Below are 245,681 nucleotides of genomic sequence, written 5' to 3' on the forward strand. Positions count from 1 at the left end.
TGCGATTTTCATTATCTGCAACGCAAATACATCATCTTCCCGAAATCTAGAATTTTTCTTTTGCTATTACATACAAACACTCGAATTTTATTATATGTATAGTTTAAGACAAAAATGGACTATTAAACCAATGTGTATCTTTTTACCACATCAAATAACATTAGTTAAGATGTGGATAAAAAGTGTCAATGTTATTTTATTAAAACTGCACCATCAAAGTATAAATAATAAGGAAATCAGCTCTGAATATATCCGAGTAAATAATTTTAAAATCATTAATAAATTCTTGATTAATACGGGTCAAATGTTTTAAGTCAAGATCATAAGTCAATGATGTTGATGACCGTTCGGGTGTTTACATAACATAATGTAATAATTGTGCGCAACAACAAACGTAAAAAGACACCTATCATTTACTTGTATACAGTAAGGAATACATAGTAAGGATTTTTATAGAAAATTCTATGTGCCAATTTATTTTATTTTGCTAATATATGAGTACTGCCGGTACAAACAATGGTGTAAGAGAATGTATTAACCCATATTCATAATAGCGTAGGTGTTAGCTAATTGAAAAGTCAAGTAAAGTTATAATGCCACGATTAATTGAGCTAAAATATCTGATCTACATTCTTCAAAATAACATTCAAGTATTAAAATATAAATATATACCCATGTGCACACCAATTTAAACTGCCAGCGTCTTAATAATATTGCATCTTTTATAAACATGCTTATTTCATTTCCTGATAAGTGTTAGGAATAAACCAATAATTTAACCTCCCGTCGAGCCCGCCTTAACAAAACAAAAAATTATGTCTTTATTCAACCCAGTAGCTAGGGCGTTCATGATATATTAAGGCAAACCACGCGAGATGGCACACGGGTTTTATTCACCATAAAATTATTCTTCCGGACAACTCTTTTGTTTAAGAATTGATCGTATACTCGAAAAATATTTGAAGTTAAATTCGCGATCGCCCTTGATGTGCTGTATTCAATGTTCTTTCGATACTGAAAGCCTACGCACTCGAAAAGAGGTTATACCGTATCGGATAGTGTCATAAAGCCTTATGCCTTTACAGTGACAAATATTTATGTAGTAACAAAATATTGCGAAGGGATAAATCTTTTTAATTTATTATTACCTCACAAGCCTAAAATAAGAACCTATGGCCGATAAGAATTTATATATGATTTATAAAAGATATTAATTTTTGTATCTGTCATCAATCTTCTGATAACTGTTGTCCTTAAATTGTCATAAGGTATAGATTTCATCTATATCTATACTAATATTATTAAGAGGAAAGGTTTGTATTTTTAGTTATTTGTATGTATTGAATAACTCAAAAAATACTGGGCCGATTTCAAAAATTCTTGCACCATTAAAAAGCTATGTTATCACTGAGTAACATAGGCCATATTTTTAATTTTACGCTGGCGAAGTTGCGAGTAACAGCTAGTACGATATAAAAAGTTTAACGAATATGTCTAGTAGCAAATTACATTACAATAACGTAAATGAATCTGACGAATTGATGTTCAAAGGTTTTTAAGCATCAAATGTACAGGAGGTTGGACCTATCAGTATGACATATTTGTTTTTAATAATTTCGAATCGAATCATGAATGTTATCGTAATTTATCGATTCAAATTTACAATATAACGAACGTTGAACGTTCCGGTCAAACGTCTTAATCCCGTAATTCGATGACTAAGCATCTTCGATTATAATACAATGTAAAAGGTTTTATTTAAGGATTTTAACGACTACGTCATGTTACGGTACCTTAAGGAATGCGATATCCCGATGCAGAAATAATTGGACGGGACAAAATAAAGCGTGATGAAATTTTTTCCAAACAATCCAGGCTTGATCGTAAAATCAGGTAATTTGATAGTAAACCGTTATATGCGTATTACAAGACTTGTTGTTTTTACAGAATTTGTAAATTTTTGATACTTTAAAAAACAACTCCGTTAGAGTACGAAGATGTTGAAGATAAAACGGTAATTGGTGAGTAATGCTTTGTTTTTATAGGTTATTAAACGCTATTGAATGTTAATTTCTAGGTCTTTGATGTAGAAAGCTAACCTATCATATTTTTAATGTGTGAAATATTGGTTATATATTAACAGTTAATCCCAGATTGTTTAGTTGCGACTTAATTCAGCTGTATAGTAAGTCCTAGAAATTTTGACACAAACTAATCGTTATATGAATATCTAAACATACAAAAGTCTACAATTTCTCGCCCACATATATAATTTCCTATTGATGATGGATGGATCTTTAAAAACAAATACGAAATTTAAACATATTTCTTTGTTTTTAAAAATCTGGAAATGCGAAAAACAGGTTCCTTAACAAAGGTACGGGAACCACATTCTGTACTTTATCACAAGAAAAAGACCGATATTTATGATACCGGTAGTATCGTATATCGAATACAAACTAACGGTATGCGAGATTAGTTATTTTTAAACAGATTTATGAATACATCTCAATAAAGTGTAATAATATAAATTTTGTGAGTCGAGTTATTATTAAATCATATATCTTCATTGATAAGGATATTTTATTACTTTTTTATTTGTATACTTGTGAAGGAAATGAAATAACAGATATAAAAAATCATAAAATTATTGTTAATGACATTTATCTAAGACATTCTTGATAGAACGGAATAGATTCGTTAAAAAAGGTGCGTCTAATCTTTGCTCGTACAGCCGATAACTGAAATAGAGTGAAATTAATTATAAAATCAACAATTTGGATCAGATGTAGATACTTAACATTTTACTTATTACATTTTTACACGATTTATACACAAAACACTATTTGAAAAATTTCAACTAGAAGTTACGTTATAAGAATTTAGCACAAGCTACCATTTGTAGCACGCATAGATTCTGCTTAAAGATTCGTGCTAAATCTACGACAGTAGCAAATGGCTATGACTGATTTATCAAACAGATTAAAATCTGTAATAAAATACTGTCACTTTATTTACATATTTAAATAGGTTGTAAATATGATCAGAGCGTAGTAATTTGATTTATAATGCTTATTTAGTAGGCACTTTTATTTGCGGTGATCGTTTTATTTTCAACATTTCCATTAATAGAAAGTGATTTAAATAAATAATTTAAAGTTATTAATTTATCTATCAATATTATAGATTTCATGACAGCATTATGATCAAATTGACAGAACAAAATGGAATGTGAAAACATCGTAAAATCTCTATGTTGCTTTTGTAAAACATTTTATAGTCCTACCATAGAAAGCGTGAGTGTTAATTATGTGATCGGAAAGAAATTTAATAGAATCAACGGCTTGTTTTGAATTATCTAAAGTATGTGAAGTCGATTAAAAGACAGGAAATATTTAACAACTCTCTCCATTTATCTTGCTTCCTTGTTTGGTTCGTAGGCAAAGATTTTCGCAAAAACTATCTCATGCTTAAATAATAGTGATACAATTAATTACTCAGATGTTCTCCAAAGTTAAAACATTTAGTTTAAAGCAGTTACAAAAATGCTTAGTGGATTTTGAAAGGAGATTATAATTTATTTGATACGTTTTGATTCTCAAAGCATCACGAAGATATAGTTATTTGTATTATTGTTTTTTAAATGTTTTTGAATACAACTTTTATCTCTACTTATATTATAAAAAGAAAAGATTTGTATTTCTGTATCTATTGAAATAACTCAAAAACTAATGGGCCGATTTTAAAATTCCTGGCACCATTAAAAAGTTATGTTATCAGTGAATAACGTAGGCTATGTTTTTTATTTTTATTAATTTCACGCAGACGAAGCCGCAAACAATACCTAGGGTATTATATAGACCAGTAGACACACACACCCCATAAAAATTGTACATGAATTTACGGCAATTATTAACGGTGTTTAATCAAACAAGTTACATTTGTCATGCAAAATTATAACTTCATAAAGTTCGCTTAATGGGTATCTGTTTAATATAGATAATGCGGAATTCAGCGATAAAGTGTTTAAATCATGAATTTGTCAAAAATAAATGAATGAACATTCATCAATTATTTATTTGCACGCATGTAATATTAATCTGACAAAGATAACGATTTTTTTTCCCTTGGTTTTACGATGCGTTTGAGGTCACTGGCCCTGTGCTTGGAGTTAGTTTCATAGTATGCAAGCGGTGCGGGTTCGATGCCCGGACTTGGCACTAATGAACGTTGCTAATATCAATTTTGAACACTGATTTACCACTTGATCGAATGGGAAGTAAATTTTGAAGAAAGCCACGCGACGAGGGATATTCAAACAATTTAGTTACCCGTATAAAAATCAATATGTAGAAATACCAAAACTCACTGGTTTCGAATATTCAATTATAGATCCTTTTTTTAGTATTTATGTAAGTAAACAATGTTTCTATTTGGTAAGGTCTGCAATAAACGAATTTATTATGAGATAATATTTGGTCCGACGTGTGCCCCCACACAAAGTCACTGTCCTCTTACAAAGACAGTAATATCTACATATATGTACATACTAGCTTTCGCCCGCGACTTCGTCCGCATAGAATTAAAAAGAAAAGTAAGTAGCCTATGTTTTTTTCTAGACTATCCTCTACATTTATGTCAAATTTTAGCGGGATATGTTCAGCAGCTTTGGGTACCAACTCAAACAAACATCCATCCATCCATCCATCCATCCATCTAAACTTTCGCATTTATAATATTACTAAGATATACATAACTCATTATACCTATATTAAACGCAAAAAAAACAGAGTATGTTAAATATTTTATTTTACTTTTTCTTTAATCGACATAGATAAAACATGTTTAGAAAAATGTTTATTTTAGTACTTTTAATATAGACAAATTCCTATTAAGTATTTTATAATGAGATAAAAGCGAGAAAAATTAAAATGTACAAAGGAAATATCCAAGTCAATAATTTATTGCATAATTTATTTTCCTTTGTTCTTATGTAACTCTGTAAATTATTTGTCTCGTATTTTTATGGACATTGGTATCTACACTCATAATTTGGAGCGAAGACGGCTTTAGCCGAGGATTGCGGATGTAATCTGGTTCGCTATAAAATTTGAATGTTGCTCTTAACATTCGTCAGAAACCCACCCGAAAATCCATAAAAGTGAGACTATGGGTTGAAGAACTAATTGCAGAGCCATAAACTTTTAGACAGCTCAAATCTTAAATTGATTTATAGCACTTTTATGTTGAGCCTGTCAAGGACGTCTGATCGCTAAGTTATAATACATATTAATAGTTTTATTCTACTTTAAATATATTTAAAATCATGAGCTGTTTTTGTTGCTGCTTCAAATATGCAACTTTTATTGAAACTTTCAAGAAGGTGTATGATCAGTATAGAATTGACTTTGGCCAGTTCTTAACGTTTCTAGCTCTACAATATTTTCTGCAATTAAAGCATTGAAATTATCAGCTACAAAGTATAACGTCCAACCGCCTGTATGTAGCTCCTAATGTGTATTTCAAGGGTTTTCACACGTGGGCGAAGCAGTGAGGCAGAGCAATTCCACGGAATTGATTAGCTGCTCTGCCCTTGTGTGAATTCTAAGTGAGCATTAGTTCAACAATACTGAACTACCTACTGCTCTGCTTCACTGCCCTCGTGTAAAATTGTACGGATCCCTTTATCCGGTTGCATCGTAAAAATCGAGGAGTAACTCGGCGGTGCAACGGAATGCGACCTTCGTAGCGTCCTTACTCGATATTTCGACACCGTTCGTTGCGCCCACCAACCATGACATTTCGGTCTCTTCCAGGTTTTTTTATACGGTAAAGGATACTGAAATGTATCATAACATTACAATTTAATACATTATTTTTATCATTGTATTGCACGAATTTGAATGCAAAAAATTTAGGCACAGATTTTAAGATTAATATTTTATTGAAGACCCATTTTTTGTATTTCGATTGTGTAAAGAACAATTTGACTTTAGGCTTACGTGATGAGACAAATATAAGCGTAATATCAGTATACGTGAAGTTAATCATAGGTTCCGACTATCACTCAAAAAAAGTCGATTTTTTACGAGTATATGTTCCTGTTCCTTTTTTTATATAACAAAAGGGTACGGTTATGTTTTTTTCTGCAATGTACAATTTTGAAATACGTATTAGGAATATTCAAGGAAATAAAGGCAAAAATAGATTACGTAGAATTGACTTCAACCTATCCCATTAGATACAGCCGAGGTCGCCTTTTCAATTCGTGTATTACTTGAAGTCTATTCTTCCTGCATCTACTTGACTCGAACATTAACATGATGACCAATTTTAAATACCTAACAATCGATGGCCTTAATGGCAAGTTTATCTTTTGAGATATTTATTAAATTAATTGATTTATTATATCATATACTTCATAATCGATACATCGTAAATTTTTTCCAGTCAATTAACAACGTCATTGATATGTAATATTGGATTTATTTAACCTGTTAAGCTAATTAGAATAAGACTAAAAACGTTTCCAGATTTATAAATAAATTTGCGATTCAAATAAATATAATCAAGTTTTGCAACTGTTCTGCCCAACTTGTGGACATTCCAACGGGGTATTAAAATTGTGCCATGTTAAGAAAACATTTATGTTTCATCACAATAGATTTCACAAGAAAAACTATATACTCTATCTCTTATTTACCGAACTTCTATTAAGTGGCTTAAAATGTTAACTCTGACCTCGATACTAATTTATCATACAAACTAAAACTTAGAAGACGCATCTTCATTTTTAGATTAATTCCCTACTTATTGACATCTATATTTTAGAAACCCTTTAAAGAAAATGTGTTAATATAAACTCAAATTTAATTAAATTAAAAATTTAAATACTTTAAATGCATTTTATCCGTGTATCTTTCCGTAAAATATTAATAGCGTGGTACATTAAGGCTGTTGATATTTATGCTCGAGTCGCATCTCGGTCGCGCCGGCGCCTGCGCATGACGCCGCCCGACGCCTCCGTAGCGGCCATCCGCAACGAAATTTTATAGCTGGTACATTCCGAACATTCTTACAGATTCCTGTTTTCGGCAACCGAAGGAGATTTCGATGAGTCGCGATCTAGTAAAAACTTAATGTGGTGCAACAAAATGAAATCTTTTGAATTCCCCCAACTCATTTAAATCATATTTTTTTTGGTTATTCAAGACTTTTACGAAAAAATATTATAATCAAACTTCTGTAAAGTGACTAAAACTTTGATATTAATACACTTTGGTCTAAGCTATAATGCATCAATAAAGCTATTAAAAATAACTGTAATAAATTATTTCAACTATCAATCATTTTTTATTTAATGATTATTCGATCTGAGATACAATGATAGAGTACTTGTTCTTTCATCAACTGTTAACTGTTAAAGTCAGTCATCAACTTCAATATAGTTAAAACAATTTATAATATATTTAGATGGTAATAGATACGGATTGAAATGATGCCACGGTGTAAAATAATTAATTTCTTCTAGCAAAAGTAAGACGTGTACATTTATTACCTACAAATATGACATAGAAAACCAGAGACGCAGTTGTATACCGTTATAGCTCGTACTAAGCTTTACTATTTATATCTATGACGTTTTTTCAAACTATTTGTGAGTAGCCAGATGTAATAAGAAAGATCTACTTACTATCCTTGTAAGGTAACCCGTATACAAAGGTAGAATTAGCTACGAAAACGTTTAAATTTAAAACAGCTTCTTTTAGATCTATACAAATAATGATAACTAGCTGTTCCCTGCGACTTCATCCGCATTAAATTGTGAAAATTTTATTTTTTTGTTTATGTGTGTCAAATAATCAATTGCAAATGTCAAAATACCAATTACCTTACTATGGCAATTTTGCTTATGGTCTCTTTCCCACATTAGGGCTTTTATTCAAAATATTAACCCCTATGTTTAATGCCGTGAAAATATATATCCTAAAGCATGACGTAAGTGTAGGGCTTTTTATTAAAAAAAAAATTATTCAAAAATATGCTGTAATTGCTGAGATCTTAGGCAACAAAGAAGTGTGTGTTTACGCTTTATTATAATGGTATAGATTTGATTGGCTGATTAAAAGTCGGCTGTGTGCAAGATTTAGTAGCGAATAAGATAATAGGTTTTATAAGATAAGTTTCCTATAACTTGCTTCGTTTCACTTGTCTTATTGAAGTTAACACAATTTTAACTAATGATTTGTTGTTTCTGATTATAGATATGACGTACAAAGTTTGAAATGTGACAAATATAAATTATCTCTAATTGTACCACAATGCTAAATACAAGCTAACTTGTTATAACATCTTTAATAACTTTTTTATAACTTGTCTAATTATTAATTGATAAAACGACGGATGGAATTCAAAATGTCGCAGGTCGTAGTGTCAGTTTGGTCGGCGACCGTACAAGGCCGCAAAAATCCGATGACCTCAGACGTAGGTAACATGGAGCTACGAAATAAGATTATTGAAGTTATTTATGGAGGTGCGATCAATTTCTCATAAACATCATAAATCTAAACTTTCACTTTTTTACCATTTTTAACTAAAAATACTCGTCAATAGGTTTCCAACAGTAATGCTGCTGCTATAAAGAAAGCGAACATACACAAAGATTTATTACCCTTCGCATCAGAGATTGACTTGAATAATAATTTATTTATTATTTTCTTTATTACATAGCTTGTAGTAATAATGCCGCATCCACGTCTTGCTAACAAGACGACTGCAAATGTGTCTTTGCTCCAAGGATTCCAATCACGTGATCACGCTGTTCTATTGTTAAATTAATTAAAAATGTTAATCAAATGTCACTGCTACGTACAGTACCAAAAAATATATGTTACTAGATTTCGCCCGCGATTTTATTCACGTGGAATTATAAAAAAACAAAAGCAAGTAGCATATGTGTTCTTCCAGACTATCCTCTACGTTTATACCAATTTTCATCGTTATCATTTTTTAAAGGTTTAACAATTACATCCTTTAAGCAACACTAATTACAAGAAACAATATAAGAATAATTTAATTTGATATCAGTTTATTTAAATTAAATCTATTTAATAGATTAGCGTTGTTAAAACGCAAATCATTTTAATTAATCACAAATCAGCAAACGAATTATTTACAAAACACATTGCCAATAACAAACAAATGATCGAAAACAATCCTTAGCAGTTCTAAATTTTTCCACATCATTATTATATTGACAAGGACCATATTTTTTTGAAATCGCCGACAGTGCGACGTCGATATCTGAATTCTCAACTAAATAACAGTCCTAAAACTGGAGCAAGACATCAAAACACATTTAATTTATTCTAATGTTCTTTGCATTCCAATGACCACTGTTATATACCTAATTTGCTTACTAAATGGTTTGTTGGTTTGCTTAAATGGATGTTTTTGTATCGCAAAAAAGTTATAGCGCCGAAAAAAGGAACGCCCACGGTCGTTTTAAACGTTGTTATTGTATTGATTTCTCTTGTATTTTCTATCATTGTAATATATCATTTTATATTAAAGTGTATACGATAAGGATAGTAAAATTATAATCTGTCGAATTCTATTTGTCACTGGCCAATAATGGACTTCGTCACTATAAAATGGCTTATAAAAGTGGATTATGAAATCGCATACATATTGTTTGTTGCAATTAAAAAAAAACATCTAGTTTATACAAATATTATAAAGGTGAAAACTTTGTTTGTTTGATTGCAATGGAAAAACGTAAAAACTACTGGGCCGATTTCAAAAATTCTTTCACCATTAAAAAGCTATGTTGACAGCGTGTAACATAGGCTATGTTTTATATTATTTTTTAAATTACCCACAAACGGTATCGTGGGCGATAGCTAGTATATAGCCTATGATATTCAGGGAATGCTGGAAGAGTTTTTGAAATCGGCCTAATAGTATTTAAGTTGGTTCCGTACATACGAAAATTACAAGCCTTTCCTCTTTATAATGCTCAGTTTTGAAGTTGAACAAACATAATTACGAAAACTTCTAATATAGACAGACTAACATGACACAAATCCATACAAATGTAAGAAACAAATAACAAATTCTCCGGGAGAAAGAGTAGTGCACAGCTCCAACTTAGTGATTGGCAGAATAAGTTTCATAAATATCGCGAAATTTTTTTCATTGTTGTGGAAATCCATGCGGACGAAGCCGCACTGGAACAGCTAGTATAAAATATAAGTTAAAATCAGCATTTCGACATTTTGCGTTTTAAATATTGCGTAAATTCGTTTAGTAATATTTTAAGCAGCAATAAAAGTAATAAATAAAAATTAAATGTTCTTAAATCAGGACATCATGTTGAGAAAAGAATAGAACAATCGAAATAGTGTCTTAATTTAGTATATTTTGTATGCTAATAAATTTAAAATCAAGTTCAAATTTAAAATTATTGTAATATTTTATCATAAAAATACACATAATAACTTAGATACATTTCCGTATATTATATTAATAACTAAAAACGACTAATTGTGATCATAGAAAAGCTATCGAAGGAATAATAGAAGTACATTTTAGATTGTCTTCCTATTTGAGAATATAAGGAATAAGAGATTTGAAAAGAGCCTGACTATCTCCCTTCATGAACATATTATATGCAAACTATCTTTTTATTGCTAACAAAAAGTACTTTGGTATTTGGATGTATAACAAATTTAAGTTCATTTTGATGACTACAATCTTCTTAGAATGATCCAAAATTCATTACCGACTCGAGTTCTTCCTGAATTCGCTTTATTCATATTTTTCGATATTAGAAGACATTGAACTTTTCGATCGTGACTAAATTTCCCCGGACACGTAAGCCGATGTCTCGTTTACACGATTTATTTCTAAGCGGAACGATCCTATTTCAAGGACCGATGTCGTTGATAGCGCTTTGACGTCACAAAACTAAATAGTTTTGTAAATACCGGAGTGACGATTGACTCATCAGACAGAGAGAATCAAAGTTGCTTCATTTAATAAATTAAATCTAAAACGAAGTAGAATGGTCACATGTTCTCTTATCCTTCTTACTATAGAAAATCTTGTTTTTTAGTTTGAGACTGGTACTGTGAGTATGTGTATACTACAAGAAAAGTACCAACAAGCACACGCAAGAATTATAGCGATTGATTGAGTGTAGCTTTTGATGCATTTGTGGTGTGACAAAAATGGATAAAGTTAAGAATGTGTACATTAGAGGAAGATTGAAAGTAGCGCCAGTGGTGGAGAAATTGAGAAGCAAAAGGTTAGCGTGGTATAGACATGTTATGCGACGAAACTATTGGGACATAAACCAGAAAGTGTTAAGATTGAATGTGGATGACTACAAAGGAAGAGGAAGACCGAAGAAAGTATGGATGGATTGAAAGAGGATATGCTTAAGAAAGGAGTGGATTCAGATATGACGGCTGATAGAGATACGGAAGCAGTACATACTCGTACTGTGACGACCCTCCGTAAGGGATAAGGGCAAGTGGATGATGATTGAGTGAAGCCTTTAAACATTAAGTACAAACAAACAGACTTTCTTGTTTATGTTACTACTTAGAATACAAATGATAAAATAACCCAGGCTCTTTAAAAGTGTTATATCATGTTTATTAACGAATTTTGAACATTTTTTTTTAATAAATACTTCATACGATAAGTGAATATTGATCAATTATAATTCAAATTGGAGAGGGTTTTCTTGTGTAAGTTCAATTTTAAGATGTTCTTTTTATCGTAAATAAATTTGAATGACATAAGTACGTGCTAAATTGCTAAGCAATTATTTTATTTTTTAACAGAATGTTGAATGCTTTGTTAAGTTTCTAACCTACACAATATGAATAAAATATATGAAACGTACTGTATTTCGATATTCAATATAATTTCGTGTTATTGCTTAGATGAAATTTGGGACATCAAAGAATAAATTTTTGAAGATATGTCCATTGATTGAAAGCATAACCGCGTGTATCTATGTTAGTTATATTTATTTACTTATTTTACGTGGAAAAAATATAATGAAAAATATTTTATCAATAACTTTGACGCTATAATTAAAACAAACAATTCAAGAAGGACAATTTAGAAAATTAATAATCACTATTTTCACATGAGTTTACTAAACTCGTAAATTAGACACATCTATAAATCGAACATCGGACACGAATTGATAATAAATTTAGGAAAAAAATATATTTTTAGTTATAAATTTATTAAAAATCAATCGAAATTTAATCAAATCAAATGCTAAAATATAACGAAGGTTGCCGAAACCATGACCGTTGTTTTTTCAACAATAAACAATATCCATATTTTCGCAGAGTTTAATTTATAATACGGCTTTTATGTTTTTAGACGTAAAACGCTTGAACTAAAGAAAGAGAATGTGCCGCTAAATTCCGATTGAGACGGGGACGACCCGAACGCTTTTTTTATCTTGACAAGTAACGGGTACGATCATCGTATACGAAGGTCTGAATTTTCAACAAGAGGTCTTTGCCCTGCAGCGGGACACTAAAAAGCTTATTCTTTATACTTCAATAAATACTTTCAAAGGGATAAGTGCGAGTACTTATTATTGTTGTGTAACTCTTCAAGAAATAATGCATTGCAATTTAAAATGACATAAAAAGTAAAGAGAAATCATTAAACATTGCTTACCAAATTAATTAAAACAAAAACCTTGAAAAAAGCAAAAGACCTTTTTAATTTAGTTTCAAATTATCAGATTATTTAAAGTAGGTAATTTAATTACATTTCCTGTAATCATTCCAAATAATCTTAAAGCTTGTAATAAGATATTGTTAACGGTAATAATCGAATGACAGGATTTGAATCCACTATCGTTGAATAAGTAATTGGTAACTTTAAACATTAGGCTACTGACGTATACTCGTATACAAAAACATTTTTGTCATTTTCTAATATTTAACAGGTAAATATTTTCATCATCTGTTGAATTCTTTGTCATTTCCAGTGAAATGGAATGACTAATCGCCGCTATCGAGGAAAGGTACAATACCGTTTCGATGCTCAATAAAATCATATAAAAATCGGTAATTTAGTTATCTTTGACCCGTGACTCCGCTAAGAGGTATGCTTGCTCACCTTTATTACCATATTAATATTGTTTTATCGTGACAAATTTAAAGCAGTTACCATGGCTGACGTGGGGAGATATTAACAGGGAAATCCATATCCGCAATGACTAAGCCTAATGCTAATTTATGTGGATATTTAGAAAGTATGATGTTAATTATCTTCTGTTTATGTTTTCTGGCTGGTCATAAACAACAAAGATATACGATAGTAGAATGAAATTGCATACACGTAACATTTATAACTGAAGTTTAAATAGATGCTGATGAATTAATAGCTTTAAATTTTGTTCACAAAAGTTGTAACAACCTTTAATATTGATGCACGATATAACTGTCAAAAAAAATGTTCATACTTATATTGATTTGGAATACGATAAAGTGCTAAATATTTTGGTTCCTGACTAAAAATCAAACATGGCTAATTTCTTCATGACGTGGTTATTTTGTTTTAATGCGATTGCAATGACAGTACCGAAAGAGCTAAAGAATGTTGAAGATTCATTGCTTAAAGCACGCTTTCTGAAGTACAGAAGCGCTCGCTAATAAATGCTAGTAAAGCGGTCAGCCATTCAATCATTGATCGCCCGGAACGTTGTCCCACTTCCCGCCATGGTCGGCGAACAATTCAGCGATCGAAGTTAAAGACGAATAAAGCTGCCCGCATTTGTCCCTGCATATTTCTCTCAAATTTCAGACTCGACCGCAAAGTGCAGTTACAATGCACGGACTTCTGTTAAATTAAATTAGATTTTCCGGAAAATTTCATCTCAACTATTACAAACATTTACCAAGAATTGTCTATTTAATATTTCATACGTTAATTACGAATATAATGTATACTGTAGTAAATTTTGAACACGGAAAAATATTATTTAGTTGAAACAATACTTGTCTGAAATGATTGAAATATTATGACCCCGAAAACTGCGTGACCTTAACAACTACAATTACCATACTTGTGACATTAGAAAATTCTGAGGCTTATAATTTTCCAAAAATATTTTTTCTTGAGTTACATAGATCGAACGAATACTATAGGGTTTTTCTTACATAATTTTATTTATAATCGTATTTTAACCTTTCTAACCTTTGTTGTATTTTTTTGTTACATATTTTATAAGCTATAGGTTAAAGTTTAAAATTTTCTACTGAATTTTAATTTATGTATGTACCTGACTACAATTTACGCATCTGGCCGTTATCTTTAGGTTGTATTCAGATTATTTATTGTTATTTCATTTTAATTGTTGTATTCAACAAAGGAAATTATAATGGTAACCATCTTTAATTTAGTTGTAGTATTTTAAACTAAAGTGACTCTCACAACTATGAATTCTGTTTGTCCATTTTCACTACATTTACTCCTAGTAGCTCAGATAATGCCTTGTTTTTCTAAACTTCTATACTAATCATATAAAGAGGAAAAATTTGTATTTTTGTATGTATTCAAATAACTTAAAAACTACTTGCCCGATTTCAAAAATTACCACCATTAAAAAGCTACGTTATCAGTGAGTAACATAGGCTTTATTTTTAATAAAACGCGGGCGAATTTCAGAATTGTAGAACTAGAAAACGCATCGGTATTTCGTAAATCCTATAATTGTCTTATCAAATGTGCAAGAAGCGAGTCAGGTATGTTCGTTCCCTTAGGTCCAAGTCCATAAAATATTTGGATAATTAGCAAATGCTTATTTTAGTATTGGGTGTGTCGTTTAGATTTTTGTCTTTGACATTGTAAATTCTTCAAGGATAAATGATCCAAAACGTTGTTTTTTATTGAACCTACATAAATTATTTTAGTGATATGACCTACTATGAACTATCGTATATTTATATATCATACCAATATTATAAATGTGAAAGTTTAGATGGTTGGTTGGATGGATGGATGGATGGATGGATGTTTCTTAGGGTGTGTAGCCTAAACTGCTGAACGGATTTCAATGAAATTTGGCATAGATGTAGTGGATAGTTTGGAAAAACACATAGGCTACTTACTTTTTTTTTAATACCACGCAGACGGAGTCAAGGGCGAAAGCTTGTGTGTATATAATTCTATCGTTATAAATATACATTTCAGTATCGATCGATATGGGATTGTTTTTCTTTTATGCTACAAACCTCTTCGAAATTCTTTTCGATATGATTAAACATTCCTTACCCAAGATAAGGATGGAGGTATATGAGCCTCATATTACTTGAATGTAGAAATGTTATATACTTACTAGCTTTAGCCCGCGACTCCGTCCGCGTAGTATTAAAATAACAAAAGTAAGCAGCCTGTGTTCTTCTTTACTGTGCTATAAATCTATAGCAAATTTCATCAAGAACCGTTCACTAGTTTAACTTATAAACTCACATCGATATCTTCTTCTGCTTCTTTGTTTTTCATTGTGTACGGTATATTAATTTGGTTGTGAACTTTGAACATGCAATTGGTGTACCTTGTCAATAAAATAAAAAATAAAAATAATATTACTAAGTTGTAAGTACTAAATGTGCTTTATTGCACAGACGTGTGTGTAAAAAATTGTGTAAGAACCCATTAAGATTTTCCACACATTATTTCAATATTAATTAATTCGAGTTCGCACTAAGACTGCGGTATGCGAAAACTAGTGAATATTAATATTAAATGAGATATTGTAATTCAAGATCCACCGGTCTCCAGTTTCTAATTGATTTGGATAGGCCATTAAGCGGTCGTGATGGATGGTGGTCTCATGTTTGTGGGACCTTCCACATGCGATATTCTGCCGCTTAATTATTACTAAAACTAGCTATAAATCTAATAAATATCGTTGATGTTTGTCATCTCTTAATTAACATTTTGCTACCTTTTCTAATAAAGCTAGTAGTGGACTTAGTATTAATAACATAGGCCGTGTTATTACAAAGCGTACTTTCTAAAGACACTTTTAGTTTTTTATTCACACGTCGATTAGAAGACTTCATTAGGATATGTAATTTTATCTTAGTATCCGTATTTGTAAACTTTCTAATATGATCGTTTAATATTTGCGCGCTTTCGATTTTTTAACAATATTTTGATGAAATATGATCCTAATTAGGAAATAAAAACATAACCAATAAATTAACCTTAATTTCTAACGTCTAATGTTTTTGTAAGTCTTCTGCAAATATTTTGACTATAATACAAATGCTATTGTATATCTAACGAACCATTTCTCAGGTTTCTTCGAAACTTGAACACCACTTGCTCAACTATATGCTTTTTATAAATCATATAGTTCTTTGGAAGTCAATATTTTACGTCTTAAGGATTTATCTATGTCAAAAGAGTAGCAATTTACAATATTGTTAATCGTACGAATATCAGAATTGTCTTTCAAACATCAACATCTGCCTACATTTGACATGCAGTTCTAATAAGATGCTGAGAACCAATCCTCTTACAAAGACATCACAGGGCTAGCCGAGTCGTTGTTAACATAACAAATGTCTGCCAATATTTATCAACATGTTGCCGAAAACCGCCGGAGCGGCGTCGAGTTTCGCTGCAAATAACAGATAAGCACGTACCGCGGCCGCAACGCTCCGTGCCTCACGAAATAAATGCGTGATTTATGATATTAGTGCATAAAACTCACACCCTACGAATGAATAATCTATGGTCTATTATATAATATATTTATAATAGAATATTTTACTGTTGGTATTAAACTATTTGTACTGTAAACAACACCACAAACATCGTATCTAGTGAAAATTAATGTTTCAATCAAATATATGAAAAATTAAACGCTTTAAAAATTTTAATTATTTATTATTTAATTTATTGATTTCAAATCATACTTAACAATATAAATGCAAATGTTTAGATAGATGGATGGATGTTTGTTAGCGTTTGTAGCCTAAACGGCCCGACATATTTCGATGAAATTTGGTATAGATATAGAGGATAGTCTGGAAGAACACATAGGCTACATGCTTTTTTTTTTTAAATTACGCGATGACGGAGTCGCGGGCCAAAGCTACTTAATGTTTGGTTTACTTTCTTTCACAACTTTCTCAATCTCGTAATATTTCAAGCCAAACTTTTTATTTAAGATAATTATGAAAAATTAATTCAATAGTAATACTCAAAGGTTACTGAACTCAAATCCATTAAGAGCTAAAGCTCCTAAAGGATTACTTCACAAAGACTGAATATTACGAGCTACCATTTGTGTGCTTTTAAAGCTGTTTGGTATTGATATTTTGAGTTCTTAACCAACCATTATGGTTTTTTTTTTACTAAAATTAATTATTGGTACACAAAACTGTTGTTTTTTATCAATGAAAGACAAGTTTTTATGGTTAACATTCCATTTTTAACTACCAAAAATCTGTTTAAATTACTACAGAAGTTTTTTGCGTTTAACAGAAACCTTTGTCACATTTTAACATAGATACAATCATAAGCACGTGTTTAATCTAGTTTATAATTTATTTAAATGTAACACCGGAAATCGTATTCATACATTGTCTACATTTTGGTTCTTTTCCTATAACGTGACGCCAAAATTCTTGCGTCATAGAAAATAACGCGAATATGACAAGCAAGAATTGTTCATATATCACTTTATTAACCGACCCCATGTTTACATAATCAGTTTGATTTTAATTAAAAAACTAGCTAACATATACGTAATACGGTAGGCGCCATAATAATCAACAAAGCGTTTGTTTGTCGATCAGTGTATATTTTTCCACATTTATAGTTATTTATTATCTATTATCGACTTTTATTCGAATATAACTATATTTCAAATTCTGAAAACCGGTTACTTAACAGTTGTAGTCAACAGTTTATATCAAATAATGATTCAATAGGGATTTAGTGAAATATTGTCGTAACTAAAAATCACTTTAGTACAGTACAGTAAATACAGATTAGAATATTTCGCTGGTTTACATTATTTTTCTTGTATTAAACTACTAAATGGTATGCACTTCATCTCAAAAGGTGTACTATTTGGTACACTACACGTGTAAAGGTCTAGTGTACCTTAACATTTTGTACCTCTAATTATTATGAACACATTATTTATAAACTTTGATTGGAACAGTACTTTTATAAGAAGACAATTAGAAGACTTTTTTTATTATTGTTCTGTCTTTTAATTTCTTAACAGCTTTAAATATTCTGTACTATAAGAGACTTCAAACAGAAGTTCTAATCCTAATGCAATATAGGTGTTATATTAAAAATTCTTCATAATAAAGTTAATAAAATAAAATTGGTATGCGGAAATAATCAATGAATCCGTGATACTATTTTAGCAAAAACCACAAGTCGAAGGTAAACGGTCGATCAAATTATGACACAAATATAAGTTATTCAGATCCCGTGTATATGGAATGTGGAAATATAAACGGCAACTTTTTGCATAAATATCGCATAACAGAAGTTTCTGCTTCATTACGAACGTCGCCGCAACAAGGAAGGATTCTCTTGCGTCATTTTACTGCTTACAATCGCAATATTTGATGTCATATAAATACTTTACACCCAAGTAACCTCTGGAACTGCTATAAATGATATCAGCGCGTAAATTTTTTTTCTTAAGAATAGTCACTAATGCTGAGTTGCTGAAGTTTCTTACTAATACATAATTGTTAGGTTAAACTAAATTTCAAAGGAGTTAAACATAACTTTCGTGGCTCAGAAACGCATTCCATGAAGTTATGGAACCAATAACATTAACTAATGGTTAAAAGTAGCTAGGAAATTGGCCGTAATGTACATGAATAATAGTACATTTGAAGCACTTGTTTAAAAACATACTCGTAAACATTAACAAGATGTATGGAACACTATATGCTATGTCAGACTCAGTAGATATACGAGTAAGATCAGGTTAATGAACCAATAACGATACTTAATGAAAAACAATTACATTATTAACTAGTTAAATGATAGTGTATCAAGAAAGTTAATTTCATAATTTTTAAAGGAAGCTTTAAATTTAACGTAAGGCTTATTTATCTCACATTGAATAAATTTTTTAGAGACTGAACGAAACATGTTTTTTATTTGGAGCAAGTATCGGAGGCGGTCCAATATAATTCGATATCCGGGTACAAAAAATAAAGGAATAAAAATATCAATTTATGCAAATAAGTGATAAGGAATCTTACAATCTCACCGTGATATTAAATAATACATAACTGATTTAAACTTGAAACTTCGGAATAAAACTCTTGATTTGTAATTAGTAATTACCTTTGGGCACATTACTTTACTTTTTTAATTAAATTAATGCAGTAATAGTCACAGAATTTCTTTGTTTGAAACGAATATTACATTATGCGGTATACCTATATCATACTAATATGCGAAAATTTAGATTGACGGATGGATGGATGTTTGTTAGAGTTTGTAGTCAAAACTGCTGAACGAATCTAAATGAAAATTAGCATAGATGTAGAGAAAATTCTGGAAGAACACATAGGTTACTTACTTTAGTTTTATTCATTGGTCACGGACGGAACCGCGGGCGAAAGATAGTATTTCATAGAATCGGAAAGAAGTGAAAGCCAGTGGCCACGTTAGTGCCCCTGCGGAAGTGACAGCCGAATCATCCTTTTATATTTTCTTACGTAGAGTAAATAATAAGGAATATATATAAAAATGTATATAAAATAATCTATGAAAATAAAGCTGAAAATTCTTATCGGCAGAAATTTTGTTGGCAGGTTCGCATTTGAAGACGGAGTGAATTTGTCGTTTGCAACATCAATCAATCTTGCCAGTCGCAACTCTTAAGCAGCGGGATTACTTTAATATCAGCAGATCTTTTGAGCGATGTGCCACTGTATAAAATATTACGTTACCGTTCAACTGCGTGCATCTAATGTCATTTGTTTCTTAAACGATGTACTTTGGGAGTCAAGTTTGACTTTCTTATTTCCTTCACTTTGACACATTGTGATCTATGACGTCACGAATCTTTAGCAGTTTAATTTATAACTTTGTGATTGTAACATAAAGCTTTGTTTTACATAGATGCTGACGATTATAAAAGAGAATGAAATTCTTTACTATTATACCGTCTAAAGTAGTAATTTGTTTTAAGCCGGTAAATAAATTAGTTTCAAATTTTTAAATATAATCTGTTGAGACATCTGTATAAATGTCAGTCATTTTCTTAAGCATACTAAATCCATTTCTACATAGCATATTTTATCTAAATATGAGTTATGTTGCTCGCGACTTCGTCACCGTGAAATTAAAACATATAGCCTATGTTACTCACATAAATTACTTTTCCAATGGTGCAAGAATTTTTGAAATCAGCCCAGTAGTTTTTGAGTTATTTCAATATATACAAAAATACAAATCTTTATAATATCAGTACAGATAAAACATTATTAAACAATTTCATCTTAATAAGTTACTTTATCTTATGTTACCTGTACACCTAATTGGACAGTTGTGTACACACGTCTGCGTGTGTTCACGTGGATTAACTGAGAGCATAAATATGTTTATTTATTAACAAGGTGAAGAATAATATATAAAATCATTATATTTCTATTTATAGTTCAGTGTCTTTATATAAAACTTGTATCTTACAAATGATTATCCCATCTCAGGCGTTTGTTTATTATGTATTTGTTACTAATTATTGTAAGTTAGGGTTGTCGTGTTGGAAATTCAATAAAATATTTCCCTAAATTTACATTATTAGATGTAATGTTAATAATAACAGATTTAACCTTTTTTATTAATTGGAAAATTATAGCTATCGCTCGCGATTACGTCCGCTTGGAATTAAACAAGTAGCCTATGTGTTCTTTCAGATTACGCTCTACATCTATGCCAAATTTCATCGTGACATCGTTGAGCCGTTTAGGCGGTTAACTCTAAGAAACATCTATGCATCCATCTAGACTTTCGCATTTATAATAAGTAAGACCGGGCGTACACCTTTGACTAAATTACCGCACAACTGTTTTGCGATTGTCAATTGTTTCGCAGCCATTTCAACTGTTTAGTTGCACAACTAAAAATCGAGTAGTGTGCGCACCACGAAATAAGCTCATAGGAATTAAAGCGCGACTAAGCAGTTGTGCGATAGATTAGTTAAAGGTGTGCGCGCGTTCTAAGATAAAGAAATTGGAAGACATGTTAAACATGCCATCAATAAAATTTAGCGTTTGGCGCCATACAAATTTCATTAGCCATTCAGAACAAAACTAGAACATTCTTGTTAATGCAAATCAAATATTATTAGGAATTAAAATCCTGTTTGTTGTTATTTAAATGGTATCATTATTCTTTTAATTAAAGAGAAGGATTTATTAATGTTTTTTACTAAACAATAACATACGTATCAATGACTAACATATTTATTGAAAAACTCAACGCATTTTTTTTAAATTATGTAAAGCAAAAGAAACATTAAAATTTCGTACTAGAATATCGACTAAAGTACACAGATATGTTAATGACAGACAGAATAAAATGTAATTATGAGTTTACTAGCGCTCTCTTTCTATACCATGCTCTATTTCCAAGTTTGGCATATTTTCTGGATGAACCAATCGATAGCAGCGCCTTCTCTTGGACTACACATCCTTGTATGACTACAAATAAACATAAATATGAATAGGTTATACGATTTAACACGCGAATAGCTGGTTCCTGATATAAATCTAATTAACCTTACGATCTCGGTTGTAAACAAAATGAATTTCATTAAGCAAATAAATAACTTAATTCCGATTTCCAAACTTTCCAATCGAAAAATATAAAACCTGTTTTTAAGTACTACTAATATCAGAAGTAGTTTTTAGTTTAATTTAAATAAATATCCGTTTCATCCTGTTAGTTATCTTTATTAAGAAAACTAGTAATGAAATTTATTGATATTACAGGATGTGTTATTAAAGTTTAAAATTATTGAAGCTATAAAACTTATGTTGTAATTAACCACTCATTTTTTGCTAATTACTGTATTAAAATATTGTTATTGCGCTTTACAACTATAAGTTAATGTTAAAAGGAAGTTTGTACAGTTGCACGTTAACTAATTTTCCAATTTGAAACGTGAAATATTTTGGGACATGATGTATATCAGGTATCATTATAGTATACGGAAATTCACTATGTTCCTTTATTCGGTCTTTCTCTAGCTTTGTAGACATCGGAACTACTGACTCTTTTATTAATCCGTTTAATTAAAAACAAACAATAATTAACTGAACTTGCATTTGCATTCAAAACGGAAGAAGTTTACACGCATCATGTGACAGACGTTCAGACGAGTTCCTAATAATTAATGTCTTGTAAGCACAACTCGGGGGAAACTATCTCGGGGCGTGAAAGCCTGTGGCATCTGACATATCCAATTAGCACCGCATCCGGTTCCGGAGAGGCTTCAGCGGCCCGACTGCGGACGATCTGTCGGCGCATCCTTTTACTATCAGTGAATTTGATTTCTTAACATTCAACAAACTCGAGATCGCGATGTTGAAAACTTTATTAAACTTCTGAATTTAATGTTTTTTCAACTAATGGTATTATTAAATTAAGATTTCTAGATTAAGCTGGTTTCTTTATAGTTGTGTTTTAGTTTATTTGTGAACATTTTGTGCAGACCAAGTAATCACACGTTTGAATGTTCGAATAATTTAAATTACGACTAATCTCTTTTCAAACATTTTGTTTACGTAAATAAAAACTTAAATAAATATTCTTTCACATTAATGAAGTTACAAGTCTATGACGGTTTTAAACACGTCCATAAATGTATTTTAGAATTTTCTACTATTAGTATTGGCTATGGAATGTTTAATCGTTAATTGAATAATCATTTACTACATAATAATAAAGAAAAAGTACGTTAATCGTTTTAATCTTATTACCATAAAATGTAGATATAACAGCCACGATTCAGGATGTTCACATTTTATGTCAAATTAAAAGCTTTATGAATAAACAGTTTTATTAGCTGTTGTTATCGGGCGTGCTCTTACAATGTAGGCACCAACAAAATCTTGTTATTTATTGATTCTTCCTTTTAAGTACCTCGCTGAATGTATGAAGCGTAAAAATGTAATTAAATTATATATTTAGTACGCGGATATCTTATAATTGAATTTTTATTGCTAAATTTTTAATTACGTTATGATTCTCAAATTATTTTACGATCGTGATCAGTGAAAAATTCCTTAATGCCAATAATGATTTAAAAACTTTTGCAATTATAGCTATACATGACAATATCTTAGAAATTATATTGTATGTATTTTTACATGTTTTTTGTTTATTTTCAAGACCGGTATAGCATTTGTTTTTTTATATATAATTCGTTAGTGATAGTGACAAAATAAAGTAAATCTGTAATCAAAAATAGAAAACTATATCTCATTCCGTCTACAAAACCGGTTTTATTTGTTACGAAAATTACATAATCAAAACTTAATGATCTATGTAAATTGATAGACGCTCAAGGTCCTTGACGATGAGATTCCGAACAAAATTCACTTAAGGAATATTATATTAAATATCTCGATACACATGTATACGAGAATTCCGATCAATTAAATTGATTTAAATCACATGATAAACACGTTTTCGGTGTTCTTTTAAATTCTTTACACCATAAATGGTTCTGATGTTAAGGATCTAAAATTCTTGTTAAGTATGCTTGAATTGTTTTAAATGAAGTCACCATTTACTTAAGTATTGTCCATAATGTGTGCTTCTATTGATTTTTCATTTTTTAGTCAACAATATGTCATTAACTCAAAAGAAATTATATGTCAACGTAAGAGTCTGGACTGATGGTGGTTTTTAAAACCTGAATTGCACTTGTTACTTGAAACTTGTTCCAAAATAAAAATCTTCTTTTGATTTAGATAAACATAAAATACATTTTAAAACTTAATATTAAATTTCGTAGCCAAAAAACTAAATGAAATTTAATTTAAATCTATTATAGCCGTTACTAAGATGGCTCATAAAATGAAACTAGATGAAAAATAGTAGCTAAATGAGTCATAAATTCCAACTCGGAGATACATTAAGTAATATTATTTTAATATTGATCGTCGTTCATCGGCAGCGACCTCCGGACGACTTTGCAAGGTCGTGAAGGCCGAAGTGAGATGCAGACGGTCAGTTGGACAAATATTGCACATTTCAGACATAAATACCATGTAATTCTTACTGACTATTGATGTCTTTTCTCTGAACTCTACTGAATAAGACGTTAGTATTCTTCAAAATTTAAATCGCTTATTAAAGTCGTGGGATTTTAAAAGGAAAATGTTGTTAATACACTTAACTAGATAACCTGAAAATCAAACTTTTTAAGTGTTTTATATTTATCTAGTACTAGCTGTTTCTGTGCGATTTCATCAGCATAAAATTATTTTATTATCTACATGTGTCAAATTGTCAATTGCAAATGTCAAAATGACATGACATGACAAACTTGTCAATTTTGCTTCCTTGATGTTGGCAGCAACTCATGGCCTCTTGCCCACATTAGGGTTTTTATCCAAAATATTTACCCCCTAAGTTTAATTGCGTGAAAATATATAGCCTAAAGCGTGACGTAAGTGTAGGGCTTTTTAAAAAATAGAATTATTCAAAAATATGCTGTAATTGCTGACATCTTAGGCAACAAAGAAGTGTGTGTTTACGCTTTATTATAATAGTATCGATTGTGATTTTGACCCTATCTAATTGCTCTCTATGTTTAAGGCATCAGCCTTGATCTTCAATGTTTACATAGTATTGATTGAATTTTTTGCCGCCACTGCGTTAAACTTTTGAAAAAACATAAAATGTTTTTTGATCTTTTGCTTATTTTACTTAAAGGTTGTATCATTAAAAAAGATAATCTTAATATACATATTACCCTTCTCAATAACAAACCTAGGTTAATGAACACTAAGAAAAATAAAATTTCTTATCTTATAAGGTAGCTGACTGCGTGGGTGCCATCAAACAAACAAGTTTTTAAACATTAAGACTAAATTGTTAAACTAAAAGAATATTGGGAAGTAAAACAAAAGAAAACAAATTATTAACATTTGTTGTTACAATCTAAACATCATAAAAAACGTCATAGTTTGTTGCAACCTAAATAATGCGGTGTTGCGAAAAATCCATTTATTTTGACATCGCGTAGTGAATTATTAGTAGTAGGTAGACCTAAATATCAACAAAGTATAATTCAAGATCAAGTAAATTCAAGTACCGCGTAGTTCAGAAACGTTGAAGATATCCAATCAAAAGTATTAAAAAATTGTTAAATGTGCCTGGGACACCGGTCATAAGAGAGGTACGTAACAATCCTACAATAGATGTAAATTTTTTGTCAGACGTATTCATTTTCTATTGACGTTGTAAAATAAATAATGATACAAAGTTACTTAAAGCCATAGAATGCGGTAGAGTTTCATCAAAACATTCAAATTCAATGTAAGTTACGTAAATGCATTCCTAGAAGATTAGCGGCGCCGTTAGTAGTCACAAAACGATAATATAATCCCGCATATAAACAAGGTAACCACGATTCGACATGTTTATTAGATTTAATTATTCTTAATCTGTGAATCTAATAAGAATTATAGTAAATAAAAATGTTCTTTATTATTTTTCCTTTCGTGGAAAACAGAATAGTGTTACTTTACCTATTTATTGTCCGTTTCTCCGCTGTAGCTGTATATAACAAATAATACATACAAAATATTTTTTTAGTTAATTACATCCTTTTCTGGAAATAAATTTACCCTCATTGATAAATAGACTCGAGTTATACATGTTTGAATTCATAATGCATTCATCTGTAAAATTTGCCTTTAACAGTTATCTAACTTAATTAGGGACAATCGATATCTATTTAACAAAGTAATTTAGTTTAATAATCATTTGTAAAGATAAATTCATGATTAGAGTTACGATAATCAAAAAGATGAAAGCATAATCCCAAAGGAATACAATCGTATAAACTCCGTCTGTTTACTTGACGAGAATTCTGTGTTTACTTTATATTCGGCAAGCTCTTATCTGCACAGCCCTTGTAAAAATAAACTTCTTTACATTTATTACAATTTCTTATCCGACGCCTCGTATTGTTCTTTCAGAGCGTGCCAAAATTTTATCGCTGCTAAATTGGGATTTTTTCCCTTCGCACTTTTTTACGTGACAATACAATGCACGGAACAAACATTTCTTTGCATTATTCTTAACTTTATTACATTATAAACCAGTTAGATGAGATTCTATTTTTGTTTTTGTAGATACTTTTCAATAATACAGATAACAATTTGAATTGGGTTGTTAGAAAAAGTAATGAGTACATGGCTTGGCTTATTCACAGATTTAAATCACAGCAAACCTCGAATCATTTTAATATATTAAAAATGTATTATTTCTAATTGAAAATCTGTCTAGAATATCCTCTAACTGACTAATCAAGCGTACGGTAGCCCCACGACACAATACACAATAGGATTTGAGTTGAAAACTTTGTTAGCGGCAGACCAAGATTGTGAATTTCCCGCAGGACATCGGCTAGTTTCGACTTTGACAACTGTATTGATAATATCCATATTATCTATCGGTTATGCTATAAAATGATATTTAAATTTTATTTTTCATTAATAAGAGTTTAATTTCACGTAGATTAATGAGTTTTAAATTGATTTTCCACGAACCAGCTCTACATAATGAAAACAAAATAATTTTTCACTTATTGCATCTGACATTTTAAAAGGTAATTAATTTGTGTACTAAAAGGTAACAGTACTTATTAATATAGACGTGTATTTTAATTAGTATTAAAAATAACGTTAACAAATAAAGGCTATTCCAAAATCGATAGTTTCCTTAACAAAGTTTAAGATCGATTCATCAATTAATTCATCAATTAACCACAAAGTTTTCTTGTTAATTGTCTGTCGGAGTCGAATAGAAAATCCTACGTTATTTTGACCTTATTTATTTTGGTATCTTAGTTATTTATTTCGTTACGTTAATCTTAATTTTATAGCCATTGTTTTGTTCATTAATTGTTTGGATTAATAAATTATCCATATTGCTACCTTCACGTTAATATATGCCCATAAATATTTTGCACAGTATTGTTTTTTTTTTTCAATTAAATACTGACAATTAATCATCATTTCAATGCCAAATTAACTTAAACATAGACGTTTGTGCGTAAAAATTATACGTTAACTTGACTTAATGTAACCTTTACGGTCGTGTTAGTAAATTATTAAGACATTATTCTAATGTTGCTATGAATTATTGATATTTTATTATACGTAAGCTGAATGAAGGCATAGTTTAGTTGCGAATTAAATTTAAAAAGTTAGAACACAAAAGGAAAATTTAACAACGTACTCCAAATACAAAAATCGAATATTACAAGCGAATCACGAAATCCACTTCAGTAATTTAAACAAAGCCAGTAGATGCAGGGGCAGAGGACTTAATTTTGGTACGAGACAGAAAAATGTTATGCAAATTTGTACAGCGTATTTTTTCTTCCATTAACCTTCCGGTCGGGAACATAGCCAGCTTCTCGCGGAAGGGACGATGGTATAAAATAAAAAAAGGTCTTTTATTTCGGTACTGTAATTAGGAAATTAACGACTTGAACTTAGGAAAACAATTGGTGTTTTCGGCCGTTCATGTGGGAATGTTGCGTTACTGTTGCTTTTGTGGCTTGTAAAGACAAACAACAGTAATGGAATTATGTGGTCAGGGGCGCCTCACTTTTGTGTTGTTTTATACATTACTAAAATATACAGGACACGTCTGCGAAGAGAAAAATGACATTTTGTTTTCATATAAATCAGTGATAAAAGCTCTTATACATTTTTTTACTTAAAGCTTCAGATTATTTATAAAATACCTAAATCTGGAATGTTTGATTTAAACAATATGTAACAGCCGTAGTTGTCTGTTTGTGCTTTATAACGGTATTGCTATTTTTAAACATCAGGCGTTTTCATTTAAATCGCTGTAAATAAGGGCTTAGATAGAAAAATGTCACAATCATTTTGAAAACCATAAAACCGTGTTTATTTACCTTAAACAAAAACTAAGCAAGCTTAGGTCAATTCAGAATATCCCGTGAAAGATAGTCGAAATAACTTTTGCAGATAATTTAGTTAAACAATTCAAGCCCAACCAAAAGTTAGATTTGCAAATGCCTTCAATTCATTGAAGTTTCCGGAACAATTCGACATCTTATCGTATTTTATTCGAATACAAGAAACTTTGATTATAACTAAACTAAACAATTTTGAGAAATTACAACTGTTCATTCTTCAACATTTTATTATGGCAAAATCACTACACTTTTAGTCCACGGATTTAAATCTTAAGATGGATAATGCTTTTGTTGATTGATAACGGTGATCATATTACTGAGACGACCGAATAATTACTTTTTAAAATTATACTACGTCCCCGCTATTTTGTTCCTAGATTTATTTGAAACTAGCTTTCGTCCGCGACTACATTCGCGTGGAATTAAAAAGTACATCTGTGTCAAATTTCATCCACATCCTGTCAGCGTTTAGACTACAAACTCTAACAAAAATCCATCCGTCTAAACTTTTACATTTATAACATTACTAGCTTTGCCCGCGACTCCGTCTGCGTAAAATTAAAAACAAAAGTAGGTAGCATATGTTCTTCCAGACTATGCTCTATATCTATGCCAAATTTCATCAAGATCCGTTCAGCCATTTCGGCTACAAACTCTAACAAACATCCATCCATCCATCTAAACTTTCGCATTTATAATATAAGTAAGAAGTGAGAATCTAAAAGTATTAACAAAATCGTCTACTCTACAATGATTAAGTATTTTTTTAACCCAGTTTATATAATATTTGAAAGTGATGCCAGTCTGATAATTAATCGTAAGTCATTAATGTTGACTTCATTCTTTCGCGATTATCATTTATTTTATCCGGAGCGGGAAGGGCCCGGAAAAATACATTACCAGAGGTTCCAGCATTTGTCTTCGTCGCTTCGGCCTCGACGTTAATTAATATGGAATACCCTTTGGGTTTGCCTGTTTACCATTCCTTGATTTATGTCTTTATTTTTCATTTTTTTTCTAACAATCTCTTGTACAAACGGTATACTCGAAAAGGGTTTCTGTGTATGGGTAAAAGGTTCTATTTTCAAAATAAGAAAGAAGGGTCAAACAACTAACACAATTCACGAGAGTAAAAGAAACGAGAAATGGTATAAATAAATATAGTGTGTTTGTTTATTTAAAAAAAAATACGTTAATCACAAGCGATCGTCATTTGTCATATTTAAAATCTTTGGTGTGTTGAAAACAGTACAATTCTATAAACAAAATTATATTCATTAGAAAACATGTACCTGCTTGTGGTAAATGTATGCAAACATTACACGCCGGTTGAATTACCTTAGGTACAGATTCTAGTCGAGCGGAATATCGGTCACTTATGGCTAAGGAAATTTAGTAGCAACAGCACCTAAGCCGCTTTGAGCAGACTGAATAATCATTGAAATGGGACACATTGTGCGGGGGCTGCATATGCACTGCTCAATTCACTCGGGCCCGTCTGTCGGGACGAGCTGGATGCGCTTTGCTGCCTCACGTCGCTTCCTAACAATGTCTGTTCTCTACTAATGTTGTTTCAGAATACGAAATTGTAGTTATTCTACTTGAAGCATATATTTCATTTTAGACTAAATTATTTAAACATAGATCTGGATTTGCTTGAGGCAAGAAATAAACCTTTTTAGTCTTGACATGAATTCCATTTACATCTGGACTTTCCTCGAAAGTTTATTAAAATTTATCTCCAAATTTTTTTAAGAAAATTGGCGTATATTCTGACTTCTAGAGTAACCGATGCGTATTTATTTCTAGTTTAACAAGACAAGGAAGGAAACTTGGAGTTGTGGTGCAATTGTGGTTCGACGACGTCGCAGGAAAGTTTCAAACTTTCATAAGCAGATGCGGTTTAGTCATGTGTTAAGAACTGGAGCCGTAGTCGGACTTAAATAAGTGAAAATCGAATAATAATAATGATAATTCCCTCTTTTTAACGATAGACAGCAACAGCGTATTTGTTTGATTTTACGTTTTACTGTAAGAATCACAAATATGTAAATAATAAAACTCAAAATTCATATCGCAAGCAGAACTGGCATGTAAACGAATAGAGAAGATTTAGCACTGTATAGTTTCATAATCTCATCTTATAACCCTGTAAATACTGTCATTGCAACTAATTTCTCTAAGATGTACCTCGTTATTATTCTCCGCACAACATCATCGCTTTAAGCAGTTGATCATGCGCAAGTTAGCCGAAGTATTTATATTAGTATCATAAATTTATAAGAAGTTGAGAATACCGACACGCACCGCTCCCCTTCAAGGGAATAATTAATGAGACGTACTCGTTGAATATTTGGAATATCTAAACACCTCTTGCATTTTGACGACAGCCAAACTTTGTGGAATGATGAAGTTAGTACTCACGTATTAGTACAGCAGTTGACGATGCTCAAGTTTGTTCTAAGTTTCCTCGTACGTAATTATGTAATTACAAGCGGTGTTCAGTTGAGACATATATCATATGTAATTTTGCACGTAAAAGAAATAACATTTTTATTTTTATGTTACACTAAAGCCTTACTAATGAAAAGGTCTTGACATACTTACTTTTAATTAAATCTTATACTATAGTGAAGCGAAATTCAAATAATCTCATCTTAAGCTTCAACAATATAAAATCTATTCTTAAATTTAACTCATGAAGGAACTCTTAAAAATGACTGTACTTTAGCAAATATAAACTAAATCAGAACTCTCTATTTAATAATATAAATGTACAGTTTGACGAAGGAAAAGCAAATTAAAATAGAGAGATGACTTGCTGCAACTTCGACTGGATCTCATTGTATTCGAATACGGAGCACTTGAGTTAATAAAAGTACAAGATGGCACTGATAACAAGCAGCTATTTACCTAATTTAGAGCAATTGAAGACGGCAGTATTAAGAGAGCGCCAGTTGACTCAGTTCGAGCGGCCCCGGGCCTGACCCGTTTAATTTGACGCAGCTCCGCTCTGCCGTCTGTTGCCCGGACTCTGATTAACTTCCTGTTTCCAATTTCTATTAAGTGCTCTTTTGTTTGGCGTGTTATCTACTGAATGTTAATTCTTACGATTTTGAAAATTTAAATACAATTCGAAATTTAAAATAAAGGGTGAGCAAAGATTTTTAATGACACTATTTAGTAATTTTATCTAAATAACAATAAGTAAACATGCCTTGCTCTTCGTAACTAATGATTCTGAATACTGACGTCAGTAGAAATAAAGGAATTATCATATACTTTTCGAACGGTATTCATGGTAAAAATAAAGAGAAAATTCTGAAGAAAAACGATGCAACGCTGAGAAAAATGTGACTCAGGTTTTGCAATTTAGAAGACCTTGGATATTCAAGAGTTCTTAGTGCTGGCCATTTCACAAAGAGGTTTAGCGTGGCAGGGATGGTAGTTGTAGAATAATGTTACCTCAATCTGTCTAGACGTCTTTTTGTCATTCATGAATGTAAAGAAATTATTGGCGCTTCTTTATGGATCGATCTCTACTGAAACTGGATTAATGAAGAGTTTAAGATTTTTGATTCTAGTATGTACGTGACTGTGTTTTATTTTTTTTAATCGACGTTAAGCAACTTTTCAGGTCACTGTTACGTTAAAGTTAGCATTTTTTACGCGTTGTATAATCATGAGATTGTTATTTTACGAATTACAATATTTAAAAACAAGTGAATTAAGAATGTTAGGGTTTTAAGAAATGGTTTTATTTAATGCTGTTTCCAATCTAGGTATTTTGAATGCATAAACATGGTTAGTTGGTTTGATGTTTGTCAATTTCTGAAATAGTTAAACTGTTGCTGAGCCACCGTAACGCGATCGTAAACACGTTCCACTGCTGATATTACAACGTTTTATGAAAAGGTTACGTCGCATAAAACGAAATAACGCACGTGGATAGTTTACACATTCCGGGAAAGGCGATGGGCCTTCTGAAGCGTGAGTGAATGATCCAAAAAGTTTTCGCGCATCGAGCGAGGTCGCGCTGCCGTTTTGTTTGAGAACTCGGTAACGAGTTGAGCGTTTCTGATTGATGAGTATGGGAAACGCGTATCGACGCATTACTCTAACGCACGTCTGATAATATTGCCCATTAATTTTACAGCTTAACCCCTGGGAAAGCCGTTTATGTTTCGAGTAAATTTCACCATTTATTATATTTCGTATCGCATTTCGAATTATGTATATCTATACTAATATTATAAAGAGGAAAGATTTGGATTTTTGCATTTTTGTATGTATTCGATTCACGTAAAATGTACTTTCCAATTTTGAAAATTCTTTCACCATTAGAAAGGTAGTTTATCTATGAGTACCATAGGCTATGGTATTTATATATTTTTTTTTTATTTCAAGCAGATGAAGTCGTAAGCAACAGCTAGTGTGATATTTTAATTTTAACATGTAACAATACATATTATAAATGTAGATTGTTTTGAAGTATCACAAATATTTTTTTATTAGAATATGAAGAGCAGTATACTTGCTTGATAATTGATTTAAGCAAAGTAACGCCAGATTCCATTAACAGTCAAACGACGGTAAATGTTTTAAAAAAACGTTGCGCCCGTCCCGCTAATTAATTCGTCCTAAGAAAAAAGACGGTCGCTATATTCTCACGCCATCGTCGATTTTCAATTTCTCTGAAAAAAGATTAATGAAGGCAAGTTCTTTTTGCCAACGTTCTTAATATGTTGATAATATTCTATTGCAGTTCAAAAATAATGTTTGTATTTTATTAACCCAATCGGCCTACGTAAATAGTTTTATAACCTACTTTAATGAACTCCCAAAGTTCTTTTTTTATTATATCCCTACACGAGTTAGCAGGCAGTATTATATAACTGAATTTAATGTAGGCATTGAAGTGTTGCCAAATGTTATAACGTTTTCACGAAATTAGGTCAACTAGTTAGGTCTAGGTTAACTTTAGAATTTACCATATATAGTTTCGGATAAGGTTATTGACCTATATCGTTTGTTGTCATTGATTAGAAGGCTTCTTTATAATTAAACTAGCTTTCCCCTTGACTCCGTTCGTGTGGTATTAAAAAAACTTAACTAACTAGTCAAAGTGTTCTTCCAGACAATCCTCTACATCTTTACCTAATTTCATCAAGATCCGTTCAACATTTTAGACTACAAACTCTAACGAACATCCATACATCTAAACTTTCGCATTTATAATATTCGTAGGATTTATTTAATCTTTACGAATGTGTAGTGAATTTAAAAGATTATTTATCAGAACCTTTCTTCTCCAAGGGCCCGTTTTGTTTTGTTCGCTTTACGCGCTCAGATAAGGCTGGTCGATTATTTTCGTTATTCAGCTGCTTGTTCTCGAGATATCGCGTAGGTTTGGGTTTCGCGATAGCGACCGCTATTAGTGATGTTCATTGTTCTTACAAAAATGCTACTTAAAAATAATCGCGGTAGAATTTCAGTATGGCGGTAACTTTGCTAAGTGTAAGCAACAAAAAAGGGATTCGGTACTTATATCGTTTAATGTTTACATTACATTAAATAGATTTAAAGTTTTTCAGCGACATGTAATATTTTATTCCAAATATAATGCCACAGTTGCGCTGTACTATTTATGACATACAATATTTTACAAGCGTAACAAAATTGTTCAAATTCCCATTTCGATTGTACCAACAACAATAAAACAGGTACGGAGTTATTGAATGATTGCCGAACATCCCTAGCTGTGATCAGTTACTGTATAAATCAACCGCCCCTAGCGAACTGATAACGGGAACGAAATTCTACGGTAAATCATACATTTGTTTTAGTACCCGTACTTTATATAGGAATATCAAACGATATGACACGACACAGAATTGCCTTTAATTTGTTTTTGTTATCTTTCGTTATTTATTTCTAAACTTTTTTCTGAATCAACGAATGGCGGTTTATAATTGGACTATGATGACTATTAAAAAAAATAACAGTATTTGAAAAGTATCGCTTATTCAGATATTTGCATTCAATTAAATTCCAATTACATCTTGATAGTTCACAAAATATGAAAAGCCACAAGCAACTGTTTAATTTTCTTTTTATTTGTATTAAGACGTGATGTATACGACACGCGCTCTCTATGTTTTCTCAAGGCTCGTAACTTTCTTATCGTTGCTTAACTTAGCTAATTAGACTTGTTCTACGTTTTATTTGGATACTGCTAATTCTACGTCTTAAGGAAACGTGTTATTCATTATTTTCTTTGATGTACGAAGACATTTACTTAGTGTGTTAAATCTGTGTTATTCCTAAATGTATGAAGATAGTATTTTGTCCTAAGTGTACTATAATAATTATTGATAATAATAATAGTAGTTAGTAATTGTTCTTTTAAGAAAAAATAGCACCTGCTGAAAAAATATAGCAAATTCACTTAAATGAATAAAATGAATTACATACTCGATGATTGAATTCAAATTTAATGTTTTCGTTTTTAGTTTTACATGTTTCTTTTGCTATAGTTATTTTCAATGAAGTAGTTGTGGTTGAAAATAATATACCTAGACTTAAAAAAGACGAATCCATCCTTAACATTATTTTTCAGTTACCTAGTTGATCTTATTTCTCTATCTAAAAGTTCGGTCTGCGGTATAAATAAAACACCAACTTAGGTAAACATAAATCAAAATTTCATTAGAATCGTTAAACGGTCGTTTAGCATGTTTGCGTGCGACGGACCACTACAGAAATCCGCTTCGCACCATCTTCATCCATCATTCAAGTTGTCTGCCGTCAGCCTCACACCTTGATGTGAAAACACTTTTTATACTAACCCCAATGCCATTTTCTCTTTCAATGCTGCTTATTTCTTACGACTGAGAAAACTCAAACTAATTACTTTCGCTCACGGAAACTTTTTGTGATTAATATTTATGTAATTTTTTCTTTGTAATAAATCGAAAGTAACACCTTCATGAACGCTGTCTATACTCTGTACTAAAATATTAGTATAATAATACAGAGGAAATATATGTATTTTTGTTTTTATTGAAATAACTCAAAAAGTACTGGACTGATTTTAAAAATTCTTTCACCATTTAAGAGCAACATTATCTGTTTGCGTTAGTTTTTTTATTATTTTTAATTTCACGTAGACGAAATCGCAAGTAACAGCCAGTATTAAACAGTTCAGTTCGAGTTTTCTCTATTTTCTTGGCAAATCGTGGAAGCGATCATGTGACAAAATACTCTTATGGATTTGGCCCCAGGCAACTGGCAACTTTGACTTGAGAGTTTCCTAGTTGTTGCGAGTCGCGTTGCGATGTGTTTGAAAGCAAAGCGATGTACCAACGTTATAAGACTCGTATGTAAATGTTATCGCCGAAAGGTCCAAAGGTTTCAATACGTCCTAAAACTTAAAAGTAATTTAATCCAACACAAAAAGATTTTGATTGTTCTTAAAATGGTTAATAAATATCATATTCGTTTTTATCTATTTGTCATTCGTTATTTTAATTAATTTGTGTAAAAGTAAAATAAAGAAACAATATTTATAACAGTATGACGGAAAAGTGTAGTTCTTTTTGGTTATAAATGTAGACATCTATACTAATATTAAAAAGAGGAGATTTGTATTTTTGTATGTATTGGAATAACTCAAAAACTGCTGGGCCGATTTCAAAAATTCTTTCACCGTTAGCAAGGTAATTTATCTGTGAGTAACATATGGTCTATTTTTTAAATTCACGCGGGTGAAGTCGCGAGCAACAAGTCATAAATAAAATGACTATAACCTATCATGTTGAACGAATGACATCAACTCTTATACATTTTATGAAAATGTTTCTCTTGCATTAGGTATAGGGAACTTTTAACGACGTCAGCGTTAAAAATAATAGGAAAAAGTTAAATGATGTCATATTGGCATGAGAACAGGATCCGTCTATTTCACCAACAGTTATAAAAGTTGAATTTATGGTCGAAATTATTTCGTTCACTTACCTAATCTCCCTCTTCTTGAATCCAGGTGCATAATATTAACTGAACTTTTTAAATGGAAAACGGAGGGTTAGCTGTATTTAGACATTTGCTCGGTTACTTTCTTTTTATTGGCCTATTTCGTTTTGATTTGTCGGAGAGTAAAGTTTTAATTCGTTTGGATTTTCTGCTTCGGTACGTTAAAAAGTTCTGCGGTAGTTTTGTAACTTGGTACTCGAACATTCTGTACAAATTAAATGTGTGTAATATTTATTAATTTATTATGTTTATGTACTTCTTGAGTCAAAGCAAATGTGCATATTAAAAAAAACTATGATATAATTTGGAATGTGCAACTAAATTAAATGGCATTTTATTATTTAGTGCCAGTTTCGAGTAATCTATTCAATTTGCGTACATTCAAGAGCACGGTTGAACGCTCTGTTAAGTTTAATTATATTGTTTGTATAATTCGAAATTAGTTTCGTATACGCGGTTAGTTTTGAAATGGTTTAAAGCAATAATTAGAAGTGTGACATATGGAGATATTTATGATTGTTCCCGCTTAAATTGTTGTTTATTTAATACTGCCTGTAAATTTTAATGCATGTTACATTTATTTTGAAATTCATTTGTTTCTTGTACCATAAACTATTTTATTACCTAACTTAGTTAGACTACAAGAATAGTTTTTATGGTAAAAGTTTTAAGTTTCTATCTAAATACTTATTAGCAGTAAAATTTCCAGAGTGTTAGTGGATACTTTTCTTAATGTCTGTAGAAATAGTTAATTTAAAAAATAAATACTAATCATAAAAATTTTTTCGTTTCCATTAAATCTTTATTGCACAGAATATCAAACATAAAAAAAAACACGATTGTAACCCATATCAAATGTACACACGTTAAATAAGAGCGATACATTTTTATTTAATTTTTTCGATGTAAAGAAAATACTGTCCCAGTAATCCGGGACATGTGTCGGCTAATCCCGGTGACTATCGGCCAGCGCTCGCCACATTGACAGCCCCGGCCGGGGATTACTCTATCAAACCGGACATCTACTTCCCGCAATCTTTACAAGCCACTACTGAAAAGTTTTTACCTTAAGATTAAAAAGACATTTTTAAATTCTTTCTAGAGGCAAAACTGCCTAGTGATAAATCGAAGCATGATTTAAATATTATGAATATATTAACACTAACTGTTGCTCGCGACTTCATCTACGTGAAATTTAAAAATATAGCCCATGTTACTCAGTGATAACATAGCTTTCTAAAGATGAAAGGATTTTTAAATCGGCACAATAGTTTTTAATTATTCCAATACATACAAAAATACAAATCTTTCCTCTTTATAATATAAGTATAGATAAAGATGATCCTTTTGTAAATTTCACATTTTTTTATTGACAGAAAGTTGCAACTAGTTACAGGAATTACTGTAAATTTTTAATGAAGAATTTCAAATAAATAAGTTAACAAAGTACAAAATACAGGCATTGGTTTGGGTTCTCACCACATCCGGAAAAGCTTTAAATTCGAACATGTCCGTTAATGCGGATTTGAAAGCTCGAAGGGCCGGACATTGACAGAGCGTAGGTCGCGGATCTGTCCGGATATCTGGGCTACGGTCAACTGACCGCATGTTGTTTTATTAAGACAAATATGTAGATACGTAGCGTCGTGTTATCGGACGTTATGTAGGCCGGACGACGACTGAAACAATTTTTCACCGACAAGATTCATTGCTTGCTATATTTTAAATCCGGTTAAAATGTTTTTGGCCAACCAGAATTGTTTTAATACATTAATCTTTTCAAAAATATAGCCTAACTTTAACCTTTTTTATCCAACGCCTGAATGCAAATAATTGAATATTTGACCAAGAAGGAAGTAATGACTGAGATGACGGATGATAGAGTTATGTGGAAGATAAAACCTGTTGTGACGACCCTACGGGAGTATGATAAGGGGGAAGATTATGATACTTCATCATCAGTCTTTTTCTGCCCACAGCTGGACATAGGCCTTCCCCAATGACTTATGGTGCTTCTTCTTCTTCTTTGTCGCTTGAGTCTTTACAGACTCGTCGTGGTCATCACGTATCAGTGACCCGCTTTACAAGACGCCGCCACTCCTCCCTGTACGTAGCATGGCTTCTAGCATGAAAATAATTGGCAAATATTCGAAAACTTGACAAAATGTTTGCATAAATACGTAAAAAAAAATAACCAAATATAGTATAGAAAGCAAGTGTTGAGTTCCATAAAATTGTGTTATTATGTAGTCGTGTTAAACTCTTAATTACTTTCGCTGGTAGTCGGCAAACATTGATCTCGTTACGCAGGAGACGAGACGTAGGCTTCATTATTTACCCGTGCTCACACGTTGCCGCTCGCTCAGCAAATATTTACCTCTTAACGAGAAACCTGACTTACCCGCGGGTACTGTAATAAACTTTTCTATTGTACGCTGCGGTTTGTATACGTTCCGCTGGGTAATCGTTACATTGTCTAACTGCTTTCATTGGTTTTAATTAACGTTTGATATACGCAACGCAATGGTTAACAGTTACGCAGATTACAAATTTTATATTATGTTTGTACAGAGTTTTACTTATCAATATAACTTTCGTAATCTAATTAGTAACTTAGAAACCAACGTGTTAATATACTTTTGTTTAATTTTATTAAAGCCAAGAAACATATAGAACATTCTAGACTAAAATCTTCACATTGTTAAAAACTTTAAAATGAATCGTTCTAAACACCAAAGAATTAAACAATAATTTAGTTTGCGATAGTTTTGTCTTTACAATTTTGTTTGTTTTTTTTGGCTGACAAATAAAAAATGTGTCTCCTATTTAAGGTCTCGACGTCTTAGAATTAATGGTTAAGAATATTTGGTGTGGTTGAAAGCAGTAGTAAGGGCTGCGAGCATTGAGCGATGACCTTTAATAGCCGACTTTGACAAAGCGCTCAGTACCCATGAAAACGTTCAAATACATCATCGCCCTTGACAGCGCGGTTTGCGGAATACGAATTGCTATATTTTATTCTCGCCACATTTCCTATAATGTTTGATTAATAAGCAATTGAAATGGTCAAGCGGATAGACGGCATGTTTTGTAATACTTTGGAATGGTTTTTTGGATAGCTTTGTCTATGAAGGTATTGTAACGAAAGTCATTCGATATTGAGACAAATAGCTAATCAAGATTTAAAAATAAAATTAATATCCAACTCCTATACAATCAAATTATTTTAAATCAATGCTTTCGGCAATTTAAAAACAAATACGACGAAAACAGCGTGAACTGTGTGTTTTAAAAAGATTAAACTTTTTTAATTACAAGAAGTAGTCTGGAAGGAATACACAATTCTGCTCCTGAAAAAAAATTCAATATCAAAGTGTTTTGATTTATTTACGTAACTCAACCGTCTGGGGGATTCCCCCATTGATTTCAAAAGTGTAAACGCATAAAAGAGTCTGGCAGGTACGATTTGAATCCGTCGAAAAAAGTAGAAAAAAGTAAATCTAAACAATGTATGAGCGTAAATTTTACGGCACACCATTGCGTAGGCACAGACTTACTGACAATAGAAATTATTTCCCTCTAAGTATTGTGAGGATGCAAAAATATACGTCGAGCTGTGACGTTGAGTGATGCGTTCCCGCGCGTCTCACATTGTCTGCCAACTGAAAGAGATTGCAGAATATGAAATACTTCAGTTTGAACCGCAAGTGCCTCATTGAATACGGGCCGTTGTATCGCCAAACTAAAATATTCATAACGGTTTCAGCGAACAACGAATGCATTTTAGCAATTGGAAGATTTATATCGACAACTGTATTTACTGATAGAAATTCTAGATTGCATTTTTATATACATATGAGAGAATTTTCGATTCAACAGAGAGCGTTGTCTTTGTTACTTGGAAAAGCTTTCTGTTTTCTATTTTTATAAAAATAAAAGAATGTATCAAGCAATCATGACAAAAAATAAAGGGGTTGCATTGTAAAGAAAAAAAATCCTTTTTGTTTAATAAATAAATTCATTAGAATAAATAAAAACATTAATCCGGCACGACTTTTTAAGCTTTCATCGATATGCATTTTAAATCGATTTTATTTCTTAATTTGTATTGAAAATTACTCACAACCAGCGACTATACGAACTATTCTAAGCGAGATGTATAGTAACTATTATGTTAACGAAGCGAATACCGATCGCACTGCAAATATTCAAATTAAACCGACACACTGCTCGCGCCGGCCCTTTGAGCCCAGGCGACTATGTAAAGCTTTTAGTACATACACACTTCAATTAAGGGCCTTTTATTAAAATATATTACCTATTTGCGACGATGCGGGCCCCCAACTGTGTATACAGTTAAACATTAAAAATAACTAACATTCTTAGTTCATCTGACTAAAATACTTTTCTAACTTTTGTGTGGAATCTGGTGGTGGTGGGTTTAGATTTCTCGCCGACCATATTGGTTCGAGTGGAAATAATCCCGCTTCGTAGCAGTTTATTACGTTCGCAATATAGCGGCGAGGCGCTATTCGATTGCCCCGGCCGCGGCGTCGTACTTCCCAAAATTGATTTCTAAGTAATTTGTCTTTGTAAAATCGCACGCCCCTAGTTTCGATCATTTCTAAAAATATCCAGCTATTCTCTAACTGTAGATAGTTTTAAAAATAATAAATAACATGAATCGACAAATTTAATTTTTTTGGTAATTGAATTATTAGATAACTAAATGTTAGTCTATAAAATACATTACATGTAAGATTCAAAATATCAAGTAAAGATTAATGAAGTAGGAACTCTTTTTTGTACTTTGAGCTTTGTTGGCTTCGGATTAGGTCAAAGCGTAAGACCATAAATAAAAGACAACGAGACAGGTCTTGAAAATATGTAAGTTTATTAAGTCTCAAAGGACATAAAAATATTTCAATAATTTTACAATCGAATATTGCGGTGTAAAATAGTTACGTTGTTTCGCAATTTACTCGTGTCCACTGCAGTATACTGATTAAATATCGAGTGATATTTGGCCCTTAACTCATTTAATAATGTTAATAATTTCTCCGAAATGACGTATTGCTAGTGACGTGAATAGCCATGGCCATTTATCTGGCAATTGTGCGCGATACGTTCAACTATAGGGCTGTCCGGTAGACGTGTGAACTCGCATTGTGCGCCACTACTATGCCTCCAATAGAACATGTTAATTATGGTCGACTGATGGTTTGACAGTGTCACGAGACCGTTTATTGCCTCGATCATTTCACCGATAGTATATTGAAATTACGAGTATTGCTGTCATTTATTCCCTAACTGTTGACTTAGTATTTACGGTTTCTAGATACATTTTTTACTACTTTTTCTTGCGTATGATGAGAAATATCCAATGTTATCTAGTCATAACATCTTCTGCTAAATTCAAATAACACAATCTTTGTCCGTTGATTTGACAACTTTTCATAATAACGATTTTGTTTCTATAATTTTAGTATTATTTCATAGAAATTTGTTATAATTACGTGTGAGTTACCTTCGTACTTTTCATTTCAAAGTAGAATTCAATTAAATATTTTAAACTTATTAAAATTCTACCCAAGTAATTACTATTAAGAACATTTAGTAATTCAAAAATGTAAATTCATTAATGCAACAAATTGTCAGGGCAAAGGGCGAGTCGCGTTGTTGTCGAGCACTCTACCTATCCTTTTGTGCCTGTGTGTAATTTTAATGAGTTTTGCAATAGACGGAGCTTATAGTGAGGGCTACGCAATAACGCGCCAGGAATCTCCGCCGCACTTCAAACTACGCTTTACAATTTTTTAATAATATTTTTCAACAACATGATAATTAACACGATATCTAAATGTACTCAGCTTTTTTAATAAATATAGTTTACTACTCATGAATGCAATTGATTAATTTAAATGTAAAATTATCGACTCTTTTTAGTCAGAGATTTTATTCTAGGAAGCCACTACTTCTACTACTATTAATACCTAATTGAAATATTTTCTTTTTAATTTTAACCAAAAATCTGTTTTTACTAAACGTTTATAATACAGTATTGTTTTATATAAACGAACAGTATTAGCATCTTTTTTCGATATAAATGAAACGTGTATATCGACATCATGAATAAAATAATGCGCACATCACTAAAGTCGCTATTAATTTCGACGGCAGTTATAAGCGAGGCAGTTGGCATTATTAGCTTACCCTTTAATGTGTAATAATTTACTGCAGTTTATATTAAACAAAACAAAATTAAAACTTTACTAAATAGGGTGACTTCCATATGTCTGGAGTTGTTTGAAACACATAGTTTTAACAGGTTTGTGGTTTTAAATTAATTCAAAGTGAGTTTAAAACAGGATGTTAGTGACAGACAGAAAGTAACACTTAGTTATTAAATTTTAATGAAAATACGTTACTGACCAATTACTTTATTTTATCGAGGAATCATTAAAGAAATATGCGTACCGATTTATCTATGCTTCGATGTAATGAATGAATAGTTGTTATAACATCAATAAAGACATTTTTCAATACTAAAAATATCTTTTCAACGTAATTGTAAAGAAATAAGACTTTTCAATACATTCGATGAACAAATTGCGACCGTATTTTCTTTGTACTATATAAAAAGGAGTAAAAGAATCAAAATCAAGTGAATTGGATCCGAGAATGGAAGAGGCGGTCAATCGAAGCGTTGAGACGTCTCATTACATTCTCACAGTGGTCCTGAGAACAGCCAAGTTGAATTTATCTGCGGGATGTGACGTAAATTGTGAACCGTATTGTGTGGCTTTCAGCGACAATGTTGTTACTGAGCCAAAAATATTGTACCACTAAGCAAATATCACATTTGTATTGTATTTGATGTTGCAACACCCTGTATTCACTTAACCACAGATAATACAATACTGTAATAGTACTTAAACAAACAAAAAATCACCAAAATTTAGAATTACTAGTTAATTAAAATTAAATTGAAAAAAGCGTAAGAAGTGTTCCACAAAGATCTCAATTTTTTTTAGATCCTTCTCCCTGTTGTATATAAATAAAAAGCATAGTTTGTTAGACATAAACTGCTTCATAAAAGTTCGTATTTAACGCTAAAAAAAATCATAGAACAGTAGTTGCCTTTAACACTAGAGATATTTAAAAAGTGATTAAAACCGTTGAAACGCTTTAAAGTTTTATTGTTACAGACGACCATTACATCTGGAAGATTGTACAATCGACAACTCTCAGAGAAATTTCACGTCCGCACTCGCTAAGGCAAAGTAAAGTTTAATAAGTGTTCGTTGGATAGATATCATACTAGCTCAAAGTTTTCGATAAGAAGCCGCTTCAGCGAGATTCGACCACTTTTACTCGACTCTGCCTTATTCTTACGCTTCGCCGGCACTTTTAATGACTTATTCCCTTTTTCTTTACATAGAAAAGAAAAGAATCTCATTAAAAAAACACCGAAGACTTTGTCTAGACTTGTAAAAGACGTTTTATTTAAATTTCGTTTTCAATATTAAGATTTTTCACAGCGATTAGCAATAAGCGATTATCTGAAAGGATTTGTTTAACTAATTTAGGGCATGTCCCACCATTGGCTCATAGAGACTCAGATAGCTTAAAAATGACTCACTGTCAGATCAGGGAACAAAATCCGATATTTCCATCACATGTTTTGCTCTTTGGATTGTTACCAGGCAATTAACAATTTGGTGGGACAGGCCCTTAGAGAATAGAAACATGAAAACTTGTTCAAATCATACATCTTTTTAAAAGATTATTTTTTTCATAACCGTCCATTAGTAACACTGTTCAATCATTGATAAAAAAGCGTTCATAAAGGACTTTATAAAAAAAACAACTCAATTTGCAGACGTGAAAAACTCAATATTTACAGACATTTATGAAATCCTATATGAAATGAATACGCATCGCGCACATCCGATTTCAAATGTCTGCCGGCGGGAAAAAAAAGCTTCAAAAGGCATTTTAAAACGTCCGCTTAAACAAACGTGAAAATAAAAACAGTTAACTAAAATCCAATCAAAAATCACGGGCGTTATGCTTTGCATTTCATTCTTGATACTGAAAGGGATGAATTAATAGCTGAATCAAACAAAACAATTCATACGTTAGCAACGAGGCTTTATAAAGCGCCGTATGTTATTTTGTGGAATTGGTTGTGATCGGGGAGAGATTCGAAGCCAGATTTTTGTCGCTTTTAACGAATTGCTTATGTTTTCTATGGATAGACTTATTCGCGTTGTTTTTTTATCCTTTTTGATGACTTTTATTCAATTTATTCGGGCAGATTACTAAAATATCATCCTGCGTCCATACTAAGTGATAATGGAGTAAGAAAGAATAGAGGGCCCGATTTTAATTTAATGACCTGTCAGAATCTGTATGTTAGATAATAAGTAATAACTATGAAATGTATATTTTAATTTTTGTTTATTCTAACTAATAAAAATCTATATTACATTTAATAAAATTCGAGTGTCTGTTTGTAATGTCAAAAGAAAATTTCAACATTTTGGCAGTACGATGTATTTGCGTTGTTGATAATGAATAATTTTTACATTATTTTTTTTTGTCTGTCTGCTTGTCCGCAAGTCGCGTTTGTTCCAGATAATCTCCGAAAAGACTGGACCGATATCGACCGGACTCTCACTGAATAGTAGCTGACATAGATGGGCATATTATACGCTACCTTTGTATATCTTAATGTTGCGTGGACGAAGTCGCGGGCAACAGCTAGTATACTAATAAAACATATTTCAACACGCAATCGTATAACACGAAAGTTAACGGAGTTTATTAATTTTATTACTAGTTAATTCTTATTAACAACAATGATGAAAGGAGGTTATATGACTTTGACAAAAAAGTAAGTAAATGATGTCGGAGTTAATTGAGTTTTCGAAAAATGAAGCGTCGACGATTGCTAAAATGTTTTTAAAATATGTGCGGCCAATTTCACGGAGGGCGAGCACCGCTTCGCATTTAGATGCCAACAGTCCAGAAATGAATTATAACCTACTTGCCTTCACTAATTCCCTTTTTAACCGATATTTCTTTACAAAGCCGTATTCCTTCCGGTGTTTTGTGCTCGTTAAATAAAGCGTTACATTAATCTCAAAATCCCGCAATTACCTTAATTAATTGTCTAATTTAAATCTGAAAAGGTTTTAAATTCTGTTTATTGTTTGTTGTATAAAAATTATTGTCATTGTTAAATTTTCACTATTTATAAACATGGGTTCGTATTAGTAAAAATTCAGTGTAATTTTTTGTAAATACAACATGCATATATTTTCTTTCTTGTCGTAGCTCCAATTAGTGGTTTAATAATTTAATTTATTTACGATGTTGTTTACGACTTTTACCGTTGCCGTGTAGGTATATATCCCATTTTAGTTATATTTTTCTTACTTTAAAAGTTTCTTTGAAGTGAGTCATGATAACAAAACATATAATTTCAAATATTTGAATAAATAACAAGCAAAATTATAAAATTCAGTACACAATCTTGCTGCGTACGTTGCGAAACAGCTTTCCTCGACTTTTCAGTAGAAATGGAACGTCGCGTTTCTTCTTATTTGCCTCGAAATTAGTTTCCTCAAAAGAAGGAAAACATAAATATGCACTAGTCATTGTAGCAGAAAATAAAACTAGTTTGCCTCCGTGGTGTTTAACAAGGGTTGTTAACCCCGTCTACGGGGCGGGAAACGCCCCCTAACTTTACGCTCTATTATTAATGACAGACCCTTGCCCCGCCTTTTGCTTAAGGAAGTATAATGCAAATTGTTTTGTTATAACATTATGTTGGTTTAAAGAAATTAAACAAACCCTTCTGAATCCATTTCCTCATGAAGGGTAACGTGTTTGCCAAAGTCTTCATACGAAGTATGATAGTATACTCAAGAGCATTGAATCCGGGTCACTTAATAAAACTTAAAATCTCGTAAACTAATAACGCCAGCTTAATTAAATAAACTGTATTTAAAAGGCCATTAAACAACCTTTAAATTAAGGTATTGAAACTTCTTAGTTTCTCTATATCTCACACAGAGGAATGGGAGAAAGAAATTTTAAGTGATCCGGATACAATGCTCTTGAGTGTAATACACTCGCACTTTGCTTTCTTGTCATGGGATAATGACTTGCTAAATGTTGTGTATCATATTAGTATCATGATAAGTCTTAGTAATAGAATTTATTGACCTATTTTTTTACTAATTATCTTCAAGTCTACGACTGTTATTTCATTACATTTGAGATCTAATTATTCTATTTAAGTAAAATATGATATAGTCGTGTTTCACGAATATATGAGGCTCAAGTTGTAATAAAAATTGAGTACTACTCATGGGAATGGCTAGACTGATGGTGTGAGTTCATCGAAATCTATTCAGTTTAGGTTACAAACTCTTATAAACATCGATCTATGTAAACTTTCGGATTTATTTAATAAGAAGTGAAATTATAAAGTTATTAAAATATACTTACATAGGCGACGTGATGTCCTAATGCATTAAAGTACTTGTATAATTATGAAGGGTCGTTTATACTGTACGTAGGTATAAAGCGACACGCAAAGCGTGTTAGCTTTATAGCAGCTATTATTGCGGACATTTTTAATAACAATGAAGTGATTTACATACATTGTTAAATTTAACGACTCAGATAACAAGTGAATAAATGTAGCTTGTTAAATTTTTATAATATATTATTAAATTTTTCTTTACTTTTATTTGTAAGCGGTAAATTGCGTCAATAAATCTTTGTGTTTTCTATTTTTTTTAATTTTTTCCTTTTGATTTTATAGCTGATGATTTTCAACTTACAGCGAGGTAAAGCTTACGTGTATAAAATTAAATACGTCCGGATTAGACTTCTCTAAGATACCATAACCTCAGTTTTCAAAACAGTTCATATGGAGGGGAAATTTTAACTGTCATTTGAACTGTACAGTTTTAATTATTTCGACACACACAACAATCATCATCATCATCATCATCATCTCCTTATCCTACTCCCGTAGGGTCGGCGCAACAGGTTTTTGTCACAACAACAATAAAAATATTTAATAAAAACTGCGGAACTGACCTTATGTAGCGGTCTCTATATGGCCACATATTTTTGTTACCTAAAACAGTTCTAAATTTGAAAAATATAATATTTGAAATAAGAATACGATTGGTCCATTACTATCAAATAACGATATGAATTTGTCACGGAGCAGGCGATGAACAAACGAGCGTTCAACATGTCGCCAGAACGAATAACGACCAGTCGGAGTTCCCTAGGATTGCATCATCTGCCGCCCCGCTATTGAAAATGTAATAAAACCAACTGCACTTGCAGCCGCACAACTTCTCTCTAAGGGATTTGCTAACCTCCGATATGTTTTGTAAGATTCGATGTACTGCTCTCTAGGAAATACACAATTCAATAATGTAAATGTAACTCCTTTTTAGTATATTTTCTTGCATCAACGGATATCTCATTTTTCTAACCATATTATTTGTATCTTGTTAAATTTAGGCTTTAGTTCAATTTTAATCCGTTTCGAATTAATAATTAAGCACCAACAGCCTAATAGTTTGGGGTACGGACTACCGATCTTGCGGTCGAGGGTTCGAATCCCGGCATTCGACTATTGCCGTGAACCACATCTAGCACAAGCCTAAAGCTTAGTTGGAATGGCTAAAGGAAATATTAATATATTAACAAAAATCTACTAATACTTTTATTTAAATAAGTAATCTATGCAAAAACAATTGATTTTCATTTTAAATTTATCCATTTTAATTGGACACTTCGAACATTGATAGTTATCATCTTAAATCAGTTTTGATTTCTTATGGTTGATAACATTGTTGACAAACAAACCATTACAATGGCATCCTTCTTTGTACAATTACTATTGTCATTCATAGTTCAATTTCGGCATCGCATTCATTCAGCACATATATTTCACCGCTTCCGTACTGGTTAAGTAATCTGAAAGGTCGTTTAGATCACACGTTACTGATATAAGCCAGCATTAATTTATTACCCGTTTCGCGAAGTTGCGATTACGAGTGGCGGTAAAGTTGGCCCCGTTACAGCTTATTTTGGTAATAGACTTTTGTTTATGAGTAGTGTTGTACCGTCTTCTGTGCCGTTGTTTATAATATTAGTTATAGTAATAGTTTCGTTTGGAAAAAATAGTAGACAAACAATATATCTATACTTTCTCTGGTGAATTAATTAATATAGAGGATGGTTCATTTTAAATAAAGTCATGCCTAAAAAACATAAAACTGATTATATTTTCTCTTTTTAAGAAATGTTTCCGGACTAAAATTTAATGCCTATTAATAATACATATTGTACCCTAGGAAGCTGTTAATTTTTTAAATACTTCGGCGGAATGGAGGAAAATGGTTTATTTTTATCTTAATAATAATTTACCTTCAGCGTCTAGAGACCATTAATAAAAGGACTTGTTGTTGGTCTCTATGTTTTAAACTATAAGCTTTTTTATTATAATATTAAGATCATTTCAATTTCTTTGGATTTAATTTACGAAAAGATAAATGTTTAACAAACATTGTACTAAGCTAGTGAATATCTTATGATAATAATGGTCTTTATAAGTATATTTTCATGAATAATACATTGATATAGCAAATAACTATCTTAAGGGCTATACGTAATAAATGATTTTGTTTATCTTGCGACGGATGCTTTTGAGCATACGTCAACGCCCTCTTTATTATGCGACGTTAATCAATCAAGTGAACGATCACAATGCATTTGATATCGTTTTTAATGTATTCTTTTTAGACTGTTGCCCTAAAATTATCATATACCATTATATTATTGCTCAGAGGTTCTTTTTTACCACAACCTCATAAATATTATAACAGGAACATGTATTTTTAAATTCTTGCTTATGATGCATTTATAAATGCGTAAAGTTTGACTATATGGTATATATCGAATCATAATAAAAATGTAAGGAATTCATGTTTCGTGAAGTCAAAAGTAATCGAATCAAAAACTATACTCGGTTTGTCGGATTTATCGAAATATCCATTTAAAATATTGGTAATATTCAATGCTTGACGCTCAACAATAACTCAATAATTGAATGACGAATCATTCGGCTGTTATAATCGTGTCATTCAGTTGCAGTTTGTAAGCGCGGAAGAATCGTCGCCCTAGTCCGTCGCCCGCGCCGCTGCCGCCCGCCCAACACTCGACGCTTGCAGCCCGCCCTACGAGAGCTGCGCCGAGCGGAGGCAATCGCGTGCATCCGCCACGTTGCTCCCACTTACATGGCTACATTAGTATGGAGATGGATTTCAAATTTAACTTACAGTGAGTTATTTAGAATCTAAACAATCCTGTAAAATTAAATTGTTTTCGGAAAGTGAGAAAGCGTAGAACATCTTTCCATTAAAATTCTACACTCAAGTGTTTTCGAAACATAAAAATAAAAAGCTATTAACGACTACCACTCGAAAACAAAAACAGCATATGTCTATATCTATACTAATATTATAAAGAGGAAAATTTGTTTGTTTGATTGCAATGAATAGGCTCAAAAACTACTGGGCCGATTTCAAAAATTCTTTCACCGTTAGAAAGGTAATTTATCTGTATGTAACATAGACTATATTGTACAAAGTTTTTTTTTTAAATTCACGCGGACGGAATCGCGGGCGAAAGCTAGTACCAAATAAAACATTTACACTAAAATACATAACAATCTATACCATATTCACACGTCACTAAAATGTAGTTACATTGACGGGATTAAATTGGTGCAATTTTTATAGAGCATAAAAGTTACATGTGTATTTAATGGTCATCACGTTGACGCGAACGAAGCATAGAATATTAAAATATTTATGACGTTTCCGCTGCGCCATTTATTAGCGAGCCACGGAACCAGCGATGTGTAACAAATGCAAGTCTGCAGCGAACATGCATCCAACACATTTCGCTTTGTTGATCCAAATCAAAAACAAACTGCGCTAACAATCGCCGCGTCACACTGTCGTTTCAATGAGCACCGATAACGGTCAATAAATACACCAATATTTAACTTGGATATAAATTATCTCGAAATAATGATAAAGTGAGGAGAATACTTCGAGATATCATTGATCATTCTTAGGTTCATATTTCATTTCATACAAGAGCGAACATAAACGTTTCTAGATATGAATAACTATGACAAAGTGTTGAAAATGTTGATATTTTCGTTTCTCTGTGAGAAAACTTTTATATGATAAAGAACGTATAATAGTATTAAGGACAATGCGTTAATATTACGATGCAACAACACTGTTTATTAAAAGACATAATATTGAGTACATATACAATTGTATTTTATGTGTGCAATGCTATGAATCAACTAAAAGCGATGAATTTGCTTGTCAGTCAAGTGTCATAAATCGCTAACAACGAGAATTCAGGATTAGTGTATAGGTTGTATGTAGTCGATATCATATTGTTATAACGTTTGAAAATCAAACACGCAAATAATCAAAGAAAATCATGAAACTACAAAGTACAAAGTAAACATGCCATAATAAAAATCGCGTTCAATTGTTTCAAGGAGTGACGTAACACTTGGAGAATGAGTGCCGTAGCAATAAACACTCAACTACGACTCACTTAAGGTGTCACAATAAAAAGTCCTCCTTGAATTAGTTTGAAAGAAAGGCCGAGTCGGCACGCAACGCCGGACACGGCACTACGAGCGGACCTGAAGTAACAATTAGCTAGTCATGCAAGCGCGCGATCCATCACCTATTTGCCTGCGCCAGCTAGCGCTGCCCACTCGGTTCCCACTGCAAGGCAATTTCCGGACCCCTTATCTACCGCCAACCGGTGAGCATTTACTTCGCGCGATTTGTTCTACTAAATTAATCCACTGCATTATAATAATTACTAATAGATTTTCTCACATTCGAACTTAAGCTGTGATTAGATTCAGTTGTTTTTGGGATAATTTATTTTTATTTTGACACTTAACATATTACATGCAATTTGAGTATAATTCCCATAGTTATATCAAGTACTATCAGACATTAAACACTAAAATGCCTTCATATTGCGCGTAAGTAATATTTTATTGCTTTCCCATTAACTATTAAATGTAATTCAGATTAAAGAAATACCAAGAAAATTTAAAGGTAACTTTTAAATTATCAAATTTCTTTTTGAAGTTCAATTTATAATAATCACTTCTTTTTATATAAAATTTATTAAAAGTGAAAATTAAATACCTCTTAATCTATTTATTTTATCGTCAAACAAAAATAAACTAATATTTTTCATGTCAACGTGAGTATCGCAAATTGAAATGACCCAGTGATGCGACCCAGTTACTACTTAGAGCTTAAAAACTTATTAATGAAAGTTTATCAAGAATTCATTATAATCAAGAAGATTTATTACGTAAAAATGATTTAAATTAGGTTATTGGTCGTTGTTAATTAAAAGTTATGTTTTTTAAATGTAAGTGTTTTTAATTTCGTAACCAGAAAGTCACGGAAATGTTTTTAGTATCTGGCTACCCCTAGTTCTACATCCGTAAGTTTGATGCCATTACTACGAGTACAATATTTCAAGAATATGTTGTCCATCTATAATCATTTTTATTCGTCATATACAATTAAAAAATAAAAAAGTAAGTAGCCTATGTGTTCTTCCAGACTCCTCTACATCTAAGCCAAATTTCATCGAGTTCCCTTCAGCCGTTTAGGTTACAAACTCTGACAAATATCCATCCATCTACTAAACTTTGACATTAATAATATTAGTATGAAGTAAGATATAGTATGTTACTTATCCATTAACTTTGTGTTTATACATACAAACGAGTAAAAAATTACTTGCACATGTTACATGAAAATATTTTTTTAAACCCTTCCTGTTCGTAAGTTCCGTGCATTGCATGAATAATCCACATTATTATTTTTAATTATTCAATAAACAGTTTAAACACACAGTCGGGTCGTAATATTAAGTAAAATTTATTGAAACTCTTCGCCGCTTGACCATTCGTCACCCCTTTTAATTGCTTCCTTGCCTTTGATAAATAAAAAACTTGAAAGGGTTAATGTGAAAGAGTTTAAAAATTTTATTTATGTTATGGTTTTTTTAACATGTAATAAGTAGTATACTAATTACTATATATCGTCTTTTTTTCTACTAAACCATTTATCCTAAAGTTTTTATTCTATAATTTATTTCAAATAATCGTTGAAGGGTAAAAAGACACCTGCCCATACAATTTCAACTATCGGCCTCGGGTCCAAACTTTCAATCTCTCCATCCCTTGCCATTGAACTTTAGTAATCGAAAACAATAAGAAACGAAAACGATTTTGAAACATTTCGTTACTTAGAAAACTTTACATGCATCAGGCGGTGTTCGGCACAACTGGAGAGTATGACATTTATCTTTTTAAATTGAAAATTCGAATGACTTTATATATTCGTTAAGAAAAAATAGGTTACGACTAGCCAATATTTAAAAAAAATAGTCGTGACCCGAATTGGTTATACGAGTAAGATTAATAGAGCACTTCACGGTACCAACCATTAAAAAAAATTAAACAGCATATTTACTTGATATTTTTTTTATGTATTAAACGATCTCACTATGACAAATTTCAAGTACACAAACAACAAAGTATTCGCTTCACATTCAATTATTCCGAAAAGTCAGCAACGAATCTATAGTTCCTCCGGTGTTGAGGATGTTCATGGGCGTCGTTGACTTCCTCTGTGTTCCCGCAACTCGTTTGCCCCCTTTCCTTTAAAAAAAATCTTTAAATAAATCAACAATAAAATAAAGATTACATTATAATAATAGCTTATAATCTATGCAGACATACATGTTAATATTCCTGTGTCAAAAGCATTGCTTGATCGTTATTGAATATGAGCAGACAAACGACAGAACATTATCTTAGGTATAACAATTTGTGGTATCATCTATTACATGATTGTAATGCAAAAGTCAGAATTCCAATGAATTATTGAACATCGGTACATGTTAGGAATAAAAATACGAATAGAATTTTACGTCTTTACGTTAAAAATATATCATTCAATAAGCTAATGGACTATGATGAATTGAGAGATATGATTCCTGTTTTTAACGGAGATAATATAATTCTCTATAAAGACTATTTGATAATTATATGTTTTAAGAATGAAGTTACATAGAATAATAAATATGAACTACCTTATCTTCGACTACCAATTTTCGTATTTTATTGTTTTAATAGCCATTTTATTCCGTCACATCCTAAGAATAATTGTCATTGAAAGTTATTGTCATATCTTCAAATGGCGCAATAACTGGAATTGTATAACTGCATATTGTTATAAGGTAAAAGAAAAGTTAAGACAATAATCTCGAAAGTTACTTATGACTTAAAAAGGATTTTCTTCAGACCAGATGAGCGCCTTGCGTCTTATCGCAAAAATGTAGAATATTATAAAATGTCGCAATAAAGCAAATAAATAGACAAATGTTGCTATGTCCTTATAAAAGAATAAGAATTGTTTTACAACTTTAAAACCTAATTCTACTAACTTTAAGGTCGTTTATGGTGTAAATGTATTCAAACATATAACGCTGAAGCGGCGCTCGCGAGAAATATTATGAAAACAAATTCGCGTTGAGCACGTTCACTGTGCAAGTAATAAATAAGAGAGCAAAAGTACCTACTAGACGGAGGCAGCGAGCCGCAAAATGGCATTGTTTTGAAATTGTATTACAAAGCTGCCCACCTTTATAAACATTCTGGCTTAAACGCAGATTAACTAATTAACCCTCTTACAATATCCTTGTAATCTATCTTTATTTTGTTGACACTCATGTTTCTGTAATTTACTAAATATATCAATCTATGTATAGTTCAAATAAGTAACATTTATAGCTTCTTTAACTCAAAGATTCAGGTTTAAAACATATTAATTATCTCTTGTACTGTACCTACCATTTTATTGACTAAAGTACGATACGTCATAATACAGAGCGAGTTTATGCTCATGACTATTTTAAATGCATTGTAAACATTACCCTTCTTTAAATTGTATAATATATGAATAGGTACATATTGTCCAATTGTATCTAAAAGCAATTAGCATATGATTAGCATAAAGTACTACATCTGTTTAGGCATCCACCTAAATTCAATTATAAAGACATCGCCACTCTAAAATTAACAAGTGTTTCAAGTGTATACCTAACTCTTAGCTTGTACTGAATTACTTCAAAGATAACTTTAAGAGTATTTTAGAGTGGACATTTTCAATGTCAAAGATTCTGTTTTTCAGAAAAATATTTATAAAATTTACATTATTCGATATATTAGAGAAATGTGAACATTTGAAACAGATCACGCGTACACAGTTACGTTTACGGCAAACGAGACGAGGAAAAAATATGTTAAGCAAGCAATTTACGCGAACCGGAAGCACCTGTCGAGGCGCAAGGGGGCTTATACCTGAAACCAGACGTAAATATCTTCGGTTCAATGATTTCGATAACTCGTGAAAAACAAAAGTTGCGGAAAACTCAAAGCGCTGTAACGTTTTACCGTGTTTGCGCGTTTGATATATTATGTCTGGCTCATACGATATTTGTGGAGTGAAATTTAGTAGTAAATTTTTAAAATATAAAATCACTAGTATAAATCCCAAGAAATTTAAATAATTAACGATTAGAAATTAAAACTAAACTATTATACAAAATAGAATACACACTAAGTGTAAAAGTAAAAACATACAACCAAATATCTTACCGCTTTTGAGAATAAACCCCCAACTGTCGTAGCACGTTTACGTTATATGTTCTTGTGTCTACGCGAATTTCGTAGCACCACATTCATGATAAGGATCAAAGCGACACGTTTCGCAGCAAGGAAATTTTTCACAATGACTGCTGTAGGAAAAGAGTAGAAGAAACATTCAAAAGATTAGCTATATACTTGAATATAAAGACACGATTTAAACTTACCTTTTTATTCTTATTAATGCAATCTTTATCTCGGTATTCTGTTTGTAATACACAAAATAACAATTCTTAACTTAGCTGCAGTGTCATAAACAGCGGTAAGGGTGAGGTCGTTCTGACAGCTGTCTTCTTGTTGGACTTTGACCGGAGGCTACAAATTAATAGATCTGAGTCTCTGACAGGGCGGGTTTATCACAACTTCGATTTATACGAATATTTAGTACTTACCATAATTATATGTGCAAATTTATGTACATTAAAAATGTATAACATTGTTTTACGTGAAGTTTCAATTACTATCTGGAGAAAAAATTAATAGCATCTATAACTTATCGTCACAACATCGTCTTAATTTGATTAATATATTGTTGCATCATCATCATCATCATCATCATCATCATCATCATCATCATCATCATCATCATTATCATCATCATCATCATCATCATCATCATCATCATCACCATCAACAACAACAACAACAACAACAACCTGTCCTTGTCTCTACGGAGAGGCGACAGAATATGTACTACTTTTCCATACATCTCTATCAGCCGTCATAACTGAATTCACTCCCTTCTTAAGCATGTCCTCTTTCACACAATTCATCTATACTTTCTTCGGTCTTCCTCTTCTTTTAAAACATATAATTATCAAAAATTATCCATCCATATTTTCATTGTTGCTATGGTTTCACGCATAATTATTTTCTTAGTCTTGTACTAATTTAAGTACAGGAAACAAAAATTAAAAAGAAGCTATCAAAAGTACAATGTAAAAAGTTTGAATATCAACAACTTTTGCAAACTTGCATTGTTTAATCAATTTAATTAATTGAAAACGTAACTTGGTTTAATTCAGTTAACCCTTGTACACAGAAACATCTGGCGCTTAACCCTTTCACCGCTCTAACCAAACTGTCCACCTTAATGTGCCATTAGCTGTAACTGATGCAGGTGTCGACCCTTATCTCTAACGCACATATTTGCGAAGTTTGAAAAACTCGATAGTAAACTGGGCTAAGGGACTGCAGCATCTGTAGGTTCTACGACCTGTCATCCACACACAAGTTTTGCGGGTTATGCAAATGTTTATTTAAATAAGCCGTCCTGGTATAATTAACGTTCTACGGCTGTTTATATTTGTAAATTCTAGGAATTTAAAACTTAATATTTTAATTAAAAGCAGCATAAACATAAGGAGGCTACTTTTTGTCTGTTTGCTTGGTTTTTGGTTTTATTAGATTTGTTACTATTTGTTAATTATTCGCAATCTTTATTTATAACTGTACTAATATTGTATGAAAGATTTTCAATTTTGTATGTATTGAAGTAACTTAAAAACTTCTGGGCCAATTTTAAAAATTATTTTTAATTAAAAAGGTATGTTGTCAAAGAGTAACTTAGGCTATTTATAAAATTCACGCCGGCGAAGTCGCAAGCAATAGCTAGTCTAATCTAACAAAGTAGATAGTACATGTTACATTCTTTGAACTTTTTGTATAGAGTAATTGAAATCTATTAAATAGTCTCTTTTATCTTAATAGATATTAAGCATTCTACTGGGTTCATTTAAAGTTGGTAGCTGTTGGAACGTAGCACGTAATTTAACAGGGCCGTTGACAAATCGGCGTAGATAGCGGGATGATTCTGGAAGCGATATATTGGAATTGCCAGCCGGTCGTTAGGGGGCGCTGCGGTGCTACGAGAATTCGAATGGCCGTAATGGTTGTAATGAAAAACGTCTCAGTACAAAAAGTAGTGCGGACGATTTCTGGTAACCATGTTAATTGAATCTGATCTTGTAGCTTAGAATAGATAAATAGATCTATAGACTAGTGTGAATTGATTCCTTCTTGATATTTAATGGTTACCGAGGGAGTGATCTACGTAAATTTCTCATCAGTCAACACCAAAGCCCGCTTTAGTTTATCATAGAATTTGGGTACTGACCGACAATTTGTGATGTTACGTAACATCTTTTTTTTCTCATCTCTACCTCTGACGGGGTCAGGGCCTATGTTTTACTATTATTCTTTCATACCAGTTCTCGCTATTATTCCTCTTGCACTTTTATCCTGCATACTCTTTCTTTCTGTCTTACTTCGTCTTTCAATCTTTTATCGGGGTTTTTCCATTAACTTAACTAACTCTTACCTAACTTAATTTACGCTATTCTTTTCTTCTCATATTTACAGGTACGATGGAACCGACTTCTCCGGTTTCTTCACTTCAATGGTGAGGTTCTATCTTTTTAACTTATTTTCATGTTATACTGGCTTCTTTTTTTTCTTATACTAACATCATAGTTTATATTTTTATATTTATGCAGTCAGTACGTAGTCCAACTCGTAACGTTATTCAGTACCCCGCTTAAAACGATTGAACGGTGGAAAACTGAAACAAATCTTGAATACTTCGCGTCGTAAGCACAGGTATCATCTGACAGATGTCAAAGTGTCTGGTTTAATCGAATTTTGAGTTGAAACTTGGTCATTATTTAAGACTCTATTGCAAATGTAAATGCGTTTTATATGTGTGAGGGTTTTAAAATGAAAATTATGTGTATTTATTACTGCAGTTAAATTCTTCAAAGTTACGGAGCTTTTATAGTACAAAAATTTTTTGGTAAAAATACTAAAATTACTTGATAAGACATATTTACGAATAGATTAGGAATAGTCGTATATTCGTAAGTCGGGGTAATTGTTAGTTAATTAGATTAGAGAGACGATTATATTGTTTCGCAGTTTGTGAGCGGCGTATCTTCGGAGCCTTTGCTTCTTTGTTAAGATAATCTCAGTGAGGCTCCCACGAGGCGTCAACAAAGAAAATTGGATGGGCAGTCAGCCAATAGCTCTTAATCCTCCACTCTTTTTGACCCTCCTTATCTCGTTGTACGTTAAATCACTATGTTTGAGTAGCCTTAGCAACTTTTATTTTGTTTATTTCCTTTCGTCGAAACGTTACGTCGGCTTATCGTAATTATATTAGAAATTAACACAGTACAATATTTTTATACTTCAATGTTCTTCCGTACTCCAAATAAAAAGTGTTTTTTTATTGTCTTATGTATAATTAGTTGACAAAAAGTGACATTTACCTATGAATAAATCATGTGAAATATTTTTTAAACAATTGCTAGTCTCTCCCAAATTATAACTAAACCATTAACACTCGACACTGGCCAAATTCACTAAGGAAGAGCCATAAACAAGAAATAGAATAGAATGGATTTTTTTAAACAATTTAACTACCATGAAATTATTGTTATAATGTCCGGATTTATGAGACATTTTACAAAATGTTTATACAAAATTTGATAAAACTTTAAACGAAATTTCCAACGTTTGTTTATGTAAAGCATCAGAAATATTCGGGGAGTAAGACCGGTGCATTTTAGGCTTGGCTAATTTCGGTAGCAATAAACTATTCAAAGCTTACTCCTTGACATTTTCCTGTACGTATTAAATCATTCCTTGCAACTAGAAAAATATGATACTATACGACAGATTTATGAGCTTATTACAGCTAAGGAAATCGTTAACCACATGCTTCGACTTGATTTATGTTAAAAAAACAAACTGACTTCTAAACAAAATACATTAAAACCAAAATATACTCAAAAATAATACACTAAAAAGTAACGAATTATTTCCTTAGACCTCCCTTATTGTAGCTATTATGTCTATATTGTACAATTTTTATTACTTTGAAGGTTAAAAATACTATATAAATTTATGTTTTACTATTGTGTTGTTTAAACTTTTGTAGTATTTTATTTTGACCGTTCTAATGTATGATATTTCACTATTTAAATCCAACAGAAAAACTCAATAGAAAACTAAATTTTTGTACCAAAGTAATAGCATCTCTTTAAATATAACCGTGTAATTTGTAACTGCAGCGCCATCTGTAGTTTGTTCAGTGGTTTTTTCTCCTTAAGGATGCTCGGTGAATTGCAAATCGTTCGATTCAGACTTCAAGGGATTGGCTCGAGATTGAGTAAATATTAATGCATATTCCATGGATATTCACCGTTTACTTTGTAAGATATAGAAAACTTTTATGAATTTTATGCTGTTAGAGAAGTAAGGAATATGGAAGTTGTTTAAGGAATTCAAATGGTTCTTTTAACTGTTATGTGTGGATCAAAATGTTGAAGTCTTAGATATCCTTCCTTAAAGTAGTAGGTTTTCCGGTAATTTATTTTTCCCATTATTAGACTATATTACTATGAGTAATATACGATATATTGCTTACAAGATTTATTAATTCCGAATGCACAAAGTCGCAGTAAAAAGCTAGTTTTTCTTTTTAATCTTAATATTAGAACTTCGAAACAATATAATTATAGAAACATGAAAAATAATGTAACAGGTTAAAATGTGATCGTAAGTCTACATAGCACATCTATTTAATGGAAGAAAATGGTGGAATTGTACTATGGCAAACGCAGCGCGGCATGCATACGAATTATCAATGATTTTTTTTAAAATTGCAATTGTTGATAATTTAGGGTCTCTAAATCGATGAATGCATTGTTAAATTATTAAAATTAAGCTACTTATAAAATAAATAAAAAAAAAATTGTAATAAATGTTATATTAATTTAGTTGTTTTCTTAATCTCTTTCTACTTCTTTTTATAAATTTAAATATGCTTCAAAGATTGGCATTGCTTTTTTTCTATCGTATGTATAAACAACAGTTAATATGTACAATGTTAACACTCAATAAATCACTATTGTAAAGGGTAGGGTAGTTATAACATAAGTACTAAAATACACTACTACGATAAATATTTCATATTGCTTTTATAATATCATCGAATATACATGTAAAATGTTATGTTAAAATATAATTGCCCGGGGCTTTTCGCCGCACAAAGTTAACGAGTGTTATTTAACTGGCAGCAGCGCAGGTTCCGCGGGAAAAAATACTCTGCTTTGAAAAATTACGCCCAAATGACTTAAAACTCATATGCGAGCAGACGAGTTGAAAAATAAATACGTTCGGACCCCGGTTTTATTGAGCCCCGGCGTCAGTCTGCAGCGAGGTAATTGCAGAATTTTAGCGGCGTAAAGTGTACATATCAAGCGAGGTCTACTCAACCGTTTAGTAGATGTAATGAAAACGCGTAATTTGTCACATTTTGTAGCATTTTTAACTGTTCAACTTCAGCATGAATTACAGCTTAATTAAAAGCCGCATTTCGCGTGTATAACTCAGCTAAAATAACTTTTTAATTTGTTAATTGAGGCTTGCCGGTTTAGGGCGTGTCTGAGTGTCGGTGTGTGTATCGAGACGTTTATTTATTAGACGCATGATAATTGATGTTTGGACACATAACGAGTATCATTCTTTATACGATAACTAGCTGTTGCTCGCGACTTCGTCTGCGTGAAAAAGAAATAGCCTATGTTACTGATAACGTGACTTTTTAATGGTGAAAGAATATTTGAAATCGGATCTGTAGTTGTTGAGTTATTTAAATACATACAAAAATACAAATATTTTACATAGTTAAATTTAAAGTCGTGTAAAAATTTTATTTATTTAATTTCGTCATTAAATAAACACAAAGACCTTATAATAAAATGAACAGATATAAATTCTAGATATGACAGGCACATTACCTCCTAAAGCACCGGCACAGGCAACTATAAATAATCCTAGGCAATAAAAGGCGAAATAGGTAGAGCTTTGCAAAGAATTGTAGCAACAAGGAGAGTATTATTCAGTGTCACCCGCGGGACGCGTGCTCTAATATATGTTTTAATAAAAGACTTTCAATTCCCGTACGGGCATTCATCACGCAAAACGGCGTGCCAAAGATATTGGTATAAATCGAATAACTTGAGTATGATTGCTGTAAGGTTGGTATCATAATCATAATGCGAATGCGGTATCAATTGCTGACATCAAGCAAGCAATTTTTTACATTGTTCGGTGCATAGGAATACGGATTCACTTCACTCCCGGTAGGTATTCTTAACAATTGAAAAGAGGGTTAAGGCTAAAGTACGATTTATACATAAATCTAAAATATTGCAAAGAAAATGTAAGTGTCTCAAAAATTTTAATGTTTTATGTAAGCGCCATCTAGAGCTACGAAGATTGACTATTTTGTTTCTGAAATAATAACGATAAACGCCATCTATCAACGATTTCAACAACAAAAATTTGTTAAGGCGCCAAAGAATTTTCCAATGTAAAATCCTAATTGAATTTGGATATCAAAACCTAATCGTGGTGTAAATTGGCACGTAAATATTTTATTAAAACTTTGGTGGATAGAAAAACGATTACGTGCTCTTTTTTTAATAAAAAAACTTTATTTAGAAAACGTGGCAATACATAGTTCCAAATGAATATAATTAACTATACCATATTAGTTGTTAGTTGGGTAAGATCAGATACACTTCGTAACTACAAAAAATGTTTATTTTCACTTAAATGGACGCCAAAAAGTTGGGCTGCAGCAATTTTTAAATTTCCCGAGGTACCGAATACGTGCCAAAATTTAATGAAAATAATAAATATTATAGGGTAATTTCTTATTGCGTTCACAGCTGTTAACACAATTATTTTCCTATTTATTACGAAAATAAATTACATTACAAAATTAATAAACACCTATAAAAGGAAACATTAAAATTAATTACACTGGTAATTAAATAAAATTATAATAAATACTAATTTAATATTTGCTTAAGTCAATTTAAAACTCTTTTACTTATGCAATTTTCTAAAAGTAATAACTTTATTCTCAACTAAAAAGCGCTTAATATCTAATTTAAAAGTCATTTAATACACCTTTCTCCTCATTAAGTTTTCCACAAAAGGTACCAAAACGCATGCAGGTTAACGCATGTTTTTTGTGTCTGGCCATCCTGTCTACATTGAAGTATGTAGTACTCTACTAACGGGGGTGGACAAGCGACAAATGACCTTCGATGAAACTCTTTCATCCCATACATTAAGTATTTGGTAAAGTAGTCATTGTTTTGATGGCATAACTTCTTAACATTAGTCTTAGTGTAGTTAGATAAAAGAAAAATGAATTAAAAAAATTAAAGGGTAATTTTTACAATATGATAAAATATTTGTATTGTAAAATATTTTGTTTTCTATTGGCATTTGTTCAAAAATTATTATCTGTGCAACTTTTTATTTAGTTTTTATTTTTCCTTGTAGTTGAATAATTCACAGTAGATAATTTAAGCGAACTGCGCTGAAATTTTATTTATTTTCTCGTCAGGGTAAAATTATTGCACTGCTCTAGTTCGTGCATGTCCCATATTTTACTTTTTATTACTCGATATACGGGAAACAATTTTCGCTGCATTTGGAATTTAATTTAAGTCAAATCGATAACAATTTTAATTATAGAGAAAAGATAAGTTATTGCATATTGTAGTTTTCTATAATATTATTGTTACAAATGTTAACAAAAGTACAAAATATTAGTTTTTTTTAGAATTACAATCTGGTTACTAAAAAAAACGTTTATTTTTTTTAAACTATTAGATCAAAAAGCATTTTGATCCTTCGAGGCGGATATTTTTTCGAGTTGCTCTTGCATTTGGTCTAGGTTTAATAATTTTTCCAAATCATTTAGGAACTCAATTAACCAATAGCACTCTGAATGCAGAAGTGTTGGTTGCTTACTTGATGTAATAACTTTAAGTGAGAGGCTTAAAGTATGTTAATGGTGAAGTTTTGTATTTTACAACATATACACTTAAAGTAGCTTAACATACTGGGAGACGACTTAAAATGTGGTTCTATTCTAAAAGGGAAATGCTGTAAATTGGTCGGCAAAGTTCAGTGGGGAACTTTTGCAACTAGACTGGCGTTGGGGCGTCTCTTTGTTGTACAATTCTCATGTGATAATAAAAATATAATTGTATGACAATTTATATCAAGAGAATCTTATACTACAATCCGTTTTTTATCTCTGATTATTTTTGACAGTGGTAGTGCCCGCTTTAACATCTTAGCACGAATGGGCCGGCACGCCCATACAGAATACCACGACCATACAGAAAACAGGCGTGAAATGGAAGCAATTCCGTGTTTCGTCTGATGAGCGTGGTGCCGGAGGTCTAATTTAAGTCCCTTTCTCTTTACTATCGTTTTCTGATAAGGTGAGAATGGGAAGAGGAAGTGGATTTGACGGTGGAGGAGAAGCATAGGAAGGGGAAATATCATCTCTATGTGCGTCTCCTCCTCTGTCGGATACGGATAGGCAACGCATCTGCAATTGGGGATGTCTATGGGCAGCGGTGGCTTCGCCATTTTGGCGGATTCAGGTGGCCGCTTGCTCGTTGGCCACCTTATGTTATAAAAAAAAACGACGTGAAAATATGTAGAAACAAATGGAACTTTAATCGTAGGTTGCTAAGACAAAACCATTTAAGTTTAGTTGTAAAACAAAACACAATATATTTACATGACAATAATCAACGTTGAAAGTTTTGCTTTTTGAAAGGCTCTTGATAAATGAAATAAGCATACATATAAGCTTAACAAGTAAGCTTTTAAAGAAGTCAATACGGCGCTTAAAGAACAAGGCTTGGCCTCGATTCCCAGACTAAAAGGAGAGCGTTGTATGTCGTATAATATGATGTTTGAACTGCTATTGAAAACTTTCAGCCAAAGTGCTCCACATTGCCGCTTTTATTTTTGTGTGCGAGCAAAATAGAACGCGAGTATGGATACCAGCCTAATGTATTCACTCCCAGTCACTATAGCTCAGTTACATTACTGATATTACAATATTTATCTTATTTTATTCTTTATCTAAACACATCTGAAGTATTGTAGATATTCCCCATTGATAGTGGTTCATCATCTTGCAGTCCTTATTGTTCACATTGGATGCGCATCTGGTTTTGGTTTTCAGTGTTAATTTGTCTTCCGTCATCTCGTCGCCTTTCACGCAATCCATTCATCTCAATTGATAGTTTTATTTGTCCGAATTACACCGAAATAGACGAGACTTCTCCCATTCTCTTAGAAAATTTGAAATGTAATTACTCACATATGTTCTTTACTGTATTAATTGTGTTTACGTAGTTTATAATTAAATTGTGTTGATAATCAAACTGCTGTATTATAATTAATTTAAATGAAAACACTAACATTTTACATCGTACGTGTAGCACGTAAACTAGTACGTTAACGTAATAGTCGTAAATTTTCTAATACTACTGCTGTATGTAGGAACGTTTAGAAACGTTTAAACCTCACGTATTCGCTAATTGGTCGCAACACCTGCTCCACGGTCTCATTAGCGAACGATCGGGGAATTGCCGTCAATTACTAATACATACGTCTACATAGGAACTTAAATTTTACCTATGTAATATATAGCGTATAGTGTAGTAAATAAGTTCGAGGTATGAAAGTTAAACTGTGTAACGTGGCGAGGGAGGTGAGCTTTTTCTATTTTTTGAGTTTAAACATCATCGATCTACAATCCAAACAAAAGCGAAGTATGTCCTCCATTTAATCTATACTATCTATCTATCTATATCCTATTCTATACATCTATATATTAGAATAAAGCGTAAACACACTCTTCTTTGTTGCCTAAGATGTCAGCAGTCACAGCATATTTTCGAATAACTCTTTTTTTATAGAAGACCATAAGTTGTTGCCAACATTAAGGAAGCAAGGTTGCCATAGTTTGACATCATGTCATATCATTCTGACGTTTGCAATTGATAACTTGACAAATGTGAACAGTAAAATGATTTTTTTTTATATTTTCATGCGGATGAAGTCGCAACATACAACAACAACATACATTCGTAATCAAAATTAAACATTTGTACCCCTCAACCCTTTTCCTTTTAAAACAAGATCCAGCAGCTTTCCTTCGACATATTTATGATAGCAATCAACGTTTGTTACTGAAACATTTTATTTCTTAATTACACCGCGGCGACGTAGATCGCGGCGACTAAATGAAACGAGTAAAGGAAATTTTGCAATTCCTCGTTAATTATGTTGATCTAAAATATTTCGACTTATTCCCAAACTTGTGCCGCTGTGCATGCTAATGCAAGGTTTGTTTGTTAATGAAGCAATTAAAATAAAATTATACGATTGAAAAAGTCTATTACTTCATAATAATCAAGTTTTATAAAATCCCCTAGTAATACCATAAATTATCTTTTTATATAACATTTTAAAGCAGTTAATATTTAAAAAAAAAACACAACGCTTAACGTTAGTTAAGCTTTTTTTAAAGTAAAATCATACTAATGTTATAAATGCGAAAGTTTAGATGGATGGATATTTGTTAGAGTTTGTAGCCTAAACGGCTGAAATGGATTCTGATGAAATTTGGTATAGATGTAGAGGATAGTCTGGAAGAACACATATGCCACTCACTTTTGTTTTTTTCTTCTAAGTCCACGTGGACGGAGGCGAGGATGAAAGGGTGAAAATTGTAATAAAACCAATTTTAACAAAATTGTGTTTGGTATAATAAAGATAGGTAGTTAAATTCCAGTTGACACAATTTTTTAACATTAATTCATAATACAATGTCAACATTGGAAACTAGAATATGAAAATATAAAAACAGAAGCTATAAATAACAGGAAATTAATTTTCAATCGGCAATAAAACAGCTTGAGATATTTATTAAGATTCTCCACGCGGGAGATCGTTTTAACAACAGACGAATTCACAGTCATAATAACTAGGGGTTCGCAGTGCAAAAACATTACATAAAAACATGTTTTATATAAATTTTCTACTAATAATTGGTAATAACCAGATGTTTTTAATTTATTTTCAATAAAAATCCGGAAAACAACGTATTTTAGTTGATGTTTCAGCTGTACGAACACATTGCAGATAGTTCCTCGCTGTTAATATCCGATGTCAAGCATTACAAAGTATATCGTTTAATTTACAGTTATTTGTATTTCCAAGAAGCAATAATAATAATTGATATAAGAAGAGATTAGAGTCATTGTTATTATGTTACATTCCTGAATCTACTTATTAAAGTATACAAAGAGTATGCCGTTTTCATGATCTGTAACAAATTAAATTAAAACAAATGAAAGTTAAAATCAAAGTACGATAAAAAAAACAAACGCCAACTGTTTACCGTTATAAATGTGTCGAGTGATAACAGGAACATTTTCATGCCGACAACACACATTGGTGTCTTAGTCCGTTCCATAAAAATTATTATGCTTCTTTTGAACTCTTTAGAACTGTTCATCCAATCAGAATTGTAGGCTGCAGTAACTAAATCTTTGCTCTGAAATTTAAATAACATAAAATCCACACGCATTAAAAATATAATGGACAAAAACAAAAGTTTACCTCGTACATAAGCTGGGTGCCCAACCATGAAGGTACGAATATAATTAGGACCATAGCCGTAATATATGTCAAAAGAAATAACAAAGAGTTAACTGTTGACCCCTGAAAAATATTAGTTACTCATCATCCACTTGCCTTTATGCCTTGCGGAGGGTCGGCACAGTATGTGCTGCTCTTCCATACATCTATATCAGCCATCATATCTGAATCCACTCCTTTCTTAAGCATATCCTCTTTCACACAATCCATCCATCGTAGCCATCCACATTCAATCTTAACACTTTCTGGTTTATGTCCCCATCATTTCGTCGCATAACATGTCCATACCACGCTAACCTTTTCCTTCTCAATTTCTCCACCACTGGCGCTACTTTCAAACTTCCTCTAATGTACACATTCTTAACTTTATCCATTCTTGTCACTAATATTCTAGTTACTACTTAGTAACATTGTAAAGAAGTTAATTTGGATGGATGTTTCTTTACATTTAAGACTAAAATGATTAAACAGATGAAATTCGACACACAGATAAATCTATCTGGAATAATTTATGGACTATATTTTAAAAAAAAATATTTTTTTCCTCACAATGTCGCTGGCAAACGGTTGCGTTCTAATGTATTTATTACACTTAAGAAATATGTAATAATATGCTTAAAATAATTAATAACCAAATGAAATCCACACAATGTGACACAAATAATTGCAGACGCCATTCCAAATACCACGAATAAGGTAACACTTGTTATATCTTGCACTATACATCGATACCTGGAACAAATTACTATATGAATAAGCTATTTGAAAATATATGAATTAAATAAAACAATAAATAACACCTTAAAATAATGTCAAAATGTCTAAAACATTGATTTAAATTCTTTTGTGATTGACAATTTACTTCCGAAGCATTTCTTCGTTTTAGTGCACGGTTTTTAAAATTCAGTCGTTTAAATTTGTATTTCAGAACCTTTAATTGTGTGATTATCAAAAAAACAAACCCAGTTATCAACGAATCAACAGAAATGTTATAAACCATATGCACATAAATACAAAAGCTTTGATAAAAATACAAAAGCGTAAAATATTGCTCTCTTATTTCATCACCAAGGAAATTGTATTTCGATATAGGGAATTCAGAATCATTTCCCAGCAAATAATCAACAAAACCCGGTACTATTGCTAAGATATATGACAAATTACAAAAATAGAAATAAAACTTGAAAATCTTTTTATACGTCGATACATCTTTTTCTATGATCTCTATGGACTTTTCATCATTTCCTTCAAAGTCATCGGAATCAAGAATATCAAATGCTATCATAATTTCTTTCTTCCAAAATAATATCATAGAAGCTTTAGCAACAACAGTTATTTCCGTAAAAAAATAAATGACTTCATGCAATAAATTTTCAATATTATTATAGGTGTAGAACAAATTTATCGTCAGAAACAAATTAAATATAGTAAGAGTCAAATTAACAAAAATGAAAGAAAAGTATTTGTAATATTTATTCGGATTAGGTCCTGACCAAATTCCGAATATTTTCCAAGCCAATACATTGTTAGTGAAACACTTTGATATGGTTGTCATTTTTATGACAAATGACTGTCAACTCTTTCGAAAGAAAAATGCAGTCTTGTGATAGCCGACTAGTGTTAAATTATTCGGAAACATATTATTAAGGTGAAGAAAAAGTAACAGAGATATTACTGTAATTGCATACTAGAATAAACGAGATTTACATTTTACATGCGTCCCACTTATACCTATTACGGGCTACAGTTAACGTATAATTTGTTATGGAAATTACATGAAGAATTTTCTATGGAGGAAAGTGAATCTATTCAATTGAAGCTTGGGTATTTGGTAGAAAATAATTTAAACTTCTATTAATTTTAAATTCTGTTATTAAAAAGTATTTTTATGAAGATTTCATTGCACAAAATTGCAAAATAGTACACTTGGTGTCAAAGTACACTATGTTTCGTTAACAAGCGTTTTCCATCAACTTTTACTATGTGATTACAATCTTTATTATCTTGTGTAACAAGGTAATAGCTAGCTAGGTACACTATAAAATTCATGGTTATTACTTTTTATAACAAAAACATTCACGGGTAGTAAAAAATTCAATGATTACAAGAATCGCATGTAACAAGAAGGACCTTAGAGTTAGGTAGAGGTAGACCTAGAAAGAGATGGATGGATTGCGTGAAAGGTGACATGATCAAGAAGGGAGTGATGACTGAGATGACGGGTGATAGAATTGTTTGGAGGATGAAAATTCGGTGCGCCGATCGTACGGGAGTAGGATAAGGTAGGAGAGATGATGATTTACTTAAAACTAAGTACAAATTGTAATCATGATAAACCACTATTGAAGCTTATCTACATCTGAATATAAAAAGGCTATAAAGCCTTTTTATAAATTTAAGAAATGAAATGTACCAACTATTAAATTTACATTTGTTCATATTTAATAGTGTGACAGGCAAGCAATTTATAGCTGGAATGCAGTTTTGCGGAGTGCAGCGAATGTGCAACAATGGCCGCTAGCCTGCAGACATCATTACTGCAGCAAGATCCATCATTCCCATTCACTGCTCACCGCTCACTGCACTTCGTCATCTTTTGTTGTGAAATAATCCTCACAGATAAGGATACGCCGAGTCTACTCTAAAATGGAAGTGAGAATCGTCAATGTATATATTTTAAAACATACAAATAAATTTTAGTATACATTTTTTAGTAGGAGACTGAGAGATCAAATGAGATCTTTAAGTGTGTGACGACTAAACATATGACTATCGGCGGATTTATTCGAAACTCAAAACTTGTGCTAAACCAACAAACAACTTAAGGGACACGAAGATGTTATACGGTGCATTAGTTTACCAAGACTGGTTTTCTTCAATGAAGTATTAATTTTTAGATACTAAGCTTAAAGATACTAAAAGGATCTTGTAACTTCAACTATTAACTCTGGTAATAATTATGATTTAACAAAAATAAAATTTAAATCGCATTTTTTACTGTTTAAACGAGTAACAATTACCGAAATAAATACTCTTAATTGTCCTGGTTAAAAAAAAGTTAAAAATAAACGCTTGAAGCTATCTGTACTTTGTACCAATTGTTAACTTTGTCACAAAATTAAGTACTTTTATATTGTATCCATTGTCATCATTAAATATTGTTTATTAGACTATTGAAATGTCTCTACATTTACGACATACACAGAGGTTTCTACTTCAGTTTGGTTACATTCTTTGTTTGCATTTTTACATTAGAATAAAAGTTCAATGTATTGTATCTTGTATCCAGCAGTATTAGTAACATAACTTCGTTAAGCACCAAATAACTAAGTAAATTCATCATCATTAACTTGCCCTTGTACTAACAAAGCTCTTCCATACATTTCTTTCAGACGTCATATCTGAATTCACTCCTTAAGCAGATCCTCTTTCATACAATCCATCTATACATTCTTCTTCATTTTTTCATTCATTCTTCCTCTACCTTTGTAGCCAAATAACTAAGTACATTCATTTTGCTTATTTTTATTCGTAACTAGCTGTTGCTCGCGACTTCGCCCGCGAGAAATTAAAAAAAATTAGCTTATGTTACTCACAGATAAATTACCTTTCTAACGGTGAAAGAATTTTTAAAATCATGCCTGTAGTTTTTGCGTTATCTTATTACATACAAAAATACAAATCTTTCCTCTTTACATTAGTATAGATTTGTCCAACTGACTTGATAATTTGCATCGAAAAACGCTTATGTTGATAAAAATTTCTGCGAAGGAACACAAGCGAGCAATTATGAAGAGAAGACTGCTTACGACAACAATAGAGAATTTTTATTATTACGCTGCAATTAAACAATAGTAAACTACCGTTTATTTGCTGCCATAAAACAATGCCTTGGCAGTAAATATCTGTAGACGACTCTGCTATATCTCAAGTTTACAACACAATCATGATACTTAGTACCAATATCAGTATACTGTTGGAAATAATTGGTTTTATTTTTGTTTTGCTTTCCATCATTACGTCGTTGTTTATAACGGACCGACCGAAGTGGTCGAGCTAAGCTACATTACTAATTAGGCATAAATCAACCACGTTGTCCTAGTGGGGTTTCGTTAACTACTCTATGAACACGCGCACACCTGTAATTAAACTATCGCATAACCGTTTAGTCGCGCATTGATTCCTATAACCTTATATAAATATACTCGATTTTTAGTTGTGCAACTACACTGGTGTATTGGCCCCGAAACAATCGAGAATCGCACAACAATTAGGCGATAGTTTAGTCAACTATTTTTAGTTTTTTTTATGTGTAGTTCGCACACATTTATGTGCGAACTACCTACAACTAACTCAAAGAATAAGGTTGTTTTCTGTTCATTTTAATGGAATCTCCCAAGTCTATTTTCCTTAAAAAAATAATCATTCTTGTTCTTTTGACAATAAGGTCAGTCCAAAAAAACTCATTTTACTGAGTTGTCTCCCGTGACTTTCTTTAGCCGTCTTTTCGAAGGCACTTTTTTGCTAATCGCTTTCGTGCGGTTGAATACAGATTTATTTATACAATGCATTTTTCATGAAGACTGGCCGATCTCGTCTGAGTGATCACTTTGATAACTTCAAAGCTCAACTCTGTTCGACGGAAGCCAATTTTGTTGAATTAGTTGCGGTGATAATATTGAAAAAGTTTCACGAACAGATAAATTTAAGACGATCAGTGCTTCGTATCATACTAATATTATAAATCCGAAAGTTTGGATGGATGGATGTTTGTTAGAGTTTGTAGCCTAAACAGCTGAACGGATTTCGATGAAATTTGATATGTAGATGTAGAGAATAGTCTGAAAGAACACATAGAGTATCGTTTTTATTTTAATTCCACGTGGACGCGTCAATAAAATTATTAATCTATATTAAAAGATACGACATTTTTGGATTACCAATCAGAAAATTACATTTTCACTTCAAATTTAGTAAAATACATTTATTAAATACTAGCTTTCACCCGCGACTCCGTCTACGTGGAATTAAAAAAAATGTGAATAGCCTATCTGTTCTTCCAAAGTATCCGCTACATCTACACCAAATTTCATCGAGATCTGTTCAGCAGTTTAGGCTACAAACTGTAACAAACACCTATCCATCTAAACTTTCGCATTTACAATGTTAGTAAAATGTCATATCATTTGTTAAAGCAAAAAAATAATAGCAACGCAAAAAATAGGCAAAATTTAAATCCATTATTACAACTTTTACAATAGTAAGCAGTTAAAGTTACGTAGGCACTGCGAAGTTGTGCTTGAATATGAGATTCATAATAACGCTTGCATGCCATTTAGCGGCGCACTGAATGCGTTCAAGCCGGAAAATTAAAAACTTTAAAAAAATCCTAGGCTTTGCAAATACGAAAACGTCAGTCCAATTGTTGGATTTTAACTTAATTTTAACTCACTTAAATACATTGGACAAAAAAAAAGCTAAATAAAGTAACATTTTGAATTAAAATTTTATAATGTTAGTCATAAAGTTATTTTAAAATTTCTCATTTCAGTTAAGTGTTAATTTAACAATTTAAATAGTAAATAGTATTAATTATGTGAATATAGGTTATAGTACAGTTTACTATTAATTACTGACATGTTTCTGCAGTAGTTCTAATTGCATCGTCGATTCCCGCTTCCTTGCGAACGATTTAGCCCAACAGCTGCTACCATTAATTACGGAAAGCGCAATCAACAATATTTGAATTTACTTAATTTCCTATTAATTCATGTTATATTTTTTTACTTTTAAAACACATGTGCTACTTGCCAAGTTTTTTTTTAATTCTATGCGAAAGATGTCGTGAGCAAAAGCTATCAACCATATACTTATAAGTATTTTACGAAGACAAAATTGCCAGCAAAAGCTAATTTTTTAACACATCAGAATCTTGTTATTGTATTGTGCGGATAAAAATGTTGATAGAGTTCAGACTTAAGATAAAGTTCATTCACCTTATGTCCAGTGGTCGGCGATCGTACTAGAATTAAAGTATGGTCCCTTTTTGCAATATAAACGAATATAGGAGGTCATAATGTAATAAAATTCTACAGACGCACGTGACGTGTCAGGGCAGGAAAAAAGACGAATGTCTGTGAATAATGGTCAGTCATGGGTTGATAGTCGCCAATATTACAGGACTTTTCTTATTGTACTAATTATATAAGTTATGAAACGAGTTTTGTAGGCATTTTGTTTGTAATTTTTTGAAAGGTTTTTAACTTTTAATAATTCAATTAAATGTTAATGAATATCACATGCTAGCTGTTGCTCGGGACTACGTCCACGTGAAATTAAAAAATAATAATAGAAACGTAACATGTGTTACTTACTGGTAACGTAGCTTTTTAATGGTGCAAGAATTTTTGAGTTCGGTCCCATAGTTTTTGAGTTATTTTAATAAATAAAAAATACAAATCTTTCCTCTTTGTAGAAACGCATTACAAACTAATAAAAAAAATTAAATTTGATATGACTAGATAATACTCGTAATACACTTCTACAATGAAATACGGTACAAATTGTACTTGAAGTGAATTGTATAAGGAAGCGGTTTATATTTCGCAATTGCACACTCCCATAGAAATATTGGTTTTCTTTTCACCCCAGTAATAAATTCAACATAAAGGGTCACGCACGAGCGTCACGCACAAAATCTCATGTATTTATTATTTATTCCCCACATTTCTTTCCAAATTTAGATTTAGTGTTATTTTCGGCCGTATTTTACTATAGTCCAAACATTTTTTGCCAATTCGTAAAAAAGCCACCAAGACATCCGTTAAGTTAGGATTCCATTTTATAATTAACACATTTGTTAAGTGCAATTTGAGTGATCTAGAAATTAATAACGTAATGACTTTATAGTAATGACTTCAATCAAGTATTAAATAACACTCGTTAGGGATATATTCGACTAATAGTTGTAGTTATAGTCGAATCCAGTTTCAGTCGCTAATGAGCCAATTGAACAGGTGCCGGCGCAATTAGCTGCAAGTGCGGGGAAATCTATGAAATTTGCGATTAACAGTCGTGGAGGGAAATTCTAATGGGATTAATTAAAATTAAGATGTCGACTATCGTTTAAAATTATCTTAAAATCCGTTTGGTTCCCTATGTTGCTTTACACTTTCACATGCCATTTTGGACTCAGTTTAGTGGAGAGACTAACTGCACTGTATTCTTGTACGTCATAACATTTTCTTACAATCTGCCGTATGAATACCAATCGAAGCACTCACTGTTAAAAATCGATCAAAACGGTACGATACCAAAAAAAGAATTTTCAAAATCCGTCCACCAGGGACAGATATGCCGTAACATATATAAAAAAATACAGACGATTTGAGTTCTTTTGGGTAGTCGGTCAAAAATAACATTAGAAGTAACAAATATTTCTATAGACAAAAAGGTTGTTTATGTTTATTTGTGTACGTTCTCATTACCCGCTATACAACTAATCTTATCGCATGGTTAGCAGTAAGATAACTCTTTTAGAGTTAAGCTCACCAGTACAACTAACTTTCAATATGTATTTTTTAAATATTGTTTTCCTTGTGTACAAAGTGTAAATAAATAAAAAAAAAGATTTTAAAGCACGCATCTATTTACATTTTGAATGCTCGTAGTAACAAGAACGACATAACAGTGTGGGCGGCAATCAGCCGGTGCGGCGCTGAGTCCCGCAGGATTAGGTTTCAATCAAGTCGCTGACCGCGCTCCTGATTAATGCATACTAAACAGGACTCTTACAGAACACGGCTATCCAACAAAAGGTTGAAAAACATTATTCATCCTGGGATTTCCAACTCGTTCGAATGGTATTACAAAAACGTTTAACTGTGACTATATTTTCACTTTAATATTGTAATTTTATTGTTGTTGACAACTTGTTTTATTGATATTGTATCATTATTAGAGGTCACACATTTGACTAAACTATCGCACAACTGTCATGTGATTGTCGATTGTTTTGCAGCCAATTTAACAATATAATAAAATGTATAACACAAAAACATAATACATAAACTGAAACAATATTTATTTACGCAATCCATTAAAACGCTAGTGAAAACCATTGAGGTTTATTTAGCGATTTTTAATTTAAACTAGATTTAAATGTTTTGCATTGCTAAGAGAAGAAAATTAAAAAAAAAACTGTTTAGTTGCACAGAGCTGGAGTCGATTCGCTGGCGGGCGACGACGCAGGACAGACGACTCTGGCGCTCTCGTGTCGGAGACCAAGACCCACTTCGGGTCGCTGCGCCAAGGCAGTAAGTAAGTTTAGTTAACAAAAATTAGTGTATTGTGCGGACCTCCATAGCTCATAGGAATCAAAGGGCGACTAAATAGTTTTGCGATTGTTTTAGTCAAATTAGTGCGCACGCTTTTAAAATGTGCTATATTGTGAAACCGGAGTTTTCATTTTTTTCAATACAGTTATTCATACTAGCATAACATCTAAAGGTGCAATAAGATTGATGATAATGGAATCAAAGTTAAAATCTTAATTTAACTACTTCGAGTAAAAGACCATGAAGATGATTATCTTGAAATTATAATGAATGTATTCACGAATATTATCTTTTCAGATTTAGCTGTGATTTTATAAAAAGTTATTTAAAGCAAAGAATCGAGTAATGCTGGTAGCCCGGCTACGTGCAGCTCGTATTAGCAATGCGACGCCGGCGGACGTCCGCCGCGTTTGCTAACATTCTAACATCTCAATATCGCAAACATTCTGCCGTTGAAACGTTTATTTTGCATAAAGTATCAATTTCATAGCACATTTTTTGATATCCAAAATATATTTGGCAATTTAGATGAAACTTCATCATTTTATAATCTCTACACATGCAATATTAATTACAAATACAAAGAAATACAAATATTTTATTGGTATGCGAATTGATCATAATTTTAGAAATAAAAAGAGGAAAGATTTTTGTATGTATTGAAATAACTCAAAGAGTACTAAACCGATTTTTATAATTCTTTCACCATTAAAAAGCTACGTTATCAGTCTGTAACAGGCTATGCTTTTCATTCTTTATTATTTCACGGGACAATGGCGAGCAACATTGTATACTATTTTAATGAAATCATTAAAATTCACTTCAGATTGTGTAGGCAGCAAATGTTACAGTGAACTGACTCGTTGATTAATAGCCTCGCTTTAGCAGTTTTATCACAAACTAAATAAGACAATCTTTTATTTTAAGTAACGCTAAAACTTTACACAGATTTTATAAAGACTAATCCAGTAATATTTTTAGAATTAATGTGTTTGTACAAAGCCTAAAAAACTTTCAAGTCCTATAAATCTCTACTGATAATGTGGTCACACTTGTCGCATCTAAATCTACAGAATTAGAAGTTTTATAAAACTATTTTAAGAGTTATACGTTAGTTTACTTCATCATTAAACCTTATTTACTAAGCTTATTGTAACAATACGTGGAATAAACGAGTTTGAAGCGTCCTTAAACGCATAAAAGGGACAGCAATTAGTCGGCAAAGAATATTAAAACTCAAGATGAGTCATATTTTATTATTTAAAACCGATGCATAAAGATACATAAGTTTAATATGATTATTTTTATTACACATTAAAGATATTGTGTTTAGGAATTTAAGAAAAGTGACCAACTCGTTTTTGTTCATATGTTAAATAAATTTAGATTTTATAAAGAAGATTACGCGTTAACATTAGTTACACTCTTCAACATGTGCGCTTATATGAATCTCATAAGATATGCGACGCAACGTGTGTTCTATTCAGGTAAGGGTGAAAAAAATCCTCAGGTACCTTATCATACAATTCAGGAAAAAAAAAACAAAGAGTTACCTATTTATATTGTTATAAACATTTATACGCTATAACTAGTTTAGAAAAAAAAACTGAAAATACTTTTGGCTTTCAATCTAAATTGCTATGTTTAAAATTATACCGCATCGCGTATATTTCTTAGATGAAGGATAGTAAAGAGCTCCGTAAGATGAATAGTTTTAGTGCATTGTCTAAAGATAAATATGGCAACAAATGAATGAGAAGCCTGTTTATGATAACAATACCCTATTTTTCTTTCATTTCATAACAATTAAACAATGTGATCTATTATACAGCTACTGTCAGAGTAACAGAGAATACTCACTTATATAGGCTATGGTACTTTCATTTTAATTGCTGTCCTAATTTCAAACGAAAGATTACTCTATCATTGTGTTGGCCTGTTATTTCATTAGATTAACTTAAAAGATTATATTAAAATTAATTTTAAAATGACTGTTTTAAATTCCGACATTTAACATATAAAAAAAACTAAAACTAAATTGTATTACACATTTTAGGCGGAGCTCGGTAATTTGTAAAAAAACGTAATTGCCCTAAATAACACATCTATTAAAATCTAGGGAGTTATTACAGAAAAAGAGTTATTAAATGTTTTTCAAGTGTGTGTTGAATTTGTGATAATTTTTTTTTTGTAAGTTACAACATAAGCACTTGAAGTTATACGTGACAATATCATAGAGAATTTCAATATGACGCCACGTATCTCACGGTGCTTTAAATTGAATTTCGTATTCCTCAACGTTTTTGGCATTTGGCCTTTGAATAAAAATGGAACATGTTACAGATATTATTCTTTATCATTTGTGTATATTTCTCTATTCGTATATAATTTACTTCTAACTTTAAACCTTGTTTATACGCCTCGTAAAATTGAAATATTCATTCGGGAGGTCGTATTTTATTTTACGGAAATTGCAGTTACAGGCAAAGTTGTAATGATTTTAATGAAGAGAAGTGATATTTTAAATGTGCTAAGCGATTTAGATTGCGAAGCTTTTCAAGGTCAAGATGACATAAGTCGTGTTATAATAAAGCTTCATATTACGAAATATAAATTGTATTGGAGAATCTACGCACTGATATCAAACTTTGCTTATTTCTCGCAAATTTTTTTACCGCTTGTATTGTATTTTATATTTAATACGAGAATAGAATTACCGATTTGTAAATATTTCTTTTTAAATGACTATTACGTACAAAAGTATTTTATTTATTTGTTCATATATCAATCTGTCGGTATGTACGGTCATATGACGTACAACGTGAATATCGACACACTTATAGCGGGATTTATTTTTATGGCAATAACACAACTAAGAGTTTTGAATTATAAATTAAAACATTTTAAAGTTTCGAAAAGTTGTACCCGAAATATAGAAATATTGAAACTTAAGCGACTTCTTAAACACTATGTTGCAATAATAAGGTTACCATTTGTAACAATTCTGGAGTGTAAATTATTTTAATGTAATAAAATGTTTTAATCATTTTTTTGGTAATTTTAGCTACTGTTATAAAATACAGCAAATATTAAGCGTATCCCTGTTTGTCCAATTCGGAATGGCTTCAGCTGTTATTTGTGCTATTTTGTGCGGAATGCTTTTGGTAAGTAACAATTTTTGCTTTAGGAATTTAAGTCGTTGACAGACGAGTGCTTGATATTCTAAGGCAATTTTTTAAATTAATTTTTTTATTAACTATTTGTTGTTTTTAATGAATTTTGTGCGTAATTGGTTGTTAAGATGTAATAATTAACATTTTTCTAGCATACTTCAAGAGAGAGTTTAATTTTCATGATATCATATCTATTTGCGATGACATTACAAATCTTTGTCCCTGCATATTTGGGTTCGATACTTAGTAATGAGGTAAGTTTATTTTAATAATTAAAATATAACTAAAAGAAAACAGTACTTTTAAAGCTGAGCGTTGTTAGAGTAACACTCTGTTGTTAGAGTCGCCTTACGGTTGTCTTGAGCTCTCCAATAAAAAAAAGACTAAAACGACGCTTCGTTCTAATCTATTTTATTAAGGTTTATCAGCAGTTGGATAAAATTTATATTAACCAATAATTTAGAGTCAAGAACTTGTGTTCGCCGCTTATTGCACTGAATGGATTTCGCGAACGAAAGCCTTTAAAAACAGTATTAATATTTTCTTAATACGAGCTAACAGGAAAATAACAATTACTGCGTTTAAGATGTTTCCACTTTCCTTGGACACTTTTACTTGGGTAAGTACTTTAATTGGCACATTTTTTTACATTTAACAGCTACAAGTAATTTCGTGTTTAATTTTCAATTTAATGAAAGCTAATCATTAATTTAATTAAAAAGGAGATTAATTAAATTATAATGATTTCTCATTAAAGTTTGATTATTAAACGATTAAGTTTATTAAACTGTTATATAATTTTAACAAGGTCTTAAATATTTTTGAATAAATTTACATTTTTCAAAAACATTTTTATTCTATGTTCATTTTTTATTTTATTTTATGTGTTTGTATAATTGAAATAAAAACTCATTTTCAGATTATGAAAACCGCTTATTCACTGCTGACTGTAATAAGAAATATACAAAATCAACAAAATTAAATAATCTACAATGTAATTGCACAAAACAATATAACATAGAATTAAACTTTAGTATTGTACTGTTTAGGATAGGCTCCGAGTCCCTCGGTGGGAACATATAGTGAACTGGTCATGATGATACTGATGATTGTACTGTTATTTTTTCACTAACGAAGTCTTGTTTTTAAATTCTATTAATTCTCACCGATTACATTAAAATTAAGCGACATTAAAATAAGCTAACGTGGTAGTAGAGTTATTTTAATTTCCTCATAGCATTTTTTTAGTAAGTTTCTATATGGTCGTGATGTACAGATCACACTGCTTATGACTCTACCATAGTTCATATAGGAATGATTACAGTCGATTTATTATGTAAATTTTTAGGATCCATTACTTGTAGTATGAATACAACTATAGTGAACAACATTATTTTGTTATAAAAATCAGACTATTTAAGGTATTCCACATCCGTAGCACATATTTCACTTGCTTTCATATTCGTTGCAGTGTGTGCATACAATGAGCGTGCCTACAGGCATCATTATGTTGGTTACGTGCGCCTTATTATTCCTCTCGGTTGCAATTTGTGAGAATATAAAACTGTGAACGTTGGCGAAATCTTTACTGCGGCAGAAATTAAGTTTTTGTTCTCTAACGTAAGCACGTGTTCCCTCGTAGATCTTTCTTCTAGTCCTATTTTATGCGTATTTATGTACGTAATTACAGTTCTAAAGCAGCAATAATTTCAACATATGAGATTTTGTAGAAAATATTTACGATAATCTTCTTCAAAGATTTACTCTACAAGAATAAAATTGAACACATTCTCTGTAGAGTAGCCAAGGAATAAATAATTCTTGTTACTAACACTACAAAAAACTGTCGAATCTTTCAATGATGTGAAATATTTTAATTTTTAACTAACTGAGCATTTTCCCCTCAGCATTCAAGAGACGGCCGACCCGACAGTTATTTCGCCGCAAGAATTAAACGAAAATGAAATTCTCTCAATGCGTTACAACTTGAAAATTTCGCGCTTTAATTTACCTTAAATATTTGACCCTTCCATTCTTAGTGCTATGTTGTGAATGTTAATGATTAACAGTTGGTTTCGTTGTTTAATTAAAATAGGACAGAAGATAATCTAAAAGTATTTTGTACATTTACAAACTAGTAAACGAATATATCAAGTCTTTCCAATCATGATAATAGAGTTTATTCTTCATAAAAAAGCTACTGGATAAACAGAAACACCAAAAGGTTACGTAGCACGTATAACAAGGAATACCACTGAATATTAATATATTTAAAAGATTCAGATTCATTAATGAAAATTAAAATTAAACTGTATTATTTCATAAATCATACACTTTAAGGAGTATTTATTCTTATGTAGTGTGTTTTACTTTAGTTTTTCTGTTTGCCGTTATGTATTTTTTTTCTCATAATGTGTTAGCCTATAAGTGTATATGATAATGAGTTTTTAGTTGTAATTATTTTTACTCATGAAACTTTCATTTGTTTCATGTGACACGTTGGCTTCCTTTTATGTGTGCCAAATTTCATGGAGATCCGTTCAGCCATTTAGGCTACAAACGCTAACAAACATCCATCTATCCATCCATCCATCTAAACTTTCGCATTTATAATATTAGTAAGATAAGATATTATACTTAACACCAACACAGCGTCAATGAACTCAGTAACAAAGTACAGTCAAAAAATAAAACTTTAATTACGTTATGAGCAAACAGTCTAAGGAGTAACTCTTTCTTACAATGCTCACATACATTATTACTTACGCGCTATCTTTGAATGCACTAAGAGCTCTTCAGGGCGGCGCTAATGAGCGCAACCATTACCTCTGTGTGCGTACCTTTAAAGTTTCACGGCGAAGGGACACATTAGATGCACGTACACAAACACACGGAAGTATGCTCGTGAGACGAAGTTTGCCAACAATGTTACGAAAGTTTATAATGATCTTACCTTGTATTAGATATTCTGTTTCAAATACTTTATTTGAGCTTCTTATAACAAAAATATAACGAATACAATAAAACAAGTAGCACTCCGACAGCCATTGAAAGAACAGAGAGAAAATATAGAAAAATGTTGCCACAGATTAAATTTTACATCTAATACCTTGTATACGTGCACTGGTAATGTACTTTCTCAACTATGATTATTTTTTAAATAAAAAAATAATATTAACAGCCTGTCCTACTGTGATGGAAATATCGCATTTTGTTCCCGTATCTGACAGTGACGTTATTTTTAAGCTATCTAACCCTCTGTCAGCCAGTGGTGGGACAGGCTCTTAATAATATTAACTGTTACCGTGTTTTGGTGTAACCATGCGCGAGAAACACGATAGTAACTACTGTTAAAGTAAGCGAAATAAACGAATCCTTATAAAGTAAGTTTCCCACTTTCACCATGTTACTTTTTACTAATACTATAAATGTGAAAGTTTACAAGTAAGTTTGTTAGAGTTTGTAAGCTAAACTGCTGAACGGAGATGTAAAGGATCGAAGAACATATATGCTACTTACTTTTGTTTTCTTTTTCTTTAATTCCAAGCAGACGGAGTCGCGGGCGAAAGATAGTAAAACGGTATATGCATCCATTCGATATCGTTATATTATTCGTAGACTAATATAATTAAAAAGTTAATATGAAACATGTGATTTCGAATTTCGTAAAAAGCACTATCCAACCACTGTTCTACTACCAGTTAAATAAAAAGTAATCAAACAGAAAATGGATATGAAATCCAATATGAAAATTGATGGAAAAAACTTTAGCGGTGAGTTATGTCGGGACGCGAATTCCAATAACGGACGCCGCCTTGTATAATAGCAATGAGATATAAATTATCTTTTTTTCTTTGAAACAAAAACTCCTACTTTGCTTTTTCTGTTGCACACATTTCGATACCTAAGCGACCTAACAGTTGAGTGGAATGTAAAAAATCTTGATTTATTGCTCATAGCACAGGTTATTATAGAATTATTGTAGCTTTATAAAAAGGATAGAATCTAAAAGTGTTTATTAGATCGCTAGACCGACCTCCAAGTCCATCGTATGTTTTATTGTAACATTTTTGCATATCGCTTTTTTCCTATAGACATCTCATTATTGTAAGTTTTTCAAGATTCACGGACGCGTCAACGTTTTAAAACTTTATAAAGTGTGTGCTAGTATACCCATTGTTCCTTCAAGCTTGTGGCAGGTTTTAACTACTCTCCTGCAACACAAATGCCAACATCATTTTATATAACTCACTAGCTTTCACCCACAACTTCGTCCGCGCGGAATTGAAAAAAACAATGTAAGTAGCCTATGGGTTCTTTCAGACTATCCTCTTCATCTATACCAAATTTCATTGAAATCCGTTTAGCCGTTTAGGCAAACTCTAACAAACTTCCATCCATCTAAACTTTCGCATTCATAATATGAGTATGATTGTTACATTGTTGGTGAACCATTTTGTGACTTAGTAAATATTTTGTAGATACTTGACGGACGAAAACTTATTTATAGTTAATATGAAATGTTCAAACGGTACAAGTGACAGAAATATCATCTGAAAATAAATGTAAATGATAAATAAATAGGCTTTACTTAATCGTTAAGAAACTTTGTAGCATTAATCCAAGAACTTAATTCCGACGAAGAAACAACAGTAAGTATTTGAAATGAAAAGGGAAATTCCGTAATTAGTGGAATGAAAATGTAAATTGAAAATGAGCGTAATTTTCAAGTAATCTTCTATTTTAAATGATACCTCTGGATTCTTAGCATCTAAATGCAAATTTATTTGTTATTTTGTTGATATATTTCTTACACAGAATATGTTACAAAGCATAGGTTATCGAAATCGTTAACATTTTTCTGGGTCTCGAAAAAAGATAATATATTAATTTGTAGTTATGTTAGAACATAAATAAAAACCACTTAAGTAAAACAAATTCAATATATACTTGTAGTAAACAAAAGTTATTGAATGGAAGTTGAAACTTCAAATCCCAGGCGTTGTCGCTGCAGGTACGGGTAAAATTTCAACAGATATAGCGTCGGATAATTAAAATCTCTAAAACTGACTCAAACTATACAGAAACTAAAATTGATATAGATTGGTCGTTCAGATATTGTTATCTCTTTCATACTCATCTATTTCTATACTCTATACTATTATAATAAAGTGTAAACACACACTTCTTTGTTGCCTAAGATGTCAGCAATTACAGTATATTTTTGAATATTTTTTTTAACAAATAGCCCTACACTTGCCTCACGCTTTAGGCTATATATTTTCACGCCATTAAACTTAGGGGGTAAATATTTTGGATAAAAACCCCAATGAGGGAAAGAGACCACAAGTTGCTGCCAACATTAAGGAAGCAAGGTTGCCATGGTTTGTCATCGTAATGTCACTTTGACATTTGCAATTGATAATTTGACACATTTTTGACAATTGGTGAAGTCGCACGGGAACAGCTAGTTCAAATTAAAAAAAAGAAAAAATACATTTCTACACAAGACTTCGGCGGTTGAAATAAAATTGCATACAACAGTGATGTAATTGGAACTAATTTGAAATGCCTAGAAATGAAAAACCTGATGTAGCGGATAATAAAACCTTTCGGGCAAAAAGTAGAATGGCCGTGAATAATGTTCGGTCGTGAACCGAGGTAATGGACACCACTAAATATATCACCGGGCGACAAATAAATTACTTTTAAGGTCGTACGGCTCAGTAATATTACACATACTTAAGGAACGGTGGTAGAATAAAAGAAAATTAATTTGAAACAATGAATTGTGTAATCATAGTTCATGTATTACGTAGAAATTTTACTTATATTATAAATGCGAAAGTTTAGATGGATGGATGGGTGTTTGTTAGAGTTCGAGAAAATGTAAGACTAGCTGTTGGTCGCGGCTTCGTCCCTGTGAAACAATAAAACATAGCCTTTGTTACTCAATGATAACGTAGCTTTATAATGGTGAAAAAATTAAAATAAACCGGCCCAGTATAAATTAAAAATCATTCTTCATTATTATAGGTATCCCTATTAGTATAAATAATCAAAATAGTTATACATAAAAAATCAAAAAGAAGATATGTATTTTCTGTCTGTCTGTTCTGTCTATCTGTTCTTTGTATTTATCTGAATATTTTTGTATAAACCAGAAGCGATAAAAGCTATACATTTATGCCTAAATAGCAATTTATTTTTCCTTGGAAATATTTAGTAGTGTCCATTAGTATAGTTCACGACTGGCCGTTATTTACGCACATTCTTTGTTACTCCGCCGACTTTATCGTCTTGTATATTAACTTTTACTTTCCGGAATTTTGCAATACATAACATATGTGTAAAAACATGTTATTACGCAATACACGACATCTTAACAATACTTTCATACATACAGTTCCTACTATGAAAAGATTCTTAAATTGAAGGATATTTTGACCTGAATTAAAAAGTTAAAAGATTCGTGACAATCATAGGTATTTTCAACACTCAATAATATATTTATGGAGTGTTACTAACCAAGAACTAGCCCATTTTAGTTATGTCACTTCAAATTATCTGGCTTCTTTATTTTCTGAATCAAGAAACAAAACAATATCAAAAAATGACGTATTAGTTATTCATTTGTTTCTGTTAAGACGAACTGTATTCTAGATCCTTTCTTTTGTTTTTAATCTGGACACAGTTTAGTAGCAATATGGCCGTAAGTCAACATTTAGTAAGAATTCAGCCAGCGGAAGTTCATAATTGTTTCTCTCACAACTCTTGTTATTCAAATGCTCCGGCAGCGAAGCATCGCTTTCAAAATTGCAAGAACGTTCTTTGTCATAATGAACACCCTCAGGGAAATTAATAAGCACGGCGAGAGGGTTATATCAACTTCTGTTTTAATATTACTAAAACGTGCTTTTGAAAAGTAATATAAGATTTGAAATACAAGATTTTACATTCATACGTTATGTTGAATTGGATATTTTTAGAATAAATAAACGAAAACCCTGCGATCTACATGAATAATTAAGCAATTTTTCCGCTGCTTGAATTTACCACTAGAAAATTATCGCACAAATTAAAAAAAATACACATTTAACCACACATATTCGTAACAAGCGGTTCATAATTGTTACTTAGGTTCTTTTTGAAAACTGGTAATGTTCGGAATTTCAAGTGATTTTTCAGTTCTGTAGATCGGCTTGCTCATTTTCAGTATTACTTTAAAAATATTATTCTATTTTCAAACAAATAGAAATAGTTTTTTGGTAACAGTTTACAATGTTTAAAAAATTAGATATTCTAAACGAAAATCATTGTAGCCGAAAAAAAATGCTTGACACTATAGAGGGCTTTCTGGATTAACCTGGACTTTAGTTTTTTTTTAAAACATTTACAGTAAACACGACATAACTACACTGTTAACGAAGTTCTGAGTGTGATTAGAGTTGTGTGGTGATAGAGAGGGGTAGTGCTAAGTGAGCCTCACATTAGCGAGCCCGCAGCGCCGGAGGCAACCGGCGTCGTTTCCTACAGACGTTTACGCCACGCTATCTAATTTGCCATTGTTAATTACAAACTATACGAGGTACTAGATGATGTCCGCGACTTCATTAATTTAGAATTAAAAATATAACTGATTCTACAAAAGTTATGGAGTATAAGTAAACGAAAACAACTCTGAGTGTTATTTCAGAGAGTACTCTATCCAAAATCGCTTGACCGCTTTGGAGTTACTTACTGACAAACATGCATCTATATCTCCATATAACCTTTCTTAGTAAGATTATACAAATGTGATCTTAAAAATATAGCTACGTTTGTTCAGACTAAATTCATGTCTGATTTCCAACAAAAGATATTTGAGTATAATTTACAAAATAACTCAAATTAATCTTTTATCAAGATATAGCCATCAAAATTTATATTTAAAATTTACAACTTAAGATCTGCGATTAACCTAGAACGGAAAGAAACAATGGAGGGTAAGAAATGAGGAGGGAACAATGAGGACGTAACGAGGTCCCAAAGGCGCTCTTTAATAAAGAATATAAGAATCGTCTCCATAAACAATTCAACTTAAACAGTAATTAGTAACGACCTATAAATATTCAATATAAATTGTTCTATTAAATATTAAAGGAGTCCTATACGATGATCCTAAACAATTCAAAAACAAATCCTTCACAATCTATACTATTATAATAAAGCGTAAACACACACTTCTTTCTTGCCTAAGATGTCAGCAGTTACGGCATATTTTTGAATAATTATTTTTTTATTAACAAACCCTACACTTATGTCACGCGTTAGGTTATATATTTTAACACTATTAAACTTAGAGGCTAAATACCCTAATATGGGAAATAATAAAACCCTAATATGGGAAAGAGACCATAAGTTGCTGCCAACATCAAGGAAGGTCATGTCATTTTGACATTTGTAATTGATAATTTGACAAATGTAAACAATAAAGTTAAATTTTCATAATTTCATGCGGATGAAGTCGCACGGGAACAGCTAGTTGCTATATTACGATCCACAAAACGGTTGAAATCCAAATATCTTACTGGTACAATCAATCGTTAAATTGACACTAAGGAGCACTGCTTGAGAGCCTTGTGTATTAATTACAGTAAGTTCACTAAAGGACAGCTTAAACGTTTACACATCTCTGGGAGTGACAGTAGGCTACATTCTATGTTGACAAGGGGAATAAGTTAATAATAAAATTAATTTTAGTTCATTGCATAAAACTTTATTGTCAAATTTATACTTTCTTAATTGTTATAAAGAACATTTCGTAACAAATGGTACACAAAAGGGTACAAACTAGATCATTTATTTTTAATGCAGTCATGGAGCGCACCCCAATGCGACCGTTTTCAGCTTATATCCTTGGGGCTCTTCCGCCATTATTAATTTTCATGGCATTACCTAGCATTGCACTCTGAAAGGGGTAACTTTTGTAACCCCAGGTCAAAAATTAGCTATTCACGAGGGTTGACTATAATTATTATTTTGCAATGTAAATATGCTCCCCGTATCTATAGATAAAAATACTATAGTATTTGATTGCAAAAGAGCATGTTAGCAATCAACTTTTGCGGTTGATACATTTTTTTTATCATATGTTGGTAACGAGAAAGAGGCCAGCTGTATGAAAAAATATTGAAGTGACAATAGACATAAACAACTTAGATAATTGCAGATGTGTTGCCTACCTTTAACAAAGAAGATGACTCACAGAGTAAGAGTATTTGGCCTTTCTTTTTTCCACAGAATAAATATGCAAACACAACTATAGCAAGTAATTTGTTTTTTTAACGTTTACACTTATAAAGGTACATTTGTTTCATCCAAAAGAGAATACAAAACATTAAGGACGCCGCATAATACACAAACGAAGCTGTTTTTCATAATACCACAATAACAGCTTGTCACATAAAAATGTAAAATGCAAACACAAAAGCGTCATCCGTGTATTTTCATAAAGCTGTATTATTTACACCCAGAAACTATTTTCCGTGAGCGGCAACACATAATGCATTGTTTTTTTTACAAAAGGGAAAATATTTTAGCTCCCTACAAAGGCAGCTCATTATTGTAAGCCTTCCTTGACTCGCGTACGCGTTAGTGCATTAATATCGTATGCAGTTTGTGCAAACGACCAAAGATACGAGACACGTTTGTAACAAGGTTTTTTGTAATTTATTTCACAAACTACGTGTTAGCACGTGTTGTTTTTTAGATATAACCAATATTGTCTGTGCTGTATCTATGTACATTCGAAAGTAAACTAGCGACTAGAAAGGTAAGCTCAATACCGCTTGAGTGAGAAATCTACGACGCATTCTTTTTTAGTAATTTTGGGGCGAGATGTTAAGTGTTCATGTTAGACTATGTGATTGACCGACCTGTGCCGCCCCAATCTATCCAGCGCCCTGGGCGATCGCACAACCGCGCCCTATACTAACACCGGCCCTGGGCAGACTTATGTAAAAATAGAATTTAGCAGAGGCGTTTTTTTTTATATCTTTAGCACTTGAATTCTTCGTCAAATCCTTCTCTTTTATCCACTTTTCATTGCAATGTAATTTTCTTACAATGAGACAAAAGTTTAAATCCTCCCATAAATACAATGTGGGGTGTTGTTTTAGGTAGCTACTGTTTGGTATGCATTAACCACACAGCGGTGAGCAAAGTGATTGAAACTTAATCCTTTGGGTTTGCTTCGCTATCCACTCATTGTAACTGCATGTCCCTTCGTCTCTGAAACATTTGAATATAATACCTACTATTAAAGTGTTAGATTAACCCACCCGGTTTTGATTTAGCGAATTAAATTCAGGAAGACATGGAAGTTCATCGTGATAAAATTATTAGGGCAGGCCTTTGACTAAACTATCGCACAATTATTGTGCTATTGTCGATTGTTTCGCAGCCAATTCAACTGTTTTGTTGCACAGCTAAAATTCAAGTAGTGTGCACACCTCCATATAAGCTCATAGAAATAAAAGCATGACTATACAGTTGTCCGATAGTTTTGTCAAAGGTGCGCGCGCTCTTTTTTATTAAAGTTTAGTATAAATTTAAAAATATTCTTTCTTACACTGTTTGGTCAAACCACGTAAAAGCTTTTTATAATTTTACTTTAATGTTAACAGCGGTAACGCTTTTAGTGTACAGTTATAAATATCACTTAAGGAACAAAGTTCGCTAATAATGAACTACGATGTTCTTACCTGAAATAATGTTTTTGTATTATAAAAATACTAGCATTCAGTTGCAATTCCGTCTGCGTGGATTTAAAAAAAAACATAACAGATTAGCCTATGTGTTCCTTCAGACTATCCTCTGCATCTATGTCTAATTTCAAAGTTTAGGCTACAAACTCTAACAAACATCCATCCATCCATCTAAACTTTCGCATTAATAAAATTAGTATGATTAATTTTATAATAATTTTATCATTATTGAGTCTAAGAGTGACAAGTCAATTATTATATGTTACCTAAACAAAGTACTATCTTGATTTACGTCCTACTAAATTTTTAATAAAAGCATGATAAAATGTTTTAAAGCCTTTTCAAATATTAACAGGTAAGGCCTTTTTGCATTTTCTAATGAAAATATTTAAAACGCAACATTCTGGTCTATTTTAACTAAAATATAGGTCTTTCGTAAACAATAGAAATGAACTTTTTAATTACCTCGTGCACATATTTCATGACAAAGAACATTTAATGAAAAAGCTAGAGGTATAAACGAAAATTATTTTAGCTCTACTTTTAGGTGACATTGTAACTAAAACCAAATAAAAAAACGGAAGTGGACCAAAGAACTGCACTAATATGAGATATGATGACGTCATCAAGACCATATACAAGACTACAGTCTCTAGAACAATCTTTATGGGCATTCAGCTTAAAAAGAAGATAGAAAGGGGAATAAATAAAACAATAACTTTCAATATTCAGTGGTCGTGGTATATTTCATTACAATTGAAAAATTGCCGCCTAAGACAAACCGAGTGGTGAGCAATTAGCGAGGTCGCCGCAACAAAAGACTTCGTTTCACTTAATTAAAAAGAAGGCAAGTCTAGAGAATGCCAGTCAAGAAAAATTGCCGCTTAAAACGTGGCTGACTGGATCCAATGGCCTTTTGCTCTAAAGCATAAATGTGAAAAACAAGAAAAACGTGTAGTGACTAATTATAATGTAAATTCCTTATTGTTTAAGCCTTAAATCCTAAAGTTTGATTTTTTTAATTAACAACATTTACATTCTGTTTATCTGCCACTTCATGATTTACTTTTGATTTTCCCTTGCTTGTACGTTTCTTAATAAGGTAAAAAATGAATATGAAGAATTTATTATCTGTAATCAAAATATTATCTATGTTTTTATTTTCAAACTTTGAGGGATGACTACATTGTTTGTTTTTACATGTACATACCGATGAAAATGTAACTAAAGAAAGGGTAAACATTTTTCCACCCGTTATTGTTATGGGTTTATTTGTCCTTTCCACGAATAATTTGAGGCTGCTTTTAAATTTGCGAGATCTAGGTGTCCAGTCACAACTGTAGATAGCTCGGCTTAGTAAACAGCTCTGTTGAATTAAAAAGTTAATAATAGTTCATTGTACAACATAATAGTACATTGTGTAACACCAGTGTTACAATATTCTTACCTTTTCTATTATTCTAGTTCCAAACCAACATGGCACCATTATTTGTATTACCATAATGAACATGTAAGTCGCGAGAAAAATGTAATATTCCTTTGCAGCTGGCTGAAAACATTAATAAAAATCTTCAAATTAAAAAAAATTAAACATAATTATTGGAACGTTGTGATAATTATTATGAAACTACAATAATAACTATACTTACCAAAGTAAATCTAAATAAGCATACACATATAATAGACGATGCCATGCCGAATTGAAATAACAGCGTGATGTTGAAAGTATCTTGAATGAGACTACAAAATCTAAAATAAGTAACAAAAATATAGAAAATTTTGTAACTGTCTAAAAGGAACGGGAATTGCAAACAAATTGGTAATGTACTTACTTGCATAATTCGTCGTAATGCACGATAGATTGATTAAAATTGATGATAACATTATTTTCATGTTGAACTCTATCAAAATTTCTATGGTGATTAACAAATTTGGGTATATCAGTTAGAGTAGAAAGTTTTTCTCTTAAAATATCTAACTGAGCAATGACTAAAATCATTAAACCCAAGAAAAATGTATCGATATTAAGATTGACGAGCATATGGAAATGAATTCCAACACTTTGGTATAGATACAATGGATAAATGAATCTTTTCTTAAACTCAATTGGCAGAAAGTTATAGCTGCATACGGGCAGTTCTGCTTTATTGTCCAAAAACACATGTGTGATGTAAAAAGAAATAATGTGAGTAAGATTTGAAGTAAAAGACACAACTGCGACGATCTTCCAATATACGATATTAAACTTCTTTGCATTCTTCAGTATCCTTATTCCGTTATCACTCACCGGTTCAAATACCGTACATTCTAGAACTTCCAGAATCTTCCTAATATTTTTGCGCATAATCAGGAATGTCAACACTTTCGATGTTACTGATATCTCAGTGAAATAAAATATCATCTCTTCGATAAACGCATCCAATTGAGAAGGCAAGAAATAAAAATTAATAGTCAGTAAAACATCGTAAAAGATAATGAAAATTATTAAAAATGCCTTACAATACAAATTGTACGAAAATTTCATTTTGTTATAAGGATATATTCCTAAAACTTTCCAGAATTTCATATTGATACTAAAACAATCGATCTGCTTAAAAATCTGCATTTTGTAAAGACAGTAATACTAACTTAGAGAAAATTATACTGAGTGTATATTCGTGGCGACAAAATCATGCTTTATATACCATAGATTCTAACTACAAAGAAATTCCTTTGACTTGTCATTAACAGTAGCAAAGCGTTTATATCCAATTAAAGGAACACATAAAGAACAAATACGATAGAACTCTAGAAGGGTTAAATTAACTACAATTTATCTTTTCAAGTATAAAACTTTCATATACTGTACCAAGTATATACCTAGCTACTTAAGTATATAAAATATAACGATAATGGCATTTTATTTATTTAAAAAAATACTTTTTTTCCTTAAATACGTGAAATTATTAGTGGTCTTTACCAAGTCTACTCTAAGATATAAACTATGCAAGTCGCCATCTCTGTGCTTATCATTTACACCGTTCAATGATTCTCCGAGCTTTTCTAAACGACTTTGGTAAATCTCGGTTTGGTAAAGATTTACCGGTCACGAATTAATCTGTATTCTAGTTCTTTGATTAAGACTGTAATTGATATTCGTTAATTGAACGTCAATTACTTTGATTAAACTATCAATAATTCGGAAACCTTTGTTTTACTTGATACGATCAATTTTAATTGTTTCTTTTTATGTTGAATGAAAATAGAAAAATATAACATTACTAGGACTGGAACCATAAAGATTCGTATTATTATGAAAATACTAAATCCATTACATTATACAATACAATAACTGTAGAAACAGTACGCAAAGTTCCTGAGTTTATCAAAATTGCGAAGGCAAAGTTTGAATAGAAAGTTTTAACACATCTCCCATAAATCACATTAAAGCATACGAGGTCGGAATAATTTAGTATTTAAACAATATGTAAAGCATAGAAAGTCACAAATGTAAATGATTAGTATTTCTTTCCATGGGCTCCTACTGCTGACGCTGTAACATTCATACAAAAATATTGATCATGTTATCTCAATATTTTAAAGCTATGAAAGGAAGAAACAATTTCAGAGTAAATCATTTTATCATAAGAAATCCAAATTCCTTACAAGTAAACATATTGTTGCTATTGTAAATGTAAAAAAAACAGTGGTTATTATTATTCAACATTAAAAAATATAATCTAAACTTTAACAGAATAAATATTGGTTATTTATCTGTGATAAACAGCTTGACAGTTGACAGCTATCGTCTGAATCTATGCTGTGATTTATTTAGGTTATTTGAAGCGCGGGTACAAATAAAATTAATTCTAATTTCACACAATATTGTATAATCTTCTAAAATGAGATTTATCATAAAAAACTCAAGCACTGGCTGTGAACGTGTAGGGATCTTAACAGAGTTCTTCAAAAAGACATCGGCTGTAATAGAAACACCAACGGCGGTCTTACTTACACAGGTACAGTTTGTTTTTTAATTCATTAAAATATTTATGAATGTAAGTTTAATTCTTAACAATAGTATTTACGAATTGAGAAGTACGTAACTGCCAATGCATTGATTTTATTTAAACATGTTACCAAATGGTGCTCACAAGCATGTTTATGATATTAGTCATCGTCAAACTTTAATAAGAATCTATAGTAGCTAAAATATAATTAGTGATAAAATATAGTACAGAATACCATAACTTCATATAAAGTGCCACAAGTATTTAATCTTTCTTGTTTTGTCTGTAATTTGTTATCTGTATTTTAATTTTAATGCCTAGCTTCATATTCTTACTTAATGAAATAACCTATTATTTCCTTATTCTCATTTTTGTAAGGTTATAGTGTTGGTTACTCAACACTGGCCCAATCCGATAAGGGAGTGCCATAGACAAGAAACTAAACTGAACTTAATAGTGTTGGTTAATAAAATATTATAACTCTACTAATGACTTCTCGATTAAACATTGTTGATTAACCAGTAGATCTATAATATTAACAAATTATTTGTTAATTTCAGGGTGGCAGTGTGGTACATCTGACAGCTGAAGTGTTATCCAAAGTGTTTCCTAAACCACATCTTTTGTGGGTGCCTTTATCTAATTCAATACATTTAGAGCACGGCCTGAAAGCTCAAGGTGAAGGTTTAGCTAAGTTTGCAGGCTTACAGGACCATTTCACATGTGTTACTTTACAAAATATGAACGAAATAACACCATCGGGTCATTTTGAAAATGACAAGGTACCATTGTGGACGAAGCATGGAAAGAAAATGTTAACAGCTGACAGGTGATTGATATATTTATTTATGCACTAAAGCATTGTAACCATTGGCAGCCCCATTCATCTGATGAGTGTGGTACCAAGGGACTTAATTAAGTCCTTTTCTACCCTTAAGAGGAAATGATGGATAAGACATATGGAAAGGTGAAATATCTCTTTTATGTTCATCTCCTCCCTGACGATTAAGGGTAGGAAATTCATCTACAATTGCAAATATGGGCAACAGTCACTTTGCCATTTTGGAGGATTCAGGTGGCCACTTGTTCATTTGCTATTGACTTTATTATTTAAAAAAATGAAAAGAGATATGGGAGTGGGGTACAGTCAGATGCACAAATCTGTATAAACTAACAAAACTGTAGAATTGTATTTTAGAGTTGCAATTTAATTATAAAAAATTGAAGCATGAATCGGTCTATGTGTGAGCTTATTTGAAATATTTGCATAGATGTTTTAAAACCAAATGCCTATGCAAGTCTCTCTAATAATGTGAATGCATATTTATGAAGCTGACTGTACACCTAACTTTCGCCAAATGCAATGCAACCTTTGCTAATGTTCACCTGAACTACTACTACTAATACTAGTTAAGTTTTAATGTCCAGTTCAAATAAAAATAATTACAGATATATGGATCTAATGGAAGTGTTCAAACCAGACATAATTTTGGCGATTGCAGATGGTCGTACATCACTCGTTGAGGGCTCCAAAAGAATATTAAAATCGATTGAAAGAACTGGAAATATGTTGCATGTGTGTGTGAAGAGATATAAAGAATCGAAGGAGCTGCAGAACAGTTGTCTCATAGGTATGTAGAGTATAAAACAGTTTTCAATGTGAAAAAATTGCTTTTTAACACTAATTTTTTTTTTGCAACACTTGGAGTCATTTAAGGGAGCAATTAGTGCACATTTAGTATCAGAAATTTAATACTTAGTGACCAATAATTGAGTAAGGCGGTAATTTTTTTTTTTATACAAAAAGGTGGCAAACGAGGGAGCAGCCACCTAAATCGTCATGGTCGTAGAATTACATCGGGCGTGCCGACCCATTCGTGGAAGTTGTTAAATTAAATGAATCTCAAACACTTTGCTTTAAATACGAAAAAAGAATCTTACAAACACCAAAATTTTAATCGAATTTGGAATTTAAGCATTGCCTTATAACTTAAGATGCTGTTACATTTTTAAAACTAAAATTTTAAATTGATTTTCCAGGTGTGGTAGTTGGCACTGGAATACCAAAGAAATGTGATATAAGCATAGAAAATGTTCTGAACTATAAAGATGTTCTTGGCGGAGTGGCCCTTTCAGGTCTTACAGATGGAAGTGAAGAATTTTCAATGGATCAATTGCAACCATTAGCTGAAATATTCCAAAGGATTGGGGTAAGTTGAATATTTTTTCCATAAACATTATTTTTACAAAATAACAATCTGAAAAAACTGTTACCTACAAAATATAAATTCAAAAAATACTCCGTATCAATGAAGTTGCAAAGAATATTTACATCTTACATTTTTATTCATTAGACATTTCTTTCAGGATGCTATACCAAAAGAATTGTTGCATATTGTTGAGGGATGTTGGAATCCCGCTGTCATATTAACCGCTGTAGAATGTGGTTGGGATTTATTTGACAATTCGTATGCAGTTAAACTGGCTAACTTAGGCCATGCTTTGACACTTAACTTTGATGTGACCAAAGATAATGTTAATCCTTATTTACTTGATCTTAATGATGAATGGTAAGTTAATAAAATTTATTGCCTTTAAAAATACATAAAAATTATACTCTTACTGACATCACTTTCAATTGTGCGTAAAGGAAGCAATATGGCAGGGGTTATATTTTTGGCCAGGCTGTAATTGCAGTTTTTTAATGGTTTCGTGTCATTTGTCATCTATTCATTATTTTCTCTGGGTAATACTAAAATTACTTCCATTTTACCTGTCAAATACATATATATTCAATAATTTTAATCATTTCAAGTTATTTCAAGTTTTCAAATGATGATGTAAATTAGTTTAATTGTCCATCTCCCCTGCCTTATCCTACTCCCGTAGGGTCGGCGCACCGGGTTTTCGTCCTCCAAAGCATTCTATCATCCGTCATCTCAGTCATGACTCCCTTCTTAGTCATGTCACCTTTCACGCTATCCATCCATCTCTTTCTAGGTCTACCTCTACCGATGTACCCCTCCTCATTCATAACTAACATCCTTCTTGTTAAATGCGATTCATCCCTTCTCATAACATGCCCATACCACTCTAACCTTTTACTCCTTATTTTCTCAACCACTGGGGCTACTCTCAAACTTCCTCTAATATACTCATTTCGTATCTTAAATTAGTAAATTAGTTTAGTTGTGTTGCTGATTAAATAATAAAAAAGTTAAGAATGTGTACATTAGAGGAAGTTTGAAAGAAGCGCTAGTGGTGGAGAAATTGAGAAGCAAAAGATTAGCATGGTATGGACATGTTATGCCATGAAACGATGGGGACATATACCAGAAAGTGTTAAGATTGAATGTGGATGGCTACAAAGGAAGAGAAAGACCAAAGAAAGTATGGATGGATTGTGTGAAAGAAGATATGCTTAAGAAAGGAGTGGATTCAGATATGACGGCTGATAGAGATGTATGGAAGAGCAGCACATACTGCTCTATGACCCTCCGTAAGGGAAAAGGGCAAGTGGATGATGATGCTGATTTAATAATAAAAAATAATAAAAACGTGTTTTACAGTTACAAAGATGAGTTTGTCCCGATATTATGTGGCTGTGAATGTTTATCATGTAAGAAGCACACTCGCGCGTACGTCCGCCATCTTCTAAACACGAGGGAAATGCTGGCCTCTGTGTTGCTCACTATGTAAGTAATAATTGACTATTATTAAGATTTTTACATATTTTATAACTCTCCTCTTCACTTATGTTTCATAGTTTTGGAACTAGAATAATTATTAAATCAATTAACTATTGCTATTTTAAACTGAACATTCTATTACCCCGAATAGAAATCAATTACAATTTGGTAATGTTATAACTGTTAACCTCAGTTTGATGTTATGGACATAAACACTGCTTTCGATATATGTACCTTATTATTTATTGGTCAAGATTTCACAAGCCTATGAATGATAATGTTTTAATTAACATGATTTGTCAAAAATCCACTCGAACCGAAGTCACAGTACGGCTTGATGTATGTTTAAGCTGAAATGTATTTTAAATACTGTCAACTTCAACAAACAAAGAATCAATGGTGTTTAAAAAAAACCATTATTTTACAGACATAATTTGCATCACTTCGATCAGATGTTCTACCACGCACGTCGACATATTAACTCCAATACATTTGTTGTTTACAAAAAGCATATTATTAAACAATATGAATTATATGAGAAATTACAAGTGAAATCTGATTCTATTGAAACGGTGAACCAAAATCCTCATGTGAAGAAATCCAGAATGAATGAAGTAAGCGATTATACAAATAGTAATAGTACCTAACACTTATATGTACTGTATATTTTTTATGTATACTTTGACAGTACAAAATAAATTTGTATCAATAGAACTATTTTAATGTAGAATTGATACAAAAAAATGTGTTTATACATTGCTGCATTCCGTTGTTTGTTTTTAATGGAATTTAAAATTGAACATGGAATGCGTAGGTTCAGAATTTTGGGCTTGAATTGCTTGTAAAATATAATTGAAGTGTTCTTTAAACAATGGGTCGAGTTTCATTTAATAAGATATGGGTATTGGGCTAATCGGTCTATTAAGATTTTTTCCATTGTCCTATTTATCTTATGGATTTGTTTTTAAGACAGAAGTTGTTTCAATAGGAATTGGAAAAAATCCCAATGGGAAACATCTAAGTGATGAATTTTCTAGTATACTAGCTGTTTCCATGCGGTTTCATCCACATGAAATTATGAAAATTTTATTTTATTGTTCACATTTGTCAAATTATCAATTGCAAATGTCAAAATGACATGACATGAAAAACCTTAACAATCTTTCTTTCTTGATGTTGGCAGCAACTTATAGTCTCTTTCCCACATTAGGGTTTTTATGCAAAATATTTACCCCCTAAGTTTAATGGCGTCAAAATATATAGCCTAAACCGTTACGTAAGTGTAGGGCTTTTTATTTAAAAAAGAATTATTCAAAAATATGCTGTAATTGCTGACATCTTAGGCAACATAGAAGTGTGTGTTTACGCTTTATTATAATAGTATAGATGAAAAGATGTCAGAAACACGTTTCAAATATGCTTATTCTATTTATTGTTATTTTAAAACCTGGGAACCTGGGAAACAAGGAATAAATTGTTGACTGCTGTGATTAGACACAAAATTATTGGATCAAGTAAATTGTTTTAGAAACTTTTAGATATAAAAATGCATAATTCTAATTTAGTATTATTGTAACATTTCCAAAGCTTTTTGTTATTTTTTCTTAAAAGGAAATAAAAATAAATGTCAGGCATTTTTTGTCTATTTTAGATTTAAGTAGTTTTGTAGAAAATTGCAAGCTTTGAAGTAATTTGTTAATTGTTTCAAATGTGTATGTATATTGAGTACTTTAGTTTTAGTAAGACTTTCAAATAAAACTAAGTTTTTTATTTGGTTACGTCGGAATTTTCGGGCTTTGCTGTAGCTAATATAGTAATTTAATTTTTAAAACACCTATAATTACAATAAGGTAAAGAACGGAAGTGATTTTTCTATATAGGACCAATGTGCTGTGCATACAATTTTTGTTAGGTATAGTTTTGCCTTTTTATATGAATATACCAAATTGTTTTCTCTCGATTTTTTGATTAAAGAACAAGTGAGAAAATTGTGTTTTTATTTTTTACATATATTACATGCCTTATAAAACTACCTATCGCCCGCGTGGATTTAAAAAAAAAGCAAGTAGCCTGGTTTCTTTCATGATGTCCTCTTTATCTGTCAAATTTCATAAAGATCCGTTTAGCAGTTTTGGCTACATACTCTGAAAAAATCCATCCAAAAGTACGAAATTTATATTAGTAAGAATGCTATTGACACTGGTCTATTAGCATCAGGCAACTTATTTCGTCCATTCCTTCTCTTACTAAAGAAAGCAAAAGTTTAGATGGAGGATGAATAGATGTTTGTTAGAGTTTGTAGCCTAGAGTGATGAATGGATCTTGATGAAATTTCAACCAAATTTCCATCCATCTAAACTTTCGCATTTATAATATTAGTCAGTAGGATTTAGGTACATTAAAGTAAAAAATCTGCGTAACACATTTTACATAATTATTTTATTGATAATATTTACACAATATTTGAGTGACGACACTTATTGAGCTACGTATATCGTATGAAATGTGCATCAAGTATTAAATGTATATAGTAATTGTTACAGAATATATCTATATTAAGATAGATTAAGAGGATTTTGGCAGGATTTTGCTCGATTAAATTACATTCCAATTCAAAAGCAACCGTTACAAATATAATATAGTAAATATATTGTTGGATAGCAAAACACAACCTTTACATAAAATATATAAACATTAAAAACTGTAGTACATAACTGTATATATAACTCTTTAGAAGTATAATCAAATAAATACAATTTGCGCATTTTTCTCTTATACTACCACAAATCTACAAGAATATTTTTAAAAAGACATCAATTTGATTGCATAAAATTTGGCACACGAAATTACATCGCAGTCTACCTCTCTAACATTCATAAGCCAATTTAAAACATAAATTTTAAATAAATAATACAAGCGAACACACAGTGAAATAAATATACTTTTTTTCCTACATAATTTAAGTGTATACATTCGCCGATATATCTCTGTATTTTCAATTAAATTTCATCTAATAAGTACATTTTATCTACAATGAATACAAAATATTCGAATTCATAAATTATTTCGATTCAACACAATCTAACTAAAATCGAATATAAAAGTTGTATAATTAATTTAAATAAAGCATCATTGTAACTGCCATTAATTTATAGCTCTACAAACTATTCACAGTCTAAAAAATGAGAATATCACATCTACCGAAATGTGCGATATCAAAGCTAAATTCAATTGTACGTATATCCAACTGAAATATCAGATGACAGACATGGTCGCCATTTTGAAATCCATATCGTTACGATATTCGATTCGACCGTTTATCTGTAAAGTGGCGGGAAATGAAACTAAAGCAGTTAGTATTGAAATAGCGACAGTGGCGCCACTCCACAGATAACTTATATTCTAGCTGTCTTATTTTCTTACACTAAACGCTATTTGTTTTGGGTTAAGCACTATACAACATTGGTATGTTCCGTTCACTGGTTCAATCACATTTCCAGCAACATGTCCTTTGTTTCCTTTTCACATTTAACGATATTATTATAAACTGTGTGCCGGATCTCGCACTATACATACTCGTTTGTACCGGGAGTATTAAGAGGTTCTTGTGCCTGGAAAGAAAAAAGAAAATTAGTCTTTACTCGTGTTATTTTTTATCTGTTAATGAGTTCACAATTTTATTGTATCACGACTCTACAACAATGTACAAGCACCTTTACATAATTTGTTGCAATGTCAGATTTTTTTTCTACTCCTTATTGGTTAAAATTTGTTTTTAGTAACGTTTATAAATATTTTTATAAGTAAAAATCTACATTAATTGTCGTAATTATACTTACCAATAAAAACTCGCATGGATATGCGTGAAATATAAAAAAAATCGCAGTAAAACATGACAAAAACGATCGCAATTGACAAAATCAACATTTAAAGGGAATATTTACAGCATTACACTAAATTTTAATACAATTTGGCAACTATCTTTTAATACTGATACGGTAAAAATGTTGGCACATTCATTTCGCCACAATACTTATAGACTAAACGAAAATAATCTATATTCTTAAAACGATTCCTAACAAATATAACTCTAAATACATCCAGTTTAAAACGTCTTAGGCAGACCTTACTATCCTATAGAAATTTTATATACAATATGTCTGGTTTTGTTTTGTTAATTAAAATTGATATACTATTTTAGAGGTAAAAATTAATAAAGGGTTTATCTAAAACATGTCCTTAATTGTTAGCAAGTGGACTTATCTAAGACTGTTTTGTATGTTGAGTGTGCATTCCATAGCGGTGAGCGCCCTTACCTCTTCGCCGACGGTGCTGGGGTAGAGCTTGCTGCCCGGCGCGTAGCCATTCTGCTCCAGAGCGAATTGGTTCTCCGTTGTCTTCCTGTACACCGGATTGTCGAAGTTCATTGATGTAACGTTGCGGTGCATGTAGTGACGGTACATTACAACAATTATCTGAAAATGAAATAAAAATATTTAAAACCCACTGTAACTTGTTCTTTTAACGTCTTTAATTTGATTTGAAAATCAAATTAAAAACTGTAATTATTACATTCATTTGTATTTTTTTCACTAAAAAACCTTAATAAACACGTAAACATGGTATATTAACAAAGAATTTTTTGTACAATATGCTGACACACATAAAAAATGTAAAATGAGTAACTGCTTCTTTTGTGAAGTATATTTTCTTGTACAAAATAGATTCTTCTTAAAGTAAAAACTAAATTTATGTTAAATGTACTTTGGACGTGTGGAGTTTGTAAACAAATAATTCCGATTAATAATCCATGTATTTTGACATTATCTAAAGCTGTGTCTCATTCGTAATCCGCAATAGCCTTGATGACGAATTGCGAAAATCGAAATCAATTAATGTCTAATTAAGATATATGAAGCAATCGATTCATTACTGATAAGCTATCAGAATATACAGAGAGGCTTTTAATTCATCAAAGACATGTATAATGATAATGCTGGAATATTTGGTATCGCTAATTAAACATTTGTAAACTTGATTACATGATATTTTTCCAAAATCTTTCCGTAGCGAATTAATGATAGCTTGTTAAGGGAACAGTCATGATTTGTAGCTCAATAATTTCAACAAGTTGACCTCGTAAACAGGAGTCTGATTGTCAGTCTGTTCGCCTTAATCAAGCTTGGAACAAGGACGAGTCGAAAGCGAATGCAACTATGCGTGTATTGAATATTTTTGGACGTCATACTATTTGTTAGTTCAGTTGTTTTATTGTGGTACTGCTATAGACAAACTATCACTTTCGATAACCTGAGTACGCTATAGATGCTTTATAGGTATTGTATTGACATTAATGAGTTTATTGTAATTATGTGCGTATGAGCGTACTTAATTCATTCATAATCCAGTGTGGGAGTATGAGAAAACCCATGTCACATTGGTTAGGAAATCCCCTAGGTCACAAGATAAAGACCGCGGGAAAAACTTGTGTAAGAAGCTAATAATTAAAATGTCAATTCATAAAACTTAGGTTATATATGACGGCTGATACGAGATGTATGGAAGAGCAGCACATTCTGTGCCGACCCTCCATAAGAGATAAGGGCAAGTTGATGATGATGAAACTTAGGTTATCTAAAATAGAAATAACGTTATATCCTATTACTATTCAATGTTACCTATACCATTCTGCGATTTTTAACATGAATTTTAACTGACAACCTCCCGGGTGGGAACAGCAAATGTCACGGGTTAAATAGGACGATGCTATTTTAGCAAATCTATAAATAACTGGTAATTGCCTAGTCGAAATATGCCAATAATCCTGAACTTATTCACCCTAGTGATTTTAGTGTGTCACTCCATGCATTTTTACGTTCTTAAGAATATCGGAACATATCAGAGATTATGGGTCCAGATCTGCGGCGGGAATCCACGATGGTGGGTAATATAGATAGGGGTAAATAGCAAATATAGTAATAAAATGTAATAAAAATGGATGTCATAATACATTAATATAATATTTACCAATGCAGCAAGTACAACAACTCCTGTAATGACTGCTATCACAATGCCGGCGACGACGCCCGCGTCGCGCCCGCTCGATGAGATTCCCGTGTTGGTCTTTGGAGTTTCAGGTACAGCTGTTAAAAAAAAAAACAAAATTAGCATTAATATGTACTACAGTATTTGTATATTACAGAGGGACATATTTCCTGATACCAATTTTTGTACAACTTTTAAGGTAATTAAGGTCCCCCGGACAAATGTAATGCCAAATCATAGCAGTTTTACTAAAGATTTTGAAATTTAATATTATGCACTGTATTAAAACAAATCATTGGGGTACTTGATTTCCCCTTACTGTAATACGATAGTAACATTTATTGCAAGCTAATGCTCGCGGCATATATTTGCATATTACATCAGCTTCACGTAACATTCAAAATTATACGTTGCTTTTAGTGCAGCTGTTAGACAAACACTAGACAAAACCACCACCATTAGTAACACACATTGTTGGTTATAAAGCGACAGAAATAAACACACAAGCAAATTATCTTTATTAACACTCTGAAATTAAGAACGTTACATTTTTATGTGATTGGAAAAGGTATTTTTAATTTTAGAAAATGTTAATACATTGGTAAGAAATAATTTTAATGACTTTTTATGTGGTGTCTAAAGTAATTCGCAAAGGTAATTATGAAAATACAATAGAATCACATTGTTTCTTTTATTTCTTCGCGACTTCAGAAAAGATACTACGTGGTTACCGCGGCCTTCAATATAGTGTCTTGTTGCCAAGGAAAGTGCTATTGTAATAATCAAATTATTTAATACTTTTATATCTAATTTAGCAGTAATGAAAGGTGAACTACATTTTTAAATTAAGTGCTTTTCCTTTCTATGAATGATGGTTATTTAGTTTGGAAATGAGGTTTATTTAAGTTTTCATGAACGCTTTGAAGTATCGCTTTAGGCGCGTGAGTAAAAGATACATTTAAGACGGTAGATAAGAAAAAAATTGCTAAGTATAATTTTAATTGTAATTTTCGGCAAATGACAAAAAAAATGCAATTTATATGTGAATAATACGGCGATATAGAAATAGAAGTTGTGTTGTGTTCTTAAAAAATTGTAACAGTAAATTTGTGAAATGCGACAGTGTGTAAATGGTATATATTAAGCCGAACAATGCATGTAACCAGAAACACAACAATTGTATGAATGAATGAAACTCCCAAAGCGTGACGATCGCATCAAACTGATGTCAGATGACTAATATATTTTTCGCGGATCCGACTTCGAATTTATTTTTGAAACCTGGGTTAATTCCATTATAAAGATATCAAATATTACAACATTCACATTTCCCATGTTAGTAGTTTATTTACAACAGTATTAATGCATGCAGTTCTCAATGAATCTGTATGTCTTCTTTTTTTACTTAAATAAAATTAATATATGTTAATACTTTACCCTTAATATTATTAACTATCACATCTGGCAAGTATTGCCTCAGTCTTTCCAAATTGTAATGAAATTCTTTAATGGGCTCTTCAGTTGCATCTGGAATCCTCTCCAGAGCGACCCCTTTCAAGTAGAGGTCAATTAATGGTTGATTTTTATTTTTTAATTCCGTCTTATCGCTCTCCCAATACGCCTTCATTGGCTCGGAATTAGCGTCAGTGGTGGGCGTAGGTTCCTCCGCGTCCGGCTCCTCCGTGGAGTCTATTACTTCTCCGATGGCACGTCCCAACTTCAAGAGAAGGCCTAACCCTTCTCTTTGTAAATTCACCATATGTGATAGACGTGCCGTTTAATGGTCCCCTTTCAAAATTATAAGTCATCAATTTGTTAAGTAGGAACTTGGCATGCCCTGCAAATTAATGTTTCCCGAATTGAAGACACACAGATATTGAATGTACTCACATTGAACATGTTAGTAGATGACAGGTGAGGTTATGTTTGAGCCGGTTACCAAAGTTGTATTGTAGGAGAATGTAGATGCATGATGCCACGATCTTATCAAGATTAAATGATTCAAGTATCAACCCATTCCGTGAAGCACCCACGTCCAAAATTGAGGTGACACTTTATTTTTTCATACCTTACTTTAAAAAAAAACTTTCACTTTTCTATATCAAAAAAATAAAATCACGGTCACCGCAACATTGAATCGAATCCAAATTATTTTTTAAATAAGTCGGGATAAGAAAACGTTTAGCTGATTAAACATGGATAATGGTTATTGAATACTCACTGGTTACAGGTTTTTCGTGAATAACTATTGGTTCATTTGAACCATTTCTCGGTTTATGCACCTCCACATCTGGCTTTATTGCATCTGTAGATTTTATTATAAAACAACTTTTATAATTGTCCTTGATCTTCGGTGTTGTTTACAAATATTAGGGTGAATAGACGATCACAGTAATTTATCAACTGACTTAAATTGTACACGTCTGAGTCGGGCCACGAAAAGAAACTAAATGACAAACACACCACAAGCTCACGCCGAGCGCTATTCGCCAATGACGTCCCCAACTCTTCGACTACGACCATTCCCCGGCTGTCAATTTAACCGTGCGCGATACGGCACGCGCTTTGCGTCTGATGCGTTTACGCAATATTCGTCTATGTTACTAAAGAAATACGCTTATATTTAAATGTTGAATTAACAACATTTGTTGACTACGATTACTTAAATGTGATGCTAGCTATGTTTTAAAATATTTACATATATTTGTGACGTACTTAAGTGCGATAATTTTTTTTTTATCAATAATTTTTAATAAAAATTGTTATCTTTCTCACATGTCGATGATAGAATAATTATTTTAATTGTACACGCTAATTGAGTCCCACGTATAACATAATTGTACCGAAGTTTTACATGCAAGCGAGGTCACAACTACTCGACGCCGAGAGCGGCGAGCCGGATCGCGCGCCTATTGACTAACGAAAGGTGGCGTGATGTGACGTCACGTCACCTTACAGTCTACAACTGCACGTTATTGGTCGACAGCAATGTGGGTAAAATTGTTCTTTTTGTAACTTCTGAGTATGTTGTGGAATCCTAACGATGTAACGATTCCCTGATATGAGACGTACAATTCTAGTGAGTGTTATACTGTTATATAATAGGTAAATATTATAAAACGGTTCGAGTTTATATTAAGTCTGTGTATTTGTAAATATAAAAGAACGACCGAGAAATGTCTGTTGCCTGTCTGGACGATAAATACAAGTTTTAATATGAATGTAATGTTGATATGTTGTACGTACACACTACGCGCGTTATCTGCAATACTCAATTACTATATCAGCATTCAACATTCGACAAACACACGATATAAAGTAGGTAGGTGTGCTGCAATCGTAGTAATAAACAATGACTAATGATTCCTAGACATCGTTTATAGCTAAGCCGACAAATAAGTCGTCCAATCAGGTATGTTTTGAACGTAGATGTGTTCACACTAGTTTTAGTTGTGACGATGAAAATATCGTACGATGTGATGTCATAGGCTGACGTGTACATCACGCAATCGAGTAATCAAACAGAGGTATTTTTACGAACACCCGCGACCTTGATGTAATGGAACAATACGGAACAAATATGAAAAATAGTGTATCTTTTATTAATATGAGAAATGACATATAGTATATCCATGATCAAGAAAATGTCTATACAGGCCTCTTTAAGGAATTTAAAATTCTACTAAATCGTGGTCTATGGATACATAGACTATGATGTATTTTGTGACAACTGCTAGGGGACAATCCCTCTTTTATTTTAGGTCTCCGAGCACAGCTTCGCCATTTTACGATGACTATTTTTTTTTCATAAGTTTAATTTACAGTGACAGTTTTTCTTGAAATCTTATTTCTTACTAACATTATAAATGAGAGTGTTTAGATGGATGAATGTATGTTTGTTAGATTTGGATGAAATTTGGGATAGATGTAGATCATAGTCTGATAAAACACATATGCTACTCATTTTTTTAATTCCACGCGCACGGAGTCGCGGGTAATATATAAATCAAGATTATAATTTCACAAAGTAATGAGAAAAGGGCTACCATTAAAGTTTGTGCGCATCGAACAGTTGATTTAATGTACCTGAGATGTAAAAGGTAGTTAATAATAAACTTCAGGTAATACGTCGATGTCATTACGTGGAAGTGGAGGGTCGATGGACCCCCAAGGCTAGCAGGCTCTGCAATGGCGGTTTTACATGCATTTTTATACGCCTAATTTTAACATTAAGCTCCTACAGACCGAAATTAAAAAATACGTGAATTATAGCTACTTTTTAATACAATTGAAATGTAAAATAGAAAACAAATAACTGTATACTGGATACTAATGTTTAATAGTTACAAATTGAATAGAATTTACATAACCTACGTCAAAACAGATTTATATTCTTCTAAGTTCAGAGGTCTTATGGTTTTTGTAATTACTTTATGACAGCTTGCTGTATTGTTCCGTCCATAATAGGAAAATTTTGTCGCAGTAACAATTAATGGTATCTTGTTTATTCCAACTGCGTCTTAAGGATAATGCATCAACTCCCAAGCTAAAGAAATAACTGAACCTCAGTATAAAAAGCTAATATCGATTCCAAATAAAAATAAAACAGAAAGAAAAGAATATACGAGAAACAAAAGCTAACGTTTCTTTGGCTCATCGGGATGCCGTATTTAAAAATATAGAAATGCCTTTTAAATCTGTTTTTGGATACTGTCAAAAAGTGTAACCTTTTTCAAAATACAAGTTGGAGCAATGACAAATGTGCAACGAAATCACTGGAATGTTTTAGATAAATCTATTAATTTTGTAGATAAGTAGGTACTTAGTAAGATATTCAAAAATTTAATCGTAACTTAACATATTAAGTTACATTAGCTAATCGCTTCGTGTTTTACCTATGACTAATTGTAAGCAGAATAGTTTTAATCGCAAAGGAATGCGAGAGGTACTTTTGTGAACGGAATATTGAATCTCGCGTCACTAAGTACATCGCCCTACAACGTTGACAATTAATGTCTTTTTTATTGACCCCTCTCAATTGTGAGCCTATTAACAGCAAGATGTTCTCCGAATGTACTTATTGATTGTTATATCATGCGGAGAGAACATATTTCAAATTATTTCGCTTATAGGTTCATGAATTGTTCACCAAGAGAAATATAATTTCATGATAAGCGTGTTTATCATTTTTATTAAAACCCGGATGTTTTTTATGATATGACATATATTTTAAAATGTTTGGTCGAGTACGAACTCGCAGGGTTTAAAATAGATCTGATAATGAGAACGTTCGAACCGTTACTTCAAATAGCTAATTATTTTTGTAACATAACTATTGCTTCGGCGACTTGTAACCGGGTGGTCTGTCTGCTGATCTATTTACCGAGTCGTCATGTTGCGGTTATACAGCAGTAAATTTTTTAGACTTCGTAATTACTATAATGTTCAATGACTTTTTTATAGGAAATATATGCTTGAAATACCTTTATTTGTATACATTGAACCATAAATCCCTTTAACATAAACTTAAACATTGTAAGGGTACACTTTAAACAATATAAAAATATTTTAAACCAGTTTTATGTGTCAGATTCCCTGAAAACATCAATATTACGCACTAGAAGAAAGTACTGCCGAAGAGTCCTTATCATTTGTAGTGGTGGTCTGCAGTACTAGTATTGCTGTTATATGGAAAACGGTGATCAGTTATCATTAGATATATATAAAAAAGTAATGTTAACTTACTGTCCTCGACGCACATCTGGTTGTCTGGTAGCAGGCGTAGACCGGTGGGGCAGGCGCAGGCGACGCGCGGCGCAGCAGGGCCCAGCTGCGGCGCGGGCAAGCACAGGTGGGAGCAGTGCCCGTTCACCGCCGCGCAGTGGTTCACGCCATCCGGCTGCCGGTAGGGGTGGTACACGTGGATCACCATCGGGTTCTGCAGCTAAATAAAAAAGAAACACCAAGTCAGTTAACGAGCCCCGTTCAGTGCCTCCATTCTTTCTCGCTTTGTTAGACTGCTCTGTGATTGGAATGATGACCTATACCGAAAAGGAACAATTTCTTTTGGTACTAGCAAGCTATGGTGACGTCATCGGACTCAGGTACTCTCATTGCTAATGAATTAGTTCCCTACCATTTTGTTATGAGTTTAACTAGGATGATTAATTCAAAGCAGACTGAGTCATGACTATAATCAGGATCAAATGACATTCTTGCTAAATAGATGAAATAGGTCATACGAATGAAATATAAAACCTAACATTTCATTGTAACAACAAATGACACTATAAAATCTTCGCTTTAGCATAATAAAAATAGCAAATTTTGCAAGATACAAAATTCATAAACTTTGTGAGAGGTTAGTCGATTTCATTAAGACTTGTTCAATTTCCTGATGAAGATAGTTACCGTGTGAGTCGAAGTGATAGGTTCAACGTTTTTCCCATTAAACTTGTTGGCGCGGAAGACCGCAGTCTTGTCCCAGTCGGTCCAATACACCCAGTCCTCGAAGGTCGTAATGGAGAAGGGATGTCGAAGCACATCAGTTGAGTACAGGATGAGGCGTCGCGCAGTGCCGTCGTAGTTACATGATGATATCGTGTTCATTTTAGCATCCACCTATGAAAGTAACAATTATGAACATACAAGAATTTTGTATCAGATATATTTCTAAAATATGAGACAGGGTAAATAGCACTGTATAGTTAACTAGTCAAAGTATATTTTGCCTTTTTTAAACGTAGTAACAGTTCTAATCCGTCAACATTACGTTTTTTCGGCTTAGCTCATACAAATTTTTTATCAGGAAGCTCGATTTCAAATAGTTTTACTAAAAGTTAATTCGGTATTAATAATGGGCAACTTAGTGTACATACCCAATATACTCGTTTCCTGACGAGATCCAGCGTTAGACCGTTGGGCCATTTGACGTCATAAGACACGATTGTCTGGCGATGCGAGCCATCCATACCCGCGCGCTCGATCTTCGGGTTCTGACCCCAGTCAGTCCAGTACATCCATCTGTTAAATAGATTATTAAAAATAAATCATGGCTTTTTGTTGAATCACAATAATATTGAAATACACATATTGTTAATTCCGGCTTAAGATACTACTAATTGTATCAACAGCTTTTATATCCTATTTCTTACGTCAAAAAGGGTTTTGAAAATATTGCGCATAACCAATACCGGTACATAGTAGACAGGTTTTGAAGTTTAGTTGACGTCTTTTCCGGTAAGTGATATTTTTAAGGAACGTGAAACGATAAGGAAAAAAACAAAAAATTCAAGGTTACAAAAAATATATTGAATGATAATGGGATTTTAATAATTCATTAATGTTTTCATGAACATGCGTAAGCGACGACCTTTTACATCGATCAGTTTTTATCTCAGCTGCGTATTTAACTGAACGTCACATTAAAAATATGGTGTCGTAAGTACTGTTATGAAAAAACATCATTTGCATATTTAAAACGTGGATCTATATAGTTTGAAATACACGATTTTTCACTACTAGTTAACGTGACATGTGTTCGCCTAAAGATAACGTTTTCTTTTGCCAATATTCAGTTTACTCTCTACTTTGTCGATGACGTTACAAAATCGTCCACACGGATATTCGTGATAAACCCTCAAGTCCTTTCATGTAGAGATATAAGAATGAACAGAAAAAGAAGAAATAAGGATTTCTTTACCAATACATTTCCTTCAACTAAAGGTTAACTAAACAAGTATAGTAGAAAAGTGTTTGTAACAACGCAGTAATAGGAAAACCAAACTTTTCTTATTAATACAATTAACAAGCAGCATGTCACGCACAAAACAACAACTTTGTTTCCGAGTAGGGCTGCAAACTTACTATTTAAGTAGGTCCGAAGACTCTCCGAATTATAGAAACGACGACGAGTGACCCATTTTAATATCAATGACTAGCTGTTCCCGTGCGACTTCATCCGCATGAAATTATGAAAATTTTATTTTATTGTTTATATTTGTCAAATGTCAAAATGACATGACATGACAAACCTTAGCAAGGTTTCTTTCTTGATGCTGGCAGCAATGGTCTCTTTCCCACCAAAATATTTATCCCTTAAGTTTAATGGCGTGAAAATATATAGCCTAAAGCCTGACGTAAGTGTAGGGTTTTTTTTTATTAAAAAAATAATTATTCAAAAATATGCTGTAATTGCCGACATCTTAGGCAACAAAGAAGTGTGTGTACGCTTTATTAAAATAGTATAGATAAAAAAATAAATATCTTTCACACTACTCATTATGATCCCAATCGATACGAAACCTACAGCCCAAACATATATTGTGGAAACCAGGAAAGTTCCTAAGGTGGCAGCCCTATTTGTAAACTGCATAAAAGTTTCGCAAATAAACGAAATGATACGAAGCCTGCCCAACTTGGAACTTTATTAATCCTGTTATATGCGATTCTGTCGGGACTATTTGATATTTTGAATAATTCGTTTATACACGGTAACAATAAAGTAGTGCTGTTGGGCCTTTTATTTTGAAAATATATTTGAGCGTGTCATTAAAATATCAGCTTAAATTAGGTATTCTTTATGTTACTAGTATTTAACTGAATTCTTACCCGTCGAGGGGATTGAGGGCGATAGCCCTTGGCTCCTCCAGACTATCTCTGATGAGTATCTTCCTCATGTTGCCCTGCAGGTCGGAGAGCTCGATGTGGTTCTTGCCGGTGTCCGTCCAGTACAAGTGGTTGTAGATCCAGTCCACCGCCAGCCCGTCTGATGTTATCAACTGGTCGCCGATCACTACTGTACGAAGACTGCCCTCGTCGATAGGAGCTCTACGGAAGACAATGAATTGACCGTTAATTCCCTTTAGTCAAGTAAACCCTCCAGTCCAAATGGCGACCGCAATAGCCAATCATTAATAAAGACTAGTTTTCGCCCGCGACTCCGTCCATGTGGAATTAAAAGAACAAAGGTGCGTAGCTGTTCTTCCAGACTATTCTCTATGGCTGTGCCAAATTTCATTGAGATCCGTTCAGCCGTTTAGGCTACAAACTCAAACAACCATCCATCCATACATATAATTTTAGCAAGATTGCATTGTCCCTTTACCGGTTGTTTCCAATTTGTTATTTTAAGAAATATGTCACAAAATAGTAGGTATATTGCCTGATCATGTTACTGGTACTTACTTGTATATCTTCTCATCGGTGACATCACTCCAGAATATCATTCCTGTGCGGAACACGTAATCTAAAGCTGTTGCTGACTTCGTGTCGTTCACGATAGCGACCATTTCGTGGTGATCGAGGCTGATCTTGCGGATGTCAAAGCGACGGGCGAACAGCAGCGAGGGATGACCTTCGGTGGCCTTGCAGCGCGTCCGGTCGCGCGGGTCGCGTGCGTAGCCCGAGTAGCACTCGCACTTGAAGGTACCCTTCTCGTTGCTGCACACTTGGGAGCAGGAGCCCGGGTCCAGGCACTCGTCTATGTCTGTAAATAAAGAAAATGGAGTTAATAAACTTTACAATTGTAAACAAAATTCAGTACAATTAATACTAGCCTAATACTTATCACTTTATCTAGTTCAGTGAACTGTTTTGGTTACTGTTAATTGGTTACTGGTTTCTTACTGTATTTTCTAACTAAACTAAAGGACGGCGAAAGAAAATTACCTTCACACGTGCGATTGTCGACTAGCTTGTATCCTTTATCACAATCGCAGTAGTATCCGACAGGTGTGTCGACGCAGCGCTGCGTGCAGCCACCATTGTTGGTCGCGCATTCGTTAGCTCCGCAGCGATCCCGTGGCTCGTCCTCGAAGTTAGGGCAATCGGGTTTCTTGTCGCACACTTTTGACAGCGGGATGCACATGCCGCCGCCACAGTCGAACTCCGTCTTACTGTCGCAGATCGGCTTAGGTCGCGCTGAAAGTTGGAGAGAATCTTGTTTTATATGATTGTTCGTTGTATTGTCTTCTTACGTTTAAATACTAATCACTATTGTCATCTAAACCTATCTCTTACATAATTGCTTAATAATAAGTAATATCATGAAGGATATTAGCACAAAATACGCAATAGTCAAGGAATTGCATTTGTTTCTTGAAAGATAATATGATACAAACGTCGATTAAATCGAAAAAATTACATTTTTCAAAATTTTCAGAAACAGATTATTACTTAAAAGAGCCTAGTGTCAAAAATATTTTTAGCTTAAATGAGCTTAGCCTGAAGCCTTAAGTTCAATTTCTTAAAGTGTCTTTTATCTATATAAAAATATTGTTGACAATAGGTTATTTTCAGTAAAAATATAATTTTCCGAGAATTTTGAAAAATACCATTTTTCTATTCAATCAACGACATCCATTTAAATCTCCATGTACCGAAAAAAGGTTAACTTACTGCAATTCAGCTCATCGCTTCCATCGGGACAGTCTTTCTCTCCATTGCAGTAGAGGGCGCCGGGTATGCAACTGTGGTCTTTACACTGGAACTGGTCGATGCGGCAAGTGACATTGCCTCTGCAGATCTCCGGCGCCTCGTCCCCGCCATCAGGGCAGTCGCGGTCTCCGTCGCACACCCATGTCTTGTGCACGCATGTTACACGATCGTGGCATTGGAACTCAGTAGACACGCAGGGGGAAATCACCTTTGGTGATGTTGGACAACCCTGGAAAATGGAAAAATGAATTCAATTAATAAACATACTTACGAAGTTTTCTTAGGAAGGTGTTGTATGTAGTTATGTTTGATAGAGTAGTTTACTTTGACGGGCATTATTCAGTAATGTGTCTCTGTTAATATAAACTGTCAATTTGTTGCAAACTATGAAGCAATGAAATTAAAAATTAATTTCCAGGTATTGCTTTAACTAAAGTGATTTATTATTAGAACAAAGCAATAGTTACATACTCATTAGTTATTCTAACTCCGTTTACCATATGTTATTGATACGTGTTTGATAATTGATTCAAGTAATTTCTACGTCATCGGTACACAGTTGTTCATGAGTAAATAATATGCTATACATATGTGTCCACCTTGGATATATAAACATTTATATTGACTATTGTAGCTCAAAGGTACCCGTTTACAAGCTTTAGTTTAATTAACACTGTCATTGAATGTGCACTTTTCCATTTAAAAATACTAATAAAATGTTACCTTTACTTTGATAAACATAGTTCACATTTTGCACGCTTGAAATATTTTTTTTGTTCTCATTTTGAACTACCTTCTGTTTTTTTAATCCCAGCGATTAAAATGACATTTCAAGTGTTGCCAGCTTTTTGAAATTCTTAAATAATTATGATATGCCACTATCGGAAAAACATAAATAAAATTAATGTTATTTTCGTTTACTTTATAAGTTATCGTGAAATATTGTAAAAGTTCTTTAAAACTCAAATCTTAAAGTTACGGTTTACAGAATCGGTATTTTAGGTACAAAACTACACAGATAATGCTGACAACATTTGACAATTGCGTGTCCATTTACTCGCTGCGATTAGAAAATTAGATTTATAGTTGAAAAATGAGAGGGAGAAGTAACTTACCGCTTCATCACTGCCGTCCGGGCAATCGATATCTCTATCGCAGCGCCACCTAGCGGAGATACAGTGACCATCAGCGCAGGAGAAGTGCGCGTGCGGCTGGCAGGTAGGCGCCGGGCACTTGGCTTCATCGCTGCCGTCACTGCAATCGTCGTCGCCGTCGCACACCCACCTCTGCTGGATGCACTTGCCGTTCCCACAAGTAAACTCGTCCGCGCGACATGTCTCATCTAGTTAATGCAATAAATATCAGCAACTACAGAGCCATTCAAACTTTATGGCGGCTGTGAATATTGCACGAAATGAGAATGTGCCACACCCGATTTCATTCACTCGTAGTGGATCCACACCAAACACAAGCTTACCACGAGCAGCCATAAAGTTTTATTCTTATAATACTAAACACTATCTCGCTGCTAAACATCCTTTCAAATAAGCCGGGTTAAAAAGACAGACTCTTTGGTATCTTGATTATCATCTTGTATTTGCTTAAAAACATCGCTTCCTCGTATGTTTGGTCTAATAAGTTCGATCAGATCGTTCATCAGTTCATCTTATTGTCCCCTAAGTTGTGTTATTGTAAATGCAAATAAATTAAGAACATGTCAAAGTCATTTGCACATGCTTAATAAATTAAACCTTAATTCATAACAAGTGATTATTTTAAACAATTTGCATGTGTTGAATATAGAACGATCTTTCTCTAACAAAAAAGACTACATAGAAACCTTCTAACAATATGTACACTACTTTAAAATTTAAACGACAAGAGACACAGTTCCCCGAGAGGATTTCGTTTCCAGACGCTATCGTATGCAATATACATACATAAGGTAATATATGAAGAACCGTATATGTTTAGTTTTATGAAACGTAGTACAAAATATTAGATATCCTAAGTTGAAGGTACAATTCTTGTAGTAATCAAATTTTTACCATAGTTCAGATAATATTAAATATAAACGCAAGCATAAAATAAAGTTCAAAGAACGAAAGTAAGAACAAATACCGTAAGTTACTTATATCTTTAATGAAAAAATACTAAAGCGCCTAAAATATCGTTTAAAAGTTTTACGAGTAAAAGAGAAAACGTAATTTCAGCGGTTTTTAATAATGTAAGTTAATAATACTTAAAAATGTAATAATACGAAGTTTTAATAATTTACTAAGCGTAAGATGCTTAAATAAAAGAAAAGTTTAAAAATTTACTCTTACTAGAGTCTCGTGTCTGGCGAGAGTATTTCTGTTTAATTAAATTCCTTTTCAAAGCAGACCAACCCGTTAACTAGTTATCATTGTCTACGTAATTACTATTATTTTTGTCATAGAAATTCCTTAGTGTGTTTTTAACACCTAAACTTCCATACAAGGTAAGTTCTAATATTACCTGTAGCCGTTTAAGTTTATTAAAAAGAGTCAATGAATACAAAAAGTCTTTCAATCCCACATCATTCATCGTAATATTGAAAATAATAAAATTCTAATTTTGTATACATTAAACGGCCAATAACTGAAACGAATTTTAAACATTTCCCTTGACGTGAAAAATTTTATGGAATTCGGTATTTAAAGGTTGCCTTATAATCTAAGACGCTATACAAACTTAATGCCATTTCAGTATACAGCTGTAACTTGCAAAACTTATGCTTAGTGTCATTAGCAACATATAACAAAATAAGTATAAAACAACTCATAACTATCCGTAATACGTGCCAAAGTAATAACAATGCTATCTTTGTGAAGGTTTGAAAAATGGGAAATGACATCGTATCGGACCTTTCTACGGTAAGAAAGCTTACGGATATAAAGGGATGCATAGAATGTTATCTTTTAAGGTTAAGGCGTTATAGGGCAAGATGATGAAGGATACGAATATAAGAAATTTATCAGATGGGCCGAATATTTGTATAGAATGCGGAATATCAGGGATTCATTTTCACGATTGATTGATGGTCACTCGCTTGGTCAAACATTAATTTGACCAATTGAAAGCAAGGAATCAATATACTTTTTGTTATATAATTATTATACTAGACAGTAACAGGGCTATTGCATTAAAAGTTTTTGGAATTGAAGAATTGTGATCCTTGTCGTTTCAATATTGTGTGTGTACATACAACTTGGTTGAAAAAAATCCACTTAGCTTTTTCAAACAAAATGGAATGATCAGACATGATTTATGACATGTCAATGATAAACCCAACACAGAAAGAAGTTATAAAGCGATTTGATGAATAGAATAGTTATCAAACAGAGGACATAATTCTTTAAAAACGCATTATAACTTCTTTCGTAACAACAATGTCGTTGGCAATGAATAAAGTAAAACCCCTTACTGCATGCTTTTTCATCGGACCCATCCGAGCAGTCGGGGTTGTCGTCGCACATCCAGGTGAGCGGCACGCATTCTCCATGCTTCCCTCGGCACGTGAACTCTTCAGGGCCGCACGCCTCCACTTCTGTCAACCCAAGTCATGCTCATGCTAAGTCTAATGCAAATGATGACGTTAAAATACCAAGATACGTTTCTAAATCGTATTTAAACGCTTATGATTATTTTACCAGTATAAAACCCGCGACATGCGCACGCGATTCCTAGTACTGCCGTGTCATGATAGTCGCCAACATTAGAGATGGCACCAAAAGACGAAAGACCGAATAAAACAACCCTGAAATGCTAAAATTATTCATTTCTCTTGCTGTCTTTTCCTGTAACATGCTGATCGTAGTCATGCTCGTATTCCACATGCGAGATTCGAGCTGATCTTACCACAGTGGTGCTCATCCGAGCCGTCTGGGCAATCGGGTGCATCGTCGCAATGCCACGCGGCAGGTATACACTGACCGCTCGCGCACACAAACTTGTGTTCCGGACAGCTGCTGCGCTGTGCTGCTGTTTGTTAAACTTTTTACTAATACCTCTACATTAAAGGCTCTAACATATTTTTATTATAGCTATTCGACATTATAAGAAGGGTAATATACTCAATTCTCGTATCACAACACTCGATAGTCGAGTTTATCCGTCACAAATAAAAATAAAACCTAGTTTTTCCAATCTTATTATCATCATCATCATCATTTGATGTAACATAAAATGTAGTAATACTTAAAAACTGAAATTTAAAGAAAAATACAAACATACTGTATTTATAAGAACGAAAATAATTTCTCTTGATCATTCAACTGTCATGAGGTAATTAAAACAGTTTTCTCCGCACTTCTGTTCCGTTGTAAAGTTTTGGGGACACGATCAAATTAATGAGTGTCTACGCTCAACACAGGCAGTGGCAGTGCCGAGAGTAAAATGTAATTAATTGAACTAAATAGTCCTATTTCAAGCATAATGTTGTTTTAAGTTCCGTCTAATAAATTATATAAACTGAGACGATAGTTAGCGTGGGTCTGTTTGTACAAAAAAGTACAATTCCACTGTATTTCCATATATCCAATTGAGGTATAATTTACATTATTCTATGCATTCATATACATAGGAGTGGTACCGTTATCTTAGTAAGGACCTTCCATTTATGTTTTTTTCTGGAAATAACATATTTGTTGTTGTAGTGATTCGGTAATAGAATGTTCTTCTTTCTCTTAGATAGCAGGGCTCGCCATTGACGGAGTAATATCATAGATGACATCCTCATCAATAGGGAGTTCTATAAGCATTTTTAATCTTGTTACAGATTCAAAATTTGATCAATTAACTTCTCGCGGAGATAACAAAAGTAAAGTGCTAAAGGAGAGTTTTTCCTCTTTACCCAAATGTGGAGTTCAAGCGTTCGGGTTTGTTTTGATTAAAACTTTATTAATTCCGAAAAAATAATTTATACACGTTTGATCTCTTCGTGTATAAACAAAAATGTTTGTTTTGCATTCGCATTGAAATAAATATGTGAGTATTGTAAGTTACCCGGCAAATATACGAGATATCCAAATAACTCTCATTTCTTCGCAGACATAATTTACCGGTTCGTCTGTTTTGAACACGAGAGTAATCCCGCATAAATCCTTTACCATTTGCTCCATTACGTTGCGTCTACAAAGCAAATAAATTAACACAAGGTTTATGCAAATCACCAATTTTTTTTCATATAGAAAATGATTAATTGGTTTACACACGCATGTCCATATAATACAGCGTAAGTTTTTTTTTATTAAAGTTATTTGAACGAAATCTGAATTTTAAATGCATACCTAAATATGGGAAAAGACAGGTCAAAGATTATAAAATTAATCCGTGAAACTTTGAGCCGTAATTAAGATTTTAATCCGCGTCGGAAGCCCAGCTAAAGACTCGGTACGCGTGATACCTTACAAACTTTTCCCGTAAATTTTAAGATAATTATATTTCGAAAATTGATATATTTTTGAATTAAATTACGAGATAGCAAATTTCAATTATTTTAAAAAACTTTTCCGCAACATTCTTACTTTTATAACTTTACGCAGCTAGAAAAAAATGAGTTTTGTTGTAGTAGCTAGTGTTTTAACACTTTTCTAATTTAATGGACACTACATAGACCATAGGTTATTTTTTCACTAAACAAGAATACACTATTTCCTGTTTCTCCCTGTTTACTGCGGAACTTAAAGAAAGGTCATAAGATAAAGGACTAAGTTTTCTTTTTTTTTTAAATTGTATGTTAGTCTACGCTAATTAAAACTACATTACTGTTTCACAAAATAGAAAAGGAAAAATAATTGTATAATCTAATAAATGACGTATACCTCTCTATAATCCTAAATACATACATAAACCAGAAAGTGTTGAGATTGAATGTGGATGGCTACAAAGGAAGAGGAAGACCGAAGAAAGTATGGATGGATTGTGTGAAAGAAGATATGCTTAAGAAAGGAGTGGATTCAGATATGACGGCTGATAGAGATGTATAGAAGAGTAGCACATAGTGTGCCGACCCTCCATTAGGGATAAGGGCAAGTGGATGATGATGACCTCTCTATAATCCTTATTTAACATTTTCTCGAATATGATTAGGGAGATAATTTTGCGTATATTTCTGATCTAATTATATGTCGTTTACATTATTTCAATGACGTTATGTACTTACTGCATGTGCCAGATTCTTCGTCGGAGCCGTCGGAGCAGTCCTTCTCGTTGTCACATCGCCACGACAGCGGGATGCAGCGGCCAGTCTTGCATCGGAACTCGTTTGCTGTGCACGTACGACTTTCTGTAGAAACAAAAGAAAAACACCTTATTAATCTTTGCTTTTTTACATTATTTAATTATGGTAAAGAGAGAACAGAATGAAAAGGAAATATCCGTTTGTGGTTTATCGTATGTACAATAAAGATGGGCATGGAATATTTGACATTTAACATCTGAACCATCTGTGACTAGTGGTTTACTACAGATTGAATAAAAAATAACTGTATAATTGATAGTTTTTTGTCTATGATAAAGGTTAGTTATATTGAAAGTACTTGAAACATAGAAGGTCCATGTTAACCTTTAGTAATATCTTTCACCTTAAGTAACTTCAAAGCATAAATTCCGCGAAATTTAACTTGTAACGGAATTCAAGTTGGCATTAGCTCTTAATTTAACAGCCAATGTAGAAAATATTGCCTCAGTTTGAAGGACGTCTGTTAATGACAATACTGAGCAATGGAGAGGTAACGATTACGTCTCAAGGTGATTACAAGAATACAGTATTTTGAAGATTTCCTTAATTTAAATTTGTTCTATTTATCTTAGTTACATCTTAAACTCTAGGTATCTTAATTAAAAATGTTTTTGGTAACTACTTTATGGAAATCAAATTTTTACAAAAAGTTTTAGATAATAAAACAGTGGAATTTATTCGTTGAAAAAAGACATCTCTACTACAGATCAAATTAAAAAAGATGCATGGAAATACAAAACGTACATAATTTAAACTGATTCTGCATAAAAATAGAGACAGTCTACACGAGGAAAACCCTTGAATGAGCAACACGGTGTTCGTACTAAGAAATATCAGCGTAGCGTCTAAATATCAGCGTAGCGTCTAAAAGGATCTTATATTTTGCACTAGACTTTTTTCATAACATCTCACTTCACTGCAATTTCTAAGATACATTTCTTTGGAAAGTGATCTCAGCGAATGAGTTACTTTTGCATGTGTTATATCTTTGCTGAAAAGCAATTTCGCACGTCTTTTAATTTACGAGAAAGGAACTGTAAAAGCTTTCTGTGAATTCTAAAAGAAATATTTTCTGATGAACTGCAAATTGTCAGCTCAGTTTCAATAAGAAAGTTAAAATCTTTCATAATTTAGATCGAATAACCGTCAATGAGCAATAAAGGCTTATAAAATGTACATTATTTATCTGATACGAACATAAAATAACACGTACATCCAATTCACGGGCCGTTATTGCTGCTCGAGAAAGATCGCTACTCACCGCTTAATGTAGTCTCGAGTAATATTGAAGAAAATTATCAGCAGGTAGCAGCTATATCTCGCGGTGATTCAAACCGCGCCGAGTCACGCGCCGTCGAGCAATTTGTAAACAAAACGCACGCCCTCGAAATGTTTCCCTCAGAGTACACTCGCAGCCCTTTTACCCTAACCATAGTAATAAATTCAAGTGAAGCTTCAGAGATTGCCGTATCGTATGCCGAAATGTATTTTTTATTTCGTGTATTCGTAAAAACACTGGGAATATTTATTTTATTATTATTGACGAAATAATAACTAGCTGTTCGTGCACGGTGTTATCACATAGACACGTATGTATATTGTAATTTCAATAACATTATTCAATGCCTCTTTTTGCGTATTTTTGAGTCTCAAACGTTCAATGGAAAATGTGTCGTTGTTTAAATAAATAAAATAAATGTATGTTGGGTTGCTATGCCTACACATTGATCCAATTCGTATTTCCAAGCGATTTGAGCGAAACAAATCCCCAGCTACATTTAATTCGTGACATTTTTCCATGGAAACGCTGCCGAACTGTTCTAAGCCGCGGATTAGTTCCAAACTCGATTTTCTTTTTTGGCAAGTAGTCGCTTTCAATTATAACCGGAGCTTTTCGGATAATAATATCTTTTTTTAGACGGTCTTATTCAGGTAATAAAATATTATGTTCTTCATGGAAATAGTTACTAGATATTTTTAGATTTTGAAAGAGTCGTAATTTTTTATTGAAATTATTTCTGTCTTATGAATTTAATCGTCCGTCAGCATTACGAGTGTAATAAACAATCTACGTTTTACGACATTCCGTACTGTGAAACAATTTCATTTAACTCGCCTGCGATGGATGTGGTTTTTATGTGTCCTACTTTATAACAAAGGAAGGGACAATTGTATAAGCAAAAAATAGTTCGGACATAAAACCCTACGTTCCCAAATCATGACAAGCGTTTCATTACAGTAGCTATTACTGTGAACAGAAATGGATGTAATTTTCCACAAGCTCGTACTTGACATTTGCGTTTTGGACCCGAAATAAAATCAAGAAAAATGCCGGACATAATTTAGGTCACCGAGCTTAATTGGAGAAAAGGTACAACAGAAGTTTTTGTTGAATTTTTTATTTATGTACAAAACTTTGCTGCACCATTCGTGCTGTAAGAGAATAATACACTTTTGGGCAGTTTCACAAAGACCCGGTTTCTGAATAATTTTACGAGTTCAAAAGTGCTCAAGAATTTTATATAGAGCTGGACAACAGATTAGCTTTAAGGTGTTTCAACACCACAGCGTTAGACTACTACAGAAATACTTAAAAACAAATGGATTTGTTATAATGTATAAAATATACATTTGATATTAAGAAACCTAGCATTTAAAATGTTCTCTCGTTGTAACTTATCTTTGGCTTAATCCCGCGTTTACAGACTCGGTCGCGTTAACTCGAGACGGTGCTTGAGAATTAGTTCACCTTAGACGTTAAAAATTTAAGGCGAGGACGTGTGGAACATACGTTATGTAAGACTTTAGAAGTCATGACATATATTTTTCATTTATACAAAGAATTTATCTAAGGTATACCTATGTAGACTAAGTTACATATTTCATAATAATTTACGATTCAATTTACGCTTATAAATTTATTAGAATCGCCAATGTCCGCCGTTTATCAGCCATTTCTCTGTTTTTAATTTAAAGATATCAAAAATTCACAGTAAAGTAAATACTTGTGAAAATTTTAACATGAAATCTGTGTATGTCTTTATAAACTTATTTAAAAGAAAAACGAAGTTAGGTTATAATTATGATCCAAGCAACGTTGATGTAGATTTTGATATTCGATCAGATTTACGAACGTTATTTTAACAAAAGCAAACTCGAAAGTGATTTGGAAAAACAAATAAACATAAGCTTATCTGTATTCAGTGAATCTTTTTGTTGAATCGTGTGGATTTTTAAAATTACACCCAGTAGTAACTAAATATGATACAAGAATTTATACAAAGTAAGCATAATATTTTACATGTTATAATTTCATAACAAAAACAATGATTTAAAAATGGCACTTTTGTTTATTTAATTTTATACAAAAAATGTCAATGAAATTACTTTTACATAAAAAAAATGTTTTTCAAGTAAGTCTAGTATTTCAGTAGTTACATAACCAACATAATATGAACATGAAAATCATTTTTAAAAAATTTAACCACGATGCAGTTCAAAGGAAACTGTAATAGAACAAGAGGTTTAAGTTTCAAAAGAACTTGGTACCTATAAAGAACCTTGTACACCGGATTCTGAAAGTGTTTTTACCCTTTTTTCTTCGCAATACTTTCTTTTAACCCTCATTGTCCTTTAGATTGTGACATTTTATTAAACACTAACATTGCTATAACTAACTTATAATAAAATTCGCGCTCTAACTTAAAATATATTAAACTAGCTTTCGCCCGCGATTCCGTCCGCGTGGTATTAGAGAAAACAAAACCATGTAGCCTATGTATTCTTCTAGACTATCCTTTACATGTATGGCAAATTTCATTGAGATCTGTTCAGCAGTTTAGCCTACAAACTCTAAGAAACATCCATGCATACATTAAAATTTTCACATTTATAATATTAAGTAAGTATTACGTCTTTAAGTAAAAAAGTTAAAAGAGTATTGCATTATTCTATTCGAATGCAAAGTAACCGAACAATAGCAATTCCAGCAAAATATTCAAACAACGCTTGTGAACGCGAAATGCACAAGCATTAGTGCAAATTGTCCCCAAGATGGCAATAGCGCTGAAGCACCGGGAAATTGTATTACGGAGCTGTCTTCGCTAGGCAATAGTGAGTGCATTCGTTATACGTAACTGCGGGCTTTGGCGCGAATCTCCATGTTGTCGATTTTCGGCCCTTAACGTGAATTCAACACATTTGCAGCTATCGATACGGCCATATATTGGGGATGCATTTCGTTCGTACATTTACAGTAAGTACAACTTAAGTATATGCTTATAGCAATTTCTTATTCTAAAAGTTTATAACGTTTTTAAATGGGGCTGTTTTGTTTTTTTTTATTGTTAGTGAAATATATTTTACAGTTGGCGCCAAAAACTTATTTCACACATCTTCGTCATCATTTTCACATTATTAACCTTTACAAAAGTTTAATTATATCAATACGGGCTAACTCCAAGGGTACTAATGAGTTGAAGACGATGAACTTTGTACTTTAAAGTTTAGAGACGCGACTTTATGTATACTAGACAAATTAACAGGGTCTTTGCTCTTACTAATTATGCATTAAATTATTCATATAAAAAGACTAAGAACACATTAATTAAGTTTAAGCTGTAAACACAATTAAATCGGCAATAAATCATGAGTCCTATTATTTGACTTAACATTAATATACTAAAATGTACGAGTTAAAAAAATCATAATTTTAATTTGTATATAATTCGGAGGGTAAAAATATTGACGCTAAAACAACTGGGAACAGTAAACAAATGTGAACGTTGGAAAATCAGTCTACGAAGTCGAGGCGGACGTGGTACGTCCCGAACAGTTCTATACATACGTATCTTGCTATTGGAAATCTCATCTATTGTTGACGACTACTCGTTTCTCGTTGCAAACTTAATTTGAAAGGACGCTTCGCTCCAAGCGAAAGATAAATGTAATTGTGAAAATCCAATTGGTGCAACGATAAAACATCTCAGTTCAACGTTTTATGAAGGGAAAAAAAGAATTTATTTTAACTAGATAAGTTACTTTTATCATAAAATAGCTTTCGCTCGCGACTCCGTCTGCGTGGACTAAAAAAAAGCAAAAGCAAATAGCCTTTATGTTCTTCCAGACTATCCTCTACATCTATGTCTAATTTCATCAAGATCTATTCAGCAGTCAAGGCTACAAACTCTAAGAAACGTCCATCTAAACTTTCACATTTATAATATTAGTAAGATGATAAAATGAAAAATTCTTTCGAGAATCAACCTTCATCGAATCCTATACCTTAAGAAATACGTCATAATTACCCATCACCCTTACCATAAAATATACTAGTTACTAAAATTTTCCCCTCAATACAGATTTCTCCTATTAAATCCGCCTTTCTTAGTGACTCGACCTATGGTAGCAGAAAATATTACACATGAAACTTTTTAACTCACCTGCAGTTTTGTAGTCATAATTCCTGGTGTAGGTATCATAATCGTCGTCATATATAGAAGCGTCTGCATCCAGTAGACAGCTCGCCAGGACGCACACTAGCCACCAATACTTCATCTTTATATTTATTTTATAGTTCTCTTACGTTTTTCAAACTAGCTACATCGGCAGTTCTGAATGAAATAGTTTTGCTTTTAGTTATTTTTTAATTAAATTTTTTTAATACACTTTGATTTGTATATAACCAATTAACTAATGTGACTTATGCTGGGTTTCTGAAGTTCCTATTTATTTTATCGTTAACTAGTGGTTTACTAGTGTTAAATGGAGTAAAACTTAAGTTACGTAGTTCGGAAACGCATTTCATGAAGTTATCTAAAAAACTCTTACGAATGGTTAATATATTTAAGAAACTGGCTATTATTAAAATTTTGATATTTAAATTATCAGGTAGATAGCTAATTCTTATTTAAGTTACTCTGAGTAATTGATTTCGTATTGGATAGAATCTTATAAATAACCTAAGGTATCGACTTTCAGTATAAAATATGTAGTTACAAGTCTGAGTTAGCTTTATCTATACTGACTCCATTTGTAATGGCAATGAAGCTAATTTACCAAAGAGTAAGACTTGAGTGGAATATTCTCTGGGTAAATTCAGAGCGGACGTGATGCGATAAAAAAGAGGTTACATCAATACCATATCTCAACTTGGATAGGTAAATGTATAAAATGGATTGGTTACGAAATTAGACCGTTTGTAGGCTGCACGAGTCTTCAAAGGACGGTCGGTCAAACGGGTTCGTGATTAAGCAAGACAGATTTGATCATGATTAATTAATTTATCTCTCATTCCTTTGTTGTAGACCCCAAGTTAATGCCGTTTTAAACTTTGCACACGCTTGGAAACGAAATGTTTTTATTTTTTCTGAAAAAATTTCTGGACATTTATTTATCTGTAAATGGGTAATTCTACAAAATGTCATATGTGTAGTTTTGTATAAAACAATAGAATATGAAATTGTTTTTTCATGTTTGATTAATAAGATAAGTAGAGCAAAAACAGAGCAGTTATTCTGTGACTTTGGGGGCTTATCCAGTTTTATCCCGATTGCCTTAGATGGCGCTCATCTCCCAGTTTGCTCCGACTTCCGGTACCTCGGCTCATTAATCCAAAGCGACGGCTACATTGACCGTGACGTGACAAATAGAATAAAAGCGGGATGGATGAAATGGCGACAGGTCACAGGAGTAATATGCGACCCTCAAATTCCACTTAAATTAAAGGGGAAAATTTACAAGGCCGTCGTAAGACCTGTCATGATGTATGGATCTGAATGTTGGGCAGTAAAAGGGACGGATGAAAGAAGACTACATGTGACAGAAATGCGAATGTTAAGATGGATGTGTGGGGTAACACGAATGGATAAGATACGAAATGAGTATATTAGAGGAAGTTTGAGAGTAGCCCCCATAATAGAGAAGGTTAGGAGTAAAAGGTTAGCATGGTATGGGCATGTTATGAGGAGGGATGAATCGCATGTTACAAGGAGAACGTTAGTTATGAGTGTGGAAGGGTACATCGGTAGAGGTAGACCTAGAAAGAGATGGATGGATTGTGTAAAAGGTGACATGATCAAAAAGGGAGTGATGACTGAGATGACGTATGATAGAGTTATGTGGAGGACAAAAACCTGTTGCGCCGACCCTACGGGAGTAGGATAAGGAGATGATGATGATGATGATGATGATGATGTTTGATTAATGGATTTCTCTTGACGCATAGGAAACAACAGTTTTCATAGATATCAATCTTTTCATATTTACAGTTAAAAAATTAACAAAAAGGCTTGTGTTTTGTACTCGAATAATTACATTGTTGAGAAATAAGATTGTGTTTGTAATAGAGTGCCGTGCTCCTTAAACTTTAGTTATATTGCGTAGTGCAATTTACCGAATGTGGTTCGCAGAGCTCAATTGCGTGGTACTGGTATGTTAAATAGTTTTATGTGGCGGATTACATGTTAATTCAGGTCACGTTGGTTAAGTACCGATTGATTATATACTATATAAATATCATATATTATGTACGATCCAATCCACTTCGCTTAATTTAGCATATAAATAATTAATGTGAGCGCTCTCAGTAATATTATTACAGTATAAGATTTCTCGTTAAACTTTTAAGAGCTAACTTCGCCTTAATTTTAAATTAAACGATGTTGAATGGAACGTCTCTGAGAGTTAAACTGAAAAACTGATTTTAAAAAGTGTTCAATACGCGTCAAATGGGGGAAGTTTCATCGAGTCGATACTTCGGATGTCGACCAGGGTTAAAAATCTATGCCTTGCCTTATCAGTTTCATTTCTTTGATACCAGTTATAGTAACAATACTTATAATACTAATATTATCGAAGCACGTTAAAAGTTTTTTAGGATACTATCTCTAGAGAGTCTATTTTTACAACATCCTTTTCACAAATTCAATTTTTAATAATCCTATTATAATCTTCGTATCGCGCGGAATTTCGGGACACATAATCGATAAGCAGTCTGCGTAAATCCGTCGTCCTACGTGAGAGTCCCGAAAAAACCTGGTTTCGGGATTAGACACGTAATATCGAAAAAGGTTCACGTCTGTCGCATTAATGTTTTTTTAAAGTGCCAACACTTTGGGTAGCTTACTCCGTACGTTGATGTTTTTATATAACCTTCTGTAAAATTGTAATTATTAAACGAAGGAATTTAATTCATATTACTGTTTTATTGTATTTTACTTGAAAAGCAATTTAGCACGAATAGGTTACAGATGTTGCATGAGGGATAGGCTCCACCGAGGAAGTTTCACAACCTGATAGGGAGCAAACGTAACTATTAAGAGATTACGAATGTTGCGTTTTGTATTTTGTAAATGAATAATTAATAAAATGGTTTTATGCTTTTCACGGTTTTATTTTATTTTAACCATAAATGAGAACAGAAAAAGAGATATCGTTAAAACTAGACAAGTATATGGAATTGAATAATTGTAATATACTATGTTACTGTTGCTGGCACATAAAAAAGATATTTCTGAAAGCGATCCTTCAAGTAACGTCTAAATTTCGTTTTTACGAGGCGTGTGGCAAACGAGGCATGAGTCTTAATTTCGGTTCGCGCCGCAAGTAGCTCGCTTCGCCTCCGAACACCGACAGCCATATAATTAACAGCCCCCCGTCAAATTCACACCAATCACTCCCGACAACGTTACGCCCGATTTGCAGGAAATTTGCGGCAAAATTTTATACCACGACTTTATAAGGCGAATATTCCCAGTCTTTGAAACATCAATCTTAAAATGCTTTATGTACAAATTTTATGGATTTGTTAGTGTTTCAATTTATGTTAGTTTAAAATACAAGCTATTGGATGTAAGTTTTTGAATCGAACAATTAGAGATATTATTATTTGTGTATGTATAATTATGTGTGTCATATTTCGCGAATACAAACTCGATTAAGCTATCATTATGTTTATAATAATAGAAGTAATAATTAATTACATACGATAAGGGTATCCTAACAAATGACACATTAATGTGGGTCAAAGGCCAGTGTGCCGGCCAATATTCAACGCTTCACATGTAAATGAGTTCATGAATTACATTTGCATTCAATATGATCTAGAACATGAATCTCGTCTGAATATTTGAATACCCTCAAATTTACTTTCAAAATAATTAACACAAGCTTAGAAATTTTGAAAATTTAGTTTTTGTAATACGAAATTGTTCAAATATTTAACATCTTTAAGAATGAAAAGGATTAGTTTGCATTCCAAAGAAGAAATAAATTAGTCCTAAAGTCAAGTGTAATTTAAGCGGACGTTTTAAGCAAAAAAAAATGACTGTCTACATATAAAGTTTGTCGTTAATTCTATTAGGATTATAATAACAAATATGAACGCGTTTAATTTAAATAAAATAGATTGAAATATTTAAAAATTCATCAACAAGCAAAAATGGATCGAAAATAATAATTGAGTCCCTTAAAACAATCATTTGAAATGTTTAACACTACAAGTAATCAAATCAAAATATTTACTGATTGTTATTCAAGTAGTGTTGTGGCGAGATATAGTCAAGTTGAAATCGGGAACGTATTAAGAAAGTTGGAAATCCTTTTAAGGCTTTGTGTGCATATTACCGCGAAGTATTCACCACGAAGAAAAACGTGTCAACATTTATGATGTACTAGCTTTTGCCTGCGACTCCATCCGCGTGGAATTAAAAAAAGAAAATCAGTAGCTTATGTGTTATTCCAGATTATCCTCTACATCTATACCAAATTACATTAAAATCATTTCAGCCGTTTGGGCTACAAACTCTAACAAACATCCATCCATCTAAACTTTCACATTTATAACATTAGTATGATATGATTTCCCTCTTTATAATATTAGTATAAATTGGTACAGTCGCAGTTAAAATTGATCAACATACTTAAAACATCAGGGAAATACTGTTTTTATTCTATTTTGTTAAAATTTGCCTTTTATTCCAAAATCGTTACTCTAAACTCGATTAAAGAAATGCTGTTAGCTAAATTGAATTAACTAAAAAAGAAGCAAGTCAATAAAAACATTAAATACCATTATTTTCATAACAAAAATTCTGTAGTAATAAATATTTCTATTCAATACTAGCCGTTGCTCGCGATTTCGTCTACGTTTAATTTAAAATATAAGCTACGTTACTCAGCGATAACGTAGCTCCCTAATGGTGATAGAATTTTTATAATTGGCTTAGTAATTTTTTAGTTATTTCAATACAAACGAAAATACAAATGTTTCATCTGTATAGTATAGATAAGCCCAGGGAGGCATCGTCCTATCTTAATTAAATATTAATAATTATCGAAAAATCTTTCTGTAATTATCTTGTTTAATTATCACGAGTGTAGCCCAGTTATTCAGCTAGAAACTCGTCGAGGGTCCGGATTGAAAGCGCGGAGTTTTTATAGTTCTAAGACAAGATTGCGTTGCCCAACAAGTAGAGTAGAGCAAGTATACTAGCGTGCTTTACATAGCTTCTGTGAGAGTGTACTTAGTGATACGGATTCACTAAACAAAACGTCTCTTATATACCAATTAATTAATTCTATTATTGAGAAAAACAAGCCTCTTTTGTAGCTATTTATTGTAACTATGTAAATTAAACGCCAAAATAACATAGAAATTTAAAAAAAAGGTTTATAAAAAATTCCACGAGCTCTTCATTTTCTTTTTAAGGTAAAAATATCAATATATATTATAGAATGAATTAACAAACTAATTTAGCTTCAAAAGATTGAGAGAAATTGGAGTTTTAAAAATCTACTATTTAGTTTTGATGATGGACATATTTGTTTGTATTAATATTAAAACATAATATTATTTTTCCTCTAATAAAGTATTTTTTTTATATAAACTAAAAAGAATCTAATTTATCTCAAAGACAAATAACAATGTTAACTTTGATTGTTATAACTCATAACGTAATAATACTTTGTTATGTATTAAATAACGTGATTTTTAGATTTGTATCTAGACCTGGCATTATTTCATTTTTAATATACACATCAAAGAGATTGAAGGAACTTCGTAAAATAAGTCGTAATTTACTACGATATTGGACGTTGTTTCACCGGTATTAATACTAAATTCTCATTAACAAGGGTGAATTCGACCATTAACATCAGGTATTGGCTTTGTCAACGAATAAATCAATACAAAGTGCTCACCGTTCGAAAAATTCCCGGCAATTTATTGGGTGGTTTTTACACTAAAAGGATTATCGGAATTACAGGCAATGAAGTGTCTGTGTTTTTTAAATAATAAATCTATGGACTCGGCATTATCTCGTTTTGTGGGTGAACTTTTATGTTTGTTTCATTTCATTGTTGGCGTCATTCTATATGTAAAAACTAAGAATTGAGTAATTATTCAGTATAAATAACTGTTAACGAGAATACGTACATAATTTAAAAATAAAATAAACGTGGTTTACGTTTTAAGCAGTTTTCCGAGCTTCTTTGTCGTAAATTTTTACTTACATGTACATAATAGTGTAAATGTTTTAGTTTTTTAAAAATAGGTTATTAATAAATTTTAGAACTTAATTAAAAATTCAAACAAGATGAGACAAAGGAAACTATATGCGATAAACCAAACAGATCCTATTTCAATTTGTAACTGGTTATATACAAATCACATTAGCACACAATGAACCACAACAAACCTTCAACGAAAAAAAAATACCAATCAGTATGAATTGGTAAATAAAGAGTCGCGTATTCGACACGTCGATATTTTAAACGCGGAGCGCGACCGATCGCACCGAGAGACGGGCCGCGAATGTGGGGGCGGCTATCCACCAGCATCCAGCTTTCCCTCCATCCTCCGGCGTCCCTCGCCCCCGAATCCTCCCCCGCGTCTGATAACCTGCTACTTCGGAAGTCACTAAACCCCGCCATGAATGTCAGCCAGCAGCAGCAGACTTTGAAAGCAAATGTGATTTTCATTGAAAAGGGTCGCTTTTACGCTAATACTCTATGTGGAAATCGATCGTTCATTGTTTACATATTAGATTTAATAGAACGTATCATGGAACAATGTCCAGAAGTTAGAGGGAAACAGACTATTAAGCTTAGCTTTTGACCAAACAGTAATGGAAGGAAATATCAATATTTTTGTCAACTCCGCGCTACCCTTTTCACTCAGCTTATTGGGGATCACAATCGATTTTTTTCTATCGCAGACAAAAATTCACGTATACGAATAGATATAACTTTGTGAATTTCTATGAAGAGTTTATTACGCGGTTCCCGTCAACGTTCTAAATACTACGAAAACTCAAAATGTATCAACTATTTTAATGTAAAATGGAAGGCAATTGCGTCATTTAAAAAGAAAAAGTAAATTATAAAATGATTGGTACGCATTGAGGAATTGCATCAGAATATAATCGTTAAGCGTAAATTGCAGTGTACGCCAGGGTATGGCGTACATTTACGCCGCACGCGCAACTTTCCGAAAGCTTTGCAAAGCTGCAATTTTCTTATGCTGCTCAGACGACTGTTGCATCAGATTCTCGGCCGTTGAACTTTAAAGTTTATGATTTTTATTAAGTATGACTGTATATTCAAAATACTTATTTGTTTACTAATTGCAAGAATTAAGTTAATTGTACACGCTAAGTAAGAAGGAATCAGTATTTAAGACGTTCGTTCTAATGCACCTTTCTGGAGACATTTTTGTTAGCAGTAAAAGTACATAAAAATGTGTTTAAAAAAGGTAAATATGTGTAAGAATAAACAAAATTATCTAAACTGTAAAATCACACTTTTCAGCCAGGTTATATGTTTATTTTTCGATGTTAATTTTTTTTAAGAAATTCAATTTTAGGAAATTTGCAAACAACGTAATTCTCTGAGATTTTCATCTCTAGACAGGGGCAATGCACCTCTACCTAAAGCAGTAACCGGAGACTCCATGCACATAGTTGCAAATAATATAATAGACGCCGCGACGGAGAAGGAAATTATGTAGAACGTCTCCTCGATGGAAAACTATTTTACGACTTAACTTTGTTGGTGACATTCTGACTTTAACACTTAAATTTAAGAGCACTATATTTTCATAATGCTTTTACATTTATTTTGAATGCGGTGCAGACCTTATTACCATTTTAATATTAAATGAAATACTTATATGAATGCTTATTTTGCATCTTCGTCTCATTAAACTTCATCGAAAACGTGTCTAGACAGTGTTAACTAAAACTGACCATGCTTCTAAAGTTGTGTCGAGTTTCATTGCATCGGTGGTCGCTTGCTCGTAGGTCACCATATTCGACACCAGATTCGACGGATAAAAATCGACTTCCGAAAAAACATATCTAACACTGGTAACTAACATCAGTTTCTCGAATATAGATATTCAATTGTTTTTGTAAATCAACTTTTAATAAGGAGACATTCTAAATTACGTAATCAACATCAAACCTTCAAAGCAATGAGAGAACGATTTATTTAGTAAACATTAATCTTACATGAATCTTAATTTACAAGATGAACCTCTCGGTTATCTTGACACAAATTGCACGTTCACCCGACAGGAAATGTTTGTATTTATCAAAGCTGCGGTAATAGACGGCAGTAAACGAGATACATGTAAGTGTTACGTCGCTCAGAAGCAATGAGCCCAGACGTACAGACACTTGACTGACTCCCTCGTTAATTTGTTATAGAAACTGACTCCTACACGGAAATATAATCCGGATGTCCGCAACACGAGCGGCACTTAAAGGTCGAAATTGCACGGCACTAGAAATTTTCACTCGGTATGAAATTGCTCCAAGTTTGCGTTTCAGATAAAAAAGCTGCAATACGATGGGACCATAGATATAAGTGCTCTAGAAATGTCAATAAAGTTTGATACAGAATATAAATATTGGACCTAACATTAATATTCAAGCTACATTTAAAAATAATTGCCGTAAAAATGAACTTAATGACAGATACAATATTTTTGTAGAACCTACATCAGATTTATATCACCTTATAGTATTACAAAGCAAAAGTACTCTTCTTAAATTATTTAGGAATTTTGTTACTGATTCATTCAGTTATCCATAAAGTCAATTTACTTACATATTAAATCTTTAATCAAAGTTTTTTTAAAATAAACAACACAACATATTTTTAATCTACTCCTTTCGAGATAACACATCGTGCCACTTCCAGCAAAACACTTGAAAGTTTATCCATAAAACTGTCAGCGTTGCGACTCGGTACCGTTTGCTTAGTGCTCGGCGAAGATTGAGGACCATTAATATGTCGACAATGACGTCACCAGTCGGGATTAGCAGCCTCATATTGATTTCGCACTGCAATTTTTCGGTAAAAGCCATTGTCCAAGGGCGTATTAGAGAAGGGTTCCAGTTGATTAATCGCCTAATATATTGCTTTGGTATATTATTTTATTAACTTTATTACTTTGTATGGATATAAATAAAATACAAAGTGCTACTTTGTATTTTAATTGTCTATTATTATATTTAAATGATTGCATATTAGTACTGCAATAATGTTAACATTATGATAAAAGTTCTCGACAGATATTAAATTTAATTATCATACAATTATACTCGTATTTTAATAATATTATGAACATTTGGGATAAGATATTATTAATGCAAACATAAACTAATATTTCACTCAAATGCGTACTTAATTATGTCATAACAAATTATCGTTATTTATCTGTTTCATATGACGAAGACATCGTCTGGTTTCAAACTTAGTTCTTTAGTAAAACGCAATAACATGATTATATTCAAACTGTTATTCTAAAATTTAACATGTATACTAGATTTTATTTAAAAAAAAACTGGCTGGTTATAAAAAATACAAATCGAATGATATTTGAATTCAAAAATTTAGGGTACAGTTTATATTGGGCTGTATGTATGCCCTCGGGTACAAATATAACACGAATATTGTTTCGATTATGTATGAAAACATATTTATGTATAGTATAATAGTTAAATGCACTATTGGTGACAATAATACTATCGGTTGTACCCTCCGGATACGCATGGCCTAGTTATGATAGAGTACATGCTTATATAATGTGCACCAAACACTAAGCGCTTGTTACGGGCTATATAAGCATGGTCTTCTAACGTGAAAATGTTAAAAATAAAAACAATTTTATCAACAGAGAGACTAAATTTAACTTTAAAACATTATCTACTATTACCAAAGGTAATAAATTGGTTGTACATTATTTCATTTCTTACTTTCCTTCGATAAGCGCATTGTAATGTAATTCATAAACTCAAATTATTAAGAAGAAGAAAAGAATTCTAAGAGTCTGTATTGTAAATATTCCGTCGCTAATGGAAAGCGACATCTCTAACGAAGACAGAACGCCAGTACAATTGAACTGGAAAGAAATATTAACTCCTGATGAATGCTAACTTTCAAAAGCCAATATTTTTTTCGCAACACGCTCACGAATGGAAATGAGTTCTAGAAACTTGCGCACGGCGAACAAAATATTGTTTGTTTTCCGACTTGATATGGCCTGAAAAGTTGACAATGTTGATGAAAAAAATATTGGAAAAGTTTATGAGGGCAAACTTCTTGATCTGTTTACTGCAAAAATGTACAACGAATGACAATAAACAAACACGTGGTTGCAAAACAATACTTATTTTGATTAAAAAAATGTTACAAGTTCTGACATAAAAAGGTAATCCTAGCGACAGATTAAACCTAATCCACCCGAATTGTTCTTCGACTAGATTGGGTTTTAGTCTGACGTCACATCGTATTAGACTTAAATGTACTAAAAAATTGTGTAATAAAGACTGTACAATTAAGACAGTTAAGACGTTAGTGAAACAATAAAATGGGGCAATTAAAATGGACAACGGAATTAGAATAGCCGAACCGGGTCAAGTTCTCAGTGTCAGAAAGCGACAATAGACTGGAAGATAAGCGAGTTGTATCTATATATATCTACGGTACAGTTGTGTGTATTTGTGAACTAGATAAATATTTAAATACGCTAAGATCATATGATAATTCACTCTCAAAGAAAAAGTGAATTATAAAATTTATAACTACGTAGATTATAAAATTATGGGAAATTGATAATTTTAAAACGAAATGTTTTCAAGGGGTCAAAGATCGTTTTGAAACCGAAAGCTATTTGAAGATCTAGAGGTGAAGCATTCAATAAAATCAATCTTATTAACAGCAAATCATCTGTGAATTAACAAGTATTTTTTATAATTCAATTTATTTTGCTACACAAATAATTGCTTTCTGATGTAAAGAAATTTAAATTATTTATGGATGTAAAGGGAATAGGTACAGTCAGACTAAGAGATGGATAGATTAATTTGGAGGTGACGTGACCAAGAAATTTTGTCGCCACCCTCGATGACAAAATTTCCGAAAGAGGTGATAGGGACATATGATGAATTAATTTATCTTTCTTAATAATATTTTTATTAACAAAGTTACGTGTTGGTGTCGTTACTTATTTATTGCGGCACCAGGAGCGTACGTCGCGATCGTAAATATTGCAATAAATGACCGAATTTCCTCAGTTTGATATCAAATGTAATGTACATAGGTCACTGCGTCCGCGGTCCACGGGTTTCCTATTGCAGCGTGATATTTCTCTCAACCAAATGTTTTCCTTCCACATGACACTATGTAAAGCAATTTGAACTTAACCTTTAATGTATTCTTTTTTAACTATCTTCCTAAAGGTTATCTAGTCGTCTGTGTTTTTTTGGTGTAAAGTGTACAAGTCTTTTAAACATTATAATTAGTCACTTTCCCGTATGTTTATATCATACTAATATTATAAATGCGAAAGTTTAGATGGATGGATGGATGTTTGTTAGAGTTTGTAGCCTAAACTGCTGAACGGATAGTCTGGAAGAACATATAGGCTACTTAGTTTTTTTTTGCATTGCACACGGAAGTAGTCGCGGGCGAAAGCTAGTCTAATCATAATTTGTACGTTTATGCAGTTGTTTCTTTGTGTAGTAAATTCTTCGCACTGGCGATAACCTTAATAGGAATCAATTAAGTCATAGATTTAAATATGTTTTTAGAGATTAAATAATTTGGATGAAATTATTCGTAAGATTGTTTTGATAATTAATATCCAAATATACTTTGTCAATATTTGCATCTTATCATGCATGAATTAATTCTATCAAATAGGACACTAATAGCTAGTGTTAGTGCCAGTCCTAAAACTAAGTCAATAGTCGTATTGAAATTACCGATATCGATACAGAACTTACGATCTTAGAGGTAAATTATTGACCATTATTCGAGTCGAAAAATAAAATTTTACTGACATCTGGTAAATGTTTCTTCTTTATTTATAACCCTGGAATATTGAAACAAAATATATTAAACTCTTATGACCAAAATGAAAACATAATGATGAAAATATACATCTATACTAATATTATAAATGGGTTAGATTTGTATTTTTGTATATATATTCGATTCACGAAAAACTATGGGTCGATTTCTAAAATTCTTTCACCATTAGAAAGGTTTTTTTTATTTCAGGGCGAAGTCACAACAGCAAGTTAAAAAATAAAACAGTACGTAATACAAAACACTTCAGCATAAAAATTAATAAAATTGAATACAATGAATTCCAGCTACTGTTGACAATTTAATTTATACGTTCGCAGTAAGCAGAAAAATTGCAAAAGGTAATTAAACAAGACGTCCTTCTTCATTAGCTAGCCTCGGATGCCTTTTGTTGTCACTAATGACTTTATATTTGTCTCCATGATTTTATCGCTTTTACAATCGCTTTATGAAGTCTTTGTAATCAGCTTTTACCGTTTTCACTTAATCTTAAAGCAGACTATTTCGAATCGTAATTCACGCAAGTAAAACATAGAACGATGAACGTAGTCGATGTTTAAGTTTTAAAGAGAAATACAAGCTACGTTTAAATTTTACCAAAAAGATCAATATGTATAGTTTTAAATGCTTATTTTTGTAAGAGTTTTAGTCTTTGATTTTATCCTAATTGTAATATAAAAAATTCGATCACTAGAAATTGTCTCAATTTGTACTTAGACGTAAGTGATAATTCTAACGATGTCTCGTTTGATGTTAACATAATTCTTTTTATATGCAGATGAAAATATTGTTGAGTAAAAACTTTTCCCGCGAAATGTTTTTCGCGTTTTTCTCGTTTTTCGTGGAGTTCTCGTTAGCTCGTACAAACAGTTTCTGTATATATCTGAAACGATTACTTGATACGTTATTTTGAACATGTTGACGTAATATACGTTCTAAAGGACTTGAAATGTAAATAGGGTATGAAGTAACATTCCACTTTGTAAAGAAATATTAAAATGCCGTTTTTAAAAATAGTCATGCTTAGTTCTTTCACAACGTTTTTAATATCTGCAATGAAATATTCTAGAATCTTGTTTAATCAAGCAATAAAATATCTTTTAAAAATATTTCTTAATAAAATAAACATTAACAGTTATAATCATAAATAATATAATGAACAAACAATATTAATGGAAAAATATATTATTTTAGATTCAATTAAAAGAAGTCACTTAAATAAAACATAATTGCAATAAAATTTATGCGTCTGTTTACGATGCATAAATTCCTTTATCACATTATTATTATTAATTACTAGCTTTTGCTCGCGACTACGTCCGCGTGGAGTTTAAAAAAAAGCAAGTAACCTGTGTGTTCTTGGAAACTATTGTACATCTATGCCAAATTTCAGCAAGATACGTTCAGCTGTTAAGGCTACAAACTCTAACAAACATCCATCTAAACTTTCGCATTTATAATATTAGTATGACAAGTAATGCGACGTCCTGTATAATAGTCTAGGCTATTTTATTACATTTGTCAGAGTTTAAGCATCCCTATGTTCTTTTCTTCTTTGCAAAATTATACTGCTTGTAATTAACTCCCAATTAGCTAAAGGTAATTCCCGCTAACATATCACGTTCCACAATATTAGCTCACCTTATTTTTCACATCATCTATCTAATTTATCCTTATTTTCGTGGACATATAAATAGATTACACGCGCTGGAATTACAAGAGATGTCCTTTGTCTCACATATAAAATAATCTTATAATACTTTTGCCCGAGGCTGGCAGCAGGAGATTAAAAAAAAATAAATGCCTATGTTATTCCAAATCCAAATTAATCTAGCGAACAAATATCTATCTTACTCACATTATGAATGCGAAAGTTTAGATGAATGTCCATCCATCCGTCCGGATAGATGAATGTTTGTTAGAATTTGTAGCCTAAACGGCTGAACGGATCTTGATGATATTTGGCATAGGCGTAGAGTATATTCTGGAAGAACATATAGGCTACTAACTTTTGTTTTTTTGAACACCACGCGGTGTTCAAAAAAACAATAGTTGGACGGACGGAGTCGTGGGCGGAAGCTAGTTTATCCATAAAAAACTTTAGCATTTATGAGTTAAATCTTATTTATTATACACGTTTGACTTGTGATTAACTACCTTTATATTATTAAACTTTTTAATATATTATGATCATATTTTGCAATTCTAAGGGCCTGTCCCACTAAATTGTATCTGATGGAAATATCGGATTTTGTTTCCTTATATGACAGTGACGTCATTTATAAGCTCTCTGAGGCTCTATCAGCCAGTGGTGGGACAGGCCCATAGTTAAATGTTTAAATACAAAATAGTATTATGATGCACACATTGCATTCAATACGCATGAATATTATCATATCAATGTTGACTTCCGATGTACTTTTAGTTGTAATGTTTTTTTTTTATCTGCTTTACTCGTTATGAAGTGATAACAGCCACAACAGTCATTTTAGACCTCGAAGGTAACAAAAAAATTACATCATAAAAGGAATTGTATTTTTATGTTTTGAAAATACTTCAGTAACTATTTGGTTGATTTCATTCTTTCGGCAATAAGAAGCTTCGTTGTCAATGAGTAAAATAGGCTATTACAATTTTTTTAATTCCGAGTAAACAAAGCCGCGAGAATCAGGTAGTTTAATATAAAGAGGAATTTCTGCACCGAATGCGCAAAATGCGAATTCATTGTTACAAGTTGGCTGGGAATATAACTAAACTGCCAACGGGAAAAGCATTTAATTTATCTCCGGGTACCATCCTGAATAAATATGAAATTAACACAATGCTATTTAACAAGGTTAATCCGAACGGGGACTAAAAGCCAGGGACACAAAGAGAGATTTCATTTACTAACTTTCTAAATTAGTGCAAACCAAACATGGAATAAAGTAGTTTTCTCGCTACTGCCTTGTTATAGGAACGTTTAGCCTTATTGGCTCTTACTGTATTCGAAGTAGGGATGAGATGTTTCAAATTTAGTATAGACTAGTTTGCGCCCGCAACTCCGTCTGCGTCGAATTTATAAATTCAAAAGTGAATAGTCAATGTGTTCTTCCAGACTGTCCTCTACGTCATTGCCAAATTTCATCGAGATTCGTATAGCAGTTTGGGCTACAAACTCTAACGAACATCCATCCATCCGTCCAAACTTTCGCATTTAAAATATTAGTAAGATTAGTAATTGGAATGTTTGTAATTAATTTAATTATTATTTATTGTTAAAGTGACACAATCAATCAAAAATGATAGACTTCATTTTAATTCTTCATATTAATTGGAAAGTTTGGATGGATGGATGTTTATTTATTTAAATTTGTTACTACTATCTTCGACACGCTATAACATCGATGAAATCAGACATAGATGTAGATCATAGTCTGGCATCACACATAAACAACTTACTAAGTCTTTTAAATTCTCGCGGACAAAGCTTCGGGTTAAAACTAGTATTTCATATGTTATTCCAATTCTGATAACTGCGTATTTGAATATCAGATGTGACATAAGAAAAATGTATTTCAAGCATTTAACATAAACGTAAATCGCTACAAGATAACAGCATGTTTATGAAAAACATTTTCACCATTTTGTGCTAACGCGCAGAGTTTTATTTACTTTGTGTAATGTACGGGGTTTATTTGCGCTCCTCATAATTTATTTCTGAGCATGAATTAAGCTTGTGTTGACAGAAGCAAGTTATTTTGGAAGAGGATTTTTTATCACATTTTTTTTCAGATGTCATAACGAATTTTCGTTTATAGGTTTCAGATTCATATAAATTATAGATTCTAGGAAAGGTAATATTGCTATGTTTCTGAGAATTTTACAATTGGTTTACTTACCATAGTAGCTCATCGATTTAAGGGCTTAATCTAACTTTTATAATAAGGTTTTTGTTGTATAAACACTTTTATAATTGTGTTTATTTTCAAAACCTTTCAGTGTGTAAATTGGGACCTTTCATTTATATGTGAAAAGAAAATAAGAGACAGAGTAATAAAAACATTAATATAAAAATGTGTAATGACAATTTAAAAAAGGTAAAAGCTGAACAATTGTAAGAATTGTAACAAAAAAATACAACATTAAAAAGAACATCGGCACGTCCAGATGGTCTTTATATTAGCTTCTAAACAAGTCCAATTTGCCAGCGATACGGATAATCTCGGTAGGATTGCTCGACATTCATTAGCATTTGTGTAATTTTATCAGATCTCATGTCCGTAGCGAAGCGGTACTGCGAACTCTATTTGTTCTTAATTCTCTTTGTAACAACATGACGCAAAGAAATGTTAATCTACGTTACAATTTATTTGAATTAGTTTCAAACAATGTTTTTTTTTTATAAATAATCCCTAGGATTAATCAGATGATGAAAATCACACACCTAGATTAAAAATATTAAAATAATAAACAAATTATTGGTGCGGGCACACACAATGGACTAAACTTTCGCACAACAGTCCTGCGATTATCAATCGTTTCGCAGCCAATTGAACTGTTTATTTGCACAACTAAAAATCGAGTAGTGTGCGCACCTCCATATAAACTCATTAGAATCAAAGCGAGACTAACCAGTTGTGCGATAGTTTAGTCCAAGGCATGCGCGCGCTTTTAGTGACGAACTTTTCATTAGAAATTGTAACGTGACATGTTTCTTAATGTTTCTACAACCTTTAATGTATTCCAATAAAGTTCCAATTAGGCTTAACGCAATTGACTTTACGTAAAAGTTACATGAAGTCTTTATACTGTGTCCTAACTGTCCGCCGGAGCCCGGGGCGGCATTGAATACTTCATTCTATAGCAATTTGCAGTCAAAAGGACTCTCGAGGGCCCTGTATAGAAGTGCGACGTTGTACGATATAGCGAAAAGTGGATTGCACACCCACGTAATCGTATTGCTAAATTATGTAAGACCATTTGATTGCTTTTAAATGCGTTTCATTTTATGAAAACTTACTACAGACTCAGTGAAGATAGAATATTAAAATTCAAAATAACTTTCAATCGGTATTTAAAATTTTATCAGTTGTTAGCAACAAATAATAAATTTTATACATTTATCTAGGTAACCGGTACGATTGTATGGTCTTTGAAAATACATTTATTTTGAAGATATTTTTATTTTGATATTTTATAACAGTAAGCAAGGAATGATGGTACCATTTCTAGGAAAGCATCCACAGGTTCTGCGATAAACCTCGGACGGGGGTCAAATTTATGGCCCAAGTCAGATAGCCGTCGGCGAGGCGCGTGGACCATTCTAGAAACTTATTGTGGGCACTTAACCGCAAATAAATTGGGCGCGGAACGTGAATGCCTCTGTTAGTGGCCATTCCTTCCGGTGCACAACGTTTTTGGAGCAACGATTTACCTTTTACAATGGAAAATTCGCAGCAAAATACTTCATTGGGTAAATATTTAAAGCGCGTATTCCATAGTTAAAGGTTTAATAGCTGGTCAGCTATGAAAAGCTTGTCGTTTAAATATTTAATTACTTTTATGCTACGTAAATTCAGTGTACAATGTTTAAATAAGATAAATATTTGTAATATGGAAACAGTTAACTATAATATAAATGAATACTTTTAAATAACAAAATAAAAATTGGATTAGTAAATGATACAGTTACTTGGGATCAAAATTACGTCCCATTTTAGTAATTCAAAGTTCGAAGTTCGTTCCAACATATCTTATTATAAAAAAGAAAAACTTTACAAAGCGAAACAAATATCAAAAAGTGTTGTATTAAGGCAGGAAGTAAAATTAGCTAAACAAGTCCAATTTGAAAGCGGCGGGCAATCGCAGCCGAGTTGTTCAACATTCATTAGCGTTCTTGTAATTTTATCAGCCGATTCCTGGGGCGACGCGCTCCAAGGAAATGAGTCGTCGCCTCATTTGCCACCGACCCTGTTTATGTAACGAACTCGCGCAACCGAAACATTAATGGAACGGTGATTTGTTGGTCTTTTGCGTCCGTAAATTTGAAGAAGGTTTTTGATTACGACAAGAATAGCGATATTTTACTTGTGAGATAATGGTTATTATAAAATACTCTAGTCAGAGTTTTTAAAACAGTTTTCTAGACGGGCTACAGAAATTATGTTAAAACTCTTATGCGTGAAACTATATATAAGTTAAAACTATCTTCAGTTCATATTTCAGATGTCATCAGAACAAATTTAGTAAATAGATTAATTGTAATATATTTTTATTTATATTATGCGAATATAGGGACATTATGCAGTCAATTTTCTTAAGCATCAAAGCGAAGAGAGTGGCAACTTTGTTAAGCGTTTAGGCAAGGAATTTTATTTACATATCATTACTTGTTTATGCTTCCTATCTCGAATATACTTCTTACTTTGTTCCTGTGGGTATCGTTCAGCGCTACTTAAGAGCTTCTTGAGATATTTCACAAGTACGATACATAATTCATAAAACCTTTTTCATGCTAAAAGTGCGTAAGAGTTTTATAAAAATTCCACATCATTAACCAAACAGTTAACACATTTGAAGCATACGTTAATCTTTTTAAATTAGCACACGAAATACTTAATGGAATTAAATCATACTAATATTGTAAATGCGAAAGTTTAGATGGACGCTTTAACGGATATTTGTTACAGTTTGTAGCCTAAATTTGGATATATATATAGAGTATAGTCTACTCACTTTTGTTTCTTTTTTAATTCCACGCGGAAGGACTCGCGGGCGTAAGCTAGTTATACTATAAACGTTAAAGTTCAAAACTTAGCCAACAATGTATGCCTGCTGTCTTTTTCGACAGTTTTCTGAAACGGCAACATCTGGATATAAATACTTCCTGCCCTCAACAAGTGCAACAAACTTCGAATGTAGAAAATAAAAAGCAGGCTCCCGTCACTGCTCGCCGGACCATTTGAGAAACTTATTGTGCGCACTTAAGCACAAATAAATCGTCCGCATAGAGTGAAATGTGTAATTGTGCATTCCTACCCATGTGTAACTTGCATTGCCAATCTTAACGTTGCAATTGCATCTTTACACATAGTTAGATGTAATTTAATTTGTACATATGATTTTTACAAACTCTTAACTATTAATGTGTTAAGCCAACTTTCAAAGCGATTTATATTGCAAAAAATAGTTTTAAACATATCGATTTATACAATAAATAATTCACATAACTATTAATTCGTCTCTTAATCTAAACTATTATAATAAAGAGTAAACACACACTTCTTTGTTGCCTAAGATGTCAGCAATCACAGCATATTTTTAAATAATTCTTTGTTTAATAAAAAGCCCCACACTTACGTCATGCTTTAGGCTATACATTTTCAGGGCATTAACCTTAGAGTGTAAATATTTTGGATAAAAACCCTAATGTGGGAAAGAGACCATAAGTTGCCGCCAACATCAAGAAAGAAAGATCATGTCGTGTCAATTTGACATTTGAAAAACATAAACAATAAAATAAAATTTTCATAATTACATGCGGATGAAGCCGCAAGGGAACAGCTAGTTTTTACTATTTATTATTTTACGATTGTAGTCATATAATTTTCATTACGATTACTAATGCACTAAAAATAATAACCATAATAAAATAATAGTAAAATAATATATTAATAATATTACCGTATAAATATAATATAAGATTAATTGCAATTGTACGTTAAGTATGTTCGTGGACATTGACTTTAAAAGTAACAAGTATCAGGCTAATCGTTCACCCTTAATTATTAGAGAAAAACAAAAGTTTTATTTTATTAACATTCCATTCTAAAAAAATTGTAGCCAAACACAATACGTTCGTTAGAAACAAAAATAAAAGACGGCAGCGAGGTAGTAAAGATAATTTTATTTGACCAGGTAAGCCCACTTACGTATTTCAGTGGTTCACGAACTAGGAACAAAAAGAGTGAGCGGAATTTTCCCGCAAGCGCACTGAACTGAAAAAAACCTGGCACAGAGTTACGAGTGCTAGATCCTAGTGGAAAGCAATTAACGTGCAGTACGCGACCAGATAGTCTAGTGGAATTATCTTTTAAGTGCGCTAGTTTAGTTTCGTGTGTAAATAACATAAAATGGCAAACTTTTTTAGGGCACAGACTTTTGCGTTATTAATTCCATTAAAGTTGTTATAATTGAGTATGTAAAATTGGCACAGCGTCGGTGCTCGTGTAGCGGGTCACACTATCTCGTCTCTCGGGTGTCGTTAGAAGTAATTGCAATGAATAAGTACACAAGCGCTGTGTTGAGTAACGCTATGATTCAGGCATATTTTAGTACCTCTGTGATCGCCTTGTTCTACTTTACTAAGATAGAAAGAGATTAACACAATCTTGTTGCCCATTATACCGATTTTAAAAAGAAGAGTTTACAAAAATGTACGGTTATTCGATTAAAATCTGAACAACACATAACCGAAGCGATGCAACTTTAGAAGTGGACTTATTAGTATCGTCATGATCGGAGAAATAACCTCAACTTTCGTTTTTTTATTTTCCGAAACTCGATATAATAGACTGTATGGACAAACATGTTTTGACTAAAACAATGGGCAAGGGTAAGTGAATTACTAACATAATCAGACCGCGGAGTGTGAATTACTAAAATTAGATGAAAATTATTAATTTCTGTCACGAACTTCACTGCAGGTATAATGGTGTCTTGTTAGCGTGTCTGTGCATAAGTGTCGACATAATGTAAGCCGTAACTTCCCAAGTTTCCTATTCATGTGAAGTACGGATGTGTATTCGCCCTTATTAAGAACCTTATTAAGCATACATTTGCATGAGGCTGTATATAACATTTACTCTGTAACTAAAGATTTAAAACCTTGTCATGTAATATTTTTTTACGAAAAATTTCGAAATCAATTTGAATCTGCGTGTGAATGACTTCGTATGTCACGGGTGGACGAAGAATATAATGTCATTAGGTTACATGACTAGCGAGTAAGACGAGTGTTGTAAATAAAGAATTATTAACTGAGGTGTCTTTAAGATAATTAAACTAAAAGTGAACATAAACATCCTATAGTCGTATTTAGTGGAAATAGGAAACTATATTTACACATTTTACTGACTGAAAATGTTGTTTGTCTATGGAAAGTTTTAGTATTTAAATAAATGATAAAAACATGTCTGTTTTAATAAGTCTATGATTACAATCTAGTAAAGATGAAATTGTTTGGACAGTGTTGTCATAATTTCTCATATGCATTAAATTCGACTAAAGATCGATTTTTACTTGACGTTTAGTAAATCAGTCTTTTGTTTTCAAGAGTCCTATTGCGCTAACCATAAGCCACCAAGGATGTTGCTTGCCCATCTAATTGTTTATTTTTTTTTCAATGCAGAATTATTAATAGGTTTGTTTTGAAAATCAACTGCATTAATTAAACTCATTATAAGCTGTCAGAATCTTTTTCAATGAATTTAATTGCAATTAGTAAATTTTAATTAAATTCTGATATCAAATTTATAACAATAAAGGCACATTATGAACTCTATGTGTAATAAAATATGACATGAAATATTTATATTTAATAAAACCCCAAATTGTAAGGAACTAATTTCAGAATATGTACGCAATAATTTATATTTTGTATTTCCCGAGCTTTCTCTTAAACTTAAGTTGAATGTATGATAAATTCAAGCGACAAAAGCTTTGTCCTTGCGCGCAATTGTTCTCGTGACCGCGGGTGACGGCAAAAAATATACGGTCAGCCTGAATAGGTGGCGATGGCGTTCATTGTTAATATGCAAATTACTTGTTATGAGTTTCTTCAATTCATAAATGCAAATTAAATACGTGAAGAAAACCTTTATAAAGTGCATACAAAAAAGTAAAAAATTTAATTAGAAATGAGCGTTGTAATCTTGTTTGTTATTCCAATTTTAAAAATCTCAAAATTAACCATGAAATTGACGACATTTATATTTACGATATTCAAAGAGGTGCTTGAATATTCAATACTTGGAAGTGGAAACGTCGAAATTTCGCAACAATTTATTTAACTCGATTTGCTAATTTGTAATTGTATTTACAGTCAATTATATTTACATTTAAACCAATCAAACACGTAAATTCAGTAAACACTTATTTATATAACTACGGTTTTTCTACTACGGTCATTATAATATTTAATTTCGTCAGTATTTTAATGAAAATTATAACTTAAAGTGTAAAAATCTTATTTTATAATGAAGCTGATTTAAGAAGTTTTATTGTTCTAGAAGTATCCCAATGTATATAATTTTAAAAATAGTTGAGAATGTTGGGATATGATCGTTGTATAAATTATCTATTAAAAACTCGGGTAAAACGTAGAAGTAAGATGTAGACTGAACGTACCTTATGTGGTATTCATGCCACGTTCGGGGCTCATGACTGATTGAGCCCTATATGTATGTTGACTATCATATGCGTAAATGTAATATGACAGAAATACTACCTGAATAACCCGAATTTTTGTAACCTCAAACGTACTTTGTATATACCGTTTGAATTGATATCATTCTCATAAATTATTCTGTACAAGTTAAGATTATTTTTCTTTGAATTAGATTTCGTATATAAAATATTATTGCCTTATACGTTTGAAGAAAATAAATTAAAGATTTATTTCGCATAACTGTGATCTTTTCAATCTTTCATACTGTGAGTTAAATTAACATACATATGTTGAGAGGATGAGAGGTGAAATCAAATTTTCATGTCAGCAGAAAATTAAAGAAATCTTACGCGAAGCCAATTTCACGGGAGCGGTAATCTCATTAGAGGCGTCGGAATTCATTAACATTTATAGGAATTCGCGGTGGAAAACTTTTACACGGGTTTTCTGAACTTCGATGTACTCATTCGGAGAATCTAAGTCGCTTTGAAACAGATTTTTCTATATTATATATATATGTATATTATATATTATGTATATTTGTGTATATTATATTGTATATTATATGTATTGTATATTTATGTATATTATATATTACGTATATTTTTTTTTTTATATTGCCTCGGTTGTGATTCAAAAAATGTTTTCAAGGTTTACTTTTAATAAGAAAGGGGGGAAGGGCGGCGGGAACACCAAGGTCATTATCGACCCCCATGGACATCCACAACTACAGACACGTAGCCCCAAGGGTCCCGGTGCTGGTGATATTATGAATTTTCAATAGTAAAAGTTCTAAAGTCACTAAAATAGCGAAGTAACTCTGCGACAAAAATTTAATATGTTGTTAGTGTGGATATCGCAAATATCGTTTATTGTATCTCTATGAAATCTGGATAACTTTTTGACCAACTTCCCAAAAGTAGCTACTCAATTCGTCTGTAAGTTGTTTTTTAAATTTCCATTTCGAAAACTGACTTCATATAAACTGGAATATAACTTGTCTGTCTGTCTGAATATAATATGTCTGTGTGTTTTACCTGGAAGTGTAAACTCATCAGTTTTATTCTTTTGTACTCCATTGTCATAGACTAACACAAAACCCCGGCCAGTGGAAGCTTTTATTACTATGAATGGTTTGACGCATTTAAATTTTGCAGTTTTTAAAGTAACAGAGAACCTACGAATGAATTGCACTATGCAAAATTAAAAATCATTCAAGCTGAATACAAAAAAGTTTTCGCATTTTATTATAAGAAAAAAATATGAATATTCAACTGAGACAACGGTGCTGATGTTACCACTGTTTTTTATAGTAAGTTTTTATATATTATTAAGGCAAATATTAAATGTTGTTGACGAGCGTAGAGTCCGTGATTACAGCTGCTGTTGTCCTAAAGGAACATTCAATAGTCACTAACGAGCTACGACATCCACATTTCACGAATGTTGATTTTCTTTATATTACGTAGAGTTCATGAATAATTACTGGATTTTAATATTAACAGTCTATTCATTTCTGTTACTATATTTGTTGTAAGCATTTCTCTGTTTACAAACAACTTTGGTTTTCTTTTAAAGATGTTACAGACGAAAAGATGAAGTGTAAATACTTGAAAAGAGACTTCAGAAACACATATCAGAAGCTGACATCTTAACATGAAAAAAAACCAAACGTAAATTTTCGTAACTTTACACTATAGAAAATACGAATAATTTAAACATAGAACTTCATATGTAAAATCGATTTATCAGAATATAAATGCTTGGATGTAGGGAAAACGTGCATTACACGCCCTTGGCACGAGGCAGCGCATACGTTGTAACGACTGAAGTCTTCAATGTTGATTGCGCCCATTGAAATGTTCATGGGACGGTAAAGCGTTGTTGTGCTTTTAATACTCGCTGGATATTGCATTTAAAACTACTTTCCATCACTACTTGATAACCTAGATTAGTGATTGTAACTGTAACAATATTTATAACAAGAACACAATAATCCATTTTCAATAGAAGAAACGCAATTATTTTATTAAAATTTCTAGTATAGCATACTCTTATAATATAGAATTTTATATTTCTTTATACATCATCATCACCAGCTCACTATACGTCCCCACCGAGGGGCTCGGAGCCTACCCTAATACGGGGTGACTAGGCCATAGTCAACCACGCTGGCCAGGTGCGGGTTGGTTGACTTCACATATATCTTTGAATTTCTTCGCCGATATATGCAGGTTGCATCACGATGTTTTCCTTCACCGTAAGAACGTCGGGTAAATTATGTACATATGAAAATTCGAAAAATCGAAAATCACATTGGTACATGGCGGGATTCGAACCCAAGACTTGTAGATTACAAGTCAAGTGTTCAAATCACTGAGCCACCGACGCTCTTATATCTCTTTGATCTTATATTTCTTTGATTTCTTATAAATATAATTTTAAATAACACATCAATATTAGGTTGCTGATAGAGCGTTCACAGATTCCTTGATAAAGCTCACCGTAAATAAATAACAGACAACGTCGGACGTGGCGAGCCCGCTGAGAAACTTATCGTCCGCACTTAGCCGCAAATAAATTGGCTGCACCATATGTACTGCGCCACTGGCGTCGAGTGCAACCTTTCCCAACTGCCAATTACACTATACAAAACATATGTTTTAAGTAACAATTTGTAAAAAAAACTGTTAAATGAGTAATTTCGACTAGATTGTTTAAAAGAATCGAATAAAACCTAATTGTCCCAAAATAATTTAACATGCTTAGTCAATTGACATATAACAGTACTCGTATTTTACTATGTTTACTACATTTTATTTGTAAAATGTTTAAATTCATTCACTCATGTTGTAGAATAAAAACCTTTATTAAAACTTTAGTTCAAATAAAATGAGTATTTTATACGTAGGAGATAAGATATGAGACCTTACTATCCGTATGTAGTTTAAGTTAATTAAGTTTGTAAAGTTAGAGCAAACATCGAGTGCAGAAGCATCGCCAACTTGAGATCAACTTGTAGGAGTTCCTGTCTCTGAAATTTGAGTCCAGTTGGATGAGAATAGAACAAATAAAACTATAACAAAACTTTACTGTATCGTTCTGAAACTAGGACATTTGAGGACTTGTACAAAGTTAATTTACCGAATTCTCAACGGGACTTACTAATGTTTACGGCTTTAAACAACGCTCTACGTTTTTGAGTAATGGCCGAATACTGATTCCACATTTAAACATCGTCTCAGATAACGGCAATTTAACTCCAAATAGAAATAACTAACCGTGGTAGTGCCCGCTTTAACATCTTAGCACGAATGGGCCGGCACGCCCGGTGTAATACCACGACCACACAGAAGACAGGCGTGAAATAGAAGCAATTCCGTGTTTCGTCTTTTCTTATAAAGAGAGGTTGGGAAGAGGAAGTGGATTTGACGGTGGAGGAGATGCATGGGAAGGGGAAATATCCTCTTTATGTGCGTCTCCTCCTCCGTCGGATAAGGGTAGGCAACGCATCTGCAATTGCGGATGTCTATGGGCAGCGGTCGCTTCGCCATTTTGGCGATTTCAGGTGGCCGCTTGCTCGTTTGCCACCTTATGTTATAAAAAAAAAATTTTTGAAATTCGACAGTTTTTCGCTTATAAAATGAAGTGCTTGATATTTGTTTTAATATTCCAAATTATTTAAAGCCTAAAATTAGATGCTTTATCTCTGATTTATCTGAAATATGATTTAAATTTTGGATTGCTTTACATTTTGTCGACTCTTAGTGTAGTTACGTAGAATAAAATCTAGATAACGATAACTTAAAGATTTATATTCTAGATACCGCAAGCATTAATCTGGGCTATCTCAGCGTGAAATTATGAAACCGTATTATATTTTAGCATTGTTTATTATCCTATGGTTTAATTACGCTTTGGCCGCAAGAGACTTTGTACTTAATAATAAATTCATAGCCTCAGGTCAATGTCGTATTTGTACAATATTCTAATAAAATTCTTATTAAACTATATCTATATTATGTGTACAATGAATTCAATTCTTGTTTGATTACGAATGTCTCTTAAAACATTATAACTGTTTTAAGTCTAGAGATAATGCCACAAATCATTAAATGTTTATATTTAGATCATAAAAATACATGATTCCATTTTATTTACAATGATTACGCTGTGCCCTAAATTTGATTAAATACTTTTAAAAACCGATATAGTTCCGGTGTAGCGGCACAACACTAGACCTACGATCGATATCGGTATCGATGTGCACGTCGCCCCTCCCTAAGACAGCTGTCAATGTCAGTTACATGTTTTTAAGTATAAGCGCGCCAATCCTGTTGGTAATAACAACATTGTTACAATTATCTCATTTGGCCAAATGTACAACGTAAACGTGTAAACTAAATTACAATTTTCTCCCAACAATGTAGAATACAAAGTAAAGAAAATTGTGCAATATCGTAAAAAGTTTACACGATGCAATTTAGTCGCTTCTTGAAGAACCATTACGACAACAATGTTACGTGTCTTCATATAGCCGGGGCATTACTAGCAATATACATTCTCCTTGGTTTCCGGCTTGTGTCACACGAACTAGTTGAAGTCAGGGCGGATACGACTTCATCCTGAAACTTGCAGTTGGATAGAAACTTTCCCAAAGTGGCTTGCAATTGTCTTTGCAACGATGTTACGTGCATTCGTTTTATTTTTTGCAGCGAATATTACTTTCAGGAAATTAACAAGACTTTATTTTTCTGAATACTCAACAATAATACAACAAATATTTTATTTACTGTTGCTTCTTGCTGAAATAAAAAAAAAAAGTTACTGTAATTGGATATTTTCTTAAAAGTAAATGAAAATCATCTCAATTAAAGAGTAAATGCTTCAGAATTCAATATCAAAAGTACCTACCGTGAAAAGTTCTACTTTCGGGAATACAATGTCAAATTTTCAAAGAGAAAATTGAGTAGAATGTCAAAGTTATCAATTAATTCTAATTGAAAACTTTTTTATTCTGAGAAACATTTTCAATTTCAAAAAAGGCAAGAGCCTTTACATTTAAATAACGACAACAAGCTCCATCCAGTTATTCACGATATAAATTGATTAATAAAAGCCGTTCAATCAGTTCAACAAAAGGGCGTAGCGCACTACAATGATTGAAAATTGACGACAGAGAAGGCAGTCGTCCGGGACTAATCCGGCCAGATTCGGACAAACCTCCATTACCCTGATTGATTTTCGGCGCTCTTTCCCTAGCTACAAACACAAAGCATTTCGTAAGCACTTTCAATTTGCACTAAACCCGCTCGCATCTCAATTTGCGGCGGGCGACCGTACCGGTGCTTGGCGCCCGCCGTCCCACAGCGCCTTGTTTCTCTACCACTTGCCTGTTTGCTTGTGATTGACGTCTCTATTTTAAAACTGGAACAAACATTTCGACGCAACAATGTTGTGTTAGTCTGTGGATTTTAATTCAGGTTTATTTTTAACTAGTGTTATTAACAATAAAAAATACCATTAAATATACTTAACTTCACATGTCAATGTTGGATTTAATAATGAATTTCATTTCAATAATAATTTTAGTAATAATCGTGCAAGCGAATTGGTACAATCGTGAATTTATCCAAAATTACAGCAATTCCATTGCCTTTTCACATCAATTCAACTGCACTATCGACCGACACTTGTTAATTTATTATTTAGTCGCAATCGAAATATATCAGCGGTCGTTGTCAACTGTAAAAAGTGATTTTTAAAATATCATTGTATTGACAATTGCGAACATTCGATAATAAATAACGCATACAATTTATGGATGAGATGACTCGTATTATTGTTATTGCAAACGTGTGGCTGTTCTGTGAATATACATTTTAACGATTTTCTTTGACCTGTTAACTTTTTGATTGATAAACCCAATGGTATTCGATTGCTAATTGTTCGATTTCAGATTTAAAAAATGTTTTACAATAACAGTGCCTCTTGCCGAGACAAAGATAAAGGAAGCGTGTTTCCTCATTTATCGTATTGAAGATCCCTCAGGATGCGCGCAGCAATCAAGCGGAAATAGAAAGTCAAGTGCGGAATGGCTTAGCTTCTCTAAGATAAATCCCTCTGTCGGTCAGGAACATACGAGCGGTGGGGACTTACAAAAGTACTTAAGGACAAATCGAATTTTGTATTTAATATATTAAAATTGACTGTTTCGATACACGATAGTGAATATTTTACAATATGAATTTATGTGAAAAATTAATCCACGCATATTTTCCGTTTCCAATAATCGAGATCATCATTTATTTATCAGTTGCACACAACATTCATAATTTCAACAGATAATTGTTTCATAAACCTTCGAATAGTAATTTATGGCCGAATACTAAAACGAATCTTAAAGACATCGCTTCGTAAGCGGCGCTTACAATCTGGCGGACGAAATCATAATGAAATTTAGAATATAAGCGTGGCCATAAGATGCCGATACATATTACAATGTCGTCTCTGTATTCAGCTAGCCTACGTCACCAAAGTTGTTAAACAAACAGTTCGGAGTAACTTTGCGTCGAATTTTTTCGTCGACACAATGTATTTTTCCCGCATCAATATTTTAAGGGAGTCGCACGTGTCATCTCTCATAACACTCCTACGAGCGAAGCTCGCAAACTGTTTCCAACACTCTCGGCTTATATTAAAAGTCTTGTGTCGCAATATTTACGTTACATTTATAACAAAGAAGTAGATTCACTTATTGAGTAAGGAAAAATATATTTGGGTTCTTTTCATAGTAAATATCAACCTGGTTTTATACATGACGTTTGAATGTCTATTTGTTCACAAATAAAGTATTGATAAAAAATTGTATTTACATGTGACTTTTTTAAAACATTGTTATCCCAGTTTATTTATATAGATATATATACAGGATGAAATGTCCATTAAAATGTTACAAGACAACGCAACGCAAGAGTAACAAGAAAGACCTTTGGTTATAGAAGGTATATCTTTTCCAATAAATGACTATCAATTTTGTCTTTTGCTTCAGGCAGAAAAAGGAAAAGGAGCTTTAGATGGCAATAGAAGTTAAGGAAGATTCGTTAACAGAGCATCGGTCCGCCGTCGCCGCCGTCGCTTATCGTCACGGGGCATATCAAGATGTGACGTGTCTTAACGCGTGCGGAAGGTTATCAAACAACTCCAGTGACCAAAGTCGACCCACGTCTGACCCAATTAGCTATCGACTGCGTTCTAACAAACTCGATTCGTCTCTTTGTTTTGTCTTATAAAAAGATTATTTGTTTACATTAATAAGTGTAACCTTGGCACTAATAATTAGTACGACACGCTTTTTATAGACGATTTAAGAATGTTATAAGGATTTTGTTGATGCAATATTTATTTTACTGTTACACTTTTACATATAGCGATGTACTTCGTACTACCAAACTGTGTGTTCTTTTAACAATACATACGTGGTTAAAATTTTTGATGAGAATGCAGTAGCTTTTGCTAAAGTATTTCAGCATACCTGAAACAAAATAAAATTGTTATATTTCTGAATATAATATGGTTTTAACGTTACTTTTTGAATACAGTTCGTTTAATGATTCTAGTTTTAAAAACAAACAAAATTCCTCGACGATATCTCATGTGGGTAAAACATGAAATATGGATTTATTTTGTATGTATAATTTAGCAGTGTTGTTAGCCAAGTAGCTGCCATTCCAATTTAAGAAGGAGTAAAGAATCACTTGCTAAGATTTGTCATTAGATTTATTGTCATGGAGAATTCGGTACAAAGTATATCGGTTGCTAATTCTAAGTACATGAGCAAGTAAATTAAATAAAGGCTATTTTTATATATACACGTACATAATCGATGTGTTATTGGATTATCCGATAGTTGTGGTATAAATTGAATTAAATCCGTGTGTATTCATAGGGTACAAAGTAAATGTTCACAACTTTCGTAAGCCATTATTAATTGGCACGGTTTTAGGTAAACTTCAATCAATATACGTTTCAAGATAATTTTCACTAATTTTGTTTTTGACCGAGTTCTCAAAAGGAGGTACTGAATTCGACTGTACGTTTTTTTTATTGTTTTTACTCAGATTATTCGTGGAAATTATTTTATTATAACGTTTTCTTAGTTATTTTTTAAAGAAGCTAATACATAACGGCATCGTTCGTAGCATTCAAAAAGTTGTAAATTATACGCTTCTGTTGGAAAGCGAGGGACGTGGGCAGGTTTTTCGTGAATAATAGCCTCCATGCAGTAACAGAAACGGAGTTAACGCGCTTCTCGAATATTTTCACGTTTTCCCTTTAAGGCAGACGCCATTTTGAATTCAAGGAATGTTTTTAATTCTCTTGATTGTTATTGTATTCAAAGAATTATACATCCTACTTAGGGTCGAATATCTGTATGTTGCTATGGAGTGTATACCTCCTAATTTTATGAAATGACAAAAGACATTTCATCTATATGGGTAGGAAATACACGTCTTTGACTGCACATGTTTTATAGTTATAAAAGTTGGACTTCTAAATGTTAATCAAAAGGCGCGACGGCCCGTATACTTGTAGCCACTTAAAATGTAATAAATTAGCGGTCCACAAATGGCGAGGTGGGTGGTTTGCGTGAATAACGGCCTGTAGAGACGAATTGGACCGTATAAAGAAAAATGGTCCGAAGCCGACTACATTTTATAGTTTTTATACTAGTCGTCTCCAAAGTAGAACGTGTTCATAATAATTTCTATAAGATTTTTTAAGTTTTTAATTGAGGTATCAGATATACATATTATTTTTTGATTTTAAAAACATACATGTAGAGTCAAATACATATTATTGTCATCATACTTCGTACTAATATTATAAATGCGAACTTTGTAGACTAAACTGCGATCGGATTTCGATGAAATTTAGTATAGATGTAGCGGATAGTCTGGAAAAACACGTAGTCTACTCACTTTTGTTTTTTTTTTATCCACGCGGATGGAATCCCGAGCGAAAGCTAGTATTCAAATATAATAAACAATTGATGAATTAAGCCAACATTAACAATAGACGTCATTGTCCGCAGCAGTAATACAGCTGAATAGAATCAACCATAATTCGGTAGAACGTATTCGGGCCGATCATATTGGATACGTTTTGATGTGTATCGGATCCAGTCAAAGCCCAACAGAGTCATTGAAGCGTGGCCGCCAAAATTCGATTCGCTTACTTGTTTCCAAATGTTTGCATTCGAACCGACTCGGATTACTTTGTAACGTTTACAACAAAGACATGTTATATCTTTGACAATTCTAAAATAAGAAATCTGTGAAGTAAAATAATTCTCAAAATGGAAAATATTTTTGACAGATTTATTTTCAAGAATATTTTAACGTATCGTACTAACATATGTGTCTACCGAGAGAACGCACTGTGGACACTACCTTATCATTATGGTGACTAGTTCGTAGTCAACCATGCTGGTAAGGTGTGGATTGGTTGCTTATACACATCAATTTCTTGGCAAAGATATATTGATAGATACCTATTGATAGATTGAAATTGTTTTTCCTGTACCGCATATACGATCTAATAATTAAGGAACAATAACTATACTAACATACGATTGCTTACGAGGGCAATATGTGACCCACGAAGTCGATCGTACTCACAACACGACAGTTGGCAAACATTCGCAATTGCTGTAAACGGGTCGTTAAGATTTATCATTCACTGAAATAAAACGCAGTTGTACCAAGTTAGTGGGAAGTTTTATCATCTCTTTGTCGTTTACGATGTTTTGTCTGACCTGTGTGTACCCCGGTTACGTGTGCACGGTTATTGATTACTTTATTGAACTCTATATTATTTTATTGCATCATTATGAACAGTAATTGAAATGTTTTATTACAAAACAATTAAAACAAGTAAGGAGGAACTTTATCGTATTGTTTTGTATATTTATTTGATTAAAAATCACGGTTCAATCCAAGTGTACTTCGGTGTAGGTAGCGAATATTTCAAGACCCGTTGAGGTCCTCATTCAAGGGTGTGGATCTGATACTAATAATTCACTGAAACGCAAAACTTTCAATATCTCAATTTGAAGATAAAAGGTGTTAGGCCACTTTCAAAATAAGCAGCTCATTAGATACCTATTCATACACCAAAGTAAACTTGATTTTTAACTAATTTAGTTTGAGTTAAATCTCACAATTTTAATGTATAAGTATTTATTTGTAATATAAACGTTTTGGAACATCACCAAAAAAATATCTTTTTATAAATAGAATGTTTGTATTACACCCGTCAGCGTGAAGTTGATATAAGAATTATAAAAAAACCTTTCCTAATAAACTACACGGTACTCGCTTCGTAAAATAATCTTCCCTCTTATTCTGTAACTCCTAAGTATTACATTGGTATTATTACTACACAAAGAGCACGCGTAAGAGGATCATAATAGTAGCTTTGAGAAAGTATCTTTTCTTTTTTCAAAAACCTTTTCACTTATATTACAGTAACATCCAATTGATTTAATAAACTATTGTCAAAGCTTTGATATCGAAGGACATTTATTGGAATATTGCTTTATCTTAATTTAACGGATTTAACTTAAACCACTTTATAACAAAATTTTAATTATGTTTTTAATAATAAATCTTGATTCTTTATTTAATTTTATATTATAATCGTTTTTCTTTGAAAAGGACGACTAAGGTATTTGTCGGAAGCAATTTCGGTAGATCGAAACCATCGGATTCACACCACTGACATCGTATTTCCTGCAAACACTTCCACAACGCCAGATAACGCTAAGTCTCGTGGAAAGAATAGCGGAAAGGACAGCCCACAGGCAGGAAATTGTCTGTCGACCTATTTCACTATCGGCACGCCATTCAATTCCAACGAGACTACAGTAAGAATCGTGCTTTCAACATATACAATACAAAACTTTTACCAATAGTGTGGTCAACTGTATTGCCCCGATGAGACAGGAGTTATGCCATTAACCTGAATATTTGTCAGAAAATGTGCAAACTTTTTTAATACATAGTAAATGATTCAAATTATTAGAAATTTAGTGATTGTTTTTGCATGAATAATGGGAAGACATTTTAATATATATAACTTTGTCGGACTGTAAGTGGGTTTCACATGTTTTGTAATAGTACCATGATTAAAGCGTTTGTCACCGGGCCAGATAAGTTAGTCGCACTACATCTCCAATACTGTACAACGCCTGTACAAATTGCTTTAGCCATCAAGCGTAGTGGGTTATGCAAATGCATGTTGAGTTTTAGAGCAGGCACTTAACCGAGATAAACGACAAACTTGTTTGTTGTTTATTTAATTTACTTTTTACGATTTTACGTATAAGAAGAATACTTAATCTATTTATTTATGAAAAATGTAAAATCTAAATACCAACTAATGTAATGAAGAAAATGTGCATTCGTATTTATTTTAAATGAAAGACCAAGCTAGTCGGAATACACTGAGCTTTATGTACAGTCAAACTCGCTAATAACCGTTGGTTTTCACAGCTGAAACACCTAAACAGAAACATATTGACATACCTTTCATTTTCATTGAACAATAGAGATACAACAACAATTTACAGTGTCATCTAAATTTGTATTCATTGTGTGAAATTGTCAACTTATTCCATCTCTAGCATGTTTACTCGCGATACAGCCTTTGTTATTCGACTTGTCAAATATAGCATTTGAGAAATAACGACGCTGTTTTCCACGGAACCGCTGTGCGAACGATTCAAAGACATTCGAACCTCTATACAAATGTACAAGTCGGTTAGAGTGTACAGGGTAGTGTTATATTGTTATTTTAACTACTTTCTTCTGGCAAATAATAATATTGTACGTAATTGTAAATTTGATACAATTCTAAGTTGATAATTAAAGGCTTGTAATAGTTTGAATTAACATCGAAAATTGAAAAATGTTATGTAACGTTTTTAACGTTTAGGTATTTTAAATTTTAAAATAATAAGAATGTTGTTATAAGAAGGATCTAGAATATTCGTCTTAAAAGCTTTCCTCTATCATATCACAGAAGCTTTTTATTCTTAAAGAGAGGATTTAAAGTGGAAAAACGTCTAACCTAAATTCCCCGTGACACCTAGATTTCTGGAAACTTAAGTGTCCTTAGCTTTGAGCGATGACTGGAAAAATATAACTCGCAAGTAAGATTTTTAAGCGCTACTGAAATTTTATATGAAACTTTAAGTAAACAAATATAATCTGTTTACATTCTCTTTGCTTGTAAAATGTTATAAAAAAAGCAAACATTATTTGATAAAGTCTGGAACAAAGTATAAACTTAACTTAAAATGGATATAGGATTGTTTGAAACAATATTTACTTCATTTGCGTAAAAAAGGAAATTGTAATTATCTTTTGCTATTTAAATTTCATTGCAAACAAATACACGAAATGTTTTTCGCCAAAATACAATTTTGTTACTTTAGTAAGTTTAACCAATAATTTTACTTCTTCTCACTTTTGTTACTTGACTACTTTCAAAGTTTGACTTAAAAATATTAAAGATCGAGAAAAAGGAAATTAGGTGTCAACCTTCACTATCGACATTTTGCTTTTTTAACACAATTTTCCTTAACTTTCTTATACAAATATAATTTCCATTTTCGTAAATATCGACTGAATTATGCCTTAGTTGTATAGAAACAGCGTAAGTAAACAATATAAGCTATACTTTGATAAATACACAAACACAAGGAAGCTATTCTCAGCCTGACATTATCTTCGCCACAAGTTAGGCCGTAAGGCGAACTTTTCGCGCATTTAGAACATCTCGACCGCAAAATTACAACAACGATATGGCTTTTGTTTCTCGGAAAGTTGTCAACTATAGCAGATGCGAAACAACTAACAACTAGCGAGTGGTGCCGTGTGTCTTGTAACCGCTACTACATGAACGATAGAACTTCGTTAACAATATCTTCCAGTTGGTTTATCATAAGTTTGGCGGCATTTATAGAAACAACCTCTTGCCAACAAGACTAAAATTTGTTTTTAAAGATACGTGTAAGAAAAGTCTACTACCGGCCACGTGTCTGTAGTCCCACTAGTGTTGCCATGGGTATCGATGACCATATCGATGTGCCCGCGATTCGTTTTGCTCCTACTCTAATAAAATATGTACATATGTCGCAAATGTTATGGTTAACACATATCAAAAGACCCGACTTGAATGTAAAATTCCAGTTTCTGTAAAATTTAGACACAGAGGTATTTCAGGAATGGTTTTTTTAAAAGTATATGGAAATACACTTAAAAGTAGACTGTTGTTAAAAAAGAAACACATACACTAAATTAAGTTTGTACTAATAAAACTACATGTACTAACTAAAACAGATTAGATACTATACAGATAAACAGAAATACTAATGAAAGTTTAACTAAATAATGTCGCCGAGATTGGTTTCGTAGTGCAGTTTCATGTTCAACAAATAAATCTTATTTGTCGCTTGAAAGCTTTATAACTATTTGAACTCCTCAGCTGGCTACGATAACGTAGATTGACGCTACTTGACTATTTTGTAATATTTTAGATCAGAAGGCTTATTCCGAATATTTGTGAGAATGTTTTCGTAATGTCATCGATAAAATTTGTATTACAATTGTGCAGCGCCTTTATCGGACACAAAGTACACTAAAAAGTCTCACAAATGTTTTATCGATGACATTGTGAAGATGTTACAATCAAATATCAAGCACATATTCGTGATAGACTCTTTGTTTTACGAAGGACACATCATGTCGTTGTTTCCAAGATGGAACAAAATCATTTACTTTAAAATTTTGTCAAAAACAAACCTTAAAATGTGATAACTGCAGACAATAGTACAGGTCATGGTCTTAAATGCAGATAAAGAGTTTGCGACGTATTCTGTAATTCGTTTGACTATTATTACCGCCATACTCGTATAAAACTTTACATGACACACCGAGGACCCAAGCAAACTGTACCCGTGAAATCTCAACCGTGTCATGGAAAGTTTAAAAGTTCTTATTTAAAAATATTGCCATGTGAAAAATAACTTTAATTTTGGTAGTTTTTAACAATTGTTCAGAATTTTAGTCATCATTAAAAGTGACTCTTTAGAGGTTTTTTAATGCAAAGGCAAAAAACAAGATTAGGTCTTTCCTTGTACCTTAATTGTTTGTTTTACCTCACTGTAACCAAAAGAGCTTAACCAAATTTGCTATCTATTGGTACAAAAATTAAATTAGCCCACAATTTTAGAGTTCATTTATTACATACAAAAACCTTTTCTATTTATAACATTAATTTATGTAGGCATACTTAGTGGTGCCCTTAATATTGTTTAAAACATATTAACTTAATAATAGTTGAGCGTTTAAACATCGACCTTTAGTTAACACGTGCTCGCCCGCTGATGGGCTTTTGTTTATGACGCAATAAAACAGCAACACCTACTGCGTCGAAACGACTGTGAGTTATCTCTTAACGTCGGTGTAAACGTACTTTACAGTGCTGTTACAAAAACCTGTGTTTTATTTGGCCATTAATGTTGAAATACCGAGTTAGAATTAGAGCTCACTGCAACAACGAAATATTACCATAGTTATAACAAGATAACTACGTTTTAAAGATAAACGACAACACAAAACACAAGCCAACGACAAAAAAAAATAAAGTTTATAGCCTAAACAACTAAAAGGATCTTCATGAAATTTGAAAAAGATGCAGGGGATAGCATGAAAATAATTTATACCACGCGGACGAAAACGCGGGCGAAAGTTAGCTGTAAATAATTAGTAAAATTATGTTCTACACATCCTTTTGTAATTTCCGCACCAAATGTTAATCTAATTTGCATTTCAATCAGAGTTCTCATGTTTAAACATTAGAGAAAAAACAGGGGTCACGAGTTTATAAAAAACCATCGAAACTTGGTTCACGAACACAATTAGGTTCCCTGTTGTTATTTAAATATGCATAATGTTTAATACAAGAATCATGCATAAAAAACTCGTTCAGGAAATCATGTCAATAACAATAATAATGGTCCCTTGTATATGAAAGTCATAATAGTTTTAAATATAATAAAATCTAACTATCGATTTCTGCTATCAATAATATTAAAAACATAATGAATTTCTTATAAAGAAACAAGATAACAATATTCACATCTACAGATGTTTCGGCGGTCGAATATCACAATAAATCTTGTATATTTTTAGCTAACATTTTGTTATAATAGCCATTGTTTTTACGATTCAACGCTTCCAATAAAATGCTGCAATGAAAAAACTTTACAATCTTGCCGCGTCAGATTTATGAGGTATCTTCCTGACTATCGTTTGAGTATTTAGTTACAATTTCTTTAAAAGGTTTTAATAGAAATAAACCCATTTTCAGTGTGACCTGACAATTTCTGAATAGATTTCCGTTTTCCCTGGTTACGTTATGCAGTAGTTAACCTAACATACTAACGGTAAAAAAATCTTTTTAGAAAACATTATGTAAAATTATTTCGTGTGCAAAATAAAACATTATACACTGTTAGATATGTTGAACTCCTAACGGTTACATGTAACGAAATCAATTACAATTTCAAATACGTTCATGAATGTATAATAAATAAAATTGTTATACTATATATGTATAATATATATATATTTTGATGTTAAAATTCACACGGCAATGTCCCGTTTGTTACGTAATGTACACTTTAAAATTGCTTTAAAAAATGACAATCTTAGGAATATCATAGATGCGAAAGATGGATGGAGTATATTTCCAGAACAGGTAAATAGATCTCGCTGAAATTTGACACAGATGTATAAAATAGTGTGAAAGAACACTTAGGTTAATTACATTTTTTGTTATTACACGCGGACAAAAGTTAAGTCTCGGGCAAAAGTTAGTGGGACTATGAATATCTCTATTGCGATTTATAGACCTTTCCAAAGATAATCGAGTTATTTTAATATTCACGTTAAATTTAATAGATCTTGCGTTGATCAATCACTAAGACAAGTCCAAATTGTTCTTAAAATGATATATTTCAATAATGAAAACTCATAAAAATAAAACAAGTTGACAGTGTGGTGGTAAAAATTTACACTCCAAAGTTATTTTACAAAATCACTATGATTGAAATGCCGATGGCTGTTTGGCGTTCAATTCAAACAAACAAAACTAGAACAAACAATAGTTTTTACATGGAAATTTAACAAAAACTGGTGTACGCTTCCAAAAACAAAAATTTTAGATTTGAAAAAAGTTTTTAGGGTATATGGCTGTATCAATTTGTCGCTGATTCGAGTTCACAAAGCTTCAATATGGTTTAAAATAACATGAAATTTCAGCCAATTTCATTCTTAAGAATGAAAATAAAATATGTTTAGAAAAAAAAACATGCAAATTTGTAATGAATCTAAATATATTAGAGTATTTACTACTGACTGAAATAAATGAGTGGCTCAAAGACAAATTCTAGATGGAATAATAACGAGGAAAGGAAGCTTTGTCACTGAAACCTATTTGTCTTACCCTGTTCATTTATTTTAAACTCTTCAGCGAGGCTGCTGAGGAATTTTGAATATACATACTACATCGGTTTGCCTACAATTATCTTTGTTTTGGTTACATTTTGTGATCAAAAAAGAATACTTTTAGACTAAAAATTACACTCACCCTTGTAACAAAAGGCTACATGTTGAAATAACTATGTGTATCATTGAATATTTTGGTTTTAGTCAAAATAATCTTACTAGTATTATAAATGCGAAATTTTAAATGGTTGGGTGGATCGATGTTTGTCAGAGTTTGTAACCTAAACTACTTATGGCATAGATGTAGGGGATAGTCTGGAAGATCACATAGGCTACTTACATAGGGGGCGAATGCCAATGTAACTCGTAAAAATAACAGCAGTAATTAACTAATGACCTTTACAGTTTGTAGCAAAAAAATATTATGATAGCATCAATTTTTGTAGCTAACTAATACATTTTTTAATATCCTGAGAGTGGAGTTAATAAAAATCAAGATTGAAGCGTACATTTGCATGTGTATGTTTATTCATTGGTTTATTTTCCCTGTACTGTGATGGATCCCCGTTGAACTGCAGGCTGATAAACGACTCGCTGATCCAGTCGCTGAATTATTTATCTCGTATTCACGTTGATGCCTCTTTCACACAAATTGTATATTTATGCGGAACCTAAATATGGAACGAAAAAACGGAACTTAGAAACTACCATAAATTGAATCAATTATCATATTCTGTTTAAAATACAAAAACAAACTTAACTTTAAATGTGAACACTGACTCGTTGATATCTTACTTGCCCTTAACATTAAACCCAATGTAAGTGATAGAGGGCTGTTCCCAGATTACCCTAAAACTCGGGATTAAGCAAACATGAATTTATTCTCGGACCCTGTCATCGAAACCATGAATCTTAGTAATATTATAAATGCGAAATCTTGGATATATGGATGGATGTTTGATAGAGTTTAAACTGCTAAACGGGTTGCGACGAAATTTTTCATAAATGTAGTATATCGTCTGGAAGAACACATAGGTTATTTACTTTTTTTTAATTCCACGCAGACATAATCGCGGCCGAAAGCTAGTATGACATAAAAAAGCCATTGCCTTATATGTGTAGACGTAACGGTAAATGAATATAATATAACAACTACAATAACAACAGTCCTGTTTAAAAAAAAGCGACTGTAGCAGAGCAAACATATAATCGAAAATTTGTTGGAAGTGACAAATGTCGTTTACATAAAAAGGAAATAATAAAACAGTGCCGATGTGAAGAAAGAAATGTAAATTGTATATAGGCTTTAATAGAATTTGGGACAGTAGTAATTAATAAAAAATTAACCCATCCGTTTAAATGAAGCGGCCTAAAACGAATTAGATCGTGATTGACAAAGCATAGTAATATATGCGGCAGTTTTACGCCATTTTTCTCTGGACCACCAGATTGGCTTGTCCCTTGGCAGCTTGCCAATGTCCGACGTCCGAACATTAAGAGTAAGCCTTTGTCATTAAATCCAGTGTTATTGGCGCGACCCATGTTAAGCCGTGACAGAAACCAATAATATCGAAGCCGATATTTAAAAGTATTACGCATTTTGTGGATGAAATAACAACTTCCGGTTTAAAATGTGAAATTCGAAGCTAATTTTAAAGTATTTTTTAGTAATGCACTGTTCTCAGGGTCGTTAATTTGTCACTAAGGGAGACGCTTGAAAACTTTTAGTGCGAGTAAGATGTAAGTCATTTTCTGATATAGAGTTCATATACTTAAATTTTCTCTCTTTAATTCAAACTAGATGTTGTTTTCACTGTAAATACAAACGAATTTATTAAAAAGCAATTGCAAAAATTATTTCCATCCAAAAAATATTCGTCTGCCACAAGCACTCTCACTTGAAAGCTATGGAAAATTTCACGAAATGAAAAGCTCGTAGCGAAATAAGTACTGCAGAATGACCGGAAAAATAAAAGCATGGTTGTTGCACAAGCGTTTGCTTCATTATTTTATTTACAAAGATATGCAAGTTTTTCAACTTGTGTAAACGGAATTTTATATTACGAATATACTCACAAACATTACAGTATGATTAGTTAAGAGTTTAATATTGTGTTTTAACTTTGAAAGTCCTTGAAACTGCTACCACCGTTGTTATAGATAAAAAGGTAATTTTTTCTTGAACTCAGGACTCGCATACTGATTTAATCTGTCAGTATAATACCAATCTATCTGTTTGGGTCGATTGGCATTTCACGTTCACCATACAAGGACCTCATTTTACAGCCGCTGTTCAAATGCTGCGGACGCTTGGAACACACTTTTATGGCCACTCTAAACCTTTTTATAAGTTGGTTTAAAACTTTTCGTCGTTAAAATTTTTCGTGTATACGTAACAAAACGTAAGCGTGGAGTACAAGAACACCGGCGTCGTGATTGTTTGCGAACACTTTCCACAGACGCGAAGTTGAGATACATTTTCACGAGTCTATTGTTATTTTGGCAACTTTTGTCAACGTACAATAACACCTAAATACAAAAAAGTCACATTGTTGCAGAAAACTTTAATACAAATGTAATAGTTTAATTGCTTTCTTGTTTATATGTTGTTTAAAATAAAAGAGGACATCAAAATAAAAGAGAATTTTTAGTGTAATAATGAAAATTCGAGCGAAAGAGTTCTTATGTTAGAAATGTATTTTTCAATTTTTGGATTTTTGTATGTATTGAATTAACTTAAAAACTACTGGACCTATTTCAAAAATTCTTTCACCTTTAAAAAGCTACGTTATCTGTAAGAAACACAGACTATGTATTTTATTATTTTTTTAATTTCGAATTCGCGAGAAACAGATATAGTTATAATAAAAATAGTCTAAAAGTGTTTCTGGTCTCTCTGATTCTTAGCTATACCATAAATAGATACAATACTATTATGCATTTGAGATCGTATACTTTTTAGTGCTATCATGTGTATTACCATCACCGAGAAAATATTTTCGCGGTTCATGTTTTTACATGAGGCGGACGATTGAGATGTAAATTTGTTTGGAATTGACCGGGAGTGCTTGCTTAAAATGAAAACGGAAAAATGTATGCCGAATTAATTAACGAACGGTGCATTTTCATTTTTCTTTTGATAAATTAAACAACAAAAAACATAAATAATTTATTATAGCTTTATTATTACTTGTGGAAAAGTAAAAGTAAACAAAAAACATTTTTGGAAAACAGTAATGGTTTAAAAAATCTTTGGAAAGTAATTCTCTGTTATTTTTCTTGAACGTAAACATTCAACGCAGAGAACGGATGACAAATGACGTTAGGGTTGACAGAGCTTAAATTCATAACAAAAGTATCAAAGGCTTTGCGTTAAGAATGCAGAAATGCTTACGTCGGCTCATAAATTTTCAAAGCGGATATGCTATGCTGTCATGCCATTAAATCTCTTTTAGAATGGCACATCTGTAAATAATTAAATTTGCATATACGAAACTTTTAAATCTATCTCTACATATACTAATATAAAAAAGCGTAAAAACACACCAGTTTGTGGCGTAGGATGTCAGCAATCATAGCATATTTTTGAATAATTCTTTCTATAATAAAAATCCCTACAATAACGACACACTTTAGACTGTATATTTTCACACTATTAGACTTAGGGGATAAATAAATTGAAAAAAAGTTCATGTGGGAAAAAAGCCATGAACTACAAGCTGCCAACATGAAGGAAACAAGATAGCCATGGTTCAGTAATTGGTATCCAATGTTATCATTTGTACATTTGAATTTTTATACTTGCGATTTAAATGTAAACGATACAAAGTTTTTATAATTTCTTGCGGATGAAACCGCACGGGAACAGCTAGTAATCTTATATTATGAATAAGAACATTGTTATAAACAAAATTGTCCTATATTATATTATTCAAATCTGTCTGCTGTTCCACTTCGATGTAATGTTGAATTTTTAACCAATGCTTTGTGCTCTCTGCTTGCCTTAAATGAATGATGCATACATACTTTCTGTTATAACATAAGGTTTTATAATTTTATTTATTCCAACTATGGTCTAATGTTGTTTTGTGGAATAACATCAAAATTGTTTGGTTGCAGCAATAACCGGTTTAATTACTTTTTGACTTTAGATATTTAAAAAGTAAAAAATACACTGTTTACATTTTTTATACATTAGGGAAGAAAAAACTAAACAGGAAATTAAATAATATGCTTCAAATGACTCTTCCTTTTTCAAATAAACGAAGACGGATTCTGAAAAACTTAAAGGACGTTGTTTTAAAGGAAATTGAACTTTTTTGCAAGACAGTTTACTTCGATAAAAAGTAAAATAAAGGTAATGAAACAAAACCATTTTCATTTAAATTTGATATCTTGTCTCTTTTACTTATATTTATTATCGAGTTGGAACCACACCTGTGTTTCTAAATATCAATTGAACAGTAAAGTCGCTATTACATGTAAGTAGTATTAAAACAAATAACTTAATGTTACTTTCACTGTTATTTTAATCGTGTATCTATACTAACATTATTAAGAAGAAAACTTTGTTTGATTGTAATGAATAGGCCCAAAAACTACTGGGTCGATATTAAAAATTTTTTCATCGTTAGAAAGATAATTTATCTGTGAGTAACATAGGCTGTGTTTTTTTATTTCTTTTTTTTTTAATTATACGCGGACGGATTCGCTTGCAAAAGCTAGTCGTTTATAAAATTGAATATCATATAAGGCTATTCAAGTAGAAAGCGTACTAGTCCACGTTAAATAAAAAATTCTTTAAGCAATAGGAACAGAGCATGCGGCACGTTGCTTAGTAACGAGAGAAAAACCCGTTTACGTTTTATGCCCCAGCTTTCAGACTTTGTATGAATTCGCAGCCTTTGCAAGGGATGTTTCCCTTTTTTGTAAAACCGCACAGTACTTACCTTTTGTATGATGTTTAATATATCAAAGCAAAAACCTTTCTAATGAATGAAGGCAATTTACAATTTAGTGAATCGAAACCAGCAGTATACATTGTCTGCATGTCTAAAATTTCGTTACCGAGCTGAGAACAGACAATAAGTATGAAATTGCCGACATAATTTTCTTACTTAAAGCTTTTGGAGCTTTGAGACTATTGAGCGATATAACTGGAACAAAAGCCAGACATATTTTTATTCGAAAACGAGCTACACTTAAAATTCAACGAAAATAGCTTATACAATGGAAAAATAAGGTGATTTTACAGACTATCAAATAACTAATCAAATGTGTAAGTTAAAAATGCTTTAAGGAAGAAATCGGTCACACAATTAATTTGGAACTGTGTAAATACAACAAAAGGAACGGGAGAAATGCCTTCCTTTGTGTGTACTGGCATGTATGCTATGTTTCATTAGATATGGGAACGGCTTTCCATAGTCACATAGTACAAATAATTTCTAGTTCGGTATGCCTCGGGTCATGATAGAATTTGTTTAATTTAAAATTAACACTGTATCAATATAACAATTTGATATAGTTAAATTCATCTCGAATATGCTATTTTTTGGTAATTCATTTTGATGGTTAACTAAAAGAAAATGGTAAAACTGTGTGACACTATTCGGAGTACGCCTCAAGCGAACATGCATCGAGTATTCCTGTGACAGAAATGTTTTACTTTTTTCTGCTACTGTTATTTCTATATAGGTCGTCGTATTTTCCTATTCTAGTTATAAACGAGTTTTGGTAGACAACGATAGATAAAAGATATTTCAGTCTTAGAACGCATTTAGTTTTAATTTAGAAGTCGTATATTTCTATGATTATTATCAAAATAAACCACACGACAGCAGAGTTTAAGAATAATAATCCGACGTGAAAGAGTCTTAACATGTATACTGATTTTATAAAAAGATCTTGAAGCCTTTTGACTTCAATGCGGCCGGAACCTTTTCAACGGAACTTGTATGAGAAAAATTAAAGCGCCAAAAATATAGCTCCGAAAATAAAGACAAAACAAACGGAGCGCTTGAAACATGAAAGTGTAAAGATGACATATACTTGATTTTTAATGGTGTTCTATTTTTTTTTAATTCAGATTTTTAAGGTTAACTATACGTTTTCTGGCGTAGATTTGAAACTAAAAGTATCGTCAACGCTTCTTACAAAATTTAGCGCTTTTCTGTATTGTAAAATGTTAGTCATAAAGTCAAACGTGAACAGAAAGATAAGAATTTCTATTTGAATGTAGTTTTGTAGCTCAATAAAAAATATTAGAGCATGAAAATGTCTAGGTCGAGGTAGCAACGTACGAAAGTAGTTTACAAGTTGCACCGAAACCCCAGGGCGCGGACTTTGTACATGAAATTCAACGTTCTTGTGAACACGATGGAAGTTTGAATTTTTGAAAAAGCGCTTCATACTTTGCGCATACATGTTTAAGTTTGGAAGCAGCTGGGCCGCAACGAGCTGTGAATCCGACATGACAGCTTTGTACGTAAATAGTAGAAAATTCTAGATTTTAAAGAAACTGTTCAGTATTTTACTATCCCTGAAACTTCCGACCAAACGAAATTATTAAATTAAAATTGTTACATTCAAGAAAGTCTATAAAAATTCAATTAAAACGGAATATCACTTAAATAAAAGATCGATATATTCCAATCGTTAACGCAAATTGTTTTCGAAAACTCGTTATCGAAAACTCGCTATAGGGAGTTTTCGAAAATGACTTATAGTTACCGATGTTAAATCTTACGATATATGTATAGTAGATAGTCTACTGTATTGATTTTACTCGATATTAAAAATATATCTTTAGTCGAAGAGTGTTGTTATCCCAGATGTTACAAAAGAGATTAAATCTTCACGACCGACATGCGACGCAGTTTTTTAGTTTATCGCATATGGTTATCTTTGCAGCTGTTGGCGTATCGCCAAATATTATTAGAAACTAAATATATTTAAGAAAAAAATCGTATGGAATGCATATTAAAAAACTAGTACAAAAAAAATAACAAAAGTTAGAAACTTGCTAATATAATATTTTTGTAATAATATATGAGGGCTTCATGATTTTTTTACTTACTAATAAAAGATTAAAGCAATCAGAATAGTACAGTATACCACAAGTATCATATAAAAAGAAGTAATTAAATAACTCTACAAACCCTTCGTTGTACAGCAAACACTGGAATATTTACCTGAAACCAAAACATTCAACTTGAAAATAGATTTAAACAATTTGCGTATAGAATTTGAGAGAATATTAATTGAAACTGTGGACAGGAGTAAGTGCTATAAATCCTTGGGCATTTAACCGGCTTTGCTTCAGTCAGGATTACATTTAGTTCAGGATTTTCGTTTAGCTTCGCCGAGGGAGATGAAACGAGAAACACGAAATCGTATATGGAAAAGATAATTTAAATGTATACAAATATTCGTGTTGACGTGAGGTTTTATCGCTGTATGCAAATCTTATTATAATTAACACTTTTGTATTAAAATTTTGTCGTAATCTTTGTAACATTTTTAGCCAAATACACTTCTATGTAATTTTGAAAACACTACATTTAATACCTTTTAGATAACGAATATTTTTGGAAATGTATATTGAATTTCAGTAGCGTTGGATAGGAAGGAGATCGGGCTGTCATGACCCGAGAACAAACGCAGAGCCCAAGATAGACCGACCTGGCAGCGCACGACCTGGCAGCGCACTGTGTATGTTATGTGCAATTCGGGTACATAGGACATTAATGGCCGGTTTCCCAGCCACGTTTAAACGTTCGTTAGTGTTTTTGGTCGATAAATTCATGAAATGCGTTACCGAACTACGTAACTTGAGTTTTACTCTGATGAAACATAGGTCAACCAAACACTACTGAATCGCTAGGTAATGACAATGTAAATGAAAACTTCTCAAACTCAACATAAATTAAGTCAAGTAAATATTTATATCATAGAGAAAGTTCGTAGCAGACATGTATGTATTTGAGCAAAGCGAATGCGTTGCGTTTGCATTGATTTGTACGTTACAGCGTGACCACGGCTATCGGGTAAACAGATTGGGCGGTGAGCAAAGCATTCATTAGCGCTGCTTGTAATTAATGACATTCAACCGAAACTAGTCACCAGTGAATGGTATACGGTTACGATGTAATATGTAAATTACAATTAAGCACTTATAATTTTTTAATGTAATAAAAAATGCAACATTTCAAATTTGTTTAACTTGAGTTACCAATGCATTACTGTTCATTGAACGTATAAAATAATATTAATAAAGCATTTATTATAATGTACGAAATAGAAACTTCTGTTTGTTATTTCTTTTTTCTACCATTTCTTAAATTTACTGAAAAATAAAAAAGTGAAGTCAAACCGTTCGATATTTCAAAATCATATTATGTAAAAAGAAGTTTTCATACTTCATACAGATTTAGCTTAGTAACTTTTACACTTTAGGTAAGTGAGTTTAGAAACGCCGATAGCTGATCTCAAAAGCTTTCAGAATGTAAACTCAACAACCTGGCTTCGGACAAACATCGTTTAACGTTTTGCCGTAGCCTGTCCCGGTAGTGTACAAACATTTCTACGTTCTACTCTAAAATAAAATATATAGGCTATGGGGAAAAATGGGTTTCTTCTTGTCGCTAAATGAAGAAATAAACGGATAAACATATCAGTAAAAAATACTAGAAATGAATTTTTTTTAGCTTTGTTTAAGATTATTGGCGCCATCTTTTACAACATGTAATCATCATTGAAGTATTAAATCACTTTATCTTGCCAATAATATCCGTTTTCCGGGATTTTATATTTACGGTTCATTCGGCTCGTGGATGCAATTTACGTATGTAAAACACTTTGCACGTTTTGAGAGCAATTTGTTTCTGAGAGTTAGTTTAAGTTGCAGTCTCGGTGCTGGCGAAATCATCGCGGAATTGCTGAAATTAATTTAAGAAATGTTTACACGCGATTTAAATGATTAATAATATTAAAATGTTTGTTCATCATCCACTTGCCCTTATCCCTTATGGAGGGTCGGCACACTATGTGCCACTCTTCTATACTATCTATTAGCCGTCATATCTGAATCCACTCCTTTCTTAAGCTCTTTCACATAATCCGTCCTTACTTTCTTCGGTCTTCCTCTACCTTTGTAGCCATCCACATTCAATCAACACTTTCTGGTTTATGTCCCCATCGTCTCGTCACATCACAACGCATAACATAATTAAGATATTTGTCAAACATTTTAATTAGTTTTCATTGACTTAACATTTAAAAAGGCGTAGGTATCTTTCGTTTTCTAGCCTATCTCTGTATTTAGTACTATGAATAGTTTGTTTTATGAAAATTGTGAACAAAGCGGTAGACATTTTGAATGAAGGTTTCGTAATAAATAAACATAATTATCACAAAGTTGGTAAAATAAATGAGAGGAATATTCCCGGCGACGTAAACACGGCGCGGCTGCGTCAACATCGCTACTATTACGTATTCAGTGCTGGTACAAAATAATATTCAGAAATTGACGTGCCGTTAGACATTGTTTACCTACAGTTATTGTACTGTTTCACTGAACATACTCAATTTAATTTACTAACATGATTAAACCTAATTTCCCTTTTGTTTTACTTGTCTTGCAGTGTCGCTCAAAACTGTAAACCAATAAATCGTATTACATTAGTATTTCTAGTCCTAATAACTAAACGACAATCAATCAATTTAGTAGACATATTAAATTGAACAGAATCTGAAACCGGTTAGGATGACCAAGTTTTACACTATTGAAAACTAATTTTCACCAGTAACTTTGTCCGTGCGAAATAAAAACAAATATAGTTATTAGCATAGCCTATATTACTTAGAGATACTGTCCCTTTGTAGTTTTTTAATTTATTCATTACATACTAAAATAGAAATCTATCTTCTGAAGACTATTAGTATAGATGAATATAGCAGAACAGAATGTTACCAAGCAAATTAATTTCACAGTATTCTGTCACGAAGTGTATTAGAACCGTGGCAGGGGTTACTTCATTATACTGACAAAGAGCGTTCCATCGTCGCATAGTCGAAATCATTGGAATAGTATGCCGGGCACAGAGGCTCCCTCTGACGGCCACAGCGGGTAACACGTGTCAGCTTTAAATGAAATTGTTGAATATACGTGCGGTATTCAACGTTGCTTTTCTATTATTGTTTTGTAAGAAACGAATTTATTCGTTTTAACAAGTCCGAGTTGCAGGAATATTTTGCATTGAATGTATTCTTTGTGTTAAATCGCTTATGAATTAAATTTTGATTACCTTTGAGTACTCGCTCAATTGGTGAAGGAAAACATCGTGATGCAACCTGCACATATCGGCGAAGAAATTCAAAGATATGTGTGAAGTCAACCAACCCGCACTTGGCCAGCGTGGTTGACTATAACCTAGTCACCCCTTATTAGGGTAGGCTCCGAGCCCCTCGGTGGGGACGTATAGTGAGCTGGTGATGATGATGACTCGCTCAGTTATCTTGGGATTCCAATTTGTAGTCTTTCTGGGCTGATAATTTACTGAGTACAAACATTCCGTTTAACTCGTTAGATGAGGCTAAGTATTCTCTATTTTCAGTTGTAGATTCGTTACCAAGTATAGTTTCCTAAACACTATGTATTACAATTCAAGAGTGTGTCATTCACATTTCCCGTCATTGCGGCTTGGCTGTAAGATTTGGCATGACGTCACTTGGCATGTTCTGATGTTAAACACTTCCGTGTTCACACATTGATGTATAAGCAAAAATACACGACTTATGGCCGGTCTCCCAGCTACATTTCACCATTATTTAGTGTTTTTGGTTTGAAAAGTTTACGAAATGCGTTTCCGAACTATGTAACTTAAGTTTTACTCCATTGAAACTTAAATCAACCTATCGTTAATGAATCGCTAGGTAATGTTCGAATAAATGGAAACTTCAGAAACCTAGCATTAACGACATAGAAAATTTAATAACTACTTTTTTCTTTTACGGAGACTTCAAATAATACATAGCGTAAATTGTTGATACTTAAAAGTTTCAATTTCAATCATTAAAAAAAACTCAAACATTTCACCTATTAAAAAACAAAAGGCACGTGAATTGAAACGAAATATGCAGCATTAATTATACCTAAAGCAAACAGAGAATCCTTTGTGATTCAAAATGAAAGGAAAACTAAGAACAAGGCTTTAATTAAAAAAAAACTGCATACGACAAATATTTTCCATTGCGGTATTAAACTTTCGAATATTATTTTAAAAGAACTGTTTACTGAAAAAAACACCTTAATTTGCAATTTCCGTTGTTTTGATGAACGAAAACTTAAAAAAAATGTGTTCCAAATGTAAGATTGCATCAAATATTATGAACTACTAGTACAAAACGTAAATAAGAAACAAAATTGAGTTCGTTGAAGTTTACGCGTCAAGTTTGCAATAGAAATTCAGGCGAGCACCAATCTTGTTACGGCATTGTCTATGGTTTGGCGACGATCCAGTTTTCATCTAGAAGTCTTTGCTCTGTTTAAGAAAAAAAAAAACACTTTATTGTATTGAAAAAGCATGTATGCAGAATAAAGTGACTGTTGGAATCAAGATGAATTAAAAACGTAATAGCTTCACGTGTCGTCCGTTAACGACTTTGTTTATGCACTTATTTGTTTTTTAATTCCGTGTTAACCTTCAACTTTATAAAACAAACGAAGCAATGTTCATAGAAGAAATTATTCATACAATGTTAAGCCTATCGCATAAAAATAATTTTTATTGTCTTTATAGTAATTGTTTTAGCAAACATTTTTGGTTCAGAACGTTTATCAATTTCATGTATTAGCAATTGTACAGAACAATGACAGTACATTAGCTATTACTACTGTATGTAGAAAGCAAATTTGCCCGTCTTTACTTGACCTGCAAGCCGAAGATATCGATCAGCATCAGTTTGAAGGTCTTGAAATATCTACTTGGTTAATATAGATCGAATGTAATAACGGAATTAACAACATCAGTGCCTTCTCATCTTGCTATATTTCCAAACAAGTGAAGAATAAACTGAATAAAGGAAAAGAGATACGGTCTTATGAAACAGGACTTAAACAAATTGTTATTTTGTGTAGTTTAGGAGTAGTAAATCTATTACTAAGTAGCTGTTCCCGTGCGGGTTCATCCGCATGAAATAAAAACGATATTTTATATTTATCAAATTCTCAATTGCAAATGTCGAAATTACCATAATAACCTTGCTTCCTTAATGTTATTAGCTTATAGGTTATGGTCCCTTTCCCCCATGAAGGTTTTTTCCAATTTATTAGCCCTCGAAATGTAATAGCGTGAAAATATATAGCCTAAAGCGTGTCGTAAGTATAGGGCTTCTTAATGAAGGATTATTAAAAAATATGCTGTGATTGCTGACATATACGCGACAAAATAGTGTGTGTTTACGCGTTATTATATTAGTACGAGTATAGATATGAAGAGTACTAAGTTCTACTAAATAATTACAGTTAATGAGCGATAATAATTTCCATATTAGTATTTGAGCGTCAAAGTGAATTTATGAGCTACGGTTTCAATAATGATACACGACCGCTACTTAATGAATTGGGCGGTGAGCTAACATTCATTAGTGCCAGCTGTAACTCGCTCACGAACTAATCACAACACATAAACATACATCATAAATGAATAAATGTTCATCAAATAAAGTAAACCACTCAACTAAATTATAAATATTTTTGTTATTGTTTCAACAAAATAGGTAGGATTCCTTTTTTATGTATGTGTTGAACTAAGAGTGAAAAATGTCGCAAATGTAGCTAAACCGAAGTAACGTTTGCCTATACTAGATTATAACTATACTAGTATTATAAAGAGGAAAGTATTGTTTGTTATTGATTTTTTTGTATGTGTCGCAATCAGAAGAAGAAATTAATTTGAATTTAAGTCATAATTAGAACCCAAGCGCCGCCAAGCGACTTTCGAGCGAACTTAGATTATTCTGAAAATCGGGATCGTTGCGTGAACATTGTTTGAACGATATGAGCTTGGTAGATCGATGATATCCTGACTGAGGAGTATTGTGAATGTGTTCCTGGAATCCGACTTTACCCATGACCGCCCACATGTGATCTCGAGTAATAGTAATTCTGATATTGTGCTAGCTCAATATATATTGAAATAACGCAAAATCTATTAGACCGATTTCAAAAAATCTTGTACCATTAACAAGCTATGTTATCACTGAGTAAACAAATAGGCTAAATTTTCACTATTCGTTTTAATCACACGCGGGCGAAACCGCAAGCAACAGTATGCAATACGTTATTAAACGAACATTTCAATAAATCGCAAATGATGAAGATAGTATGAAATATGTAAGTTATGTAAAGAACTTGGATATTAATTCTCGAATGTATCTCACTAGCAATATCGAAATTCAATAACACACTTCCTTGTTAACTGTATTAATATAGTTGTCTACCTCACGTCATATTACAAGTTTCCTGCGCTTTGTTTGTTCGAAGCAAACTACATTGTCCCTACGCTCCGGGGACTTGCTCCTTTTATTTGTCCTCAAAGAGTTGTACAAATCAATTCGAATACAGAATAAAAAAAAATCGAATTATATTTACGACGAGCTGTCGCCCGCAAACTTCGTTAGCGCAAATTTGGACCAACCGTTACGACATTTTGACAGCGTTGAAACTAGCTTACAATATGCCCGTCTATGATAGCTACACTTCAGTGAAAGTCCGGTCAAAATCGACACAGCCCTTTGGAGATTACCCGGAGGAAACGCGGCTTGCGGACAGACAAACAGACACACAAACAAAAAAAATAAATGCGATTTTCGTTATTCAGCAACACAAATACACCATCTTCCCGAAATCTGGAATTCTTCTTATGATATTACAAACAGACACTTATATTTTATTCTATGTAAAGAAGATATATCATCATCATCATCATCACCAGCTCACTATACGTCCCCACCGAGGGGCTCGGAGCCTACCCTAATAAGGGGTGACTAGGCCATAGTCAACCACGCTGGCCAAGTGCGGGTTGGTTGACTTCACACATATTTTTGAATTTCCTCGCCGATATGTGCAGGTTGCATCACGATGTTTTCCTTCACCGTAAGAACGTCGGGTAAATTATGTACATATGAAAATTCGAAAAATCGAAAATCACATTGGTACACGGCGGGATTCAAACCCAAGACCTATAGATTACAAGTCAAGTGTTCAAACCACTGAGCCACCGACGCTCTCTAAAGAAGATATATGAAAACTAGTAATCATGAACTTAACTTATCCACTCCAGGTGTATCATACTGAATAAATCACTAACTGAATTAATTAAACTATGGCAAGTTAATTCGTAAGACGTTGTGTACACTGAAGTTACAATCTAGCATAAATTTCGAATAATGTTAGTTTCACACGAGGAACGAACTGCAAAACAATCCAGTAACAGTGCTTTACTGCTTTCCTAGTAAGTGTTTAATTAAAAGTATTAATATTCTATCCGTCTCTCTGCCTCACTATACTACCCTCGTGTGAAACTAGCCTAAGACCGGGCATAGTTTAATACACCTGATTCATGAGCTTACCGCAGCTTTGTCATTGCTTCGAACTAGAACTAATGTAAAGGGGCATAAACGTTTAACTGTGGTCCGGCACGCAATTCTACCTGTCATATAACTTCGTAACTCGATTTGTAAAATCATTTGTAACACGCAGTCACATACGTCGTAACACCTTTGTTGCCAGTCCTCGAATGTTCAAAATGACGGTAATCCCATTGGATTTTACCAATTTTTAATTTAGGTATAGATTCTGCACTGAATTAAAAAAAAATCTTAGTAAGTATCTCATGTGTTTGTTCAAACTTATACTGTGACAAATATCATCGAAATCTCTAGAGCCGTTCCAGAGATACCTCAACATACAACCATATTTCTACCCGTCTACAGTGACATTTATAGTATTAGTAAGATATTTACCATAAATAAAAACTGCCAAAATATTAACTACAATATACTATAGTCATCTTTAATTGGTATCCTTAGAAAAAGGCATTTTTGTACAAGTTATTGTATCGCAAAATTTAATAATAAATGTTATATTACTGGTCATATCAGCTTTAATATTCACAGCGCGGGATCTAAGACGAGCTCCGACGTTTATTGTCGTATTGACCCTTTTCACGATCTTGGGACGTTTTGCGCTAGATGGATAGCTATTAAGAATTATATAGGATATTTTATATATCGTTGCTGTTCTGAAAAGTTATTTTTTAAAAAAATGTTAAGAGCACTTTCATGAGAACTCTTATAATCTAATAACCATGAACTATTAATTTCCTTTTTCTGATAAAAAAAAAAAGAAATTAGTTTTTGATATATGTATTTACGTTTCTTTATCAATTTATTCTTCGAAACAAACACGAGGAACACAAAGCAATGAATTGGATAACTCGATTAAATTGAAACAAAAATAGCAAAACATCACGACCGCATGGAAACCGCACTTGTAGAAACAATGATCCTTTTGACCACATAATTGGATTCTCGTCGCTACTTCATGTGCAGTGAAAATAATTAAAACCGCCTTTACTGAAATGAAAATCATTTTCAATTTTTAAGGTAGTCGCTTTCATTTCTTTTCTTGGATATAATTTCATTTTATATTACTTTATTAATCGAAAACGTAACAACACGTATATTTAAAATCTCGTTAGTACACATGAATATATTTTAAACCATATTTTAGCTTATAAACAAAACAGTTGTTGGAAAATAAATTTGAGAGTTTATCGTTGTTGGATCTAGCAGTCTGTTCCAGTGAGATGAGTTTAAAATGACTTCCGAAATAGGCTGGTTTAGTTGTGCGCTCCTAGATTACCTTATTGTCCGGGGAATTGCCTCACCGGCAATAACAATGGCGTATAACGTAAATTTGAAAAGCTATAACTAAAAGCATAGACAAAAGACGAAGAGACATACAAAGATTTTTTAAATAGGGGATAACAAAAATCAAGTGTTATTGAACTATTAGAGGTCATCAAAGCACATAAACAACTAAAAATCAGGGTAATCGTAAATACAAAATTGTAAATCTATTTTAGAAATATGGAGGTCTGGAAGTACCTCAATACAACATTGAATAAGTTATTACTTAATTGGACTAACGAGGTGATGACATCTTTTTATTCTTTATTACATTTGTAGGCTTACTTTTTGTCTATGACGAACACCGACCACTAGTAGGGCGGCCAGTCAACTGTCAGTTCGATTTAAGTTGCGATGGGATGTGCACGTGTCCACGTGTTCAGAGGATGTTAATTCAATATCTTAAAAACCTAATGTCGGAAGACTTTACATTAATTAAAATTTTCTAAAATGTTGAAAATACTTTTCTATATGGATTTAGACCTGAGCGTGTACAGATAATAATTCGTAGAAGTCAGTATTCAGTGAACCAGCAACAATTGAATGCTGATATGAAACCGAGCAGAAAATTGATTCCCCGAAACAAGTATTAATCCCATTTATGAAGATTAATAGCATTGGATGCATTGAATTAGTAACAAATCCGAGCATAGAATTCACATCAATTTGATGATACGATAATATTTTATCCACAGACTAAATCCGGAATCCCAAAATTGATAACACCCGAATTAACTGCAGTACCAATTAAAAAACTATTTGAATTGATATCCATTCTTTATTTCTAGTAATAAATATTACTAGTAGAAACAGATTCATTACACGATTAGATAACATTTTAATTACATTATCCGTACATACTGAGGTGTAGACATTAATTATCAAAGTACACAATATTATGCACTGGCTTTGTACTTATACTATATAGCTTTGTTGGTTTGGATTTTGATTTGCGGCCAAAGTCAATATTTGTTCAACACGTAGATGATTGATTTGCGCATTTGGTAGAGTAACTATAAGTATATTTGTTATCTATAGGGATTTTTATTATTATTGACTAAAAGTCCAAATTTAGGTTATTAAAAGACACTTCATCAAAAGATTTTTTTTCATTTAGTTGGTTTTAATTAAACGTAACTGCTCTGTGACATTGCTTTGTTTGGAATCCATGATAAATGTAAAATTAAACCATAGCTGCTTATCTTGTAGGAAAGTGGAAGGCAATAATAAATCAAAGATAGGAAAGCACAGAGCTGCCGGTTACCAAATGCTGCTACATTTGACCAGAAAATAAATTTCCGCCGACGCTCCGCAAACACTGGATATAATTAAAATTTCTGTTTTATGAATATTGAAAATTTTTGGCAAGATACGAGTTTGTATCATGTGAGTTATTTTGATTAAAATCCTGATATTTTTTAACAAAATTAACATTTATGATTCACAAAAATGTTGAACAGAAAAATTCTGTTTTAATATCAATAACATTCAGGAATTTGGCTTCTTTATATACTTATGATGTAGATGTATCTAAAATGTATAAGATAAAATAAACCTTTGATTTGGATGAATTTAATTTCCAGCACACGTTTTTGCTTTGAAATCGAACGCATGGGTTTCTCGGTATGTGTATCCATTTGATTAGCAATCAGCATTTTCAATTTAAATTCGATTTATTTGAATATTCGATGCGAGAATTTTAACGATACGCAGTTATCAATTTGATTGATCTGAAACCTCATATTTATAATGAATGAATAAATATTTTTGTACTAATCACAAAGAAATAAGCATTGATATTTGAAACAAGTCTAAAGCTGCATTTACATTACCTTTAAGGAGCAAAGTAAACAGGAGGAGAGAAGTGGATCTTCAAAAAATGGATGTCTTCTACCTTTATCCTGTCCCGTTAAATTCACTTCTTCCTGTCCATTTCTTATCAGATTAGTACATTATTATATATTAAAGATAAACTGTTAAATAGAATGTTTATACACGAATCGTATAAAAACAAAGATGTAGTAATAAAAGCAAAGTTAACTGTTGAAGATAAACAGCGGTTGCCGTTAACATGCGGCAACGTAATGTCTTTGGATAAAGTTCCGGAACTTTAGTGTTAGATGCAAGATAAAACGTGGCTTGAGCGAAATGTTATGGTGAATTCTTTGATACTGCTAAAGGTAACAAGTACTACTCAACATACATTTTTAAAATAGCTTTCGCCTTAGAATCCGTCCGCGTGGGATTAGAAATTATTTAGTTATTCGAGTGTTTTTGCAGACTATATTCTAAATTCAAGCAAAATTTTAAAAAGATACTTTAATCCATTCAGTAGATATGTAGTAACAATCATTCATCCATCTAAAATTTCATGGTAACATTAGTAAAAGGTTAGCGTGGTAAGGACATGTTATGCGACGAGACGATGGGGACATAAACCAGAAAGTGTTAAGATTGCATGTGGATGGCTACAAATGTAGAGGAAGACCGAAGAAAGTATGGGTGGATTGTGTGAAAGAGGATATGCTTAAGAAACGAGTGGATTCAGATATGACAGCTGATAGAGATGTATGGAAGAGCAGCACATACTGTGCCGACCCACCGTAAGGGATAAGAGCAAGTTGATGATGATGATTAGTACATTAGAGGAAGTTTGAAAGTAGCGCCAGTGGTGGAGACATTGAGAAGCAAAAGGTTAGCGTGGTATGGACATATTATGCGACGAAATGATGGGGACATAAACCAGAAAGTGTTGAGATTGAATGTGGATGGCTACAAAGAAAGAGGAAGACCGAAGAAAGTATGGATGAATTGTGTGAAGCAAGATATGCTTAAGAAAGGAGTGGATTCAGATATGACGGCTGATAGAGATGTATGGAAGAGCAGCACATACTGTGCCGACCCTCCATAAGGGATAAGGGCAAGTGATGATGATGATGATGATTAGTAAATTGATTAAATAAGTAAATTAAGAATAATCGTGTAAGCCCTTTTTGGAAATGAAGGTCTGCAACTTACCTCAACGAATGGTGTTTGTTACAATTTGAAGGAAAATACTGCGTTACCTGAAATTAAAAATAACAAATATGTTAAAGACGGAAATAAAGGTTGTCCGAAAGCTTTAGTCAAGAGGTCAAGAGCTATCATACTTCAGCTTTAGAGCTAACAAATTTACAAAACCAGACCTCACTTAGCAGGGTGACAAGTGCCACTTTGTTTGAAGAAACTCCGTATTTTGACATTACATAGCAAGTATTTAGGTTTCTTACTAATGTTATAACTACAAAAGTTTTGATGGATGTTTGTAAGAGTTTACAGCCTAAACTGCTGAATGGATCTCGATAAAATTTGCTCTTTTGTTTTTTTTTAATTCCACGCGGGCGGAGTCACAGGCGAAAGCTAGTTTATTGTTCTTTGACATAATAGTATCTTTTGTTTACAGTTTCCACATAAAATATTAATCCTGTTATAATGAATAATGTACATGAAAACATTTACAATATTGTTACGCAGTGCTTTGAAGCCCAAATAGGTTTACACCCTTGGGTGCAAAGTTTTGTAAATCATTTATCTCGGGTCTAAGTTATAAGGACACGCGGTCTTAGTCATTTGCCTCAAATTTAACGCCCACTGCGTATTCTGTGATGAACTTAAAATATTTAATAACAATAATCAGGCGCTTAAAAGGCGCTTGGATAAAAAAAAAATTAAATCCCAATCATTGCAAAGTCAGTTGTGATAATTTGATGGGTACTGTTGGTTTTTCTGTACGATTTGATTCGAGAATGAAATTCATTAAAGGTCTAATTAATTTCTTAATTGCAATTTGAAGTGTTGTTTTAGTACGTGCTCCTCGTCGTCGGCGGAGAAAAACAAGGGAAATTGAAGAACGGAGTTTGTAAGCAATGTAAATTGTTTAATAATATTTTCAGAGCGATGTGATTATTTTCATGAAATATGTGTAAAAATATCTTATTTTTTTATAGACAATTTGTTTTAAAAACGTCTTGGTATAAGTCTAAATTCACAAACACTAGAAGTTGTATAGAAATTACGATCAACTTTAGTAAAAAAATTATTAAGTTAAATGTAACCTTACAAAGAATAGTGTAATTTTATTTAAAGAGGAAAAAATAAATTAACGACCGAATACAAAAACTAATCTAAGACTTCGCTTCTTAAGTGCTGCTTACATACTGACGTCGTAGCTTTAATAGAATGCTGTTGCATATTTTAAATTACGTATCAATATTCGGCCGTTAGTCATTTGCCAGAGTATTAGCTCTTGATAATAGAATATGTAAAGATGAAAACAAACACTTGGCAGCGTCAGATATTCAGCAATAACGTAACCACTTCAAAGGAACATTAAACTTGTGCATCTGACCGCTTTATAATCGATTAATTTGAAACTTAGCGAATCTACATAACACGGACCATCTCAAAGCTTTACTAACATAGTTACAAACCCCACATTTCCTGTTTCGTTCCACATACGCGAGATATTTGTATTAGTTTAACAAGGAATTATTGCATTTTGAAAATGTGCTTTAATACTTTTATTATCCTATCTAATTTACGCTGTTCATTTGAAACATAATATGAATGAATACAAATCTATACTACTATAAAAAAGCATAAACACACACTACTTTATGGGATAGGATGTCAGAAATCACAGCATATTTTGGAATATCTTTTTTTTTCATAAAAAGCTCTACACTAACGGCACGCTATGGGTCGCTATGGTTATATATTATCACGTTATTAAAATTAGGGGGTAAAATAATTTGAAAAATCGTTTATGTGGGAAAGGGACCATAAACTACAAGCTGCCAACATTAAGGAAACAAGGTTATTATGGTAATGGTAATTTTGACATTTGCATTACATACATTTTTTTTAATTTCTTGCAGATGAAACCGCACGGGAACAGCTAAATGCGAAAGTTTAGATGGATGGATGGATGTTTGTTAGAGTTTGTAGACTAAACGATTTTCCATGAAATTTGGCATAGACGTAGAGGATAGTCTGGAAGAACACATAGGCTACGCAGTTTTTTTTAATTCCACGCGGGCGTAGTCGTGGGCGAAAGCTAGATTTTAATATAATACACCTTCATGTTATAATATTTTCAGAGAAGTAGTTAAATTCTTTTACGACAGCAATATCTTTTGCGCACATCTGTCACGCGTCTTTCTTATATAAACGTGACATTTGATTACAATGAACATTGAATAATGTATGTTTTCCTTCGATGAACTGACTCGAACATCGATGTGAAGTATTGTGTTACCTATTCATAGAAAACATATAATGTTCTAGAACTTTCAGAAGTTTATTTGCAGTATTACAATATCAGCCAGGTTTATCTATCAGATATATTCATAGTTTTGAACAATGTAATTGTTTCTAGCGATATTAATTTGACACTCTGAACTAGTGGTCCCGCCAGGAATGCGCGCGAATATCCATCCTTCTAAAGACATTGACAGCTGTCAGTTAGAGATGTGACGTTCATGCCAATAATCTAGTGTTGCGCTAATACCACAGCGCGATACAATTTTTTTTCTTAACAATAGATTGTGCTAGAAAAAAGAAGAGAGCATGAACAAGGATTCAATAGAAAGAATAGCTACTAAGAAACAAGCTAAGAATAGAAAAATATCTACTCCTGAAAATATATTGTTACAGTATATAAGTTAGTCCTTAACCGATATTCTACCAATAATAGAAATCATAACACTTTTTCCTCTATCAAGACCAAGTTAAAGTTGTTGGTAAGGGTGATGTTTGATATCCTCGTGAGGGTTCAAAAGCAACGATAAATAAATACTGTAAGAGCGTATAAAAGCGTTGTATGTAAAACCGGAAGGCAATAAATATATATTTGCAGCGTTGCGATTGAAATCGAACATAATTCAGCCGCCGCGCAATCCAAACATTCCATCGGCCGTAGCAATGTTTGTCTTCGTCTCGGAGCGGGGACGACGGATTTCAAAGTATATTGCCAATCAAGTCTCAAACTTTGCCGTGTTTTTATTAAATTCAATATTAATATACCCATAGTATGACTGTTACAATTTTCTTTCTTTGAATAAACTGTTAAAACTAAAAGAAAACTTAGGATTATTTAATATAATTTAGTCCCTTTTTCTTCCCACCCTTTTTCTTATAAGAATAAGATGGGAAACTAACGTGGATTTGACTGTGGTGGAGACGCATAGGAAGGTGAAATATCCTCTTTACGTGTGTCTCCTCCATAGATTAAGGATAGGTAACGCATCCGCTATTGCGAATGTCTATGGGGAGCGGTCGCTTCGCCATTTCGGCGGATTCAGGTGGTCACTTGCTCGTTTGCCACCTTATGATGTAAAAAGAGTGTTTTAATGACTTAATATAGATTCAAATAGTTATTCATTTTACTCCAATTAACTGACAACTAGGTATTATCTTACTAGTTTACAAAGAGACGGTAGCGAAAATGATTTAAAATTGTTAAAATAAGACCTACAAATTTGTGAATCTGTTAAAAAAGTTAACAGTAAACGTCGGGTCGAAATTAATAAATCCCGAAGCTTAAAAAAATATGCTTCGCCCGCAGCCGAACGTTCAGGCCGGACGTTCGAGCAGAAAATTGAATTGCCGTTGGTGTCTTGCAGCCAGATAAATTAAAACAGCTGTGCACTGTAATTTATACGATATATATTTTACATGCACCTCTGACTACGCAATTGACAACTCAATACTCAGTTTGTGTTTTGTCATGCAAAACTACTGTAAGGATTTTGAATTGAACTGTCTCTGGAAACCATCCAAGATGTAATGCGCTTAGAAAGACGTCAAAATTGCTGCACAACAAATAATTCTTATGGAGTTTTGCCCATTTTTAATTAAAAAACAAATAGTCTCAACCGATAAAAGTTTTTATTTTTAATCCTAATTTCTTATTTTATTATAATAACTTAAGTTATTTTTTTAAACTTAATCAAAATGTGTTTATAAATGTCTGAAGTAATAACTGTAGATGCGATATTTGATACTAATCATAAGCTGTGAGTAGATTTTCACAGTGTCTTGGATAAACCGGACAAGATATTTACATACGTAAGATATATGAATAGTAATATTACCGGTCTTAGTGAATATGCAAGTTTGCTTATCTCTTTAATATATTAGTATGATTTCCGTTCTGTAGTAGAATATGAACTCTAGTTGCAGTCACCTTTAATGTACTTCATACGTTTGTATTGCTCGATATCGAATTATTTTCTCTACAGTTACGTTAAAATAGTTAATTTAAAATCTATAAAACTGAATTACTTAGGACTGTTCATGAAAAAAGCGGTACACCTTTCTTAAAAGCTGGTTATCAATGTTCACAGGCGACGGATCAATTAACATTAAGAGATCCGCTGCTCGTTAGGTCGTTTTTATAAAAAAGGTTTTCAAAGAAAAGAAATGGTCGTAAGATTGCAAAAATTATTCGTTAATTATAGTCAAGCAGGGATATCTGAACAGGCGAGAAAGGCTTGGTATTAGTATTACTATTAGCTTTGTCAGTAAATATGTAAAAACATACATTGACAGAAATTGGCATAAGAGTAAGTATACAGACAGTTACCGTAGAACAACGTTCTTACGAAACTTATTTGACATTGACAGAGGCTAATGCTGGGTTTCTGAAGTTTCCATTTATTTTATCATTACCTAGTGACTCCTTAGTGTTAAATTGACATAAGGTCAACAGAATAAAACTCACATTACTTAGTTTAGTAATGCATTGATGAAGTTATCGAACCAAAAACACTATCGAATGGTTAAATATAGCTGGGAAACCGGCCATTAGTGAGCTTGTAATTTAATATGACTTATGCCTACTGTCAGATATCCTTGTCGGTCTATATTTAACTTTCTTTCAAAAAAACAAAGATGAAACATTTCTGTGTGGGTGTTCCGCAGTTAACACACGGCTAGTTTTCGTCTAATTCTGAGAGCGTACAAATTAGCAGTACGAAGCCGACAGTAATAACGAGTACAATAACAAAGTAATTCGACAATTTACATTTATATTGTCCTCTTAATAATAGCCGGCTGTTGGACGAGAATTAACCTTTTGTCTGTACAAGTGATACTCTAAATGTTTATTCACATTGTGTAATGTTTGAAATAAAACGCGGGTGTCAAGTCCAAGATGTATTAACCGACTGACTCAAATACGTACATTCATTAGTGTATAACCCGACCGGTGAAGATGTAGGTACCTACATAACACATTGTTACATAACGTTAATGCAAAGTTATTTTAATTTGAATGAAAAAATATCTTAAATATGTGGAAATAATATGGATCGTGCTTTAATTTTATTTATTACTTCTTTATAAGAGAAGTGGGCAGACGACAGGCGGGAGCACAGATTTGATACACAAATTCTTACTCTATATAGTAAGTTTCGTACAGTTGGTATTATAAGAAAAATAACAAGATGGAAAATAAATTTCAACGATCGACTTATCAAGTCATTAGTATTCTTCGCAGGATCCGGCGACATGACCTGCCGGTCGGGTCTATGCTTAGAGGTAATTTACAGTTTAATTACTGGCCCGAGCAGGCCGGTCGTCGGGGACTCTATAACGCCTCTTAATTTACGCCTTGTTCGCCGTTTCGTAGCCTATGAGAGTTTATTTTAACTATTATTTTAGTCTAATTTTCTACGATTACCTTCGTGTTTTACATGTTTTTTTTTTTTATTAAATAAGTAAATAGGACACATTTTTTAATTTTTAGTTTCTCAATATACAAATCGATTAGTTTTGTAAATAATTATTTAATTTGTTTTCTATCACTTTTATTCAGGTAGCTTATTAACAAATGTTTGGTCTTACAAAAACTAATTTTTTGTCAAAAAATGTTAAAAAACTTTTCATAACATAAAAAAGACTATTTGTGTTAAAAAAAATCTAGATAAAATAAACGGTTGACCGAAATAATAAGTTTCAAGTTGCCTCTAGGGCATTAAGTTGTAGTTGTTGTTACCCTTTATGGTTAAGTTATTTGTGACCTTTTCGAAAAGGCTCAACTTTCCACCGCGTTAACTTTTATACGAATGGAACAAGTGTAAGAAAATGTTTTATTATAAAAGATCCAAATGTCATCTGTCAATCATCATCACCAGCTCACTATACGTTCCCACCGAGGGGCTCGCAGCCTACTCTAAATAATGGGTGACTAAGCCATAGACAACCACGCTGGCTCAGTGCGGGTTGGTTGACTTCACACATATCTTTGAATTTCTTTGCCGACATGTGAAGGTTGCATCACGATGTTTTCCTCTACCGTAAGATCATCGGTTAAATTATGAACATATGAAAATTTGAAAAATCGAAAATCACATTGGTACATGGCAGGATTCAATCTGTCTGTCAAATATAATAATCTTAAATATAAACGCATTTTTATTCCTAAACAAAAGTAAATGAAATGTAAAGTTATAAGATGTATAATTTATATAACATTATATAAAGAAACGCAAAACATTAAAACGCAATAACAGGCTTCTTTGTAAAGGAGGTAATAGAACTTCGCAAGCCATCAAAGAACATGTATAAGAGAAGCCTTAGTAACAGAACAAAGCAATACAACAGACGTACAAACAGTTAATGTAAGAATTTAATTTAGTAGGAAAACATAATTAAATTTTATAAAAGCAAATATTTTTTTACAAAATTACACTGTCAAACGTAATTGTTTTAATTAAATTTTTTCTTAAATAGTCATTTATACAAGGGAAAAATACCTAAGTAATATTTATTTAACAATAAAAATTTTATTTTAAGTAAACTAAAAGGTTATAAATTATTAATTTATGACTAAAATATGTCAGATGTATAGAAATGGATCAAAGTCATTGTACGAAATCCCTTAACTAACGTCTATGAACTTTATATTTAGCAACAAGGGCGTATTAATTAATTAAGCCGCTATCTATCGTATAACATCAAATTAGTCAATATAAGCGTGGATTTCCATCGCCAACTCCTCTATTGAAACCATATTTAGATTACCGCAGCTTTTTGAGGAAAAAATGGAGAGATAACACTATTCTTTTTAATTAATTTTTCAGCATTCGAAACCCTGCTCTGGATTCTTGTAAATTTAATACCCTATAATTTAATTAATTACAAAATTTAGTTCATTTTTTATCATGTATATTTTCGTCTTTATTAAAAGTACATTGATCTACACAAGCTGAACTTTATGAATAATTGATGCCTTCATCTTTTCCACTCACTATCGTAAACTAGGTTCTTAGCGTGGGGTCGTATCCAAGGGATAATCTAAATAAATTTAAGGTCAATTCCACCCAAAGACATTCAATACGACTTAAAAGAGATCTACTTAAGTTTATGGAGATGGAGACTTAATCTCAAATAGCAATTTTATATTAATAACTCGAATAAAAACTACATACTCTCCTTATCTATACTCTATATTAATATAGTAAAGGGCAAATACAGAATACTTTGTGGTGTAGGATGTCAGTAATCACATCATGTTTTTGAATAATTCTTGCTTTAATAAAAAGCCCTACACTTACGACACGCTTTAGGTTATATATTTTCACGCTTTTAAACTTATGGGGTAATTAAACTGAAAAAAAAAACCTTCTTATGGGAAAGGGAACAAAATATAAGCGGCTGACATTAAGGAAGGAAGATTATTATGGTAATGGTTTGATATTTGCAAGTTTTTAAAATATCATGCGGATAAACCCGCACGGAAACAGCTAGTTTATACATCGACGACGTGTGGTCTCTTCAGCATGACACGTCAAAGTTGTGTTTCTGAGTTTGTATTAAATGAACTTTGAAGTTCATCAAGAGCAACCAGTTTGTTTTATAGTTTGGTACTCAATTTACAAGTATGAGACTGCTAAGTTACTAAGATTACAGTTTGCATGGAGCGGATTTATGTATTGTTTATGTAACGAAACCATGTATATGAAATAGATAAGTCCCTTTTCCGTTTTATGGTCTCAATCAATCAACCATAACTAGACGTTAGTACATAGCTATGAATAAGAGTAAAAAATTAAATAATTGTTTAGGGTCAAAAAAAAAACCTTTTATAATCAATTTATAAACAAGTCTGTTCCGATTACTAAATGGCTGCGCTTAATTTAAATGGAAAATGGAATCTGTCGTGTAGAGTCGGAGGCGGATCCGTGACGTTGAGATATCGTCTCCACTGAATCTCGTTACGTACTGTGTTCACGTCACTCAATGTCGAAGTCAATGCTATCGAACTACACATATATTCGATACTACTTAATTAAATAATTCTAACACTAAATGTATTTATATTGTAGTTGTAGCCGACATGCTGTGGACACTACATTTGTTATGGCCGATTTTCGGGGTTTATTTAAGCATTAGTTAGTGTTTTTGAAAGTCAACCTAACACTAATGAATCACTGGACAATAATAAAATAAATGGAAACTTCAGCAACCCAGCATAAAACTTCTTACCGGTTTTCCAAATCTGCCCATGGTTTGGAAGCACACAGCTAATAAAGAAACTTTTTTTTAGATTATTTATTATTTAGCTTATGGATCAACTCAATGCAAAGGTCGTATGACAAATATTGTACATTGCTAACCGCGTAAAAATTTTCAAAAGGATCAACAATTCAAAAAGAGCGGCTCGTCCCTACACATCGATCCTGACCCTTTTCAAGATAGCACGACATCTACCCGTCTGTTATTTTATGCATGTTTGTTACAGCGAGACGATAAACAAAACGCTTTAAGATACAAACTTCCTTGTGAAAGCTCGATGTAACACTTTACTTTTACACACTTCTCAAGTTATACTTCTTTTGTTATTATACAGAAGAAACAATTAAAATATCAAAGACTAGCTGCTTCTCGCGACTTCGTCCGCGTCTAATTAAAATAATAATAATAATATAGCCTCACTGATAACGTAGCTTTTTAGTGGTAAAAGAATTTTATAAATCGGCCCAGCAGTTTTTAAGTTATTTTTATACATACGAAAATACAAATCTTTCCTCTTAATAATATTAGTATAGATTAAAGACGTCGTTTCTTTCGTTATTTAATAGGTTGTTACATAAGCTTCAGCTACATATATGTAACCTTTCGAATTACTGTATCAAAAATCTATTCAGTTTATAATCTTGTACAAACAAATGAAATTTCATTCAATAGAGTATACAAGAAGTAGACTCGCGTGGTGGCAGAACAAAGGATGTAAAACAGCTTAGAGAATGGCACAACAAGGGTAAGGAATTTTAATAAAACCCTTATTGTCTATTCACAGCAACCGTTACGTTCTTTTACGACGATATCAGGCCTATCTTCCCTCCTTGTAACTTCGGCAATATATAACGGAATATTTGAAACATTTTAATTGGTGCTTAACGTTCCTATACAATGGATCCCAAACAATGCACTTGACATAACTTTATGATGCTTTTATTACTTCGAGTCTTATTGTGAAAACATCATTGATAACAATAAAATGTACTGTCTATTGAACAAAAATAGCTGATTTTGCGATAAGTGTATTGAAGCTCATTATTTACGTTTTTAATAAATAGACAGACCCTTAAAAAGCTTTTATAATTAGCAGGCTTTTTTAAGGTTATCTACGGACTCCTACAAAGCTTATAAAGTAGTTAGACTGTTGTACACTAAAAGAAATAAATCAAACATGAGTGATAGTAAAAATAGACAGGAATTGAACTAAAAAGGACTGAACGATAGCTAAATTAAATAGTTTAAAACAATTTCATTCGTTTGAAACTCTCTGATCCAATGCAATTTCTCTTTACTCCAACATTGGCAGCTGATTAAACAATCAAAGTTCCGTGATTGAGATTTATTAATTCAGAAGAGACTCTCTCTAAGAAATGTTCAATATTAAAAACCAAGTTACTGTGATCAATGAAATACAATAACACTCGGACATTATAAACATCCAAAGGACAAACAAAATCTCTGAGCCTAACTGAAAAATTAACTTTTTTTTTTATAACATAAGGTGGCAAACGAGGAAGCGACCACCTGAATCCGCCAAAATGGCGAAGCGACCACTGCACATAGACATCCGCAATTGCAGATGCGTTGCCTAACCTTTATTGGCGGAGCAGGAGACGCACATAGAGAGGATATTTCCCCTTCCTATGCATCTCATCTACCATCAAATCCACTTCCCGTTCCCATCCTCTCCTTATAAGAAAAGGGTGGTAAAGAGAAAGGGACCATAATTAGGCCTCCGGCACACTCATCGGACGAAAAACGGAATTGCTTCCATTTTACGCCTGTTTTCTGTGTGGTCGTGGTATTACACCGGGCGTGCCGGCCCATTCGTGTTAATCGCCCAAGATACTAATAACATAATTAAAATATTGATAGCAGAGATATATAACACAGTTTATTTAATTTTATACTTCACGACAGAGTTTATGACATATTATAATACATTTTTTCTTAATCATTTTTTTTTACGTCACTTTACAAGTGTCAATGTATATGTTTTTTCTTCTCTTTCGTAAAAGAGTTTTCATGTCAACTTCAACAGTTAAAGCGGGTACTACACTTTATGCAAAGTTCCTTGTTATGATAAAAATTGAAAAAGCAAAACTAGATAGTTGAAATTCTTCCTTACAGTAACAAATAGTCCACATTAAGATGCATTGCATTTGAGAACAAAGCGAGATTTATCTGTACGTCGCAGCATTAGCCTCAGCATTCCGTAAAGGATGCCGGATACCGCATAAGACAAATTGCATCAAGTTTAACATGTAAATGCACTAAATTGTTCACAACAAGTTAAGTTACTGCGTTTAAGTGTTGTAAAACGACGATTTAAGATAAACAATCTACAATACGAAAGAACTGATAGAAAACAGTTAGTTTTTTTTATTGCAAACAAGTGTTATAAAATCATTTACATATTCGTTTCATGTTCACTTGTAAAATAATTAGGTAATTCTCAAAACAAACTCCATTCATCATGAATAGAACTCCTAACTATCTATGGTAAAATCGCTTGACAGACTGTAGATAAAAGGGTTTCAGTTTACAATTATGATTTCTCGAAACGTCAGCACAAGTTCATGAAGCAAAACTAGATCTCAACTCAAACTCTGTTCTCACGTTCTAATTACCTTGTCAACGAACTTGGTAAGTTTGTAAATTCTGCTCACTAGAGTATCTTAGGTATCCTATTTTGTTAGAATAACTGAAAAGGAACGATTAAATTATTTATTAGGATGATAACCTAAATACTGATTTTTAAGTATACGAGTATTATAAATAACTAGCTGTTCCCATGCGACTTCATCCGCATAAAATTATAATAATTTCATTTTATTGTTTACATTTGTCAAATTATCAATTGCAAATGTTAAAATGACATGACATGATGTCAAACCACGGCAACCTTGCTTCCTTAATGTTGGCAGAAACTTATGGTCTCTTTCTCACATTGAGTTTTTATCCAAAATATTTTCCCCTAAGTTTAATGGCGTGAAAATATATAGCCTAAATCGTAAGGTAAGCGTAACGCTATTTTATTAAAAAAAGAGTTATTCAAAAATATACTGTAATTGCTGACGTCTTAGGCAACAAAGAAGTGTGTGTTTCCGCTTTATTATAATAGTATAGATAACCTTTCCACTTTACATTGCATACAATATTTGACATTAAAGAGGTATTTCAGCTATACACAACTTAAATAGGATATAATTGTTTTCGTTGTATAAGAAAGTTATTTCTTATGCAATTATTATTTGATCCCGCTGGGAATTGTGACTGTGAGCGATCACTTACACTGAATTTTCTTCCGTTGTTTTCTAACCAATCTATATTAGGATGATTTTAGTTTCAATTTTAGTGACTAAATGTGAATCTAATAACCTTATTTGTCTTGTTAATTTGATAAATGTGAGTATTTCGTTTGGTTAGTAATATTAACTATATATCCAATTCACATTATTTTTGGATAAAAATATGTGCCATAATTTTCCAAGTGTAACACTATTGTATTTCTAATTTAAAGTTGCCCTTCTGTGACTCAACTTTCACATCAGAAATGATAGTCGAGTTGTGTGCCTTGAATGTTATATTTAGTCAAATCATAGTTATTAAGGACTTACGAGAAAATTATACGGCGAGAACGATACTGCTTTTGCGAGATAAAAATTTACGATCCTCGCTGTAAGTAGGGCTGCCAACACTTAAGAAATGCAGAACTTAGGCGGACAATAAAATGACGTCAAATGACTTGCCAATCTTTGACTGGTAGACAAGGCAAAAAAGACTTCCTCAATACTTAGCGGACAAACGACGTCTAGTGCCTTTTTCACAATAGCCGCTTTTACCCGTTGACATTAATGACCAACCCGCAGTCCGAATACGCGCAGTATAAACCCATAGCGTCACACCCAAAGATAAGGCAGCCCTAGCTGTATTGGCTTACGCATACCAAAATATGTATCACGAGATCACTTGAGTGTTAACTAATCCTTTTTTATGAGGGTTGTGGCGAATTGCTTGCATAAAAAGCTTTAAAACGTAAGCCGTGTTTTAAGTGGACGTTATGTCCACGTTTGACGACACAAGCTTCTTATAAAAAGTTAAAAGAAAATTTTATGAAAACAAACATTCATAAATTCATATAATATTTATGGTACCTAACAGTAAGGCTTTGTATTACCAAACAGTAAATTCTAAAGTAATGTACTTAAAATTTTTAAAATAAAACTCCAAGTTACATCACCACGTTTAAATTTCTATTGACGTATACAAGGTTCCTTTGAGTATGAAATACAATGGCAGTTATAGTTAGAATTATGCTCGGACAAGGGAGATTTATTTGTATGCCAGAACGACGTAACCCCACGTTCCATCTAAGACAATGTCTTATAAGATGAATTGTACGAGGCTTTACCTATTTACGTACTGTCTTGTCTCACCATTTTACATTTACATTTAAACATAAATTTATCATTATTACATTAAACCTTTAAATCTGTAGGAATTTAATTATATTCTAGCAATGTTTTGTTATTTAATGCTTGAACAATTGTTCTGCCTTTTGTAGCAAATAACTGACATAACTCATGGCGAAGTTATTTGCCTCGGAAACTCTACAATCTTCCTGTTTTAATAATCTATACTATTACAATAAAGCGTAAACACACTCTTTGTTGCCTAAGATGTCAGCAATTAAAATATATTTTTGAATGTTTCTTTTTTTAATAAAAGCCCTATACTTCCGTCACGCTTTAGGCTATATATTTTAACGGCATTAAACTTAGGGGGTAAATATTTTGGATAAAAATCCTAATGTGGGAAAGAGACCATGAGTTGCTGCCAACATCAAGGAATCAAGGTTGTCATCATGTCATGTCATTTTGATATTTGTATTTGATAATTTGACAAATGTAAACAATAAAAGTTTTTATAATTTCATGCGGGTGAAGCCGCATGGGAACAGCTAGTATTTAATAACAATAAGAAACACAAGAGGTCTAAAATGATGAATGATGAAAGATTTATTAGAGAGTGTAATGTAAAGAATCCGATAAGCATTAAAATATCGTATCCATAACAATTTCGAAGTAGTTCGCAACATAAAACCGCGTTGTATTGTCGGATTGTACTTTTCGTGCGGGCAAAACCATTTCGTAACGCAGCACTCCGAGACATACAAATTTCACGAACCATTAACCCTGGATACGATCACCGTTCGATTGCTTGTTTTACGTCACTCCTTGTGATAGCTTTAACAAAACGGCTCTACACTCCTATACAAATATTTCCCTTTATTTAGAATGAAAACAAGATCTTCCTTGACCCAATTTATATCAACCTCTTTATCATTATGTTTTCTTACGTTTCCATAAAGTTGTAAGAGCTGATAACCTTTATGGAATAGAAAATAAATCCTTATTTAAAATTAAAACAAAAGCAATCTTACTAATATTATAAATGTGAAATTTTACATGGATGGATGGAGGTTTGTTAGAGTTTATAGCCTAAACTCCTGAAGGGATCTCGATGTTTGGCATGGATGTAGAGGATAGTCTGACAGAATACATAAGCTACTTATTTTTGTTTTTTTTTTTTTATTTAAAAAACGGACGGAGTCGCGGGCTAAAGCTAGTTTCGTATAAAGTTAAAAATAATATCTAGAAAATAAGAATGGATGTTTAATTATTTTTTGATAATGAGAAATGATATTTGTACTTGTGAATGTTAAATATCTCGTTTGAAACAAAGCAAAGGTGAATAGAGGTTATATTGGAAAATTCTTGATCGCCTTTGTGAAATACTATATTAGAACATCGAGGCTTCAGATCCCTAGTAACTTGTGATATAAGCAACTTTAGATATCGACTGAGAGCCCAGACATTAAGGTTATCGAAATAACAGTCTGACGGCCGCTGATAATTACCCTTTCTATTATAAATCAGTTTTCGTACTCGAATAATTTCGCCTACTCAAGCAAACAACGGCCAAAGTAAACAACCGATACCAATAAATCGCTAAGCTTCGAAACTATCGTAATCATTCTACAAAATTACTTTTTTGCTTATTTAGGCCAATATTTAAATAGGTTTGGAACATTTGTTTCATCACTTTAGGTATTCTATAGCAAATAACTTTAAAAAGCTCTGATCAGAGCTTTTACGCTATTACGTAGTAGGACATATTAAGAACGTGATCCGGAAAGTTGATGCTGAAGTGTCGAAAGGAAATTGAAGTCATGCTACTTAATTCTGTACCAAATCCGCAAAAGAAACGTGGTGTGATCGATCCTTTGCTTCGAAAATATGTTTTCTTTTGTTTTGTTACTTTTAGTTTATTACTTCAGTCGTCGATCTAATCCTTTTATGCGATCCATCATTTTCATATATTGTGTCTAGATAGACATATAATATATATATAGATATATATATCTAAACATATAATAAAATTGTAATGTCTGTTTGTGATATCAAAAGATCCAGATTTCGGGAAGATGATGTAATTGCATTGCTGATAACGGAAATCGCATTACAATCATTTTTGTTTGTCTGTCTGTTAGGCTATCCGCAAGCCTTGTTTCTTCCGGATGATCTCCGAAACGGCTCTTCCGATTACGACCGGACTTTTACTGAAAAGTAGCTGACATAGATGTGAACATTAAAGGCTACTTTTTATCTTAACATTGCATGAACGAAGTCGCGGGCAACAGCTAGTCTATTATAAAACATGAGTACATACTTAACACATTTTTATTTGGATCAATAAACAGCTAAAAATTATAATTAACTAACAATAGAAAAAAAATTTATGTATATATGTGCCCAATACCGTTACTCACGTAATGATAGTAAAAAAAATAACAGAATTACAGCTGCCTAGAGGTAAGTGATTTAAAACACAGCACACAAATTTTAAATGTAAAAGAAAGAAGTAGTAAACATATTTAAGCAACATTTTAAAATAACTTCGGTCAAAGATTCAAATATACTCTTAGTAAAATTCTCAAGACGTAACTTTAAGACAGCAGCAAGTTAGCGCTGAACTAAAATAGCTCAACTCTTATGTTCCGACTGGCTCGCTACGAACTTACCAAGTTAATAATAAATTTTGCTCTTTCTCTTATTGGACGGCACAGTCTCTACGGTCAAATAATATAATATCGCTACTCTTATATAAGGTAAATATTGCATGGAAAGTTACTATACTTTCGTATCCGTAAAAATTTTACTAGATAAATTTACTTCTACATTTAGAAGTTCAGAAGTTCAGTTGAGAAGTTCTTAGGGTCCTTCAAGAAGCGAGCCTACAATTTCCTCAAAGGGCGGGCAACGCATCTGTAGTTCTTCTGGTGTTGCGCATGTCCATGGTCGTTGACCACCACTGTGTTCCCGCCGCTCGTTTGCCCACTTTCATATAAAAAAAATAGAAACATACTGATTTAATTACTAGGATCATTGGAATATTTTTTTCTTTCATATTTTATTAGTTTTAAGAGAATGCTTTTAAATCACATTAAAATTGTATTATTTAATCTACAATTGTCAAGTTGTTGCTTAAAAATAATCTTATTTCTTTGTATTTCATAATGTTTATTGTATTATTAACATAGACTTACTTTTCGTTTGCTTATTCTGAGGGACATTTGAAGTAATACAATAAGCGGGGTAAAAAGCTTTTTGTCAATGTCCTTGTTACACGATTACAATTTCCCCATAAATAAAGAACGTTTGTCAACTCTTAATGGACCTTCTGTGTTGTAATTATTATCGTTTTACTTTTATACCAAATGTATTTCAAGAAAGATATCACATCAGATACACTTTTAAAGATTTTAGAAGTATCAGTAAACCTTCTCCCATCTCATCCAGACAACAAGACGTAAACGGCATAAGGCAAGAACCCATTATTATGATCATATGTTTTTAATACCAAAGTAAAAACCCCTGAAATGGGTCGATATCGTAAAAGATTCTACACCCCAATCCTGTATTAATTTCTGATAATGCTAGGCCCTTAATTAAAAAAAAAAACAAAAATGTATGTTTAGTTAAACAGTTTGTAAATAGAGTGCATCTATTATCTATTCTAACACTTCACTCTGACGTCAGAAGAAAAACAAAAGGCTGCAAGATAGGTATCACCTTGAACTTTACAACGCAACAATAGACGGAGTGTAAAATATGAATTTTCTTTTTTTTACATGTCTGTCAATAGATATATCATAATTTTATTTACTTTTAATTTCCCGTCTTCAATTTCAACGAGGATCTTAACATATCTCATTAGCATTTATTACAAAAGTTGAGATTGTCTGAAGTCATCGTTTAGAGTTTGTTTCTTAATTAGAGAAATGCTTTATAATTTTCTAGTAGAAATAAAAATAATGTATGTCCTTATACGTTGAATTAAAGATTACAATTTTGAGGTTTGTACAACAAAAATATGTAGTTAATTAAAAAGTACGTCACTAATAATACTCGTTAAAAATATCATCTACTTGTTTTGAGTTATTTAGTTGCGAACGACCTTACGGAACAAAGGACGTGCTCAGAAAACTGGATGCCGCACGCTTCGAACAGATCCGATAGCTATATAATTAAAGCTCATTAATCCGTATTTATTTCTCGGTTGAATCCCGTAGGATAGAGTAGAGTTAAATTTATTTTTATTGCAGACATAAACGTGACGGGAATGATGCAACGTCAACAATACAACTAAAATCACATTCTTTTAAATTAAAGTATAACATTTCTCAGCTCAATAAAGAATAAACAAAGACAAAAAGAAATCCATTTAGAATTCAAGGAGTTTCTAAGAAGTACAAACAGCTTATATTCACGAAATATAGGTACTATGTATAACTTACAATAGAAAGCCGAGGCCGAGATTTAAGTAATGCTGCAAAATTTATTACAGTTATTTATTCATGTCCAATGTTAAGGAAAAGCCACAAAAAGGCTGAGCACAAATAATTAAACAATAAAACTCGTGGAACAGACTTGGTAGGACTCGTCCATATATAAATATAGACATTAGTCAACGCTGAACTCTCATTTATTAAAGACTAGCTTTCGCCCGCGACTCCGACCCCTTGGAATTTAAAAAAACAAAAGTGAGTAGCCAATATGTTCTTCCAGACTATCCTCTACATCTACACATTTCATCGAAATCCCTTCAGCCATTTAGGCTATAAACTCTAACAAACATCCATCCATCTAAACTTTCGCATTTATAATATTAGTATGAAGTAATATGAATTCTGGTTATATGAAACAATTAAACCACTTCCAAGCTTAAAGATTGTAAATACTCGTATATATTTCCCATGCACGTTTTACCCTCACACACCCAAGTTGTGAATAACATAACTGATTTAATTAATTAATTGAAGCACCCTCTTTTACATCGTTCGTGATATAAAGTTAAAAACGATACTTCAGTAAAATTTTATCATTAAAAAGCAAATAACAGAGAGTGAAAATGTTTAAAAACTTATATAAAACTTAATTCTAGTGTAAAACGAGGTTAATCGCAATTACATAAAAAATACCTTTTAACGATTTACGAATACCACGATGTTTATTATTTATTCCTCACGACTTCGCCCGCGTGAAATTACAGAATATAGCCTATAAACTTACAGATAAATTACCTTTCTAACGGTGTAAGAATTTTTAAAATCGGTCCAGTAGTTTTTGAGTTATTTCAATACATACAAAAATCCAAATCTTTCCTCTTTATAATTTTATAAGTATAGATTTGTTAATAAGGTATTAGAGATCCTCTATCCGACTATTTATTACCAAACAAACTATACCCAGAAGACTTATCTTTGGAAACATAGCATCAATTAACGGAATAGAATATTTATGTTGTACGTAATGTAATCTGTCGTTAATTAACTACGCTATCTAATATTGTGTAACATCATTAAAACCTCTTACACTAAATCTATGTAAGATCAAATTACTCGTATGAAACCTTTCTAAGCGTGAACAATGTGTACGCGCTTATTGTTCGTTATATTAGTTTAGTAGTGTTTTGTTTGTTAAATTAAATTGAAACAATCGAAATAAGGCATGGATACACGTTTTCATTTCTTTACTACAATATTGTTCCACCATGTCTTCTTTGATATTTTACTACTTAGTAATATTATAATAAAAGTTTAAATGGATGAATGTTTATCACAGTTTACCGCCTAAACGGCTTGACGAATCACCATTAAAATTTTACAAAGATGTTGAGCAAAGTCTGGAAGAATACATAGGCTAGTTTTGTTTTTATTTTAATTCCACGCGGGCGAAAGATAGTATTCTATACATAGCATTCATGTAGAGTATGTATAACAATAGTTTACATTGTTAATAAGGATTTTCATTGGATTTTTTTCACTCACAAACGAGCGTACGCACTCAGACTAATATCGTTCACTCAAATTAATCTTCCACGCTGTAAGCGGCCATTTGTTTGTAAGTACCACTTCATAAAAGTACGTTTCATTTTCTGACCCTTCAGAACAGATTAAAAGTTATAACGTTTGCGTAGGACTATGTAAATTCTATAAAAAACGAAACGATACTAAAGTAACTATTGTAAATATAACATGAACAAAAATATACTATCATTTGTCAAACGTCGTAAACTTTTCGTTTCTCGTAGCATACTTCCACTATAGGTGACTAAATAACACTTAATGCACCGTTCAGTGTAAACTTAGTGCGACAATTCAATAACTAAGGCGGTTAGTGTTACATAATTAATTTTCATTACAACGCCAAAAAAGTTACAAATTGACACCCATAGTCCCTATTACATGTAAACGTAAGTTGTTTTTAATTTAGGTTTCTTTGTAACAAATGTAGTATAGAGGTCGCTAGTATAGTAAATTAATCTATTAAAAGCAAACACGCAGAATAAAGCCGTAGCGAATGACCAAAGGCATGTTTGTCCTGGGACATTACTCGGCAGGCCACAAGATTGCGGTTCTCTCGGTCCACTGATCACACTCTACTCACTAAATACCTAACACAAACTAATTACTATAACACGAAGAACTCCAGATAACATCTATATTGCTTTCACAATAAGAAAAAGAACGCGAAAGAAATGAAGACAATATCTCAATAACATTTAGTGTTCGAAAAATCGTAAATGTAAATTCCGAACCCTTAAATATCTCAAAAACACATCGGGTTAGAATTAAATTTTTATTTGAAAATGCATGAAAATAAAAATAAATTACTAGTAGGTACCAACAAGGTCATTATAAAGCACCTCGTAATTATACGCAGCCTTAACCTATTTAGTGGCACATAATATTGTACGTAATTAGAACATGAGAATGTGGACGTTCGTAATTACAGTCCTTATTAAGTACAACAGCAAACATTCGCTTCTGAAGATATAAAATACGCGAACACTATATAAAGAGCAACGGGAAACTATGATCTACCTACTATTATACGAGTATAATAGCTATCTGCAGTGGTAGCTTTAATTTTTCATTGACAACACATTGTCATTCTGCAATCTGTCGCCGCAGCGAACGGACTTTTTAAAGTATCATTCAAACTTCAGTGGGTTTCAGAATAGTTTTAACAAGCATGTTGATACCCTGAACCCGGTTACACAACAATATTAAGCAGTACAAAAACATTTCTGCTGAATACAGGGAAAAATATTTAAAGCTTGGAAATTCCCTAGGCAGTTTCGAGGGCGGGTGCGCACACAGACAAGAGGATAAACGATGAATACATATATCACTGTCGGTTTCAAGCGGAATTTGATTCAACACAACGTTTTTAACGTTTAAAAACCATTCAGGTAAAGTACGTATAACAAATTCTTGATAAAAGCTGGATTTACGAGCATATTTTTATGAATACTAGTTCACATTTTCTCTGTAAAGTAAGCGAATTTAAAAGCTAATTATATTTTAATATTAGTTGCGGAAAAAGATTTTTTTTGTAGAATGTATAAATATTATTTTTATTCGGAAAGTCTTCGTGTTGAAGACTTCAGAAAATCAAATATGAATCTCAATGGCATACGCAAATAAATACATAACGCCAAATGCTTCCGAAATAACTTTCCCACCACATCCGCGTTCTACTTTTACGCAAATCCCTTTTTATTCCTTAAAAAAATAAGTACCCCATATCTTCGTTGAGTGAAACTTCCCACGGAATATATTTTTGCGAATATAAAGCAGTAATACATTAAAGATATCTTCGCAAATAAGTTAGATTTTTGATTTAGTGACGGACTTTGAAAGATAAATAATAAGGCATAAGAAACAATTGAAAGTTCATATGATAATTGCATATAGCAGTAAGGACAAATTTAATAAAATATAACCCTTAAATTATGTTCTGCTAGTAACCGAGGAAATTATACAAATTCGTTTAATATCGCCATTATGAAAACTTCACTGAAATTTATTACGCCGTGTTCCAGCTATCAAAAATATTTGCTTTAAATTAGAAATTCGTTACTCATGATAATTACGTTGTTAATCAAATATTTTAATTACGTTCACGATCAAAAATATTTGAAATTTTAGACACAAGTTATGTAGTTTTGTTATTTTCCACTTGGTGTATTGTCACGACCAAAGCGGCGCTAATCGAAAAATGACCTTAACTTTGCAAACTAGAGTCGTGATTTAAAATTCTTTTCGCTCCTGTATGTTAACACTCGTTTCACAACAAAATAGTAACTTTGATTTTGCTTTGAGATTAGATTTTGTCAATACACACATTCGGACTTCGCGAACCACTATTCCGAACACGTTCGTACTGTCCAATAACATTTGTCCGTGCCACGCTACCTTACCTTTATCACGTTTCAGCTTTCCACGATATGTGGAGTTTATATGCAAACCAATCAGCGTAAGCTGCCGTGTTCAAACTGATTAGTTTTCGTGGAAACTCTGAATTACTAACTCGTGTGTGAATAACTGGAAAATCAACATGTTCGAAGTTAACAAACTTTCTTTAATCAAATTACTTTTCGACTTTTAGTCGTACCATACAGAAATATCTATATACTAGCTTTCGCCAGCGACTCCGTCTGAGTGGTATTAAAAAAAAAAAAGTGAGTAGCCTATGTATTTTTCCAAACTATTCTCTGCATCTATACCAAATTTAATTTAAATACGTTCATCCGCTTAGACAAAAATCTCTAAGAAACGTATATCCATCCATTCGTCCAACTAAACTTTCGCATTTATAATATTAGTAAGAAGTAAGATATAGTAAGATTAATTACTAATATCATCACCAGCTCACTATATATCCCCACCGAGGGGCTCGGAGCCTACCCTAAAGTTAGAGTGACTAGGCCATAGTCAACCACGCTGGCCAAGTGCGGGTTGGTTGACTTCACACATATCTTTGAATTTCTTCGTCGATATGTGCAGGTTGCATCACGATGTTTTCCTTCACCGTAAGAACGTCGGGTAAATTATGTACATATGAAAATTCGAAAAATCGAAAATCACATTGGTACATGGCGGCGGGATTCGAACCCAAGACCTCTAGATTACAAGTCAAGTGCTTAAACCACTGAGCCACCGACGCTCTATTACTAATAACCATCATGATAATGTTCTCGTTTGATCAATCAATACGTTTCAGATAAAATAAGGGATTGTATTATGTAATCGGTATGGATACATATATGTAGTAAATAATATTAAGCGTCCATTGTGCAAAAGGATATACCTATTGTTCTTAGTAACACATTCATTTACTAAGCATGTACTCAGAAACAGACCCGTGTTTGTGAAACTAATTCTTGCCTTTCAAATGCGTTTGTAGTTAATACCTAATACTGTTAGCACAACAACCGGATTCTCTGCTTGTACATATATCTTTACTAATGTAATAAAGCGTAAACACACACTACTTCGTGGCGATGTCTGCAATCACAGCGTTTTGAATAAATCTTTCTTTAAAAATGCCTACATCTACGACACGCTTTATATTGCTGCCAACATTTAGAAAGCAAGGTTATAGTAACGGTAATTTAGACATTTGCAATTAAGAATTTGACAAATGAAAACTATTGTAATGTGTAGATTGATGAAAGAGGAAGCCGCATGCTAGTGTTTTGATAATTGCTTAAACTTAACAGTTACGTAACTTACATTTTTGCAATTAATTATATACAAGGTTATGTTACTGATTTATTTAACGAGAAATATTGTAGAGTAAAAACTTTTAATGTATTAGGATGCGAAAAGTAAAAATCAAGAGGGAAATGGAATAACACTCATGAAATTATAATTCCCTGGAACAGTGAAAAAGAACGCGCCGAGTAATACTTCTTTTAGGTTTTTTTTAAGTAGCATAAGAGATTTATTTGCCATTTTTCAAAGTAAAGGCCATTAAGGAAAACAAAGAAACAACAACAATAAAAAGAGAATTAAGGCTATGTATTCAAGCGCAAATGTTGATGATGTAAGTTAAACAGGAGCGCTGTCTCGCGAAAACAAACTCGCAAAACAAACACTTCAACGACTCTTGTAGCTAATTCAATTTAAAAAAGGTAATTAAAAGATCACACAATTACAGACCTTTTAATTATATTAATTTAATCTTGAAATTGTATCGAAGGAAATGTATTTCCTTTTTTTTATTATACTATCATACTCACTTACTAGTTATAAATGCGAAAGTTTAGATGGATGGATGTTTGTTAGAGTTTGTAGCCTAAACTGTTGAACAGATTTCGATGAAATTTGGTATAGACGTAGAAGATAGTCAGTAAAAACACATGGGCTACTTACTATTTTTTTCGGACAGAGTCGCGAGCGAAAGCTAATATTTGAATTCGTAACACACATCATAAGCACGAAAAAGCTCTTCGTAATTTGTTTTATACAATCAACTTCTTTGTGAAAAGAAAAACGTACTTGTCGATGTAAATTTATAAAAACTGTCATCGCGAAAAAGAAACAAAGAAAATAAAGATGAAAATGTAAACGATGTTACCCTCAAAATGCAAAGTCGGCCTTTGTGTATTCCTCTGTGGTTAATTTTAGACATCTCTAGTTAAGTTTTTCTTTTGGTGAGTCATATTTGTATTAGATTTTCTTTTTTCCCCTTACGTCCTTGAAAAGTCGGCACATTTAAATACATGCGAATTTTAGTCTAATTGAACAGAAGATTCAAAAAATCACAAGGTTACGTGTGCCGCAGTCATTAAAAAGCAAATTTATATTTAGATAATCAATGAGTCGCTTCACTATTTTAACAAATTCCGGTAACCTTTGCTCGTTTGTCAAAAGCTTTTAACACAACAGGTGATACTTCGGTTCGTTACATTTCAAATATACTCAGCCACTTCATAGTTATTATCAATTGGTCTTGACATAGTTAACTAGAGAAACTCGAAATTTCTATTCATTACTGAATGCACACTAATGCTGTTGACATTTCTACGTTCGTTGCGTTACTTTATCCACTACACGAAAGAGCACCACATCCCACCTACGAAGCTTACATTCTCAAGACCGTTGCAACTCTCTTTACATTAATTACATTTATGCACAGAAAATAATCTAAATAGAAGCAGTATTCATCTAGATGTCACCTTACTTGATGTTATAAAAGCGAAAGTTTATATGGACGGATGGATGCTTGTTAGAGTATGCAGCCTAAACGCTAAAACGGATCTCGATGAAATTTGGCATAGATGTAGAGCATAGTCTGGAAGAACACATAGGCTACTAAGTTTTTTTTTAATTCCAAGCGAACGGAGTAGCGGGCGAAAGCTAATTGATACATAAATATAAATATTATGTCGGTTACTAATATTTATACGACATATCAAAAAAAAAATAAAGTTTTATCAAGAATTATTAACTAATGATTAAATAAATAATCCAGTTAAGATCAGCCACATAAAAAACAAAAAAGCTGTCTGTACAAATTCTAGGTCAACAACAAATAACGATCCCCTTTTCATTTCTTAACGTACAAACGTGGAAAAAACAGTCATTGTTTTGAACAATAGAGAGATGGGAAAATTTTAAAGCAAGCTACCGATTGAAAAAAACGTCGACCATACTTAGATATTTTTAAAATCAAATGCTGTAATACGTAGTAATACTAAACTTCATCGGATTTTAAAATTAATTTCATATCCACGTATCTGCAAATGCGCATGACATGGTCTGGTTACTTCGCTATTGTGGCGAATAATGACGACCGCAGTAATAGTAACAAATATACACACATATGTAAAAGTTCATACTTATAACATGTATATGTAGAATTTAGCAGTTAACGCATATCTAGCAAGTCCCTTAATGCAAGTTAACAGGCAAGCAACATGGAACTGTGAAGGCAGGGATATTGTTAGTATTAGCAAACGATGTAAGGCATTAATTCGGAATATGTTTGGGCAGTTACAGGACCTCTACATACTAGTTATAGCAATATTAAATTTGCGTATTATTTTTAGAAATTTGGGAGTTAAAGAACCTTTTCTTGTAGCATTTTACTATCTTTACATATAATTGAAATTTTAATCCTTTCAGTATTTATTATTTAGGACTTTTCATACGAAATTCCACAGATCGGAGATTGGCTTTAAGTTGCTTTTCAATTTTTTTTTTAGTAAAAACATTTGACGAAACGTTTCTAAGGAAAGAACCTTCGAGTTTCAATTTGTTTACAAGGTATAAAAACAACACCGAAAGTACTCCCTCGGGGTAAGTCAACCCTTTTTACAGCCACAGTAAAATGTAGCGAGGTCGTACTTTTACGTGTTTCCTCGATGTGTTCGTAATCTTAAAATATTTATGTAAATTACAATTACTTTAATAAAGGAAACTTACTTTGGTTTAATTAACATAGAAGCATCAGTTTTGTCAACTTTTTTAGTAGCTTTTGCTCGCGACATCTATCGCATGAAAATAAAAAAAAGGAAATTATAGCCTCTGTTACTCACTGATGACGTAGCTTTTCTGTTTATAATTTTAGTATAGATTTAATACCATATGTGTTATATCCACGCACGATATATTTCTAAGGGTTTTGGAGATGTACGTAAATAGTTAAAATAGGTAGCTCGACAAACAGAATTTGAACTCTTACCTTGGGAAATATAGATATGGTAAGAACCTAAAATAATATGCATGGAAAAATAATTTAACATCAAATTAAAACAAAAGTGTGTTCCAATATAAAATGTGTTCCAACATAGAATGTGTTCCAATGTAACATGTAAATATAAGCACACGTGTTATTTTGCGATTTCGTGTCTGATCGATCCTACGAGGTAGATAGGTATGAATATATACGATAGAATTGAATTTATTTATCGAATTCACTAGCTTTATTACATTTGTGTAAATATATTCACACTTTACATACGAGTACATTTGCTCGCAAGCGAAGAAAGTACTTGGGTATAAATGGAAATTTTTTCAAAGGTTTTTCCTTTACTAACAAGAATCTTTATAAAAGTTACAAATAACGTTAAAAGTAATTTACAATGTTAATAAAAACACTTTCAATTTATAGTGAGTTATTTATTTTTAATCTTCCCTTTATAACATACCAGCTGTTCCCGTGCGACTTCATCCGCATGAAATTGCGAAAATTTGATTTTATTGTTTACATTTGTCAAATAATCAATTACAAATGTCAAAATGACAAGACATGACGACATCCTTGCTTTCTTGATGTTGGCAGCAACTTATGGTCTGTTTCCCACATTAGAGTTTTTTTTATCCAAAATGTTTATCCACTAAGTTTAGCGGCGTTAAAATATATGGCAAAAAGAGTGACGCAAGTGTAGGGCTATTTAAAAAGTAATTAGTCAAAAAAATGCTGTAATTGCTGACGTCTTAGGCAACAAAGAAGTGTGTGTTTACGCTTTATTATAATAGTATAGATAACTACATTTTCATATAAACACGACGGTGTTCGCTACTTTTTAGTCCCATTAGGAAAATTAAAGACGCTGTTCAACTTCAAATGTAAATAGGACGCAATTGCATAGAAGTTATACTCATCTTTAGGAGATTTCAATGAATTTTAAATTCTACGAACTCAATTCTTGTTAAAGCGAACACAAAGGTCCATGTAAATTAACGTTCCTGCATATGCAAGCGATGCAAATCTTTTGTATTATTCTCTTCTCATTTAACAATATGTTATATTATAAAAAAATAACGTTTTACCAAATAAAAGATGTGTACAACAGCTTTAATCATCAACTGCTTTGAACTTTAGTGTATAATAGCTCTAATTATAAATCGGCCCAAGAAATTAAGAAACATCTCTTCACTGATGTAGTTTTTCACAGTAGCCATTAATAGTAATTAAATTAACTTTCCTGAAAGTCCAATCAACTCTCTGTTATATATGTCCTTACAATGTTCACAATATTCTAAGAAATATTACAATTTATCGAATTTTAAGGATTCTTTACAATAGAGGTTATTTATATTGTTTGTATTAAGATCAGTCGTCTATTTTGGTCCGTATATCAAAAGGCCCTGCCATAAATCCAATACGGACTAAACCACAAAGCTCAATTTCAACGTGAAATATATTCCGCTATGAAAAGGTTTCGAGCGCGGATGGATATACGTTTTCATTATACGTCAATCAAAATACTTTTGTGTAAGCTGTGTTGATAAACAGATTATTTATAGTTTGAAGGAAAATACGAACAAAAACACGGGAAAATCGAGATAAAGCGAGAAATAAATCCATTCATTATTTTGTCATCGTCATAGAATTCGTTTAGTTTTTTAGAATCATATTTTTATCAAAAAATATCGACATAGAGGTTATCAAACGTGAGGCTGGTGTGTATACAATAAATTTGTGTAGTGGCACAGCTCAAAGCGATTCGCGTTAAAACCAATCCACTTCGGTACGCCTATACGTAATAGATGGACGCGCAGCGAACCCTTGTTTGTGTATCCAAACCAAACAAATTGTATTGGGAAGGGATTCAAATCCAGTTTGTTCCAGTTTTACAAATTACCTTTTAGGATACGCGTAGAACGAAAATAAAAAAGCAAAGGAATATGCATTTCTTCCTTCTTTTAGGAAATTCTTGCATCACTCACGATTATTATTGATCCTTTTAAAATGTCTAACATGTAATGTATATAGCAATAAGTTCATTCTCCTATTTTAAACATTGCAATTGTAATTGTTAAATGTTTTTTTAATAAAATTATTTATATTTCTATTTCTTCCTCAAACAGCTGCAGACTAGAAATAATATCAGTCGTTTGCTTTTAATGAGCTTCAAACCCTAAACAAAACAGACGGTAAGCTAATCTACAACGTGTGCCTTTTTCATAAACCTTAGATCTTAGATTTAAAATATTAAGTACGGCTTTCATTAAATAAATGAATACTTTAGCATTATATTAAGAGTAAAGAAGTAGCGGGAGTAGACATAATACAGGAACGATCTAAATTACGAATCTAAAAAAACGCTGCTTCGTCGTAAAACCCCAATTTACGCAGCGAAAAATTACGACATAAATACGCAATTTTATAGAAGCGGAGCAAGTATCCGAATCGGAAAGCAATCAGATGCTTAAAGAGATGAAACAGCCTTTCGTATCTTCCCCTTTAATCTCTATCTGTTTGAAATATTTAGCGTGGCAAACATTAATTGATTTTTAGCAAATAAGCATCCCTAAAGACCTTTGTATGATGAAGGATGACGGTGATATATCAACATTCTACTACCACAATTTTAACGCGTTTATATATGCTTGAAATCTGCGTCTAAACACATATATATTTTTTATGAGATTAAATCGTTCAACAACGTTTTTTAAACAAAAAATGTTTTAGAACAGTGAAGTCGGAAATCCAGATGAATTTATTCTAAACGTTGTAGCGACAGATGTCGTTTAATTTTCAGAGGATGTGACAGCAACGTTTTTTAGATGAAAACTGAGTTAGTATTCAAAATTCAAAATTTAAACTATTTGTTAAACGTATGGAAAGCCATCTTTTTGATAATAGCCCTTGAACAGAATATTTTATGTATATACAGTATATTATATATGTATGTATTTTATGTAATTCTACACAAAAAAAAAACATGTCATAAAACTATCCTACACCACTACGACACTCTACATATGTTGTATTGTTAATTGTAACCAGCGCACCCGCGGACAAACCTATTATATGGTTTTTGCGTGGCCATATTTGTGCATATTTTTTAATTTGTCTCATGTAATATTTTCAATAAATAATAATGCGCAAGCTTTAACAAAAACTGTAGGCAGCACGATCTCGATCCATTCACGACGAGCGTGACTACTGCAAGAAGACGCTTAGCATTTGACTTTTTTTTATATAAAACATGAACTGTTACTAATTTATATATATTGTATATTGAATAAGTATTTAGTTAATTAATTAATTTATATAACTATTTAGTAGTTGGCAGCAGTACCTGCTATTTGTTTCTGTTATAATATTGTTACAAGCGAAAACTTTTCATTGGCTCTCTGTCATCTAGTTTATAGTTACTTAGATAAGGTTAGGCTGTAAGTTTTCCATGTCTTAAATTAAAATAAAATAATAAAATAAAATAAATAATAATAATACGAAATAGTTACATGTTAGTGAGAGTGTTTGTTTTCTATTTATTCTTTAAATATCATATTACCAATGAGGTTTTTGTGTAGGCTTACGGAATAAATAATCACATAGTTGAGTCCTTTCAGATTTAGTCAGTATTCAAAATAGGTCGGTACTTGAACTCTGATTCAAACCAACGCAGTTCCAATTTGAGCTTATCGACCCCAATTAAGCGTTGCATAACGCAGAATTACGAAGCACATTCACTCTATCTCGTACTGAAGTAAGGCAACGATCGTATTGAAAAGTTACCAATGAGCAAATATTTTCAGAAGAATCTTCATTAAAAAATGAAATTAACTAGATTTGTAAAGGTAAAATGGTAGTTAGAGTTTTCCTATTAGACCGATCCACCCACCGGTAGTATCTTTATCGTTATATCGTGAATAATCATAGATACCAAGTGAATCGTGTTGAGGATGCCTCATCCTTACCTTGCTATAACCTGTTACGTCAGCCCCATAACTTTCTTTCTCATGCCATCACACAAAAACCGTAAATACCGTTTACCTGGAACAAATTAAAAGAATATTAAGATTGATATTATAAATGTGGCCTTAAATAAAATAACTTTTAAGGTAGTCAATTCAAAGATCTCTTTAAAACAATAAAACCTCTGCTTCTCACTAAGGCAATATAAAGTCGACAAAAATTAAGAATAAGGGTTAAAAAATACTTGATTTTATGATAAAATTTTAAAGATATCATGTTTAAAATAAATCAAGAAAAAAAATCATGATCTCAGGAGCACTGTAGACTAACATGACTAACAACATTGGATGAAATCGTTCATTATCCAAAGTTAACGATCGACTTTCTACCGCACACGAACACGTAGCGGCTTCAACGTTATGACACTCAAGTTATCCATACTCAAGTAACCTGATCTTATGTAAGTCATCTTACATAGAACTTTGATGAAGCTTATATACATTTTATACTTAAAGTTAAATACAAAAAAGTATTTTCCGTGTTTCTATAACTTTACTAGTTGCCTGAGATTCTTATAAAAAAATCAAACACACCTCTTTTCAGAGTTTCTAAAATAGAGAAAGGAAAATCCCAATTTTACCACACATACGTGTCTAGTGCTCGGGACTTATTGATTTGTCGATTCTAAAATATATCCAGTGTCTAGCCAAGCTAGTGAATAAAGATCAAATTCATTCCCACTCTTCACAAACCGAATACACTTAATATTCTCTAGTAAATCAACACAATGTTTTATTCAAAGCGAGATTGACAAATATAGATATATTTTAAGAGTACTAATAATATAAATACGAAAGTTTGAATGGATGGATGTATGTAACTTCTAACGACGTATATCCAAAACGCCTTAACGAATCTCGTTGAAATTAATTCCGCACGGACGGAGTCGCGGAATAATATAATGGATAATAGTGTATATTCTACAAAGCCATGTTATTGATAGGAGATTGAGATACAAATGCTGTCTACTATGATAATTAGGTTAAGCTTATTAAGCCGTTATATAATATTAGATTGACTTACGTAGACTTCAAATCGTAGCTTATACTAGGCTTTGATCATTTCGATAACGCTATAAAATATGTTTATAGTTTATTGGTATAATAGCTATCGCCCGCGACTTCGTTCGCGTGAAATAGTAGCCTATATGTTCTTACAGACTATCCTCTACTTTTATACCAAATTTCATCAAAATCCGTCCTGCCGTTAGGGCTACAAACTCTAGCAATCATCCATCCAACCATCTAAACTTTCGCATTTATAATATTAGTACGATTTCAGTTAGATATTATAAGAGAACTATGAAGTGTCTATATCAAAAGAACATCTTGTAGGCCGAAAATAACATATTTTAGTGTCTAATGTCTAGATAAGGTATAATTATCTACCCAGAAGTTTCCACTGAACGGAAATATTTAATTTTAACATTTAACCTTTCGAAGAAATTTTCCCGTCTTACATATGCTGCGCCACAAATTCATTTGATATAAATTTCGTAAGAAATTCGAGAAGTTTGCTCGCTCAATCAAATATATTGAATTACGAAGGCAATGGTTCGTGTAATTTATATCGGTTTGGAGTGCAACGCCACTTACTGGCTCGCTACAGAGCTACATCGCTACGTTGCTACGAAGCTACGATAAATTATGTACCGGAAGCTACGCGGGAGGAACAAGGTAAAGAAATAAAATTACCCGTATCTATTCAATTTAAACAGTTTATCTTACTTAAGCTAATCTCATTAGTTTAATAGAAATTCGATAAGAACTTTTCATGAGCGTTTGTAAATGAACATTTATTTTTAATCCATCAGCAAATTTATTCAATAATCCAGTAAACAAATTATTATCTTATTTTTGTTACGTAGCATGAACCCAATGGAAGCCTAGCATACCGAAAAAGTTTTGTTTGTTCAACGCTACCGCGAGGCACGTGTATAGGAGTCATGTTTCGAACTTTACCTACGAACTGATTTACTCCATTCTATTTTAATAATGATTTGTGTTTCGAGTATATTATTTTTAATTTACTCATACGACTGACAGAAGGAAAATTTCATAACATTAAACCTTCAACAATAAATTCCTGTATTATTTATTTTAAAAACTGTAATAAAACATTTGAAAACTAATTTTTCGACAACTTTGCTACATTTTGCAAATATTTGTAGACAAAAACTAAATTTAAATAAAAGTGTTTCTGGGATGCTAAACTGAATTTCAATTCTGGACTGTGCGAGAACAGATGTCGCTTAATTTACACAGACTATGCCACACTGAGAAAAACTATTTCAACTATTTGAAATTATAATTTCAACATTATCTTAACACGCACAAACTGGAACCATTTCTACTACATAAATATAAAATCAAGAAATCATATTAATAAAATTAAACACTTCAGAGGTCACAATGAAAGTCCGTTGCTCAGAATGTGCCTAAGAGTTGTATATAAAAAAAAAAATAAGTAAAATAAATACGTACAGTACACTTATGCTTTACGGAGGATCAGCATAGCACTGTTCTTCCATACACCTCTATCAGCCGTCATATCTGAATGCACTCCTTTCTTAAGCATATCCATGTGAAACATCACACAATCCATCCATACTTTTTTTGGTCTTCCTCTACTATTGTAGCCATCCACATGCAATCTTAACACTTTCTGGTTTACGTCCCCATCGTCTCATCGCATAACATGTCCACACCACGCTAACCTTAAATACCCATACAAATTACAAATTACGTAATACATTTTCAATGTTGATAAGAACTAATTTGGTGTCCAATCTATATTTTCGTGTTGCATTCAAACTGTCTTGTTGAAGAATGCTTCAACTTTGAATTTAATGAGGATCCAATTAAATCTTATTGATCTTAATTAAACCGGAGCACGGTGTAGCGTTACCGCTTCAATCATACTGTGTAGCAATGCGGATAGCAGTTATGAATGCATTTATACTCTGAATACTGATTGCATTAAATGAAAATTCTAAATAACGAAGTAATAAGAGAAGGACCGCATTCTGTGGAAGGCGTTGGGGAACTATGTCCAGCTGTGGGCAGACAAAAGATGATGATGATGAACTAAAGCCAATCTATTCGTCAAACTAATACTTAGATTAACAGGAACTTGCCTTATGGCCGGTTTCCGAGCTACGTTTAATCATACGTTATTTAACTTCGTAAGTTTAACCATTCGTATGAGGTTCGATATATTCATGAAATGCGTTTCCGAATTACGTAACTTATGTTTTACTTGAAACTTAGGTCCGCATATTTCTCATCTTTTTAGTAGGAAAAATAACGTTATTAACTTCGTATATGACTAGGGATCCAAAATAATGTTAAAGCAGTTTTTGAGGCAATGAATTGACTGAAAATGTTTGAAATAGCAAAAGGTTATTTAATAATTTCATGAATAGATTATCATGATTCTTACTACTCATATGTATACGAGTATATTACAACTTTAAGAGTACGGGTTTATTCAAATTGATATATTATATGATACTCCTCAGAAAGGCTTTTGAAGTTATATCGCAACTTAAGCACCAGTATCATTCTTAGCTCAAGACTGCTGCAGAAATCACTTGGGTAAACTGAATTACCATAATTTTCACTTCTAAAGTTACAAACGCCTTTAAGTTTGTCATGCGCATTGCGTCAACTAAAATTTACAAAGGAGTTTAAAGCTGTCATAAGCTTTTTAAACTTTACAACTTTAGTGGAAACTATTTATTAGAAAGAGAAAAGAATAAAGATTCACTTGAATACACTGCGCACAGAGAAGGTAGATTTTTCTGTAAGTGGAACACCACGAATTGTCCTAACTGTACATACACACTCTGACTTCGATATTTAATAACAGGAGAGAACATTTTGAAATCGTCCAACCAATGAGCCGCAGATAACATCAATTTTAATTATACCGTAATCGAAAACAAACAGTCTATTAGTGAAAAATATCCGCGAATATTAAACACGTTTACGGTTTATTAATTCGATTATTAATTAATCGTTTAATCGCATTATCGATATAAAAGCCTTGTTATGCTTTAGTTAACAGTATCAATTGGAAAAGTCCGCTCATTAAATATTTATGTTTGCATGAACGAAAAATAAGCAGACCAAGGACTATATTAAGTACTAGCTTTAGCCCGCGACTCCGTCCGCGTGAAATTAAAAAGTAATATGAAATATAGCCTATGGTACTTACTGAAAACGTAGATTTTAATGGTGAAAGAATTTTTGAAAACGGACCTTTAGTTTTCGAGTTATTTCATAACAATCAAAGAAACAAAGGTTTTCTCTTTATAATATTGAAAATATGCAATTCGGAAACGATTCTTCACAAAGACTACAAAAACAATAGGTTCATTTTTTTATTCTACTCGCCAAAGCCACATATGTGCTAAGTTTAAATCTAGCAGCAGGAATCTAAGACCTATAATTACATATTAGGTACAAGAAATGTGTATGCAAAGTTAACAGAACATGCGTACTTGAGTACTGAAGGCCTACGTGACTAAGAATGCAAAATGCAATCACTTATCAAGTTAGCTATCGATTAAGTTACTTGACATGCATTGTGTGAGTAAGTGATCATGTAATAAGATAAGTCTTCATTAAGATAGGCCTTCATCTCTTTATTTAAGTTACCGGATTTATTTTTAGATTATCATATTTTATTTTATTTGGCATAAGAATAATATAACTTAATAGTACCGTAATCCCTATATCAAGAAGATTGGTAACATAAAGTGCCTGAAACAAGTAAACTTTTGCTGTTCCCTGACTTAATATAATCTTTATTGGATTCTCATTAATCTTCTAATCCCGAAGATTTGTAGATAAAGTTTATTTTTCTATACTATTTCTGTTCGTAGACAATTACTTTAATTCTGAATTGAATTCCTGTTAGAAATACCAACGCAATTTTTTTATAGTAATAACCTTAATGTCAACAAAAATTAATTCAGAGACCGTTTCAGATTATTTTATAGCATTACATTACTAGACTCTGTTCGCCAATTTCACTGTCTTCTATCTTACTAATCTTACTAACGATATAAATGCGAAAGTTTAGATGGATGGATAGATGTTTGTTAGAGTTTGTAGCCTAAACCGCGGAACGGATTTCAATGAAATTTGGTATAAGACAGTAGTTTGGAAGAACACATAGGCTACTCATTTATGTTTTTTTTTTTAAATCACGCGGACGGAGTCGCGTATTAAAGATAGCGGCTGGCATCAGTTTTACAGTCCAAATATGACATAGGGTCCGTCGAATGTAGAAAAAATCATCATCATTATAATCTTGGAACATAAAAAAGTATAGAAATAACTCAAAAACTACGAGGCCGATTTTAAAAATTCTTTCACATCAATGGCTACATGACTTAGTAACGTTTTTATTATTTTTTAATTTCACGGGGTCGAGGTCGTGAGCAAAAGCTAGTATATAGAACAGAGTGGCTCTCACCGCAGGTAATGTAACCCAGAATAGGTCTTCATCTTACTCGGATAGTAACAAGAAATCTTTAAACAAATAATACTGTATTCCCTTCGGTAAGTAGGGCAAATTTATTCAAAGTATTTTCGCACCTTAGGAAGGTTTCTCTGAATTAGTAATTGGAGCTTACCTAAAGTTTCTTTGCGTTTTATTTTTTAACGCTAGGTCTTGGTAATAAAATAGCTAAAATCACTTATGAAAACTTGATATGAACGATAGAGACTGAAAAAAATATCGATAATTATTTTTAAAAGACCAAAACTATTGACCTAGTGTGTGTCTGTGTGAATAACATTAAATGCTCTTAAAATTCACCTGTGCTTTCTCCATCGAATACTTAATCAGGGCTGCATTAGCGAAATGCATAATTCCAAAAGTGTGAAAATTCTTCTAAAGAATTTTTAATATTTATATCCAAATATAATTTACAAGCAAATCTGAGGCAAATTGTTAGTTTGTTTATTAAAATTGTACATATTTAAGAGATCTATAGATATGATATAGATGTGAAAATACCTTTATAATAATGTGTTTGAGTCTTATTACGTAGGCCATCGACGTAATACAATCTATCGTGTTATTGTTACAATGTCAAACCGCATTAACGTAACACGATATTGAATAGCTCATTATATTCTAGTTTATGAAATGTAATATCCAATATACTGCACAAACATCAATAGATAAACAAATATAAGTACTAAATAAGTTATAATCAAGTATGTATTTAATATGGCTAGTCTCTAAAATGACATTTTAATAATGTTTAACTATGATAAATTAATGAACAGATACATTCATAACTATCTAAAGTTTCACAACACAACTATCTCTCTCATTCTTCTAGAAAAACGTGAGATAAAAAATAAGTTTCGTAAAAATTATGTTACCGAAGGTACGTTTACATTAACAAAATTAAAACTTTCATGTAAAAGCAACACGTTTCAGGAGTATATAAACTGTAAACAGGTTTCAAAAGCCAAATACGAATACATCCAAACTTAATTTGCATTGACATGCGCCTGTGCAAAAGCATTCGTCCGCGTTCAAATTAATTTTCTACATTCGATTGACATTCATTAAGCAGTCTGGACAAATACAGATGAACGTAGCTGCAGATTTCAGATTTCATGAAAAAGACTGAAACATTTTATTTTTCCTATAAATGTGATAGAATTGATTATCCGTCAACAACTCTTTGTTTTTCGTGACGTTATTAATGCGAGGTAATAATTTATAGACAGGTAACATTTTCTAGCATTAAAAAAAAAACAAGGAAAGGACTAAAAAAAACTACAAAGATAACAAGGTTGCTGCAAAAAACATAGCAGCAGGAAATAAAGAAAATGATGAAAAAAATATTTTCTAGCAGAACTATTCCAAAACATTGGACCTTTGGAATGAATAAAACCTTTGCACCATAAAATATATAACATAAACATTGGCAGAACTTCTTTCGAATCAATTGCACGTTTAGGGAGACGTTGTTAATAACGATTTCTCGAGCCCTTTTTCGTCGTTCCTTATCTAAGTCACGTGTGCTATTTACGCTTGATTTATTGGAGCGTGATATAAAGGAGAAAAAATGACACAAATGTTAGCTGCGAAAACATTATTAAGTTACACAAGGCTAACAAGATATTACTAAGATGAACTCCTTTAAAAACTGTACTTTTGTATGCTTTGTAGTGAACACATGATTTTCGGTACCTCTAAGTTACAAAAAATCTAGATGTTCATGTCCATCGTTAACCATAACCTTAGTTTCTTAAACAATTTTATTTCAATAATTCACATGTCAAGCTCTTGGGTAACATAAAATGACTAAGAACTAAAAATGGAAACAATTAGAATTTAAGCAAATAGCTCGAGTATCTTATAGTAAATTCAAGAGCATAATACAAAAGTAACAAAAACATCGTTACATACTCGTAAGCTCAGATAATTTCGACTATTCACTCCGACTACTACGTTGTCTCGTAGCACGTTAAGCGTAGCAGTAGCAACCATATGTAGCGCTACATTAGAAATTCTACATGTTTCAAGTACACTAATTACATCTTTTAAACATATTTGAAAACTTTTAGTAAGTTAAAGTCAAAGAATAAAAAATCTGTCTCTCATAATGGAAATTACAGTCGATGATTTGTGACGTAATAGAAAAATGTAAGCTATCAATAATCTATGAATAGAAACTTTATTGAACTATTGGTAGTCACTTAATTAATTCTATTGGGAAATGAAACTTATCAGAATGACTATCTCGATACCTCAAGGAATCTCGATGAGAAACTAGAAGATGAATAGCTAAGTATCGATCTTTGTCTATAACAGACTCTGCAATTGGTCGACCTTAACCGAGCTTAAATAATTTTAACATTTAAAGACGAAAGAAATAAATTATCTTTAACGAAGGAAATTCATGTAAATTGAATGAAGTAACGGATCTGGTTTTCTTTAAACTGTGTCGTAGAAAATAGCTGACCCGGTAGTGTGTCTGAAAGAAACTTAATTGTGTAAACCTTTCAGTACTAGCCTTGCTCTAGATTTACGAAGAATGATATGTCTTATTTAAATTCTAAAATTTCATTTCAAAAGAGAATAACAATACACTTCTATGCTTTACTTGAAATTTATGACGCAACTCTTCATAAATCTTGCTATCATTGTGTATAAGTAAAATTGACTATTATTCGTTCCTTCCTACATTTAATGTATATTAAAATAAAAACTATATTAAAAACTCAAGTTCATTCGTTTCAAAAAACTCGAAATCATGAAAATTGTCGTCGAATGTATATCTGGGTTAAAGCCGTTTCGTAAAAAAATATAGTGACATGGAACTACAACGTAGCAATAACGACATTTTTAATTAACTCATCAAAAAGTTTCCTTTTCAACTGTTGGAAATGCTTCAAATAATTGCAACGAACTTGCGCGGAGGGGTGTACGTAAACTTTTCGCTTCGGATCACATAAGCGTGCTATCATGGAAGATAATTGCTAATTAGTGTAAGCATACGCGTGTAGGAAACGAGTCTTACGAAGCAAAAGCTTTTAACGACTGAAGAAAGTTGATCAGATCCCCGCTTCAACAATAAGTACGAGGAAGTGAGCGTAAGTGATTTTACGCTATTTATTTTACTTCGCATTAGAAGACTAACTTTTCCTGCTTACATAAAATTAACGAATATATGAATTTCTTCTCAATCTAGAAGCAAAGCATGTTTCTATAGATAAAGATTACTTAAATAATCTTAAACATAAGGCTATAATGCCAGGAGCTGGCGTACTTGCAAGCTGTTTGCACGTGTCAGGTACAGGCGTGTGTTAACTCTATCTGCCATTCCAGTCACTGGCTATCGATAAGGGCTACGAAGGATTATTTTGTTAACTGTCATGCAAGCTACTATTCCATTTTACAGACATCTGTATACGCATTGCGCCAGTAACAGGCACGTCAGTTATGTATTTTAACATAGAATTACTCACCAGTGAAAATAAAATAAAAATACACACTCGTACTATATGAGTTTGTACTAAATCATCGTTGAAAAAGGGCTTTAATGATATAACGATGATGCTCGTACATCTTTCATCCTTAGTTACACATTCGGTACAACGAGTGCTGTTTACATTTGATTTATACTCGGTTCATATAATTCTGTACATTACAAATCACGTTACGCCTCCCCATCTGTCGTGCGTATCTCGAGGAAATGTTGGCGCATTAGAAGGTTAATGTCCTCGCATAAATATGACACATTGAGTTGATACCTACTTATCGACTTACACTTCGTTTCCTTACACCATGAAATTTATGAGGCCCCGTTATGACACATTTTCTGTGGTTACAATTTTATTAATACGGAGAAGTGTGTCTTATCAATGTTTCAGATGTTCGATTTATTATATATATTTTGTTCCATAAAGAACGAAGGTTCATAATTTTATGAACGTAAAAGTACGTAAAAGCAATGTAATATTTGGTTGTATAAAAACTACCTAAGCCCACAACAAAAAACATTTAGCCTATGTATTCCAAAATGATAAAATGAATTGCTTCATTAACAATATTGGTATGTCCTATTTTGTACGCGCATGTAACGGGTCAAAGCGCCTGCCGCTTTAATAACAGCAACGCTATATCGGTAAATTTCCGTGCTCTCAACCCGAATAAGGGACTAGGAAGCCGAAGTTAATAACAATTTATGGAGCCCTTTTGTTCCACATCTCTTATCAATGGCGCATGTGCTATTCACACATGATTTATTGGATTGTGATGTCAGGGTGAAAGAATACAACATGACTTGTATAACGTTCGGACGTCATTATTTTTAGGCAGCTGATAAAGCAGTTTTTTGTTGTTTTTTTTGCTGAACATAATTTGGATTAGGTATATTGTTCCACAGATAATACAATACTCTAGAATTAAAAACAAGTAACTTTTGTGTTCTACGCAAAACATATTTACAAAAAATCGATTGCGGAAATACAAAACAATAACAAAACAAAAGCGCAGATAGAAAAACTTATACTTTAAGAATAAACATATTTCTTTCAATTAACTAGTAATGTTATACACGTACTTAAGTTAACGTAGCTATTAATTCTCGTCTAAACCAAAGACCAGTAACCTCGCGTTATCAAAGACACGCTTAATTTACTCTAAAAGCATCGTCACCGTCATAAGTCACTTAATAAAAGCTACGGGTGTCTGCGAGTTCTGTCCAAAAAAAGAAACATTTCATAAAGAAAACCATTATGTTAGGACATAAAAGAAATAAGTATAAATCAGAGCGGCCAGCCATTACGTGGCCCGCTTTATTGTACACCGCGTCGCGTTTATGCGACACGAATGTGACAAAATAACCACTCTTACTGAACAAACATAGCTTTGTTCACTTGATTGTAGGATTATAATGGAGCAAATTTTCGGTACCATTTGTATCTATCATAATTTTTTACTTTATTTCAGTGTACCGACATTTATACACATTTAAAATGGACTCACGACCACCTCAAAGAAGAACAAAAGCGATACCCACGAAACAATAAAATATATGTTAAACGATAAACGAGAAAATAAGCTTTAAAATACCTATATCAGTGGGCCGGCTCTCCCGGTGCAATACGACGACCACACAGAAGATAGACGTGAAGTGGAAGCAATTCCGCGTTTCGTCTGACGAGTGTGGTGCCGGAGGCCTAATTTTAGTCCCTTTTCCTTCACACCCATTTATTAAGAGGAAAGGATGGGAAGGTAAGGTGGATTTGACGGTAGAAGAAGCGCATAAGAAGGGGAAATATCCTCTGTACCTGCATCTCCTCCTCCGTCAATTAAGGGTAGGCAACGCATCTGCAATTGCGGATGTTTATGGGCAGCGATCGCGTTCCAATTAGGTGGATTGAGGTGACAGTTTGCTCGTTTGCCACCTTTTAATATAAGAAAAAACTAAGTAAATTACAAAGGATATTTGATGAAGTTCAATAGAATATTGTGGCAAGTGATTAGGAAACGGCGAAACAATTCCGATAGATAGAGATAGCACTCTATTGTAATACAATACTTGAAAGCGTATACGAGACTGTTACCATAAACGCTACGAGAACTTATCGTTCTTTCAACAATTGAGGTCGAATTCCAAATGGGACTGGTTCATTATTCATCGTTCAGCTTAGCGCCGCTCTATATGCGGAGCCTCATCTTTTGTCGGCTTCCTAAAATTGACCGCATTTACCCAGACTTAAATCACAAATCATTCTAACAATGTGCATTTCTTTACATTAGCTTTTGGTTTAGTACGTACACTTCCGTTAGAATAACAAAATGACCTTCCATAGATATCTGCAGTAAATTAAATATCACGTGCGTGGTATTATTTGAAAGAGAAATATTTCCTCTCCACCTTAGTTGTTTAGTAAATCTATATCTATCTTTATACATATAATAAAATAAGAGTGTCTATTTGTAACATCAAAAGAAAAAATCCAGATTTTGGGTAGATGATCACGAAAATCTCTTTAAAAAAAAATTGTCTGTATGGGCTGGACCGGGCCATATGTGCTGATTTTGACGGGACTTTCACTGGAGGGTAGCTGACATGGATAGGCAAATTAAAGGCTACTTTTTTTTTAAAATCCGCGCTGTCAAAATGACGCAACGGGTGGTACTAATTTGCGCTATCGAATTTTGCGGGCGACAGCTCGCATGTGTATATAATACAAAGGAATCGTGATGATTTTGCAATACGATACTGTTTCGTTATTGACATTTAAGTTGTACAAACTTAACTTAACTAAAACAACATCACTAAACCGATACATCCATTAAGTCCAGAGACTTAACGACGCGAAAACTTTGCAGCATCTAGTCGTTTACCTTTTCCAGAAACAGGGGATAATCCGGCTTTAGTCTGTAACGAGCTAAATATATGGCTTTAATCTCTTAAATAGTTTACTGCAAAATACTGGAAACGTCAAACAATATATCAATTTATTTTAGACACTGCCGATAAGTATATCTCATGCTTCTATTTGACTTTTATTCGGCTTTTATTTATAAACTAGCTGTTCCCCTGCGACTTCATCCGTATAAAATTATGAAAATGTTATTTTATTGTTTACATGTGTCAAATAGTCAATTGCAAATGTCAAAATACCAATTACCTTACCATGGCAATTTTGCTTACTTGATGTTGGCAGCAACTTATGGTCTCTTTCCCACATTAAGGTTTTTATCCAAAATATTAACCCCTATGTTTAATGGGGTGAAAATATATAGCCTTAAGCATGACATAAGTGTAGGGCTTTTTATTACAAAAATAATTATTTAAAAATATGCTGTAATTGCTGACATCTTAGGCAACAAAGAAGTGTGTGTTTACGCTTTATTATAATAGTATAGATAAATAGTTATTGATTTCATACTATTGCAATTCGAATTTTATAATTCAAAAATAGTTAGGATACCTTACTAAATATTTGATATACTAAATTTATCAAAATGTAAAAGAGAACAAGATTTTATTTAATGAAGGCACTTAACCTTTGTCGAGCCGATTAACTAATAGTAATGACAATGAAGTAACTTGAACAGGCAAAATTTAATCTTTTTATAGCTCGAAACACTTAGTAGGATTAAGTAAAAAGTGTAAAAGAAAATGAACAGAAATTGAAGTCCGAAAAGTTTGGATTACACTAAAATTTAATATCGGCCGCTGGGAACTGGGAGGACACCACACTTTATGGCAGCAATTACTACCACCCTTCATCTTCAAAATACTGTAGATTGGTTTTCCCTTTTATACGACCAGCAATTTCGGTTATTGCAGTCGTGCTCTCTGAATAATTCCATTCATTGCTTTTGCTTCTTAACTAGTTAACTCGTTCATATCCCGAAGGATTAAAGGTTTAATTCAACGATTTCTACCTCTGCTAATTCAGCTGTGAGCAGTTGTTGAACATTCAGTATACAACTTATTTGATAATTATGTGTAAATCACTTTTGGTTAGGAATAAATAGGATTTGAGAGTAAAATCAAATAAAAGGTTTATTACAAAGCAACATCATAAGGAAATAATGTCGAAATAACAGCAAAATAGGTATTGAAGTCTTACTATGGGCTTGTCACGTTGTTATAATAAAGGCTGACGTCTGTGACGTCAAAGAATATCTAATGACGCATAATATTCAAAGAATCCTGCAGAGCAATATTGATATTCCTTCCTTCAGACTTTATTATTAAACATAAAACGTATTTTACTATAACTCAATGTATGCATTTTGATATTAATTTAAAATTAAATGTTAAAGTCATAGTAGAAGGTATATAAATCTTCACGTAATAAATGTTAGATTTATGAAAAGCAATTTGCTTCGAGGTTTAAAACATAAATGAAATTAATGAGCTCCAGTCGTGATTTCGGTAGAAAAATTGGGAGATTCCTGGCAGCCGGTGTGGGTAAGGAAAAAAAATGTTTTAGATTAGAAAACCTGTGGGAAATTTACGATGTTCGTCGACAGCAGTAGAAAGTCTGATATTACAATCTACCATTATTCATGAACTCACCTAGATATACACAGTTTTACGCCAGAGGCCGCCTACGTGACCCGATTGCTGACTCGCAAACTCAAAGCTTTTTTTCCTAAGGACAGGTACATAAGTCAACGAAGGGCAATCTTATTTTGTGTGCGAATATAATCACGTCCACGTCCAGCTTATTGAATGATAAAATGAAATATTACTAACAAAAGTCGCGTCATATACGATGACGTAAAACTTATTAACTTAACTATTCATGAACTGACTGAATTAACATATGACAATCAATCATTAAGAACCAATCGCAAAAAGTTTTGAACATTTAAGTATTGAACATCCTCGAATTTATTAATAGGTTGCTTTTTTTTTTTTTTCAATAAATCGTGGATAAAATTTCTTCGACTTTCAATTAATTGTCAATACAGCGGATTTTGCACAGTTTACGTATTCACAATCCATTGGGGCGTTCCGACGGGTTCAGATATTAGACAGTTGGACTGACGCTGTTCGTAATCAAGATAAACGAAACAGCCTCCATCCGAACGGGAAAAGTTTCATTACGCCGCCGCCACGCAAACGACAGGATTCGGCTGAATCACGATCCTCCCCTCCGGGAATTTATCTGTTTCGGAAAGATTCGCTAAAGTGTGCAATTTTGCTCCCGTTTGAAACGCCTTTTTAATTCATCAATTATTTGCTACGGTAGGAACTGAGAGATCAGAGAAAAATGGCATTTGAGAAAGGACTTTACGACGTAAATTTATTTAAATGGAACAATATAGTAAACAGATATCCACATTTAGTTATATCCTATATCAGTTCTTTGTCAATAGCTGTCAAAGTTCTTTGAGGCACTTTAAGCCAAGATAATGTTACAAACATACCATAAATAGTTCATGTGAATAACTTGTCTGAGTAGGAACTCCCACGTTTCCAAACGACGCGTATTTCATATTGAATACTCGAGGGTATGATATAGTTTGTAATCGCTATTCGTAGCGAAGTGTTTTATTACTGGGAATCACACGTCATAATCCTTTAGTGTTGTCGACGCATGCGCAATATGACACGCTGGGCGCCGCCGCGTCGCCTACTCTCATCTCGCATCAATAAAGAAGACAAATACCAATCAACAATGAAAACAAAATATCTAATAATGTTCTATGGTTTCATAAAATAAGAATAAAAATTTACAATCACACAAATTGTTTTGTAAAAAAATTCCAGAGTCACATTTTTAACCGACTTCTCTTACCAAAAGACGAGAATTTCCCCGGCTTTAAATGTATTCATTGGACGAATAGGTAAATAATTTAAGTTATATGTAAATATTTATTTAATAAATTCAATATTGGCAAAATAAATGTAAAGTAACTTGTCTAAATTACGCCGTCACTTTGAAATTCAAATTACGTAAATGTTAATATATTGTTTAAATAAATTAAACAATTATTTTATGTTGTTACAACAAATTAAATTTATCGAGCAACTGTAAGTCAAATTGATGTTAAATTATGAGGAGATCATTGAGTTTCGAAAGATATTTCGTTCAATAAATATTAATGGGTAGTCAATACGGGACGCTTTTGTTCGCGGTCGCTCAAAGAGTCGACAGATTTAAAGGTCGATAGACGAATTTTTGTTTTGTTGGCAGATGTTTTAAACTTTAATCAAAGTCACCGATAAACAAGGAGTAAACAAAACCCCATGCTATTCAAAGGGAGTTCATAATATTTTCACATTTGAATCTCGGTGTTTATTCTATGACACGATTGCGGCACTTATAATGTAAGTAACAAGCAAAACATTTTACTGTAATTGCAATACCGCGAAAGAAAACGACTGTACTTATATTTAATTAAATAATAAAGTATCTAGTGTTAAGAAGAAAATTAGTACAGTGCTCTAGAATTGATGCAACACTAGATTGTCGGCATAAACGTCACGTCCCTAGCTGACAGCTGTCAATGACATGAGACGGATTGGGTTATTCCCGCGCATTCCTGGCGAGATCTCTAGTGCAGTGTTAAATTAATATCGCCAGTAACAATTACATTAATTGTTTAAAACTAGCATTAAATTTAGTATTGCTAAAATTATGAAAAATGGATTACATTAACGGAGATAAGACTAGAGAACTTACAAATACAAATTAGTAAGTTCCTTCTACATAATTGAAAACAAGTAAAAGGTTTATAAAAACAAACATACCTTTTTTGCATTCCTCAATATTTTCATCTGAGTTGTCGCCACAATCGTTGTCTCCTTCACACAACCACGATATCGGTATGCACTTCCCGTTCGCACATTGGAATTGCTTTTGCGAGCACACCTCTGTAATAAAAAAGTAAAACATTATTCACTTACATTGACACAGCTGTTTTGTTACATGTTACAAGGGAAACAAACATGTAAAGATAGTTTGTAAACTAACGTTACAATGAATATTTGGAAGTAAATGAAATTCCGTTTATGCTTTAATTTTAGACAGTTTCCCTCTTAATTAAAACAATTATGTCTATGAATACATTGTACGAGATCAATTATCTCGACAATAAAGTCACGTAGTACGCGTGAGTAAAGTATACTAGCATTCAAACTTTACGGTTGCTTGGAATTACTCTCAAGACGCTACGCAAAACACAATGCAGGTGTGAGGAGGAATACCACTGCAAACACTGTTATTCACCGCTAGTGGACGGATCTGGTAACCAACTAACACGCTTGCAGTTAACCACGAGCCGTCATAAACTTTGAAACATGCAATACAGTATAAAGTGGCATTGATAGGACATAAAGAACTATTCATTTGATAATCACATGATATTACATTTGAATGCTGCTTTGTATTGTCCACCTACGAATATCGTTAACATGTAATACAAACATTAAAACCAATTCATGCACAGTATATGACTTTGAAATTAAAAAAATTGCACATTGGTCTCAACTTAAGTAACTAAAATCACGTTTTTAAAATTAACTGCAACTTGTTACATTTCTGAATAAATAGCTAACAGCTACTGAGTGTGTAAGAGTAATCTGATATCCTTCAAAAGTAAATAGGAAAGTGGTCTAACTTTTCATCTAACAAACACAATACATATTGAGTACAATAACGAAAATCGTCGAACAAACTTGAGCAATATCTCAACTCGGGCTATAATACGTGAAGAATACAATTCGACGTATATTGTCATGATCCTAAACAGGCCTTTATAAGTCCATTACGTAATGGACACGAGAAGTCAAGAACGGGCAATACAACGCCCGGCCTATCTTTTGGGGCTTGATTTATGCGGTAATATTCGTGGAGTCCGATCCAATTTCATAGTGGAGGCAACTCGGTCCATTGCAATGATTTACAATTTCATCGAATAACATGCTATAAATGTAAAACGGGTTTATTATGTATTTGAGAAATTGTGTTTGTAATTTTAAGATTACTAACAATGAGAAAGGTACTAGTTTAACAATATATTTGTGGCATAATAAGAACTATTTTTGTTGAAAATGTAAATTCATACGTAACACTTGATGTAAAAACGTAGATGAATATTTCATAGCAAGAAACGTGGCGTTTATTTTCTTACTACAAAACGTGTTCAATTAATCTTACTAATATTATAAACTAGCTTTTCCCCACGACTCCGTCCGCGTGGAATTAAAAAAAAAAGTATGTAGCCTATGTGTTCTTCCAGACTATCCTCTACATCCATACCAAGTTTCATCGAAACCCGTTGATTCGTTTAGGCTACAAACTCTTACAAACATCCATCCATCCATACATTATTATAATATTATAATATTAGTTAGATATGATAGTTTAGATGGATGGATGGATGGATGTTAGTTAGTTTGTAGCTTAAACGGCTGAACGGATTTCGATGAAATTTGGCATAGATTTAGAGGATAGTACGGAAGAACACATAGGCTATTCCCTTTTGTTTTTTCAATTCCACGCGGACGGAGTCGCGGGCGAAAGCTAGTATCAAATAATTAAAAAAGGGGTAACAATGAACGTAAGTGAAAATCAAAAATTATGTTGCAGACAATTTACGTACAAATGAGATATATCAATTATTAAACAAAATATTGAATCACAGAGGTATAAAATTCCATTATAGGTAATTAAGTGAAATAAATTAGCTCTTTTATGAGTAAAGTGCCTTCAATGAAAGGGACACTAATTAAATTTCATTACATTTTAGATGGAGAGCACTTATGGGGCTGGTGACGGTTGGTGACGGGCGTACGGCATCCAATCTGTACAAGCGCCCTCGTATCTCCCAGACCACGCCATTTGTGTATGAAGGGCCATTGAACAAAAATGTCAATCAAAATACATTTTTTGATTAAACGCCTACCAACAATGAACTTTGTGAAAATCATTTAAAATACTCTTTGCATATTCCATTATAAAATTGTTGATGGATGAGAAAACATTTTAATACCACAAAATAAATGCATTATGTAGTTTTATCACCTGAAACAACCCTATTGTTCGATCGATGGTTTATTTGAATGCATTTATATCAATAGCTAGTACAAAAATGGATAGATCGCTTGCTAAGTTGGGTAATGAGAACCATTAACAGGTAGATTTTTTTAAACAATCCGACCACACGCAGGCTAAGAAAATTCCTAGAATACACATCTTATCTTGGTTCGAGAAGGAAATAGGCCGATAGTGATGAATAAGGAATAATTTTGAGGTGAACCAGTCCCCCTTGTATTATGTGATGAAAGTGAAAAGAGTAAACCGTTTCTTTTTATACAAGTTTTGTATGCTATTAAGAAAACATGGTTAGAAACAAATTCTGTAGTCTATTTTTTAAACAAATAGTACAAAATGCTTATGAATGACTTTTTCTTTGGATAGCTTTCAACTTGATATGGCAATATTTTACAAATACAACGTTCCAGTCACTTGGGATTTGTCCTTTTTGTTTGATGGTCCGATGTTATCTTTGTCAGGTACAGTTATGTTAAAACAAAGAATTAAGGAGAAATTCTATTATATTTTATTTACATTAATTCTGATAAGAGGAACAGCTCATCAACGAGTTTACTTTAAGCTTTGTTGAAACAGTTCATTGACCGGAAGTTACTCGTTATCAGGTCAAAACGAAAAAAGTCAATAACAAGCTGAGCACACAACTTTACTATCTGTGATATCTTATACTGACTGAATAGACCATTAAAAAGAAAAAGAAAAAAAAATCCTACAGAAATAAATTGATGTACTCGTATGGTTTAGAACTTGTAGTTTACATACCTTTAAATGTGTCGCTTCAAATCAATATTAAAAAGTTTAAGTAGCAAGGAACAAAAGACGATCGAGAAGATATCGAAGCTGTATCGATTAACAGAAGACGACGCGGGCGATTCAAATCCGAAACTGGATAAATAGTACTCAGCCACTGAGCCGGGATCCTGTGGTTGAATACAAATGGAGCGTTTATCCTGACCGAAGCCAATTTGTATGCAAATTAAGGTCCGCTTAACTATACTCGTTAGTTGCTCATTTTTGAAACGTCTGTATTTCCAGAGGTTTAATTATTAATACCGATACAATAAAGTTCAACTTAAAACAAATGCGTTAATAACTTACTTCAGTTATCAAAATAACAAAGATTTTAATGTGAGAAATGTGCATGGTTTTTATTTTATTGGAACACGATCCTTGAAATACGTGACTGACCACTAGCTGATAGCTAGTTTCATACAATAAACATTTTTTTTATCTCTTTTCTTTAATGAACGATTACTCGTATAAAACCTTTAACAATAACATTTCCTCGGTGAGGTAAAATGTTAATCTTTATTGTAAACGTTATTTATTTAATTGCTGTTGCAGCTACATTTTGTGACAACAAAAAAGAACCTATAATAAGTGCAGTTTAAAAAAAATATAAATGATACTGGTTTTATTTCTCGCAACTCGCTTCCAAAGTATAAACTTTTGTTGTCAATTGATCAGACACGCTGTGACAAGAATCGTGCTTTCCATTATAAAGGGTACGAACAAAAACATTCATCTTTGCTTTCTAAACAAACAAAGTCGGCGATCTGTAGTAGACTTAATAAATTCTGTTTTTTTTTTATACAGCTTATTTTAACGTTGATGGTTAGGTTTAATGATAACCAGTAATCGAAATTTGATCACTGTAACAATCTGCAAGTTGAAAAAAAAACTATAATTTTTAGACGAATGTCATAGATCAGCTTAACGAAGGCCTTTACATCCAAACGTCGACACAAATTCAGGCCTAACAAAGTAAATTAAAGAAAAATTTACCCGATAAAGGGAAAATATATTTTGGCGAAAAAGAAGCAGTCAATACTCAGCAGTCTTTGATGTCTGAAATAAATGATTATTATTATTATTATCTCACATCTTTATTTTCTTATTTTCATATATAATATATTTCACATGATTTTCTTAAAAAAATAACAAAATAAAACATATTATATAAAAAAATAGAGCACCACCGGCTGCGGAATCCGATGACTCAAGCAACCAGTGGTCAGGGCTGCAGAGACAGGAACCTCCTCACTAGTCGTGCGGTTTCTAAAATAACCGCCTTTTGAATCGGGCCCTTAATCCAACTGTCTAGCGAGAGCTTCTTGAGGTGTTGGTCGAAGCTCTTCGCTATCAGCCCGTGTGCCGAAACGACTATCGGAATAATGGTAGTCGATTTCATACGCCACATGGCGGTAATCTCGTGAGCCAAATCCAAATATTTTAATAGCTTTTCATTTTCGGCTTTCACGAGATTCTCGTCATGTGGGATAGTGACATCGACTAACATTACACAACTCTCAGACCGATCTATTATTACTATATCAGGTCTATTGGCAGCAATAGTCCTGTCCGTAATAATAGATCGGTCCCAGTAGATCGTGATACGGCTATTTTCCAGAACTGGTGTAGGCTGATATTGGTAATATGGTACCTCAGATTCCACAAGAGCATATTTAAGGGCAAGTTGCTGATGGATAATCTTGGCCACTTGGTTATGTCTATGCAAGTATGCACCGTCCGCAAGGCGAGAACAACCGGAAACGATATGTCTAATAGACTCACCAGGCCGACGACATGCCCGACAAATGTCAGTCGTACCATCCTTTAGGATATGTTTCCGGTAGTTATTCGTTACGATGACTTCGTCCATGATTGTTATTATTATTATTATTAATACAATTTCTAAAATAAAACCACAAACAATAAGACAATACGAATACATCAAAGACAAACTAAGTTCATTTCGACTACGCACTTCAATACTTCGCTCGCAATTAGTACATGCTTCAAATCAATTGCCCATTCCTAAAAGAGCAGCTGATACATTCAACACAGTTACAGAAAATTCGGACTTAAGTGGATGAAGTAAAAGTCTACAATTGAATAACAGATAAATATAGTTCTCGCAATGTCTTCATTCTACCCCTCGTTTGTCGAATGACTGTCCGTATCGTCCATACAGCAGTAACAATAGGGCTTAATGACAATCAACCTAATGTAGTACAAAGGTCATTTCTAAATTGTATTGGTTCTTAAGTTGGTTTATTAGTTGAAAAGTTATGGTCATTTGTTATGACGTAACAAAATAGTATACTCATTCCCAAGCATGTGATGGATATAATTAGCACGTTCAAGACATTTTGTTATTTTACAGTGCCGATAAACCAGGCCAATTCCACGAATATGGGAATAATTATTTTTTTCTAGTAAAGTTTGCACAATATTGCGTATTGAAGTATTTTTAGAAATAATCGCGATAACAACATTTTTCTTCTTACCCACCATGAATGGATTCAATCAAAATCTATTTAATTAAATTTGCGTTGAATTTTAAATTGCGTAAGTACGTACAAATATAAATTTTTACATTATAACATTATTCACGGAACACATGCTTAGAACTTCCAACGATAAAGTTTCTTAATAGCGTTAAACTTTCTGTTAATTGCTAAGGATTCATTAAATAATTATTAATTTGTATCTGTGAACTCACTAAATTGCTTCTTTTGTTTTAAACTTGTTCCAATTTTGATTACTTCATAAGGATTTACATGAGTATTAACGTTTTCTCCTCTTAAAAGTTTTCTGGTTTACCTTCTAATTCTCGCCCTGCATCTTTTATCATTTTCATCTCATTTTATGATTGAGGATTTCGCTTTTAAAAGTTGTTTTCTTTTAAACATAATGTAACAGTCCTAAACAGGCGCAATTTCTAATGATCAGTTACACGCTCGCTTTTATCAGTTTCTTGTCAAAATTGAAATCCAATTTTTTTATAAATTCATCAAGTTCGTGAATAATGTTTAAACATTTTCTGTAACTGTAACTAAAGATAAATTAAAGTTCATAGCAAATGTAATGCGGTTTGCTTGTAAATGGACATGATCGGTTCTAAGACAAAAATAAGATGTTTGTCATTGATGAGTAACCTATAAAATTTCTGGACTGTTGAGTCATGATTGAGCAGTTTCTTCCTTCCAAGCTGAATTACAACTTTATGTTACTTCTTTGCGGTAGTTTTAACACAGTAATCAGTTTTATCCACATACATAGGTAAAAAACAGCATCTATCGTTACACCAACTAATGACGGTACTAAATGTTGTAGATTCGCAATGTTTTTTATGTCAACAATTAAAACCATCCGCTCTTATCTGGTCTGTCAATGTACATTTCACTGAATCATGTTTAAAAATAAATACAGTGAATGCTATCGGCAAAGTTTCTCAGTACGGGTTTCTATACTGAAAATTACCACTTTCAACGCATATAGTTTACATTCTATTAGAGTTTTTTCGGAATAAAAGTCTGTTTTGTTTTAAAATGAGTCATCACATATTGTGCAATATATTTCGACCATCATTATGAATAGTCCTTTAAACTTCTAAGAACAGACTATTTAGTCTATTATTATGCTATGACAAATGTTCCGATTAGGTCAATGTTTTTCAAACTGAAGCAACGATTAACTACAATCCAATCATTGTAAAAATACTTTGTTAATGGATTGAACAAAATTCTGTGATGTATCATTTTAAACATTAGATTTTCGTAACAATTAGGTCATGAAATAAATAAGTTGGGGACCAATAGTTTAGGTTTGACCATTCATCTAACGCCCAAAATCGAACGAATTTACGATAAAGTCCGGTCATGACAAGTGTGATACCTTTTTCATTTTTCACATAATGGTTTCTTTTAGCGTACAAAAGCCCGTTTTATAGTCTCACAATGCGATTGTGCTCTTTTCATCAACGGCACTTTTATGAGCGTCGCGTCAGCTGCGGCTCGCCAAAATTGAGATAGCCACGTTTATGGAGTCCCACTAGCCAACAGTTTAGCGCCGCTAAATCGCTTCACAAATGCTCGTTACAACTACAATTTACTTTCATTTTGAATATGACTTTTATGTATTTTTGTTAAATATTACATATCCTGATAAACTGTTACCACAACCCATAGAATACCCAAAAACCTATTTTGGTTTTGGGTATTTTGTATTCTTCTAAATTTGATCCACTTGTATTCTTAACTAATATTACTACAGAAGTATAAAAGTTAAAAATGAAGGAACGAGAAAGGATTAGAGCGACAGGTAAATGTCTAGACAACTAACATGAAAAAATCCCTTGTAACGACATGAAATTTCTGCTTGACGCCGGTCTCTTTGTGGGGTTTCTAGATGGTCACAATTCTTCCACCCAAGATGAATCAGTTTTAGTCAATTATGAAATATGTTTGATACCCAAATCAATCTTCTAGGTAGTTTTAAATTAAATGAATGAACTAAATTAGTGTTTAGCTGGCTTCTTGCCATTATTATTGAACTTTGTACTATTTCGGTGAAATTTAAAGTCTAAAGTCAGATACGGTTGTTTGTATGTCTATTTCGGTGTTTTGGCACAGGAAGAGATTGTGTTTATGCATATCATGTGTAATGGTGTATTTGCACTAACCCGCATCCGCATAACACTATACATTCTGTACAAAAAGTAACAACATACAAAACAAAAATTAAAACATAACTGTGAATTAAACAAGTAGCTATCGAACAAGATATGCAAAATAAAATAAACAGGTGACATACGCCATCCAATCAGAATTATTGTAAACTGTAACGACCTTGAAATGGCGTAGTTTATTAACTTTATCACTTATCTAAGATCTGACACGTGAATCATCTAGTTACATTACATACATGTAAACCTTAAGCGAGAGAAATTACGTACCGAATTGCCATAACCATTGTCGCCGTTAGCATCGCAAAAAACTAATAGAACAAATGTAATTGTCTCGCACTTTTAACGTTAAACCGATTGCGCAAACTAATATTGTAAACAAGGCACACATTCTATAATAAACAAGTTACGACCACGTGCATACGTAAGAAACCCGTTTGTAATATAAATAAATTACGAGGAACGAAAAAATAGAAGGGACTGCGAACACAGGTAAAATAAAACAGATGATACAAAACGTAAATTAAAACAAAAAATACTTTATTAAATGTTACTGGACATTTATTACTATTATTTTATTATTAACATTATATGTCGAATGTTTCTTGTAAATTCTTAAATGAATAAATTAAGAAGTAAATAAATACTTACTGCTGGAAGAAAGTGTAGTAATATTAGAACCCGTCACTGCAAATGTCTTTGTAAACAATACACTAAATAAAATATACCACCACATCTTTCCACAATATTTGGGGGCTGCCCGATGACAGCCCACCAAAATGAACATTTTGTCCTTAGAAACTTTTGATTTCGCCAAATTCACTGTGTTGTAACACTTTATAATTAAATCCAATATGATCCTTCAGTTGTATCACTTCAGTTAAATGTGTATTTCACTAAATAAGTAATAACACCGTTTTATTGTAAAAATACAAGCAACATTTGTATTATTAGTTAATTCACAAACGTTTGTAGGTTACTTTTACGTGCCAGCGGTACGAACGCGACGGCGAATGTCGCGGTCGCGCGATCGGCGGGCAGGTGTGAGACGAGAAGTTGTACTATCTGCGAGACTAGATGGCGCTTACAGTGCACGCGTGACGTTTAGTTTCGGCGACTGTACCGTGGCGCCGCGCTGCTGATTCTAGCTACAGATTTTTCCAACGCAACACACCAACACATAACTTAAGCAACGTTTACATGCTACTATAGTTATTGTTTTTTAGATATGAAATACATATTTGTTTATAACTCTTAGCCCAGATTCAGACGGAAAAGGTTGAATGAATTCGAGTCCAAGTCTATTGATTACTTAACGAGAATGTGTTTTAAATTAACATGTTTTTGATAGTATATCATGTACTTTTTATAAAAAAAAATCGACAAAAATGTGCTTTTAGTATATTTCTTACGCATAAGTGAAAGTAGAATAAACTTGAAGCTACCCTAACAGTAAAAATTTAAGTAATAAAACAATGTTAACTTCCAAATTAACTTATAAAAAATAACTTCGTTTATCAACATTATTTCTGTACTACAAAATCGTTAGTGTGATCCAACCCTTACTAGGGGTAAGTATGCGCGCGCACCCCATACAGTCAGAAGAACCGGGGGTGTGGCGGCCGACTTACGCACGTCCACCACCACGCAACTGGGAGATAACACTGTCTTATAACCGACTAACTCGAAGACGACATAATGTCACGCGCAACAGCGTTCAACACTTGACCTATATACCTCAGTAGCATTATAATAACTAACCTTAAAATATATTTTACCATGACAAGAAAATGTTAAATTTAAGACAAGCTGCAAAATAAATTACAATAAGAATGAAACATTGTTAGCATCTTCTAATTTATTTTTAGATTGTGATTTACAATTTAATATCATAACCACAAATAAAGCGTTACTTGTATAGTATTTAGCAAACGAATGTTTTTAAAAATACTATAATTTTATTCAATGTGCCACATCCCTAATGCTTACTTTGAGTTAAGTCCGTTTCCGGTCCATCATGATAAGCTATTACATTATTTTGGAATAAATAATTTAATAATTCAATAATTATGGTTATTAATTTAACATAATTAATTAACGTCATTCAGATATCGTTATCAAAGTTAACCTTGTATGTTAACTTTTATGTTATTTGAATAAGTTCGTTCTTATTGGCTAACATACGCATGTTGTTGTTATTATCTGCTGTAGATTTTTGAATTCATCTTCCAAATTATGATTAGTTAAATGTGAAGCGTGTTTGCACAATTCAAAATAACATCAAAATTTTATACAACATAAGGAAAAATATAACAGAAGTTACTACAAATTAATGGTCTGATGAAAAACATTACAAAATATAGAACCATATAGCTCCTACCCTAAAAAATGGTTGACACTTACCCAGTACAGTTGAATAGTAGCTCTGAAAGACTGGACTGGCATAACATAACATTAACTGGCGCTAGTAAGTACATACAATTTATGCCTGGCCAGCGTTACTGTCCAAATTTCAACCAGGCATTATTAATGTTACTATTTACGTCATTGCACACCGGTGTGGGACCCAAGGAGTAAATAGTAACATTGTTTAATATTAACGTCTTTTTATAAATTGATGAAAAGTACTCACACTCTGCTTGCATAAAAAAATTCAATTTCAAACTTAGAAGTAACCGTGGAAAGTTCTAAAATAAACTCATTTTAGTGGTGGCCGCTTTCACTAATTAATTTTTTACTCGACCTTACTTCTTTGCGTTTAATCTCGCCAAGGAAACCCTTACTTGGCTTTTAAACTTTTGAAAGGGTTAGATGAAAAGCATTTTCGTTTAAGCAACTAATTTATGCTTTCATTTTAATTTATCAACCTAATTAGCAGAAACTAAAGTTAGCCGATACTTCAGGCTGAACTGAAGTTTTCTATTTAGCCTGTAATAAGCCTATTTAGACTAAAGCTTTAATGACATTAAATTAATAGCTTTATTGCATTATATGGCTAAGTTACGGCAGAATTTTGAAACGACATTTAAATATTTAACAGCGTCTTAAATGACAAAGCAACGCTTATACTCAAGATTACATTAAAATTTTGACATCTGTGAGACAGTAATAGAAGTTATGAAAGCCATGTGTTCATTACAGTATTCGGCCATCAAAATAGTACTAAATACGTACTTTTATATTTTACTGAAAATATAGCAAAGGAAAGATATCTACGATAGTGGTGTATATTGGGGTAAAGAGGCTTTAGATTCAAGAGTATTAGGTATTATTGCAGACGAACCGCGTAATATTTTTTTATATTTAAGTAAGGCCCTAAAACGAAAGCCAAGGTAACGTAAACCTTGATATGTATTACGGATAGATTAATTTTGTTAAAAGGGGCTCAACCAAAACTAAAGACATCTACCACGTATCTAAAGCTTAGTACTGTATTTAAGTGTTATTTAAGTTAAGAAGAGAATCCATTTTAATAATAATTGTCGTGGTATTGAATAGGAGTATTTTAAATAGAGAAGAGGGCATACGAGCGGCGAGAACAACAAGGGATCATGAACGTCCATGAAATTGACTTGCATTTTAAGTCAATAAGCAGAATTTTCAACAAATTAACGCCTTAAAGTTTAATTGCTGAGCTCTGTAATTCATTTACTTTGTTAGTGTTCGTTACTCTGACATGTATAATTTTTTAATTGACTTTTGTTGAGTAACAACAAACAACAGTAATAAGTATGTATTATGAATTTTTTTAAGTTATATAAAAAACTGCAAAACACCAATCTGACGATATTTGTTTTACAATTAAAGTATAGAGATACAGATAAATATTGAGAACTGCTTCTTTAGATTGTCCTTCAAGTAACACGTTCTTTGTTTACACTTACATAGATTCCTTTTCTAGAAAAAATGATGGTATTATTTTAAGTAAACTGTAGTTTACTTTCGTCTTTGAAACGTTTTCTTGTAGACAAATTAAAACAAATGCGCCTTCTGAGCAGTAATAGCAATAAGTGCGTACTGTAAATTTCTTCTCGAATTACAAAAACACTGCAAGTTATAAATTTAACCATATAGAAAGGTTATAAAATTAGCGAATTGACCACACTGGTTGATCAGAGGTAAAAGATATAAGTAGATACCTAATTACTAACTTATAGATCAAGGTTTTATTTGAGGTAATTTGCCAACGGTAAAAAGTTAATTCAACGACAACATATTTGAAAATCATTAAAGTCGAAAGCGGTTTGTCGCGAGGAAGTGGGGAATGGAAAAAGTACTGGAAATAACTTTCAATTTGGGAAGAAAATATTTTCTCAGAAAGAAAACTTAAACGCGTCCCAGTTTGCCCGCTGGGCACATTATTATTTTGTTACTAAAGTAGACAGCGTCATCTCTTGATGCAACAAAATTTTACCATAATGTAAGAATAACGAAATATTATTAGAATAATAGTATTGGAACAATTGTATAAAAACAGAAATAACAAAAAGAATACACTAGCAAATACTATTCTTACTATTCTTACAAAGATTTAGGTATTTTCGTAATATTAGTATAATACAAAACACAAAGGAGAAATTGGCCAGAACATACCTCATACTTGAAACCTCAAGAAAACGGAAGAGTTGAAAGCCCTCATAGTAAATGGAACAAGCCTTCGCAAATATCCATTAGATGGTTACAGGAAGTATGAAAAAAGGTTGAAGTGGTGACCCAACTCAAGCCCATAAATAAATAGGCTTAACTTGAAGTTGGTATCCTTCATGAGATAAGACATGAGTGTTTGGAAAAGGTTCACACTACAAAGTTTAATAAAATACAAGCACAACATAACTCTAGCAGCCTATAAAAATAATACTTGATTCAGAGCCCAAAAGTGAGGTAAAAAATTCTACAATGTTGTCACTTATAATACAAAATGACAAAGAAAACAGTCCTTCGATTAACATTAAAAAAAAATTACGTTGAACGTTAAGAGCGTGAGCAGATATTTAACTACACTAACGCATAACTGTTTAGTCGCACTTTGATTACGTTTAGCTTATATTTTTAGTTGTAACTAAACAGTTGAATTGGCTGCAAATAATCGACAATCGCATATTTGTGCGTTTAGTCAAAGGTGAGCCCTCTCTAAAAGTGATAGTTATTATTTGTGTCTTATCAATACTTTACATTTACTTTAATTACAAAGTCTATTTTTCATGTCACTAGATACTGTTAACGATTTATTGATCAGGGATTGTACAATTCTTTTAACGGCGCTCTTTTATGGCCTTTGATGAATTTTGTAAATGACTGAACATTGCCGAATTTAATGGTGCCGTAAATCTTTCGATAGTGAACTAATGATGTTTTGTAATTTCCTTTTTGAGCAATCGTGTGTCTTTATGAATAATCAGCTTTCGCCCGGGGCTCCGTCGGTAAAATAAAAAAATTAAAAGTGTTTTGTGTTTTTCCAGACTATCCTCTCCGTCTATACCAAATTCCATTGAAATTCGTTAAGCCGTTTAGACTATAAACTCTACCAAACATCCATCCATCCATCTAAACTTTTGCATTTATAATATTGGTATGATTGGTGTACATTTTATTTAGAAATACAAATTAAGACTTAGCTCTACAAATGTTCCGAATTTAACAATGTTTTCCATCAAATTGCTCAGTTTGGTCGAATGCAATTATGGAAATGGATGGCGAAACTTGCCGTCCGTTATCGACAACTTTTGGACATATTGCTAGTCGACTTCTTTAACTGAATTACTTATAACATAAAATCTATTACACTATTACATTTACTAAATTAGGTAAATTTCGGTTACTGGTTCTAAAATTTATTTTTCATCACACTAATTATCGTAGAGTTGAATTATTTATTTTAACTTCAGTCGCATAAACATTTATCGATAGGTATGATTCTGTCTATAAAATTATAATTCTACACTTAAATTGTTCGTTTTAATTTAGTTTTATACAATTTATAACTTGCTCACAAACTTGTTAAGTTTATAACCTTAAAAGCGATTTATACGTTTGACTTCCTTCCGGCTTTCTTTTCCTAGGAAGTTAACCGAGAAAGACCAATGCTAGAAACCATAAAATATTTAGTGCACTAAGATTGCGTCATTCCTTCAAAGTTAAAGTTTCCTTTACTGTTCTATTTAAAACGTGGCATTTAATTTTACCTAATTTGCAGCAGAGATTTTCAAAACTGTGGTAAAATCAGTCGATTCGTTAGTCTATAGATAGATAGTATTAAACAATAATAACAAGTGTATAATAAATATTCTAAATTAATGGCTGCTCGCACTTAGCTCGTACTAAGCCAGAAGCAGCTAAGATCGATGACTCCCTTGGGACTCTAAACCAACGCTGTTTTCATCATTTATTTTTAAAAATTATATAAAAATTACCACAGAAATAAAACAAAGGAAGGTAATTGAAGATACATTTAAAATAAATAAAGTAATCACGACGGGATTTATCTTCGTATTAAAATGTTTTACATCATCAAAACCATAAATCATAGCCTTGTATTCCCTATTCGATGTGCAAAGGCAGGTGTTTTATAAAAAAATAAATACTCTATGATTTCCCTTGAGAAACAATTATTGTCGAGAACGCTTTGAGCATGGATTTGACTTTTTAATTAAGTAAGCTTTACTTGAAGCTGGATATTAAAATGAATTATTAAAGTGGACGACATCTTATACTTTGATGAAACACTTATAGAAGTTCTTCAATAACGGTGATGAGTCATATGTGAGTATTATTGGAAGCGAATGCGGATGCGTAGGCGAAGGGCTTCACTTTTTGCAACTGAATTTAAAAAAAAAGGAAAGTGAGTAGTCTATGTGTTCTTCCAGACTAATCTCTACATCGATACCAAATTTCATCGAAATCCGTTCAGCAGTTTAAGCTACAAACTCTAACAAACATCCATCCATCCATCTAAATTTTCACATTAATATTAAGTATAGATATATAAAAGAGGACATACAAGATGTGTGGTACATTCTAAGTCACCTTAAAACTTATTCGTGAAACTATATAAAACTTAATTCTATTATAATTCAACTTTAAAACTTTATGCTACATTTCAATCCACCGCCTCGTTATTTAAGTTTTAGTGCTTGAGAGAAACTTTAAATTGCAAATTATAAACTAATTTGGTTTCGTTAAACAAAGTTAGTTTAAGACAATGCTAGAACTTAATTTCTGTAGATAAATCGAGTTTAACTTTAATATTAATACGTGAACAATTTGGTTTTTATTTTGTAGATATGAAAATGCAGATTTTTCGAATGCAAATTTCATCGAAATCTGTTCAGCCTTTTAGGCTACAGACTCTAAAAAACTTTCATCCTTCCCATTTATAATATTGTAAGATTCTCGTATCGTTTTCATAAATAAAGAAAAAACTTAAAGCCCCCGGGAAATATCCTAATACAAAGGAGACGTAAGTAAATTAGTTACAAAACAAGCTTTTCTTTGAGCTTTGTTACCAGAGACTTCAGCATAGTTTGCCTTTGCATTATAACTAATGTAGAACAAACTCTTTATATTTGTATTAATTCTTTATGAGAAGAGCCTTATTCAAACACCACATATGTATGCTTAACTTTCAAATTCAAACTCTTGCCTACATGGATCAGAATCCCTTTATTAAAGCAAAGGATTTTTTTGTAAAAATATTATTCTAAAATTTCAATTAGTTATCTTTCTGTCTAGACGTCTTTTTAAATATTTCATAGTTGAAAACCTATAAAGTTGTAACTAAGAACGAAGTGTCCATTCAGTTTTCGACAATTTCATTACTCTTAGAGTGTCCTCAGACAGAACTCGTTAAAATCAAGAGCATTTAAAGAGATCGTTTTGAGAAGAAATAGAATAGATTCAATGCAGTGTGCAGTTGTAATCAGTTGGTTGAAGTGTGTTTTCTATAAGCACCAAGAAACGGTAATTTGATAGATAATAAAATAAAATACTACAGTATGTAATGTTCGTATTTTTCGTTATTTATTTACTCGTTTTAGTTACTCGTTTTCTGATGATGATATTTTTAAAATATCCCTCGCTGTTATAATGCATATTTAAATTTAAATACTATTTTTATTGAAAAAAATAATATCGTTTTTAGATTTCATTTCATTTATTGTTGCATCGTAAAATAAAATGGCATTACATGGAGCGTTACGCACAAAGCGTTAAAAAAGAAATTACACAATAAACCGATGTTTATGCATTTAGGGCTCTGAGATCGTAAAAATAAAATGCTTTTAATACCGGCATTTTACAGTCACATTTCCAAGAGATGAAGAGGTTGAACTCTACAAAGGAAATCCCGTGTTTATTGCCTCCAACAATTTTATTGATGAAAGAAACGTAATCACTTAAATATACAGACGATACATTTTATTATGAGAGCTATTTATTAAGATAATTGAATTGTTAGATGTTGATTGAAATTCCGATCACACTTTTAAAAAAACTTTATAACTAACTATTTTAACTTTTGTATTCTATTGTTTTTGTAGTGCTACACTGCGCTTTTTCAAAGGTTTCTGCTGCTTAGATATAAAAATAAAACACATTGCTATATTTTAAATGAGTATAAGTTTTCGTACTACTGTTTATTCAGATTGTTTGAAATTAACGTTTTGTTGCTTTAGCGATGTAGGTTACAGATAGATATTTTGTTTTAAATAGACCTTTACTTTAACTTCTTTAGAAACATTGATGAATGAAATTGTGAGATTTCTTAAACATATCCTTTGAGTGATAAAACTCAGTGTATACTATCAAAATAAGACTTTTGGTTCCCTTTCGTTGATGCGAAGCTATCAAAGCGAAATATTCCTTGCTATAAAATGTTTTATGATAGAGAACATAAATTTTGTCAGAATTATTTTCAAAACATGTGAATCCCGGAATACAAATTAGGAATAACCATATCAGATTGAATATTATTAAATACTAGCTTTTGCCCGCGACCCTATCGGCGTGAAACTAAAAAAATGAGTAGCCTATATGTTCTTCCAGACTTTCCTCTACATCTATACCAAATTTCATCGAAATCCGTTCAGCCGTTTAGGCTACAAACTCTAACAAACATCCATTCATCTAAAATTTCGCATTTATAATATTAGTATGATTAAAATTAATTTATTAAACTACTAGCTTCCCCGCGACACCGTCAGTGTGGATTAAAAAAAGTAGCTTATGTGTTCTTCCAGACTATGCTCGACATCTGTATCAATTTCATTGATATCCGTTTAGTCGCGGCGGCAAACTCTAACAAACATCTATCCATCTAAACTTTCGCATTCAAATACGTACAAGTGAAACAATTTACGTCGGTACTTCGTATAAAACGTTTCCATTTATTGTGTAAGGTTGTGAAACGAGCTCGTAATAAGGGATTACATTTCTTCATCTCAGCCTGAGCTAAGCTTCAGCTAAACTCGCGTGTAGTGTTGTATATTGCTATTAATTTGCATTTTCGTTTTAAATTACACTATTATCGTAAAAAACATTATTTTTTTTTGTCGGATTTTGACGCCATCTTTTTTTTTTGTGACTGATTTGTCACTGTTTGCCTTGAGGAGGCATTTACAGATTCACCGGGCTTGAGGTGGCCCAGCGCAGATGGCGCTTAGCCTAAACCTCTTTTATGAGTA

The 245,681-nt window shown here is 32.4% G+C and overlaps 5 protein-coding genes across 9 annotated transcripts; 2 read left to right on the forward strand and 3 right to left on the reverse strand.

Moving 5' to 3' along the window:
* Window positions 1–66,304: 66,304 nt before the first annotated feature.
* LOC106100317 lies at window positions 66,305–68,277 on the reverse strand. Its single transcript, XM_013279140.1, has 4 exons — window positions 67,585–68,277; window positions 66,684–66,785; window positions 66,463–66,618; window positions 66,305–66,387 (listed from the first exon to the last, which is right to left on the reverse strand). Exons 1-4 carry the CDS (start codon window positions 68,275–68,277, stop codon window positions 66,328–66,330), a joined length of 1,011 nt encoding a protein of 336 aa, XP_013134594.1. The 3' UTR covers window positions 66,305–66,327.
* Window positions 68,278–76,490: 8,213 nt separating this feature from the next.
* Window positions 76,491–79,213, forward strand: LOC106100318 (odorant receptor 13a-like). The gene is made up of 7 exons (XM_013279141.1): window positions 76,491–76,545; window positions 77,115–77,124; window positions 77,402–78,043; window positions 78,123–78,222; window positions 78,384–78,485; window positions 78,695–78,850; window positions 79,151–79,213. The coding sequence occupies exons 1-7, from the start codon at window positions 76,491–76,493 to the stop codon at window positions 79,211–79,213; spliced, it is 1,128 nt and encodes a 375-aa protein (XP_013134595.1).
* A 10,828-nt stretch (window positions 79,214–90,041) lies between these two features.
* On the reverse strand, window positions 90,042–91,584 carry LOC106100319. Its single transcript, XM_013279142.1, has 5 exons — window positions 90,812–91,584; window positions 90,629–90,728; window positions 90,427–90,528; window positions 90,190–90,345; window positions 90,042–90,110 (listed from the first exon to the last, which is right to left on the reverse strand). Exons 1-5 carry the CDS (start codon window positions 91,582–91,584, stop codon window positions 90,042–90,044), a joined length of 1,200 nt encoding a protein of 399 aa, XP_013134596.1.
* A 1,181-nt stretch (window positions 91,585–92,765) lies between these two features.
* On the forward strand, window positions 92,766–97,364 carry LOC106100463 (queuine tRNA-ribosyltransferase subunit QTRTD1 homolog). The gene is made up of 7 exons (XM_013279326.1): window positions 92,766–92,977; window positions 93,529–93,797; window positions 94,418–94,599; window positions 95,009–95,178; window positions 95,336–95,538; window positions 96,538–96,663; window positions 97,085–97,364. The coding sequence occupies exons 1-7, from the start codon at window positions 92,861–92,863 to the stop codon at window positions 97,302–97,304; spliced, it is 1,287 nt and encodes a 428-aa protein (XP_013134780.1). The 5' UTR covers window positions 92,766–92,860; the 3' UTR covers window positions 97,305–97,364.
* Window positions 97,365–99,074: 1,710 nt separating this feature from the next.
* On the reverse strand, window positions 99,075–237,023 carry LOC106100564 (low-density lipoprotein receptor). Of its 5 annotated transcripts, none has more exons than XM_013279446.1 (16): window positions 236,656–237,021; window positions 228,230–228,352; window positions 119,327–119,449; window positions 116,588–116,710; window positions 114,255–114,481; window positions 113,101–113,368; window positions 112,372–112,623; window positions 111,889–112,189; window positions 111,313–111,531; window positions 109,581–109,725; window positions 109,114–109,323; window positions 108,448–108,646; window positions 104,924–105,007; window positions 102,685–102,800; window positions 100,974–101,132; window positions 99,075–100,268 (listed from the first exon to the last, which is right to left on the reverse strand). In XM_013279446.1, the coding sequence occupies exons 1-16, from the start codon at window positions 236,789–236,791 to the stop codon at window positions 100,224–100,226; spliced, it is 2,730 nt and encodes a 909-aa protein (XP_013134900.1). In that variant the 5' UTR covers window positions 236,792–237,021; the 3' UTR covers window positions 99,075–100,223. The 5 variants fall into 5 exon arrangements, with proteins under 5 accessions (XP_013134900.1, XP_013134904.1, XP_013134902.1 ...); XM_013279450.1 differs by lacking the exons at window positions 228,230–228,352; window positions 236,656–237,021 and adding exons at window positions 124,846–125,016; window positions 131,101–131,227; XM_013279448.1 differs by lacking the exon at window positions 104,924–105,007 and having other exon boundaries at window positions 236,656–237,022.
* Window positions 237,024–245,681: the final 8,658 nt, after the last annotated feature.

This window comes from Papilio polytes, unplaced genomic scaffold, assembly GCF_000836215.1.
Source record: "Papilio polytes unplaced genomic scaffold, Ppol_1.0 DF824047.1, whole genome shotgun sequence".
Lineage (NCBI taxonomy): Eukaryota > Metazoa > Arthropoda > Insecta > Lepidoptera > Papilionidae > Papilio > Papilio polytes.

Bases quoted from the DNA above. Each gene is read 5' to 3' on its own strand.
- LOC106100317 (XM_013279140.1), bottom strand. From the start codon at position 68,277: ATGACAACCATATCAAAGTGTTTCACTAACAATGTATTGGCTTGGAAA. The intron at 66,786-67,584 runs GTAAATTGTCAA...AATATTTTTCAG, and splicing joins AACGAAGAAATGCTTCGGAA to GGGTCAACAGTTAACTCTTT. The intron at 66,619-66,683 runs GTAAACTTTTGT...TTTAAATTTCAG, and splicing joins GCACCCAGCTTATGTACGAG to AGCAAAGATTTAGTTACTGC.
- LOC106100318 (XM_013279141.1), top strand. From the start codon at position 76,491: ATGTGCGCTTATATGAATCTCATAAGATATGCGACGCAACGTGTGTTC. The intron at 78,044-78,122 runs GTTACCATTTGT...TGGTAATTTTAG, and splicing joins CACTATGTTGCAATAATAAG to CTACTGTTATAAAATACAGC. The intron at 78,851-79,150 runs GTAAGTACTTTA...ACTCATTTTCAG, and splicing joins CCTTGGACACTTTTACTTGG to ATTATGAAAACCGCTTATTC.
- LOC106100319 (XM_013279142.1), bottom strand. From the start codon at position 91,584: ATGCAGATTTTTAAGCAGATCGATTGTTTTAGTATCAATATGAAATTC. The intron at 90,729-90,811 runs GTAAGTACATTA...TACTTATTTTAG, and splicing joins CATTACGACGAATTATGCAA to ATTTTGTAGTCTCATTCAAG. The intron at 90,111-90,189 runs GTATGTACATGT...TTTTGATTACAG, and splicing joins CTTTAGTTACATTTTCATCG to ATAATAAATTCTTCATATTC.
- LOC106100564 (XM_013279446.1), bottom strand. From the start codon at position 236,791: ATGTTCATTTTGGTGGGCTGTCATCGGGCAGCCCCCAAATATTGTGGA. The intron at 109,726-111,312 runs GTAAGAATTCAG...TCTATTTAACAG, and splicing joins GCCCTCAATCCCCTCGACGG to ATGGATGTACTGGACTGACT. The intron at 108,647-109,113 runs GTAACTATCTTC...TTTTTTATTTAG, and splicing joins CTATCACTTCGACTCACACG to CTGCAGAACCCGATGGTGAT.
- LOC106100463 (XM_013279326.1), top strand. From the start codon at position 92,861: ATGAGATTTATCATAAAAAACTCAAGCACTGGCTGTGAACGTGTAGGG. The intron at 94,600-95,008 runs GTATGTAGAGTA...TTGATTTTCCAG, and splicing joins GCAGAACAGTTGTCTCATAG to GTGTGGTAGTTGGCACTGGA. The intron at 96,664-97,084 runs GTAAGTAATAAT...ATTATTTTACAG, and splicing joins GCCTCTGTGTTGCTCACTAT to ACATAATTTGCATCACTTCG.